Below are 225,421 nucleotides of genomic sequence, written 5' to 3'. Positions count from 1 at the left end.
GAGGCCGGGTGGACGTACCGCCGAATTGCTCAACACGTGGGGCGTGAGGTCTCCACAGTACATCGATGTTGTCGCCAGTGGTCGGCGGAAGGTGCACGTGCCCGTCGACCTGGGACCGGACCGCAGCGACGCACGGATGCACGCCAAGACCGTAGGATCCTACGCAGTGCCGTAGGGGACCGCACCGCCACTTCCCAGCAAATCAGGGACACTGTTGCTCCTGGGCTATCGGCGAGGACCATTCGCAACCGTCTCCATGAAGCTGGGCTACGGTCCCGCACACCGTTAGGCCGTCTTCCGCTCACGCCCCAACATCGTGCAGCCCGCCTCCAGTGGTGTCGCGACAGGCGTGAATGGAGGGACGAATGGAGACGTGTCGTCTTCAGCGATGAGAGTCGCTTCTGCCTTGGTGCCAATGATGGTCGTATGCGTGTTTGGCGCCGTGCAGGTGAGCGCCACAATCAGGACTGCATACGACCGAGGCACACAGGGCCAACACCCGGCATCATGGTGTGGGGAGCGATCTCCTACACTGGCCGTACACCTCTGGTGATCGTCGAGGGGACACTGAATAGTGCACGGTACATCCAAACTGTCATCGAACCCATCGTTCTACCATTCCTAGACCGGCAAGGGAACTTGCTGTTCCAACAGCACAATGCACTTCCGCATGTATCCCGTGCCACCCAACGTGCTCTAGAAGGTGTAAGTCAACTACCCTGGCCAGCAAGATCTCCGGATCTGTCCCCCATTGAGCATGTTTGGGACTGGATGAAGCGTCGTCTCACGCGGTCTGCACGTCCAGCACGAACGCTGGTCCAACTGAGGCGCCAGGTGGAAATGGCATGGCAAGCCGTTCCACAGGACTACATCCAGCATCTCTACGATCGTCTCCATGGGAGAATAGCAGCCTGCATTGCTGCGAAAGGTGGATATACACTGTACTAGTGCCGACATTGTGCATGCTCTGTTGCCTGTGTCTATGTGCCTGTGGTTCTGTCAGTGTGATCATGTGATGTATCTGACCCCAGGAATGTGTCAATAAAGTTTCCCCTTCCTGGGACAATGAATTCACGGTGTTCTTATTTCAATTTCCAGGAGTGTAGCTTGAAGGTGGTTCATTGAACCCTCTGCCAGCCACTTTATTGTGAACAGCAATCACGTAGATGTAGATATAAACGTATTTGAAACAGGAAATATGGTAGTAATATTTAGGATAATGTGGTTTCCGTCTAATTATCTATATCATTTCTCTTTTCTTCTACGAGTATGAAAGCAAGAGAACTGTAACTGTCTTTGTATCTTATGCCGAGCATTTCGATTGTAAGCACTAACATTTGTTGTAAGTATCAACTTCTCTCCTCATCGAACTTCTGTAATTATAAATAGCGGATTTACTATAAACAACAATATATCAGTTGTTAGGAAGAGGATATAAGACCCGCTATAAATCATGTGGAAAGGCCAGTACGACGTAAGATCTTGTGCAGCAGTGTGTAATTAATCGTACACCTGAACCACAAACTTTTTACGTCTATGGAGAACCGTGGTGTTCTATGGCCCATTTTCACTTAAGAAACCTACAGGGTAGTTATCTGCAGTGAAGGATCGAAATGAAGACACATTCTAGTCAACGGTTATTATTGAGAACAAACTGAGTTACAACCGCCCAAGTTTGCGAACATTTATTTGAGCTAATGTTGTTAAAATGTTTCGTAAAGAAGTTTACTTTTAGTTATTGCGGTTACACAGCAAGATACGGAGGAAAATTTCGTTTTACCTAACACTGAAGCTTTTCCGCAGTTTTCCCTGTTACTAAGATGAGTATGATGGTAATGCTGCCTCGCGAAAATTGCCTTCATTGCCTGCCGGATTCACCGATCTTCATCCGAGATTAAGAAAATGAATCGCTACCCTGACATGCAATTCACCGTACGAGAGTAGCAGGCTATCGCCATTACAGTGGTAGCGATTTCTTAACGATTCACTACGCATCAGGGACGGTGGCTGGTAGTGGTCCCAGAAACAGCTGCTGGACTCCTGCAAATTCTGCCACACGGGCGCCGGCTGACCTCGGACAAGCGGCCAACAGTGGGCCAGCAGGGGGCCGCATGTGGGGAGCTGGGGACGGCTAGTGGGCCACACTCTCATCAGTGCAGACTGCGACGCCCACGAGCCCGCACCAGATGGACCGCGCCGAGCGCCTGCCAGAGGTACGTACACTTGCACGCATTGACGACGGTCTCAAGCCTTCGCACCGTCACTTTCCCAGCACTCACTCGCGCACCTGTTGGCGGCGCACTGCCAAACGTACTTACATAACTTAAAAACAGTACGTGTCAAGCCGGAATAAGCAACTCCTCACACTGTAATTGCGAGCGCCGGTTTCAAGGTTCAGTTTACATCCACTGAAATCGAGAATTATTTCTTTCGGATTGGGAGTAGTTGTTCTCAGCAATAACAATAGTGAAACTGTCTGGCAAATTAAAGATGTTTTCCGGATCGGGACTCGAACCCAGCACCTTGCCCTTTGCGGACATTGTCTTGGCTACTGGCAGAAACAGGGCTGTGACGGCACACCGTGCCTCGTGCACGGATAGCTCACCTAGCTCGCAAAAGGCAAGCATCCTAGATAAGTTTTAATCTACCAGGAAGTTTCATAACAGTGCCTACTCCGTTGCAAAATGGAAGGTTGCTTCTGGATGTAACAAAAAACCTACTGTTTCGTCTTTCGACCTCTGAATTCCAGAGTTCTTTACTAAAAGCAAACTGAGAAATGAGACTTTTTTACTATTGAATATATCTAAACCCCACTACTGCATTTTCAAGTGGTCAGCTGCAAGTACATGAACTGTAAAAGTACACTTGTCCAATCTAGAACAAAATCCGTGCAAAGGAGAACTGCAGTAATATCACAGTTCATAAACTGACTGTTGGTATTCCTTTATCCTTTTTATACAGTCACTTTCCATAAGGAATGTCGACAAGAGCGACCTAACGTCACATCTGTCCATTGGTTTTAGTCGCATCTTACGACAGCAAACCTGACAGTTTCATTAAGGCTCTTTCTCTGCGAGAAATGATCTGAAGATCGGTGGAATTGTCCAAAACGGCTCATGAAATAAGAAAAAATACAGCGATTGGCAGACAGAAAATAAGTCTATTTTGTATAAATAAACATCGCGGATGACACCCTCTAAGAAGTATATCAAGTTTTGATTAACTGAAAACTTGATCCATTATAAGTTATGTATAATAAAATGTCATACGAAAACGTGCAAAAGAAATTCTATGCTACGTCGATGTCTTAAATGTGTTATGTTCCATTTTTCAAGTATTCTTTACATTTTCAATAATAGCAACAGTTAGCTGCAAGTTTCAAAATGAAAATCTGTTACTGCTTGGGAGTTGATCACATTGGATCTGCAATTCCTAATTAACCAGAATAAAATACTGTTTGTATTGAGTATGCTTGTTTATTTGCAAGTGCGTCAAGAAGACCAAATATTTGGAAGCATATGAATTTGTGACAATGATATGACAATGATATAAGTTTATTGCTCACCCTCCTATCAGAGTAGCACTAATAGTAGCAAGGACTTTATGAATAAGTTAGGGATTTATTTGTGATTCGCTTAGCGTGTAAGCATGCATCAGACTAAACTTTATATACGTTTGGCACATGAGAATAACTGTCGTAACACAGCTATACAGAATGTCCCAGGAGGAATGGTCAGTACTCAAAGATAACATAGGACCGATCATTCGAAGCAAAAAAATCTAGTAAATATGGGCTCTAAAATGCTATGAGCAGTTGTTCATCTGTGCTACTGAAAAACCCATTTCTTCTACCAAACAAATGCTCATAGCTCTTGAGCTATGTGTTTACTAGATGTTAGTGCTTCGAAGGGTCGTTCCAGTCATATCGCTGAATACTGACCTTTTCTCCTGGACACACTGTATACTCGCAGACTGAGTGGTGAATTTTAATGCTAATTACACGCATGTAGCTGTTAAATCGTCACAGTTATGAAAGTAGGATGCACCCCGCTTCCTCTAAGCAGATTTGGAGAAAAATCAAGAATAAAGAACTGAGTTAGCACAAACACAGCACAGACCAGCTTATTGCTTACATCAATGAGAAACAGTCTTTTACAAGATGATTCAGATGCCCTTACCGACTCATTTCATGCAACCCAAAGGAACGGAATGCAGACAGGCGACAGCTACGTAATCGATATAGATTTCCTCTCAGAGCTTTGGCCGACCGTTAGCAAACGAAATCATACTGGATTGGACGCGGAGGAGATGTGTCGTGGCCGACTCATTCGCCAGACTTGACGCATCTGGAATTTTTATTGTGGGCATTCGTAAAAGCCATGGTTTATAATCATGTTCCAACTACACCTGAAGATATGCAAGAGAGAATTGTCAGAGCATGTGCTTCCATAAGTGCCATGTGATAAGAAATACTTTTCAACTCATGATAAGAATACTGAACACTGCAATGATACCAATGGTCATCACTTGGAACACTTTCTGTAAATGGACGCCGGCCGCGGTGGTCTCGCGGTTCTAGGCGCGCAGTCCGGAACCGTGAGACTGCTACGGTCGCAGGTTCGAATCCTGTCTCGGGCATGGATGTGTGTGATGTCCTTAGGTTAGTTAGGTTTAAGTAGTTCTAAGTTCTAGGGGACTGATGACCACAGCTGTTAAGTCCCATAGTGCTCAGAGCTATTTGAACCATTCTTTTTTTGTAAATGGAAGGTTCATACCACCTTTGTGATCTTCGTTGACCTTCAAAAATCTTACTGTTACACATCATTGGATTCGTCTCGATAGCCGCTGTAAGAAAATAAGTACTAAACTATAGCATCCCATTTAAGAAAACGAAGATGACCTTCATATCCCCAACGCGACCCCACCTAGCAACAAAAAACCAACATCATATTATGGCCCCCGTTGTACCATGCAACATTTGTCCCACAAACTTTTCAGCTACTATCACACTTTCAGAGTAATTCTAGGTGGCAATAGTTAATGACTCAACCTGTTTAACGGGAAGTTGTTACTTCCACGCTTCCCCATTCTGACATCTTCTGTTAATTTCGTTGTTTCCAGTGGTTAAACGTAGTGTATAAGGCAGCGCTTCCGAACCATTTACGAAGGATTAAGTACAATAAACGTAATAAACTTGCAAAGACATCCAAAATGTGTGTGACTACACCACTAATTACACAAATAAGTACTGAGACACTTGGATACCACGCCCTGGTTCCCGGGTTCGATTCCCGGCGGGGTCAGGGATTTTCTCTGCCACGTGATGGCTGGGTGTTGTGTGATGTCCTTAGGTTAGTTAGGTTTAAGCAGTTCTGAGTTCTAGGGGACTGATGACCATAGATGTTAAGTCCCATAGCGCTCAGGGCCATTTGAACCATTTTGAACACTTGGATAAGAATGGCAGAAGTACCGTGTAACTTGATACAAAAATACCATGTAACTTATGGCCTATCCATACTTGTATTTTATACAGTATGATTTCGTTTGCTAACAATCCCCCAAAGTTCTGAGAGGGAATTTATATCGATACCGTGCCTGTCGCCCGTCTGGATACCGTTCCTGATACAGACGTAGTGCGGGTTGCGTAAAACTAATCGGTAGGGGCAGCCGGATCATCCTGGATATGAATTTGGCAAGTCAGCATTACTCCGTTGCAACACAGCAAGGGAAGTAAACAGACTGTGAAAAGAGGGAGGTATTGTAGAAAATGAAAGATTAAAGGAGTTTACGTTACAATCAGATAACGCATTTAGTTAAAGATTTCGAAACTTTTGCTTAGAGAAAGTAGAGTTGTGTTTTACTTTCGACTGTACGCTGTACAGAAGTCTGACCCTGGACAACAGTTTCGAGAGGACCTCAACTGAAGCCGGCCCTTCACGTACCAGTCAGTAATCCTGACGCACAACAGCAGATTGTTATCATACGAATAAAAACAACTACTAGCTAGTCATATAGCACTGTTGCGAAGTGGTAACAACGACTATTCCTTCGTTGCGCCTGTGATTTCTGTTAGAAATTAAAGAATAATGTCTGCAATACCAGTACGTTAGGCGGAGCGTGGCAGGTCGGTGGCAGCTTAGTGAAATCAGGAGACTTCTCTGGCCATCAGTGATGGTAAATTTACTGGAGCTCGGATAGTTGTGTGTGTTTGTGAATAGTCATATTTCTATACTGCCAAGAGCTGCTGATAAAATAATTCTTTATTTACAACCGGTTCCGATCATCGAATTATCTTCAGATATCATAAAACCATTTACAGTAACCTACATGCTAACACTGTTACTGTGGCGTGATAATTAAAGCCATGCTGCGTCATTGCTGGCAACAGTATAATACACTATCTTACCAAAAGAATCCGGACACCCCTTAATGCATAACTATTAGACGGCAAGAAGGGCGGGTGTAATTGTGAGTATAGTTGCCTTCCAAGCAGTTGATCCGGGTTCGATTCCCGGCCACCGCAGCCGACCGTTATCTTTACATAAGAATATGTCTGCCGCGCGCCTTGTTTCTTTCCCCTCTTGCTTCCCGCAGACCAGCCTATAGTGTGCCCCTATGTCTCAACTTGTCTCGACTTTCGCCACTATAAAAGGAGGCGGGGAGTAGTGTGTCGCCAGTAGAGAAACCGTAACAGTCCGTCTGGAAAGCTCTTACTTCGAACATACACTAATATTTGTATATTATCTGAATAACAAATCCATTAGGGACATGTCAACCTTTCTAAATCTGTCCACTTCGACTGTTGGTAATGTGACTGCGAAAAGGAAACGTGAAGGAACAACCACATCTAAACGAAGACCGTGTACCAACAAACGGGGATTGTCGAGCATAGCAAAGGGAGGCTGTAAAAAATCACATGAAATCAACGGAAGGAATCCTACCAGCAATCCAACTAGAAACATGACTGCACGTAGGGAATTAAAAAGAATGGGTACAATGCTCGATCGTCTCCTCGTAAGCCACAAACTTTGTAGGCGGTGCTAAGTGATGTTTGAAGTACTGTAAGGAGCGAGATCTCTGGTCTTTGGATGATTGAAAACGAGTGATTTGGAGTGGTGAATCACGCTATACCCTGTGGCAATCCGACGGAAGGGCTTGGGTCTGGCGAGTGCCTGGAGAACGTTACTTGACATCACGTTTAGTGCCATCAGTGAAGTGCGGAGGAGGTGATGTCACGGTATGGGGGAGTAGTCCTCTTATTGCGTTTCAGAAAACGCTAAATACAGAAGGATATGGACACATTTTATAGCATTGAGTAGTGTGTACAATAGAGGAACAGTTCGGAGACATCAGCCTGACAGTACACCCTCTCATAAAGCAGCATCTGCGAGGCAGTGGTTTGCGGAAAACAACGTTCCTGAAATTGTGTAGCCTGTTCAGAGGCGTGACCTGAACCCTATAAATCACCTTAGGGATGAGTTGGAACGTCAGCTTCGCTCCAGACCCCAGCGGCCAACTTCACTACGTTCTCTGGTTTCGGCTCTTAACTGCCATTCTCCCGCGGACATTAATACACCTCACTGAAATTCTCCCCAGCAGAGATCAAGTCGTCATAAGGACGCAGGGTGGACACACCCCGTATTAATGTCCACTGATAGGTATCCGGATCCTTTTTCCCAGACAGTGTATATTATACAGCCAACAGTAAAATGTACCAACATAGTCGAGCAACGATCGGATGCTGACGAAGTCAGGTTCCACCTTTTACTGTGAACTACGCTGTGCATAAAATATATTGAAGCGAGTATCTTTTTCACTGTCTGCTATCAGCACAAGACTACCACCAAGGTAAGTGTCCCTACAGCGACAGTGTCCAAAGCGTTGGCAACGTCCACGGAAGATTAGCAAAATGGACGGAAATCAGTCTTCACTGAGAGGAGTGAAGTTACGATCTAAAATTCATTTGAAGAAGAACATACGCTCCCAATGGACAAGGTTGTGGGAGGAAACAGTCGGTACCAGTTTTTAAAAAAATGTCTCGAAGCCACAGGAAAACGATAGAGAAAATGTAAACAGGCCTTGACAACACTAGGGTTTTGATATTATTTTATTTGTTAAAATGTTCAAATGTGTGTGAATTCCTAAGGGACCAAACTGCTGAGGTCATCGGTCCCTAGACTTACACACTGCTTAAACTAACTTACGCTAAAAACAACACACACACACCCATACCCGAAGGAGTACTCGAAGTTCCGGCGGGAGGATTTTATTTTTTATGTGCATATTTACGTTTTCGCGTTGTGAGAGACTTTTCCCGGCTGCGGAAAACCTCGCAATACAAGTATAGCGATAGCGTTCAGCATTTACTTTTACCAGTAATACAAGAATCTATGTTTAAAAGTTTTAAAAATCCATTTCACACACTACTAGTAAGTTATTTGTAGCTGTTAAGGTAACACACCAGGAAGTTCCTTTCGTTACAGTGTTTACGTTTCACGTAGCTACGATCGTGCTCTGCAGACGCCGTTCTCGGTAAACAAATGCCCTTCAAGTAGTCAGCAGATAACACTTTCAGAAGCAGGACACTACTTAAACAGAAAGCTACTGTGCTACTGATCAAACTAAATTTTTGCAGTTGTTGTAACAGATCATCTTACGTGAAATCGGAGCCGGAATTCAGCTTTTTTTTGCATTTTCTGCAATACTTGATTCGTAAAAAGAGTGGTTCCGGTACTGTGACCTTCCAAGGGATGTTTTTGAAATTCAGATCCTTTGAAAGGTTATTTTTTAAAAAAATTAAATTTTCTGAGCGTTTGAAAGGTGTCAGTACGAATTTGTTTTACATTGCTTCAACGGCATCAAAAGTATCACATCTTAAAATCTGCAGTTATGATTTTTTTCGTCCTAGGTACCGTCAAAAATCAAGCACTGATTTATTGCAATACCTCATCTGCACAAAAACAAGAGATTTATGGTTAACTGTATGTTTTCGCTGCTTGTCTCAATGTATGTTCGTTGTGTGACCGTCTGCATTTTAGCATTTGGTGGCAGAACAGTGTGTTTCAGTTTACAGCTTTGTATGTAAAGCGTCCGATTTTATTTTAGATACTTGCTATAATGAAACGAAGAAACACGTAGGTCAATATATGATACTCATTATTATATTACATACTACAGCATTACTTAGAGAAAAAAAGAATTCAGACGAAAGCAGCGCAGAAATTGTTGTCAACATTAAAAGCTCTGTTATAGAGAACCAACAAAAAACTAGTGGCAAAAGAGAAGAAAATATACACAGTTCGCATAATATGAAAAATGCAAAATAAATTGAAAGGCCTTGATGGTTAAGAAAGTGAAAGAAGGTCTTGCGTCACGATATTTCAGTGCGTACGGCAACGAAAGAAAAATATGCATCAAAACCGAAAACCCTTCCGTAACAGGCATGCTGTTCGTTACCAATATTTCTTGAAATCGAGACAGTATTCTCAGTGCTAATTCACCCTACAGTGTTGCCAGAGTTCCGTATGTGAATTTTGTGATGTACAGATATTTTATACAATTATTTATCTGTGTTCCTAGACATGAGTTACTGTATTAAATCTTTGAACTGGGAACTAGTATGCAGAAGTTTAAAGTTGCTAAGGAGCTACAAACACACAGCACAGATGTTTTAGTTTTAGAGTTATCCGCGATTACTGGGTTTTTTAATTTTATGCTTAAGTTATCACCATGAATGTTCACACACTTCAATAGACACTTTGCTTCCAGTGTCATTTACTGACATAGAACTTCAAACCATATCGATGTGATTCACACAGAAAATTCCAAACCTGTATTGTCAATATTGCACAGAAGATCATAAAGTGAGTATTTTGAAATAGGGCACTAATGTTCGGAAATGAATATTTAGTTTTACATTGTCATAAGCATCTAACACTACATAGGAATAACTTAAATTCATGTCAACAGTTCAAGCAAATGAGGACCATCGCCGTGTTTGCTTTACTACACGATCCATTGACAGTACTGAACTCTGGCGTCAAAAACATTTAACCCCATTGCTTCTATACATCTTTTAAGGAAGGGCTGCAACTTCTCCTCTTACACTGAACTGCTAATTGATGTCTCTTTTCCGGCATGATTCAACATCATCTACTCAAATTCTACTGTTGTAAAATTCTGTGGACAGCCTGTGTGTGGTTTGAACGAACTAGTCTAGTCATTGTCAAGTTGTAAAGTACTTCTCTAAGGTCGATATACAGGGTCATTGTGATTTAAATATCGCTAGTTGAGAAGGAATGACGAGATACGTTTGAAGTTCTCTAACGCTATAGATACAGCAATAAGGAATAGCGCAGTAGGCAGCACAGTTGAAGAGGAATTGACATCTCTAAAAAGGACCATCACTGAAGTTGGGAAGGAAAACATAGGTACAAAGAAGGTAGCTGCGAAGAAACCATGAGTAACAGAAGAAATACTTCAGTTGATTGATGAAAGGAGGAAGTACAAACATGTTCCAGGAAAATCAGGAATACAGAAATACAAGTCGCTGAGGAATGAAATAAATAGGAAGTGCAGGGAAGCTTAGACGAAATGGCTGCAGGAAAAAATGTGAAGACATCGAAAAAGATATGATTGCCGGAAGGACAGACTCAGCATACAGGAAAGTCAAAACAACCTTTGGTGACATTAAAAGCAACGGTGGTAACATTAAGAGTGCAACGGGAATTCCACTGTTAAATGCAGAGGAGAGAGCAGATAGGTGGAAAGAATACATTGAAAGCCTCTATGAGGGTGAAGATTTGTCTGATATGATAGAAAAAGAAACAGGAGTCGATTTAGAAGAGATAGGGGATCCAGTATTAGAATCGGAATTTAAAAGAGCTTTGGAGGACTTACGGTCAAATAAGGCAGAAGGGATATATAACATTCCACCAGAATTTCTAAAATCATTAGGGGAAGAGGCAACAAAACGACTATTCACGTTGGTGTGTAGAATATATGAGTCTGGCGACATATCATCTGACTTTCGGAAAAGCATCATCCACACAATTCCGAAGACGCAAGAGCTGACAAGTACGAGAATTATCGCACAATCAGCTTAACAGTTCATGCATCGAAGCTGCTTACAAGATTAATATACAGAAGAATGGAAAAGAAAATTGAGAATGCGCTAGGTGACGATCAGTTTGGCTTTAGGAAAAGTAAAGGCACGAGAGAGGCAATTCTGAAATGACGGCTAATAATGAAAGCAAGGCTAAAGAAAAATCAAGACACGTTCATAGGATTTGTCGACCTGGAAAAAGCGTTCGACAATATAAAATGGTTCAAGCTGTTCGAGATTCTGAAAAAAGTAGGGGTAAGGTATAGGGAGAGACGGGTCATATACAATATGTACAACAACCAAGAGGGAATAATAAGAGTAGACGACCAAGAACGAAGTGCTCGTATTAAGAAGGGTGTAGGACAAGGCTGTAGCCTTTCGCCACTACTCTTCAATCTGTACATCGAGGAAGTAATGATGGAAATAAAAGAAAGGTTCAGGAGTGGAATTAAAATACAAGGTGAAAGGATATCAATGATACGATTCGCTGATGACATTTCTATCCTGAGTGAAAGTGAAGAAGAATTAAATGATCTGCTGAACGGAATGAACAGTCTAATGAGTACACAGTATGGTTTGAGAGTAAATCGGAGAAAGACGAAGGTAATGACAAGTAGTAGAAATGAGAACAGCGAGAAACTTAACATCAGGATTGATGGTCATGAAGTCAATGAAGTTAAGGAATTCTTCTACCTAGGCAGTAAAATAACCAATGACGGACGGAGCAAGGAGAACATCAAAAGCAGACTCGCTATGGCAAAAAAGGCATTTCTGGCCAAGAGAAGTCTACTAATATCAAATACCGGCCTTAATTTGAGGAAGACATTTCTGAGAATGTACGTCTGGAGTACAGTAGTGAAACATGGACTGTGGGAAAACCGGAGCAGAAAAGTATCGAAGCATTTGAGATGTGGTGCTATAGACGAATGGTGAAAATTAGGTGGACTGATAAGGTAAGGAATGAGGAGGTTCTACGCAGAATCGGAGAGGAAAGGAATATGTGGAAAATACTGATAAGGAGAAGGGACAGGATGATGGGACATCTGCTAAGACATGAGGGAATGACTTCCATGGTACTAGAGGGAGCTGGAGAGGGCAAAAACTGTAGAGGAAGACAGAGATTGGAATACGTCAAGCAAATAATTGAGGACGTAGGTTGCAAGTGCTACTCTGAGATGAAGAGGTTAGCACAGGAAAGGAATTCGTGGCGCGCCGCATCAAACCAGTCAGTAGACTGATGACCAAAAAAAAAAAAAAAAAAAAAAAAAAAGTTGAGAGGGCCACCATGAAAATCGAGTGCTCGTGGGACAACGAAACTTTGTGGAAACATTTGTAAGGACATTCAGAAGAGAAATAACAAGTAAACCATTGAAAGAAACATTTTAATTTCCATATGAGAGGGTAACATTTGTTAACCGCGCGCTATGTTTACTTTCCAGATTACAAACGTTGCTCAATGTGACGACCATCTGCATTCACGACAGCCTGGAACTGCACCAGATATACCATTTCACGATTTGTTCGCAGTTGTTTTCGAGCGGTGGACCACGTAATGTTCAGCTGTCGTGACACAGCTCGTGCTCTGCTTGGAGGTCGCACATTGCGTACAGCAGTCTCAGCCATGGCAACAGTAACTACTTCTACAATTTATGGTGGAATTGGCTGTCAGCCTCTCCCAGAAGTATTTCGCAAATAGCCAGTTAATTCGAACTTCTGAAACATGTATTTCAGACCCTGTGCAGAAAGAGGACCTGTCCGTATTCCTTTAATGCTTCATTGTGCAACAAATAAACAATTAATTTTTATAATACTTTCCTTAAATTGTTATTTGTTTGTTTATGTTTACTTTTAGTACTAACTAAAACTTTTCTGTTCAGTTCTCGTACTTCCAATACCAATACGGTGCGCTATTTCACTATTATTTCTAGTCTCACAGGGCTCTGATTCAAAGAATTAATTTACCGTCTTACTTCCCTTTTTATACATATTTTATGATATTACTGTTGTTACTCATCATTATAATCATTGCATGTGCGCTGATGATCTCTAGTTGTATCTAAGTGCAAAGCCAATAAACCTGAAGACAGCTATCGAGAATCTTGATACCCACCTGTGTGCACTATCAAAATGGGAGCAGGATATACGGATAAAGGTCAACCCATCCAAAACCCAAGCGATGCTGATTGGTCATTCTAGGCACATTGGCCCGAAATATTGAGAATCCCTACCATCTTCAACCCTAAATGGAACTAATATCAACTTCTCTCCTTCAGCAAAGAGTATAGGAGTAGGATGAAAATCTGAATTGGACTGATCAGATAACTCCAATGTGCAAGAAGTCATTAGCGTCTCTCCATCCCCTGCAAAAATATAAAAACCTCTTCCCTCTTGCTTTGAAAAAGAAACATATACAAACACTTTCACTCCCAATTATTGATTATAGCGATGTAATATTGCACGGCCTTTCTCATGAAAGCAGACGGCACCTGGAACTGGTTATAAATGCCTGTGTTCGTTGTACCTGTGATGTTCGCCTCTCTGATAATATTTCACCATCATATGCACTGCTACCCTGGCTGCGTGCAGACAAGTGCAGAGACTTCCATGCCCTCTGCCTTCTATACTATCTTATTAACGAATACTGCCACTCATATCTCTCCTCGACTTTAAAGTTCTAGTTTGAACAACATGGCAAAAACACCCATCCCCATTAGAGCAAAATCCTGTGTGTCTCACTCCATCGTTAAGCCGCTTTCTCGAAGTTCTCATTAGTAACAATCCGACTCTGGAATAACCTCTCGCGTCATATTAGAGGACAGAATTACATCTCCAGCTTCAGAATGCTCTTAATGACATATCTATTAAAGCAACGACAACGATTACTATTGTGCCTGTATGCACTCGTTACCCTGTATATCCCTCTTTCCAACCTACTCTTCCTCATTTCCCAGTATTCGTAGCCGATGCAGCCTCATTGAATTTCCTTTCCCCTGAACTCGCTGTATTTGAAAACATCTACTTTCTATGTCTACAAATTATGCTTACACCTGCCACTAACATTATTGTTATTACCATCATCAACATTACCTATTATTATTATTATTTTTATTACCATTATTACTAGTGGCAGCAACTGCAACAGTAAAAGTACCGCCAGTACTAACTTTATTAGTTCATTGTTAATATAATTTACTCACACTGGCATATCAGTCAATCATTTTAATACTATCTGTCATATTAAAATTGTTATTTTTTAGGTAATTATGAGATGTAAAAAAGGCCCTGTATTTGTGAAATACTGGTCTGATGTAAAAGAGGGCCTGATGATCCAAGTCAGATTGGGTTTAAAAATGACATAAATAAAACCGTATAGTTTAAAAAGGTCCAAACATCTTTTGGACGTCCATATTTCACTGAATTTTTCCTTTCATTGATAGCAGGAATTTTTTATTTTTTCTGTATTTGGGTCCGCAAATGAAATATACCACGACCGTGTTCTTCATACTCTACCGTGTAAAGCTAAATGAAGTCTCAGTAAGCGTTGACTGGTGATATATATACTCTGTTGAGATTAAGCTGTGCGCAACTGAAGGGGCTCTTCCCGTGGAAATTGGAGACTGTATCCGCCAGGCATAATCCAGCCAAGTTTAAGCTGTGCTAGGTGTCTGAACTGTACCGCTCAGAGTTCATTAAGGACTGGACAAATTCAAGTTTGCAAAATAACGCGGAAGCTCCCACCATGATAAGAAAACGGTAAAATTTCCAGTGAACAATCTGACAACCAAACAACATAGTAATTATTAAAACCACTGCATTGCCCCTTGCCTGTATAGAATTAGACAGTATCATTTCTAGAGAATTTTGAACCTAGCACAGATTCCAGGAGGGCGCAAGGGTACCTCTTGCCCCTGCCCCTTCTTCCCTTTTGAGGATGCCAATGAACACAATATGCTATTCTTAACCTGACGAAATCTACAGATGTAAAGGTAATATCTGGAGTGCCACAAAGGAGTATTTAGGGCCTCTTCCGTTTACAATGTGTGTAAATGATATAGTGGATAATATCAGAATCTCCGTGAGGCTTTTTACACACGATGCCTTTGTTTATACGACCATTTCAACGCCTGAAGACTGCAGAAAAGAGCAGGAAGACCTGCGTACGGTCGGTGACTGTTACAGGAACTGCAGCTGATCCTGAACCCATGTTCACTGGTTAGCCAGATTATACACTCCTGGAAATTGAAATAAGAACACCGTGAATTCATTGTCCCAGGAAGGGGAAACTTTATTGACACATTTCTGGGGTCAGATACATCACATGATCACACTGACAGAACCACAGGCACATAGACACAGGCAACAGAGCATGCACAATGTCGGCACTAGTACAGTGTATATCCACCTTTCGCAGCAATGCAGGCTGCTATTCTCCCATGGAGACGATCGTAGAGATGCTGGATGTAGTCCTGTGGAACGGCTTGCCATGCCATTTCCACCTGGCGCCTCAGTTGGACCAGCGTTCGTGCTGGACGTGCAGACCGCGTGAGACGACGCTTCATCCAGTCCCAAACATGCTCAATGGGGGACAGATCCGGAGATCTTGCTGACCAGGGTAGTTGACTTACACCTTCTAGAGCACGTTGGGTGGCACGGGATACATGCGGACGAGCATTGTCCTGTTGGAACAGCAAGTTCCCTTGCCGGTCTAGGAATGGTAGAACGATGGGTTCGATGACGGTTTGGATGTACCGTGCACTATTCAGTGTCCCCTCGACGATCATCAGAGGTGTACGGCCAGTGTAGGAGATCGCTCCCCACACCATGATGCCGGGTGTTGGCCCTGTGTGCCTCGGTCGTATGCAGTCCTGATTGTGGCGCTCACCTGCACGGCGCCAAACACGCATACGACCATCATTGGCACCAAGGCAGAAGCGACTCTCATCGCTGAAGACGACACGTCTCCATTCGTCCCTCCATTCACGCCTGTCGCGACACCACTGGAGGCGGGCTGCACGATGTTGGGGCGTGAGCGGAAGACGGCCTAACGGTGTGCGGGACCGTAGCCCAGCTTCATGGAGACGGTTGCGAATGGTCCTCGCCGATTCCCCAGGAGAAACAGTGTCCCTAATTTGCTGGGAAGTGGCGGTGCGGTCCCCTACGGCACTGCGTAGGATCCTACGGTCTTGGCGTGCATCCGTGCGCGGCTGCGGTCCGGTCCCAGGTCGACGGGCACGTGCACCTTCCGCCGACCACTGGCGACAACATCGATGTACTGTGGAGACCTCAAGCCCCATGTGTTGAGCAATTCGGCGGTACGTCCACCCGGCCTCCCGCATGCCCACTATACGCCCTCGCTCAAAGTCCGTCAACTGCACATACGGTTCACGTCCACGCTGTCGCGGCATGCTACCAGTGTTAAAGACTGCGATGGAGCTCCGTATGCCACGGAAAACTGGCTGACACTGACGGCGGCGGTGCACAAATGCTGCGCAGCTAGCGCCATTCGACGGCCAACACCACGGTTCCTGGTGTGTCCGCTGTGCCGTGCGTGTGATCATTGCTTGTACAGCCCTCTCGCGGTGTCCGGAGCAAGTATGGTGGGTCTGACACACCGGTGTCAATGTGTTCTTTTTTCCATTTCCAGGAGTGTATAACCACCTGCCTAACAGCCGGTATGTTCACCTTCGGGGCGTGTAGCGGCGGCGACGCATCGTGGCATCGGAGCAATGAAGCCTTCGTATGTCGCTGGAGCGAGTTGGCACCACATCTGCACACACAAGTCACCTAATTCCCGTAAATGCCGGGGAGTGGGGCGATGAGCTCTGACACCATGTACAATCACATCCATGATGTGTTCGATCGGGTTCAGATCTGGCGAGTTGAGGCGCCAGTACATCAGCGGGAACTCGTCACTGTATTCCTCGAACGACTCCATCACACTCCTGGGCTCCGACATGACGCTTTATCTTGTTGAAAAATGATCGTCAAAAAGCGATGTACGTGGTCCGCAATCAGTATGCGATATTCCTTGGCCGTCACAGTGGCTTGCAGAACCTCCACTGGACACATGGACGCCCAAGCGAAGGTTCCCCAGACCATAATGGAGCCGCCGCCAGCTTATCTCCGTCCCGCCGTACAAGTGTCAAGGATGTGCTCCCCTGACAGACGACGGACTCGCTCCCTCCCATCGGCATGATGAAGAAAGTATAGAGATTCATCAGACTATGCAACGCTTTGCCACTGTGCCAACGTCCAGTGGCGATGGTCACGTGCCCATTTCCGTCGTAGTCGTCAATGCTGTCGTGATCACATTGGCACATGCACGCATGCACGCTGCATCACACTGGTACTCTGTCCAGTATTCATGTCTGATGTTAGTTCTGCCACAGTTCGCCGTCTTCTGTCCTGTTTTACCAATCTGCCAGGCCTACGACGTCAGGCAACTGTAATGAGGGGTGGCCACCCAATACCAAGACTCCTGGACGTGGTTTCACCTGTTTTGGCCACGTGTTGAAGACAGTCACCACAGCACTCTTCGAACACCCGACAAGTCGTGCATTTTCCGATATCCTCGTGTTGAGGCTTCGGTCCAACACAATCTCATTCAGTCAAACTCAGACAGATCGCGCGCCTTCCCCATTCTACCCACGGACAGCACGATCACTGATACTACATGCCCGCATCTCGTGGTCGTGCGGTAGCGTTTTCGCTTCCCACGCCCGGTTTCCCGGGTTCGATTCCCGGCGGGATCAGGGATTTACTCCGCCTCGTGATGGCTGGGTGTTGTGTGATGTCCTTAGGTTAGTTAGGTTTAAGTAGTTCTAAGTTCTAGGGGATTGATGACAATAGATGTTAAGTCCCATAGTGCTCAGAGCCATTTGAACCATTTGATACTACATGCACCGAGCAGTCACTCCTTTCCTAGTGACGCTGCTATCACCTGGACGCGTTTATATCGGTAATAGGTCGGTGGCCATAACGTTCTGAACCATCAGTGTTGGTTCAAATGGCTCTGGGCACTATGGGACTTAACTTCTGAGGTCATCAGTCCCCTAGAACTTAGAACTACTTAAACCTAACTAACCCAAGGACATCACACACAACCACGCCCGAGGCAGGATTCGAACCTGCGACCGTAACGGTCGCGCGGTTTCAGACTGTAGCGTCTAGAATCACTGGCCCACCCCCTCCGGCGATCATCAGTGTAACTATAACGTGAAACGTCCCCTTAGAAAAATTTATACAAGACTGTGCTTAAACTGACACACAATAGTTTTTAGCGCAACGCAATCTGACTTTCAATAATCCCTACAAGAGAATGGCCCTGACTAACATTAACCTATATGTTTCACAAATCACTTACCTCACAAAAATCTTCGTTACTCGAATTACTGCAATACAGCAAGCGCCACTACTGCCAGCTAACTAAAAGATTCAAACTACAGAAGTCACTAACTACTGATAGGCACAGTTAGCAAATGAAAGATTTTGATAGAGAACAAACAATGTATTTACGTTAATAGTCATAATATATATATATATATCATGACACCAATTCTTACAAATTTCAAAACTCCGCCATCTCTCTCCCCACGTCCACCACTGCTGGCGGCTCACCTCCAACTGCGCAACGCTACGCGCTGTTAGCATCCAGCTGCCGCTGCCCGACACTACAATGGCAGACAACAATGCAAACCAGCCACTGACTGCGCACAGCACAGCCAGTGATTTTTCATACAGAGCGCTATGTGGCGTTACCAATAAGAAAACCTAAACAGCCTACTTACAAACGTAACGTGCGTAAGTAACCGGGCATATCAACTACTGTTCAGCACAATTTTTGCTATGTCTGCATTTTTAGAATGCCTATATAGTACCACATGCAATGTCCTTCAGACATGCAACCATGTTTCAAGATGCAGACGCTGCTGACGATCTACAGCCAATGAAACAGGAACGATGTTTTTGCAACTGTCTAATACAATTAGACATCAACTCTAGAATTTATCAGTGACACATGAAAATTTGTGCCAAACCGGCAGACCGGCCCACGAACCAGGATTTCCCGCTTCAAACAAGCGGCCGCCTTATGTGTGCGCTCGCGCTCCCATCTGTCGCTATACGGGGGAATGTCCAGCGTTCTCGAATATGATCGTTTTGCTGGCCCAGGTGTTATAGCGTGGGGAGGCATGAACACGAAACACTCACCCGTCAACGTTATTATAACACTGTACTCGTTTTCCGTTAGCATCTTTTCAGGGCTACATTCGGCTCTGACTTCAGCCAGCTGAAATTTGAACTAGGACAGATAGGTACAGAATCGAAAAATTCACATTCCAGCTACAATTAATCTAACCAAGACATATCAAATGGCCCTCCCGCCGAAGGTTCGAGTCTCCCTCAGGCATGGGAGTGTTTGTTGTTCTTAGCATAAGTCAAACAAATTAAATTAGTTTCAGTAGTGCGTCCAGGGACCGATGACCTCAGCAGTTTGGTCCCTCAGGAAATCGCACACGCGCACACATTTCAAATACTTTTGACCTAGCCATTACACAATTTCATACTGAAGTCCGCGGCGGTTCGTAAGCACACATTGGAAATCAACTCACAATCGGCTAATTTGCGGATCCATGTGTAGTGGAATATGCTTCCTTCTATTACGAGGGTGAGTCAAATGAGAAACTTAAATTTGTAATAACAAATCGAAATTTCACACCGTTATCTTGTAAGTTGGCAAGCGTGCTACAAACAACGTGCAGAATGGCCTGTAGGTGGCAGCATAGTGCAGATGCACACATATAGTCGCAGTGTCAGTAAAAAGATGGCCGCCCCACTTGCGACATGCACCAGGGAAGAACATCATTCTGTTATTCGGTTTTTGCGTAGTGGTCTGTTATTCGCTTTTTGCATATTGAAAGCGTGAAACCTATTAAAATTCATCGACGAATGAAGGTTCAGTACGGTGATGCTTGTTTGTCACAGCAGCAATTCTACGAATGGAGTAGGAATTTCGCAAATGGTGTGACTTCAGTGGAAGACGCTCCTCCTCCAGGTCAGGCACAACGAGTTGTGACCATAGAACAGTGCAGCAGTTGAAGCCATAGTGAAGGAAAACCGCCCAATGACACTGAATGACATAGCAGCATGTTTACAGATTAGTCATGGGTCAGCACACCACATAGTGCATGATGTGCTCCTGTTTCACAAAGTGTCTGCAAGATGGGTGCCACGGCAGCCGACTCCTGAAATGGGAGACGATGTGTTGATGCTTGTGAAGAACTTCGGCGCTTTGAACGAGAACGTGATGGCTTCCTTTCAAGAATCGTTACTGGGGACGAAACCTGGGTTCACTTCCACTAACCAGAAACGAAGAGACCGAGCAAGGAATGGCGCCATTCCTCATCACCAAATCCAAAGAAGTTTCGAACAGAACCATCATCAGGGACGAAAAAGGCGTCATTTTGGAGCCTTACATGCCTAGAGATACCACTGTCACCAGTGCATCATACACAGATCTCCTAAAAATCATCTGCGGCCTGCAATCAAATCAAAGAGACGTGGATTGCTGTCAGCAGGTGTCCTTTTTGCAGCATGACAATGCAAGGTCCCACACTGCTCGTACAACAGTTGCAACAATCACAGACATGCAATTGAGTGTCTTTCTCATCCACCATACTCACCAGACCTTGCCCCAAGTGATTTCCATATGTTTGGACCACTCAAAGACGCAATGGGAAGAAAGAAGTTCCGTTCTGATGAAGAGGTATGCCACGCGGTGCATGGGTGGTTGCGCGGACTACCAAAAGAATATTTTCCTAAAGGAATTTATGCACTTTGGAAGCGCTAGAGGACTTGCATTGAGCGTGGGGGAGATTATGTTGAAAAGTGATACAGCTTTGCACCACTTCTGCACAATAAATAATATTTAAAAAAATATTTAAAGTTTTCAATTGACTCACCCCCGTACTATACATTTTCATTTGTGTTAGTTTTTGCTATTAGTCGTGATAAATCCTGTATATCTCTGTAATTTCATACGTCATACAACACCAGTTAATTTGTTTCGTTTTGTTACAGGAGCTTCCCCTCAGTGGTAAAATTACCGTGGGTGATGCAGACAAGACGAAGGTAAGTCCTCGGAACAGAACCTCGTGTTACGAATATCTATGGGCAAACTTTTTTACAAATACTTAGGAAACGTTGTTGGGTGCGTCAATTACTGCTTAATCGTCAACAAAAATCGATATATCTCCGGTGAATAACTCTTGACCTAGTGTATTTTACGCGGTTGTAGTGACGATATTACACGAACATACACTCCTGGAAATGGAAAAAAGAACACATTGACACCGGTGTGTCAGACCCACCATACTTGCTCCGGACACTGCGAGAGGGCTGTACAAGCAATGATCACACGCACGGCACAGCGGACACACCAGGAACCGCGGTGTTGGCCGTCGAATGGCGCTAGCTGCGCAGCGTTTGTGCACCGCCGCCGTCAGTGTCAGCCAGTTTGCTGTGGCATACGGAGCTCCATCGCAGTCTTTAACACTGGTAGCATGCCGCGACAGCGTGGACGTGAACCGTATGTGCAGTTGACGGACTTTGAGCGAGGGCGTATAGTGGGCATGCGGGAGGCCGGGTGGACGTACCGCCGAATTGCTCAACACGTGGGGCGTGAGGTCTCCACAGTACATCGATGTTGTCGCCAGTGGTCGGCGGAAGGTGCACGTGCGCGTCAACCTGGGACCGGACCGCAGCGACGCACGGATGCACGCCAAGACCGTAGGATCCTACGCAGTGCCGTAGGGGACCGCACCGCCACTTCCCAGCAAATTAGGGACACTGTTGCTCTTGGGGTATCGGCGAGGATCATTCGCAACCGTCTCCATGAAGCTGGGCTACGGTCCCGCACACCGTTAGGCCGTCTTCCGCTCACGCCCCAACATCGTGCTGCCCGCCTCCAGTGGTGTCGCGACAGGCGTGAATGGAGGGACGAATGGAGACGTGTCGTCTTCAGCGATGAGAGTCGCTTTTGCCTTGGTGCCAATGATGGTCGTATGCGTGTTTGACGCCGTGCAGGTGAGCGCCACAATCAGGACTGCATACGACCAAGGCACACAGGGCCAACACCCGGCATCATGGTGTGGGGAGCGATCTCCTACACTGGCCGTACACCGCTGGTGATCGTCGAGGAGACACTGAATAATGCACGGTACATCCAAACCGTCATCGAACCCATCGTTCTACCATTCCTAGACCGGCAAGGGAACTTGCTGTTCAACAGGACAATGCACGTCCGCATGTATCCCGTGCCACCCAACGTGCTCTAGAAGGTGTAAGTCAACTACCCTGGCCAGCAAGATCTCCGGATCTGTCCCCCATTGAGCATGTTTGGGACTGGATGAAGCGTCGTCTCACGCGGTCTGCACGTCCAGCACGAACGCTGGTCCAACTGAGGCGCCAGGTGGAAATGGCATGGCAAGCCGTTGCGCAGGACTACATCCAGCATCTTTACGATCGTCTCCATGGGAGAATAGCAGCCTGCATTGCTGCGAAATGTGGATATACACTGTACTAGTGCCGACATTGTGCAAGCTCTGTTGCCTGCGTCTATGTGCCTGTGGTTCTGTCAGTGTGATCATGTGATGTATCGGACCCCAGGAATGTGTCAATAAAGTTTCCCCTTCCTGGGACAATGAATTCACGGTGTTCTTATTTCAATTTCCAGGAGTGTAAAAGCTGCTCTGATGGACTTCATTAATTAGTACGTAGTAAGTGGTGCAGTGGTTAGCATACTGGCCTCGCATTCGGGAGGAACGAGGTTCAAAACACCGTCCGACCAGCTTGGCTTAAATTTCTAGCTGCCTGCCTTAACCGACCAGTGCAAATTCCAGGAGGGTCCATTCAAAAGGGACACTGCCAAAATGCCTTCCCTGCCCCCACTCTAACCGGGCCGGAGCTCCGTTTCTAATGATCTCGTCGTCGACGAAACGTCAAATTTTACTCTTCTTTTGTTTCTTCCGTCTGAACTATCTCCGGTCCTAGCAATGGAATTCAACTGTTTCGATATCCTGTTTATTCTAGTATTCTCATTATCGTCGTCTGGTTAGTTTATTTCGCTAATAATATAAACTTAAGAGGCTAGGTCCCAACTAGAGTTAAGATTATTAATAACAAAGGAATTTTGTGAGTCACGTATTTATAAAATATAACCTTGGAAAAGTAAGAGCGAGAAGCAGTCAAGACATAATGAAAGAGAATCAGAGAATCAAACATTGAAGTAAAGAGAAAATAAAGTAACGAGCATGACAAAAAAATATATTATGTATAGGAAGTATTCAGATGCTTCATACAATTTGTTATACACTATACATCCATAAATAATAATAATAAGAAAAAAGAAAATCAGTCAGAATTGCTTCCCCGAAACTCATTGCAGTTCATTGAGTGTCTATTTCTAACTCGGCAACAGTTTTCTTTAAAACTAAAAACATTTAAATGGCCATTAGCCGTAAAAAAAAATACGCAAGTTGTTCAATAGTGATTTCGATTCAATTACCAGTTATTGTAGCAAACTGATGAATAATACGGTGACACTTCATGACTCAACCTTTGATGCAGTCGATAAGATGAATTTAAATGTGGTAACGAAATCAGGGAGGTCATTATGTTCCTGTGTTAAGAAGGCTGAACAAAACCGGAGACAATCAATGAGATGATATACACTTATTGGTAGGTTGTAGTATCTCGTAAGATACTCGCAAGGTGGAACGTCGAATTCAGATATGACCGGAATTTGGTGCAAAAAGATCACACTCTAAAGGCAACTACTGTTGTGCACTGTTTGGGATACCGTCTCATAATTAAACGTAGCCATTTAGAAGACTGTTAAATAGCATTTCTAAATCTAGATCGACATGTCAAGAGCTATTGTTCAGAGACCGCAAACAATGACCCAAAGCATAAGAAGGATTATTATAACTGACATGTCGAAAAAAGAATTAAACGGAAATAACGGATACAAATCGTGAACAGCCTGGTTACAGTACTCAAGGAAGCTCGATGCGCCACGATTACTTGTAAGGCCATAGAATTAACTAAATATAAACTTTATCATGCATATTCTTGACGAAGGCCGTGTACAGTCTGGCTAAGCGATGTATGTTCTTGTAATGGACTTCGGTGTGTTTCGAGGAGATTTGAAGTGTACTATGCCCAGGGTGTATTCCTTTACAGGGAAGAGAATCATGTGGACTATAAAAGGAGATTCTTACTGTTCCATTTTTTTTATTTGCCCAGAGTATTTTAACAACTTCGCACGTCAGCCTTCTAAGTAATAAACAGTGGGACAGCACTGTCTTCCTCATCAGTCTTTCTCCATCACATCTATCTAGTCGCACCTAAGAACAGACAGATCACATGAAATCTACATCTCCATCTACATATATACTCCGCTAGCCACACAAAGCGGTGTGTGTCGAAGGGCACAATTCACGCCTATGTCCAATCCCCTCCCCCCGTTCCACTAGCGGATCGCGCGAGGGAAAAACGGTTGTCTGAATGCCTCAGTACGACCTCTAATTTCCCTTATCTTTGAATGGTGATCATTACGCGTTTTGAAAGTTGGTGGTAATAATCTATGCTCTACATCCACGGCAAAGATCGGATTTCGGAATTTAGTGAGCAGCCCCTTCCGTTTAGCGCGTCGTCTCTCTGCAGGTGTGTCACACTTCAAACTTTCTATGAGATATGTAACGCTCTCGCGATGGGTAAATGTACCAGTCATGAATCTTGCCGCTCTTCTTTGGACCTTTTCGATCTCTGAATCAGACCTAACTCTTAAGGGTCTCATACAGACGAACAACACTCTTAAGACTGGACGAACTAAAGTATTGTAAGCAATTTCCTTTGTTGAAGGGCTACATCGCTTCAGGATTCTACCAATAAACCGCAAGCTAGAGTTCGCCTTGCACGTTACTTGTGTAATCTGATCATTCCATTTGAGATCATTTCGAATAGTCACACCCAGGTACTTGACGGATGTTACCGCTTCTAAACACTGGGCATTTATTTTGTACTCGTACATTAATGGGGATTTTTGCCTTGTTATACGCAGTAGGTTACACTTACTAATATTGAGAGGCAGCTGCCAGTCATTACACCACGCATTTATTTTCTGCAAATTCTCATTGGTTTGTTCACAACTTTCGTGTGATACTACTTTCCTGTAGACTACAGCATCATGAGCAAATAGTCTAATTCCGCTGTCAATACCATCGACCAGATCGTTTCGTAAATAGTAAAAAGCAGCGAACCTATTACGTTGCCCTGGGGCACACCTGAAGTAACGCTTGGTTCCGTTGAAGTAATTCCATTCAGGACGCCATACTGCTCTCTGTCTGTTAGAAAACTTCCTATCCAGGCGCATATGTCATCAGATAGACCGTAAGCGCGCACTTTTTGCAGCAAGCGACAGTGCGGAACTGAGTCAAACGCCTATCGAAAGTCGAGAAATATAGCAGTCAAACAAAACAGGGGGAGCAGATAACACTCCTGTGGAAATTAAGTAATGGTAAAGCGTAGGCCGAAGTTTAAGAGCACCATGAGAAAGAATCATTGTCACACGAAGTGGAATATTAAACTATTGAGGAATAAAGATGTATGTTTTAAAGTTCTTTTAGGTTGTAGATACTACGATAGTAAATACTACAGTACATAGTTCGGCTGAGTACAAATGAACCGCCCAGGAGAAACCACAGCAGTTAGGTAGATCAATAGGAAGCACACAGAAGCTAAAGCGAATGACTGCGGGAATCGGAAGAAATTGAAAAGGGAATTGCGATCGGAGGAACAGATTCAGCATACATAAAAAATTACTTTCGAATAAATTAAATATAAAATGTCTCGATCGGGAAAACAAAGAAGAGAGTCAGAGTTTGACAGAGTTTTGGACGACTAGCAGTCAAACAAAACAGGGGAGAGCAGATAACACTCCTGTGGAATTTCTAAAACCATTGGAGAAAGTAGCAACAAAAACTATTATTAAAGTTAACGTGCAGAGACGGGGCATATCATCAGACTTTCTGAAGAATGTCATCAGCACAATGCCGAAGATAACAATAGTGCGAATTGTCGTATAATAAACTTAAAAACTCACGCATCCAAGTTACAGGCAAAAGTAATAATAAACTTAAGAATGGAAAAGAAAATTGAGGATTTGTTAGACGACGATTAGTTTGGCTTTTGATGCGGTAAAGGCACCAGAGGCAATTTCATATGCTCTGTCGACCTATAAAATGCTTTCAACAATATATACAATATATGGAAGATATGTAATGTACAAATCGCACAAGGACCCAGAGGGGGAATAAGAAAGCAAGATCAACAGAGACGTACTAGGATTGAAAATAGCGTAAGGCACCGACGCAAAATTTCTACTCTGCTATTCAAGATGTGCATTGAAGGTCCAACGGAAGAAATAAAAGAACATTTCAGAAGTGAGATTAAAATCCATAGTGGAAAAAGGTCAACGACAAACCTCGATCATTACAAGGCAATGTGAACGTGAGGAAGAATTACACGACTTGTTGAATGGAATGTACAGCCTACTGAATACAGTATAGAGATTGAGAGTAACTCAAAGAAACACATAACGTGTTCAGGAACAACTAAAATCAGATTGGCGACAAAGTTAGCATTAAAATTAGGGCCAAGTTGTCAGACAAACTGAAGAAATTCTGCTACTTTAGAAGCAAAATAATGCGTGACAGACGAAGCAAATAGGACATAAGAAGCAGATATAGCACAGGCAACGAAAAGAATTCTACTTGTATCAAAACAAAGAGGACAGATTGTAATATATGGAAAAAAAAATCATTTAAGCAATAAGTGTATGTGCTACTTTGAGATCAAGCAACTGACAAGGAAAACAAAAACAGAAACAAAAAGGTGAAGGAAAAAAACACATTGTTAACCATCGTCAAAAAATAAACTTTGGCATTCTTCCCTTATTATGCCTCTCTCATTATAATCGGCACAACTCCAACTTTCTGCAATACTGGATTACAAATTTCCTCTTAATATCGAATATTACGTTAGTCTTTCTTGTGTCTTACGTAAATACATATAGCTTGAAAGACACGCGTTCTTTTGCACTGCTCAGCACTTTAGCTGACTCTGAATTTGCAGATCTCTTCACACCTGTTATATCATGTCCACAGTTTATTATCCACAAATAATGCCCAACGGCATAAATGAATAATACAAAAAGTATCAAATATGCCCATGAAAAATACAACATGAAACATACCAATAATACATTGATACATTGCCTGCGAAGAACACAGAAGGGTAGAGGGAAACGAAATGAAACTTCGAGTTGAGAGGACACGTGATACGGGGTGCTCAAAACGTCTCTCCGCAGTGCCGTATGACTGTTAGCCTCGCGTGCCGTATGCCGCTGTGAATATACCGAAATGAGACTCAGTGAAATACAAGTTATTAATTTATTGAATATTCATTTTTACTTACAAATTTTTACATTAAATGTTGAAAGTGCCCCCCCCCCCACCCTGTTGTTAAATACTTTATTCAAATCGTCTAATCATGTTTCCAAACACAAGCTGTAACATTTCTTCTGTAACAGAAGCAGTGAAAGTGGATATTGCAGTTCTTAATTCATCGATGGATTTTGGACCGTTGTTATAGACTGTTGCTTTCGCTGCACCCCAGAAGAAAAAGTCAGGTGGTGTTAGGTCAGGCGATCGTGGAGGCCAAAGTACCTGTGAAATTATGCGACCACCAAAAACATCAGCAAGCAGTGACATTGAAACGCGAGCTGTATGCGCCGTTGCACCATCTTGTTGAAAATAACCGTCCAGTATTTTAACTAACACAAGTTGTCCGATGAATGGGTACAGAACATCACTGCAGTATCGTTGTGCGTTTATTGTTTCGTTGAAAAATATGGGATCCACAATCCGACGTCTAGAAATTGCAATCCAAACTCCTATTTTCACAGAATGAAGTGGTTCCTCATGAATACACTATGGATTTTCAGTACTCCACATACGACAATTTTGCGAGTTCATGTACCCGGATAAATGAAATCACGCCTCATCAGGAAAAACGTTTCATTAAGAATATCCCTTCCATTTTGTTGAACGAAATTTTTGAACTATTGACAGTAATGCATCTCTTGCCATGATCAGTATTTTTCAGTTCTTGCACGACTGTCACTTTGTATGGGAAAAGTTCTAATTTTTTCCTTACAGCTGTGTGGGCCGTTCCGACACTAACCTCCATTTCCTGGGCGAGTTTTCTTGCTGACTTGTTCGGACTCACGGACATTTTATCGGAGATATCGAGTAGTCTATCCTCGGACAAAACGCTAGGACGACCACTTCTCGGTGCATCTGTCACTGAACCCATGCTTCGAAATTTGTTAATCAAATCTCGCACAGTATCGCGATGTGGGAGTGTTGTCTCCTGGAAAACTGAATTCAATGTTTGACGAACTGAAACTGTGTATTTACCGCCAGCTTTGAACACTTGTTCGACTGAAAACACACGTTCTTCAATGGTTAACATTTTAACAGTGGCAAAAACGAACATAGGAATTAAACGTTCACTTCAATATGTAATGACACACACCAACGATACTACTGACGCTGGCTGAGATAAATGAAACAGTGGAATGTTGGGAAGTAACCCAGACAGGCGAACAGTCGTACAGCACGCGCGGCTAACAACCATACAGCACTGCGGAGAGACTTTTTGAACACCCCGTATTTTAGAAATTACAGAATGGAGTTGAATTTACAAAGAACTTAGCAGTATTACCCCATTCAGTACGATATTGCACCTCCCCTGGTCTCGACGCATGCAGTGCTTCGGTTGGGAAGCGCGTCATAAACCCATTGTTTCTTCTGCTGAGTCATGCTAACCCACAACTGTAGTAACTGGTCCTTGATATCCTGGATATTGGCAGAGTTGATGTCCGAGCTGGTGCCGCACATGTTCTATCGGGAACAGACCTGGAGATCTTGCTAGACGCAGGAATACCTCAACATCACAAATGGTTCAAATGGCTCTGAGCACTATGGGACTTAACATCTGAGGTCATCAGTCCCCTAGAACTTAGAACTAATTAAACCTAACTAACCTAAGGACACCACACCCATCCATACCCGAGGCAGGATTCGAACCTGCGACAGTAGCAGCAGCGCGGTTCTGAACTGAAGCGCCTAGAACCGCTCGGCCACCCCGGCCGGCCTCACCATCACACAGACAGTTGTTAGAGACAAGTGCCATGCCTGGACAAGCACAGTCCTGTTGAATGGCACCACGATATTACCACATGAGGCAGGACACATGAGGGCGCAGGATGTTTGTGAGGTGCCGTTGTACCATTAGAGTTTCCTCAATCTTTACCAACCGAGTCCTGAAGTCATTCTCAATGGCTCTCGTCACCATGATGCCAAGGGTAACGGCGCTGTGCCTCTATAACACATTGGAAGAATGAGACCACTCCTCAGGTCGTTGACATCCTCGACAACAGTGGTTATCAGGGGTAGTGCAGAACCGCGATACCTCGCGGAACGCAGTTCATCAGCAGTCCATGCTGCTCAATCACGGCAGCAACCCCCCCCCCCCCCCCCCCCCCGTGCTGTTAACGGTAGCCTATCCATTGGACGGTAATCCACTAGTCCCGCTGGTGCTCGCCTTCGACCAATGGTGAGTGGTGACATGGTAAAATGTCCCAGGGAGTCCATTACTTGTTCTCGGATGGCAGCACAGATACGAAGGGTTTACAACGTACTTGGTGCAAAATATGGCGATTTTCCAATATGGTGGTCAGACGTGGTGGGCCACAACCTTGAAGATGAGTATGCCTCCCCTCACGTTTGCATGTTGCATGCAGTCCAACATTGGGCCAGTATAACCTCCAAATGCCCCACAAATCTGGATATTGGAAGATCCGACAAGCCCGTCCAATGGATACCCACAGCGTGGCACCTTTCAAAATCGGTCATTTGCTGATCACGCTGGCTCACAAGAGTTCGCAGCATTTCCATGTCCTTCACTGAGATCACTCAACATCTGACGCTGTTCACGCTCCTTATATATTAATATGCCGGGTAATAATACTAAAAACGCATGTTTTTTCGTGATTAACTCATTCTTTCACATTTGGCATAGTACCAATCAGTTTCTCAGCAGCTCTACACGCCTTTTTCAAATTCATAGAAAACGAAGAGGGGATTGGAACACGCCTGAACCACGCTTGTTTTGCTGATGACCAAGTATTTTTCCCTCTATTCTATATAAACTTTTACGACTAAGGGAAGAACCTAAAGGAGCGAGTTGATAACAGGTCTCAAAATTAATTACAGTAAGAGTATGGCTCTGAGCACTATGGGTCTTAACATCTCAGGTCATCAGTCCCCTAGAACTTAGAACTACTTATACCTAACTAACCTAAGGACATCACACACATCCATGCCCGAGGCAGGATTCTAACCTGCGACCGTAGCGGTCGCGCGGCTCCAGACTGAAGCGCCTAGAACCGCTCGGCCACCAGCGGTCGGCAGTAAGAGTAAAACAACGTATAAGTAACATAAGAGAGTAGGCTTTAGCGTCAGGAATCTATTTCAATAAAATCTTCCTGACTGCAAACATGATAAACTACCAAAGTTATTGCTGATCCTGTAGGCAGCAGTCACCCTGAAGAAGGCAACCTGCAGTAACAGCTGAAACTCTGGTTGTTTTATCACGTATGAAGTGGTCACATAGCCAGAAGGGTTTTATTGAAATATAAGCATCACCTCAAGACGATAACTGTACACATAAACAATACAGTTGTTGAACTAGTACAGTATTTTTTTTTTATTTAGGGTAGTGGAAGAAAATGATTTGATGAATTGAAAAGATATAAACAGAAGAATTTTTCTATAGAGAAATGGAGATATTTATATTGGGAACTACTACGATAGATGAGCAGTGAAACAAAAGGATCGGGTAACAAACTGGAGTGAAGGACGTTATAATGTCTGTAATGGTAGTGCAATGATGGGTCTGACATGTAGCCATACGAATGGATGATCTATGGATAGAGGAACATCCCCACTGGTTGTAAGTGATAAGAAAATACAGAACAACGGTCTAATGGAAAGTGTGTACTTGCCATTGGTAAACACGCTGGTGTAACACGAACTTATAGCAGATCATCATGCAGATGATGATGTGAAAACGTTGAAGGAGCCTTGTATGTAAATGGCTGACGGTGAAAACCAAGTACCAGCTACTTAAGTTAAGAGCATGTGTGTCAAGATATCCAAATGGGAATGATCCACTCGCAACATCTCCACGACAGTGTCAGTTAAACAGAAAAGGAATCAAAACACAGTTCGATTTCGTCATCGGTTTTATGAAGATTCTTGCTTTGCGGAGAAACGAAAGAAACACCATATGGTGTGCACAGATTAGCACTGAAAACTGGAAAAATTTGAAATAATTAGAAAAAAAGAAAGTAACGATACAAAACGTTATCTGAGGTTCAAAATATGTTGCACAGGCTACATAAACAATATTTACTGATATACTTTTTAACTGATCAATTGTAAAATTGAAAGGAGAAGAAATGTCTCTGTCTTGATGTATTATTGCGTCGGAAATACTAACTGTACAAGTTGTAGTTTGTGAAAGGTTGCGTGTACGGGGCTATGTGAGCCTAACCCCTAAAGAGAGTGCCAGCACTTTTCAGTTGATTCCTCCCTAGAACGTCAGGAGAAGTATTGCGTACCTCATCTCTTATATCGCAGTCTCGTTTTCCCCATTTGATTTCTTCTCCATTGGTCGTGACTCCTAAGGTGCAATCAATAGGTTGTGAATTTCCGAACAGTGTTTGGGAATACTACTAGATTCTACAATACAGTCCCCACATATGGTTGTTACATCATTTTTTAATTCAAACTAGAACGATAAAAATACATATTCACAATGAACCATAACTGAGAGCCAGTTTGAAAGCATTAACTTCAGTAACGATCTCGGGGTCTGATTATAACTTTTGGAGCACAATTGTATTCACAAATCAATATACAATATCTGTTTCTAGGTGTCGTCATCGGTAATTGTTGCATTAGTCAGCGTAATTTCTTAAATGAGAATTAACACTCACGATTCACACATGTTCACAATCTTGATAGCAGTACTAGACTGAGGATAAATGTTTCTCCAGACAAAGTTAAACATTAACTCATTTTTAATTTTAAAGATGGAAGTACTCCCAGTAAGAATGAACAGGGAGAGGAGAGGGAAGGGGGGGAGGGGGGGATCTGGGTGATACTTAACCTTGGAGGTGATATGCTTGGACATAATGCTCCCAGAGTGGAAAGTCACTGACCTTTTTTCAAAATGTATTTTAGCACCAGAGTACACAGTACATACATGAGTACTCGAGCAATACAGGAAAAAACCTACATTATTGAAACATTTCTTTCGATAAAACAATACGTCAGTACAGTTAATTCCAAAGAACAGTACAATTAGAGCTCGTGCACTAAGAAAAACATGTAATTTAAATGGTTTGTATTAAATTTCTTAACTCCAAGAAGTTCGAGCCAATTACTCTTTTTCAAAGAATTGAAGTCCACTACTTCCAAAGATCTGACTCAACTTCAACACCACTTAACCTTGCAAATTATTTTGTTAGAATTCTGTATCCCAAACGGTCATTTATGACCAGTTGAAAAGTAATTAATCATTGATATATAACCTCATAATATTAAGTAAGCAGCCGTGACTCTCCAACTAAACATTGAGATTAAAAATTTAATGCAAATAACACAGCATTAAGGAGAGTTTTACTAGCTTTGGCTCGAAAAAAGCATGTTCTTCGAGAATTTTTTTCTCGGGATGTGTTATAGATATCAATGACAAATCTGGTCAAAATTTTTATTGATATTTCTTCTACAAACTGGAATTTTTTCGACTGGAATTGTCGAAGAGCAAAGGCGGAAGTGCCGTCGGAACGAAACAAAATTTCGATGTAGACCTCCACGCGCGGTATGGAATAGGTCAGCCGGCTCGTCTGAAATCAAAATTGAATTGACGTTAGCGAAGTATATAAGATTATTTAAGAGTTGTACCTCGCTTAAGCTATTTGGACCATAGGAAACAAAATGGCATCCGTTTGAAAAAATAGGGTTTTTTCATCCATTTTTCTACTTCGTCGGCCAAGTAAAAATTTTATAGTTGATGGATCGGAATAAAAGTGGTACAACTCCTAGACAATTTAGTTAGCTTCATCGGAAACAAAGAATCATGCCAATCGGTTCAGTAGATTTAAAGTTACCATACCGCGCGATAAAAAAAGGTCATTTCGAGAAAAACGCGTTTGAAGTTTGGACTACATATAAATGCAATATTAGGCAATTTACGTTCAATCCACTATTCCGGATCCATAAACTAGTCCTTCCTCTTCCTCACAGAGGGCGTTCTGCTCGATCTGGGCCATCCTGCGCTGCTCCAGAACCGCTCGTACGGCCGGTGACAAGCGGTTTTCGGCCGCTGGAATCCGGTGGTCGTCCGAATGCTTGGCGAACTGCGTCGAATAGAGTCCCAGGGTGACGTCCATCGTTGCCATGGTCTTCAGAATTGCTGAATACCCATCGTTGAAGCTGCTCACTGCCAAAAAAGTCGCAATCTCCACAGTCTTCACACCAGAAAGCCAATGCTTGGGGACAAACTTCCAAACACACGCGTTTGAATTTTGTGTGTTTCCTCCCAAGCACCGGTACAATAACTAGTTATCCGAAAGAAAAAATCTGGTGCGTGGAAAAGGCCGATTTCAGGCAGGTGCATTTTTTTGTTTAAGCGCGAATAACAAACATTTCCGTTCCTTATCCGGATAAACCGTTTCAGGGATGGATTCTAAACCCTTTTATGTATCCAAATATGCAATTTAAAAAAAATCGATTTTTTGAACCAAAAGGAAGCGGCCGTTACTAAAAACCAGCTAAAAAGCAAAATGTCTTTAACCAACGGTGGCTGTAACCGAGCAGAAAAAGAAACAATCAGATTAAGTATTTAAAAGCAAAATAACAAAACATTAAACAAATGAGCCCTACTGCCCAGCAGCTAACTTATTTACAATACAAGGCGTGGTTTCCTGAGAGAACATCCAAGAGCAACTAGCAGTATGTCTATTAATAAGCAAATGTTTCTTGTACACAGACTAGCACAACTGGCCAGTGAAAGAAACAATTAAATCCAACACTCACAAGAAATATAATATAGCATTATCCTAGTGGTATTCATACATGGCACGCCATACTTTCAAACAGCTTACACACAGTGAAACGGGCAGCTCTACGTCACCTTTTTCAGTTGCCATTGATGCCCCACATTGTACAAGGTAATTTCAGAAGCTGAGCAAATCACAGAAAAATGATGCAGTTAGACTCAACATGATTCACATTGCCGGTTTGCCGCAAGACCACCTCTACGAAAGACACTCTGTGCACAGTTGCGTTTAACAGAGAAACTCAGTCTTATCAGTGGATTCAAAATTTCAGTTCTAGCCTAAGCGTGGAAAACCAGAGCACACATTCGCCTTCGAGCTTCCTTTCACAGCGCACAGTAGAATTAAGTCTTAAACACACAGCAAGAGAGAAATGTTACGCTGAGCTGAACGCAAGTCAAGGAACCCTTTATAAAGTTCGGAAGTGCTAACCGCAGCTGCACAGGCAAGGCGCACCCCGAGCCTTTATCACAACCTCGGCACCAAACCCAGTGCCACAGCCACAAGCCCTGCGCCAACAGACCTACTCGACGTGCCGCAAGCGCTTCCGTTTGACAGCGCCCACCCGTCTCTCCTCGCGCTGCCCTCCGCTGCGGGCGTGTACACAACACCGATCCCCAAAGCTCGCACATTCGCAGCGCGCCCTCGGTTCACTCCAGCAGCCCGTCACCGTCCATGAAACCTCACTTCCAACGTTAGACTGGCTTCTGCGGCTCGTGCTCTCTAGTCTGAAGCCATCTTTGCCTGTCTCAGTCGATATCAGGAAAAATCAATTTATTAGAAATAACGATACACAATAGACATATCTTGCCCGTCTAGTCACAGACTCCTCCTGGGCTGTCCTAACTCTTTGCGGCCTGCCCGCTATGGGTGCTTTCATAATTGGTCAGATAAATCCGCCAGTCACTTGCCATATTAAATTAATTCTTTAATTAAGCGTTGAAGGTCAATTTTGAATGACAGCATATACAGGGTGAGTCACCTAACGCTACCGCTGGATATATTTCGTAAACCACATCAAATACTGAAGAACCGATTCCACAGACCGAACGTGAGGAGAGGAGCTAGTGTAATTGTTTAATACAAACCATACAAAAATGCACGGAAGTCTGTTTTTTAACAGAAACCTACGTTTTTTTAAACGAAACCACGTTAGTTTTGTTAGCACATCTGAACATATAAACAAATACGTGTGTTGCATTGTAAAATGTTAATTACATCCGGAGATATTGTAACCTAAAGTTGACGCTTGAAACCTCCGACGTTCATTTGCGTGTTGTAACAAACACGGGCCACGGTCGGCGAGCAGCATCTGCAGGGACATGTATACGATGACGACCGTGTTTACGAGTGTGGCTGTGTTGCACTGTTGTGGTTTGGCCTAGCTGTCGCAGTGTCCGCATGTAGCGCTTGCTGCTATTGTTATTCTGCATACGTCTCCGCACGCAGACCAACTGTAGTACACCGTGTTACCAGACGTCTGTGATAGTGTAGTGTTGTAGGAACTGTGACCATGGTGTATTCTAACTCTGAAAAGGCGGAGATGATACTCATCTATGGCGAGTGTCGACGAAATGCAGCTGAAGCCTGCAGGGTGTATGCAGAACGGTACCCGAACAGAGAGCATCCAACGTGCCGCACATTGCAAAACATCTACCGCCAACTGTATGCAACAGGTATGGTCGTAGCACGCAAAGGGGTCCGTAACAGGCCCGTCACAGGAGAAGCGGGTGCAGTTGGTGTGTTAGCTGTTGTTGCCATGAACCCACACATAAGTACACGGGACATAGCGAGAGCCGGTGGACTGAGTCAAAGTAGTGTCATGCGCATACTGCATCGTCACCGCCTTCACCCGTTTCATGTGTCGCTACATCAGCAATTACATGGTGATGACTTTAATTATCGAGTGCAATTCTGTCAATGGGCATTAACAGAGAATGCGTTGCAGTTCTACCAGTTTACCGATGAAGTGGGTTTCACAAACCACGGGGCAGTGAATCTACGGAACATGCATTCCTGGTCCGTGGACAATCCTCGCTGGATCAGACAGATAGAGCGACAGCGACCGTGGACTGTAAGTGTATGGTGCGGAATCATTGGTGACCACCTCATTGGTCCTCACTTCATTGCAGGGGCCCAAACAGCTGTAACATACATCGCGTTTCTACACGTTTCTACAGAATGATCTGCCAACGTTGCTCGAAAATGTCCCACTGGAAACGCGTCGACGTATGTGGTATCAGCATGATGATGCACCTGCACATTCCGCAATTAACACTAGGCTGACCCTTGACAGGATGTTCGTCGGGCGTTTCATAGGACGTGGAGGACGCATAAATTGGCCAGCCCGTTCTCTTGATCTTACACCTCTGGACTTCTTTCTGTGGGGTACGTTAAAGGAGAATGTTTACCGTGATGTGCCTACAACCCTAGAGGATATGAAACAACGTATTGTGGCAGCCTGCGGCGACATTACACCAGATGTACTGTGGCGTGTACGACATTCGTTACGCCAGAGATTGCAATTGTGTGCAGCAAATGATGGCCACCACATTGAACATATATTGGCCTGACATGTCGGGACACACTCTATTCCACTCCGTAATTGAAAACGGAAACCACGTGTGTACGTGTACCTAAACCCTCATAGTAATGTGCATCTGCGTCAGTGAAAAAGACCAATGAAAAGGTGTTAGCATGTGGACGTAATGTGCTGTTCCAGTCTCTTCTGTACCTAAGGTCCATCACCGTTCCCTTTGGATCCCTACGTAATTCGGTGCTCTCCGATACACACGATCGAACAGCGGAGGAGTGGTACTCAAGCGTCAACTTTAGGTTACAATATCTCCGGATATAATTAACATTTTACAATGCAACAAACGGCACTGATTACGTATTTGCATATATGTTCAGATGTGCTAACAAAACTAACCGGGTTCCATTTAAAAAAACGTAGGTTTGTGTTAAAAAACATACTTCGGTGCATTTTCTTATGGTTTGTATTGACCAGTTACACTAGCCCCTCTCCTCACGTTCGGTCTGTGGAATCGATTCGTTAGTATTTGATGTGGTTTACGAAATATATCCAGCGGTAATGTTAGGGTACTCACCCGGTATACAATTCCAATTACTCGAGAGATAGAGCTTCACAAATAGAGCGGGTCAGTAACGTGTCGGTCCACCTTCGGTCCTTATACAAGCAACCATTCAGCTTAGCATTGATTGAGAGTTGTTGGATGCCGCCCGCATCTCGTGGTCGTGCGGTAGTGTTCTCGCTTCCCACGCTCGGGTTCCCGGGTTCGATTCCCAGCGGGTCAGGGATTTTCTCTGCCTTGTGATGGCTGGGTGTTGTGTTATGTCCTTAGGTTAGTTAGGTTTAAGTAGTTCTAAGTTCTAGGGGACTGATGAACATTGATGTTAAGTCCCATAGTGCTCAGAGCCATTTGTTGGATGCTCTCCCGAGGGATATCGTGACAAATTCTGTCCAATTGTCGCTTTAGTTCGTCAAAATCCCGAACTGGTTGGAGGGCCCTGCCCATAACGCTTCAGACCTTCTCAATCAGGGAGAGATCCAGCGACCTTGATGGCCCAGGTAACAAGGTTCGGCAAGCACGAAGACAAGCAGTAGAAACTCTCGCCGCATGCAGGCGGACATTATCTTGCTTAAACGTATTCCCAGGATGGCTTGTCACGAAGGCCAATAAAAAGCGCATAGAATGTCGTCGACGTATAGCTGTACTGTAAGGGTCCCGAGGGTGAGGACCAAACGGGTCCTGCTACGAAATGCAACGACACAAAGACCATCAGTCATTTTAGCATGAGCGACACGTAAATACAGTGAAGCGCCCAAAAGACGTGTTTGGATGACTGCATAATTTGGTACACACGTATGCCATCAGCACGTATGTAAATGATTAGAGTAGCATTACCGTGTGGCAGGTAGAATGACCACCAAAGCGCATTAGTGTTGTTCGTGTTTAGTGTTTCCATGCATGGTAGGGTATATAAGGCGCGTGAACAGTCAGGTGTTGAGTGATCACTGTGAGGACGCTCCTGCCATCAGATAACAGGTAAAAGACCCCTGCAACACTCTGTGTCATTCCGTACTATTGGAAATGGAAATGCCGTGTAGCTAGGGCGTCCCGATGGCTAGACTGTTCGCCTGGTGCAAGTCTTTCGAGTTGACGCTACTTCGGTGACTTACGTGTCGATGGGGATGAAATGATGACGATAAGGACAAGACGACACCCAGTCCCTGAGCGGGGAAAATCTCCGACCCAACCAGGAATCAAACCCTGGCCGTTAGGTATGATATTCCGTAGCGCTGACCACTCAGCTACCAGGGACGGACATTCCGCACTATTGATCGCAGACTAGCAGCAATAAGACAAGTGAATTGCTGTCCCATGCGTAGTCGCCGGTAACACAACACCAGCGGCTGCGCTTGGAGTGGTGCAGCGACATAAAAGCATGGACTGTTGACCAATGGTGTCGCTTTACGTTCAGCTATGAATTGCTGTGTTGCACTACCTCGGATCACCATCGTCGGCTACAATGGCGGCGACCAGGAGAGACGCTCCATTCTTCCAATGTTTTGGAGAATCACACCAGCGTTACTCATTGCGTCATGCTGTCTGCAGCTGTCAGGTATGACTTCAGATCACGTCTGGCAGTGCTTAAGGGAACTCTGACGGCACAACAGTACGTCATGTAGTCCTACATCCTCATGTGCCACCTCTGATACGACAATATGGTGGTGCCATTGTGGCGCCATTTTTCAGCAGGACATTGCTCGTCCACAAATGGCACGTGTGTCTATAAGCTGTTGTTGAAGTAGTCCTGTGGCCAGCAAGATCCCTAGATCTGCCCCAATAGAACATGTGTGGGACCAGTTCGGATGTCAGTCCCGCCCCAGTACCAGTGTCCAGTATATCAAGGACCAGTTACAACAGTTGTGCGTCAGCATACTATGGGGAAGATTCAACGGCTTTATGACATCCTTCCCAACCGAATCGGTCCGTGCATCCAGGCCAGAAACGGTGTAATGTCATACTAACAAGAGGACTCATACTGCCAAGTTCTCTGTAAATCTGCCTCGCTTTTGTAAACGCTTAAAGTACATCACATAACTTCTTGACCCTTTTAGTTTCATTTCGTATTCTTATCCCCTTTTGGTTGCTTGAATTTTTGGTCGGGCAGTATAAATCGCCTCCTTACTCCAAGTCGCACCCCATATCTCGAAAATAGCAGGATATTAGATTACGCACCTGTTTTGAATCATTCTAATTGCCTTGTATGTTACGAAGATTAATGAGATCAATAAACTCTCGTGGTTCATTATCTGGTGCGCATATTTCTCATTGGCACCACTTGGGCATCTTACACGTACACTACTGGCCATTAAAATTGCTCCACCACGAAGACGACATGCTACAGACGCGAAATTTAACCGACAGAAAGAAGATGCTGTGATATGCAAATGATTAGTTTCTCAGAGCATTCACACAAGGTTGGCGCCGGTGACAACACCTACAACGTGCTGACATGAGGAAAGTTTCCAACCGATTTCTCATACACAAACAGCAGTTGACCGGCGTTGCCTGGTGAGACGTTGTTGTGATGCGTCATGTAAGGAGGAGAAATACGTACCATCACGTTTCCGACTTTGATAAAGGTCGGATTGTAGCCTATCGCGATTACGGTTTATCGTATCGCGACATTGCTGCTCGCGTTGGTCGAGATACAATGACTGTTAGCAGAATGTGGAATCGATGGGTTCAGGAGGCTAATACGGAACGCCGTGCTGGATCCCAACGGCCTCGTATCACTAGCAGTCGAGATGACAGGCATCTTATCTGCATGGCTGTAACAGCACCCACGTCTCGATCCCAGAGTCAACAGATGGGGACGTTTGCAAGACAACAACCATCTGCACGAACAGTTCTGGATACAGAAAATGTTCAACTGCTGCCCTGGCCAGCACATTCTCCAGATCTCTCACCAATTGAAAACGTTTGGTCAATGGTGGCCGAGCAATTGGCTCGTCACAATACGCCAGTCACTACTCTTGATGAACTGTGGTATCGTATTGAAGCTGCATGGGCAGCTGTACCCGTACACGCCATCCAAGCTCTGTTTGACTCAATGCTCAGGCGTATCAAGGCCGTTATTACGGCCAGAGGTGGTTGTTCTGGGTACAGATTTCTCAGGATCTATGCACCCAAATTGAGTGAAAATGTACTCACTTATCAGTTCTAGTACAATATATTTATCCAATGAATGCCTCTTTATCATCTGCATTTCTTCTTGGTGTAGCAATTTTAATGGCTAGTAGTGTATATGTTTAAGTTTAACTGTCCCGCTAGGTGACAGTAACGAGTGTGCATATAATAGAATGTTGTGTTTATGCTGTTAATGATGAAAGAAAGGAGAGGGTGAAAGGCGGTGTCTGTACATAGTCTATTCCTCTCGAATAGCACCGAGGTATGAGGAGGAGGTAGGAGCAGGAGGGAGGGCGAATCACCATCAACAGTGTAGCATTTGGCCGTGCAAGGATGACTGGATCCCATTTTGGATGTTTTCCCCACAAAAACATCTCTGATGATCAATAGAAATCAATGAGAAATCTCAACGTTAGCAGCTATCAATACTAAGAATTTGTCCACGAAAGGACTTTTGACTAGAGGTTATAACATCCCAGCTTCCTCAACCAAATTATAACGTCCCAGGACTTTCTGCACCAAATTATAACATTTCAGCTCCTCAACACCAAATTAAAACGTTGCATTAGGAGGTGTCTGCTTCGTGCAAAAGGTCTTGAGTTCATATTGACGACAACAAGTAGTTCTTCATTACAGACGTTTATTTACAAACAGAACTGACAGACTTCACAGACTCAACAACTGACTCTCCGAGCTAACCGCACAGCATATCCCAACTGGCAACTGACAACTCCTAGGTGTATTAATATCTTTCCAAACAATGAGAGTCTTTAACAATGTTTTGTTTACGATACGATAGCAATTCACGACGCAAAACTAAATTAGACTTTACAGAATTTTAGTACAGATTAAAGTAAGTAAAAGGATCAGTACATATAAATTCTTACAAGCATAATTTCCAAATAGATTTTATAACTTTTTTCTACCAGCTTCTGGATAACCTTCACCAGACTTGCACCGACGTTTCCAGAAATATCTTGACATTTGATTCTGGATATTTCTTGAGTGATTTAGAACAACTATTTATATGTAAAATGATTTAAATCGTGTTTCAAAACGTAAATAAATCCTTCCAGCAATACTTCTTCATACAAATCGTCCTTCGAAACTAGGCCATGAAACAGCTTTCACAAGCTTTCGCATCCTTGCGATCACAATACAGAACTTCTCCATAGAAAGTTCCAGAAGTGTGCATCAAACGTTCATCCACAGACCTTCTCTTTAGCTGGTGAGTCCCCAAAAGTATCTTGTCCATATTATACGAAACAATTTAGCTCAAAACTGATAATTTATACAATTAATCAGAGCTACAGCAAACAGTGAGTCTTTCTTTTACAAAATGAAATATAATTACAAAATTGAATGAAAATAGGTTACTAACACTAATATATATTTACATTAATTCTATTTTTATTCTTTCTGTGCAAAATGTCCTAATATTGACACAGTACAATATTTAAACATCACCAAAGTTTCCCTTTACATTTTGCATATCTGTATCGACATCCCCTAAAAGTCTACAGTATCGAATACTTCAATATGTCCCAATATGTCTTGTAATGTTACAAGGTGTACTTCTCATATTCTGGTGACGAATGTATTATAAATTTAACATCATGTGTATGATTTTCTTGAGGTGTTGCAATTAACTTTAGTTTTTAATTGCAAGCGGGCTGAAAAATCCTCTTTGGTGACGTTGGTACAGCATTTATTCCCTGTTTCAGGCTAATGGCGAGAAGGACCGTGGTAACTGGGCTAGTAAGACAGAGTTCCTCCTCTCCTGCCTGGGATACGCCATTGGCATCGGCAACGTCTGGCGATTCCCCTACCTCTGCTACCGCAGCGGTGGAGGTAAGCAATGCCCGACAGATCTATCTTTTACAAACGCTGCATCTAAGTTGTTAATCGCATGTCCCATATATTGCGTGCAGTGCATGACCTAGTGACTTAAAGCGAGACAATTTAAATACAAGTTACAACTGATTCTGACACGTTTATATCAACTGTCCCTTCACAACAAAATATCGACCAGTTTGAAAACGTACTGTTTGAATAACAACAGTTAGTTTGTCATTATCTTGGATTACAATTTCATGTATAAAATAGAATGGCTTATCAAAAAGAAGTATTCTGGGGCTACTTTAAAGTTAATTTGGTTGTTTATCAAATACTAGCTGAAAAATACCAGCTTCTCTTGGTCTTTATTTTCCGAAGTATTCTAGATCACTCGATAAAACTCTAGAACTTCGTAAAAATGAACATTCAAAAAAAGTAATAACTAGGTGCTCATCGAATGTATTTTTCTTTCGGCTTAACAACTATAACATAATTCATGTTTTTGTCACAAAATGTGTTGCGTTTAATTGAAATCAAACATCATGAGTGGTGGCATCTTACGCCAGGTCTTCGCTCTTGTCAGCCACTGTGGTCGAGCGGTTCTAGACGCTTCAGTCCGGAACCGCGCTGTTGCTACGGTCGCAGGTTCGAATACTGCCTCAGGCATGGATGTGTGTGATGTCCTTAGGTTAGTTAAGCTTAAGTATTTCTAAGTCTAAGGGACTGATGGCTTCAGATGTTGAGTCCCATAGTGCTCAGAGCCATTTTTTTCTTCGCTCATATCAGAATGCGCTGTCTGTTTCCACCTTTTCGTGTTATTCCTTCGTTTGACAATATTCATTCTGATCTAAGGATATACTACTTTGCCTAAGTTCTCGTTTCTTGATGTGAAACACACCACAATATAGCAACACTGGTGTTTGTATTTTTCTGCCTACATATGCCTCGTGTCGTGTTTCTGCGATACGTTGTCACCCTTCTCCTCTACGTTTAATTTTGATAATTAAAATAAATTACATCGTAACGCAATTTACTAAAGAAACGCCGGCCGCGGTGGTATAGCGGTTCTAGGCGCTCAGTCCGGAATAACGCGACTGCTACGGTCGCAGGTTCGAATCCTGCCTCGGGCATGGATGTGTGTGATATCCTTAGGTTAGTTAGGTTTAAGTAGTTCTAAGTTCTAGGGGACCAATGACCACAGATGTTAAGTCCCATAGTGCTCAGAGCCATTTCAACCATTTCAACTAAAGAAACCTCGAACTGGTTACTATCGTCTTACTATTAACCTGATGGGTCAGACAATTTATAAGCACGTGGTACTGGTCTCACAAAGTACACCCCACGTGGGTTGAACATAAAGAAAAGTTGCTATATTGAAAAATATTTTCAAGACGAGACGTTACGTTATAATCTCACTCACATTCGCATTTGAGATTGATGATCTTAGAGTTATTGATCAACACGTGGTTCCACTTTACTCACAAAGTAGTGACAGAGCAGCTACCGGAAGATATTCTGAACTTCACACTCGAATTACACTGCGTTGCAATTTAAGATAACATTAGATATTTTAGAGCTAAATCTGAAATAAAGGTGATTAAATTTTCAGTTAGGCTGAACTTCAGAAATCCATTGTCCTACGGACTTAGCAGACACGCGCTTAGCCGGAGATCTGACCACTTCAGACGCTCGCCGCGGACTGACTGCCCTGGGCCACTACAGAGCGCGTGCTAAACAGATACAAACGGAAATGACCAGAGAGGCAGCTTCCTATACCAACATGACAAGGGACGGACAGGACCACACTAATAATAGAAACCTCTGCTTTTAGAAAGCGTAGCTACCTGTTCCGACGTTGGTCCTACTGTTCTCTAGCAGGCAGGCTTGTCTGCTACCATCAAGCATGCAACTAGAAATACATTTGCTCATTCATCCTCTCACACAGAAGGGAAGGGGGATGACAGTATCTTATCATATACATTATATAAAAGAAAGCGTATGTAGGTTCCGTATGAATTACATATAAACTGTGTTTTAAAGTGTCGCAGTGTGACAGATCGTTCTTGTTTATGTGTAAAAGTAACACGTTTCACTGCTCAGTCTCCTCCCAGATAGTCAGAAACACCACAGTAAATTTAAAAGAGGAATTTATGCCGTAAATGACAACAGATTTAAGAAATTAACATTAAAGGAATCCGACAGAGACCTTTCACGCTGTTCACAATTACAGCGCCAATTTCATTGACTTGTACACTGAATCGACGTTCGTGTTCTCCAACGGGTTTTTTGTAGGACCAAATCAAAACTGTATACTCATTTGATACCGTTTGACCTAGTTCTGTTTTGAATACGTGATAGTTGTTATGTATAATCATCTGCAGTTCTTCAATGATTTACCGTCTCATTTCACTTATATTTGCGTTGATCAATTTCCGTTCGTTCGTCAGCAATGAAATACAACTGCAAAAATTTATAAGATTAAAAAATGGTTCAAATGGCTCTGAGCACTAGAACTTGAAATACTTAAACCTAACTAACCTAAGGACATCACACACATCCATGCCCGAGGCAGGATTCGAACCTGCGACCGTAGCAGTAGCGGGGTTCCGGACTGAAGCGCCTAAAACCGCTAGACCACCGCGGCCGGCCCTACCACAGTAGTACAAGTTTATATGCCAACTATCTCCGCATATGATGAAGAGACTGAGGAAATGGGTGATGCGATAAAAGAAATGATTCAGATAGTTAAGGGAGACGAAAATTTAATAGTCATGGGGGACTGAAATTCGAGAGTAGGAAGAGAAGGGAAAGTAGCAGGTGAATATAGACTGAGGGTAAGGAATGAAAGAGGAAGCTGCCTGGTAGAATTTCGCACAGAGCATAACCTGACCATTGCTGACACTTGGTTTAAGAACCATGAAAGAAGGTTGTATATGTGGAAGAGGCCTGGAGACACTGGAAGGTTTCAGATAAATTACATAATAGTAAGACAGAAATTTAGGAACCACGTTTTAAATTGTAAGACATTTCCAGGGGCGGATGTGGACTCTGGTCACAATTTATTGATTATGAACTGCAGTTTAAAAACTGAATGTAGGGGTTTAAGGAGATGGGACCTGGATAAACTGAGAGAACCAGAGGTTGTAGAGTTTCAGAGAGAGCGTTAGGGAATGATTGGCAAGAACAGGGGAACGAAATGAGGTAGAAGGAGAATGGGTAGCTTTGAGATGAAATAGCGCAGGCAGCAGAGGATAAAATAGGTAAAAAGGCGAGGGCTAGAAGAAATCCTTGGGTAAGAGAAGATATATTGAATTTAACTGATGAAAGGAGAAAACATAAAAATGCAGTAAATGAAGCAGGCGAAAAGGAATACAAACGTCGCAAAAATGAGAGCGACAGAAAGTGCAAAATTGCTAAGCAGGAATGGCTAGAGGACAAATGCGAGGATGTAGAGGCATATAATGCCCACAGGAAAATTAAAGAGACCTTTGGAGAAAAGAGAATCACCTGTATGAATATCCAAAGCTCAGAGGGAAAACCACCCTAAGCAAAGAAGAAAAGCAGAAAGATGGAAGGATAGACGGTCTATACAAGGGTTACGTACGTGAGGGCAATATTATGAAAACTGAAGAGGACGTAGATGAAGATGAAATGGGAGATATGATATTGTGAGAAGAATTTGATAGAGCACTGAAAGAACTAAGTCGAAACAAGGCCCCGGGAGTAAACAACATTCCTTTAGAACTACTGATGGCTTCGGGAAGGCCAGTGTAATATTGGTAATTTTCGCCTCACAAACATTAGAATTCAATAGTAAAGGCCGGATGGCCTGAAGTTATCAAACAATTGTAATGTAATGTATTCTTTATCTTTACCGCTCCTGCGCGGCGGCTGTAAATCTCTATGTACACGTATCGATTAATGACATAAAAAGAATTCTGTTGTTTCAAGACAAATGAGGCCTTGAGTGCTTCACCTTTTACTGTTTCTATTCCAAGAAAGGCGGACGCGGACTTGCTGCGTTCCGCAATCTGCGTTTTATAATTTGAGGAAAACATTCTGTAAATGTGCTAATTGTTTTCTCAATCAGAGAACATATATGTTGATGTAGTTAATAACGAGCAGGCACCATCAAGAAGACATTAACATCAAGTATTGTCTGTTATGTGCTAAGCTTCTGATAATACACATCAGCTATTGTAAATATAATATAAGAAGGTACGTAGCATTAAAAAACGTGCGTTATACAGGGTGGTCCATTGATAGTGACCGGGCTAATTATCTCGCGAAATAATCATCAAACGAAAAAAACGAAAAAGAACGAAACTCGTCTAGCTTGAAGGGGGAAACAAGATGGCGCTATGGTTGACTCGCTAGATGGCGCTGCCATAGGTCAAACGGATATCAACTGCGTTTTTTTTGTTTTTTTAACAGGAACCCCCATTTTTATTACATATTCGTGTAGTACGTAAAGAAATACGAATGTTTAATTCGACCACCTTTTTCGCATTGTAATAGATGGCGCTGTGATAGCCACAAACGTATAAGTACGTGGTATCACGTAACATTCCGCCAGTGCGGACGGTATTTGCTTCGTGATACATTACCCGTGTTAAAATTTACCAACTGCAGAAAAGGTCGTAATCGTGTTGATGTATGGCTATTGTGGACAAAATGCGCAACTAGCGTTTGCTGTGTATGCTGCTCGGTATCCTGGACGACGTCAGTCAATTGTCCGGACCGTTCGCCGGATAGTTACGTAATTTAAGGAAACAGGAAGTGTTCAGTCACATGTGAAACGTCAACCACGACCTGCAACAAATGATGATGCCCTAGTAGTTGTTTTAGCTGCTGTCAGGGCTAATCCGCACATCAATAGCAGACCAACTGCGCGAGAATCGGGAATCTCAAAAACGTCGGTGTTGAGAATGCTGCATCAACATCGATTGCACCCGTACCATATTTCTATGCACCAGGAATTGCATGGCGACGACTTTGAACGTCGTGTACAGTTTTGCCTCTGGCCAAGAGAAATTATGGGACGATGACAGATTTTTTCCACGCGTTCTGCTTAGCGACGAAGCGTCATTCACCAACAGCGGTAACGTAAACCGGCATAATATGCATTATTGAGCAACGGAAAATACACGATTGCTGCGACAAGTGGAACATCAGCTACCTTAGCGGGTTAATGTATGGTGGGGCAGTATTGGAGGAAGGATAATTCGCCCTACTTTATCGATGGCAATCTAAATGATGCAATGTATGCTGATTTCCTACGTAATGTTCTGCCGATGTTACTACAAGATGTTTCACTGCATGACAGAATGGCGATGTACTTCCAACATGATGGATGTCCGGCACATAGCTCGCGTGCGGTTGAAGTGCTATTGAATAGCATATTTCATGACAGGTGGATTGGTCGTCGAGGCACTATACCAAGGCCCGCACGTTCACCGGATCTGACGTCCCTGGATTTCTTTCTGTGGTGAAAGTTGAAGGATTTTTGCTGCAGTTCATGTATCATTTCCGTGACATTCTCTCCCCTGTTTCTCTATAACACAAAACGAGCTGTCCTACTTGGAAGTTTTTCGATATCTTCCGTCGGTCTTATCTGGTGCGGATCCCACACCGCACAGTAATACTCCAGAAGAGGGCGGACAAGCGTGGAGTAAGTAGTTTCTTTAGCATACCTGTTGCTCTTTTTAAGTGTTCTGCCAATAAATCGTAAGTCTCTGATTAGCTTTCCCCACAACATTATCCATGTGACAGTTCAATTTAAGTTATTCGTGAATTTAAGTTATTCGTGATTGTAAACCCTACGTATTTAGTTCAATTTACAGCCTTTATATTCGAGTGATTTATGTGTTAACCGAAATGTAAAGGATTTCTTTTAGTACTCATGTGGGTAATTCACACTTTTCATTATTTAGATCAACTGCCACTTTTCGTGCCATACCTCTCCCGCCGGAGGTTCGAGTCCTCCCTCGGGCATTAGTGTGTGTGTTGTTCTTAGCGTAAGTTAGTTGAAGCAGTGTGTAAGTCTAGAGACCAATGACCTAAGCAGTTAGGAACACATTTGAACATTTTTTCGTACCACAGAAATAGCTTGTCTAAATCATTTGCAATTGGTTTACCTCATCTGATGACTTCCCAAGATGTAAAATGGCAGCATCATCTGCAAACAATCTAAGAGGACTGCTCAGATTGTCTCCTATGTCTCTTATATCAGGGACAAGGCCTATAACACTTCCTTGGGAAACGCAAGACATTACTTTCGTTTTACTCGATGACTTTCCGTCAATTATACTGAACTGGGGTCTTTCTGACAGGAACTGACGAGGTCCCGGATACAAGTGGTGAGTTTCACAGTTCCAGACCCTCCAGGGCGGCTGCAGTTCCACTCAGCAATGCTATCAAATGTGTACTGGCATCTTTCCCACCGTTTAAAGGCGGCCGGGGCGATGATTCGACTAAGCTGTTCCTCCTACCGTTACGGTAATGAGAGGCTGTAGAGTCAGGCCAATACTGCGGCCACGAGCTGTGCGTCACGGACTTTATCTTTACTTTACCTGTAAGCAGGCACGGCAGTTACAACCGAACTGTCAGCCGGAAGATCAGCGGTCACATCTGCTGAATGTCCAACATAGGTTCAGTTGAACCTGGGTCAGCAAGGTCGACTATCATCATGTCACCCAGCTATGTTGATGTGCTCTCAAATCTTGCCGTAATTAAGTAATTAAAGATTAAGAAAAAAACGGAAGAATACACTTAAGGCATGGTATAAAGAATGGTTACTGATGAGACAAACATATTCACACGCGAATTTGCTCATGTAACTGTAACTGGCTCCAAAAGACTGGCATGATTACCGTACAATGGATGAAAGTACGTACTTACAAATGTTGTCATTGTTGGCACCATTGACAGGAAAAATACGGTGATGTGAAATGCGATCGCTCCTCATGAACAACTCAGCAGTTATGTGGTCCCTGGATACGGTGAGTCATTTGGAATGCCTGAAGACTTCTGCCATCTATCACTTTAGGCACGTGGGACAACTATACCTGAAACATGTGAAGCAGTCTACAAAGTCCTACAAAGGGACTGTTATGTATGAGGCGGAACTATGGGATGGCTGTTGATATACATTTCGGGATGTGAGGTCGTGGTCCAAGAACTTTTCTGCTCTTTACGTTTCGTCCAGGACTGCGCTGGACGAAACGTAAGGAGCAGAAAAGTTCTTGGACCACGACCTCACATCCCGAAAAGTATATCAACAGCCATGTCACCCGGTCGTGAAAGCCTTCATTCTACAATCGGAACTAGGGGACTCATGGAAAAAGGGTGACCCGGTTGAGTCACGCAATTTGGTCTGATCACGAGGTGTTGACATTCAAAAATGGTTCAAATGGCTCTGAGCACTATGGGACTTAACTTATGAGATCATCAGTCCCCTAGAACTTAGAACTATTTAAACCTAGCTAACCTAAGCACATCACACACATCCATGCCAAAGGCAGGATTCGAACCTGCAACCGTAGCGGTCGTGCGGTTCCAGACTGTAGCGCTTAGAACCGCTCGGCCACCCGGCCGGAGCTGTGACCATTAATTGCACGCGTTGATCACGTAAGCTGACGTGAGGATCAATTAACTATACTTGACGGGATGTATCTGGAACATCTTAGGTGATTAGAAAGTTAGTAGACAGGAATACAATTAAATACTTAGCTTTAATTCAGCATCAGCGGTGAACGTCGATCTTGACTTTGTACAATAATATTTACAAGTGCAGTTATAGAATGAACTGCGAATACTTCTTTACAATTCTGATTGCTTCATACATATAGATCAATTGTCTATGCATAAACTGTATGTGGCGCCTGGCTAGGTCGTGGCTACTGAGTTAGCTGAAGTCTATGCTAACTAGGGTCTGTGCACATGATATCTCTGAAGCTGAAAGGAGTAAACCATTCCTATGAAAGTCGACTGTAGAACTGGCCAGTGCGCTAGCTTGTCTCGTAGGACCAACCGAAAGGCGGCGCTCGGTCTGCTAGCGTCGAAGTGGCGACTCGCGGGTCCGATATGTACTGACGGACCGCGGCCGATTTGAAGCTTACAACTTAGCAAGTGTGGTGCCTTGCGGTGACACTACAGGAATCACTTGGAAGCTAAACATGTGATCAAATTGCATTACTTTTTAACACGATTACAAAAAAATACGAAGTAGGGAAAATCATTGTAAGCAGTCATAATCGGGAAAAGCACATTGCTGGTTCTTTGCTGCCTTTCGTTAATACTGCGTTCCCGGTTTCGGTTATGGTGAGAAGTTTTCTGAAGGTACTGAGTTTCTCTGGTGTGATGACTGTGGACCGCTGGAGCTCAGAGAACCATAATAGTTGTTGCTGTAAAGCTGTCACAGAACTGGAGAAATTAGATATAATGTCTGGTAGTGAGGAGGAAAGCGACGAACAAATCCTTAGTTTCTATCTAAAACGACACAGTCAGCTTCAAACAACACATCTCTGAATGAATTTCTCCGCAAACTGCCGTTGATTGGCATTTAAATAGCGAGTTCCACGCATGCCGGCCAGTCGTCACAACACGCTACGCTGTGCCTGCACGCTGTTCAGCTGGACCAAATGCTTCAGCTGGACCAAATGGATTAACTACTTTTCGTCCGTTCTTGGGCCGCTGGATCAGTCGAACTTCTCATTTCAGCCAAACCTATCGCAGGTTCCGTCCGCCGGTCTTCCAGCGGACAGTATAACCGTAATTGCACGCTCTGCCGGTGCCTTTATTATTATTGCACAACGGCTATGCAGTGTCTTAGCACTAACGTCTTTCTCTCAATCGTTAACAATTTAGAACTGATTTGAAGTGCAAAATAAACTACTGTTGCAAGTTGTAATCTTTGTGTTTGCCTACGTTATTTGCCCACCTGTAGTTGTTTTATGTACATTGTACTATAGACACTGGAAAGACACCCGATGAGATTGTCGTACCTCTAAGCGAGGATTCATGCTAATCCGTGGATGTCAGGATTCTCTGCGTTGTCTTTGGTGTCGCTAAGATGACTGTAAACAGTGCCAAAAGCCTAAATTTAGTCGAACAGAACTAATACAGTTTCATAGAACATTCTAAAAGGAACCTGAATGTGCAAGAAGTTAATTTCTCATGCCCTTGTATTCTGATAAACCAGTCATCCACAGCGAGGGGTGATTCAAAATAATGTTACCACTAAAATGGGATGAATATGCAACTATTAACCATGCATCAAACGCGAATGATATTCAGCTTTAACATAGTATGGTTTCTATGTGCGACACATGATTCCAAACAATTTGAGAGCATTACGTAAATTACATGCCACGACTAATTTCATTCAATTTCAATTATACCCATATTTGATAAGCAGAAATATGTCTACTATTTATGTGTTAACATAATGTTGAATCACCCTGCAAAAAAGCAGGGTGTAGAGCCTAGAGAAGAGGATGGGAAAAATAATAAACTGTACAATGTTAGGTAATCACCCAGTAAAGAAACAGAAATAGAAAAAGTGGACTGATATAACTGATTCTTGTACTTGCGTACAACTGTTACTGAATCGTGTCCATTTCTTTGCAAGCAGACCTCGTCCCACCAGTTCGTATAAAACATGCAGAAGAGATCAATTTTTGTTTACGTCCCCGGAAAAGTCCCGTAACAAGTGTCATTCATCTGAGCACACACACTACAACAACATAAAGTGCCACCTCATATTGCCTTTGTTTCAGGCGCTTTCCTAGTGCCGTACCTGCTTATGCTGCTGCTGTGTGGAATACCATTGTTCTTCATGGAAACGTCGATTGGGCAGTTCGCCAGCACTGGCTGTATTACCATGTTCAGGATATGCCCTCTCTTCAAAGGTAAATTTTTAGTTGCTCGTTTTGTTTCTAATGATTAACACAATATGTACACAGAATGTTTGGCAGTGTTCTAATAATACTTCTGGTAGTATACACACTAATCATAAGCTGAATGTATATTGGTACATTTAATACTATTTAACACAACATTAATAGTAACTACTGTAGTATATGCTACTCACAGTTAGCTTACGTCGTAGTAAAATAAGCTGAACGAAATTTTAGTTCTGTAGTCAATGCAAGAACTGATCTCGCGATTATGTCGCATAAATGTTTGTGGGATTATTGTCCGGCGATCTGGGTGGCCAAATCATCCGCCCCAATTGTCAAGAATGTTCTTCAAAACAATCGCCAACAATTGTGGCCCAACGGCATGACGCAATATCACCCATAAAAATTCCACCATTGTTTGGGAACATAAAGTCCCTGAACGGTTGTATATGGTCTCCAAGTAGCCGAACATAACCATCTCTAGACAATGATCGGTTCAGTTGGACCAAAGGGTCCAGTCCATTTCATGTAAACACAGCCCACACCACTATGGAGTCACCACTAGCTTCCACAGCGTCTTGTAGGCAACTTGGGTCCAAGCTTCGTGGGGTATACGCCACGCTCGAACCATATCATCAGCTCTTACTAACTGAAATCGGGACTCATCTGACCAGGCCACAGTTTCCAGTCGTCTAGGGGTCAACCGACATGGTAACGAGCCTAGGAGAGGCGCTGCAGGCGACGTCACGCTGTTAGCAAAGGTACTCGCTTCGGTCGTCTGCTGCCATAGTCCATTAACGCTAAATTTCGCCGCACTGTCCTAACGGATGCGTTCGTCGTACGTCCCACGTTGATTTCTGCGGTTGTTTCAGACAGTGTTGCTTGTCTGTTAACAATGACATCGCTACGCAAACGCCGCCACCCTCGGTCGTTAAGCGAAAGCCGTCGGCCACTGCGTTGTCCGTGGTGAGAGGTAATGCCCGAAATGCGCTATTCTCGCCCCACGCTTGGCACCGTGGACCTCGGAATATTGAATCCCTTAACGATTTCTGAAATGGAACGTCCCACGCGTCTAGCTCCAACTACCATTCAAAGTCTGTCAATTCTCGTCTTGCATTCGGAAACCTTTCCACGTGATTCCAACCTTGTGTACGCGATCCTATCGCCATCTGTATATGGTATATCAGTATCCCATGACTTTCATCATCCCAGTGTGTATCTCTGACCATATATTAAACTACATTATTATATTTTAGTGAAGGCTATGATTCCTGCCGTCACATCCCTTTATCTTGTTCGCACAATCCCTACACGAGGTATTCGTCAGAGGCCATAAAATGTTTGCACGGTTTCTCTCGAATATCGGTTATCTTAATTCAGACAAGAGGGTTTCACGAGAATACGTTCGCATTCCTATCAAAGCTTCAAATTTAAGCTCTTTGAACATCTCTTTTACAGTACACCGATCACGAACCGTCATTCCAGGCGCTCCTCTGGATTTCTACAAATTCAATCATGCCGTTGCAGAAACAGTGCGTTCTACATTCCAAGAATTGTCTCAGTTAATTTAAATCTTCCGTTCGATTCCTTTTCTAGTGAACTTTCGTCAACAACTATATGTCTGTCAGTAAAACAGTGTTTATCAAAGATATGCACAGCACAGGAAATAGAACAGCAGAAGTAATCGCCATTTACGATATCACACAATTACAGAGCTTTTGCACATAAAAACGAAGTTCTCAAATCGGTCTCCCAGTAAATAAAGTGCTGTATGGGGAAACCAGTAGCGAGTTGTTAGAAACAATAAAATTCACAGAATTTTTTTTTAAATGCGAGTTATTGTCAAAACTAGTTTGAGGGTAATAGACAAAGTCTTTTATCAAGGGGGCCCACAAATCCCATATTCCCAATAATCAAATTACAATGTTTCTCATCAAGCCACATTTCCACATATCTGCGCCATCGGGGCTGAGTCACTACTGTTTTCTTGTAGCGTTGTTGTTCAGCGTATTCTCTCATGACGCAATTCTGTGTAGAAGGGATCCATCCTTATAAATGCTCCCGGGGACGACATTATTGTGTTTACTTTGTATCTTGCCCTTTGGAAAATACTCTATATTACCATTTTTACCAGTCAGAAATTTTTCAATCTTCCCTGTAGTACTTTTTGTACTACTATCAAGAACATGGTTATTAGGATGTCTATCTGAAAATCACGATTGCTATAGGAAAATAAATAGTAATATCCATGTTAGAGCATCGATAATTTATCAAATTTTTCTTATTTACGTCTTTGCCAGCCAGAGATGTAAACAATAGAGGAGATAACATCACAAAATAAAAAATTTGTGCACGGCTTTCATTACGTGTTTTATATTTACTGGGTTCACGTATATTCAATATTGGCAGCGATGGGCGCTCATACTCGGACATATTGATAAATCAGCTGTAGCGGATCATGTGTTTCAGGAAGGTGATCATGAAATAAAGTTTAGTGAGACGACCGTCATAGCAAATACGTCGCAATATTGTGCGCGAATGTACAGAGAGGCTATTGAGATTGCCAAACACTGCAATAGTTTTAATAGAAAAGATGAAGGCATTAAGCTGGATAAGATATGGATGGCAACATTGCAACAACAGCGTGACAATCGATTAATTTCAATTGACGAAGTTGGCAATATGAGATATTATAGAACAGCCGACGTCACGTGGTTGTCAGCGGCGCCCTCTGGATGGCTTATATATACGGCGCTCACTCGCACTCTCGTTGCAGTTCGCCGCTTGTCCTCAGAGGATGCTTTCTGCAGTCGAAGGCGAAACGTCAGAGGGGAGTTTTATGTATGGACCACGGCATCTCAGCCCGGAGGTGTTAAGCGATAATCCTAGGGTTAAGTTAATGGAACGTCTTTTGTAGAAAATTTGATGCAGTTTAAATTTGTATCGGGAAATACATCCGCTAGAAACTCCAGTTTTCGAGACATTCAAGAAAAACGTAAAAAGGTGACCTTTAACTCCACCCATGCTCACACTTCACCAGACAGTATTTTTAGTATGTTATTCATTAAACTTCCCTCCTACCAATGCACAAAAAGTTGCAACAAGACGAACTTTTCTCCTAATTTTCGTTCTCACTATGTCTGCATTATCCGCTACGTGGAGAGATCAGTTTCCTCCTGCAATTTTTTTTTTTCTGATCGGTGACATTCTTTGACTGCAGAGAATTTGGAAAAGTTCCTGGTTGTTTGTTGCACCTCAAAATGTAAGGGCAGATAGGAAATCTTAATAATATCATTGGTGACGAATAATTTAGTAAACAGATGTGACCGAAGATAACTTATTTTTTCAAACTAGGAAGTACAAAATAGCTTTGAACATTTGATTACTTTACAAATGAGTCACAGTGTTAAATACTTGTATTTGCCTTTAATCGTGTAAGGAGAAAAAGTTTAGGAAAGATTTGAAATTATTCTTAACGTTTGTTAGAAGGCGCAAACTGCTGCCATTATGTAACACTGGATGTATATAAACAGGATAATTTGCGCTCCATTTGAAGCAAAAGCAAGTTTTTCACTCAACTCAGCATTTATGATCTCGTATCTCCTGAACTACGTGGCATACAATGATATAAGTTTGCAGGTGCGTTCAGTGATAAATGTGTATACTCTCTGCAAATGCTGTAGCGAATAGAGCTAGTAGTAAGGAAGTAATAAATCAAAACGACATGCCTGATGCTTAAAACTGGCAACATGAACAGCGAACAAACTTTTTTCCTCTCATCATTTTGTTGGGTGCTCTTAGTGAGAAAAAGTTTTGTAACAGTTTGAAACTATATTTAAGTTTTAGGGAAGTCGCCAAGTGATCTCACTCTCAAATGCACGATGAATGAAGTCCCGAGTGTTTGCGCACCGTCAGTTACACTGTCTTAACGCAAACACACAGTTTCTAACAGCTGTAATACTTGTCTCATTGCGTTAAACTTTTAATATATTATTTTTTATATCTCTTAATGAGTAGCTTACGAAACGATTTTAAATTTGGTTAATAATTTCGCGAAATATTGAAAGTCGAAGTTTTGCTGCTATAACAGGGACTAGTTTCTGGACTTCAGATAGCGTTTAGTAATACAGATCTCTAAAAAAAAAAAATTATATTAGACTACCGCTGGGGGAGGATGCCACACTTTTTGGTTGTATGTGAAATTTAGAAGGTAAATTTGGAAACATTCACAACGAGATTAAACCTGCAAGTTTAACAATATATTTTCAAATGAAACTACATGTACATAAAAAAGTACTATATTTCTGTCCCATAGCATAATTTATTTAAATGCTGGTGTACTATGGCTCTCACACCAAAGATTGGGGCAACATGGCAAAAAAAATTTTACAAAGATATATGCACTTTCCAATGATCATATATGATCTATTGTACAATAACACAATGTAAACAGTTTTCTTGTGATTTCCACTTCTGCTGAGGTTGATATTTACTGTTTTTCAGCACAGTTGTTACATATACGTGCTTCTTTTATGCATGTTTCATGAACCCATTTTTGACAATGGATGCAACAGATTCAGTCCGCTTGGGGTCCATTGGGATCGTAGTAGTTCATTTTGGCCTGAACACAGTCATTATCATCAGCTGTCGATTTTCCTTCTCTGCTTTTTTGGCTGACTGATGGAGCTTTCTTTTCATGCTATTGCTTGCCTCTTGCGTGGACTTCATGATGTTCAGGTTTTCCTTGCTTGTCAACACTCATGCTGATTTATTCCTCTTTTTTCAGGTGGTTCAGGTCAGTATCTTGAAACGATGCCCCTGCTTTAGTTGTAACATGTAGATTAGACAGACGTCGTCAGTCGTTGTTAACTACCAATTTAGTTGGTTCATTTGTTACATTGTTTCATATGGAGGGTCCTGCAGTTACAGAAAGAACAGTTTTAGGAGCATTTTCGTCACTTGCAGTATCTAGTCTAACAGCAATGTTGTTGGCTTCATTTGGCTTCATCTTCGCCAACACAACGTCAGATATAGCAAATGCTTCCTCTGGTATTTTCTGGGCATTCACTTGAAAGACACTACAGGTTTCAAATGTACTACTGGCGTTTGATGGCGTTGTTCTTCGTTGCCACACCTCATTCAGCGTTGGTCCAAACTGGGCTCTGGACACTTTCCTGCCCAAGAGATCGTCCAAGTTTGCATTACCTTGTAGAAGAAGTGCTTCAGCAACTCGAGGAGGCATCGATATAGTGGCTATAGGAAATGTGCTGAATGAGGAGACAAGCATACCAAGATAATATCATATCTGTCTGCAAGTCCCAGCATCTCAGTATCAGAACTGTGATACATATGACCACCAAAGGCTAATAAAACCTTTCTTTGCGCTTTCCTTGGGATGAAATGTTCCCTAACTTCAGCATGAAAGTCACTGAATTGATATACGCTGAGGTTTCATTCATGAAAATTCTCGAACCATTTGGAACAGAATCCCCTCACTCACGTTTCTTGTTTTTTGCCCTTTCAAATACAAGATGGAGGCAAAAAATGCCATTCAGCATTACAACATGCTATTGCAGTAATTGTTTCCCCCTTTTCTCCACAGGTCATTGGATTGATCATTGCGGAACCTTTTTTGTAATAACTGATTCATCTCTTTGGTTCATCTGAAAACTGTATTTGTCTATATTAAATCTATGGCCTGTTTTGTCAATTAAAATAGTCTGTAAGAGAACATTCTCTAGCAATCTGAAATAATTTCCAATGTCTTCTCTGTTGAGTGCCATTGTCCTGTCGATGGTTCAAATGGTTCAAATGGCTCTGAGCACTATGGGACTCAACTGCTGTGGTCATTAGTCCCCTAGAACTTAGAACTACTTAAACCTAACTAACCTAAGGACATCACACACATCCATGCCCGAACCAGGATTCGAACCTGCGACCGTAGCAGTCGCACGGTTCCGGACTGCGCGCCTAGAACCACGAGACCACCGCGGCTGGCCCTGTCGATGGAAAGTCCCTGAGGTTTCCTCTTCACAAGACTAGGAAAATGTCTCAAGAATAACTGTAGCAAATCTCACCTTGCCATGTTGGCATCCTTGTTGAAAAGATGACCAATACCATCGGTTTCAGCGAACTGAAATGCCAGTTTTCGCACTCCTTCTCCAGTAGCAGGAAATCTGGAAGCCTTTAGCCTCTTAATGTAAAACACAAGTTGTTCCTCGTTTTCTGTACCAAGACAACATAAAAATACAGGGCAGTATTCTTATTTAAAAGTAGTATTATCTTTGACATCAATACTCACTGCTGTTAATTACAATGTATTATTACAATAGGTATTTTAACATGAACCTTTAATTTGTTATTGTTTTGACAGATTAACAATTAATTAAATTTTGTGCTGATTACATGACAAAAGAAAAATAAATGGTTTTTCTAAGTTACTCCCTCTGATTTCCCATTCCTATTTTTTTGACATCACTCTTCCCTAATGTTCTTTTTAAAGTCTGATATGGAGTTACATATGCCTCAGAAGCTTGAAAGCAACTCATGCCACTAGTTTTCACATGTTACATAGCTAACTGGAAGCTTTCTTCACTCCACTATTCTGTATTTATTGTTATTCCATAAGATCTAGGCATTATCTTGAAAGAAAACAATACATATAAAAGTTAATGTGAATGACTATCATACCCCAAAGAAAATATGGCCTCTTCCACAGCATTCATGGTGAGATGCCACTTGAAATATCCTTTCCAATATGGCAACAAGGTGCGTGTAACTACATTCAAAACATAGATTAAGATACATACTAAATGGTACACACACAGTTATAACTAAGGCAGGTGGATACAGAGCACTATTATTGTTTTGAAAGACGCTTACAATTATTTTACAGTGCAAATCGGAGCACTTACCACAGATTTCACGATCACAAACGTGAAAAATACCCGTTAACACTGCATCCACCGCTTCCCACTCAAGACAATGACGCAAGGAACCTGCATACTGACGAGTGCTGCACTGTCTTGGCAGAGTGAAGCACTCTGAGTAAAAATGCACCTCACCTCTGATTGCCATCATACCCCGATCCACTCTACATAAATTTTTACACATTTTACCCATTTTCATTACATAAATATGTACGTATTTCATGCTTTGATATTATACTAAATTCTGAGCTCTCTATTTATCACAGCTCAGAACACACTTTTGTAGCGCTCACGGTGTATCTCTTTTTCCTAACAGGCGCCGGTTTGGCCATCGTGGTGGTCAACGTGCTGTGCACGACGTATTACAACGTCATCATCGCCTACCCGCTGTACTTTCTGGCCATGTCTCTGCGAGAACGCCTTCCCTGGCAAGACTGTGGACATTCATGGAACACAGAGGCCTGCCTACCGGTAAATCACACATTCCTTCCTGCAGAAGTCGTAAGCAACTAAATACGTTAAAACACATTTTTCTTTGTCATACGTATCTAAATACAGACCTCTTTAATACCTTGTGACTGATCGTATATAAGTCTCCTTTTTCATATTTTTAATATTGCTGTCTTTATTATGACCTTATGAGTCTTCTACAGTCTGTGCTTTCTCCCACAATGTACAACGGTATGTCAAATATTACCCGCAATTTAGTTATATTTTTGTTTATTTTGGTAGTACTGTCGTTTTACGTTGATGACGCTTGCTTTGTTTATTTGTTGTTATATCTTAGCAATTTTCAAGCTGCAAGACTAGTTTCGTTATCTCTGCCACGTTGTTAATCACGGCTGCTCCACTGTCTATTTGCATCAAAGAAAACCAACCTTCAGTGATCCGTTTTCTGTGGTCAGAAGGCGTATCATCGAAGACTTTCGGCACAGTACGGGAGCAGTGTTTTTCCACAACGGAGTGTCTACGAATGGATTGAAAAATTCCGAAATGGTCGCACAAGTGTTATGCACGATGAAGGAGCCAGACGACCGTTTACCGCCAGTAATGAAGAAACCATTGAGCGTTCACGTGAAATGATCCTCTTAGACAGATAGTTAACTACTGACGAAATGACACATCGCCTGCAAGCTAATCACGGTTCTGCCTACGAAATCATCCACCAAGACTTGGGTTCCATAAAGTTTGTGCAAGATGGGTCCCAAAACAACTCACACAGTTGCACAAACAAACGCGCTCGGTCATCTGCAAAAAACATTTGGATCGCTATAGAAACGAAGGGGACAACTTCTTAGTCAGGATCGTTACTGGTGACGGAACATGTCTCTATTCATTACGAGCCGGAGAGTAAACGGCAGAGTATGGAATGGAAACATCCGAATTCGCCGTGCAAGAAAAAGTTCCGCAGGAAAACTGATGCTTACGGGTTTTTGGGACGCACAGGGTCCAGTACTGGAACATATGGGGAAAGGGGCACAACAAACAGTGTACGTTACAGTGAGATGCTTACTGCCAGGCTAAAGCCTGCAATTCGAAGCAAACGCCGAGAATTGCTGTCAAAAGGTGTTGTGTTGTTGCACGACAATGCCCGACCGCATACTGCTGCCCACACTGGTGAAACGCTGCAGAAACTCAAATTTGAAGTACTGGATCATCCTCCATATAGTCCCGATCTTGCCCCTTTACCAATTGTTTGTTCCACTCAAACAGGCATTAAGGGGCCGTCGATTTGCCTCGAACGAAGCAGTGAAAGAAGCGGTGCATTCCTGGCTCGCAAGTCAGCCGAAAACCTTCTTTTGTGAGGGCATCAGGAAGCTTGTACAACGATGGACCACGTGCGTTGAAACGCAAAGAGACTATGTCGAAAAATGATGTTCTTGTAAGCTTCCTATTTAATTACAATCAAATTTTGTAAGCACTTTGCGGATAATAATTGACTTACCCTCGTACATCTACTCCAGTCTTTGCAGCCACTGCTTCGACATCTCTGACTGCCACAGTTCCTATTAGGTCTCCTACCTCTCTTCATAGTACCTCACATTTCCTTTCGTCTGTGGTGTCTCCCGTCTTAATCTCTCTGACCAGTTCAGTAACTCCATTAGCCGTTGGTGTACACATCACTACAACAAATTAGTTTCAAAGACAACCAAAATATGTCACATTGCCGTTAATTTCCGGGCAACAGTAAGGAACAGATTACCTGCAGCTCGTAAGACGGCGGTACGACATACATCCCTTCCCACAATCTCCATTCCTAAGACCCATAAGGTTCGTGTTCTGCTTCACTAACAGAGCGAGTAAGAGCACTGAACCACCACTTGTTACGTAATTACAAATTTATATTAAATCTCATAATCACTACGGAATACCACTTCCAGCCACAAATTTATGAAATTATGTTATGCTCAGCTATGCATTTCGAGCTACAAATTCCGCCGTCAGTCTAACTAGAGATAGTAATTCATGAGACGATTTTCGAGCCATCTGATGATGAGTTGCTAGGCAGCTCGAAACCGGTCATGGTTAAATAAAATACATCTACATAAAAGGCGACTGGTTGCAGTAATTTCTGAAAACCTTTTCATATTAGTGCCTCTAACATACCGAAACTGTAGCATCGGTATTTACAACAGCACCAAGTTTAGGAAATGCAGAAGATTATTTTTTTTCCTTTATTGATTTTCAATTCCCCCCGAAGGGGGCGAGCTGGCAGCAGCTTAGTACGCTGCTCTACAGCCTACAGACTTTTATTTTAGAAACGGAAGAAGAAAAGAAACAAGAAAAACAGGATATAAAAAATGGTTCAAATGGCTCTGAGCATCTTAGGTCATCAGTCCCCTAGAACTTGGAACTACTTAAACCTAACTAACCTAAGGACACCACACTCATCCATGCCGGAAGCACGATTCGAACCTGCGACCGTAGCAGTCGCGCGGTTCCGGACTGACGCGCCTAAAACCATTTGGCCACCGCGGCCGGCAGGCGATAAAACGGTGACGTACAGTGTAAAATGGCGGAAAAATTCGGAAAGTTGAAACAGAAAGCAAAAGGGGTTGGCAATGTTAATAAAAGACACAGTAATCAGACAAGTAACAGAGTACACACACAATTAAAAAAACACGGCGACAGTCTGGTTTCTATTCGCAAGAGATAAAAAGCATACCCAGCGACAGTATGATGGCCGTTCGCAACACTTCCCAAAAAACACAACACGGAACACTCACTGTAAAACACTGCACGAAAAGGGCGGCACAAAGAAGACACTCCCGAGCCAAAGGCAGATGAGGGGGGGGGGGGGCTGGAGGAGGGGGTATATTTTTGGCAAATCTTGATGGATTTATGTAAAATTCATTCCGTAAATGACTGAGGATTCGCTATTTCTCTATATTCGATAACAGTTTTACTATGAGCAACAGAAATCTTACAACAGCATATATTTCACGAGGGTTGTTTTGGAAAGGAATGCACCGCATTTTTTTTCTCTCAACCGAAAACAATACTACGAATGCGAAATGTTACGTATGTATTATTTGAAGTTTCCTGAGTGAGCTCGCCAAGTTTCCGTCACTTCCAACAGATAGCGAAGCCGGAGAGTTTCAAAATGGCGTCTGTAGGTAATGTATGTTGCAAGAAACGTTCTGTCATTGAATTTCTCACTGCAGAGAAAGAAACAGTGGGGAATATTCACAAATGCTTGTGCAGAGTTTATGGGGCACCAGCTGTCTACAGAAATACATTTAGCCGCTGGGCACGGAGGGTGAAGTCATCAGAAGGCGGTTCGGCCAAGCTCCACGATTTGCAGCGGCCAGGGAGATCATCCACGGCTGTCACATCTGACAGACCTGACCTAGCCCCCTCGGACTTCCACTTCTTTGGGCCATTAAAGGATGCCGTTCGTGGTATACATTTCGAGGACGATGCGGAGAAGATTCACACAGTGAAGCACTGGCTGCGGCGCCAGGTCAACGATTGGTACACGCCCTTGTTTCGGGCTGGAGGAAGGCCATAGAACGGGATGGAGATTACTTGGAAAAATTGGGTGTGTAGACAAAACACCATTCTTTCGTGTGTGAAATTCTCATTATCTTCAATAAAGAATTGTCAAAGAAAACAATTCGGTAAATTACTGTCTGAGAAACCCTCGTAATTACCATGTACGTTCATATGATGAGCTGTAAGATGAAAAATGACAACTCGGCCACAAACTCGTTTTTTTTGCCTTTGAAAAAGGTTTCCTGTCCTAGAGGTCGATAATGTTACATAGAGAAGGCATAATTTTACTTCATACTCCTCAAATTGAACAAGAATTATGATTCCAGTTTCCACAGTTTCTACGATCATGTACCGAGTGTTACTAACAACAAACATAAACACGTCTCGCACGAAACTGGCAACGGCTACTATGCTGTCACTCATAGTCTTATATTCTATATAAAGTACCTAAAAACAACAGCCTCGCAATATTGAATAATAGACGCATTTAAATTTTTGTTGCTCAAACTTGGAGTGACATCAAACAACGTATCTGCTTAAAAGCAACAGAATAAATTCCAAATCTGGAAAAGGTCTTGCTCTGTTTGTTATTCGCTGCTGTTTTGCCCTTTGCAGCTCGCCACGGGCGCGAACGCTACGAGAAACCTGCAGGTGCTCAACTCCAGCATGCGAAGGAAAACGCCAGCAGACGAATTCTTCCAGTAAGTACTTGCACCAGGAAATGTTCAACTTCTCGCACACTACAGTTGTAAAGCCCCCTGTTCGTTTTCTTCATTGCTCGCAGTACCTCGTATGATTCCCGCAAGAGATAGAACCCATGGTGCATCCACACTGAAGATGTCACGAAATGCCGTCAAGACTTAGATATTACTATTATGTGTGTGGTGTGTGTTCTTTCGGACACCACACTTATAATAGGAAGTAAAAGTACCGCAAGTTCACAAAAACTGCAAGAAATAAAGGCTAAATGTGTCATCATTTAGATTACGTAAAACTTTGATATTACACCATAATTTCACTGGCAGTAATCAGTATAAAATATTAGCGACAACCTCTCCTAGTACATGCCCCGAGCATTCCCCAGTAATAACTGCTTCCTGCGAAATGGTAAAAAGAGATTTTTGCTTGACCAACTGTAGCACGAAAAGGTGCAGATTTCTACACACACTGGTGAACAGTTAAATCGAAGCTGGCAGCCATCTTCGAAGGATAACGTCACTGCCAACTCAAGAGCAGGAGATTATGTTTAACGTCCAATCGCCAACGAGGTCATTAGAAACGAACACAAGTTCGGCTTACGGAAGTATAGGGAAGGAAACCAGCCGTGCCCTCTCAAAGGAACCACCCTGTTATTTGCCTGAAAAGATTTAGAGAACTCAGGACAAACCCTAACCAGGATGGCCAGACGCGGGTTTGAACCGTCGTCCTCTCGAATGCGAGTCCAGTGTGCTAATCACCGCGCCACCTCGCCCGGCGTTTCCCAACTCGATGACTCAGTGACTGGAGTAGTTCAGTGTGGGATATCACGTTTTATCGTGACAAAAATGTAACGGTTCTCGCTGCTCGTACGAAGTGAACCAAACAATAGTACGCAAGGAAGAAGCTTTAACTGAATATGCGATTCAACTACAGAGATTACGAATCTCGTGATTTCTCGTCGCTATTTAAAGAACCATGTCATTACTTTCTTTGAAGTTGCATATGATGTATAGTTATGTTGACACTACAAAAAACTTACTTCAGTTTTCGATATGCAACAGTCTCTCCAGTTATTCTATAAATTGGCTGTTGGATGTTCATTATAGCATTTAGGCCATAGCAGTTCTTATAAATTACTAATATAGCTCACCGTCACAGTTAAATGCAGAAAGATATTCAATGAAAATTATTGTCTATTTTCTTTTGATAGGGACTCCAGTATTGAAATAAATCTAAGTCAAATGGGAATGTTATGCTATTCTTTATACGTCTGATGACGAATATGCAATGTAATCGAAATAATTGTAACTCGTTCCACACAGGCAAAAATTTACCTCATGCGAGCGATCTGCTAGAAAAAAGAAACTAAATACTTCTGGTTTTTAACCACAACCAACTTTCTCCGTTTGTCGGATTCAATTTTAATTGCATACGAGAAAAGCAATACTTATTCCCTATACTCCAGAGTTACCGACTTACATATTTTTAATGTCATTGAGCAGTATTCCTCCTCTTGTCCCTATGTACTGTTTAACATGTTTTTGTTCATCCGTCTTCGACAGAAGGTAAAACAAAAGTCAGTCAAATTAAAATTTGAATGATAAATCAATATTTGCGAACAGTCCTCCCACAGATCACAGTTATGCTGTCCTCCACGCATAAAATATTACATTATCATTGCGATCGAAAATTGTACTTTGTATTTCACAATTCCGCCTTAAAAAACTTAATACATCGCTACCGCAGAGGTGCTCTCTGTAGGCCTCGCGATAATATTTCATTAGCCTCGTTGGTTTCATTATAATGTTAACATACACTGAAGAACCAAAGAAACTGGTACACCTGCCCAATATCGTGCAGGGCCCCCGCGAGCATGCAGAAGTGCCGCAACACGACGTGGCATGGACTCGACTAAGGTCTGAAGTAGTGCTGGAGGGAACTGAACCATGAATCCTGCTGGGCTTTCCATAAATCCGTAAGAGTACAACGGGTCGGAGATCTCTTCTGAACAGCACGTTGCCAGGCATCCCAGATATGCTCAATAATGTTCTTGTCTGGGGAGTTTGGTGGCCAGCGGACGTGTTTAAATACAGAAGAGTGTTCCTGGAGCCACTCTGTAGCAATTGTGGACGTGTGGGATGTGGCATTGTCCTGCTGGAATTACACAAGTCCATCGGAATGCACAATGGACATGAATGGATGCAGGTGATCAGACAGGACAGGATGCTTACGTACGCGTCACTTGTCAGGGTCGTATCTAGATGTATTAGGAGCCCCAAATCACTTCAGCTGTACACGCCCCACACCATTACAAAGCCTAGACCTTCAGGAGTCCCATATCACTCCAATTGCACACGCCCCAAACCATTACAAAGCCTCCACCAGCTTGTACAGTCCCCTACTGACATGCAGGGTCCATGGATTCATGAGGCTGTCTCCATAGCCGTACACATTCATCCGCTTATACAATTCGAAACGAGACTCGTCCGATCACACAACATGTTTCCAGTCATCAACAGTCAAATATCGGTGTTGACAGGCCCAGGCGAGGCGCAAAACTTTGTGTCGTGCAGTCATCAAGGGTATAAGAGTGGGCCATCGGCTCCGAAAGCCCATTTCGATTATGTTTCGCTGAATGGTTCGCAGGCTGACACTTGTTGATGGCCCAGCATTGAAATCTGCAGCAATTTACGGAAGGGTTGCACTTCTGTCCCGTTGAACGAATCTATTCAGTCGTCGTTGGTCCCGTTCTTGCGGGATCTTTTTCCTGCCGCGGCGATGTCGGAGATTTGATGTTTTACCGGATTCCTTATATTCACGGTGTTGTTGTTGTTGTTGTCTTCAGTCCTGAGACTGGTTTGATGCAGCTCTCCATGCTACTCTATCCTGTGCAAGCTGCTTCATCTCCCAGTACCTACTGCAACCTACATCCTTCTGAATCTGCTTAGTGTACTCATCTCTCGGTCTCCCTCTACGATTTTTACCCTCCACGCTGCCCTCCAATGCTAAATTTGTGATCCCTTGATGCCTCAAAACATGTCCTACCAACCGATCCCTTCTTCTAGTCAAGTTGTGCCACAAACTTCTCTTCTCCCCAATCCTATTCAATACCTCCTCATTAGTTACGTGATCTATCCACCTTATCTTCAGTATTCTTCTGTAGCACCACATTTCGAAAGCTTCTATTCTCTTCTTGTCCAAACTAGTTATCGTCCATGTTTCACTTCCATACATGGCTACACTCCAAACAAATACTTTCAGAAACGACTTCCTGATACATAAATCTATATTCGATGTTAACAAATTTCTCTTCTTCAGAAACGCTTTCCTTGCCATTGCCAGTCTACATTTTATATCCTCTCTACTTCAACCATCATCAGTTATTTTACTTCCTAAATAGCAAAACTCCTTTACTACTTTAAGTGTCTCATTTCCTAATCTAATTCCCTCAGCATCACCCGATTTAATTTGACTACATTCCATTATCCTCGTTTTGCTTTTGTTAATGTTCATCTTATATCCTCCTTTCAAGACACTGTCCATTCCGTTCAACTGCTCTTCCAAGTCCTTTGCCGTCTCTGACAGAATTACAATGTCATCGGCGAACCTCAAAGTTTTTACTTCGTCTCCATGAATTTTAATACCTACTCCAAATTTTTCTTTTGTTTCCTTTACTGCTTGCTCAATATACAGATTGAATAACATCGGGGAGAGGCTACAACCCTGTCTCACTCCTTTCCCAACCACTGCTTCCCTTTCATGCCCCTCGACTCTTATGACTGCCATCTGGTTTCTGTACAAATTATAAATAGCCTTTCGCTCCCTGTATTTTACCCCTGCCACCTTTAGAATTTGAAAAAGAGTATTCCAGTCAACATTGTCAAAAGCTTTCTCTAAGTCTACAAATGCTAGAAACGTAGGTTTGCCTTTTCTTAATCTTTCTTCTAAGATAAGTCGTAAGGTCAGTATTGCCTCACGTGTTCCAACATTTCTACGGAATCCAAACTGATCCTCCCCGAGGTCTGCATCTACCAGTTTTTCCATTCGTACACTCGTGAAATGGCCGTACAGGAAAATCCTCACTTCATCACTACCTTGGAGATGCTGTGTCCCATCGCTCATGCGCCGACTATAACACCACGTTGAAACTCACTTAAATCTTGGTAACTACGATTGTAGCAGCAGTAACTGATCTAACAACTGCGCCAGACACTTGATGTCTTATATAGGGGTTGCCGACCGAAGCGTCGTGTTCTACCTGTTTACATATCTCTGTATTTGAATACGCATGCCTATACCAGTTTCTTTAGCGCTTCAGTGTATTGCGCTTCCGTTGACTGGTAACATATTTCAGCGGCTCTCTATCATATACTACCATAGGAACAAACATGAAAGTAATGTCAGTTCGTTTCTGAAATACCTTTTCATTAATTCTATATTCAAATTCGTTTTGTTTTCCTTTCTTTGTCACATAACGTACTATGTTTCAGTACGTACAGTCGAAACTATTCCCAAAATGCACTCGAAAATTAACTTTAGTTCTACCGAAAAAAAAATCTTTACGGTGTCGACGAAGGTGATCCCTGATTCCTAACATGAATATGACCTCGTCCTGATCTTATGATTGACGATTACCACAGAATGTACAAGACACAATATCTGGAGGCACAGGCAGTGGAACAACATTAGCCGCTCAATGTTTTACACCGGTTATGGCTCGAATCCATCAAATGGTTCTAAGAACTATAGGACTTAACATCTGAGGTCATCATTCCCCTAGACTTAGAACTACTTAAGCCTAACTAACATAAGGACATCCCACACATCAATGCCCGAGGCAAGATTCGAACCTGCGACCGCAGCAGCAGCGCGGTTCCGGACTGAAGCGCCTAGAACCGCTCAGACACAGCGGCCGACCTCAAATACATCTGCTAAACGAATTCACAGTGTATAGTGTGGAATTATATGCGATCTTAGGGGCACTAGAGGACGTGAGATGAGTCTGACCTGTGAAATTCTTCTACTTCGACTCCGTGAGTGCAGTTCAACACACACAGTGCTTCTCCGAGTAACAAAACACCAGGACACTCTCTTTCACTAAAACATCTAGAGAAGTAGTTGGTATACTGCTGGGCACCAAGGCATTTGTGAATCACAATGTACTGTCTGCTTACATGCAGTGACCTCGCTGTTGAAGCGTAGGCTCTGTGTCATTGGGAGTAAGATTGGCAGGGAGTGACGGGCAACTAGCCGCGGTCTCAAACACCAACTTACCGACTGTAACATAGCTTCTTTCCTTCAAAGAGGCGACATGGACAGTTTTGAAAATTCCTGTGATTGGGCATTGCTCTCTGATACATGGATTTATCTTCCAGCATTACGAGTCTGCAATGTGCGATGCTTGAGGCGTACGACTATCAGTACACACACTTTCCACATAAAAGAATTATCGATCATGTGGATGAGAACAGTTTAGGACGAAGCGCAATGTGTCAATCGATTACTAGATTCTTGTCGTCTTTCCATCTGTTTCATAAAGTTTTAGGTCATCAAGCTGGTTGAACCATTCAGTGTTTTTAGTTTGGAAGTCTGCATGCATTTTTCTACGCTTCCGTTTCCTAACTTTTCCCTAGCTTGTTCTTATTATTGAAGCACAGGTGTTTGCAGGACCTGGAATGTTGCCACTGGGCTACGAAGCTTATAACAGATGCCTGGACTTATGTTTTGCAGTAAATGTTGGCACAAGCTTGCGGGGCCATACAAATGCATAGAAGAGCACTGGAGGAAATGTGCTCCTCGTGTCGGCTTGGTGTAGTGCAGATTTGTCTTAGTATCCTCATACACTTAATATTTGCGAGAGACGGGCCCCTAGTATGTCTTTTTGTTTCTTCTGAGATATCTCTTTACCTGTATGTTCGCCTTACGGCGGCCACTACATAAACAAATTAGCGTATTCCAGATAATGAAAACATACAAGAAGGGCAGCACGAATGGATACAGGTTTGTTTGACCCATGGAGAGCGTCACAGAGATGGAGAAAGAACCGAACTGGCAAACGCTTCAAAACAGATGCAAACTATACCGTAAAAGCCTACTTACTAAATTTGAAGAACTAATCTAGGAATATACTGCAGCTCCCAAAGTGTCGCTTTCGTACGGATCGCGCTAACAAGACCAATTACAGGGCGCACAAAGACGTTTAAGGTACCATTCTTCCTTCGATCCTTACGCAAATGGAACGGGAAAAAGTCCTAGTAACCAGTACAACGGCAGGTACCCTCCGCTGTGCATTTCACAGTGATTTACAGAGTATGGATGTAGTATGCAGATGTAGAATATTTGTACATTTCTGAATCGTGCGGAAATAGCTCATTTTTTGATACACATCCACAGCCATTTGACAGAATAGCGTCATAGTGGTTGTACAAATATTCATCTTCTTTGGATGAATAATCATTAGCGATCTACTGTCCAAAACAAAGAATATTGTAATGGCACTGCAAACCAGATTATCCACCTTGAGATATAATATAAGTACTCGATTATCGGTTATTGAAGCAATGTCGATCGCAATACGTCGCAACAGACTCTTTGATCCTAACTTACTTGATAATACGCAAAGTCTTATTTTCTTATACTCACGACATATTTGTAACAACAATATAATACTGGTGATTGTTTGTTGATTCCATAGATACCATACAATCCTTCTGAAACTGTGTTTTTAGATTCCTGTAAGAAATATATATTTCGTATGTGGAAACTAGATAAGTTTAGAACAGGACCCCATGTTTTGCTACCATGAATTATTGAGCTATAACAACTAAAGATCACTATAGAATAAGAAATTTCTTGGGGACCTACTCTTTCAGTAATTAGAAAATTGCATCACGTATTGAAAAAGTTATCTGCTGTGGAACATCGAAATTCAATTAAAATGTTTTCAAAAGTTAAGTTTATTGAATTAATGATGGAAGTCAAAAGACAGTGCTTTACACACACAACAGGATGCTAAACACACCAGGTAAATAAATATTAATAAAATCTTAATCACAATATTAAATTCTCCATAACTTTAGAATTGTGGATGTCTCGCAAAACATAAGACCAATTTTGGAATCAACACAACTGCTTCACGAAGAAACTTTTTATACATCATTTAACAATCATTCTAAAGTTAGTAAAAAGTATATTTGTTTTATTTTGCTAAGAAGGTAGAACGAGTTATGGAAGAAATAAATGACTCAATTATTGTTACTGCTACATTTGTATAGATTCTGACTGATTTAATACGCAATTGACAATTTCTTTAATGTTAATAGTATTATGAATTAAATTAGCGCTTGCCATCAGGCAGCCTAATTCGTCAACAAAGTACATGTATATACATCGGTTTTGTGACTTCACAGTCCTTAATTAGATACTAAAGGCAGTTCTGAGTTTATACAGAGATATGTCTTTAAGATCTCCAGTACTTTGTTATGAATGCCTGCCAAAATTGAGTAGACAACAGTGAAAAACATGGCCAGTGGATGTTATTGTGAACTGTGATTTCTGTGAACTGTGTTTCCTAATAAACGCAGGCAGGGTTGGAGAAAACTGCTACAACTCGTGAAGAAGGTTCCGTCTCTCTCTTGGCCACAAAAGTACACACAGTCGCCGTAAGATTTTCTGGAAAACACATTCAAAATGAGAAGGTTGAACAACCAGTGGCACTGTGGTATCTTCTAACAAACTGGTCGCTTAGGGAACGTTTTGAACACACAAGCTGACGGCGAAATATTGCGCGTCGCCCCCATTGTTAACTCGCGAAGAAATCACTATGCACTGCATTGCAAAACACACTAACAGCTCTTTCAAAAAAAAAAAAAAAAAAAAAAATCCGCGGATTCAACATCGAATAAAAGTTCTTAAACGATATTCACCTTTTTCAGAAATTTAGTTTTTATTCTTGATAATCGCGATTATATGTCGAACTCTGCACTTCACATTACTTCTAAATGCAAACTTATCTCCAACAAAAAAACTCAATGTCCAATAGGCATTACTTATTTCCAACTATTACAAGAAAATGTAGATGCTCCTCTTTTTTTTCAGCAAAGAGCGTTGTCGTCAGAGCGAAGAGCGTTGTCGTATCAAATTCCGGAGCGCATCATTGCTGGTACTTGCAGCTGGAATATTACAATCATATTGCATTACGTAGGGACATTACACTAATATAGCGTAACTGGTGTAACACACCGCTCAAAAGAATTGGGGGAAGACCTGTATCAACATCCATTATGCTACGTCTATTTTAATACAAGCGGTACTTTTGGTCGTATTGCATAGCTTGGGGTCTTCGCTTTCACTGTAGCCAAAGTTATTTGCCATCTGTCGGCTGTGTTATGCATCACAGTATTAGGTGACCCCTCAGAAGAAAGTGAATTCCGGTGTCTCACCAGTTCCTAGTGAGGCTTACAGATGGCAGTTATCGTTTCTGAGGTTGCATCCAACAAACAACATGCTTTGCGACTCTTTGGAATGCAAATTGCGAGGGCAATCTGTTTGATCCAAGAAGAACCGACTTCCCATAGTATTGCCGCAGACGCCAATGTCTCTCCATGTGTTACCCTTAGATTTTGTAGACGCAGTAGGGAGATAGCTCAGTCCACAAGGCCGATGCATTACAACACTGAAGACCGTAACCTGGCCATCACTGCGTTGCTGCGTTGTACGGCTACCGCTAGACCACTGCAAGAGGGTCTCAGAAGGATCATTGGAGTGCTGCATCTGATCAGATTGTAAGGAATAGGTTACGAGAAAGGACCTTGTGATACAGTCGTCCTGTCTGAATACCCTGCTCGACACGACAACATCTCGCAGCTCACCTTCAGTTCTGCCGTACCCGTGTAAGTTGGCAGCTTCGTCAATGGCGGAACGTGTTATTCGCAGACGAGTCCACATTTCCTCTGACGCAAGGTGATGACCATGTTCGTGTGTTGAGACGCTGTGTTGAGCGGTACCTGCCAAATGTTGTACAGGAAATCGGCCAAGCTTCTGTGGCGGCATGGGGAGTCATCAGTGTTAACAGCTGTAGGGATTTTTCGTTGTCAGTGGTTGCCTTACCATCAGGCAGTACATCCAACAGATCCTTTTGGGCCATGTGGTGGCCTCTGCATACGATGGTGGCCCTGAATTCCTTCTCATCCACGATAATGCCAGGTCCTATATGTTAGACGACGCCAGCGATGTCTTGCGAAGCCTGGACATGGAAATAATGGAATGGCCAGCGGTAAGTCCCAACCTTTACACCGTCGAAAGTGTGTGGGACATGCTTGACAGATGTGTTCTTGGTCATCCTGTTCCACTCAGACTCTCCAGGAACTCTCAAGTGCTTTCATTGAAGAATGGGAACGAATACCACAGGATGACCACTTGTTTCAACTTTTTTTTCGACACCTATCGACATTTTAAGTTCTTGTTATGCAAATAAAAGAGGCTGTACTAATGTTGTGTGGTGTACTTACTTTGTGAAAGATAAAGGTGTATTTTGATAACATACCCAGCCTTCAATTATTACAGAGCGGAATGTGGCAGATGCTCAAAGTCTTGTTCTCCTAATTCTTTTGAGCAGGGCATAAATGGACGAGTACTGATAGGATGTCTGGACGCGTTTTGCTATCTGCTCTTGAATAAAGCAAGCGATTTTTCCAAGTTCTAATCAGGGACGTACGGCACCTTGTTGGTTACTGTAGGGTTATGTGGGAGCTAATATATCTGAAAGAGTAAAGTTTGTCAGCCCCTCTCAGGCTTCTACAGTGAAAATGTATCGTGAGTGGTATTGCGAACAAGCGGCCTGATAACTGGTGAGCTACGTGTCATGTTGCACTGATGCTTGAGTTGAAGATCCACTCAGAGTTTTTGACGGTCAACTGACAAGATTTAGTGCAATTGCTCATCTCCTGCCTCGGGCAAGGATGTGTGTGATGTCCTTAGGTTAGTTAGGTTTAAGTAGTTCTAAGTTCTAGGGGACTGATGACCACAGATGTTAAGTCCCATAGTGCTCAGAGCCATTTGAACCATTTGAACCAATTGCTCATCGGCCAAATAAGCCAAACAGATTCATGTCTACCACAAGGGTTCAGTGAGTGTATGAAGTTCCAAAGCAGGCAAGTGGTGTATGAACCCCCGAATATGAAAATGCATCTACAGAAAACATTTGAACTTACTCGATATCATCGAAAATGGATACCTGGTTTACAGGCTTATGGAAGTCAGTTCTCCATCAAGAAACGTTGAGGAACAAACTCTTCGCTTTTATTAACGAAATAATGCAAGGTGGTGGTGATGGTGGGATGATTATGGTCCGGAGAATGGTTGGATTCTCTAGGACTGTTAACCCATGGGCAAGGTACAGTTGACCTGTGTAGTAACGAATCCATTTTGTAGATCACTTTCTCCCTTACATGATAACTGTCTTCCTACCCAGAGTGGTGTGAATGAGTCCCTTTAACAGCATAGCTTAGGCTACAAGCGTCCACCAATGGATAGGAAAGTGCTTAAAGGCTTGATGTGTTCTATTAGTCCCCAATTCCTGTTGATCTTATCCCATCCGAACATCTTTGGGTAGACAACGATCGTCGTATTTTCTGTGTAAGTCCTTTGCCACTCAACTCGCAACAACTGTTGTTGAGGACACACACCAGCACTGCACCCACTTGGAATTCGTCAAGCCGTTCTTTGTTTGCCAGATACTGGCACTCGATAATTTTATTTCAGATGGATGCACTGAAGACAGGCACTAGCTTCAACACAGGTGTTACGAAAACAGGTCCAGCATACAGCGTAATTCACATGGTATTCCCATTAGAATTAATGAGAGTATGGCGAGGATAAAGCTGCTCTTAGTGGGCACCAAGTAAAATTCTTCTTATGTTATTCTTCTTCTTTAAACATGGTGTAGTTACAAACTTGAATTCCTGAGTTAGTTTCTAGAAGCAACTAGTTACTGATTATACTTTGGTTGCTTAACAATTAATAATAGGTTGTACACTGCGGTCCGAGAAAGTACTCTGAAGCCTCTTTTTCATTAGTAATGTGGAGTTTGGGTACTTCTAAAACAAGATCGGTCGTGGTAATGAGAGTTTTACTCAACCTAGCTTAACGTGTTATATATTTAAGTTAAAACATTTCCAAAAAAACAACACTTCAGTACTAACTGTACTTTCAGGGCTTTCTGGAAACACTGGAGTTCTAGCTGGCATTGAATTAATCATACTTCCAGAAAACTCGATATTGCGCCACCCAACACGAGCTCTCTTCTCTGTCGGCGCTCAATTTTAGATTCACAGCTTAGTGTTTTTTATTATTTTTATTTATTTATTTATTTTTATTACACCGTCTAGATCTACTCAATAGGGTCGGATGAGTTCGTTAGCTACCACAGTCTTTGGAAACGCAGATAATTCAGACATTATTATGCAACCCTTGATCAGTGGCAACTGGAATCGTGATATGGTAAAATAAATTGCTCTATATTTTCGCTGTTGGTGTGTTCGTTACTTCCTTTTCGCTGATTTTACAGTACATAAAAAATATCAAGTTGAAACTCAAGGGCAAAAGAGAAAGACCTTTTTACACTTCATTAACGTTTTGTAGCCGCGAAATGTCACAAAGGAATATCAGTAGGCCATCTAGAGGCATAATTGTAAGTTATTAGAACAGATATTCTTTTCAAATTATTTAGAAATTGGTAAACGTTAAACAGATTGTCAAAAAGATTTTCCGATTGTGCTTATTTCACTGCATTCCCATTTTTAAAACCGGTAATATAATTCTATTCATAAAAATACTATTGCAAATCACTTTTTATATGGTTTTGAGTAACGCAATGTTCTAAAACTGTCAACATTCAAGCAAAACCTTAAGTAAAAGTGAAGTGAAACTAGAAAATATCGCGGTTCAACTTAGTGGGGATAATTTTCTGGACCGTAAGGTGTTTATCTTGAAGTACGAAGTGGTTTTCCTATTATTTCTCTTTGTTGCGAGACGCAAGCTTACCATTCCTAATGACATGTGTCTTGACAGCAACGGCATCCTCCACATTTCTGAGGGCATCGACAAGCCTGGCAATGTGGTGTGGCAACTGCTGGTGTGCGACATCATCTCCTGGGTAGCGGTCTACCTGTGCATCATGAACGGTGTTCGTTCCGTGGGTAAGGTAGTCTACTTCACGGCAACCTTCCCCTTTGTCATACTATTCGTACTCTTTGTGCGAGGCGTGACACTGCCTGGAGCCATTGATGGTATCATCTTCTACATATACCCTCAGTGGGAGCAGCTCACCAATCTCAAGGTAAGACAAAAGCCTGTCCTCTTCTTCACATCTGAGAATAGTCATATGCTGTAGGCAACGGTACTCTAAAATATATCGTATAACAGTCTCTTACATGAAGTCTACTACACAGTAACATTACCCTCTCAAAGAATTTTTTAGCAAATGCAAGCTGTCCATTTGCTCTCCCTACGACTGTTGTTATGTGCTGATCCCACCTCCTAACACAAGCGTTGCAGCAAAATATTTAACTGATATAACTGAGCCCAGGAGTGCAATGTAATGTCACTAATGCTGTACTCAAAAGCTGTCGAATTTTTCTCATACTCATACTGACGACCATGCACTTATCAATACTTAAAATAAGTTGTTCTTCTTTATACGAAGTTATACAAGTTGTCGGATGGGACTTGTTTCTCTTAAAATGCGTCCATCAGTACAGAGGAACATCACATTACAAAATACTTAGCGTCTTATTTCTCTGTAGGTCACGATAGCCAGTGAATTGCTGTAGCGGTTTGTTACTGTAAAGAGTACGTTGTTATTTACTGGGTAATTTTCAAATATTCCTGGAAAAAAAATTGAGACTTTACTGTACTATCAGACGACAAGAAGCAACTTATAATTTGTCTAGTTTTGAAATTCATTTTTTGAATGACCCAAATATAAGATGTAATTTGGAATTGTAACAGAACACTAATTTTTCAAGAGTCGTATATTTTCGCATCAGAATCGTGTATAACATTAATGTGTTTGTAAGCATGATATCTGACTGTGAAGGCGTAGGACCTAATCAGTTATGTAAATATTTACCCTGTAATAAATTACCTCTCTACCCATGGTTCAGACGTATCCATGATAAATGCCTTCCTAAATCATAATGAGATAGACGATGTAAAATAATTCAGTGACAAATGACGACAATAGAATTCTGCATACTGGAAAGAGTTGAAAGAAACTGCGCTATTTATTTTCGCATCTAATCTAGGTCAAGGTGTAGTATGGGCCCCCTAAGAAATAATTTTATTTGCTATTAACATACGAATGTCATAGTTAGACACTGGCCGCACCCTAAAAAGAAAAGGAAGCTTCTTAGTGTGGGACAATATTTTGTGAAGCATAGAAGACGGCATGGCTAATGACTACGAAAAAAATCAGTGTGCCGAAAGTACTGCGATCTGCATACGCCGTCAGTGATGAATATTTGTTAGTAACTAAACTGATAGTGTAACCATCCCATCCAAAGTTGACGGATGTAAGCTTTGTGCTGCCATGCCAACAGATACGTGTATGAACGTCATACACGGCAAGCGTAGAATACCTATCAAACAGGAGACGATACAGAATGCCTTTTCGCAATAACATGTATATTCCGTAGCTATTACACAGTAAATACACTGTTCGTGGAATTTTTATGCCATATTAGTCACTATTAAAAAAATAACAGTCCGTGCATTACCGTTTGTTTCCACCTACGACAACCATTTGAGCATTCTAACTATGCTGGTTGCTCATTTGTTTTAGGTTTGGGCTGATGCAGCAATCCAGATATTCTTCTCCCTTGGACCTGGATGGGGAGGAATTGTCAACATGGCCAGTTACAACCAGTTCAGAAATAATGTCAAATGGTAATGCAGTCTTTTATGTGTTTGTAATCATTTAGAGTTGGGAACTATTCGCAAGCCTTTTCTATATCCCTGGACTCCTTAGTTCTAAGTCGATGGAAGTCAGAAGACTTTGGGGGGCTTGTGTTTTTTTCTGTTCAATATTATTACTGATGTAACAGGTTATTACTCTGCAACAGAGTCTACTTAAAAGTAATAACAACGTGTGTACTATGCGGTAGTCATTAACTTTTGTGCTCTACTGTCAGGTTTCATTCATAACAAGTGATGAAACAATTCCTGGTCCATCGCAAGCGCCATTTTGTTCTGTAGTGGCAGACACTATCGTCATCAACATATTCACCACCTTTAACGTAATAACTTAGAGTCTTTACGTCAAGAGAAAATCCTTGAGAGTTAAAATGAGCTTGGTGTGGCTGCTTCCCACGTCTGCCACGACCAGTCACGTAACGTACTTTTGTTTACGCTTCCATGGCAACGACTTGGTACTGCTGAGGTGTTTGGCAGCTATGTTTTTCAGTCAGTATTGCGGCAACCGTTTGCACTTCGCGTTTGAAAGCTGGCAACAGCGCTGTTATCTGCCAGAGATATTTTTCCAACGTACGAAGTATAGGCTGAGATATCCTTGGCAATAGATGAGTCATCTAACTGGATAAAACTGTTCTTACAATTTTCAGAAAGCCTCTACGTAGTGAAGTACGGTCGTGTTACCAGCACTGGATGAAAACGTTGGAGGGCCCCCCTCCCCCTCCCATAAACAATGAGATGTGTGAAAAACCATGATTTATACATAGGAGATCGATTCTCGAAAGAATGGGGATAGATCTGTACTAACCGCTGTGCAGGTCTGCAGCTTGTGATCTGCTGGAAGACAATTTACCCTGCCCTGATCATCGAAATGATGTAGTGACACCTAATCGCGATTTACCTGCATCCACTGCAGTCAGCTGATCGTTTTTTATTGAGTAAGATCAAACGTGTGGACCATTAGCTGTTGAGCCACATTTGCAACAATTTGTGAAGAGCTACATGCACTGGTCCCCAGCTCATGGTCGTGCGGTAGCGTTCTCGCTTCCCGCGCCAGGGTTCCCGCGTTCGATTCCCGGCGGGGTCAGGGATTTTCTCTGCCTCGTGATGACTGGGTGTTGTGTGATGTCCTTAGGTTAGTTAGGTTTAAGTAGCTCTAAGTTCTAGGGGACTGATGACCATAGATGTTAAGTCCCATAATGCTCAGAGCCATTTGATGATCATAGCTACATGCACTAAAGTTCCTATTTTCCTTAAGATTGTTCTCTTCAGTCATTTACACCACCGAATGTCTCTTTTTCTACGTTACAGAGCAGATAAAACTCTGGCGGCAACATTCTTTAGTAAGGAATGAACGTCCAACGTCTTGGAGTTTAATAGCAACATTTCCCAGCCTTTAGTCAATAGTGTGTCAATATTCGACTATTCATCTTGTGATACCCCTTCGTCGAATGTTTTCTTTTTATGACCAGTACTTGTCATAGGGCTTTCATTCTTCATCATGCGACCTTGGCGCACTCGTTCTCACACTACAAGCTTGTCGACATGTTTCAATCGACCAATGTGTATCTGTATGTATTGTCGACTCTACAACACGTTAAGGACTGGTTCAACAGTAGGGCAGGCTTCACTTCTAAGGCGCCATATGCGTTTCGTATGTGATCAAAAGAGGTCCAGTATTCTTGATGCAACCGTATCCCTAATGCGTGTTGTGTGTCTGAGTCATAGGCAGACAACGGAGCAGAAACTGCACTAGTAGATTCCAACTCGTTCCGGGTAGGTAAAAAGTCTGGAACCTAGTAGACTAAGGAACGGTGGCCACGCCTCATACTGTCCCCCAAGTTTTGGAAACTATATGTGCACTCATATATTATCATAATGTAGAGACATAATTCCTGAAAATGCTCGCTTGTTTCCCGAGTTAGGAAGAACACGACAACTGATTAGGAGTCGACTGTGGCAGAGTTGATGTGTGCCAGGTTTCTGACATTCATGCATCATTGCTGAAATGAAATGAAACGAAATGTCGTGTGACGAGGGCCTCCCGTCGGGTAGACCGTTCGCCTGGTGCAAGTCTTTCGATTTGACGCCATTTCGGCGACTTGCGCGTCGATGGGGATGAAATGATGATGATTAGGACAACACAACACCCAGTCCCTGAGCGGAGAAAATCTCCGACCCAGCCGGGAATCGAACCCGGGCCCTTTGGATTGACAGTCTGTCGCGCTGACCACTCAGCTATCGGAGGCGGACATTACTGAAATGTTGCAACTATTCCCTAAAGTGCCAAATTCTACTGTGACCGCCATGATCATCTGTACCACGATTCACGCAAAATTCGTCAGTGTTCACAACGTGTTAGCATTCTATGACATTTAATGCAATAGTCAAGATATGTTCCACCATTCTGAGGGAACAAAAATACAGATTTCAGAGCACTCCATGCGTTGAGGGTACACCCTTTAAAGGAAGCCGAACTGCTATTCTACACGCCTGGAAATGCGCCACATTCTCCACGGTCTAATCATCGCCGTCGATGGGATACCACTACCTCCTGCTGCTTGTTGGCGAGTGTAATGATTTTCCCTGTTTATATATTGTCCAGTTTAGCTATGGTGGGCGGGGGGCTTCAGGATGGGTATGGGTCAGGAGGGTGTGAGAGTGGGCGACGCGGACATATTGGTACACAAAACATTGGTTATAGAATATGTCATGTAGTAGGAATGTTTTATCGTAAATGTGATGAACAGTGAGAGCAGGCGAGATGCCGCACCGACCTTTCGCAAATATGAAAACAACAAATAAGTAGGTATGAATTACTCGTATGTAACAACACAGGTATTCAGAAGTCAAAACTTCTAAAATGGAACGCAAGTATCGTAACATGTGGCACACGTGTGTTCGCTGTTGCAAACGGACGTTACACCACGACACAGACACAAATCTGAAAACAGCGAACAGTAATGGGAGCTCTCTCGGTTACTACTGTAGTCATTCAAAGACTTACGTACTATAAATAGTTCAACATCTCCTAAGGTGAATAGTGTTAGCTACAACATAAAAATTATTTGAGCCTTGATTCTTGTTTTACAATGTCTTGTACATGTTCCAGCTGTCTCTGATAACACTGCAACGGCAAAGCGTGATACATGCCGACATTAAACATTAAATTCCACAGCGAAAACTATTCCACGTCACACACCTTCTGTATTACATTCGATTAGAATCGGCGTGTTACTGCGAATGATTTTCGCATTCTTTGAAATACGCTTTACTTTTTCTGCTTCGCCCTTCTTCCAAAAGGTTTGACGTGTTTTTGTAAACAACTTAACTGTGGCTGTTTAACTGGAAATTGCTCAAATGAAATATTGTTTTTATGAAGACAGTACCAACTACAATGGCCAGCCGTATAGGTTTCCGGTTTTCCAGAATCACTCCAAGAAAATTCCGAGCTGGAAACTAAAAGTAAGACGTAACTTCCATCTCACCAATTATAAGTAATCTGATGTTAACATATTATGCAGTCACTTTGTTATTGTTGTTATTTTAGTTGATCAGTATACTTAACTGTCATTCATTTACTAGAGTGAAACGGTCCCTGACTCTATGGAACTAAAACATAAATATTTGATTGTCACTTGCATACAGGGATTCTGTCCTGGTACCGGTGATGAACTGTGGCACCAGTATCTTCGCGGGATTCGTTGTGTTTTCTGTTCTGGGCTTCATGTCCCATCAAACAGGAGTGCCGGTGTCCACTGTCGCCACAGGAGGTAAGTACAAATCTGAAAAAACACAGATTTAATATTTTTAATTTTACAATACTTTCTGCACTGTATAGACGAGCATGGAAGAGAGCGATCAAAATGCCAATTCAATCATTATTACAACCTATCGGCCTGCCGGCGTGGTCGAGCGGTTCTAGGCGCTACAGTCTGGAACCGCGCGACCGTTAAGGTCGCAGGTTCGAATCCTGCCTCGGGCATGGATGTGTGTGACGTCCTTAGGTTAGTTAGGTTTAAGTAGTTCTAAGTTCTATGGGACTGATGACCTCAGAAGTTAAGTCCCATAGTGCTCAGAGCCATTTTGAACAACCTATCGGTGACACAAAAACGCTACAACAAGGTTGCAGTATGTCACCATTCTTGTTCAGTTCATACATTGAAGTGGCTCTCTGAAGATGGAAAAACGGCTGTGGAGGAATGGGCATCATTGTCAATGACGTACAGGTGTTTTCTTTAAAGTTTTAGTGATGAACTATACATTCTAGCACAAGATGAATATGATCGTGTGTACATGTATATCAGGAATAGGACAAATAAGGACTAGAGATGAGCCTAACAAAACTCTAATATCTGGCAGTGAATCGTGGCAATACATTTGAAATATACGTCAGTGACGGAGCAGTTATAAGACAGGTAGAAAAAATTAAATATCAATGGGCATATAGTGACGAACGTGGATTGGATAATACAGAAGTAAAATACAGAATACAATCAAGCAGAAAAGTAATAGGGTGCATGAATTCTTTTTAGTGGGACATGCACATTTCTAACAACAAAAAGAAAAGAGTGGGTTGGCTAATAGTTCAATCTGTCCTTTGCTGTGGATCAGAACCATCGATTTTAAATGCTGACCTCAAAAAGAAGTCTCCATCAACTGCGGAAATGGTTATTTATGAAGAAGTGCCAGAATATCAAGAAACTATAAAAAACTTATAATGAAATAAGGGCAAATGAAACACAGGTAGAATTGGAAGAAAAACATTTAAGTTATATGGACGTTTGTTAGGAAGGCCAGATCATTGGTGACCAAAGAATTTTTTTGAATGAAAACTAATTGGCAAATGTAAAAGTGCATCACGATAACGCACTCGTACATTCATCCATGTTGGTGCGTGACTAGTGAACAAAAAACTAAATCACTGGGCTGCCTCATACTCCGTACTCTCCAGACCTGGTCCCTGCGGACTTTTTATATTTCCGAAGTTGAAAACCCCATTGAAAGGACGAGGATTTGCAACAATTGACGAGACAAAAGAAATTTCGCAGATGCGTTTCGCGCGATCCAGCAAGAGGCATAGCAAGAATGCTTCCAGAAGTGGAAATGGGGTAGGGAGGGCTGTATCAATTGTTAAGGAGAGTATTTCGAAGGAGACCATGCACAATAAGGGAAATGTTAGCGTAGAAAAATTTTGTTGACAAAATTCCGGAACTTTCTGAATAAACCTCGTATTTTGCGAAGCAGTTTTTATATTTATTTAGTAATTTTTGTTGAACTGACATCCTATGTAGGGAACGTACTCTCAACTGATCTTTTAACCACTAAGAACTATAAACTACGTCACCCCAGCAAACAAAACCAATTTAACAGTCTTGGAGAAAAAGAGAAAACTGAGTTCATCTTGCAATCGGTCTATGCAAGAGTAAAAGTACAAATGAATCCTGATTTATTCATGACACTGGGGGTTGAGTAAAAGATGTGTAGACTAAATTACTTGAAGAAATACAGCAATCACCCACTTTTATATAACTTTATTTATACCATGATGCATTTCGGGTTTTCTCCCATCTTTAGTTGCGATAAAATGGTTAAAATGCATTGTACCCTATATTATTCTAATTATATTTACGTCGGACAGTTTGCGAATGCTGCACTGCAGCAGTATATCAGTAAATTTATAAATGTGTGTGTTACATATAAAACTCCAAAACAAGGAATTACAGGATGCAAAATAAGAGAGCTGCTGCAATCAGGATGTAGCAGACATACACTTAATAATGCTCAAGATCAATGAGAGACTAAGCCTGTTGGAGGCGTGGGTCAACTACATAAGGTCTCTGGTCTGTTTGCAAATTGATGTAATTGTATTTACAGTGCGTATATCATGAATAACATAGATGTAATGCCTGACAAAAAACGTCAACTATGTATTTATAAAGTGTGTTTTGTCCACTGTAGTAATTGAAATATACACCGCCAGAAAAAATATTCAGGACCCTCAAGGAATGTGTTCAGTTGCACCAGAATATATATGTCCACACTGGAGGGTTTTAGTGTTAGTGGTTCATTGTAACACTCATCGGCGATCAGATGGCGCGCAGGTGGCCTGTCTGAACACCCTCTGTTTTGAGTCCGCAGGGTAGTAAGTATGCTGAGTTGAGGTAAACAGCGTTTGCAACATTCATTCTAGGGTAGAACCTGGTCCACCAACGAGTTAATTTGAATTATTTCAACTTGGAGCATTACAGGCCTCCAGGAATGACATATCGCTGAATCACTGCACATGCTGGGAACAATGTATCGGTGTTGTGACGCTGCTTTCAGCAGTGGTCAGTGGATCATCCCCACAACTACAAACTAAGTTCTGGACATTCGTGTAGTACAGACGCACATCAAGATCGACGCATTGTGTCAGTAGTTATGGCAACTGAACTCAGTCAGGACAAAATCTGGGCATATATTGCATCCTTTGTGTAATTGGGGACCATTGGGAACCATTTGCTTGCAGCAAGATTTAGATCACATTTGCCTGTGGTCAGGCTACTACTGACACCATGACACCGCCAACTGTGGCTACTCTGGTGTCGTAAATTAGTTAAGTGGAGGATGGAATAACATCAAAATGGAATAAACAACAACAAAAACTAGACATTCTTTTAAAACACAATAAAGTTTTTGCACATAAAAATAGAAAGCAAGCAAACCACACATTATACAAACGTCTGGTCAACCTTACTGACATACAACTAACTAACCAAGAAATAAAGTTTCTAGTAAAAGGTCCAAAATACAATATCAACACAAACATCACACGCAAGACAGTAGAGAAACTTATCACAGAAAGTGAGTTCATCATAAAACAACAGGAAAGGAACAATAACCCAAACTTCAATGCAGGTCTGACAAGAGAATTAGTCGCAGAAGAAATAAGATGTATAATAAAGGAAAACAAAAACAACATATTTACAGGAACAAAAACTGAAGAATAAGAAATCTCCAGAAAAATAAAGGACAAACTTAAAAACAATGAAGCAGTCATTATGAGATCAGACAAGGGCTGCATCATGATAATAATAAAACAGGATGAATACAATTTAAAAAAACTTAAAATTTCTGGAAGACAACAACATAACAAAGCTAACCAGTGAACCAACACAAAGATACCAGAAGAACAGACTAGCACTCCTAAAATATACCTCACACATACTGATAAATCAGAAAGAAAAATGGCTGAAAAAAAGAACCCCCAACACTGAGCAGCCTACTAAAGCTCCACAAGGACGGCACTCCGATATGCCCCTTGCCAATTTCAGAAGGGCACACATACTTACAGAAACATTACATACACACAAATAACAGAAGCATACACAACACTGAAGAGCTGATACAACAAATCAAAGACATCAACATATCCACAACAGCCACACTCCCATCATTGGCATCACATCCATGTACACCAATATCCCCACCACAGAAACCATCATCATCATCATCATCATGAAACAGCAATTAGAAGAACAAGCCAAAATTACCAAACCTCACATAAGAGAAATAGCTAGCATTCTACAAGTAATCACAGAGCAAAACTATTTCTCATTTGACAATTAGTTCTACTCATAAGAAGAATGGCTTTCAATGGGGTCACCAGCCAGTGGACTCCTAGCCAACATTTTTCTCAATCACACTGAAACTAAAATATTTGAAACAATAGTAAGACCCAAACAATACCGGATAATATATTGTTACCGTTAGGTAGATGACATCATATGCCTTCTAGATGAAACACCAAGTCGCATCCAACAATTCCACCATGATATAAACTAAGTAAACTAAACTAAACTCCTCCCAAACAGGCCATGAAGGCCCAACAGTACTAACCGGACACCGTGTCATCCTCAGCTCATAGGCATCATTGGATGCAGATATGGAGGGGCATGTGGTCAGCACATCGGTCTCCCAGCCATATGTCAATTTCGGAGACCGGAGCCACTACTTCTCAATCAAGTAGATCCTCAGTTTGCCTCACAAGGACTGAGTGCAACCCACTTGCCAATAACGCTCTGCAGACCGGATGGTCACCCATCCAATTGCTAGACTAGCCCAACAACGCTTAACTTCGGTGATCTGATGGGAACCAGTGTTACCACTGTGGCAAGGCCGTAGGTGATATAAACAAAGTACAACCAAAAACAAAATTAACCATAGAAACAGAACATGGCAAAAGGTAAAACTTCCTTGACCTCTTAATATACATACACAACAACCAGCACCACTTCTACATATTCAGGAAAGTGACCACCACCAGCACAACCATTCACAAAGATCCTAATCATCCGATTACACACAAACTAGCCGGGTTCCAACATACGCTACACAGACTGAACAAAACGCCACTTACTGAAAACAACTACAAGAATGAATTACAGACAATCAGAGAAATAGCAGTAGAGAATGGATATGACACAAACACTATACATAACCTGAACCACAAAATTAAAAAGGACATCCAACACACTACAACAAACGCCTCCTCATTAACTTGCAACAACACAGACCACACATATGAGTACACATGAACAAGAAACACCCACAGTGACAAACAAGTGATTCACTCTCACCTACAACAACAAAGCAGTCAACAGAATAGGCAACATACTAAAAAAAACAAGGGGTAAAAATAGCCCACAGGACAGACAACTCAACTGCGAAAACTAAGGACAACCAACACAAGCACAGACAAACACAACGCATCTAGTATTTACCAACTAACATGTCAGGACTACAAATCAGTTTACATGGGGCACACAAGCAGCAAATTTTAATACCAGATACATAGAACACAGAAGAGCATTAAAAAGTAATAGCTGTCATTCCACATTTGCTGCACACCTAATGGACAAGAAACATAACCCAACAAACATTAATACTGATTTTAAAATTCTCAAATGCAACAACAGCCCCCCATAAAAACTTATAATTGAAGAAAATTATCAGGATACAAAAAGCCTTAGTGGAAGGAAAACAAGTGATAAATGAATACACAGCTCTCTGCAATGGAACTCTGTTCTCTGCCCTCAAAGAATTATTAGACGAGACCGACTTATAGAGCATCAGAAAAACCACGCCATGTGGAAGAAGGTATGAATTCATAATTTTATGTGTTGTTTTCAAATATCTGTAATTACGATTTTAAAACTATTAGTTACATGTATACAAACAGTAAAGAATATTCCTTATCATTAACAACCATAAAATAAAAGCGCGCAGAAGATGCTGCAACTGCAGTAAACATGTTTGGCGGACTCTATCCAAAACCATGTGTATTGTTAAAGCAAACATGGAAAAAAGAGCTTAAGCCCCAAGATGATTATATAAGCAGATTGTAAATCGTGGTCTGGGGAATTAGGGCCCAGTAAGTGGATAAAGGATGAAAAAGACCCACCATGATTTAACAACAAAATTCGGAGGATGCTGAGGAAGCACAGGCTGTTGCGCTCTCGAATCAAAAGCGAACACACAAATAACAACAAGCGGAGGTTAGTAGAGATTTGTGTATCCGTGAAAAGATGTATTGGGGAAGCATACAACAGCTACCACCGTCACACTTTAACAAAAGATCTGGCAGTGATCCCGAGAAAACTCTGATCTTACGTGAAATCGCTAAGCGGGTCTCAGCTACCACTGTCACACCTTAACAAAAGATCTGGCAAATATCCCAAGAAAATTCTGATCTTACGGAAAATCGCTCTGCGGGTCTAGGGCTTCCATTCAGTCCCTTGTTGACCAGTTTGGTATGGCAATTCAACACAGCAAAACGAAAGCCAAAGTTTTAAATTTCACGTTCAAGAAATCGTTCACACAGAAGAATCGTACAAACATACTGTCATTTGACAATCGGACAGACTCCCTATGGACGACATAGTAATAAGATATGGAAGTAAATAAATCACCAGGTCAGGATGGAATCCCATTTCGAATTTACAAGGATTATTCAACGGCATTGGCCCCTTACCTAGCTTGCATTTATCGTGAATCTCTCGCCCAGGACAAAGCCCAAGCGACTGGCAAAAAGCGCACGTGACTCCAGCATATAAGAAGGGTAAAAGAACGGACCCGCAAAATTACAGAGCTATATCCGTAACTTCTGTTTGTTGCAGAACTCTTGAACATATTCTCAGTTCGAATATAATAAACTTTTTTGACACTGAGAAGCTTATGTCCAAGAAACAGCACAGTTTTACGAAGCATCGCTCGTGAGAAACTCAGCTTGCCCTTTTCTCACGTGATATACTATGGATGAAGGGCTACAAGCAGATTCCATATTTTTAGATTTCCGGAAAGCATTTGATACAGTGCCCCATCGCAGGCTGATAACAAAGGTACGAACATGCGGAATAGGTTCACAGATATGTGAGTGGCTCGAATATTTCTTAAATAATAGAACCTAGTATGTTGTCCTCGATGGCGAGTGTTCGTCAGAGACAAGAGAATCGTCAAAAATGCCCCAGGGAAGTGTGATGGGACAGCTGACTTTCTCTATATACATAAATGATTTGGCGGACAGGGAGGGCAGCAATCAGCAGATGTTTGCTGATAATGCCGTGATGTATGGTAAGGTGTCGAAGTTGCGTGATTGTAAGGATATAGTAGACGACTTGGACAAAATTTTCAGTTGGTGTGATGAAACGCAGCTAGGCCCAACTGTGGAAAAATGTAAGTTAATGCGGCTGAGTAGGAAGATCAAATCAGTAATGTTCGGATACTAGTGTCCTGCTCGACACAGTCAAGTTGTGTAACGTTGCAAAGCAGTATGAGATTGAACTAGCATGTGAGAACTGTGGTATCGAAGGTGAATGGTTGACTTTGGTTTACTGGGAGAATTTTAAGAAAAAGTGGTTCATTTGTAAAGGAGACCACATTCAAGAGGCTGGTGCAACCTGTTCTTGAGTACAGCTCGAGCGTTTGGGATCCGTACCAGCTCGGATTAAATGAAGACGTCGAAACAATTAGAGGCGGCATATTATACATGTTACTCATAGGTTTAATAACATGTAAGTGTTTGGGAGATGCTTTGGAAACTAAAATGGGAACCCCTGACGGAAAGGCGACGTTCTTTTCGAGAAACACTTTTGAGAAAATTTAGAAAACTGGCATTTGAAGCTAACTGTCAAACGATTCTACTGACACCAACATACATTGTACATATGGACCAGGAAGAGAAGATACGAGAAATTAGGGCTGATGCAGGGGCATATAGACAGTCGTTTTTCCCTTGCTCAATTGCGAATGGAACAGAAAATGAAAATACTATTAGTACCTTCCGCCACGCTCCATACGGTGGCTTGCTGAGTTTCAATGTTGATGTACACGTACGTGCAGAAGATACAGTCATCAGGTGCTAAGACTGTGTGGAAAAATCAGTCCAGTAGCCAAAACATGGATGCAATTTGCGACGTGCACAGTACTCAGTAGTGTTAGACAGGTCTGAATAGACCACAAATGCCACATTCCATCATTTTTGTAGGCATACACCGAGTAGTGGTCATATACAAGGACAACATTGAATATGCTCTGGTTGTGGCATGGACCACATCCTTAGTGTTTGCGGGTAATGTCACATTACACAACTATGACATGATGTCACAAACAGTGACTGAACCACAACTGCCTTTCCACTTACGTACTTGGCGGCACTGCACACCAAGACCTCACAAAACACAGTTCGTAATACCCTCCCAGGATTGACACGACCAGACGTGTCACAGTACCTTGCCACTGGTAGTGCCACCTGCAGACCTGATTTCCAACCAGACACACCCATCTTAGAGTTCACAAGAATACCTATGAGAGTCTCTCCATAGAGAGTGATTACCGAAATTATACCGGCCACGGCTTTTGTATCAGAATGGCACAAATCTCTTCCTTCCTCAGACTCTGAAACACATTGCCGAAAGCAAAAGTCACCCTAACGTTATAAGAAATGCCGCAAGACACCAGAATCGGCCAGTGAGCCACCTTCACAGGCCAATGTGACACACAAATATGAGTGCATACACAAATGAATCATTTTCCGCAGGCAAAGTGAGACCTTCTGCACCAGACTGTCAGTTATCCACCAGAAATTGAGAGCAAGAATCGCGTCCAGAAGCCATGGATATTAGCACGCCCGACATCGCCGAAGCAGTTGAGCCAACTCTGCTAGCACTGCTACCTCTCACAAATGTTGAAACTGGTGGAAAGTTTTCATCGGCAGATGATGCGGATTTGACACCTCCACCCAACGCAGAAATGAGGTCTGTTCCCCCACCAGACCAACACTAAATTGGAGGGTCTTCCCACAACGACTCCTGCGAGTGCTATGGCCATCCACAATCGTGCATGGCAACCTTCGGCAGCTATAAGCGTACTGTCACCATGGATCCCCCACCAGGCATACCGAACAATTACTATCAATACCAATAATATCAGCCCCCACATTAAACTTCAATTACACCATGACATGCTACAAGAAGTAGACATTGACATCATACTTCTACAAGAGCGGAGAACAGTGACTTGGTCTAGGTCTTATAGATATGGGACATATGCCACGCCAACAGATATATAACAGAACAGCGTGGCAATCCTCCTCCAAGAAGAGATTGCAATTCCCAATGTTGCAAGGATAAACCGAGTGGTTGGACCCAGTCTACGCTGAATATATTTTGCATACATGAAACTTCACTTCTTGGTCCACTGCCTTCATCTCATCAACACTTCGAGTGTGGTACAGGGCGACCACCCAGGGCATATACACATCATGAGACACTCCACCAGCCAACTCGATAGAATATAGTCACTGATGCTCTGACACCCAATCCTCTAGACTATTAGGAGACCCCAAATGTCCACAACATGTCACAGAAACATGGTGCACTTGTGTTAAATGCATCATGTGGTATGAGACCAGACTGCTTAGGTGGATACTGTGCACCAAACTGGCCATCCACCACACCTTGACACAATATGGTACAGCCAAATACAGGTGGAACAACCACTGTAACAGATTTTTACTACAGCGCTCTACACAGTCTCCTGGATCTTTCCCCATACCCAGATCATCAAAATGAAGCCCAACACATCAAAGCTAACATTTCAAACTTGCCCAAGTTCCATCTGGAGGGAGCTGTTATACGAACACACAACCAACACAGGTTTAGCAGCAAAGAACTTTCTATGCATCATACCGGCCAAAATTTTCGACGATGTCAACAGCTCTTAATGTCAGCCTTAGACCTACCTGATTGACAACGGTTGACATCGCGAGCTCCCTCCATTGATGCCTTCACAGCACTTGACACTTGGTGCAGAAGCTATTTCTTAGGTTTTCCAGGAGATCCATGATACATTAGATACCATAGTAGCAACTGTCGTCGCTGCAGAAATTACCAATGATGATGTCCTTACAACTGTGGCCAAGGGACCACTGAATTAGCCGCCCATCCCTAATGGTTTTACTGCTAGAGTTTTATAGAATATTCCAAGAGCTGATGTTATTGCGATGGAGAGACATGTACTGGGATCTTTTGTCTGGTATGGTGCACCCACCACCAACGTTCATGGATGGCTTTCTTATGCCAGTCCTGAAAGCCACAGGAGGAACACGGATTGACAGTTATCAGCCGATCAAGTTATAAAATTCCAATTTCGAGATTTTCACGCGCCTTCTAGCTGTGTGACTTAAACATATGTTACAGCTAGTTGTCCCCCATGTACAAATGTGTCCTTAGGCGCCGATAATAACATCCAGCCTGCCCTCTGTGAATACGAGATGTGATCACCACGGCAATACACTCCTGACTGCCTGGCTTTTTAATCTCCATCAATTGTTTGACTGCATCAATCATGAATTACTCAATGCAGTCATAGACTGGACGGCAATTCCTCTGATTTTTAGACAAGTGATCATGTGCATCTTTGAAGGGTTACGTCCAGGCTTCTATTAACAGAAGACTCAATATGTATCACACACTCAGTACAACAGAGTTGTCCACTGTTGACTATGCTTTACGTCATCACAATGGAACCACTGATCTGTGGATTATCATGATGCTTGACAGGTATTCCACTCTGGGACCACGTTTTCCGCTGCTTCGTGAAGGACTCGCCCCTTGTCTTATGTTCCGTGGACGAGACATAAGCCACAATGCAGTGGATTACCCGTTATAGTGTGGGCCAGGAAGCACTGTAAACGTCACAAAATCATGCGCTATGGAGATCAGCTGGGGCCTCCCCACCCACTTTCCAGTGATAGAACGGACAATTCTTCCTAGTTTCCTTAACTTTTTCCTTCCTTTTCTCTCTTGGTCTTCTAAACATTTTCTCTTACACATGTTTTATTCATGGACGGCTTTGCATCTCCAACCTTATTTGTTTTTCTTTTTTATGTACACTGCTACTGCAGTCATTTGCTAATGATGTAAGAAAAACTTTATTATCCCCTCCTATATAAGCCAAAGTTATTTGAAAAATAGTTGGTAGAGCACTTGCCTGTAAAATTCATAAGTCCCAAGTTCGAGTCTTGGTCTGGCACACAGTTTTAATCTGCCAAGAAGTTTCTTGTTCACAACTGTTTCATGTTTTCTTTTATGACTTTAATTGAATTGTAATGAGTACTCCCACGAGTATCAGGCATTGTTTCAAACTATTTCCTTTTTTTCTAGAATTATAGTCTATGTGTAGAAGACTACAATGAGTAACTATAATTTCTATGCAGTTCAAAAACAGAAGACGCTTAAGAGAACACATGAAAATGTGTGAACTCCACAAATATTAAAGGAATAATTAGCACAGGGTTGAATGGAGCTTTTGCACTGATTTCTTGAAGTTTTCATTGCACTCCTCCATGCACACTTGACACTAACACAACACTGTCGTAACTTTGAGCCAAATACAACAAAATATACAGCCCATCTTTTTCCCACTACTCTTGAATATTTTTTAATGTGTCCTCTGCAGTCTTTCCCGACATTTATTTTGCATATGTATGAGGGTCTCAAACTCCAAACTGTCTCTTATTTACTGAACGTATTTTGGCATTGTTAGGGATCTAATTAAAAACTGTCGGATCCTGAGGAGCCCGAGGTGGGCCGCCCACTTAGTCCATAACTGCACAACATATGAGGGCAACACACCAAGTAAAGAATGTTTCTTTATTCAGAAATTATTATTTGATATAATTAAACTAAACTGCATTTTATAAACGATTTGATACCCAAGTAGCCACCATTCAAATTTAGGCACTTGTACGATTTTGCCAGCTTTTCTATGCCTTCTGCATACTCATTTGCCAACAAGTTGTTGAACCATTGATTAACGAATTCTTTACGTTCGTTGTCACTTCCGAAGACTGCAAGAGCTGACAAATGCGAGCATTACCGCACAATCAGCTTAACAGCTCATGCATCCAAGTTGCTGACAAGAGAAAATATATAGAAGAATGGAAAAAAAATTGAGGATGTGATACATGACGATCAGTTTGGCTTTAGAAAAGGAGGCACTGGAGATGCAATTCTGACGTTGCAGTTGGTAATGGAAACAAGACTAAAAAAAATCAAGACACTTTCATAGGATTTGTCGACCTGGTAAAAGCGTTTGACAATGTAAAATGGTGCAAGATGTTCCAAATTCTGAGGAAAATGGGGGGAAGCTATAGGGAGAGAGCCATGATGGCATAATAAGAGTGGACGACCAAGAATGAAGTGCTCGGATTAAAAAGGATGTAAGACAGGGATGTAGTCTTTCCCCCCTTCTGTTCAATGCGTACATCGAAGACGCAATGATAGAAATAAACGAAAGGTTCAGGAGTGCAATTAAAATACGAGGTGAAAGGATATCAGTGATACGATTCACTGATGACTGACTGAAAGTGAAGAAGAATTACATATGCTGAATGGACTTAACAATGTAATGAATACAGAATATGGACTGAGAGTAAATCAAAGACAGATGTAAGTTATGAGAAGCAGCAGAAATTAGAAAAGTGAGAAACTTTAACATTTGGATTGATGGTCACAAAATAGATGAAGTTAAGGAATTCTGGTACCTTGGCAGCAAAATAACCAATGACAGATGGAGCAAGGAGAACATCAAAAGCAGACTATCACTGGCAAAAAGGGCGCTCCTGTCCAAGAGAACTCTACTAGTATCAAACATAGCCCTTAATTTGAGGAAGAAATTTTCGAGAATGTACGTAATATACGTCTGGAGCACAGCACTGTGTGGTAATGAAATATGGACTGTGGGAAAACCAGGAAAGAAGAGAATCAAAGCATTTGAGGTGTGGTACTACAGGGGAATGTTGAAAATTAGGTGGATTGATAAGGTGATTGAGGAGGTTGTGCACAGAATGGGAAAGGAATATTTGAAAAACACTGACAAGAGGGAGGGACAGGATGACAGAGCATCTGTTAAGACAGCAGGTAATGACTTCCATAGAACTAGACGGAGCTGTAGGCGGCAAAAACTGTAGAGGAAGACAGAGCTTGGAATACATCCAGCAAATAATTGAGGACATAGGTTCTAAGTGTGAGATGATGAGGTTGCACAAGAGAGGAATGCATGGTTGGTCACATCAAACCAGTGAGAAGACGGATGACAAAAAAAGTATCACTTCTGTAGTGTTGTCAATTTCCCACCGAAACTGCTGAAGCAAGTCCTGTGTCACTCCTGCTGCATGATTATTCATATGTTTATTCATCCATATAATAATACCAATTGTATGGATGTTGTCAATTGTCTTATGAACTAAAACGTGTATGGATTCTTACAATTTTTACAATTCAATTCTTATAATTGTTGCACATCAATTCTTTAATTGTTACACATCAATTCTTACAATTTTTATAATTATGCTAAATGCTGTCACTTTATATAGGCCTATGTGGTATTTTGTCTACTAAATAGCTATCTACAATTATTCTAAATACTATTTATCTTGTAACAACTTTTGCTTAATTGTTTTTAGCTTTTGGCTAGAGATATGAAGTGCATTTGTAACTTTTATTTTCTGTGGCAACCTGTTGTACAGTTTTAGGCCATTATATAGCACACTGTTCTGTGTTTTGGGCTTGTTTTTCCTGTTTAGATATAAGTAGTGGCTGGATGCAGTTTCATGGTCATGTATTCAGCTATTTGTAGCATACAGATGAATATTTTTCCTTACATGCATTACAGTCTGGATAATGTATCCACATAGGACAGTCAGAATTTCTAGTTTTTTTAATAAATCAGCTCAATGGGCCCAATTGCTGCTATTTGTTATTATTCATACAGTTCTTTTATGTACCTTTAAGACAGACTGAATATTCCTATCACTTATTCCCCAAAACATGATTTCATAAATGAGGATTGAGTGTTTGTATCCAAAATATGTCATTTTGGAGCATGAAATATCACACAAGCGTGCAAGTATTTATAGGGAACAACATGCCATGGATAATCTCTTTGTTAAAGCTTTTACATGTTCTTTCCATTTTAACTGACAATCTACCTTCATCTCCAAAAATCTGGTATCCATTACATATTCGATTACATTCCTTATTCTCATCATCCTGAATTGCATACAATTAGTTTTCTTAACATTTGAAGTTACTTTATTTTTCAGTGACCACTTGCGAACATCTCTGAGGGCTGCATTAGCCTTTTCTGTCAACACTGTTGGCTGTGATCAGTATGTTGCTGTCAACAGCAAATAGTATTTCGCCCCCCCCCCCCCCCCAGTCTGATACTTTGTGTAAAATCGTTAATATAAATAAGAAAAAGGATTGGACCTAATATACTACTCTGTGGGATGCATATATTAATATTGTTTGGAGGTGATAAGTGTTTTACCAGAAATCTTTCTGAAGTATATGAAATCTCAACACCCTGCAGCCACTTTCCTAGGTAGGACTTGAACCACACCTCTTATTCCTAGTAACTCTAATTTATGTAATAAAATAATGTGGGCCCCTGTTTCAACTGCCTTTGATAAGTCTAACAAAATTCCATTCACATGGGTCACCTTCGACCAGTGCCTCAAGAATGACTTTTCTATGCAGTGCAATAGCCGATTCCGTACCTCTGAATTGAATTGAATGAAGTTTTATTGTCGTTTAGCTGTTACAGCAATTGATAAAGTCAAGTTACATAAAAACAAGTTATACAGCATATAGACATGGGTTGAAGATCAATATGTCACTATTGGTTTTCTATATAATACAATATTTAAAATCATATAATATGAAAAGCATTGCATCATAAATTACTCAGTTAAAGAAATTATGTTGAACTCTCCAAACTAGTACCACTACGATATTTTACAGTCATAAAATTTCTGAAGTGAGTAGCAAAGATTTGCAGCTACCTAACTGAATAATTTGTCTTTAAATAAATGAAATTTAGCTTCTACCCATTCTAGTGGCAGTTTGTTAAACATCTTCATACCCACCACTTCGTAGCTGTTCAGTGACTTGGATAATCTGTAGTAAGGTATGTCAAGATGGCTTCCATTTCTGGTTCCATGAGAGTGTACATCTCTTCTACGCTGGTATTCTGATAAGATGCTCTTTATATGCAGTAGGCCAGTGTAAATATACATCTTTATAACAGTTAATATGTTTAAGTTGATAAACAGTGGTTTGCAGTGGGCCAGTTTATCACTATTGCCCCATATTAAAAGACCATAAGATATAATGCTTTGAAAAAACGCAAAGTAGGGCAATCTTACATAGGACACAGGTACATGATTTTTTAAATTCCTTAACAAATACACTACTCTAGACAGCCTTGCACTAATGTATTTAATATGTGGCTCCCAAGTCAATTTACTATCTATAACAATACCTAAGAACTTAAGACTATCCATGGAGTCATCTACTGGCAGATCTCTTAAACTAAATACAATCTTTTGAGTTTTACTCTCATTAAGCAGGAACCCATTAGCTCGAAACCAGACTGATTCTTGTGATATTGCATCATTTGCCACAGTTTGAGCATACTCAAGCCTGAGCTGACATTGGAAAAAGTGGTATCATCTGCATAGAGAATGGAGCGAGTATTTATGTAAGATGGTAGATCGTTTGTCATTAGGATAAATAGCAGAGGTCCTAATACTGAGCATTGTGGCACACTGCACTTAACTTCAGCTAGCTGCGATCTCTCTTCACCAATACAAACAATTTGTTTACAGTTGCTGAGGAAAGATTGGAAAATGTTATCAACTTCACTGTTTGAGATTCCATAATAAACTAGTTCGTTGAGAAGTGAAATATGCTCCACACAGTCAAAGACTTTGCTAAGATCACAAATGATAGCCTGAGCAAAAATTTTTCCTTCAAAAGCATTAAGCACTTTTTTACCAGGAAGTCAATAGCATGGACTGTGGCTTTGCCCTTCCTGAAGCCAAATTGTACTGCAGTAATAATGTTATTACATGTCAGGTAATCACACAAGTGGGAGTTGATGATAGATAAAATAGGTGTCAGAGATAGCTAGATGGGCAGTTTTTGCCTCCTTTCTTGTAAATGGGCACTACCCTGGATAATTTTAATACATCTAGGAATACTCCTTCAATTAAAGATCTGTTTATACATTTAGTAAGAGGATATACTTTGTGCCCAATTATCTTTTTTAACATATTGCAAGAAATACCATATATATCTTCACTATCAGAGGGCCTAAAATTATTTACAATAGTTAAAACATCTGGTGTGACCTCTGTTAAAAGGAATTTATCTTTCAGGGTGTAGTCTACATTATGATATTGAATGAGATCAGCTACAGTTTCTTGAGGACTTCCTATGCTTTCCCTAATTTGGTTAACATTTTTTGTACAGTAGTTATAAAATTCATCTGCTGAAATTTCTACCTCAGCTTTCTGTTTGCTTTTGGCCACTGAATTTATTATACACTCCTGCAAGTGGAAAAAAGAACACATTGACACCGGTGTGTCAGACCCACCATACTTGCTCCGGACACTGTGAGAGGGCTGTAAAAGCAATGATCACACGCATGGCACAGTGGACACACCAGGAACCGCGGTGTTGGCCGTCGAATGGCGCTAGCTGCGCAGCATTTGTGCACCGCCGCCGTCAGTGTCAGCCAGTTTGCCGTGGCATACGGAGCTGCATCGCAGTCTTTAACACTGGTAGCATACCGCGACAGCGTGGACGTGAACCGTATGTGCAGTTGACGGACTTTGAGCGAGGGCATATAGTGGGCATGCGGGAGGCCGGGTGGACGTACCGCCGAATTGCTCAACACGTGGGGCGTGAGGTCTCCACAGTGCATCGATGTTGTCGCCAGTGGTCGGCGGAAGGTGCACGTGCCCGTCGACCTGGGACCGGACCGCAGCGACGCATGGATGCAAGCCAAGACCGTAGGATCCTACGCAGTGCCCTAGGGGACCGCACCGCCACTTCCCAGCAAATTAGGCACACTGCTGCTCCTGGGGTATCGGCGAGGACCATTCGCAACCGTCTCCATGAAGCTGGGCTACGGTCCTGCACACCGTTAGGCTGTCTTCCGCTCACGCCCCAACATCGTGCAGCCCGCCTCCAGTGGTGTGCGGACAGGCGTGAATGGAGGGACGAATGGAGACGTGTCGTCTTCAGCGATGAGAGTCGCTTCTGCCTTGGTGCCAATGATGGTCGTATGCGTGTTTGGCGCCGTGCACGTGAGCGCCACAATCAGGACTGCATACGACCGAGGCACACAGGGCCAACACCCGGCATCATGGTGTAGGGAACGATCTCCTACACTGGCCGTACACCTCTGGTGATCGTCGAGGGGACACTGAATAGTGCACGGTACATCCAAACCGTCATCGAACCCATCGTTCTACCATTCCTAGATCGGCAAGGGAACTTGCTATTCCAACAGGACAATGCACGTCCGCATGTTTCCCGTGCCACCCAACGTGCTCTAGAAGGTGTAAGTCAACTACCCTGGCCAGCAAGATCTCCGGATCTGTCCCCCATTGAGCATGTTTGGGACTGGATGAAGCGTCATCTCAAGCGGTCTGCACGTCCAGCACGAACGCTGGTCCAACTGAGGCGCCAGGTGGAAATGGCATGGCAAGCCGTTCCACAGGACTACATCCAGCATCTCTACGATCGTCTCCATGGGAGAATAGCAGCCTGCATTGCTGCGAAAGGTGGATATACACTGTACTAGTGCCGACATTGTGCATGCTCTGTTGCCTGTGTCTATGTGCCTGTGGTTCTGTCAGTGTGATCATGTGATGTATCTGACCCCAGGAATGTGTCAATAAAGTTTCCCCTTCCTGGGACAATGAATTCACGATGTTCTTATTTCAATTTCCAGGAGTGTAGTCCACGCTTTTTTGCATTTATTTTTTGATGACTCAATGCTGACTAGGTTATGTTGTTTTTTGGCCTCATTTAAAGCATACTTATATTCCTTTTGTGCTCTTGAGTACATTTGTTTAGCTATACCAGTTTTCTGATGTCTGTAAGAATCTCTATACAACAACCACGTCCTTTTCATATTGGCTAGTTGAGCAGTATACCATGGATTCTTATCCCTACGTCTATTACTGTTACTTTTAAGGTTAACTTTACATTTGTATTGAGGGCAGTTGGTCTCGAATATATTTAAGAAAGAATTAACAATGAATTGGCAGAGCCCTGGGCATTATTTTTAAACATATGTGACCAGTCATAATTACTGAGTGAGACCATGAAATTAGACAATTTTTCTTCCGTTATTGGTCTTGTGATGACTATTTTAGGCTCTTTAAATGCTTTATAGTCCATAGCAGGCAAAAAGGAATACAAACGTCTCAAAACTGAGATAGACAGGAAGTGCAAAATGGCTAAGCTGGGATGGCTAGAGGACAAATGTAAGGATGTAGAGGCTTATCTCACTAGGGGTAAGATAGATACTGCCTACAGGAAAATTAAAGAGACCTTTAGAGAAAAGAGAGCCACTCGTCTGAACATCAAGAGCTCAAATGGAAACCCAGTTCTAAGCAAAGAAGGAAAAGTAGAAAGGTGGAAGGAGTATATAGAGGGCCTATACAAGGGCAATGTACTTGAGGACAAATTTATGGAAATGGAAGAGGATCTAGATGAAGATGAAATGGGAGATACGATACTGCGTGAAGAATTTGACAGAGCACTGAAAGACCTGAGTCGAAACCAGGCCCTGGGAGTAGACAACATTCCATTAGAACTACTGACAGCCTTGGGAGAGCCAGTCCTGACAAAACTATACCATCCGGTGAGCAAGATGTATGAGACAGGCGAAATACCCTCAGACTTCAAGAAGAATATAATAATTCCAATCCCAAAGACAGCAGGTGTTGACAGATGTGAAAATTACCGAACTATCAGTTTAATAAGTCACAGCTACAAAATACTAACGCGAATTCTTTACAGACGAATGGAAAAACTGGTAGAAGCCGACCTCTGGGAAGATTCTCATCTCACGACTTACCTTAGAAGGAAGATTAAGGAAAGACAAACCTACGTTTCTAGAATTTGTAGACTTAGAGAAAGCTTTTGACAATGTTGACTGGAATACTCCCTTTCAAATTCTAAAGGTGGCAGAGGTAAAACACAGGGAGCGAAAGGCTATTTACAGTTTGTTATAAGAATCGAAGGGCATGAAAGGGAAGCAGCAGTTGGGAAGGAAGTGAGACAAGGTTGTAGCCTCTCCCTAATGTTATTCAATCTGTAAATTGAGCAATCAGTAAAGGAAACAAAAGAAAAATTCGGAGTAGGTATTAAAATCCATGGAGAAGAAATAAAAACTTTGAGGTTCGCCGATGACATTGTAATTCTGTCAGAGACAGCAAAGGACTTGGAAGAGCAGTTGAACGGAATGGACAGTGTCCTGAAAGGAGGATGTAAGATGAACAACAACAAAAACAAAACGAGGATAATGGAATGTAATCGAATTAAGTCGGGTGATGCTGAGGGAATTAGATTAGAAAATGAGACACTTAAAGTAGTAAATGAGTTTTGCTATTTGGGAAGCAAAATAACTGATGATGGTCGAAGTAGACAGGATATAAAATGTAGACTGGCAATGGCAAGGAAAGCGTTTCTGAAGAAAAGAAATTTGTTAACATCGAGTATAGATTGAAGTATATATACTAAGATGGTATCTGTTCTTTCGGACATGTCCGAAAGAACAGATACCATCGGTGACCATGCAGCTCGTTAGAATGAAATTACAATGAAAATAACTCCCTTAGCTGCTTACAAGCGTTGACATACGTCAAAGCGGACAGATGAAAATGTGCGCCCCAACTGGGACTCGAACTTGGGATCTCCTGCTTACATGGCAGACGCTCCATCCTTCTAGGACACAGAGGATAGCGCGACTGCAGGAATTTATCTCTGGCACGCCTCCCGCATTCTCAACGTATTGTCAAGTGGCCGGTGAGCCTTATATATATAGGGTGGTCCATTGATCGTGACTGTGTAAAATGTATCAAGAATAAGCGTCAAACGAAAAAACTACAAAGAACGAAACTTGTCTAGCTTGACGCCCGAAACCAGATGGCGCTATGGTTGGCCCGCTCGATGGCGCTGCCCTAGGTCAAACAGATATGAACTGCGTTTTTTAAAACTGGAACCCCCATTTTTAATTACATGTTCGTGTAGTACGTAAAGAAATATGAATGTTTTAGTTGGACCACTTTTTTCGCTTTGTGATAGATGGCGCCGTAATAGTCAAACATATGTGTCACAATTTTAGACGAACAGTTGGTAACCAGTAAATTTTTTAAGCTAAAATACAGGACGTAGATGCTTTTGAACATTTTATTTCGGTTGTTCCAATGTGATACATGTACATTTGTGAGAACGCATGCTGTTACACACCGAGCGAGGTGGCGCAGTGGTTAGCACACTGGACTCGCATTCGGGAGGACGACGGTTCAATCTCGTCTCCGGCCATCCTGATTTAGGTTTTCCGTGATTTCCCTAAATCGTTTCAGGCAAATGCCGGGATGGTTCCTTTCAAAGGGCATGGCCGACTTCCTTCCCCATCCTTCCCTAATCCGATGAGACCGATGACCTCGCTGTCTGGTCTCCCTCCCCAAAAACAACCAACCAACAACCATTAACACGGGTAATATATCACGAAGCAAATACCGTCAGCAGTGGCGGAATGGTACGTGATACCATGTACTTATTAAACGTTTGTGACTATTACAGCGCCATCTATCTCAAAGCGAAAAAAGTGGTCCAACTAAAACATTCATATTTCTTTACGTACTACACGAATAAGTAATAAAAAATGGGGGTTCCTATTTTAAAAAACGCAGTTGATATCCGTTTGACCTATGGCAGCGCCATCTAGCGGGCCAACCATAGCGTCATCTGGTTTCCCCCTTCAAGCTAGACGAGTTTCGTTCTTTGCAGTTTTTCGTTTGATTCTTATTTCGTGAGATATTGGACCCGATCACTATCAATGGACCACCCTGTATATACTAAGATGGTATCTGATCTTCCTCGGTGGCTCAGATGGATAGAGCGTCTGCCATGTAAGCAGGAGATCCCAGGTTCGAGACCCGGTCGGGGCACATATTTTCATCTGTCCCCGTTGACGTATGTCAACGCCTGTAAGCAGCTAAGGATATTCATTTCATTGTAATTTCATTTCATTCTAACGAGCAGGATGGTCACCAATGGTATCTGTTCTTTTGGACATGTCCGATATATATACTCCTGGAAATTGAAATAAGAACACCGTGAATTCATTGTCCCAGGAAGGGGAAACTTTATTGACACATTCCTGGGGTCAGATACATCACATGATCACACTGACAGAACCACAGGCACATAGACACAGGCAACAGAGCATGCACAATGTCGGCACTAGTACAGTGTACATCCACCTTTCGCAGCAATGCAGGCTGCTATTCTCCCATGGAGACGATCGTAGAGATGCTGGATGTAGTCCTGTGGAACGGCTTGCCATGCCATTTCCACCTGGCGCCTCAGTTGGACCAGCGTTCGTGCTGGACGTGCAGACCGCGTGAGACGACGCTTCATCCAGTCCCAAACATGCTCAATGGGGGACAGATCCGGAGATCTTGCTGGCCAGGGTAGTTGACTTACACCTTCTAGAGCACGTTGGGTGGCACGGGATACATGCGGACGTGCATTGTCCTGTTGGAACAGCAAGTTCCCTTGCCGGTCTAGGAATGGTAGAACGATGGGTTCGATGACGGTTTGGATGTACCGTGCACTATTCAGTGTCCCCTCGACGATCACCAGAAGTGCACGCCAGAGTAGGAGATCGCTCCCCACACCATGATGCCGGGTGTTGGCCCTGTGTGCCTCGGTCGTATGCAGTCCTGATTGTGGCGCTCACGTGCACGGCACCAAACACGCATACGACCATCATTGGCACCAAGGCAGAAGCGACTCTCATCGCTGAAGACGACACGTCTCCATTCGTCCCTCCATTCACGCCTGTCCGCACACCACTGGAGGCGGGCTGCACGATGTTGGGGCGTGAGCGGAAGACAGCCTGACGGTGTGCAGGACCGTAGCCCAGCTTCATGGAGACGGTTGCGAATGGTCCTCGCCGATACCCCAGGAGCAGCAGTGTGCCTAATTTGCTGGGAAGTGGCGGTGCGGTCCCCTAGGGCACTGCGTAGGATCCTACGGTCTTGGCGTGCAGTCCGGTCCCAGGTCGACGGGCACGTGCACCTTCCGCCGACCACTGGCGACAACTGTGGAGACCTCACGCCCCACGTGCTGAGCAATTCGGCGGTACGTCCACCCGGCCTCCCGCATGCCCACTATACGCCCTCGCTCAAAGTCCGTCAGCTGCACATACGGTTCACGTCCACGCTGTCGCGGCATACTACCAGTGTTAAAGACTGCGATGGAGCTCCGAAGCCCACGGCAAACTGGCTGACACTGACGGCGGCGGTGCACAAATGCTGCGCAGCTAGCGCTATTCGACGGCCAACACCGCGGTTCCTGGTGTGTCCGCTGTGCCGTGCGTGTGATCATTGCTTGTACAGCCCTCTCGCAGTGTCCGGAGCAAGTATGGTGGGTCTGACACACCGGTGTCAATGTGTTCTTTTTTCCATTTCCATGAGTATATATATATATATATATATATATATATATATATATATATATATATATATATATATATATATATATATATATATATATATAAGGCTCACCGGCCACTTGAGCATCTTCTTCTTCTGTGCGAATGCACAAACAGAGCCCGAGCTCTTACGGGAATCGCGAGTAATGAGTATAATTGGAGGGGGCACTGCGCTCTTACGGGAATCGGCAACGCGCCGCGAGTAATGAGTATAATTGGTGGGGGCACTACGAATATAGTGCGGGACAATACGTTGAATGTGAGTTTCGCGGGAGGCGTGCCAGAGATAAATCCCTGCAGTCATGCTATCCTCTGTATCCTCGGTGGCTGAGATGGATAGAGCGTCTGCCATTTAAGCAGGAGATCACAGTTTCGAGTCCCGGTCGGGGCACACATTTCAATCTGTCCATGTTGATGTATGTCAACGCCTGATAGCCGCTAAGGGTGTTCATTTCATTGTAATAGATTTAAGTGTCTGGAAGTCGTTTCTGAAAGTATTTGTATGGGGTGTAGCCATGTATGGAAGTGAAACATGGACGATAAATAGTTTGGACAAGAGGAGAATAGAAGCTTCCGAAATGAGGTGCTACAGAAGAATGCTGGAGGTTAGATGGGTATTTCACATAACTAATGAGGAGGCACTGAATAGAATTGGGGAGGAGTTTGTGGCACAGCTTGACAAGAAGAAGGGACTGGTTGGTAGGACATGTTCTGATGCATCAAGGGATCACAAATTTAGTATTAGAGGGCAGCGTGGAGGGTAAAAATCGTAGAAGGAGATCAAGAGATGAATACACTAAGCAGATTCAGAAGGATGTAGGTTGCAGTAAGTACTGGGAGATGAAAAAGCTTGCACAGGATAGAGTAGCATGGAGACCTGCGTCAAACCAGTCTCAGGACTGAAGACCACAACAACAACATTAGTCCTGTCTGTATCTATTTTTACCCAAACTGAGTCATGGTCTGAGGAATGGAAGACAGCCACATCTGAAGACAGTAACTCTATTGATATTTGTAAGTATGTTGTCGAGATAAATGGGCTGTCTTGTGGGTTTGCAGTTCGTAAAAATGAAGTTGAATTGTCGTAACAGGTTTTTAAATTCATTTATGGTGTGCGTGTCTTTGCTTACATCAAATGCAGCACTGATGTCACCACCAATCACTATACTATATTTCTTCCAGTGACGACTAAGAAAGAAATTTAGTAAAGTCTCAAGTTTTTCTAAATATATTAGTGGTGTTCCGACTGGTGATCTATAATGAGATACAATAGCAATTTTTAAATGATCCAGATATATACCTGTGGCTTCAAAATATATCTCACTGCACAGAAATACTAGATCTAGTTCACCACTACAATTTATTTATTCTTTCCTAATGTAAATTGATACACCCCCATGAGTATGCTGCTCTCTGTTAGAGCTGTCTGCTAAGTGGAAATCATCTAATACATGAAAGGATATTTCATTTCGTTTACACCAGTTCTCACTTAAGCATAATGCATCAAATAAGTTCTCATTTGCAAATTTGTTTAAAATTAGGTGTTTTCCACTTATACTTTCTATATTGAGATAATCTATATAAGTTAGCAAGTAATTTTTTTATGGGAATAATCGTCATTACTGATATATTTCTCTTTAGTGTTACCGACATTTATTGTATTATTCTTACCTTTATCTGGTCGTCCAGTCTGAATCTCGGCAAACCTGTTAGTCTCGGCCCTCTTTTGGGTCTGAAACCATGTTGTTCCTTGCAAAGAAAGTTAAACTCATTTAGATACAAAATTAGCCTATTTTTTATTACTTTTTCAATAATTCTGGAAATGGTGGACAGCAGGGAGATGGGTCTGTAGTTTTCTACATTTTTAGCATCACCCTTCTTAAGTATGGATATTAATTTCGCTTGTTTTAGGTGTTTGGGAAAACAGCTGGATTTGAATGAATAATTGATTATTTTTGTTAATGGGGCTTTAATGGAATTTGCACATTCTTTAAGGGCATAACTTGGGATTTCATCTAAACCAGTCGATTTTTTAGTTTTTATTGATGTATAACTTTTGCGACCTCTTTCTCAGTTGCCATTCAGTTTGGTGGATGGTTCTGGTGGGTAAGACCCTTGTGTCCAGAAAGTTCTGTTGTAATTTCTTAGCACTGCTGTTGAAGTTCACGTTTACAAAGTTTGCTATTCTTTTGAGTGGGTCATTTGTCTATTTTTGTTCTTAATTTGTGAATTCAAAAGTTTTTGCCCTGTGTCTGCTGTTTCCTGTTTGATAATGTTCCAGGCTGCTTTGCCTTTGTTTTCTGCCTGCAATAGTATTTTATGGTTTGTGAGTTTTTAGCAGCTAGTAGTGCCTTTCTGTAGATTCTCTTGCAGTTTTTATACAATTGCAAAAAGAGTGGGTCAGTCTATTTATTTCTGATTGAAGCGGGATACTTAAGAGTTTCAGGGGATTTTTTGATCCTTCTGGATATCCATATATTTTTTTCTGGAGTTGCAATGGTATGCAAAGTTTTGGGAAGTGCTTCCTCAAATTTTAGTTTAAAAATCTACTTGACTCTGTTAAACATTTTGTTCACATTCATTTCTGCTGAGGCTTCCTCCCACCCTTCATTTTGTATTTAGGATGAAAATTCATGCAAGTCTGACTTTGAGAAGAGCCATTTGTATACTTTTAATTTAGGGGTTTTTCTACACAAAAATTTACTTTTAATATCTGACGACCCTATATCTTGAACATGCATATAGAGATTTTTTCAGTCTATATCTGTTTCTACATGGTATGTCAATGTAGGAGATTGCCGTAACGGTACAAAACATTTAAATAGGCATGGCTGACTACATTGTATTGATGATGGAGTCCCTACAGACGATTATGCTTGTTTTTGAGCAAGATACCTTAGCTAGTGTCTGATTTAGTTTTAAGATAAAAACATCCTCACTACTCAGTGATCGGCACCCACAAATTGCCTTTAATTTTTTAATATGTTGTGTACTGTTACTTTAATAGCTGAGAGTTCAAAATTTTTATCAACATTTAATGCAATAAAGTCACCTCTGTCTTTAAATGAAATATCTCTCTTCACATAAATACCTTTCGTGGAGAGTATACTGCAGAAATAAGCAAGTTTATATGAAGTTAAGGCCAAATATGAGATTTCATTCCCGTTGCACCAATGTTCTGTAACACACACAACTGACTTCCCTAGTGTTTGTAAATTTACTTCTAGTTGCCGAAATTTGTTTTTTATGGGTTGTATATTCTGGTGAAGTACTGTTAAACATTTAGTTGTGCTTATCGTGTTGGTCTCCTCCTCTTTGTGTTTGATGTTAGAAAATCTTTCAGATTGTGTGAAGGCACTGTTTTCTGCCTGATTGCCACACTGTGCATTTCACTTGTTGTTTCCTTTTCTTCCAATGGAGTTGCTCCTAACTCATCTGTTGCTGTTGTTGGTTGCGTAGATGTACATGTTGTGACCATTTCCTTTGCCTCTATAGACATTGGTTCTAAGTCTTTTATTTCTACTGTTGCTAGTATTGTTCCAAATGCTTTCCTGTTGACGTCTACTTCTATATCTGATCCTTCTTATGTTATAGTACTGCTACAGCTGGAATCATTAGGCAGGCAGGGCTTTCCACGTCACTGCCAGCCTTGCGTGTTCACGATTCTTTCCAGATCTCTTCTGCTGTTGGCATTGCAATTTTCATATTTATCACTTGTAGAAAAAAAAAACCTTTTCAGCAACATTTGACCCTCTGGCACATTAATGATTTGCTCCACTTATTTTGGTGCACTCCAATCGTATTTAACTAACACATTTCGTATTGTTTACTAGTTAGATAGACGCGATCTAGGTCTAAATTTTCCGAGTTATAAACGTTTAAAAACCTGACCAAACACGCCTGATAACTTAAATTCTCTAAAAGCATAGTAATTACAAATTCATTCTTCTGTTTTTGCATCTCTAAATCAGTAGAAAAACAACAACCACCGCACATAAGATCTTTGTGTCGTTTTTTTTTTTTTTTTTTTTGCTTGCAGACATACAATCTCGCGACCTTGACAAATTTAAAACATTCTTTAAACTTAACTATTCTTTCGAAACTGACCATGAGTGAGAAATGTGGGAGCTGTTATAGCGTAGTGAGTAGAGGGATTTGTTGCCAATCTTGTAGGAAATATTTTCACTGGGGGGATGCAGTGGGGAGAATGTTGGGAGAACAGAAGAGGCTCTCTCCTGGAACTGCAGAGTATGCAGTAGGAACATTTTGATTGGGGAGCAGGAAAGGAAAATCTGTTCCCTTCAGGCACAGTTGGAGGAAGCAAGGAAGGAACTGATAAGGATCAAGGGAAATAGGGGGGAGGAGGGTGGTTGGGAACTGGCAGCTGGTAGGAGGATAGGAAGAAAGAGAACGCGATCTGATAGTTTTATCATCAACACCAAAAACAGGTATCTGCCACTGCCAGAGTTAAGTGGAGAAGAGCCTCAGGTAGAACGAGGAGCAGGAAATGTGCAGCACACTTCAACTGAGGCCAAGAAGCCTAGGAATGTACAAAGTGTTAGGAAGAAGAAAGTGCTGCTGCTAGGTAGTAGCCATGGGCGAGGTGTAGGCCATCAGTTACAGGAAAGTTTAGGGGCAGCGTACCAGGCCACCAGTATCTTCAAACCAAATGCAGGGCTAAGTCATGTGATAGAGGACCTAGGGTCTTTATGTAAGGATTTTACAAAAGAGGACCATGTAGTGATAGTGGGTGGGGCGGGAAACAGTTTGGACAGGGATGGGGCATATGAAGTAGGTGGTGACCTGGACAAGATAGCTTCCCTGACTCATGGCACCAATGTACACTTTGTTGAGCTGTTCCGGCGTCATGATCAGCCACGCCTTGATGGAGCTGTGAGGCGAATCAATGTGGGGCTGGGGATGGCTCTGAGGATGGCCAACTTTGCTCATGTTTCTCTGGTGCCCGTCGGGACTATCAACAGATGGGGTTTCACTAGGCATGGCCTACACCTAAACAGGACTGGGAAGGGAAGATTGGAACAGCTGATTCATGAAAGTATAGGGGGTGGATCTCGGGCCACACATGGTCAAATACCTGTTGTCATAGGTAGGAAAAGTAGGTCTTTTTTAGGATAAATCCAGACAACAGGTTCCCCTGCCTAAAGAGTATCTCTAGCAGTTCAAAAAATACTGAAACAATCACTCACAAGACAGATTATAACACTTCAAAAATCACACATACCAGATGTCACAAAGAAAAACAAACCATCGGAAAGAGTAACATGGGGCATTTCACAGACTTAACAATCCTCCATCAAAACATGCAATCAATAAAAAATAAAATACAAGCATTAGAAGTTGAGCTCCAATCTTTGAACTGCACAGTAGTTTGTATTACTGAGCACTGGTGTAGAGACACAGAAATCCAACATGTAGTATTATCATTGTATGAAAGGGCAAACTCTTACTGCAGAACTACTTCAAGGGGTGGAGGATCATGCATTTATATCAGAAAAGGAACACAGACCTCAGTACAGTAAGTGAAGACAAACACATTGAAATATCAGCTATTGAATTATCAGGGCTCGATATCACCAAGAAATTAATCATTTTGTGTGTGTATAGATCTCCCAGTGGTAGTGTGGACACTTTTTTCAATAAATTAACAGAAGTTCTAGATAAAGTCTCAAGTACAAAGGTCAACATAATTCTGTGTGGGGACATAAACATCAACACTAATATCATAAATCAATCCAGCAGCACCTTCATAAATATCCTTCAAAGTTTTGGCATGTCCCTATTGGTCAATAGTGCAACAAGGGTTACTACAATGACTGCATCAGTAATTGACCATGTGGCCACAAATATAGACAGGGAAAAATGTGATGTAGCTGTAAAAGATCTCGGACTATCAGACCATCTCTGTCAAACAACAACAGTAAAATCAGGCATCGAATCATTCCCTAAACTACAAGCCTATAAACGACATCTATCAGAAATCAAAATAAAAGATTTTTCAAAACAACTAGAAAAACAAAGCTGGGATGAAGTGTATAAGGAAACCAATGTGAATATGAAATTCTCCAAATTCTCCACATTGTTTAAATTGAACTTTGAAACAGCATTTCCAAAAGTATGCATGACTGTATCAACATCTCACAAAAACAGATGGATAACAGCAGGTATTAAGAAGTCCTCCCAAACACTTAAACACCTCAGTTCCATGAAAAAGATTCACAATGATCCAGAATTCTTAAATTTCTATCATAGATACAAAAAGATTTATAGGAAGGTGCCTATTTGCTGCAAAAAAGTCATTTAATGACAAAATAATATATAATGCAGAGAATAAAAGCAAAGCAGTCTGGGATGTTATAAAAAAGGAAACGGGAAGAGGCAAACAAACGCAGAATAACATACTGCTAAGGGAGGGGGATAAGGTAATAAATGATCCACAACACTTAGCAAACTATGTAAACGAGCATTTTTCAAGTATTGCAGAGAAGTTACAGCAAAAATTCCCCAAAACAAATATAACACCTGCAAAAATTGTTGCACTAGATACAATGATGTTACTTCCAACCACAGAGAATGAAGTCAATAAAACTGTTCAAAAGCTAAAAAATAAAAAGTCAGAAGGCTTAGATGATGTACCAATGTGTGTACTGAAACAATGCATAGGGATTATACAAGGCCCATTAACAAATATAATAAATGAATCCTTCACATCAGGGACATTTCCAGAGCAGCTAAAACACGCAAGAGTTGTACCTTTGCTTAAGAAAGGTAATGCAGAAGACATAGAAAATTACCGGCCCATTTCCCTGCTGTCAGCATTCTCAAAAATAATAGAAGCAATTATGAAAGACAGATTAATGAATTATCTGAATAAATACAATCTTTTAAGCAAATCACAGTTTGGTTTTCGAAGTGGCAAAAATACGGAGTCAGCCATAGTAGAATTCACAAAAGTTGTACTTAATGCTCTTGATAAAGATGAGTGTGTCACAGGCTTATTTTTGGATCTTTCTAAGGCTTTTGATACAGTCGACCACAAGATTCTATTAAATAAATTAGAAGCATTAGGAATAAGAGGGGTAGCTGATGACTGGTTTCGATCATACCTAACAGATAGGGTACAAAGAGTAGAGATAACACATACTTCAAATAGATCTAAACATTTAGTAAAATACTTATCAGAACCAAAACATATTAATATAGGGGTTCCACAAGGTAGCATATTAGGACCAATACTATTCCTGATATACATCAATGACTTTCCCAGTAGTGTTACTCATGGTGAGAAAATTCTCTTCGCTGATGACAGCAATATTATAGTCACTGAGAGAACAAGAGAACTCCTTACCGAGAAAGCAAATGAAACTCTCAAGGAAGTTTACGATTGGTCAATAAGCAACAAATTGACATTAAACATAAAGAAAACTAATGCCATGAACTTCAGTTTGAAGAGGAAAAATGACAATGTTAAATTAAATGTAGATGGCACCTCTATAGACTGTGTAACAAATGCAAAATTTCTAGGAATGAATATTGACTCTCAGCTGAAGTGGTGCGAACACACAAAGGTACTTGCAAACAGAATGTCATCAGCATGTTATGCCCTTAGAATTCTATCATCTGTGTGTAACATGCAGTGTCTTTTAGTTACATATTATTCATATGTACACTCAATTCTTAGCTATGGCATTCTTTTTTGGGGAACAAATCCACAAAATATGAACACAATTTTCAAACTCCAGAAAAGAGCCATAAGAATAATAACCAGAAATAGTAGTCGAGCTCATTGTAAAGATCTGTTCAAAACACTGGGAATTTTAACTGCTCCATGTGAACACATTTACCAGTCAGTTGTACACATCAAAAGTAACATTGGCAATTACTGCACAAACAGCTCTGTCCATGACCATGCAACAAGAGATAGACTCAACTTACATTTACCAAGAAAAAATAAACATAAACTCAAAACAGCATTTTCTACCAAGGAATAAAACTGTACAATAAATTACCAAAAGAGATTAAAGAAATTTCAAAAATACACTTATTTAAGAAGGCAGCTAAAAAGTACCTGTTATGCAATACATTTTATACATTGAAGGATTACTTAGATAAAGCAGAGTAGGGGTTTGATAAAAAAAATGTTATACAAACAAATAATAATAATAATAATGATGATTATAAAACATACAATATTCCACATAACACCTTCACTTTATTATTTTTCTTCTTTTTTCCTTTCTAGAGACACTCTCCCCTCAAGCTATGCATAGCACAATACTAACACCTCTTCCTCTTTCTGAGCTCAACATCTCACTCATTATGAAGGGATGCTGACTCAGTTTTTCAGGATAGCAAATGGGAACTTGCAGTACAGAAAATGGCCCAAGGATCACCTGTGTGTGTGTGTGTGTGTCTGTGTGTATGTAGTGAGTGAAGTGTTATGAAACAATGTGTGTATAGTGTGTGCAGTGACTGATAGTGAAATATGAGTGAATAGTGTGGCATTACATTATTTAATGAGTTATTTGTAAATAAATTATTGTATACCAGGAGTAAAATCTAATGATTGTCTCTAACTAGAAGTCTGTAAATATATGTGTATACGAATTAGCTTATTGTAAACTGATCTAAGCTTGTAAATACTTTGACATGTCCTATATCCTTATAAAAAGAGATCTATGGATGAATAAAACTACTACTACTACTACTACTACTACTACTACTACTACGGTTAGAACGGCACATTTCAATTGCATTCATACGGCCGTTAAACATTGTTCCACACGCATACGATATGTTTTCTTGATTCACTTTGGAGAAACAATGTGTATGGTACCACTTATGCACCAGTAAGCATATTCTAACACCGCTTAGTGCAATTTTACTGCATAATATGCAATTTACGGACGCTAAATGCTCGCGATTTACGGAACCATTTTCTATTACGTCTACACAGGGCGCTATCTTGCTGAAGATGTGGAAGTGCATAAGGTGAAGGACGACGACTTGACGGTTATCAATCCGCGCTCTTTGTTTTTGGTGCAGCAGAGTCACTGAAGCGTCTGACAGTGGGAGCGGCATTTATGGTCTTCCCTCTAGGCATGTAGTCGATGCACAGGACAGCACGATCCCAAACACCATAGCCATAATCTTCCTGGTGCTAAAAATTTCTTTTGCTTTTTTTCGGTTTCGTTGGAGCTTGAGAATGAAGGCATTCTATTCATTTGCTTTTTGTTTCCGGTTGGGAATGAGATATCCAACCTGCCATTCGTTTGGTTTTACACACACACCAATTGTAGGCAAGAATTTGGGGACTACATCCCACTACATTACTTTTATATCTTCACACAGATAACGATTAAGAAAATGTTATGTTCGTGAGCGGTGGCAATGAAATGCAGAAGTTTGTAAAAACGCGAGACAAATCATGACGTGGATGATGTTATATAAAAAAAGTGACTGGATGCTTAATTTCTTCATGTAAAGAAGGAATCTGCGCAAAAGGAATATGCAGGATTGGTTTTTTTTTTTTTTTTTTTTTTTTTTTTTTTTTTTTTTTTTTTTTTTTTTTTTTTTTTTTACGACTGGATGAAATACGACTTGCTCTCGAATAACTCCGCCTTACTAGCAGCATTCTGCCTCATGGCGAAGCTACAGACTATAGCAATATGACTGATTTGTTACAACGTTATTTATATTAATTTGTTGCATAAATTACCTTAAGGAGCTGCAACGTATTTCTGTGATACAAGTCTGGAACGAATAATTTTCTGAACCAGTACACAATTATCAAGCTAACAGATTACCGGTTCTGCAAAGTAATAAAAGATTGTCTTTCGGCTTTTAATGCAAGCAATCAAAAGATGCAAATAGTTAATGTGTTCTGATGCAAAAATGAGATATCACGATGTTCACACTTTCTGAGCAAGTCGAAAATATATTACTAGAGTTTTTATTTATGTCTCTGCATTAACAAGTCTACAAATTAAACAAGAAATAATAAGAACCGTAGTAATCATGTTTAAAAATATTATTTTTGTACTTCGTGTACAGATTAGCAATAGTACTAAAAATATGTATGCATGCGTTTCTTAGTACTATAAAGAGCAAACGGAATCAAATTGTGTAGACGCTCTTCACAGGCGAAGGGCTTTGTTAAAACCTACAATTTGTTGAAAACATGAACTATCGTCTATTTTCGCTAGTCTTAAATGCTAAAAAGTACGTAACGAGTCCAGAAAGCTAGTGTATAACTACTAAAAGGATCGCTTAACGTGTAGCCCCTGTGGCCTAATGGATAAGGCATCGGTCTCCTAAACCGGGGATTGTGGGTTCGAGTCCCACCAGGGGTATACAAAAATTTTTTTTCCTTGTAATATGTTTAAAATTATCCCTTATTTTCTTAAGAATATAAAATTTTTCAACTGTGATAGTTTAACGTCGAATACCACAAAGTAACAGAGGTGAGATGTTCCCCTTAATTGGCACGTTTCAACATCAAAATTCGCCCTGCATTTCATTGCCACCACCTAGAACTATAGCATTTACTTAATCGTTATCTGGGTGAGGAAAAACCATACAAAGTCGCTTGATCTCTCTTTTCCACTCTTCACTGGATGTAGATCACACATTTTGAGATTAATTTCAGGTTTGCAGCAGTATTCAAATTTCAGTTTGGTTGTTCTGTACATTAGCTGAATTGACAGAAATTTTATGTGGCTTGTTTTCAAGAAGACAGAACAAAAACTACCACAAACTACGAGCAGCTTAATTGCACATGATGGTACTGAAGGGAAAATATTAGATATTTCATTGAATTCATTACCACTTATTGAAACAGTGGACAGATACTAAAAAGGAAGTAAGGAAAAAGAAAATGGAAAAGCTGATTTACATTCTTTCTTGGGTCAGCAATTTTCTGGAAAAGCCATAATATTAGTGTGATACTATAACTAAAAGGTCAAACTGATACGTTTGCCTTAAACAATTGTTTTCTATTAACACATCTTCAGTGCATAATTGTACAAATGATTCACATATACATTATTACATAGACATTACTTATCTCATACTCATCTCATAGTTAATTTTATTGTGCAAGTTACAGAAACTACAAATCAAGTTGTATGCTGTAAATTACAAAATTATTTGTTCATAGTCATATTTATAATGAAAGACCGACCTTTATTTTCATTATCTACATAGTCAATTGTGTTACAGAACTTTTTTCTGTCATCAATGACTCCATCACTATTTTAAATTTATTTTTGTGCAATATTCTTGTGTTGTTGGAAAAACATCTGGCCAAGATGTAAAAAATTATTTTTGCTTTATTAATTGGGTTCAAGGAATGTCCAGTAAGTATCTGTTTTCACATCAGTGTACTTCATACATGTAGACATTCTGTCTGAAGACGATAAGCACTATGAGTATGTATAAACTAGGGATTGTAAGAACTTTGTTCCAAGAATGAGTAACATGGTACAGAATGGAAACTACAGGTCAGAATATCAACAATGTAAGAAAAGATAGATTGCTACTTACTGTAAAGATGACATGTAAAGTTGCAGACAATCACAGTTTAAAGATAATTATGCATAAGCTTTTGGCCACAGCCATCGTCAGAAAAAGAAACACACATAATTTACTCACACAAGAAAGCACACATCACGCACACATGACGACCAACTCCCACATCTCGGACCAGAATGCATTTAGCATTCTGGTCCAAGCTGCTAGAGTTCACAGTCATGTGTACATAAGGTGTGCTTACTTGTGTGAATGAACACTTCTTTTTCTGATGAACGCTGTGGCTGAAAGCTTATGTATAAGTGTCTTAATTGTGCATATCTGCAATTTAACATGTTATCTTTACAGTAATTAGCAATCTATCTTTTCCTATGTCGTTAACATGTCACAGATATAGAATAAAAGAGAAAATGTATTTCAGTACAGCAGCTACAGGTGGCCTACTGTACTTACCACTAATCCTTCTGAAGGAGTCCCATCCTTGAGCTGAGCTAGTGAAGCTTTTAAATGAGTTCAAGTATTCTTCACATGATCTCTTGTTATTCTCCTTAACAATACAGAAACATTTGGTCCTCAAATGGAAAGGATGCAAGGTTCTCTGCAGTTGATCAGCATCTGAGCAGGCACAGTTTGATTCTCACTGTAGTCAACGTTCTTCACTTCACACAGGCACATCCCGTCTTTGTAAATGGTCTGAAGACAATGGGACGAATGTATCAGTGACTCACTATACCACTGTCATAACATGATCCACACACATCTAGACAATGCCTCAATGTTCAAACAAAGTCAGTGACTATCACGCACCCACTAACTCTTTTTGAATTTGCTGGCGTCTGGACACTGCTTGTTCTGTCAGATGTATCTGGAAAGGGAAGAGGTCACTACGGTACAAATCACAAACCACTTCCCTTAAAGCAATATTGGTGTGGGCGGGACACCAAATCAAGACACTGTTGGCAGAGAAAGACTCCTGTAGCAGTATTGAAATATGTGCTCTTTCTCAAGCTCAGAATACTTATGAATACATAAGGTTCCCAGCAGCTCAACCCTGGGGGCAGGTTTCATGCATTAACAAAGGGGGGACAGTCATGGGAGCTGTTCAGTAAGGTTCCTGAGAGCTTCTGAGAGTCTTTGCTGTGGAGATGACTTCTTAGTACAGGTATGCCACACACTCTAAAATACACCTCTTTAAACACAGTCACAGAAATCTGCATTGTGTCAAGTGTCTCAGTTCCTCCATATGAATCCTGAATCCATTCAGGTTCCACTGCAGTTTGGGAGATATTTAATCAGTGAGGGTTTTTTTTACTTGTTGTTGAGATTGCAGGCATATGGCAGTTGAAGGATAAGATGGAATCATTGGCTCCCTTCAACGGACTTCATAATGAATTGCCTCCATGGATCAAGGACCTCTTCTGACTCATCGACCAAAATGATTCTGGGGTGGTCCAATGGCTTTTGTCTTGCCATTCCAAGGATTTTTTTATTTTATTGGCTTGATTTTTGTCTTTCATGACATTGTTGGTGATGAAAGGCATCTTGACAGGCTGTTTCTCATATTTGGTGATGTTCCTCTCTTTGGTGAAGTTTGCTATTTAGTAGATTTGTACACCATTGATCTACTCATTATCAAAGTGCAAACAGTGGCTACTTTGCAAATATATTTGCAGAAGCATGTTTTTATGCTTACATTGCTGATCTGTGTCTGAGTGGACTTATTTGCTTTGGCAATAAGTGTGCCGACCACTGAAACAAAGGATGCTATGAATGGGGACAGTTATATCAATATGTATAATTTTCCCCTCAGGCACTCTTGCACCTTCTTTTCTTCCTGGAATAATTTGCAGCTTCAGTTCCCTCCTGTGTTAGTCTTTTCAAGCTCATCATTGACCCTGCTCCAAAATATTTCAAGTGTCTATTACTCCTTTGTAAGACCATTCTTTCAGAAATTTTCTGGTGTTAATAATAGTAATATGTTGGGAGGAATCACTTTTGCTTGAGTTAAGCAAATTTTCCAACCACAACAGTGAACTATCCTAATTCTGTTAATAGTGCCCCATTTCTTAGCTGTTTGACTGACTTCAGCGACATAGTTCCGCACTCCAGTGCTTTCTGAATATAAAAAGAAGAGACACCATAGTATGTACATTTGTATCCTGTGACTGAAGACTATTCTAAGGTTTGTTGTTGATTGCAATGGGGGAGTAGCCCGTAAAGCTCTTTTGGGTGGTAGGTACAACCAGTGGTCAACCCAACCTACCGCAAGGCTTTTCGTTCTAAGAATTATGAGCACATACTGAAAGGATGTCGTCCTGTGATCTGGGTGGCTAAACAAAGATTGCCGCTCTGTGTGACACACAACATTCCACCACTACACCACACAGTGGCACTGAAGTATCCACACTACTTACAAGTACGAGGAACTGGTGGCCCTCAACAGCCTCCTGCTCAATAAATCTGGGATCACAAAAATAAACTCAGGCAAAGCTGACTAAGTTCCCTGAGGAGGCATGATCCAGGTGAAACAGGTGGTTTACCAAATTCCATGGATGTAGAGAACATTATAGTCTCTCTCCAAGTTTTTTGGATGTGGGAACTGTATTTGTCAAAGGATGAGACAAAAATATGTCTCACAGATTTGTTTGTGGACGAGTTCTGTGGGGTAGTTGCAGGAGAGGAGAACCTGGCTGAAGGAACATAGGCAGGGAGATTAGGGTTTAACTGTCAACATTGAGGTCATTACAGATGGAGCAACCTCATAATGTTCCAGGATGAGGAAGGAAATCAACCATGCCCTTCCATACAAACCATCAAAGCATTTGCCTGGAGCAATTTACAGAAATCACAGAAAACCTAAATTTGGATCACTGAATGCAGATTTTAACCATCATCCTCCAGAATTCAAGTCCAGTCTGCTAATCACTGTGCCATCTTACTTGCTAAACCTGGCAAGGGGTTTGGGGTAGGTGATAAGATGTTTGCTATTGGAAGATATGTGCTTTTCTCAAAAGCCTGCTCTGTAGGGAAGGGAGTGTTGCTGTTCAATGAACAAACAACAACACTTTCACACTGACAGCTATTCACTGCACAGCTTTTTGCATAAAAATGACCACCCTGAATTTTGGAAATAGGAACTTGCTGTGTGACATTTTCACATCCCATTTCCTTATTTACAAAGCCTTTTACTCTATTACCTCTTCTTTATTCTTTACTTTTTCATTCATGATTTTCAATTAGCTTTCTTCATCTTGTTTTACTTTTTTTAGCCTCATTTTTCCTCTCTCTCTCTCTCTCTCTCTCTCTCTCTCTCTCTCTCTCTCTCTCTCTCTCTCACTAACACACACACACACACACACACACACACACACACACACACACACACACACACACACTCCTTGGTACTTTTTTATCCGTTCTTCTGCTTTTCTCTTAGTTCTTAATTGAACTACTCATTTCTATAATTCATGTTTACTTCTCACTCTGTCCTGTTTATGGAATGGAGGTGGTACAGTGCTTGTCAATGTGCAATCTTTGCGATCCTGTTTTCTCTGTTTTCCTTTCATCTTTGTTTCCTTTTGCCCTCACAACAGGTCAGTCCCTCTTAACCTGGGGTCCGAGTGACCTTTCTCCTTCCTTCCCTATCTTTCAAGATTATTAACTATTCTGATAGCTAGGAATATAATTTTTCTTTTTAAATGTATCTGCTCATAGTACTGAAATTTTGTCTACCAGAGGTTTTCTCACACTGTTTTATTATTTGGATCCTGAATTTGTCTGCCATCAAAAGCAGAGCTTTTTCTCACTTTGGCCTCTCTCATATAATTTCCAAGCGCTGCAGTCTGACCTAAAAATAATTTGCCACTTGTTACACTAAGCTTTTTTCATAATCTCAACCAATTACTATAGCACTATTGCATATCTTAAAAAATTAAGGAAGGTCTTTTCACACTGCCCAGTACATTTCTTCAGCAAGGCCACAGTAATGACATACTAGTATTATATCTAATATATTACATAATGATATACTAGTACTATAATATATTACATATTATTATGACAAATGTTCAAATCATTTGGTTTCGCTTCTTATGTTCCATAATTTGTAGCATTATAACTTTATTTATTGTTCCATTTCGATGTACTTATTGTTACTGAACCATTTTAATACTGTAGTTTACTTCCATGACATGTCAAAATTTTCAGTTTAGGTCCAGGCTTGGCGTTTGTAACTTACCCAGAAGCAATTTCTATGCTGCCACTGCCTCATTTATGGGCAATTCTCTTCTTTGTGATGTTGTACCTTTTGGGAATGGACAGTTGTGTAAGTTTCACTTGCCAATTTGTTTGTATTAACATTCTTGCATCAATTTACAGACCAATATTAATTGTAATTTCTTTAAATAGTTTGTGCAGATAGAAGCAATAATGTCAAGTGTGACAGATGAATACCCTGTATTGAGAAAACATAAAAGAATTGTAACACTGGCTTCCTGTTTCGTTATGTTTCTTGGATCTCTGTCCTGTATTACAAATGTGAGTACTGAAGCACTCAACAAATGAACAAGTACCTAAAAAAAATCTCATTTGCACTTTCTGTTATACTAAATGTAAGAATTTTCCATTTATTAGGGTGGAATGTATGTCCTGCAGCTTTTGGACTGGTATTCAGCTTCAATATCAGTAATTCTCATCTGCAGTGTTGAAGTGATCTCTATAGCATGGATATATGGTAAATATGACTAGTACTACACTGCATCTCAGATGTGCATAATAATACATCATGAAACAGAAAAGTAAACATGGCATCTTTTAATACAAATAATGGAGGCTTGTCTCTCTGTTGTCTGTAGTCTTATTATTTCAATCTTAATAAACAAAAGATATTAAACTGTGTAACTGCAAAAGGTGACTATTAAGAACTGGGAGAAACCTCTAATTATATCAAAGAATCATTTAACAAGGTACCACACTTATGCTTATTTTCAAAAGTATAATCATATGGGGTATCAGAGGAAATATGTGACTGGGTTGAGGATTTCTTGGGATGGAGGATGCAGCATGTTATCTCCAATGGAGAATCATGACAGACATAGAAGTTAACTTCATGTGTACCCAGGAAGCAAGTTGGGTCCCTTGCTGTTCATCTTGTATATTAATGGCCCAGCAGACAATATTAATAGTAACTTCAAACTTTTTGCAGATGATTCAGTTATCTACAGTGAAATACAATCTGAATGAAGTTGTACAAATATTCAGTCAGACCTTAAGAAGATTTCAATGTCTTGGAATGACTTACACTTGCTTTAAATGTTCAAAGCTGTAAACTTGTGCACTTCACAAAAGATAAAGACAGTATCCTATGAATACAATATTAGTGAATCACAGCTGGAATATGTAAACTCGTACAATATTAAATGGAATGATCACATAAGCTCACTCGTGGGTAAAGCAAGCAGCAGACTTCAATTTATTGGTAGAATACTAGCAAAATGCAATCAGCCTACAAAGGAGATTGCTTACAAATCACTAGCATGACCCATTCTAGAATACTGCTCAAGTGTGTGGGACCCATAAAAACAGGACTGGCAGACGATATTGAACTTATACAGAGAAGGGCAGCACAAATGATTACACGTCTGTCTCACACATGGTAGAGAATCACTGAGCTGTTGGCATAACTGAACTGGCAGACTTTTGAAGATAGACGGAAACCATCCCAAGAAAGTCAACTAACAAAGTTTAAAGAACCAGCTTTAAATGATGAGTCTCTGCTACCCTTTGGATTATAGGTACACAAAACCTGACTTACTTCCCAGTGACTGGCTAGAAACTTGAGGGCTCTTCACTTGATGAACATGCAGGCATGCTGTGTTGATTCCACACTGAGATTCAGAATCACTCAACTCTGAGCTGAGATTGCTGTGAGCATAACTCTGCTGCAGTTTAGCATTATATATGTGTTACCCAATTCTAAGGGTTTACCTGTACCTTGGGTACAGTGGTTGGGGTACTATTAAAATGTTTTTAGTTCTGTTGATGTCAGTATTCCTTATCATGTGGGACACTATTGGAAGCAGAGTACTGAGGAAACTCTTGTAACTGCAGGCTACACCCAACTACTTCTGCACCCGTATCTTGCTACATGATGTTTGGATTTTGCCTAAAATGGTAATAAAATGGACCATAAAACACAACTGTTTCTATCACTTTTAAGCTAGGGACAATAAATTGCACACTTCTGGAATCCAAAGATAGATTAATAAAGCACAAAGAGAAATTCAATAATACCAAATGGAGTGTTGTAGGGTTATGGGGTGTAGTGGGAAAATGAAGACCAAACAGAATTAAGATCAGGACAAACATATTATTACAAAGCAACTGAGCAAGGAGGGAGTTCAGATGCAGACTTTATAATCAATTAGAAAATTAACAACAATATTATATAAATTTAATGAATCCAAGACCGATCAGCAAGGCTTACAAACATTTACAGAAGCTGATAAATGATGGCAAATCCATCTATAAGTTGATAATGAGAAACTGTAGTGAGAAAGCAGGGTAAAACCTAAATGACAGTTCTTCAGTTGGGAATGGAACGTCTGTGTGGCGAGGGCTTCCCATTGGGTAAACTGGTCACCTGGTGCAAGTTTTTTGTTGACACCACTTCAGTGACTTGCTTGATGATGAGAATGAAATACAACACTCAGACTCTGAGCGGAGGAAGTCTCCAACCTTGCTGGGAATCAAACCTCGGCCCCTCACATGGCTTTCTGCCCCAGTGACCACTCAGCTATGCAGGCGAACTTTTTTTTTTTTTGGGGGGGGGGGGGGGGACTTCAGATACAATAGCAATAATGACAGAGGACTTAACCAGATTTTGCAAAACAAGAACAAAATAGTTAACCTTAATAATTATGTAACAAACTTAATTATGCAAATGGTAAAACAAGCTGCCACTAAGAAAAGAGCAGAAGGAAAGAAATTTTCCAACGAACTAGGGCAGCTATTAAAGGAAAGGTAAAAGTTTTGGGAAAATGATAATAAGCTAATAACAGAATATGTTGGATGAAATAAAACTATTAAGAAATACAGGGTGTACATAAAACCCGGGAACACTTTCAATAATTTATTGCACAAGAACTAAACATTACACAGATGTCATATGTATTGAATTTTCAAGAGAAACTCTGAAAGTTTTTTTTACAAACATTCGATGTGCGAACCATGAGTGACCTGGCAGATGTCAACACGGTAATCGAATTCTTGCCATATCCGTCCCAGCATGGCATCATCAACTGGGGCAGTCACTTCCCTTATTCTCTCCCGGAGCTCTGCTACATCACATGGTAGAGGTGGTACATACACCAGATCTTTAATGTGTCCCCACATAAATAAGTCTCACGGAATGAGATCTGGTGATCAGCGAGGCCGTTTCATGAAACAGCTGTCCCATTCTGTAGCATGGCCGATCAGTCAACGCAGCAGCTCCGTGTTTGTGACTAGTGCTGACTATAAGCAAATTACCAAATTATGCTCTGGTGGTATACATGAAAAAAGAAAAATAAACTTTCAGGGTTTCTCTTCAAAATGACATATGAATTATATCTATACAATGTTTGGTTCTTGTGCAATAAATAATTGAAAGTGCTCCCAGACTTTATGTACACCCTGTATGTTTGGAAGGATGTGATTAGATACAATGACAACTTTATAAGAGAAATAATTGAAAACAATATGAGCATGGACAAACAAAACAGAAACTTACATTGGGTATGCACCATATTTTATTAGTTACAGATTGCAAACAGCATCTGTATTACTAAGCGACAATCCCAGAACCCAGAACCAGATGCAGGTTGCCCATCTAACAGCTACCAGGGGCAACAAAAACTTGATTTTCAATTATTTCGCATAATTATTGAATGAACATAAAAATTTAAAGTGCTGTCATAACCTAATCATTAAGAGGTGTAACCTTATGTAAAAGTTTAACACAGTATGACAGGTATTGCAGTTAGAAACAGTGTGTTTGTCTTGAAGCAGCACAACTGACAGTGCACAAATACCAGGAGTTCATTCATCCAGTATTTGAAAATAACAGCACTTAGTGAGTTCCAACAAACTTTACATTTCCTGGGTTCAATTCCCGACAAGATCAGCGATTTTCTCTGCCTTGTGATGACTGGATGTTGTGTGATGTCCTTAGGTTGGTTAGGTTTAAGTAGTTCTAAGTTCTAGGGCACTGATGACCATAGATGTTAAGTCCCATAGTGCTCAGAGCCATTTGAACCATTTTTGAACCAAACTTTACATGTAATTCCAATACCTTATGAAACTTTTTCTCACTGATGCCCCTCACAAAATGACAAAAGGAAAAAAGTTATCACATACTAACTTTTATGTATTCACGCAGTAAACCTTCAGCATCAGATATTTAGTACCACCTCTACCACAAAACAGTTTGAAGAACATTATCCACATATATCTGTGAATGTAACTGCAAAATTATCTAATCATACAACAGAAGATATGGCACCATAGACATTTAGATGCGTGAAAAACAAGCTTTTGCTTAAAATTGGGTGAAGTTTACCCCGACTATATTCATTTAGTGTTTCATAATGTCAGCACTTACAACTTGCAACAAACTTTACAAGCAATTTCAAATCTTTTCTAGACATTTTCATGCTTATAGACTTAATGCTAAATATTGAACACATGAACTCATTGTAAACTAATCATATGTTTGAAGTCGTTTTATACCGCACACGGGAGTTCGATACTTTACAGAATAAGGGTTTACTGATAGTATCTGACAGAAAATTCTGAGCTAACATTTACGTCTTCTTTAAATGTTTCTATAGTGCAAAAGATGAATCAGTAACAAAGGCAGTTAATAATGAAAATAAAGGCATACTGGAAATTAATCCTAGCTGAGGTCTTTTAAACCATATGAGGCACATAAAAAGGAAAGGCATCTGTAGCTGCCAGGGTTTCAATAGAAATGGTTAAAATTTGAGCAATTAATACAACTCAAAAATCATCTACGAAATGCCTGTGAAGGACTACACTTACCCAATACTGGAAATATAATTAGATTTTAATGAAGCCAACAGGCACGCTTCCTTCTGAAGGGGATACCGCATAATATACCATTATCCTTTAGTGTTTTGAACTTCAATAATTAATGGAAGAATTTATTAAAGGAAGTCTGACACTACATCTAAAAATTTATCGTAATAAGAATAAAATAATGTAAAGCAAACACAATGAAAAGAAAACACTACAAATTAACGATGATGGCACTGACTCAGTTGATGAGTTTTTGTATTTAGAGATGCTTAAGATATGATACGGAAAAAATTAAACAGAAAACTAAAAAGGGTTAGGAGTTTTTTTGGTAAACTAAATTGGGTTTTCAAAACTAAGCTTCCAACGCTTCTGAAGTGGAAAGTTTACAAAAGTCAGTGTTTATTTTCATTTTTTAGTTTATGTCAATAAAACTGATTGTTTTAATGGACCATTTTAGTCTTTTTTGTACATAATTATAAATTCATAAAATGTGGACTTTTAACATGAAAACTATTAAAAAGGTTGGTCAGCAAGCTAGCATGTTGAGAACTACAAGGAGAGACAGGAAAGGGAAAAAAAGATCAGGAAACAGTTTTGAATAGAAAATGTAATTATGAGTATAATGAAAATGAAACAAAGATTTGGGGAGAATTTAGTCATATTGATGGAGAGTGGGTGGTTCTTTTGTGGATTCGCTATCTATAATCTTTTTCTGCATCATAGTACTGGAGACTCTTCTCAGAATTGGAAACTTAGTGTAGACATCTTTCTGCCATAGAGTGATAACATTCTCGAAAAGGTAGAGAAAATGTTAACCCAAGTGGACTGCAATGTAAAATTATTTATATCTGTCTTTGAAGAGATGGAAGGAAAAGAGATACTAGAAAGATATAGGATATGGCACTGAGGACACATGTGGAAGAATAATTCTACACTAGGAAGTTGATAGCTATTTTGTGGTTACACTTTTTGTTTCAATATTTAACTCTTGAATGAAATCAGAATGACTTTTGAAATCCAGCAAGAAAGGGGAAGGAGCAACCTTCAGAGCAATAAAACAAATTTTATAAGCACAAAAAATTACCTTAATGGGAGAACAACACTCGTCTGACCGAAACGAGATGACGTCCAAATCAGTTTGGCACAAAACTTGTTGTATGTGCAAGAGTGCTGTACATGTATATCACCAGACTCTTTTTCTTTCAGCCTTCAGGATTACTACAATCAAACACTAGCATGTGTCTTTTGACATTTTCAATCTGTATGAAAAATGAAATGGTACAGTATCACCATCACTCAAAACAATGCCAACCAATTGGAAACTAGCTAAAAAACCACAACAGGACCTGAAGTCAATCAGTACAATGTACTTCAAAGAAGCAACAACTAATTTTTGTTTTCCAAGCAGCATTTGGGCACTAGACTCCTCAACAAATTCCTAGCGATGCCGAAAACAGTTGATTTTACATAAATGATTAAATTAAGAATTTTAGAATTTTAAGTGGTAGCTGGCTAACAATATGACATGTTTAATTGCAATTCATTAGTTAATCTCCAAACTTATGTTGGTAGAGTCATTTCTTGTTTACAACTATTTAACTGATGAGAATACCAAACTTCATCACGAAATAGCGTACCCCAAAGATGTGAGCTAGTGGGCAAATTCAAACAGCAACTAGTGCCAATTCAGATGCCATACTCTGTACACCATATTGCTTTTCAATAAACAGGCTAAACAAGTTCACATTCAACAGTTTTTAAGTTTTCACTGCCCCTTATATTATCTTACTGATTTTCTCTTAACAAATGTCAACCATATTTACAGGTTGTGAAAATTTTTGTCAAGACATAGAATTTATGATGAATGAAAAGGTTCAGATATGGTGGAAAATCTGTTGGAAGTACATCACTCCCTGCATTCTAACGGTAATAATGAATAATTATCTGAATTATAATCCATTTGTAACAACAACAGTTAGGCTAACAATGTGGGTTCGCTGTTCTAGTTCATCTTCATCACAACAATAGTTTTCAACACACGAATTTCCTACAACAATATTGAATATCCAGACTGGGCCATTGCAACAGGATGGATGTCTGCTGTCTCTTCAATGATCTTTATCCCAGGGTATGCAGTTTATAAAATCTTCCTCACTGGGAAAGGAAGTATACATCAGGTAAGTAGAAACAACTTTCATGACACACATTTAAACATTCAAAATTTGTATCATCTTAATAATTACATGATTAACTGATTTCCATAACAAAAAGCTTTCAGTAAAAAGGGGCATGAAAACCAATGGGAGGCAGGTGGGGGAGATGAGTTAGGGTATTCATATTCCCAAAGACAAAAATCATTTTATGACAACTGTTTCTTTCTGTGAAGAAATTCTGGGGCAAAGAAAATAAAACAAACACCCTGTAACTCATATTCAATAAAAGAAATAACATACAATTCTTACATACAGTTACAATTTCATTTTTTTTATTTTGCGATGGGTTGTACTCCCAATTGAGATGCTCAAGATTTCTATAGAATTCTGAAAGAAAAGTTAACTTTTTGTGCTTCTGAGAAATCAGAAACAACTGTGCACTGAAGCATCTTGCAGCAGAATCAATGGCTCCCAATAAAAACAGTTTTTTAAAAAAGAAAATATCCACAAAAGTCAGCTGATATTACTTAATATTGTAACATACTGCATGAGAACTTCACAGTGTGTCCAATACCAAGTATCTCATATTTTTACCAAGTCAGTCTACATTTGACCTATGCTGGACTATTTGCATCTGCTGAACAACATGGGATCTGTTGAACTATACTGATACAAACACTTAGTCCTCACTGTTATTATAAAATATTATAAATGTAAAGTAGCTGTCTGTTACACTTTCATGACAGAACCAATGAACCGCTTTGATCAAATTTGTTATGCTCATAGCTTGAACACAGGAAGAATGTAAGTTATTTTAGAAAGGGTGTAGAAGAAGATATTTATTGATTTGAAGCATATAACACAAAATATGGAACAATAACTCCTTTTTGAAAAAGCTATTTATCCTTTGACTTTTGAGCTTTATCATATCACCACCACCACCACTCACCATCACCACCACCACTCACCATCACCACCCACCATCACCACCACCACCCACCATCACCACCACCACTAACCATCAAGACCACCACTAACCATCACCAGCACTAACCATCACCAGCACTAACCATCACCAGCACTAACCATCACCAGCACTAACCATCACCAGCACTAACCATCACCAGCACTAACCATCATCAGCATTAACCATCATCAGCACTCATCATAACAAAACTACTTATATGCGCCCACAGCTCATGGTCTTTTGGTTAGCTTTGTGACCTTCATCAATAGGTCTCGGGTTTGATTCCTGGCCCAGGCGGTATTTCTCTACTCAGGACTAGGTGTCTGTGCTGTCCTAATCATTGGCAAGCAAGCTGCCGAACTAACATCCAATAAAAAGACTTGCACCAATCGGCCAAACATGCCATACAGGATCTCCTGGCCAATAAGGATATATCCCCATATTATTGGCATGTGATCACAGGCAGAATACAATGCTCACACAACTGTCATCATGTTTAATCCATACAATGCTCACACAACTGTCATCATGTTTAATCCATTTTTCCATACTAACACTGTGAAATGTCATGGTATGTTAGGGCAGTTGGTAAGGGAAGGAGGGAGGGTGACGGAAGGAGATGGTGGTGGTGGTTAGTGTTTAACGTCCCGTCGACAACGAGTTCATTAGAGACGGAGCGCAAGCTCGGGTTAGGGAAGGATTGGAAAGGAAATCGGCCGTGCCCTTTCAAAGGAACCATCCCAGCATTTGCCTGAAACGATTTAGGGAAATCACGGAAAACCTAAATCAGGATGGCCGGAGACGGGATTGAACCGTCGTCCTCCCGAATGCGAGTCCAGTGTGCTAACCAGGCGGAAGGAGAGGGGGCGCTTCACAAGCTGTGCTTACCCAAACAAGCAACCAGGTAAACACTTTAGGACAAACAAAACTACTGATACTCAAGTGCGGCCACAGGTGGCAGGTAGCAGGTAGCAGATCGTAAAACTAACATCAAACACAAACTGAAAGCGTATCTCCTTGATAACAACTTTTACTTCATAGAGGAATTTCTGAATGTGCAGTAGTGTGAATGTGAGTGAGAGTGAGTGTGTGGGCATGTGCGCACACACATGCACTTGTGATAGTTAAGTGTATATCAAAAGAAAAATAGAAAAATACAAGAGAGAAATTGGACATGGAAATCAAGAATCTTGAGGATTATTGCTTGTTTTCAATATAGATACTGGCAAGTTATCAGTCCCAGGAGTTCCAAGACTGTATAAAATACTCTACAGTAGTTCCTCAGGCTAGCCTGGATGTACAAAAAGAAATGAGCATGGTACTTCAGTTTATATATGTAGATATAGAAGATTCAATAAAATATTTTCTTATTTCCTCACTAAAAATAACTACAACTTACATTTTATGTTTGCTCGAAGTAATGTTCCTCTATTATGTTTTTGACAGTTCGTGAATGCAATGTATGTTCAAAGGGCAAAAAAAGATGTTTTTATGTGATACCATCATCATTTCCTTTGGGACTTTGTCCCAGTCCAGGGCAGGGTCAGGCTTGTTACTATGGATGTGGCGATGTTAGTGCCAGAGGGTGGCCAGATGCGTTCCCCTCCCCCCCCCCCCCTCCCCCCCCCCCCCCTCCCGGCCCCCTCCGGGACGGAATTAATGTACTCCAGCTGTCTGCGTCCAGTGTAAACCATGAAAGAGTGCAAACATTTTCAAATGTATGTGAGTCATGTAACTGAGGTGGGATGTGGGGACCAGCCCAGTATTCACCTTGTAGAATGTGGAAAACCACCAAAAAACCTCACCCTGGCCCTCATCGTTAATCCACCAGGCAGATTCAACCCAGGGTCGGCGGGCCTACCCGAGTCCAGGAAGCAGCGCATTAGCACTCTTGGCTAACTGTAACAAGTTTCAGATTTACTTGTACTGTGAAACTTTGCTTTTTGCCAAATTTCACGATTCTAGGCCAACGAAAAACATCCTACTGGTTTTGACAAGTAAGTTTCTGAGTATCCATATATGTGACATAAATGGCCGAATCTTTTGACTGAACTGACATAGACACTTAAAATTTTACACTGCCAAGGGACCACAGACCTTAATGCATGACAAAAATTTGAACGTCCTATGTCTACCTATTCCTGAGAAAAAGGGTTCTTAACAAATGGACGGACAGAGAAACAAAGTGATCCAGTAATTTTCAGGTTTACAGCTGGATCCCATCAACATTCTGCTACGATATTTCCGCCCAGAGACGTCTGGCCATCTTCAGGTGAGTAGACAAAGTACTGAAGAGACCTGACGCAGCCATGGTATTTACAGTGAATTCCGTGCACGCGTATCTTACTGGCAGTTTACAGCGCGTGCATTAGTAGGTGACATGTGCGAGGCAGCCAAGTTGTGTGTGCTGACCTCAGTGGTGAAGTAAGAACAAGCTAATCACTGAGTATTGATTGAGCATTTCGATTCCATTGTAACTACATCATTTCAATAATAGGATTCCAATTTTTATCAAGCTGAGAGCTGTTATCACAATCCATTAGATTAACAGCAAGACCTATTTCCACAGATTTTTTTAATTACAGAGTTCCAGAAGCTGGAAACAAGTGCTAAAATTTTGGTATTATTGTATTCCATTGAATATCCCATGGAAATGCTATGTTCTGCCACGGCTGATTTTAAAGGTTGCCACAGATGGGTGTGTCTTTCGTGTTTTACACAGCATTCCTGGATTGTTCGTGTTGTCTGGCCTATATATGCAGAGCCACACTCACAGGGAATTTTACAAACATCCACCTTCTTCAATTGTAAATTGTCTTTAATAGATTTAACTAAAACCCTGCTCTTTGCTGGTGGATGGAAGATGACATCAATATTATTCTTCCTAAGCAATCTGCCTATTTTAGAAGACAAGTTCCCAGCATATGGAAGGAACGCAGTTGATTTACAGTTCTCATTAGTCTCCTCAGAGTGTTGCTTCTTGCTATTATAATTGTGCATTGCCTTCCATATTTGATGCGAAGTATAGTCATTCTCTTTTATAAACCTTCTCCAGAAGCATTAATTCTTCATGAAAGCTATCAGCATCTGAAATTATATGGGCCCAATGAATTAAAGTACTGAGTCTGCCGTCTTAAAGCCTATGGTTTTCTGGCGGCATGTACGTGACACTTTTGTTGTATGGCCTCATGGCAGACTAGAACTGGAAAAATTCCTTTATTATTTGAACTCTTTACATGAGAACATCAAGTTTACTATGCAGATTGAGAAAGATGGGCCTTTGGGTCATTCTGTACACAGAAAACCCACACATACAGAGCTACATCTTCAGCCGTCTAGCTGCCATCAGCCCGCACAAACCACTGGTATTCTCAGTACTTTAATTCATTGGACCCAGGTAATTTCTGATGCTGATAGCCTTCTTGAAGAATTAATGGATCTGGAGAAGGTTTTTAAAGGGTTTTTAAAGAAAATGGCTATACTTTGCGTCAAATATGGAAAGGCATGCACAATTATAATAACAAGAAGCAACACTCTGAGGAGACTAATGAGAACTAAATCAACTGTGTTCCTTCCATATGCTGGGAACTTGTCTTCTAAAATAGGCAGATTGCTTAGGAATAATAATATTAATGTCAACTTCCATCCATCACGGCAAAGAGCAGGCCCTTAATTGGATCAGTTAAAGACGATTTACAACTCAGGAAGGCGGGTGTTTATAAAATTCCCTGTGAGTGTGGCTCTGCATACATAGGTCAGATGACACAAACAGTCCAGGAACACTGTGTAGAACATGGAAGACACACCCCTCTGTGGCAACCTTTAAAATCAGCAGTGGCAGAATATTGCATTTCCATGGAACATTCAATGGCATACAATAATAGCAAAATATTAACACTGGTTTCCAGCTTCTGGGACTCTAATTAAAAAATACATGGAAATATGTCTTGCTGATAATTCAAGGAATTGTGACAATGACTTTCAGCTTGATAAAAATTGGAACCCTATTATTAAAATGATGCGATCACAACGGAATCGACATGCTCAGTCGATACTCAGTGATTAGTTTGTTCTTACTTCACCACTGAGGGCAGCGCACACAACTTCGCTGCCTCAAGCATATCACCTCCTAATGCATGCACCATCAACAGCCAGTACAATTTGCATGCTCAGAATTCACTATAAATACCATGACTGCATCAGGTCTCTTCAGTACTTCATATACTCACCTGAGGATGGTCAGACGTCTCTGGGCCAAAATATCATGGCAGAATGTTGATGGGTTACAGCTGCAAACCCAAAAATTACTGGAAGAAGAAATATGTTGGGAAAATTTCAGAAGTCACAACAAAGTGATCCGTTAAGGGTTTTGCTTTTATAGGCTAAGCCACAGAACCTAAAAATGTTCAGCATGTTACCATTTTATCCTTGAGAAAGTTTACTATAATTGTACAATGACTAAATTGAAATCACACTGAAAGGTCACAATTTAAATTCATGGAACATGCTACTGAAGGAAGGATAGAATACTGAGTTTATCATCCCGTCAGCATCGAGATCATGAGAGATGGAGCAAAAGCTCTGAGTGTGTGTAAGGATGGGGAAAAAAATCAGCTGTGCCCTTTCAGAGGCACCATTCCCGGCATTTGCCTGAAGCAGTTTGGGGTAATCATGGGAAACCTAAATCTGGATAGCAGGATATACGTTTGAACTGTCACCCTCCTGAATGTAAGTCTAGTGAATACGCAACTGACTGATTCGTTGTCCCTAAACTAGTTTCAACAATAATTTTACTATCATCTATGGGCTTGTACTTCAAAAAAACACAAAATTAAGTTCATTTTACAGTTGCACACTGAAGTTTTTCAATAAGATATCTTTCCCTCCCTCCCCCCATGAACCATGGACCTTGCTGTTGGTGGGGAGGCTTGCGTGCCTCAGCGATACAGATAGCCGTACCGTAGGTGCAACCACAACGGAGGGGTATCTGTTGAGAGGCCAGACAAACGTGTGGTTCCTGAAGAGGGGCAGCAGCCTTTTCAGTAGTTGCAAGGGCAACAGTCTGGATGATTGACTGATCTGGCCTTGTAACGCTAACCAAAACGGCCTTGCTGTGCTGGTACTGCGAACGTCTAAAAACAAGGGGAAACTATGGCCGTAACTTTTCCCGAGGGCATGCAGCTTTACTGTATGATTAAATGATGATGGCGTCCTCTTGGGTAAAATATTCCGGAGGTAAAATAGTCCCCCATTCGGATCTCTGGGCGGGGACTACTCAAGAGGATGTCGTTATCAGCAGAAAGAAAACTGGCGTTCCACGGATCGGAGCGCGGAATGTCAGATCCCTTAATCGGGCAGGTAGGTTAGAAAATTTAAAAAGGGAAATGGATAGGTTAAAGTTAGATATAGTGGGAATTAGTGAAGTTCAGTGGCAGGAGGAACAAGACTTCTGGTCAGGTAACTACAGGGTTATAAACACAAAATCAAATAGGGGTAATGCAGGAGTAGGTTTAATAATGAATAGGAATGCGGGTAAGCTACTACAAACAGCATAGTGAACCCATTATTGTAGCCAAGATAGATACGAAGCCCACACCTACTACAGTAGTACAAGTTTATATGCCAACTAGCTCTGCAGATGACAAAGAAATTGAAGAAATGTATGATGAAATAAAAGAAATTATTCAGATAGTGAAGGGTGATGAAAATTTAATAGTCATGGGTGACGAATTCGGCAGTAGGAAAAGGGAGAGAAGGAAACGTAGTAGGTGAATATGGATTGGGGGAGAGAAATGAAAGAGGAAGCCTCCTGGTAGAATTTTGCACAGAGCACAACTTAATCATAGCTAATACTTGGTTTAAGAATCATGAAAGAAGGTTGTATACATGGAAGAACCCTGGAGATACTAAAAGGTATCAGATAGATTATATAATGGTAAGACAGAGGTTTAGGAACCAGGTTTTAAATTGTAAGACATTTCCAGGGGCAGATGTGGACTCTGACCACAATCTATTGGTTATGAACTGAAGATTACAGAGAGAGAGTAAGGGAACAATTGACAGGAATGGGGGAAACAAATACAGTAGAAGGAGAATGGGTAACTTTGAAGGATGAAGTAGTGAAGGCAGCAAGTAATCAAGTAGGTAAAAAGACGAGGGCTAGTAGAAATCCTTGGGTAACCGAAGAAATATGGAATGTAATTGATGAAAGGAGACAATATAAAAATGCAGTAAATGAAGCAGGCAAAAAGGAATACAAACGTCTCAAAAATGAGATCGACAGGAAGTGCAAAATGGCTAAGCAGGGATGGCTAGAGGACAAATGTAAGGATGTAGAGGCTTATCTCACTAGGGGTAAGATAGATACTGCCTACAGTAAAATTAAGCAGACCTTTGGAGATAAGAGTACCACTTGTATGAACATCAAGAGCTCAAAAGGAAACCCAGTTCTTAGCAAAGAAGGGAAAGCACAAAGGTGGAAGGAGTATATAGAGGGTCTATACAAGGACAATGTACTTGAGGACAATATTATGCAGATGGAAGAGGATGTGGATGAAGATGAAATGGGAGATACAATACTGCGTGAATAGTTTGACAGAGCACTGAAAGACCTGAGTCGTAACAAGGCCCCGGGAGTAGACAACATTCCATTAGAACTACTGACGGCCTTGGGAGAGCCAGTCCTGACAAAACTCTACCATCTGGTGAACAAGATGTATGAAACAGGTAAAATACCCGCAGACTTCAAGAAGAATATAATAATTCCAATCCCAAAGAAATCAGGTGTTGACAGATGTGAAAATAACCAAACTATCAGTTTAATAAGCCACAGCTGCAAAATACTAACACGAATTCTTTACAGACGAATGGAAAAACTAGTAGAAGCCAACCTCGGGGAAGATCAGTTTGGATTCCGTAGAAATGTTGGAACACGTGAGGCAATACTGACCTTACGACTTAACTTAGAAGAAAGATTAAGGGAAGGCAAACCTACATTTCTAGCATTCATAGACTTAGAGAAAGCTTTTGACAATGTTGACTGGAATACTCTCTTTCAAATTCTAAAGGTGGCAGGGGTAAAATACAGGGAGCGAAAGGCTATTTACAATTTGTACAGAAACAAGATGGCAGTTGTAAGAGTCAAGGGACATGAAGGGGAGGCAGTGGTTGGGAAGAGAGTGAGACAGGGTTGTAGCCTCTCCCATATGATATTCAGTCTGTATATTGAGCAAGCAATAAAGGAAACAAAAGAAAAATTCGGAGTAGGTATTAAAATCCATGGAGAAGAAATAAAAACTTTGAGGTTCGCCGATGACATCGTAATTCTGTCAGAGACAGCAAAGGACTTTGAAGAGCAGTTGAATGGAATGGATAGTGTCTTGAAAGGAGAATATAAGATGAACATCAACAAAAGCAAAACGAAGATAATAGAATCTACTCGAATTAAGTCGGGTGCTGCTGAGGGAATTAGATTAAGAAATGAGACACTTAAAGTAGTAAAGGAGTTTTGTTATTTAGGGAGCAAAATAACAGATGATGGTCGAAATAGAGAGGATATAAAATGTAGACTGGCAATGGGAAGGAAAGCGTTTCTGAAGAAGATAAATTTGTTAACATCGAGTATAGATTTAAGTGTCAGGAAGTCATTTCTGAAAGTATTTGTATGGAGTGTAGCCATGTATGGAAGTGAAACTTGGACGATAAATACACTCCTGGAAATTGAAATAAGAACACCGTGAATTCATTGTCCCAGGAAGGGGAAACTTTATTGACACATTCCTGGGGTCAGATACATCACATGATCACATTGACAGAACCACAGTCACATAGACACAGGCAACAGAGCATGCACAATGTCGGCACTAGTACAGTGTACATCCACCTTTCGCAGCAATGCAGGCTGCTATTCTCCCTTGGAGACGATCGTAAAGATGCTGGATGTAGTCCTGTGGAACGGCTTCCCATGCCATTTCCACCTGGCGCCTCAGTTGGACCAGTGTTCGTGCTGGACGTGCAGACCGCGTGAGACGACGCTTCATCCAGTCCCAAACATGCCCAATGGGGGACAGATCCGGAGATCTTGCTGGCCAGGGTAGTTGACTTACACCTTCTAGAGCACGTTGGGTGGCACGGGATACATGCGGACGTGCATTGTCCTGTTGGAACAGCAAGTTCCCTTGCCGGTCTAGGAATGATAGAACGATGGGTTCGATGACGGTTTGAATGTACCGTGCACTATTCAGTGTCCCCTCGACGATCACCAGATGTGTACGGCCAGTGTAGGAGATCGCTCCCCACACCATGATGCCGGGTGTTGGCCCTGTGTGCCTCGGTCGTATGCAGTCCTGATTGTGGCGCTCACCTGCACGGCGCCAAACACACATACGACTATCATTGGCACCAAGGCAGAAGCGACTCTCATCCCTGAAGACGACACGTCTCCATTCATCCCTCCATTCACGCCTGTCGCGACACCACTGGAGGTGGGCTGCACGATGTTGGGGCATGAGCGGAAGATGGCCTAACGGTGTGCGGGACTGTAGCCCAGCTTCATGGAGACGGTTGCGAATGGTCCTCGCCGATACCCCAGGAGCAACAGTGTCCCTAATTTGCTGGGAAGTGGCGGTGCGGTCCCCTACGGCACTGCGTAGGATCCTACGGTCTTGGCGTGCATTCGTGCGTCGCTGCGGTCCGGTCCCAGGTCGACGGGCACGTGCACCTTCCGCCGACCACTGGCGACAACATCGATGTACTGTGGAGACCTCACGCCCCAATTGAGCAATTCGGCGGTATGTCCACCCGGCCTCCCGCAAGCCCACTATACGCCCTCGCTCAAAGTCCGTCAACTGCACATACGGTTCACGTCCACGCTGTCACGGATTGCTACCAGTGTTAACGACTGCGATGGAGCTCCGTATGCCACGGCAAACTGGCTGACACTGACGGCAGCGGTGCACAAATGCTGTGCAGCTAGCGCCATTCGACGGCCAACACCGTGGTTCCTGGTGTGTCCGCTGTGCCGTGCATGTGATCATTGCTTGTACAGCCCTCTCGCAGTGTCCGGAGCAAGTATGGTGGGTCTGACACACCGGTGTCAATGTGTTCTTTTTTCCATTTCCAGGAGTGTAGTTTGGACAAGAAGAGAATAGAAGCTTTTGAAATGTGGTGCTACAGAAGAATGCTGAAGATTAGATGGGTAGATGACATAACTAATGAGGAAGTATTGAATAGGATTGGGGAGAAGAGAAGTTTGTGGCACAACTTGACCAGAAGAAGGGATCGGTTGGTAGGACATGTTCCGAGGCATCAAGGGATCACCAATTTAGTATTCGAGGGCAGTGTGGAGGGTAAAAATCGTAGAGGGAGACCAAGAGATGACTACACTAAGCAGATTCAGAAGGATGTAGGTTGCAGTAGGTACTGGGAGATGAAAAAGCTTGCACAGGATAGAGTAGCATGGAGAGCTGCATCAAATCAGTCTCAGGACTGAAGACCACAACAACAACAACATCTTTCTCTCACAATTTCCCCAATATTGTTAACATTTGTTTCCTCTATCAGCAAACTACATGCTGTGTGAGGAAACATACCACTGTTTCACTACATAACTGTAAAAGAATCATGTATGGATAAGGCACTGTTGCACACCAGCCTATACTGAATTACTACTGGAAAAATAAACATCAAACCAACATTGACAACCTGGGAAACAAAAACTTTGTGGTTCTGAAGCACATGTACATGTCAAGCTATTGGATTAGGAACTATATGTGTTATGTACTTGAAACTCGAGTTTTCGAGTAAACCATCCAGAAATTGATAGCTTCAAATATGTAACTGAACAGGAGACTTTACATTCATGCAAGGCTCTCTATAAAATCAAGATAGATAAGTTATATTCTCTAATATATTTATTCCAGATTTCAAGACTCTTAATTAATTTAACAATGTTCACTTGTATCCACTATTGTGTACAATATGAGCAAAATTAAACTCAGTGCTTTAGACATGTCCTCTACGTGAAATGCGCATCCATGTTTCTTGATAGGATAAATAACACTCTGTGGACTGATTAAGCTACAAGCTAACGTTTGAAGAATGCCCCATGCCCCACACAGATGGAGAGGGGAAGTGTGCTATGTAGAAGTTAGGACTGCTGAAGTGTGCATTAATCATACATTTTCACACATTCAAATTTAAAGTTCAGAAATTATATGAAAGTCATTATGCCTGGGCAATATCTTGGCACTTCCTGTGAGATGTGCTGAGACTGTATTTATGCAATCTGTGCACCTCAAAAACTCTCTCTCATAGGAAGGAAGCATATAAAACAAACATAGGGGAATGTGGGTAAAACAGAGACTAAGGGAAATTGAATTTTTGCAAAACCACAGTTATTGAGCAAAGATTGCTGACTGCATATTTAGAATCTACATGTTATAAAGTATCACACTGAATATTTATAAGTAAAAAAACATAATGAATATAATCTATATGTGATTTTCTTAAGCCATATAAAGTGCCAACATTCCCAATCTAACAGGGTTAAGCGACCAGTGCAGACACACATATTCCAAAAATAGACAGCAACCCTCTCTCAACTGAAGTAAATCGAACAGCTTGGAATCTTCCTTTAAGTGCAAACACTTTGCTGTTCTTGGACTCAATTGTCAGTGATTTCATCTACATTATAAATATTGTGAGTAGGATGAAACTGTTTTCTTGCAACTGTCTGTTGAAAAAAAGTGATATTTTCTTCCACTCTGTTCCACTTGTAATGTTATATGGATATTGAAAAAGTTGTCCACATCGACCTTGTTAAAAAGCTTGTCCTCTAGCCACAGAGATGGAGTTCCTATGACTAATATCAGGGTGCTGTCTTGGCCTGCTGCCTCCCATAGTGTGTTGAAATGATGCAATATTAGATTAGCATTGCAGTTGGAATGCAGTTACTGTAAATTCATAAATCACAATACAAGATTTCTTGTCCTTTATTGAGCTTACTCCATAAGCTTCTCATAGTCTTTTTACAACCTACTGCATCTCTATCTTTTCCTGTAACTCTTTAATGTATTACGTGGAACATGAAATTGCTTTACAGCTGCAGAAGAAGGCGTCTTATCATTCTTTATTACCTCAGTTGCATTTTCCATTGCAACAGTGTCCAACATTTAGATATATTTTCTAAGGTCTTGATGTCATAGTATCTGAGAGAATCTGGCTACAGTGGACAGTTTTCAATCACATTTTTGTATTTCGGCAAATATAACAAAAAATTATTTTAAATAAGAATTGATAATTAATTCTGAACTATCACAAAAGGGTAGAATAACAGGTTATGACTTTTTATGTAAAAGGATTTAGAAGTCACTCTGCAGTATTATGCCTGAAATATGAAACTAACTAACTGGGATAAACAGATTAAAAATGATTGGATGCCATGTCGACACAAATGGTTCACAAATAAAACTATCAAAAGAAACAGGAATTACATTTGTAAGCCAAAAGATGCTGCTTAAGCGCTGATATTGTAAAATAAAGTAATACTCTGCTTTTAAGTGAGATAGCAAAAATTACTTAACCTTACATCAGATGACAGAAACATCAGAAAATTTTCTTTAAAAAATAATGGAACAGGTGTCCACTGTGAAACTCCCTGACAACAATGATAGTGTGTATTAGAACTAGTTTTTACCAATTCTCGGCAGGCAGCAGCACCATTCTGGGCCACTTTATCCCATCTTCTCCTACTTGTACTGGTGTTATACATTTCTGCAACAGCAGAAGTGACATACGAAGATAAAATGATTTAAATATTCTGTAGTATCAAAATTGACTTCACCTTGCTACAAATTACAAAACACTGCTATACCAAACAGTATTGTTTGCTAAGTAACAATGGCAGTAATTGGATCAAGCTCATACAGGTCAACTTAAATACCAATTCCTCCATTCTCAGCACATCCACAGGAAGTGCTGAATTATTGTGTACACATGATAAGTCTGAAAAGAAACCTTTCTAATTTTTCAATGGTGAATTAAACCACAAATAAATTCAGAGATGATTGTGACACCGTTAGAGTCTCATTGTCTGAAAGCTAACTAAAAAAATGGAATACTGAAAAAATTATGAAACATCATAACCATAAAATAATGAAACATCATGAGCACAATGTTCTTCCCTGTCTAAATTTTTATTTTCTTTTGCAGAGACTTGTGAAACATCTGAAAGCAAGCAGTGAATGGGGTCCTGCTCTGCCAGAGAACCGAGCTGCATGGAAAGAGCATATTTTATCCAATACCAACAGATGAAGTAGTATTTTTAATTCTTTCATGTTCCTTTGCCTTGTTTTCAAAATCATACACATAAAAGCAGATCATGAATACAGTTACTTTCTCGGCCATCTATGACATAATGGCATCTGCCTGTTTCAGAATCACTTTAACTGGTACAATGGTGGCAGTACACATGTAATGCCGTTATTATGCACTGTCATTTATAAGACTATGAATAGTTATTTATGTGATCAATAAATATTTTTTATAGTACGTCTACATGTTTTCTATTTGTCCCTGTTTCACTCATTTTACTCACTGTGTGTGTGTGTGTGTGTGTGTGTGTGTGTGTTCAAAACAGAAATGCTTAACATAAGCATAGCAATATTTTTTATGTTTCCTTCAGCTACAAGTACTTTCTTGGCCAGATTTAGTTGCCCTTTCTGCTAAGCAACGATATTAAAAAAATGCTTCTCGGTGATATTTACAAAAGGCACTTGCACAGAATCATGTACTTTCTAATGAAAATCATTTAATCTCAGTAAATCATTTGATAATTAATGTAATACAAATCAAAGAACACTTAAGGTAGAATTTGCCAGGTGCAGTAAGGAAAATCACAGTTGTCATAACTTTCAATGACTAACCTGGAACAATGGTAAAGAGGTGAACCAATTATCTGGAAGAATTATACATTCTACTTTTGGCACTTTTATTTATATTCTTCATTGCTTCCTTCAATCACTTGGTATTTTATATTTCCACTTCTCTAAATTTTTCTCAAAGTTTCAGCAACAGTAGGCTATGTGCACATATTCAGATGTTTTAACTTTGCCAGTGTACAGATAGCTAGTTATGTTCTTTTTACATTAATTGCATTGTGTGAAGTAGTGGATAAGCCCACCATGATAACCAAGGGCACTAATGTGCTGCTTCCTGGACTGGGGTATGCAGGGCGACCTCAGACGGAACTGCCCGGCAGATTAACGTCGAGGGCCGGTATGCCAGCCAGCCTGGCTGTGGCTTTTAGCCAGTTTTCCACATCCTGCAAGGTGAATACCAGGCTGGTGCCCACATTACACCTCAGTTATACAACTCACTGACACTTGGAAACATTCGCACTCTTTCATGGCTTACATTAGACACAGACAGCTGGGGTACACAAATTCTGGGATGGGGGGGGGGGGGGGGGGCTTGGCACAGGAAGGGCATCCATCCACCCTCTGCAACTAACACTGCCAAATCCACAGTAACAAGGCCGACCCGTGTTGAAACGGCCCAAAGAAACTGACTGAAGTAGTACATATAAACAGCAGCTGTGTGGTGTAAGAAAAAGAATAAGTACTTTTTAAAATAATTTAGACAAATATTTTAGGTCTAGCTCCCATAATTGTCCATGTGAGTAGACTATCACCTGTCAAAATTTGTTGTCAATATACATAGGTTGGAACTTAAACAGTGGAAACACTGCTGTGGAGACACTGTGCAATGGAGTCTACTATTGTCGCTGGTAGCACACGTTACTGACATATCTACCGTACCTCTGAGCAAATGGCCTCATCAGTCCCATGTCACTGGCGTGCGCACAATCAAGGGAAACACTTGTGAGCGTGCGGCCTAACATAACGGTGTCACTATGTTTTCGAAACAGGACCAACGGAGTTGGATCAAGATTGAATGTGCCGGAGGTCATACAGCACGACAGTCATCAAGGTCTTCAAGAGGCGTGCAGGGAATCGGCATTGCCGTACAGAACAGTGGCACGTTGGGTAAAAGCCTTCAACGAAGGTCGGGAAACTGTGGCAGACATGCACCTGGCAGGTCGTCCTAGCATCTCTGAACAAGAAGTGCATACTGTTGCTGTGTTAGTGAACAGTGATCGACGCCATATGATTCATGAGCTCACCAATGAAACCGGATTAGCACATACAGCTGTGCGTCACATCCTGAAGGAACACCTGGACATGTGAAAAACTGCATCATGATGGGTTCTGCATGACTTGATGGAAATGCAGAAATGGATGTATTGCAAAGCTGTTCAGACGCACTTTGAGTGCTATGAGCGCGAAGGAAAGGTTTTCGTATGCCGTGTCATAACACTGGATCATACGTGGTCCACAACGTACGAGCCAAAACTGAAACGCCAATCCAACGAATGGCGCCATTATGGGTCACCATGAAAGTCGAAAACTGTATCAGTTGCCCCAATATGGTGATAGTTATGGTGATTCTCATGTACGACTGTGATGGTGTTATCCCAACCCATTACATTTTTCCACAGCAAACCGTCAATGCACAGTATAACTGTTCGGTTTTGAGCATCAACTGTGACCAGCTTTGCGAAAGAAGTGGCTACACTTTCTGTTCAACCTACCCACCATTTTGCATGACAATTTGCAGGCGCATGCAGCGCAAGATGTGGCTGCTCTGTTCAGTCGATGGGACTGGAAAGTACTGTACCATCCACCATACTCCCCAGACTTAAACCTTGTGACTTTGATTTGATCTAAAGATGAAGGAACCACTTCGTAGCATTCGCTTTGGAACTGTTCAGGCTCTGCTAACAGTGTACTATGCCTTCAGCATCATTGGCAACAGGTTCTACACAACACTAGTGACTACTTTGAATGACAGTAACAGGTGCAAACATGTAACTCTTTTGTATCAGTTGTGAATAAATAATTGCCACTATTTAAGTTCCAACACTCGCACTTTATTAGAAGCAGCTTGCACCAACTGCTTCTGTCAGTTAACATACAACTTTACTCCCCTTGTACTCTCAACATGTCTGTCCCTCTCATCCTGCAGTCAGAGTGATTTGCCCTTCCTTTTTAAGCTTCCCCAGTCTATCCTTCTCTCTTCCCCAAAGAAGAAACTCTGTAATTTCAGAGTTAAGAGAATGTGTGTACTCTTACAGGTATATGTGTCCCTCGGCAGTACTGACATTTCCTCTGAAGGTATGCATTCTGTCTAAGAATTTTATAGTTTTCTTGAGAGAATTTTTCTTTTGACAGAATGAAACATAAAAAAACAGGTAGTTACATTTACTCATAAGCCAAAGGAGATTTATAAGACTGAATATAGGGATAAGATTATGAAGTGGATGGTGTAAGACAATTATACTCATTCTCATTTCATTCTTCTCTTGACTCTTTTCATCTTCTTCAACTCAAATATTTAATTTTTCATTGAGTTCAATTTAAACTGGTATCGTCAGCACTGGTGTGATACTTGTTATAACACAAAATTGAGAACGCCTGTATAATACAATCATTTTAATACATAAACCAGAACTTTGTCTAATACAGAGTCCATGTGCATAGCTAGGTTGGTGCCAAGTAAACAATTCAAGAGCAGACTGTAGTTCTCAGTCACTAGGAACACTGCAAAATCAGGAAGAGTGCACCTTGCTCCTCAGTTCAATAACCAAATTAAACTTGTCTCTGCTTGGTGGCACTGGGTAGTCGCTGTGTGAGCCACTTCAGAGGTGCGGCTGTCCATAGTGTCAAAGTGCTACTTTCTGGAGACAGAATTTTGCTGCTGCGTGCTGGCATGGGCAGATCAAATAACAGGTTACTTGTGGACACCTCGTGTCCTGATGACTTCCGACAGATGGTGAGGTGACATCACAACTGGTGTGGTAATTGTGGGTGGGTTACTACAGTTACCACAGTCCTCCCCCCTTGTTGAGACACCTGTATGCTGCTGTCACTCCACCATCCTTCCCCAATTATGTGAGACAGCACTGGGAGTTCAGGAAAGTGACATCCATTTCTTTGTAGGTGTTCCTGGTCAGTGGGCATTGCGCCGTGAACAGCTCCCTGTCTGGCTGCACAGAAGGATAGTGGCCAAGAGGGCCAACTGGCCCTGACAATGACCACCATGGGCTGGATGCTGACGGCCAGGGGCACTGATGCTGGAACGAACTCCCTGAAGTGACTTGGGGACTGGGCATGGAGGTGGAGCACTGGCTCTGGTGGTGGCAGCACCAAGTTGATCTTGTGCTGATGCATGGGCTTTTCCGGGTCCAGGTCTTGCTGAACCAGTGGTGGTTGAACAAGAGAATCGTGAATGGTGAATAAGGTGCAGTGGGTGGGCTTTTGGAAGCAGAGGAGAGGAAGGAATTCCGATAAGTGGAAAAATGGATGAACTCTGGAGGCCAAGAGGAGGGGGAGGAGGAGGAGTAATTCCCACACGGGTGCAAAGTTGGCTGTGGTGACGCATCACCATTGTGTCATCCATCTGCAGCATATAGAAGCATCAACCATGCTCGCTGCAGATTACTGATAGAATCCATTGCTTTTGTCAACCAAAGCTGCGTGCTCACGCCAGTTCCCAGGCACGTATCATGCCACTGGAGGGGCACTGGGAGGCCTCAGTGTGGGGAACAGAAGTGCAGCACTGTTCATAGCTGGCAGCCATGCAGGAGCTCTGCCAGGCTCTTCTTGCCAATCAGCATACACCTTGAGGAACTTGAAGAAACAGACAAGGGCTTCATCCACTGTAACATTGCCAATATATTTCTTCATCCATGTCTCAGACATGTGGGTGAAGCATTCCACCTCTATGTTTGACTGAGGGTGGAATGAAAGTTCATGCGCATGCTGTATACCATGGCAAGCACAGAAATCATGAAAAGCCTAAGATGAATAAAAGACTGTTGCCCATTACCATGTGTGGGCTGTCCTTCCATGGGAATGCCCTCATGAGATCCCATATTGTTGCCTCAGCTGTATTGAAGTGAAGTTGACAATGTACAAAAACCTGGAGTAGGCACTGAAGACCAACTAACAGGTGTCCCAGAAGGGGCTAGCAAAGTTGATATGAATGCACTCCCACTGCTGTGGGTGCTCCGGCCATGGAAAATAACTTTTCTGGAGTGCAGCCTGATGACCTGCACATTTATAGCATGCAGCAATTAAAAGTTTGATCTCCCAGACTATGCCGAGGTAATACACATGATGGCAAGCCAGCATCTTTGGGTGTGAGAATCCCCAATGGTCCTGGTGCAGAAGATGAAGAATGCTGCTTTGGAGAGCCACATGAACCACCTCTCATGGGGCAATGTTTTCTGTAGACAACAAAAGAACACCATCAATGAAGGTAAGTCTGTCGCAACAAAAAATAATAACAGATGGAATCTGAGGCCTATGCTGGAGGTCACACAGGCTACACCTGCTGAATATATCTGAGCACTTGACAAAAAATGGGGTTGTCAGTAATGGCTTGAGCAACACAAGCACTGTTAATGTATGGTGAGCTGCCTCATTGAGGTAAAAACAAAGCACTTTATCTAGGCTTGGGCCCCATTGTCAGTCAAGAAGGTGCATGGGTCGAAACTGTATCTACTCATGAGCAGGGCTCACTGTTGCAGTCCATGTACTATCTTGTGTGGCAAGTGCACTGCAGGACAAAAAAGAGACACTAATGGCTTCTTATCAATTATCAAATGAAACTTAACATCATTTACAAACACACAAAATTTCTTAATAGCGTTAATAACTGAAGATTTTGTTATAACTTCAAGTTGAACAAATATATTTCAAGGAAGACGCAATACACGAAAGTCACAGATCAAGTAAACAGAGTAAGACGTGTGTACACTTTAACAGTCAAATCATAACTGAGTCCGAGTCTAGCGGCCACTGGCTGGCTGGCCACTTAAGTGGCGCTGCTGCTGCATGGCTGGCACACAGCGCCACACGTAGAGGACGCGCGTAACTGCGCGGCGGCACTTTGAAAGATCGGCGAGTCACAACACTTTTCCCCCTCTTTGAAGTTTTCGAACAGATCTTGATGGAGGTGGCCTGTAGATTGCTAAAGTCCATAGGTGGTGTTTGATTGACCGTGACGGGCACAAAAATCCGCAAAAGCGGAAGAGGCAAATTGCAGATCATTATCAGTAACAAGAGTAGAGGGATGGCCTTCCAAAGAGAAAATGCAAGCTAGATCATTGGTGGTTGCCACAGTGGTAGGCGACGTGCAACATACAATGAAAGGAAAGTTAGAGTAGGCGTCAATAACGAGAAGCCAATAAGTACCTAAAAAAGGTCCCATGAAGTCAGCATCAATATGCTCCCAGGGCTGCTCAGGCAAAGGCCATGGTGACAAAGATGACTTCGGGTCGGCGGCCTGTGACACACAAGGGCCGCGGCAGTGACCATGTGACAATTTCAGAGTTGATGCTGGGCCAGTACACATGACAGTGCGCCAGAGATTTTTTGCAAGAGACACCCCAGTGCCCTTAGTGAAGGAGGTGCAAGACCAAAGCACGCAAAGACACAGGTACCACAACACGCAGCGAAGCATTTTTGGTGGAAAGGAGGATAACACCATCCCTAGCCGTGAGGCGGTAACGCAAAGCGTAGTAGTTCCGCAACAGATCAGAAGTCTTAGCAGACGGACGATCTGGCCAACCCTTCTGAATACAGCATAAAACCTGGGAGAGGGTAGGGTCAGAACCCGTAGCAGCCGCCAGCCGGTCCCCGGTGATGATTAACCCGTCCACAACCCGCTGCTCGGCAACATCCAGGTGGAAACACAGAAGTTCATCCCTATCGAATGCCAGATCAGGACCCATGGGAAGGCGAGACAGTGCATCAGCATTCGGATGCTGAGCTGTCGACCAGAAATTAATCTCATAATTGAAATGAGACAAGTAAAGATCCCAACACTGGAGACGGTGTGCAGCCTTGTCGGGAAGTGACGTTGATGGATGAAACAAGGAAACAAGTGGTTTGTGATCCGTAACAAGATGATATTTGGATCCAGAGAGAAAAACACCAAACTTATGAAGAGTATAAATAATGGCCAAAGCTTCTTTTTCAATTTGAGAATGCTTTTGTTGGGCATCTGTAAGCGTTTTGGAGGCATAAGCAATGGGTTGTTCAGAACTGTCAGAAAAATGGGGTCCAAGGACTTCACTGACCCCTTATTGAGAGGCATCCGTGGCAAGAGCAAGATGTTGGCCAGCTGGATAAGTACCCAGGCACAGAGCCTGTTTCAGCATAGTCTTCAATTTCTGGAAAGCCGCATCGCATGATGCGGACCAGTGAAAAGGCACGTTTTTATGCAACAGGCGATGCAACGGCGAGCCACCAAAGCAGCAGACGGTAAAAACTTGTGATAGTATGCTATTTTCCCCAATAAGGCGTGCAGTTCCTTAACAGATGTAGGGCGAGGAAGGGCATTGATCGCAGCGACGTTTGCTGAAGCAGATAAATAACATCCCAAGAGAGTTTCTGAAGTTAAGACCGGCAGTCTGTAAGACATGAAAAATTGTGCGGGGATTTTGAAGATGTTTGCCAGTGGTGGAGCCAGTGACAACAATGTTGTCCTGGTAATTTAACTGTTCCAAGAATCGCTGAAAGAGAGCAGGGGCAATGGCAACCCCAAATGGCAATTGTTGGTATTGATAGAGGCCGAAAGGCGTGATAAGGACCAGAAACTGCCGGGAAGCAGCGTCGTGAGGAAGCTGATGATAAGCTTCTGACAGCTCAAGTTTAGAAAAATATTGGCCTCCAGCAAGTTTAGTGAACAATTCTTCAGGTCGAGGCATGGGGTAAGTGTCGATAAGGAAATGAGCATTTACAGTGGCTTTGAAATCGCCACAGAGACAAATATCACCATTTGGCTTAGCAACGACAACAACAGGAGAGGACCACTCACTGGAAGTGACAGGAAGCAAGACCCCTGAAGCAGTGAGACGATCCAGCTCCCATTTGACCTGATCACGAAGAATGGGCTGAGCCCGAAAAAACTTAAGCCGAGCAGTGGGTTTGAGCATGATATGAGCCTTAAAGTTGTTTGCACAGTCTAACCCAGGAGAAAAAGGGATGAAAATGTCGTCGACAAGGAATCCAATTCAGCATAAGGAATAGCATCAGAGACAATATTCACAGAGTCATCTATGTAGAACCCAAAAACGCGAAAGGCATCAAAACCAAAAAGATTCTCCACATTACTATGGTCGACCACAAATATGGGAACAGTGCAAACAACAGATTTGTAAGATACCTCAACATCAAATTTTCCCAACAGAGAAATCTTCTTTTTATTGTAAGTCCATAATTGCCTAGTGACAGGTGACAGGACTGGAGAACCCAACTGAAGATACATCTGAGAAGTGATGATAGTGGCAGTAGAACCAGTATCCACCTGCATGCGAACATCTCGACCAAGTATTTGGACAGTGAGGAATAACTTCCCTGAAAGGGAAGAAGTACAGTTGACAGACAACACAGAATCAGAATCAGCGTCATGTTCATGAATATCATGTATGCGGTCGGATTTGCAAACGGATGACACATGACCCTTTTTTTTTTTTTTTTTTTGCATTTGTGACACACGGCCCAACGTTGTGGACAATCTTCTTGTGAATGTTTCATAAAACATTGCGGACATGAAGGAAGTTGCCGTGGGTTTTGCTGCACTTTCTTAGAGGTTTGTTTACGGTTAGGCGGAGGCTGCACTTGGGAGCGTACTGCGGCCACATCGGCCGGCGGAGACACGCCACACGCTTCGTCAGCACACAGATATTGTATTTCCCCAACGTTGCCTCATGCCTCTATTTGTGCTCCAGCGGCACGAGAAATTTCAAAATACTGAGCGATGGATAGGACTTCATCTAGAGTCGGATTTGCCAATTGAAGGGCACACTGCCTAACTTCTTTGTCGGGCACCGATCGGATAATAGCATCCCGTACCATGGAATCAGCATAGGATTCTTTGTGAACTTCGGTAACAAATTGACACTTTCTACTGAGGCCGTGAAGTTCAGCAGCCCAAGCGCGATAGAACTGATTTGGTTGTTTTTGACAACGATAAAAGGCAACATGAGAGGCTACCACATGTGTTTGCTTTTGAAAATAGACAGACTGAAGGGAGCACATTTCAGCAAAAGACAAAGATGCAGGATCTTTCAAAGAAGCCAGTTGCAACAATAACCAATACATTTGAGGTGAAATCCATGAAAGGAACAGAGACTTACATGTTTGTTTGTCCGTGACATGAAATGCCAAGAAGTGCTGTCGAAGACGTTTCTCGTAATCAGACTAGTCTTCCGCCGTCTCGTCGTAAGGACGAAAAGGAGGTAGAGACAATGACGAATCGCGTTTGTGAGAAGCGTTTGCTGTTCTATGAGACCTTGCAATAGTTGCTCTGAAGTAGCCATGGAAACATGTGGGTCAAAGGTGGAAAAGAAAAATCACTACCTTGTCGCCAATTGTAATAACTTCAAGTTCAACAAATATATTTCAAGGAAGACGCAATACATGAAAGTCACAGATCAAGTAAACAGAGTAAGACATGTGTACACTTTAATAGTCAAATCTTAATTGAGTCCAAACCATAATTGAGTCCGAGTCTAGCGGCCGCTGGCTGGCTGGCCACTTAGGTGGCGCTGCTGCTGCATGGCTGGCAGACAACGCCGCATGTAGAAGACGCGCGTAACTGCGTGGCGGCACTTTGGAAGATCGGTGAGTCTCAACAGATTTCCTTCTTGATTTGAGAATAATTCTTCTGTGCTTCATTAAGCATCTTTGATGAGAAAGTGATAGTCTGTTCTGAACCTTCAGGTTGATATTGAGACAACATTGCCCCCATGCCATACTTCAATGCATCAATCACAACCACAAGCTGTAGTGCCAGTTAATATGTGACCGCACACTAGGTGGAACATCAACCATCTTTCAAATTCTTTAACATGTGGTCACAGATGGTAGTCCATACAAGTGCTGCAACTTTTTTAAGCTGCTGATTTTGTGGACAAGAAACCGAAGCCACCTGCAGAAGAAACTTGTGATAGTACACGTGTCTGCCTAAGAATGCTTGTAGTTCCTTTACATTGGGCAGCCGCAAAAGGGTCACAATAGCCGCTATGTGGCTCTCATTTGCTGGATCCTGCGAGGAGAGATAACGTGACCCAAGTATTCTACAGAAGGCTGGAAGAACTGTGACTTCCCAAAGTTTCACTAAGCCACTTGTCCCGCAAGGTATGAAACAAAAGCTAAATGTTGAGCAGATGATCCTCAGTAGTTACACTGGTAATGACATTGTCATTGAGGTAATTTATACCACATGGAATTTGTTGATTAAGCTGTTTCAAGTAACATTAAAAAACAGCAGATGCACCTCCAATGACAAAAACCAACCGGTTATATCAACAAAGTCCACACTGTGTGTTCACGACAAGAAACTGATGTGAGTCATCATCATGTGCTATAGCTAGACACGCTTCCATCAAGTAGATTTTTGAAAAATACTGTCCACCTACCAGCCGTGTTTAATGTCCACCGGAGATGAGGAATGGAGATGCACCTCCAATGACAAAAACCAACCGGTTATATCAACAAAGTCCACACTGTGTGTTCACGACAAGAAACTGATGTGAGTCATCATCATGTGCTATAGCTAGACACGCTTCCATCAAGTAGATTTTTGAAAAATACTGTCCACCTACCAGCCGTGTTTAATGTCCACCGGAGATGAGGAATGGAGTACCTATCAATTACAGACTGGGAATTCACTGTCACCTTGAAGTTACCAGAAAGATAGAGTTTGCCAATTGGTTTCTTGATAATCACCAGAAGCGTAGTCCACTGACTGTTCCATCATGCCGAGATTTATCTATCTGGCTAATTCTTCCTTTTTGGAAGAGCCTTACCTCCCATATTCAGTCATACTGGGCTTGTTAAAAACCTTTCCTTCTCCTGGACTCTACAGTGTTAACACTTTTTTGCCACCAACCATACCAATCAGTCTCAACCTAAGATCAATGTTGAATCCTGCCTGACTCTGTTCACTCCTCCTTCCAACCATGATTCAACCCCACTGCCACCAAATCACCCCTGTTAACTTCCCAGAATTTCTTAACCCCGAAACTCACCACCATTCCCAAAATCCCTCAACATGCAAGCTAACCTTACATCTGCAGCACGATCTGCAATCTATCAACTAAAATCTGATCCCAACCTTATTATTCTACCTGCTGACATAGGCTCTACCACTGTTGTTTTGAACTGCAACGGCTCCAGTTGTCAAATTTGTCCACCTACAATCCCTGCCAGATTCCAGAAATCCAGCATGATCTCCAGTCTCTCCTTGTATCCTTAAGCCCATCCCAGAACCTCTCCCCAGAGTCTACTTCTCTTCTCACCCCTACAATTCCTGCACTCCTACCTGTTACAAGCTTCCTAAAGTCCATAAATCCCGATACCCAGGATGTCCCATTGTGTCCAGTTACTGTGCCCCCACTAAGAGAATCTCTGCCATCGTAGACAACACCTTCAACCTATTACCCACAACCTACCCTCCTATATAGAAGATACCACCCATTTCCTCCACTGACTTCCCTCAATTCATGTTCCTTTAACACAGGGTGCCCAGTCTGTCACTACTGATGCCACCTCCCTCTACACTAATATCCCTAATATCCCAAGGATTTATCACTATTGACCATCACTTTTCCCAACACCCACTGGATTCCAATCTGACAACTTGCTTCTTGGTCTCTGTGACCAACCACATCTTCACCCACAATTACTTCTTCTTTTAAGACATCACCTACAAACAAATCCAGTGTGCAGCAATTGGCACCAGCAACGCAACAACCTATGCGAACCTATTCATGGGCCATCTCGGGCAACACTTCATAACCACCTAGAATCCCAAACCCTTCACCTGGTTCAGATTCAATGATGACGTCTTTGTGACATCCTATCCACATGCCTCTACAACCTCACACCTCCTCCCCCATTCGCTTCACCTGGTCCTCCTTAAACCAACAAACCACCTTCCTCAATGTTCAGCTCCACCTCAAATATTGCTACATCAGTACCTCTGTCCATATCAAACCTACCAACCACCAGTAATACTTCCACTTCGACATCTGCCACCAGTGCCATACCAAGAAGTCTCTTCCATTCAACCTACCGCCTCAAGTCTGCCACATGTGTAGTGACAAGCAGTCTGTCTTGAAATACACCAAGGATTTCACTGAAGCCTCATTCTTCTATAGAAACAGATCTCCTATGTCTTACCCTCTCCACTCATCCACCACCTCCAAAAGTCCCATCATCTTGCAACAGAGGAGCATTCCTCTCATGACAAATTACCCAGGAAACTGAATCACATTATCCATCAGGGTTTTGATTACCTCTCATCATGCATTGAAATGAGGATTGTCCTATCCACTAGCCTCCCACCCCCCTTCCCCCAAACACACACACACACACATACACACACACACACACACACACACACACACACACACACACACACACACACAGGTACTCCGCCACCCACCAAACCTACACAATACCCTCATCAATCCCTACACAGTCCCTGCTCCCTACTCCATGCCTCAGGGCTCATATCCCTGTAATATACCTAGATGCAACACCTGTTTCACACATCCTCCCACCACCACCTACTCCAGTCCAGTCATAAGCATCACCTACCCCATCAAAGATAGGGCTACCTGTGGAACCAATCATGTGATCTACATGCTAAGATGTGACCACTGTGCTTCATTCTACATGAGCATGACAACCAACGAACTTCTTGTCTGCATGAATGGCGACCAACAAACTGTGGCCAAGAAACAGCTGGACCAACCAGTTGCTGGCCTCCACAAAATTCTTAATTTTAATAATTGCTTCACAGTCTGTGCCATGTGGATCCTTCCCATCAACACCAGATTTTCTGAATTAAGCAGGTGAGAATTTTCTCTGCAATACATCCTACATTCCTCTAACCCTCCTGGCCTCAACCTTCCCTAGTCATTGTCCTTAACCCATCCATCCAATCATTGTCCTTCACCCACACATCCCCTTTTCTGTTCCCACTCCAGCACTACACTGCCTTCTATTCCATAAGCGCACCCAAAGTCCTTTTACTTCTCTTCTTTCCCACTCCCCCACCCCCATCCCCACAGCCCTCTGTCTCACCTCCAACTGCACCTAGCTGACCTACCCTCTCTCAGCCTTACCTGTATGCTCCCACAAGCAACATTTTACCACCCCCACACTTAATCTGCTATCAGTCCTCTTCCCAGCCTCATATTTACCCCCCCCCCCCCACCCAGGTTGCTTCTCCCATCATGCACAGTTGCTCGCAGTCTGGACTTGGCAGTCAGGTACTGGTTGATTGGTTTGTGGGGATTGAAGGGACGAGACTGCAAAGGACATCGGTCCCATAGTCAGGTATGTGTGTGTGTGTGCTGATTTTTGTGTGAATGTGTGTTTGTATGTTGTCTGTTTCAGAAGAAGGACTTCCGGCCCATAGCTTACACATTTAATTTTTGTTTCATTACCACTGTATGCTTGTACCATGGGAAGCAAGGAGAGGATGTTGTTTGGTGGCTAGTATCCCCTTTCTACAACATGGTGGCTAGTATCCCCTTTCTACAACACAAACTGCACACATGTATTAACAGGGTTCCTTACTAACCAGAACAGAAAGCTACTTATCTTTAAGCTAGTTCATGTATTGTGGCACAAGCTCTTTTGTAATAGTCCCTGTTAGCCTCACTGCTGAAGAAGTACAAGTCCCACTATGTACACACTCTGGTCGCTAGGTACTGACTAAGATAGAGACTGTGACTCTGACTCTGCGATCTAAATGCTGGCAGTCAAAAGGGCATTAGCAGCGCATTACTTGTGTGACTGTGTTTGGTCTTTCTCCTGATAGGTGCACTTAATTCAGCAATCTTCTTGCAACCTCTTTGCTGGTGACAGCTTATGCCAGAATACTTTTTGTTGTGCCTGTCTGCAACTCAACATCTCTGCTATATGGTGAGTAGCAGTCTATCCTTTTCATAATCTTGACATTATTCCATCCTGGATTTTCCATTGCTTGATTTTAACATTATTAGAATACAAATAAAATTTTTGGAGTAATTTTTTCTAGCCAAATTTTGCATCTCATTGGAGACCTTGCTTGATTTTTTCAATCATATGAGAGTATTATTTCAGATAATTGAATCAAAAAGATAGCATCCACATTCATATTAATAACAAAAAGGATGTACTCTGCATATACATTATTCGCATAGTTAAAATCAAAGGAATGTTTACCTTGACAGTGCTAAGTGGATCACTATACTGCTGGCCCCCAAAATACAACACCTTGGAGGAAGCATTCACATCTGATGAAATTTGAAGCATGCATTTGTGGCAGTGAGAGATGCACATGATCAGCATTTCAGTGCAGGCACACTACAAGTGCCAGTAGCACCACCTGTAAGCGCTATATAAAGGGGGGCGCAGACAGCTCAGTGGATATACTGGAACTGTTCTTCGTGCTATTCTTTCGTGTAAGGAGTTTCAGCATGCCTCACAGAAGACAGCAAACATCTTTCAAGCATGTTTCAGAGTTCAACTAAGGAAGAATAACTGCCTAAAGGAATTGTGGATTTTCCTTCACAGAAATTGGTGATTGGGTAGAATCAAGCAATGGTGCTGTGGATCTGTAATCGCTAGATAAGGGAGGAAATAACTGACCAATGGGACTGATTGCACCCACTTAGTTGCACCACTACACGTGATGACTGTGTGCATCGCAGTGATGGATCGCTCTGCCACACAGTGAGCCATAACACAACAAATTATGTCAGTCATGTAACAAGAAGTGTCCATGCGTACCATGTGACGTCATCTGCAGCAGAATGGACTCTCAGCAAGGCATCCATTTCTGAACCAACACCTCAGGCGTTTGTGTGGTGTGATGTCTGTCAGACATGGCCAACCAAATGGAACAACACTGTATTTACTGGTGAATCCCAATAATGCATGCACCACCTTGATGGTCAGTTTAGAGCATGGAGACTCCAATGTGAGAGACTGTTGAACTGTTGCCTTACTCATTGAACACTGGTCCTGCATCCAGTATTATGGTTTGGGGTGGTACAAGATTCCATCCTGCACCTGCCCCCCTCCCAGTACACACTGCCAGTACACTAATCAGCCAACATTGCATCTCTGAAGTGTTGGAGCCTGTTATCCTCCCATACCTTTGGAACTTGCCAACAGGAGATAATGTGTGACAACCCACAGTGAGCAATATTCAAGAATTCTTCATCACCAATCATATTGCATTGCTACCTTGACTTCCTTGTTCTCCTGATCTGGCACCTATTGAAAACTTCTCATCAATGATTGCGGAATGATGCCCCGGGATACACCACACACTGCTACAGCAAACCAACTTTGGCAATATGTGGAAGCACCATGGACTACTATACCCCAACAAAACAGGCTGTATTGTCAATCATGTGATCCTCATACAATGTGTTATCTATCAGGATAGGACTGAAAATCAATGAGACCAATATGACAAGGGGAACTGAGTTCCGAAAAAACCATGGGCTTGACCACAACATGTTTTTTAACCCCTTCTTGCTTCTTCTGGCAAGGCTCACAATGGTGAATGTACAGCTCAGTATCATGATGGTAATGTTCTTATATTTGAGTGAAAGTTCTTTCAACATCCTGCTGGGTCCTCAATAACCAACAGCCAGATGGATCTTATGGAGTATGTCAAATACCTTGGATTCTGGAACATAAACTCAATAGCACTCTTACATTTTTTAACAGGATAGATCACCTTAGTCTTATTCTCGACCATCATTATGTCATAGTGTGTCAGCAGCCAATAGTTCCATAGTTCCTTCTTCATGGTCATCTTAGCCTTTTTCATATCAAAGACTAATTTTTGGTAAATGGTTTCAGCTGGGAAAACACATTTTTTTAGTAACACTGGCTCTTATTTGGGATAATTCATTGCACAACCGTTGTTGCATGTCACCATGGCATGATTCCTGTCTTGGCACTACACTCCCATCCAACATGATGAATCGAGCCATCCAACATGGTGAATCGAGAACAATGGAAAAGGATGACGGAAAACATCTGTGGAACTTCAGCTGGAAGCTGCACACAAGTGAACTATTATGACAGTACCTGTGACCGATAGTTGAATCCCACACAACAATACACTGTCTTCGCAACCATTAAACAAAGGCCTGAACACTACCACAAACATTGGTGAGGGGGGGGGGGGGGGGGGAATGGCAGGATTAGGCATATTATATTCTTTACCAGAAGACAATTTGGCAGAATATACAACACCTGGGCAATGTGTAAAATATCAATCTTTTCATACTTTGATGTTCAATTGTAGGCATTCTATACATTATCTAGGCATTCTAAAGAATGCCAGGGTTCACACAATGCTGGAAACATATATATTGTTTGAGATACAATAAGTTCTGTTTACTTTCGGTCAAATTTTGATCTTGAGGTATAACATGTATTGAAATCTACCAAATCAGTTACATGAAAATGGCAATAACCGAATCTTGCTTCCTCTTGAATAAATTACTGAAGACACCCATGATTGGAAAGAAAGCAATACTGCCAGAGTCAACTACCAGCGCATCAATGTGTATATGACAGGGGTGACAGTCAACTATTGGAAATTGCAAAAGTGGACAACTATTTACTTAGGTAGCAGAGGTATTCTTGTCTGAGAGATGTTAACATTGGCTGAAATGGGGTAGTTGGTACATTTATCATGATCTCTCATTACATGTAACACAGTAACCTACTATCTGACAATTAGCATTTGTTTGTTTGTCTACAGCATTCCAAAGCTGAACTGTACTTTCAGCAGTCAGTACACCACCGATCACTCCTGATGTGTGTCAGGATGGTTTGATTGACAATGCCTAGAAATGAGGAAGCTTGTGTGCTCCTTAGGTAACCTGACATTATGAAGAAACAAGTGTGCACCTTAATTAAAGCTCCAACCACTCTCTGAGAGTTGTGAGCTTCATTTGAGTTGACATGGATCAGGATGGCTTCCTTATGATTTATGTATCTCAGAGTAGAGTTTATGCAAGATTAATTGGCCCATGCGTAGAATTGCATAGTCGTTCTCTGCACTGGATGGATCCACCCTTCTTTTCCAAAGGGAGAGGGGGCTGCCTCAGTTTGCTGTTGCCTAGTGAGCTACAGATTTGTCTGTTATGAATGAACAATTCTCTGCCCACCTCAGCTAAACTGTGGGAAAAGAGGCATGTATGTACTGACTGCACTGTAACCTTTCTCAAATTATTTTCAAGAAATTATTCTGTAAAAAAATAATAATAAATAAAAAAATATTATTCTCAAACATCTCATAGCCTCACTCATCAGCTTCATGATGAACTGCCTATAATTTCATCAATGGTCATGGTTATTGTGACATTTTCTATACTGAGGAAAGTAGTGGGTGAAATTCAAATAGTTTTCAATGAACAAAGGTGGACACTGAGTCTGCATGTGATACATTTTAGATCGTACACTGCAGAGTACAAAATCGAGTTAACATACTGAACTTTTCTTTAAGCTTCAGATGCAATCTATATCTATTGCCAATCATGAGTGCACAAATGAGAGAGTGGAAGTGAAATAATCATAACAACCCTCGTATTTCATAAACGATTTTTTACACATAATACATGCAAAGCAAAGAATATTTTGACATATGGCTAACCCGAGAAACTTTCTGCTGCAACATATGAATGAAATAATACAATTACTTTAAAAGGGACCAATAGCTGGTGAAATGCGTTGAACGTGTTTGCAATAACATAAGTGACTGAATCACACTTTTATTTTATACAAAGAGTGTGAGCTTTTCATAAGCTACTGACCTCACATGCTCTCAATTGTTTAATTAACAGGACACTGTTTCAGGATTCTGTTGCAATTGCATTAGCATCTGATGAGATGAAACTGAGTACACACCACCGTGTTTTTGGAAAAGAATCTAGTTTTAATATGGCAACAAGAGAAAGAAAAGAAGGTGAAAATAAATCATTGTCTGTGCTGAAATTTCAGTGTAATCCTGTACCCATTGTGTTTCTAATAATAAATGGCTGACTTCTATTGGTCATTCTGGCATAATCTGTTAACGTGATCGTTCGCACACTTGCTAGCCATAGCTTATAAGTTCTACATGGCAGGTGCTTGTATGGTGGTCTCAGTTGTATACTACACCTCCCATACCATTCTGTCTCACCTACGAGAGAGCTCCCACCTTTGTCTCCTCCACTACACAGTAGTAGTAGTAGTAGTAGTAGTAGTAGTAGTAGTAGTAGTAGTAGTAGTTGTTGTTGTTGTTGTCTTCAGTCTTGAGGCTGGTTTGATGCAGTTCTCCATGCTACTCTATCCTGTGCAAGCTCCTTCATCTCCCAATACCTACTGCAACCTACATCCTTCTGAATCTGCTTAGTGTATTCATCTCTTGGGGTCCCTCTACGATGTTTACCCTCTACACTTCCCTCCAATACTAAATTGGTGATCCCTTGATGTCTCAGAACATGTCCTACAAACCGATCCCTTCTTCTAGTCAAGTTGTGCCACAAACTTCTTTTCTCCCCAATCCTATTCAATACCTCCTCATTAGTTATATGATCTACCAATCTAATCTTCAGCATCCTTCTGTAGTACCACATTTCAAAAGCTTCTATTCTCTTCTTGTCCAAACTATTTATCGTCCATGTTTCACTTCCATACATGGCTACGTTCCATACAAATACTTTCAGAAATTACTTCCTAACACTTAAATCTATACTCAATGTTAACAAAGTTCTCTTCTTCAGAAACGCTTTCCTTGCCATTGCCAGTCTACATTTTATATCCTCATTACTTCGACCATCATCAGTTATTTTGCTCCCCAAATAGCAAAACTCCTTACCACACAGTTATGGGTCAAGTAATACCATATGGCCACATCATGGCACAGCATGAGGAGAGCTGCTACACAGTACTACACTACGTTTAAGATTACTTGATACAGTCACTTCCTGAATGCTGTAATGTGTAACACAGAGCAATATTGGAAGTGGGCACAGCAAAATGTGGGAAATGTGAGAACTTTTGTCAACAGCTGATTTTGAAGTGACCAATGCCTGAACTGCAGAAGGAGAGGTGTTTTGTAGCCCTGAATTTAAACTCAGGTCCGAAGTTATCCACAACCTCATGATGCATAATATACCCAAAAAAGTCCACGGTAGAATTAAAATTATGATTGCTTTGTTCACAGCCATTAAAGCTAACCCCTATGAGCAAACTCAAGACAAAAAGTAAACTGTCCTTCACCCACCATTCCCCTTCCCTGTTCCCACTTTAGCACTAACCATTCCCTGTTCTCCATCCAGCAATACACAGCCTTCTGTTCCACCAGTGCACCCACAGTCCTTTTACTTCTCTTTTTTCCTGCACCCCCACCCCTCTACAATCCATCTAACCTCCTGACTGCACCTAACTGCCCTAACCTCTCCCAAACTTGTCCCTGTATGCTCCCATGAGGAGCATTTTACAGTCCTCAGCCCCTACCTTCCTATCCCTCCTCCTTCCTGCTCCAGCTACCTCTCTCTTTACCCCCACAACCCAAATTGCTTCTCCCATCAGGTGCTGTTGCTCACAGCTGGCCATGGCAGCCACAGACAGTGGTCATGTGTGTGTTAATTGCACTTGCATGAATGTGTGTGTAATTCAGAAGAAGGCCTTTTGGCCGGAAACTTACTTGTCTAGAGGTATTTTTGTTGTCCCTGTCTGCAACTCAACATCTCCACTATATGATGAGTAGCAATCTATCCTTTCCACTTGATTGTCAACAATATGGAAAGGATAGATTGCTGCTCCCACATGGAGGAGGCACTGAGTTGCAGACAGGCACAATGAAAACACTGCTAAAATAGTTAAGTATTTGGGCAAAGACCTTCTTCTAAAGTAGAAAACACATTCACACAAGCACAACTCACACACACAAGGCAACTGTCAGCTGGCACTGAGATCCATCTGCGACTGCATCTGTTGTAAGCAGCAATCTGCTGGGATAGCTGATGAGGGTAAGGTTGAGACACAGGACACAGGGGAGTGAGGGAGAGGAATAGCAGGGTATGAGCAGGGGCAGGGGAAGATGCTATGCTGCCTGTGGGAGCATGCAGGGACTTGGTGTGGACAGGACAGGGCTGCTTGGTGCAGCATTGGGTGGCTGTGCTTGGGAAGATGTGCCACAAGGGTTTGGGAGAAAGAGCACAGAGAAGGGAAAAGGATTTGTAGGTGCACGGATACAATAGAAGGTGTGCTAAGTACTGGAGTGGGAACAGGGAAGAGGATAGGTGGGTGGAGGCTAGGGTTACAGGTATGACGGATATATTGTAGGGAGATTTTCCATCTGCATGATTCAGAAAATCTGGTGTTGGTAAGAGGAATGCAGATGGCACAGAGTTATCCACAAGCAGATATCCCATGTCTTGTTTTTCCAGTCACCTACCACCCTTCATATACTCATTGTCCAGCCACAAAGGAACACTCCTCTCATGACTAAGTACCACCCAGGACTAAAGCAACTGAATTATATTCTCTGCCAGGGTTTCAACTACCTCTCATTATACCCTGAAATGAAAAATATTCTCTCCACCCCTCCCTACTAACATAGTGATATTTTGCTACCCACCAAGCCTCTGCAATATTCTTGTCCGTCCCTACTCACGCAGACTCCCAACCCCTTGCCTCAAGGCTCAAAAGTCTACAACAGACCAGATGCTCCAACACATCCATTTGCTCCAGCCCCATCACAGGCATCTCCTACCCCATCAAAGGGTGCACAAAGCACCATTTGTCCAACACCGTGTTAATGACTGCTTCACAGTCTGTGCCATCTTGATTCTTCATAATAAAACCAGCTTTTCTGAACTGCACAGGTTGGAATTCTCCCTAAAACATATCCTCATTCTCATAAACCCCAGAGCTCAACCGTTACTCATCCTTGTCCAACTACCTTTCCCCTTTGCTGCTCCCACTCGAGCACTTCACACACCTTACGTCTCATCAATGCACCTGGAACTACTTTCACCCTCCTCATTTCTCTCCTCTCATTTTTCCCCTCCCCTCTACCCTGCCTCCTCCAACACAGCTGATGCTGCACCTAGCAGCCCTACCCTGACACCACCACATTCCTGCACTCTCCCACAGACAGCATAACACCCTCCTCCAATCCTACCTTGCTATTCCTCCCCCTCTGTACCCCATGCCTCATCCTTACCCCCACCACTCACCCCAGTAGATTGCTGCTCACATCAGATGCAGTCGCAATTTGACCTCAAGGCCCATTGACTGTTGCCGTGTGTGTGTGTGTGTGTGTGTGTGTGTGTGTGTGTGTGTGTGTGTGTGTGTTTTCTGCTTTGGAATAAGGCTTTTGTTCAAAAGCTCAACTACTTTAGCAGTCTCTTTCATTATGCCTGTCTGAGACTCAACATTTCATCTATGGGGTGAGTAGCAATTTATCCTTTCCATATTGAAATTATTACCAAAATATTCCTTAACCATATTTACAAAACTGAACCATTCATTTTAGTGATAGTAAGGATTCAAAATGCTAAAGGTCTATGAATTATTATTTTGTTACATCATCTCATATCGTAAATACTGAACAGAGAAAGTAGTGAGTTCTAGGAAATAATTCCCAAAGAAAGTATGTCCAAAAACTAGAATACCTCAGCCAAGGCATAAAAATACAATACGTTGCAGTTAAACAGAGAAACACACACACACGGAGATGTATAAGGAAAAAAAAAGCCAGCTTGTTGGCTGATGCACTGCCACAGTGTAAACAATCCATACTCTTTAGATTCATATGAGTTATAACAGTAAGGTGATAGCTAACATCTTATTTGCAGCTGCTAGCTTGGTGCTCAATTTATTATACCATGGGACTACACAATATGTAAAAAGTCTATGGGTATAATACAGCTTTGAAGTGCTCCTACATCTACATGCCGACAACTTACAAATTGTACTTCACTACATTTATCCTACGACATTTAATCTTAGATTTAATAATGCAGAAATACACATATACACACATGACCACTGATACCAAATTCAAAATATGTGTGCACACAGTCACTGAGGTGTGTTTCCTACCTAGCTTAGGAAAGCTGAGTATAATTTTACTGGAGGCAGTTGGGGCTGAGGTCAGCACAATTGAGTACATGTAACAAATCCAGAGCAGGAGTGAGTCAATTGCAGACAATGACTACGCATGGATGCAAGAGAGCGTTCATGCAGTTCACGAATCCATTCAAAGAAGGTTTTACCACCATTCATATTTTTACTTTTATCAGTTCTCAAACGTTTTTGTCAACTTATGGAGAATAGTTTAGCATGAAGACTATGGTCTATACAAGGGTAAAAATTGGAATTCCACTTTTTAGTTACTTTCCTGGGGCTAGTCCCAGGGTATAAGGTTTTGAGTTGACCAGCTGCAAGAAAATGTTCCAGCCAGTTAGAGATGCCAATTCACAGACTCACCACACCTGCCAGCGACAAATCTGATATGTTTGTGAGTCCAAGGAACACAAGTAAGGCACAACAGAAAGAGAAAAAATTTCCACTAAGAAAAAAACATTAGATAGAGTGATTGTGGCAAATGCTGACAGAGATGGCCAAAACAAACAGCATTCCTCCTACTTACCTGCTGCATAACTCTAGTCTGCAGACCTGTGTCCAGAAACTTCATGCTAAATGAAATTCTGATAATAGTCAATCCACACTTCAATTTCATCATCATCATATGCAAATGGAAGAATAAAATAAAACAAAGAGATTGAAGGTTGATGAGGAAGGAATGAGTTATCCACTAATGCAATAGTTTGACAGTGCCCTGGATGAACTGAGTCACAAGTAAGCAGCAAGTTGGTGATATTTCTTCAGGATTCCTGAAAACAATGGGAACTGGAGGAACCATGTTATTTATCAAAAATCTATAAAATGGATGATCAGATTTCCACAAAAACATTATTTTCATATTATAAAAAAAATGAAATGAAAAACACATGTACAAATAAAAAAATAAATTTTTAAACTATGACGTAATTATTCTGTGAATTTACACTTGAAAACTGTCAGACACTGTACTGATGAATATAATGAAAATATTTTAGATCTTCTCATTCAAGTACAGTTTTGCTTCTAGGAGAAATGTGCTAGATAATTAATTTTGTTCTTAATAATGGAAGTCGAGCAACAAGAGTCAGGATACAATCTTAGTATTTGTAGACCAACATAAAGTCTTCAACAATGTAAGATGGAACAAGATTGTACAATTGTTAGAAGATTGCCACTAAAGTACACAGGCACATAAATAATCTACAACACCCAAGTGTGTGTAATAAAACTGGAAGGCCAAAAGAGACAAGTTCATGTAGAGGCAAGATTGCAGTTTATCACTCCTGTTGCTCAACTTTTACCTCAAACAAAGAGCAAAGGGAATTAAAGAAAATTTTAACAGAAGAATAACAGCTCAGGGGAACAGACACCTATGGTAAGGTTTTCAGATGACATAACCCTTCTGGTTGGAAATACGGAAGGCTCAGAAGACCTACTGAAATAAATGGACAGCATACTGTGTCTTAAGGATAAGCAAAGCAAATACAAAGGTAATGAGTAGTAGAAATGAGAATAACAACAGGCTTAATATCAAAATTCACTATAACACTATAGTGGAAGAAATGAAAGAATTCTCCAGCTGAGAAGTACGATTACTCAAGATGATCAAAACAAGATAGATCTCACTGGTAGAGTGGCACAGGGGAAGACAGCCAAAGGAGTAATCAAACCATCTCTTCTATTGCAGAGAAACATAGCACACAATATGAGTCAGCAACTAAAAGCATAAGACCACTCATGTGCTACTAGCTCTCACACGAGTCAACAGGAGATCTGCCAGCCCTCATAGAGTCACTGCTTGATGAGGACATAGTTTTAGTTCCAGTATTTTTCATAGAAAAGACAAGTCCAGGAACCCATGCAAGTTGTTTACAGAGCATCAGGGGTCTCAGCTGCACCGCTAAAGTTAAGTCCAAGTGAACCCAAGAGGCTGCTCTCCATTATTCACTGAGCTACCCATAGTTTAATGATTAGTCCATGCCATACAGCCATAAATCAAAACTGGTACCGTACAGTTATTGTAAAGCTTCCATTTCAGACAAATCAGCATCTTCATTCTGAAAACTTTATTCAGCCACCAAAGGCTATCTATAGTCGGTCTAGAATGCTGCAAACTTTGACTCAACCTGCTGCCTGCAATCCATGTTCCCTACAAAGCAAACTATCAACATAGGTGCTCTATAGGTACTGTACCGAAGCTGCACTGTGTTAACATCTAAAATGGACATTGGATTCTACCCTGGTAGGTTCTCTCAATCTTTACCAAGAAGTGATTTTGGCTGCCTTCTCCTCCTGCTCCCCCCTCTTAGGCAGAATCACTGAATGGTGTATGTTAAGTGATTGCTAGAAAACCACTTATGGAGTAACAGGAAAATGTTTGAATGTATACCGAACATTGCATGAAATGCTATCAAAGGATTGGGAGTCAGACGTTGTATTTGTGAAGATCTTGTCTGAACCATCATCAGTACACTGGAAAAAGAAAATTTATCTACAGTAACAACCAATCTCAGATAGAGATCTCATGTACCATATATTCTCCCACACTCTGAACTGATACCCACTATCCATGCCCTAAGGATTACCCTAAGCACCAGTATACACATCACTATCATAGACAGCAGTAATAAAAGCATAGCCCTTTTGTTTTGTGTCTATGTGAAGCACAGATCTATTTCAGGTTTGGTATGTATTAGGGTCATTCAACATCAAGTGCCCCAGTTCAGAAGATTCTCCCAGCTCTATCATCTTCAATTTTGATGAAATTTGTACAGTATGTACCTTAGGGTCCTACACAAACTTATGCAAAGTTTCTGGCTCACCTGTAACTTGTTTGAGGTGCTACTGCCACTTTTGTGAAGACCACTTTTACCAAGACCGGAAAGTCATGATGAATCTTCAAGTTTGGCATTCCAATGTTTCTAATGTAAAAGAGCTAGACTCTTGCTTCTGAGTATATTGGTACAGCTTTTTGTGCCATATACACAAATGAGAGAAGTAGTGGTCAGAAAGCAATGCATTTGGCATAATCTCTGTGCACAGTGGGAAAGTGCAATATGGATCTGGTCTTTTGCCAAATTACTGTCTTGTCTGGGTGTTTAGTATATCACAAATTTGGGCCTGGCTTATGTGTTTAATTACTGCGCTACCATCCGGTAAATATGCTAAAAACATGAATGTATCAAAATATATTCATGTTCAAAGTCATGTGTCTCAAAATGGACACCAACCACATTACATTCATTAAACCCATTTAACAGAGCGCATTTCATTCTATTAGAAAAACTTACTTTCATTTTGGTGTCTCTTTGGGTAAGGTGCAAAAATTGCACCTTACATTTGAAATTTCGTTGATGATGTATGCAGTGTTTAACTATTCATTTTGCTGTTTATTTGGTGATTTTAAACCTGTTTGTGACAGGTTCATTGCTAAATTTAACTATTTAACTGTCCTAGAGACTGCAACATAATTTTTGAGAAGCTGAATGCTTATTAATTTTATTTCTTTTCTTTATTTAGGATTCAACAATTTTATTTTAGTGCCTGAAGCATATCAAGCTGTTACTGAAATGGAAAAGCAAGATCAAATTAATGTATGCAGTTTTGGAAATACTGACTCGCCATGCCATTTAACGACACACAGTGCCTTAGAAGGCCTCAAAGCTGTAAACGAACTTTCCTTAGAAGAACAAGAATTAGGCCTACTTACTAGATGGAGTGGTTTACACTCCTCTGAAAATACTCACCTATGCTTCCACCATGAAGCTTTACGCCTACAAAGATTTGAATTTTTGCAAAGATCATGCTGCAACCCATTTGGTAAGAAAAACCATACTGCACGAAGAAGTTTGCACTCAATCAACACAGAAACAGCTGACCTACTAAAAAGGATAACCATGTCTGATATTAAAACCAGGCACAAAAAAATGTGCCCTTACTGTAGAAAAGAATTTGATACACTGAAGTATTCACAAATGGAAGTTACATCTCAGTCAGATGAAGATGATGAGACTGATGTTGCTCACAATTTGAATACGAGTTAAACAGCTGTTGGAATATCACCATTAAAATTTCAACGAATTAGTGCAAGGGATACAAAAGAAAATGCAAAGAGCAAAATAGCCTACATCAAGTTGAAGGTGCAATTATTAAGAAAATGCAGAAATGGAAGAACTTGATCCCAGTGAACTGGAGCAACAATCCACAAGCCAGCAATGCTTGATTTGTTCAGATTACAGTCAGCTGATCCAAGAACTGAAAGACAAATTACGCCTATATCAAATCATAATGAGAAAATTCCAATTTTGACCTTAGTTCCCCAAAGCTGACCTATCAAAAAGACTATGAAAGAATTTTGCATTTCAGAAAGAATGGTAAGGAAGGCCAGAAAGTTAAAAGCTGAACAGGGAATATTGACACAGCCCAAAGGCAAATCTGGGAAAAAGCTTTCTGAGGCTATGAAGGCAAGAGTCATAGAACATTTTTTATGATGAAGAGTTTAGTCAGATTTGTCCAGGAATAAAGGACTGTATTACTGTTCAGATTGAGGTTCAAAAACAAAAATACTTTTACTTATTACTGAGCAACTTAAAGGAAATGTTTGTTATGTACCGCAATAAAAATGGACTGGAAATTGGATTTACCAAATTTTGTGAATTAAGACCAAAGTGGTGTGTGACTTTAGGCACAGCTGGTTCACATTCAGTCTGTCTCTGTACAATACATCAAAATGTGATACTGATGCTGGCACATAGCCTGATAAAAGAAGATTACAAAATATTACTGAGCAAAATTGCCTGTAATTTGGAAACAAAGGATTGTATGCTTCATCACTGTGGAGTATGTCCAGGTACAAAAGCTCCAAAGGAATATTTGGAAAGAGCTTTTGAAGATATTGATACTGAGATAGAATTCAGTTCAAACAGTGGACTCACACTGACAGAGATACACTGGAAACTAGAGAAGTGACAGTTAAAGAATTCACTGAACTATTAGTTACAAAACTTTTGGCCCTTTCTACTCACCACTACATTGCAAAGCATCAGAGGAAGCATTTGCAGTTCAGTAAAGAGGGTCTCAAACCAGGAGAAGTGATTATATTAATGGATTTTGCTGAAAATTACTCCTTTATTGTCCAAGACGCATTTCAAGGATTCCATTGCGAACATAGTCAAACTAAAATCCATCCATTTGTCATTTACTACAAAGATAATGAAAGCCTAAAAAGCAGCAGCTACTGTATAATCAGCTCTGACATGACTCAGTTGCAGTGCATGTGTTTTTAACGTCGTCGATCAATCCCTGAAGTGCATTTTTAAAGAAATTAAGCATATTCATTATTTTAGTGACAGTTCTGCCACACAGTACAAAAATTTTAAGAGTTTCCTAAATTTTTGCCATCATAAAAAAGATTTTGGCATTACTGCAGAATGGACTTTTTTCGGAGCATGCTATGGGAAACGACCACGCGATGGAATTTGGGACACAGTTAAGCATTTAGCAGCAAGAGCTATCCTTCAGTACCCAACTGACAACCAATATCAACACCAACTGATCTGTTTGAATATTGCCAAAAAACGTGTATGGCACTGAGTTTATCTATATTAAAAAAGAAATGACTGTAGATGGAAAAACTGATCAAGAAAAACGTTTCAAGGATGGATGTACAGTGTCTGGTGCATGAGACCATCACCATTTTGCGCCAATTGATGAAAAGAGGCTTCAGATTCAAAAGTATCAAATGATAAATTGTCCTTCATAGCAAATGTCAGCTGATATGCCAAAGTTGCTACTAAACATGTTGCCACTACTGAACTACAGCCGGGCCAGTATGTTGCTTTCGTTTATAATGGAAAATGGTGGATAGGATATAACTGTCAACCTTCATGTGAAGAAAAAGATGCCTTCATTAATTTCATGCATCCTCATGGAGCTGCTCAATCATTTCTCTGGCCAGCTAGAAGAGAGAAATGCAGGATTCCAGCTGCTTCAATGATGGGGCAGCAATACAGTTTGGGCCCAAAGCAATGGTTTTGGACACCAGTAACAAATATAATGCATTTAACAACTGAAGGATTGTGCATTATTGCTTGGGAACCACAAAGAGACCCAAACAAGACTTGGGAACCTGTTGGATACTCATATTCACGCTTGGGAACCTGTTAGATACTCACATTCCAGCTTAGGAACCCGCTAGACTCCCACTTGCAGGCATGGGAACCTGCAGTAAAGAAACCCACCCGTTGCTGACCTTGCATGGCTATCAGGCATGGCCACTTGGTGATGGGGCTACCAGCCACTGAGATTGGTAGTGACAGCCACCATGGACCAAGACAAGGATTCTTCTCGAATTAAAAAACAAAAAAATCAATAGTTTAGGCGCAATTTTTGCACCTTACCCGAGGAGAGAATGAAATGTGCTCTGTTGAGTGGTGTTAATGAATGTGATGTGGTTGGTGCCCATTTTGAGACACATGACTTTGAACACGAGTATATTTTGATATATTCATGTTTTTTAGCCAATTTATAGGATGGCAGCACAGTAATTAAACACACAAGCCGGACCCAAATTTGTATATACTAAACACCCAGACAGGTAGTAGTTTGGCAAAAGACCAGGTCCATATCGCACTTTCTCGCCTACTTATGCCTTGTTAAAGTATGGGGCAAAGGTATCGCGCGTGATTTGTTGTCCATTGTGACCTGAGATTATACCAAATGCATTGCTTTCTGAACTCTGCTTCCATCATTTGTGTTTAGAGCGCAAAAAGTTGTACTACTATACTCAAAAGCAAGAGTCTAACTCTTTTACATTGGGAACAGTGGAATGCCAAACTTAAAGATTCTTCGCCGCTTTTCGGTCTTGGTAAAAGTGGTCTTCACAAAAGTGGGACTAGCACCTCAACCAAGTTACAGAAGAGACTGTAACTTTGCATAAGTTCATTTAGGGCCCTCAGGTACACACTGTACAAAATTCATCAAAATTGAAAATGGTTGAGCTGGTAACCCTTGGACTCTTGCCCATTAGGCAAAGGCAAGCAATGAATGTCAGTACATTAAATATAACTCAGCAGTGCCCAGATTAACCGCCTTTCACGAGTGTAACTATGTGCACTTCTGACTGCACTCCTCTCAAATAAAGTAACAAGAATAATTTTTTTCTAAGTAGCGTTAACATGGATCATGATGTCCGCGCCGTAAACCACGTTCTTTCTAATTTGAATCAATTCACACGCTTTACGAAGAAGTCACATTGTTATAATATTAATAATGGATGGACTAACAAACGATTTGGGTTCAATAGCCAAGTGTCTTTTCAAATACTACTACCAGAATACACATAGAATGCAGATACAGTCATTAATTTTGAAATGGGTACAATTACTCCAATATTCACCTTTCGACAAATAAAGTTACGAACAGAGTTCAAATGGCTCTGAGCACTATGGAACTTAACAGCTATAGTCATCAGGCCCCTAGAACTTAGAACTACTTAAACCTAACTAACCTAAGGACGTCACACAACACCAAGTCATCACGAGGCAGAGAAAATCCCTGACCCCGCCGGGAATCGAACCCGGGCGCGGGAAGTGAGAACTCTACCGCGCGACCACGAGCTGCGGGCTACTAACAGAGGACAACTTGCGAAAGCCAAGAGGTGACACAGATAAAGGCAGAAATACGTACAAATTTCGTGGTACCACTTCAACGATCTTTCCTTCAACCATAACATCTGGACAAGGATACAAAAAACCGAAACAGCGCGTACAATTGTCACTGTCCAACGGCCAATTCCACTGCATTGATAAGAAAATTTTGTAACGATTTACATAAAAGGCTTCGTTGGAAATATATAGATACTGAACTGAACTTACTGGAACTATATTGCACTGATTCCACAAGGGGAACAGGGAAATAACATTATCAGTTACTAAATAACATCAAAATGTATCTCATTGTTAACACTTCGGTAGTACTCGGTAACACTGACATGTCTTAACAATGGTGCCAAGTGCAAGGGCATACATAATAAACCTAGACAATGTGTAGGTACATATCTTACTATGAACGTAGGCAATAATGTGCATTTGCGTACATTAATAAATCCAACCTCTGCAAGCAATGAACAAAATCTGTGAAATTATTACCGGTGTCTTGGTTAATTTTTGACCATGAAAGCCCAGGACGTAACATAACGGATACTCTTCAATCGATCTTGCCGTTACAAATGCATACCGATATTTCAAAACTCAAAACGTTTCAAAACCTTCAACAGATTACTCTCAGTATTTCAGGCAATTTCGCACGACCGATGACTTTCGAACTCACCCTGGGCTAAAGCGTGAAAGACAGTGCTGATCTGAAATACAGCACCGCAGTTTCCCTGCAGCTACTTTCAACAATAATCCCTGGTACATATTAACATTTTTTAGGAAAATAAGCATAAATATTTCATGTATGCAGTTCCTGTACTCTCGAATTTATTTTTACTGTAGCTGAATTAGTATCAGATTCTATTGCCTTATGTTCCCTTCTAGTGTGTAGAGCAGTTGATTCCATGCGTCCTTACAGCAATACTATTTACCTGAATGGTCCTACAAATATGGGTGATCTTTAGGGTATTCCCAGAACGCCACAACCACGTCACCCTATGCAATTACCTCATTTTTAAGTGATCACTGACTATACTTACGCTCGAAAGCTCACAGCACGACTGCCGAGCCGTCTGATATGACAGGCCTGGACTCGGTCAGCGGTCGAGCGGTTGGATACCGCGGCCTTAACAACACCCGATAAGTGTTCTCTGGGGCGACACTGTCACTGAATCCGACCCGACCAAATACTTCCGACCGCCTGACCAAATTGAATCGTCTATAGTGCTTCTAAGACATGTTAATCGCCGCTCAGTAAATAGCACAAACTTAACTTGTCATCAATGCAAAAAAAGTAACCAAAATAATAATATAAACATACTTCATTTAAACTGTTAGGCTGCGGCCACACGAGCGGTTTTTTTTTTTTTTTTTTTTTTTTTTCACGCGCGTTTCTGCCGGCGTTCACGCCGCCATTATAGACCACTGCGTGTTGAATGGGGCTGGCCACACGAGGCGTTTTCGCAAGCCGCGGGCCCGCAAACTTCGGCGTTCACGCCGAGCGAATGCTCTCGGGTGCATTCGCTCTGCGTGTTTTACACGCAGGGCGCTGGCCACACGGGCGGGAGACACGCTGCGGCAGAGTCCGGAACCTCAGCCCTTTCCTCAGACGCTTACCGACAAATACCGAACTGAAATCGTAGTGATGCCAACATATGCAACAATGCGTGGAGCTGTATTATTTCAATAGGTATTTCATAATAAAGAACATATGCAGTTTAACAATGCGTGGTGCGATATTATAAAAAGTAGGTATTTCAGAATGAAGTAGCCACACGTCTTATTTTTGGTTTTATAACATGTCAAATGCATGATAAATGTACGTGGTTTGAAAGCCAAAGTACGAGGTTTTAGTTGTTTATGTACGAGGAAAAAAGTTCTATGGTTGGCAACCCTGCTCGGCAGCTCGCTGTCCAGTGGACAGACTTTGCCGTCCTTGCTTCGTTGTCATTGTAGCAGTCTTCTTGTATTTTATAAAGTGCCAGAATGGAGCGTCTGGACAGTGAAATCATTATTATGGAAGTGCAGAAACATCCGTGGCTGTACAATATAAGGGATCCGGAATACAAAATTAGAGAAACAAAAAGAGAATCGTGGTGAGCAGTTACAGCGGCCGTTCTGGGAAAAAAATGGGATGGAGTGGATAAAAATCAAAAATCAGATCTAGGTAATTACAGACAGTAATTATTTTATTAATTGCTATAAACAGTGTACAATGAAATTTATACATGAATAAAATGTTAACAAGGCAATACAAAAATTAGTCTTCATTCGAAGAAGTTTGCATAATGATCTTGCTACGGTACAGTTCCTTGAGGGAAACAGAAGTAATCAGCAAAATGATCTCTGATACTTTTGCCACTGACCGTTCCTTTTGCCCCATGTGCCGGAATACTTTCCATTGTGCAAGTCAGTGTGTCTTCAAAATTGTAAACCATCATGTTGTCTCACAAAATTGTGAAGTACACAACATGCTTGAACAATAGTATCCGCCACATCCACGTTAACATCGATTGGACGATGGAAAATTCTCCATTTATTGGATAAAATGCCAAATGCATATTCCACATAACGTCGTGCTCGTGACAGCCTGCAGTAAAACGCTTTTTGTTTATTCGTAAGGTTTTTTGCGGGATATGGTCTCATTAAATGGTCACTCATCGCGAAAGCCTCATCAGCCACAAACACATAAGGAATTCTCAGCCCACAAGGATCATTCGGAAGTGGTGCAGCTTCTGGCAAATTCAAGGCCTGTTGGAAAAGTTTTTTACCCAGTTCAGTTGCTTTGAATATATTGGAGTCTCATTGATGACCAAATGCCCCCACATGTATGAATCTGAAACAATATTTGCTGTCTACTATTGCCATCAATGCAATCGGAAAATACTTTTTGTAGTTATAAAATTCGCTGCCTGATGTTCATGATTTAACGATTCTAACGTGTTTTCCATCTATGGATCCCACACAATGAGGAAAGTCTGCTGTCTTCTCATACTGGTCGCTGATACTCTTCCACTCTTCTGTAGTCGGGGGTTTTATATACTCCACTTTCAGCATCTCCCATATGGAAGTGCAAGTATCTCTAATAATATCAGCAACTGTGGATCGGCCTAGATGAAACTCAAAATGCAGAGAACGCATCTAATTTCCAGTCCCCAGATGCCTGTAAAATTTGATTTGATCAGTTAGAAATGGTTGGAGAAAGCCAATGGATTTTCTCTTTAATTATGTTTCAGGAAATGGTTCTCACTGCCAAACGTATTTTTGTGTGCTATGTTATTTTATCGTGATTTTTTCCATGTGTAAGGTGCTCCGTTGTCCTGTTGTCTTCTTTGTAATATATAAAACCAAGAGGAATATTGAAATAATTGTCTGTCTTTATATATAGTTAATGGTGAAAGTCTGCAAAAACGTCGATCATTAGCTAAAAACTGCACATGGATTTATACATTAAAGACAACACAAGACTGAAGTACCGGACAGCACGCAGAAATTCACTTCAAAATGGGAACCATTTCATAAAACACGTTGTGGAAAATATAACTGGAAAAAATCATTCTTGGTAGTAGAAAAATCGTTTCATACACAAACCTGTTAAATGATTTCATTTTAAGTAGGAGAAATTAAATGAGCTCCAGGTAATTACATAAATCTACAATACTTTTATTCGTTATCTTTTAGGGATAGAAGTTAAGAAACGGTGGAAAAGTATGACAGATTCCTATACAAAATATATGAAAAGCAAAGGAAGAAGTGGTGATGCTTCTACGTCCAGCAAACCATATGTATTTTATAAGCAAATGACGTTCCTTGAAGGAGTGCTGCAACAAAGTACGTAAGTGACAATTACCCCTTACTGTCTGTGGATTATAAGGTCACTTGTTGAACATAGTAGCTGTTTCAGTAGGTTTAATATGAAAGGATACTGTTTTAAATTATAAAAAAGGTTATTTTTTCAGAACTGCTGGGAATATGAACGTCATTGAGAATGACGACAGAACAGAGAGCGTACTAGCACCAGAACCTCGAAGTGCAGAAAATATTTCAAGGCCAAAACCAAAAAAGCGGAAACAAGACACTTTCGAGGACGAAATTGTGAAGGTCTTAAAAAGGCATTTGGAACAACCTGCACGTCACGTGTCTGATGCGGATGAGATGTTCCTCATGTCGCAACTTCCTGTTATTAGGAAGCTTAAAACGGAGGACAAATTAGATTTTCAAATGAAATTCCTTCACCTTATAAGGTCTTACACAATTCCGACGTCTTCACCTTCACCATCTTCACCGAATGGCAGCACAATTAATACTACGAAAGCTATTCGTCACAGTCCACAGAAGATTGTTAACCTCAGGGAAGCAATTTGTACTACCCCACATCATCGCTGTTCCGTCATATGTATGGCATTATCTTTTGTGGATGCATACTGGTCTTTAAGTGGCGGAGTTGCTGCTTTTTTAGGCTCAACTAATCCTTTCTTTACCTTATGTTAGCACAAAGACACCATTTCTCGTCACCAGTAACAATACAAGATAGGAATGTTCGATGTTGTTCACCAGCCAATTGATGACGGGTAAGCAGAGATGCACATATGGCCCCCCGCTGACTTTTGTGGTTCTGGCTTTTGTGGTACCCATACACCCGATTTTTTAACCTTTCCCACTGCATGCAATAGGTGCATGAAGGTGAAATGATCACAGTTCATCACATTTGCCAGTTCTTGAGTACACTGATGTGGATCATTGTGACTTGCTGCGTTTAAACGATGTTCATAAAAAAAAAAAATGGTTCAAATGGCTCTGAGCACTGTGGGACTTAACGTCTGTGGTCATCAGTCCCCTAGAACTTAGAACTATTTAAACCTAACTAACCTAAGGACATCACACACACCCATGCCCGAGGCAGGATTCGAACCTGCGACCGTAGCAGTCGCGCGGTTACGGATTCAGCGCCTAGAACCGCGAGACCACCGCGGCCGGCGATGTTTATCAAACCCCATAGATCTTCCTGAGCGTGAAGAACCACTAATGTCAAAACGATCGCCCTTAAAACGAGATAATCAATTTTTTTGTTTTGTTTTTGCCATGCTCTGTCCAATGGCATTATCACCCTACATGGCGCAAATGTTTCTTATTGCTCCTTCTGTTGTGATCCTCACCCAACTCAGAGAGAGGATAATTTGGAAAATTTTCCGATTTCTCCAAGTGGCACCCCATTTTCCAGCGTCCCCAGCTTCACTCTCTATCACCAGATGACAAAATAACAATATGTAAACGCTAATAACAACAGTGAATTACAAAGAAAAGATGACAATCAATAAATAAATCCAAGATGCAAAACGTAAACGCTACGAATTTATGCACCAGCTTAAAAATTAAAGCAAAACATAAACACTACGAACTTATGCACCGGCTTAAAAATTAATTTAGTGAGAGTTACTTCAGTTGTTCTAATTATTTATTCAGACCATGACCGGTTTCACTGTTTTAAAATACCATCTTCAGGTGTACGAAATTATTGTATTTGGTAGTGCATAACATGCAGTAAGGGAAGTTAGTGCAAGAGCTCAGAATCACTTAATCTAGGAAGAAACTGCCCACCATTAGGCATCTGCACAGTATGAACGCCAACCATTTTAGTCGTGGTTGACGTTCGTACTCTGTGGCTGCCCAACGGCGGACAGTTCCCAACCAGATGCAGTAATTAGGAGGTCTTGCGCTGACTTGCCCTACTGCATGTTATGTATTACCAAATACAATAATTTCATACACCTGAAGACGGGATTTTAAAATCTCCAAACCAGTCATGGTCTCAACAAATAATTATTACTACTGAAGTCGATCTCTCTAAATTATCATGTCCCTCAGTTGTGGATGTCCTACATACCAACCAAATACTTACCAGTAGGCTCTGTAAGTTAGACTAACAGAACAAATTAAAAATGCTGAAACTGTTTGCTAACTACTTGTAGTATTTTCCTTGTAGTTCATAGCCTCATGTAAGTCTTTCAACAGGATGTCTTTTTGGCAGTTGTCACTCATCAGCCTCCAGGTGTAAAATTATTTGGGATAAATCATTTAAGATGAAATATCAAAGTAAAGGTTTTTAAATTACCGCTACCAGTCACAAACTTTGTTGACTATTGTATTACTTATTTATTTAGCGACATGTTTCGAGGGAATTCAGGCTAAATGGCATTACAAAAACAATTTCACAATAAGGTCATACCGATGTTTATATTCTTTTCATAAATGCTGCAGTTATCTTTGTTCTTCTGGCTTGGCAGACTCGTTGTGACGCGCTGAGGTGTTTCCATTTCCGTGGCTCTCTTGGCTTTCTTGGTCACTGCTCACAAGTTTTCACAAACGTAACAGTAACTTGGAAACACGATGAGCTCCACATTGTCTGCCCCCGGTAGCTGAGTGGTTAGCACAACTGAATGTCAATCCTAAGAGCCCGGGTTTGATTCCTGGCTGGATCGGATATTTTCTCCGCTCAGGGATTGGGTGTTGTCCTAATCATCATCAACTCATCTCCATCGACGCACAAATCGCCGAAGTGGAGACAAATCGGATGTCCAGCTCCCAGTGTATAGTCTACCTGATGGGAGGCCATAATCACGCGACATTTACATTTTTACCTCCACATTTGCAGTGTGTTTTCTCGGTTTTCTGTATGTCTACTCATGTGTTGCGGAAGGCTCCCAGGACTCAGTCCCCACGTTGGTGGACCAAACTTCAATTATAAAATATGTGTTCGGACATAACGAGTGGTTGGTCCACCTGCGAACCCTATCCCAGATTTGATGTGTGTTGGATCCGCGGGCTCCGAACATTGCTCCAGATATATAGTCTGCGGCAGATCCACACTCGAATGCTAACTCAGATCTGGTATATTGTGGATCTGCATCCCAACACCACTTTATACATTGTGTGTGGCAGATCCACCTTCCATGCTCGACATATTGTGGATCCACATCCCAACATTGCTCCGGATACTACACGTGGCAGATCCACACTCGGATGCTAACTCAGGCCTACTGTGGATCCTGGGAGCCTTCTGCAACACATGCATGTGCATATGCAAACAGGAAACAGAGCAACCGCTCTCCAATTGTGGAGGTGACTGGATACAATTGAGTACAGTGCTATACTACATCTCCCGACCATTGCATTTGGGATAGGTGTTGACAGCTGTGCTACATTTACAAGCACTTTTAGAACACAGAACGAGAGGTTGTCTCATGATCACATGGATAGAACTGACATTTAAAAATCGAGAGAATTGCGAAAAATGACAGGGAATAGATATAAATTGATCGAATATCCACCGAAATGTGGGGAAATTGAGGAAGTACTTGCGTATCTTCTGGTTCACACAGAACAATTTGTACACGCAAGCAAGTATGCGACAGTAAGAGGAATCCGAGAAAACGTCGATATGGAAGCGAACTAAAGCAGGGAAGCAGTCACTTTTTCTTCTGTTGAGGTGGCATCCAACTGTACGTCTATTGAGGTAAGAGTGATACACGGGAGTTCGACTACTGTATTTGGCGCTTTTCTGGAAGACAGAGAACCATCTGCCTCTAAACTTTCTTGCATCTGTATTAAAGGATAACAGAGAGTGGATGGGGAGATCGATTGAGATGGAGCTGTAATGAGGTACGATTTAATGGTAGACTGATGATGCATTGTAGAGAGGGAGAAGTTGGTGCAGGACAATTTTCCTCTTTTCTGTCAGGATGCATCAGTCACGTGACATAGCCTGTGTTCGACTCGTATATAGCCACGTGTTCTGTATGTGATTTAAAGTACAGTCTACTTGCGATCGTTAATGGTAAACCTGACGGTCATGAGGGGACTTCCTCTCAAGTGTGATTAGACATGATACATTCCTCTAAACGAACTTGAGTGTAAAGCAGACTTCAGCTTCATTACTAAGTTACCGGTAGATGGTTGTGAGGCACTGCAATCCTCATGTATACATTTGCCTGACAGATGTGGTGTTTACAGAATTAGTGGCGGAATGACTTGTAATTTTCACATGTCTGACATTGCTGCTAAGCGTTTCTCTGTTTCCTTATAAGAGGTATCCCCCATTACTAACGATCATTTTATATAGCGCTGATGCAGGCGTAGTATAATTTCTGAACCGTGATCAGATGTGGACAGTGGACGCTATACATCTCCAGAATGCTATATTGTGCTCGTATCATGCAGAGCAAATGTTTTATGGAACTAGTTTTTTCGTTTTACGGTTTGATAACATAGTTTATGGTAAAGAAACTGGGAAGAAGGATGTATGTCATGCACTTGAAATCTATTTCCTACATTTGAATATTAATAGCGTTACATTCAATACGACTGGTAAGTTGGAAATGCAAGCGGTCTAACATTATAGCCCGTTTTAAGTGCAGAACACAGTAGACTTAGGAGTGCGTGTGTTTATGTTCACTCTTACCAATGCCTTCCAGGTACTGATTCTAGACTCTGGAATAGCACTATAAAATTGATAGCTTGGTTGATTACGTAAAAATGCTTCAAACTCCATCTGTCTGGAGATCCATCACACATAAAAATCATTCATTCATTGTTCTTCTTAACCGTCTGCTATTACATCAAGGCACTTCCAAATCTATTACTATACATTGATAAGGAGTGCTAACCTCCTCGACATGGGCGCATCTCGAGAAATCTTGTGCACTTGGATGGGTGAGGACTCGACAAGCTCCATTTATTCACGAGACGTGGAAAGTAGTGGTCTACGTCTGGTCGGTTGTAGATTAAATCGGTAATGGTGGTGCAGGGTGGGTTGGTCAATGACCGTGTGAGGGGGTCTTTCATTCTCTAAGTTTACCCTAGCACAGCGAGAATGCTCTGTGACTCCCATACGCCGAGAGATGGATCATAAATTAAGCACTATGCTCGAGGTGTTAGAAATTTGTAGAGCTCTGTCTGATATACTTTTATGGTGTATGCGTTCGAGAATTAACAATGAATGGATGTACTGCATGTCATCTATCCACATTCACAAATATACTCGCAAAGTGGAGAAGGGGTGGTTTAGCTATGATACTGAAACTGGGAAACACATTGTCACATCATTGGTCCGTGTTGAAATTACTCTAAAATTGGTAAAATTGTTCACACTATCAACTGTGATGCTGATTAATAGAGTACATCAATGATGTCTTTTCCATCCCATTCGTCCACTGGCACACTGTTGGTTAGCAGATAATGATTGACTGACATCGCTTGTTTGAGTTGGAGAAAGAGTTTTGGTAGAGGGATAACAGCTTCTGTGGTGGATAACACCGAAACAATGATCATGTACATGACTGCAATATGATGAATCCGTCGAAATGGAACATAGAGTGATCAGCTATTCCGTGACTATGACAGATGAGTTTAAATGTAGAGCTCTTGGATCACCTGCAGACTGTAGTTTGGAAACTCTCCACAACGTGGCCAAACTCTTCTCGTTTCCTTATGTTATAACTGTTTTTTATTTAATTATCCACTGTGTGTGGCGTGTATTGGTAACTGCAGTAGCAATATGATTTTCACTGTGTGTCATCTAGTTTTCTGTGAGAGGCCGTGGATCAGAATGTTGTAATGTCAGTTTAGAACCTGACACAAACCTTGAAGTCGTGGCAAAAAAACAAAGTGTACAGCAGTGTACAAAGCATGCTGCAGCAGAAAAAAATAATGTTTCAAACAACAAGACAGGGTAACAGGGAGCGTCTGTTGCGATTTGCAGTATAGTCCATGAGATACGACATCCTACTACAGTACAGGTGATGAAACATTAAACTGGTCTCTGCAGTAGATCAAAACCTGTATATTTAACAGGAGCAGAAATTTGACTGGTGAATTCAGTGACAGACGGGCTGTCCCTTTAGAATTGCTAGGAGGAATGCAACCTGTGCTATTCTGGGAAGCATTGCAACATCTCTCTCTCCATGCTAGACCTCCACTGCAACTATGCGTCATTGCGCCAGCATCGGTGCCTAGGAGAGTTCTATATCAGATGAAGTTAGCGGAGCTTTCATAGTTCGTAATTTTTCTCTGCTGGGTGGTACAGAATAACGATGATAGCATGTTGGGCTGATAGATGTGAATGGATGCAGATCTGCTTTGGACTGTAGTATCTGTACCTGATTTGTAGACGCACCACAATGAGCGCATTTCCAGCGAATGGTCAAAATACAGTCCTGTTGCACTAATTCAGGTCGTTCTGTTTCTAAACGGGTTGCTTAAGGTGGTGGGTTGACTTTCTCTGACTTCTGCTCAGTTCTGTCTTAAATTGGAACGATCACATGTGCAAAGCCGTGGAAATGGGAGCAGTTGCAAGATGCATAGCGGCTGACTAAATTCACATTGTAATTTTACTCTAGCAGATGGGTTCGAGAGAGGTGACTCGTTTCGGGATATGAGAGTGCCAGAAATTTGATTGTGTAGCGGTTGTAATCATTAAAGGACTTGTCAATAGGATCCAATGCATGTATGTGCTTGAATGGAAAGAGCTGATTCCAAATCATAGACATCATTTCTAGCGGATAGCGTAACACTAGAGATCTGAAAAGCTATTGTACATTTTCTTAGGACCTCAATCAGCACACCATCTACTATTACTGTTTGTGATCCTTCTCTATCAGTCATCGATTATAATTCAGTGGATATATTGCAGAATCTCTGAAGTGGAATCGAGACAGAATATGTTACAAATACTGGAGAAATATCTAGCTGGGGCGGCATGAGGGGGTTGCAAATAGCGGTTTCATACCACTTTCCTTAGTCGTATCACTTTCAAAATTGAGCGGTTTTATGACTAGGTCCCATTGTGGGTTACATGTAATCAGACTGCCAGTCTAATAACATACACTCTTACGATCACCATCTCGGTATTCGTCTGGTAAAACCACACGATTCGTGGGTAAAGTCGTACCTTGATTATAAAGGAAGTATAGCTTTTAACATGGAAAGTTGTGTGCACCTGAAGAACCAAGATCACCTGTGACAGGAACATACAGTAGTTGTTGAGATCGTTTCTTTCTTTTAACATCTGGCGGTTTGTAAGACGATTACGCCTATCTTTCTCAGACACTGTGGTATTACTCACAAGAAAAACTTTGTCCATCCATCGTTTATTTTCTCTCAGTATTATTTTGTATCGCAGGCAATCAGTTATTGACGAAGTATTACACTTAGTAGTAGTGGGGGAGGCGTAATAGGTTCACCTTGAGCATCAAGCTTATAAAGTATGTGTTTGTGTTCCAACATGTGCAAAGAACATGACTATGCCCAGTCGTAAGGAAGGTGTGGAATTATTTCCAGAGCCACAGCCGTCAGTTGGATGTATTTCCGATACTTCACTCATTGTCAAATGTCATTCGACTGAAGCCGCCATCGTAACATTTAATTGTAAGTATAGCGATCAAATATATACGGGGCCGATTTCGTAGGATGATTCCGTCTACGCATGGCCTGTGGTGGGCCTGATTCATATTTCCAGCTAATGACAGGAGCTGTCCGAATTTAAAGGTCTGTTGGAATGCAGGAATGTAGCTGAATTAACTGTGTTGTGCTCTAGATGGCAGAACAGCGAACTAATACGTAGTACGTGTTGGGCAGCTTTCGTGATAGCGTGGAAGTTTGAGAAGGTTGAACAGGGGCGTGTGTTTGCGCTGGACCGTTATTCCCTCCAAAGTCGATTGCTCAGTTGACTGCTTCTGCACATTTCGCGCCTTTATTTAGTTGGGGGAACATCGATTGTGGTGTCTGCATCTAGCATGTGAAAGACAAGTTTGCCGGTTCTCTAGACATGAGAAACACCTTAGTTGGCTTTGTACATTAAAAGGATGATTGGGAATCTGTTACATCACCAGCATCGGTATTCGTGAGTGGAAATATCACTTTCCCATGTTTGTTTCGAGTTTTCACGTAAAGGTCTTCACAGACAGGACAAGTTTCTAGTTACTCAGTGGTCTATAGCGCGCTCCGCCTTGCTAAAATTTCCGGTTTGTAGAGAAATAATTTCCAGTCTATATCTTCAGAGTTATGTTGCGCGATCGATCGATAGGATGCTGACATCTGCTGGATATCGAGAAGTACCACGAAAATGGTAATACATTATGGCAAACTATGTGACAATACATGTGTTCTTGTAATCCCCGAGTCTGGAGGTGGGTGTAGAAAAGCGAGCAAGCAAGCAGTTCCGGACCAGAAACAGTAACGTGTTTGTGCCTAGGGGAAATGAGCTCGAATTTGTAGAATGGTTCTGAGAGTGACTTCGGTCTCCTGAGGTCACTCTGGTCACCCATATGGCGTGGAAGACTACCGACCTAGCATGGAAATATCTAGTGCTGCGAGGAGTGTATACAGTGCTGTCTGCCTTCGCAGTATATGTACAAATGATGTAAAAGGGCTGATTTTGTATGGCACAGGATAGGAAATGTATGTTTACTATATCGATACAGTAGAGTGATATATTGCTGGGTTGGAGATCGGTTTCATGCTCTAATATTCAAGCTCTTGTTTGTGAAATCGAAACTGGTCTTTCCCAAGGTCTGTTTTTACCAGTGTTTCTAGTCTTCTGTAAAGATTCTAATAGATGTTGGTGTACTTGTTCAGTCACGCAGAGAGAGAAGGTAGTCTGATCTATGGGTATGGCAGATGATGCAGATGGCATGAGAATTAGGATTTTATACATATATTACCAATGGTAATATTAGACACCAGTTTGACTTCACAACAAACTGGATCTGTGCTCTATCAATAACTCCTGAAGGCAGTTGCGGTGGATAAATTATGATTACTCAAAATGACACTAAACAATAGGGACCCACTGAATGAGGGAGTGTAGTTGTTAAGAAATAGATTTTATATTCGGGATGGTCGACTTTGTTCCCTCCATGCACCCTGACTTAGGTTTCCCATGGTTTTCCTAAATCATTTTAGGCTGCTCCAGGATGGTTCCTTCAGCAAGGACCGATTGGGGCACATGTCCTAACGTTATAAAAACATACTTAGAATAAAAGAGGGTAAGATTATGATAGTAAAATTTCGAATTTTTTTACCCTCACGTTTTTGAACTGATTGCCTACATTAATAATTTAAAGCAACGTTCACAGTTTTTTGTTCAACTACTGATTTTATACTTTTTCTAAATCTACAGTTTATGTCGATTTTTCAACTTTTTAAAAATGATGTCAAATTCTTCATCCTACCCTCTTTTCTAGGTAAGATGATGTAAGTAGGTGGGTAAGATGGCGAAGGAAAACAAAAATTAATAAACATAAAAAATCATTTTATTTTAAGTAAAGTAAGTAAGTAGTAGGGTAACAGCGCCATCAGCCCACATTGCAGGTTACCTGTATCAGGGCCAAGTATGCATTCAGGGGAAAAAATGGTTCAAATGGCTCTGAGCACTAAGCGACTCAACTGCTGTGGTCATTAGTCCCCTAGAACTTAGAACTACTTAAACCTAACTAACCTAAGGACATCACACACATCCATGCCCGAGGCAGGATTTGAACCTGCGACCGTAGCAGTCACACTGTTCCGGACTGCGCGCCTAGAACCCCGAGACCACCGCGGCCGGCCATTCAGGGGAAACTCTGTTGTTCTCATTTGATAGACAGATGCCTATCTTACTGTTCTGCTAAGTGTATTATAACCCCCTGGGGATAATACTCCCTTTAGTTTGACATGTCCTTAACCTATTGTTCCCTCATCCCTCCCTCTCCCTACAGCAAACCTCCAACCCCCCCCCCCCCCCTCTCAGTGATAAAGGTACACTTTCAGGCCTGAGCTGTTCAAATACCCCCTCTTACTCTTATTAATCTGACTGACTAGTTAATTAAACTTGTCAATTAATTAACTCCCCTCTAGTAAACCCCCTCAACCCTACCCTCCCCTCTCCCCTTCCCCAGCGTGGAAATCGGGGACTCTGTTGTGGAGAGGAAGGATCTTGTGACAGGAAATTCAATTACATAGGTGAGGGTATATTGTCTATTTATAAAAAATTCAGTTTTAAAGGGTTGGATTTCTCTTTCTCATTATTCTCTGCTGTTTGGGAAGATGCAAGCCTTTAAGAAGAACTTAAATCGGTCGCTTCTTTTTATTCTGATCGCACAAGGAATACCGTCATGAAACAGTCGTCGCACGTAATTACACTGTTAAAAATCATTCGATCGCGAAGCATGCGCCGTTCACTGGACAGCACAGAATATCACTGTGCAGCCATCTCATAGTCAGGGTGTACTGGTGAGAGCCTGAGAAGCGGCCACCTACATGCAGGTGTCTGCTCAGCCCCGACATCTAACAGACCGGATGTCATACTAATCCTCGAACAAAAGCAACTGAGAAATTCTGCCCAAACACGTACTCTTTCTCTGTTTCTCCTCATGCCCTGCTGGGCTTGCACGCACTGCCTGTCGCGGTCGGGCCAAACGGCAAACAAAACAGCATTTACCGGTAAACGCTTGCAGAATATTGACGTATGTGAGAACTACTTCCAAGGTGAATCGATCCTGAAATACTGTTGAAGTTAATAAATAATTAATTTCTGGTCACATGATCGTGATGTATTGGATATAAAGCGGACGCGGTTGCTGTCACACACAAACACACACACACACACACACACACACAAATTGACGATGTCACAAAAATAATAGCCGGCTGACTTGAAATAAACTTTTTAAAAAAGATCGTTGCATACAGAGAGAGACAGAGAGAGAGAGAGAGAGAGAGAGAGAGAGAGAGAGAGAGAGAGAAAGCTGTAGTTTGCTTTGCAGATGACAAAGGAACTACTATGAGGCATTTCATTCCACCATGGTCTCTAAACTGCCCCACTGCCTTCTGGTGCTCTTTTCTTGAGGTACACTTCATGATCTGCTTCAGGAGTTATTAAATCTGGAGCGAAATCTTGAAGATGTCACAAATGGTGCCTCAGAATAAATGGGAAATATTAATGAAATCGTTAATATGGTGTTTAACAATTTGCTTCACACAGTTGAAACAACTCGAAATTAAAAAAAAAAAAAACGCTGTACAGTAGTTTGCATGCGTCGTAAACAAGAATATTATGTACTGGTACTGTGGGATTTAGTTGTAGTAAAAGTATCTCTGCATTAGTTTTTAGCGCAGATTTACAGAAACTTGTAAATATTCTCGTCCAGTGCTACTGAAAAAAACTGTAAAAAATATTCTCGACCAGTGTGTTCCAGTTGTAGCTTGTAAGTTAAAAGAAACTCTGAGTGGAATAGCAGAGTCAAATTGTACCTCAAGAATACTATATTGTACGTCTAGAACTACATTGTAAATCAAAAATTATACTGTACCTTAAGAACTATATTGGATGTATGTGAACTGAATAGACGAAAAATTCGTCACCATACATCTTTGTCAGAACAATATGGAGATAATACGATATTTTCAAACGCTATGAATTCAAATGTTCACTAAAAACCTCTTCTAGGCCGACAGAACAGGAAGTGTTCCGTCTACACAAGGCCCTGGTCTCAAGAGACCTCTCTTCTTTCTACGCAGGGCGCTATTCTGAAGAGTCCTTCACTCATCTCTCTGATTGAGACCGTCCTGTATATCTTTTTGGTTCCCCCCCCACATTGACCCTGTGTTAATCCCCTATCACAAGTCGTAGCTGCCAATGCTGATTAAGTGTATTGGGGCTGGAAACTATTTTCTTTCTGGCCTATAGCATTCATGTTTCACTCCTGTTCTCTCAGACTCTGCCCACACATGAGCTGTCCGCGTGCAACCTTGTCTTCTCCACACCGCCATTAGATGATAAGCGAATATTTGTTTTTAAAAAAGCGGTGCCTTCACAGTGGCTTCTTGTTTGTTTCGAAAAAAGAAACCTAGCGACAAAGTTTTTCGTGCTTTTCAACGACCTCGTATTGCGGTTCTGAAAGCATTGCTTTCCTAGAAACTTTCCCAGGCATCAGATGTGGTCTTTCTATGTGTGTTCTCTCCAGTCGTCTATGACCCACCGTTAAGTTTAGTTTATAATACTCAACATTTTTCGTAAATGAGAATTCCGTGTAGTGGTCCTCTGTGAGTGGCCACGTGGACCAGTGATATGATGTTTCTTTCCATTCCACGCAGGTGTGAATGAGAGAATCTCGCTTAACGTCCTATTGTTAGCTGTGCGCTGTCATAAACGACCAGCTTCAGGCTGCATTAATGGTGCCTGCCTCCCCACTGCGAAGGATCCACTTTTCATGGCCCCTCTCGAAACACATTCCACATTCTACTTCTCTTGACCACTGGGAACTCCCTGTGTGCACTTCCATTCAGAGTGATTGTAATACTACGTGACTATTAACATGCAAATTAGAGAACGCTTGTTAGTATCGAGTTGATGTCGGCCACGTAAAAATGATTAATCTCTGTACTACCCAAATTAATATCATTTTACTTGAAGTAGAGCATGCATGGTATGAAACTGCTCTACTTGATGAGTAGATTAGCCTACGTTTCTATATTTAAAATAGTATGTTAAGGAGTAAAATTATACCGCCACTTTACACACTTTCGCGAAATCTTTCGGTATTGTCGATACTTGTAAATCCAGCCAACACACAGCGGCATGTTTTATATATTCAGACCACCAAGTCGGGGTTTGTGTCAGCACATTCCATTCATAGCAACCACCACCAGATGACACTAATTCCCCCTGACTAAGAAATCATTGCGAGTACAGTATATACTAGAGTATGTCCATTCGGAGTTAATTTTCAGGGGTCGAGCAGGTGGGTGGAGAAACCGCAAAACTGTTGTAGTCTAAGCAAATTTTTAAATTCATGTGGCCAAGAATTGCACCTATTTAACGCTTTGGAGCAGGAAGAGGATCCCGCCAGACGGATCTGTTGTTGCAGCTGGAAAAATTGAGTTTGTTACGAAAAAACAAAAGATCTTGTTAGAGAGTCAAACAAAGATTTTGTTTGTTACATGTGCGAGAAATGGGCCTGTTTATATTCTATAATGTGTGTGCGGAAGCTGAATTTTCAAAAAAATGTAACCATGTTATGTATAAACCTTCTGAAGTCTTGAATGCGAAGATTGCTTTATTCCAAGCCTATAATGGACTTCTGATAGTATATATGATCAGTGGTAGTGAGTGTATTGTGCTTTAGTTATCGCTATTAAAGGGGGACAGTGACTGCACAACTGTGCTTGTTCAAGAACAGAGCTCTAGCCACACATTAGAAAAAAAGTATTTCAGAACTCTTACTTCCTCAATATATTACAATTAACTTTGAGGACTACGAATTCGCAGGGAAAAGGGTATGTTACTGCTTACAGCATGTGTGAGTGGATATTTATATGAAGCTGATAAAGAGTCGTTGTCATGTGAACGCTTTGATAACTACATGTTCCTTACACAACTTGTACCATTACTATGTGATATATATTTTATTTGCCACTTGATGTATTTCAACGTATGTTCCCCACCTTAAACACTACGACTTGAATGCACGATGCAACAATGATGGACCGCCATTAATTAAGATTTATTGTATTGGGTGTATAACTGAAAAGATCAATAATAATTATGTCTGTTCAGTAGCTAAGTAAGATGCTATTGCTTTTATAATGACCTATTTTTCTATTTCATGGTTTCTATGATGATGAGCATAGACAGATCATATTTAAAGATATGGCATACACAGAAAATGCCTGAGAAATAGAGACATTTCCACCCAGCAGTGCATCACCGAGGTCTTTCAGGGATGTGCAGTGTACTGAAAGATGGAAAAATGGAAAGTGGTTATCACGTTTTTACCATGGACTTCATTGGGATAATCTTGGCATACCGTATCAAGTTATGGTGACGTTGCTTCGATTATTCAATTATCATCTACATGAAGATGAAGGATAAGATCTCATGGATGCATCGAATCTTCAAGTTTGATGCTATTCAAGACGTGCAATTCTACAGGTGTCCTGCTCTCCATCGACTCAAGAAGAAGAAGATGTACGAAAACAGTGTTGTTGTTTATTCTTATGAAAATGTAAAATTAATTTTAAGTTGTATGAGAAATAAATGAATATGAATATGATTTCTCTTCACACAGTTCCAGCTTTGACAGTGTACAATTTTAACCAGATACTATGTCTATGGTTTCCATACACGTAATTTTAGAGATGTTTCCTATATGTTTTTGGAAACAGATGCAGTCACTTGCCTCCTGCTCTCATAACCCAATTTGTACTGCAAGATAGGTGTAATTCAAGGCAACCATTCTATATGTCTAGTTATTCTTGGTCTTAAACTTCGCCTCCTTAGTAGCAGTCACCTTCAGAGAAAAGTAATGTCATTTGTGATCTGCACAGACTATATATATATATATATATATATATATATATATATATATATATATATATATATATATATATATATATATATATATATAATGCAATAAGGGTAAATGTTTTTTTGTAAATAACAACAAAGATGTATGGTGACGAATTTTTTCGTCTATTCAGTTCACATACATCCAATATAGTTCTTAAGGTACAGTATAATTTTTGATTTACAATGTAGTTCTAGACGTACAATATAGTATTCTTGAGGTACAATTTGACTCTGCTATTCCACTCAGAGTTTCTTTTAACTTACAAGCTACAACTGGAACACACTGGTCGAGAATATTTTTTACAGTTTTTTTCAGTAGCACTGGACGAGAATATTTACAAGTTTCTGTAAATCTGCGCTAAAAACTAATGCAGAGATACTTTTACTACAACTAAATCCCACAGTACCAGTACATAATATTCTTGTTTACGACGCATGCAAACTACTGTACAGCGTTTTTTTTTTTTTTTTAATTTCGAGTTGTTTCAACTGTGTGAAGCAAATTGTTAAACACCATATTAACGATTTCATTAATATTTCCCATTTATTCTGAGGCACCATTTGTGACATCTTCAAGATTTCGCTCCAGATTTAATAACTCCTGAAGCAGATCATGAAGTGTACCTCAAGAAAAGAGCACCAGAAGGCAGTGGGGCAGTTTAGAGACCATGGTGGAATGAAATGCCTCATAGTAGTTCCTTTGTCATCTGCAAAGCAAACTACAGCTTTCTCTCTCTCTCTCTCTCTCTCTCTCTCTCTCTCTCTCTGTATGCAACGATCTTTTTTAAAAAGTTTATTTCAAGTCAGCCGGCTATTATTTTTGTGACATCGTCAATTTGTGTGTGTGTGTGTGTGTGTGTGTGTTTGTGTGTGACAGCAACCGCGTCCGCTTTATATCCAATACATCACGATCATGTGACCAGAAATTAATTATTTATTAACTTCAACAGTATTTCAGGATCGATTCACCTTGGAAGTAGTTCTCACATACGTCAATATTCTGCAAGCGTTTACCGGTAAATGCTGTTTTGTTTGCCGTTTGGCCCGACCGCGACAGGCAGTGCGTGCAAGCCCAGCAGGGCATGAGGAGAAACAGAGAAAGAGTACGTGTTTGGGCAGAATACTCAGTTGCTTTTGTTCGAGGCTTAGTATGACATCCGGTTTGTTAGATGTCGGGGATGGGCAGACACCGGCATGTGGTGGCCGCTTCTCAGGCTCTCACCAGTACACCCTGACTATGAGATGGCTGCAAAGTGATATTCTGTGCTGTCCAGTGAACGGCGCATGCTTCGCGATCGAATGATTTTTAACAGTGTAATTACGTGCGACGACTGTTTCATGACGGTATTCCTTGTGCGATCAGAATAAAAAGAAGCGACCGATTTAAGTTCTTCTTAAAGGCTTGCATCTTCCCAAACAGCAGAGAATAATGAGAAAGAGAAATCCAACCCTTTAAAACTGAATTTTTTATAAATAGACAATATACCCTCACCTATGTAATTGAATTTCCTGTCACAAGATCCTTCCTCTCCACTACAGACTCCCCGATTTCCACGCTGGGGAAGGGGAGAGGGGAGGGTAGGGTTGAGGGGGGCTACTAGAGGGGAGTTAATTAATTGACCAATTTAATTAATTAGTCAATCAGATTAATAAGAGTAAGAGGGGGTATTTGAACAGCTCAGGCCTGAAAGTGTACCTTTATCACTAAGGGGGGGGGGGGGGGTGGAGGTTTCCTGTAGGGAGAGGGAGGGATGAGGGAACAATAGGTTAAGGACATGTCAAACTAAAGGGATTATTATCCCCAGGGGGTTATAATACACTTAGCAGAACAGTAATATAGGGATCTGTCTATCAAATGAGAACAACAGAGTTTCCCCTGAATGCATACTTGGCCCTGATACAGGTAACCTGCAATGTGGGCTGATGGCGCTGTTACCTTACTACTTACTTACTTTACTTAAAATAAAATGATTTTTATGTTTATTAATTTTTGTTTTCCTTCGCCATCTTACCCACCTACTTACATCATCTTACCTAGAAAAGAGGGTAGGATGAAGAATTTGACATCATTTTTAAAAAGTTGAAAAATCGACATAAACTGTAGATTTAGAAAAAGTATAAAATCAGTAGTTGAACAAAAAACTGTGAACGTTGCTTTAAATTATTAATGTAGGCAATCAGTTCAAAAACGTGAGGGTAAAAAAATTCGAAATTTTACTATCATAATCTTACCCTCTTTCATTCTAAGTATGTTTTTATAACGTTAGGACATGTGCCCCAATCGGTCCTTGCTGAAGGAACCATCCTGGAGCAGCCTAAAATGATTTAGGAAAACCATGGGAAACCTAAGTCAGGGTGCATGGAGGGAACAAAGTCGACCATCCCGAATATAAAATCTGTTTCTTAACAACTACACTCCCTCATTCAGTGGGTCCCTATTGTTTAGTGTCATTTTGAGTAATCATAATTTATCCACCACAACTGCCTTCAGGAGTCATTGATAGAGCACAGATCCAGTTTGTTGTGAAGTCAAACTGGTGTCTAATATTACCATTGGTAATATATGTATAAAATCCTAATTCTCATGCCATCTGCATCATCTGCCATACCCATAGATCAGACTACCTTCTCTCTCTGCGTGACTGAACAAGTACACCAACATCTATTAGAATCTTTACAGAAGACTAGAAACACTGGTAAAAACAGACCTTGGGAAAGACCAGTTTCGATTTCACAAACAAGAGCTTGAATATTAGAGAATGAAACCGATCTCCAACCCAGCAATATATCACTCTACTGTATCGATATAGTAAACATACATTTCCTATCCTGTGCCATACAAAATCAGCCCTTTTACATCATTTGTACATATACTGCGAAGGCAGACAGCACTGTATACACTCCTCGCAGCACTAGATATTTCCATGCTAGGTCGGCAGTCTTCCACGCCATATGGGTGACCAGAGTGACCTCAGGAGACCGAAGTCACTCTCAGAACCATTCTACAAATTCGAGCTCATTTCCCCTAGGCACAAACACGTTACTGTTTCTGGTCCGGAACTGCTTGCTTGCTCGCTTTTCTACACCCACCTCCAGACTCGGGGATTACAAGAACACATGTATTGTCACATAGTTTGCCATAATGTATTACCATTTTCGTGGTACTTCTCGATATCCAGCAGATGTCAGCATCCTATCGATCAATCGCACAACATAACTCTGAAGATATAGACTAGAAATTATTTCTCTACAAACCGGAAATTTTAGCAAGGCGGAGCGCGCTATAGACCACTGAGTAACTAGAAACTTGTCCTGTCTGTGAAGACCTTTACGTGAAAACTCGAAACAAATATAGGAAAGTGATATTTTTACTCACGAATACCGATGTTGGTGATGTAACAGATTCCCAATCATCCTTTTAATGTACAAAGCCAACTAAGGTGTTTCTCATGTCTAGAGAACCGGAAAACTTGTCTTTCACATGCTAGATGCAGACACCACAATCGATGTTCCCCCAACTAAATAAAGGCACGAAATGTGCAGAAGCAGTCAACTGAGCAATCGACTTGGGAGGGAATAACGGTCCAGCGCAAACACACGCCCCTGTTCAACCTTCTCAAACTTCCACGCTATCACGAAAGCTGCCCAACACATACTAAGTATTAGTTCGCTGTTCTGCCATCTAGAGCACAACACAGTTAATTCAGCTACATTCCTGCGTTCCAACAGACCTTTAAATTCGGACAGCTTCTGTCATTAGCTGGAAATATGAATCAGGCCCACCACAGGCCATGCGTAGATGGAATCATTCTACGAAATCGGAAATACATCCAACTGACGGCTGTGGCTCTGGAAATAAAAATTTCGGCGCCATTCTTACGACTTGAAATACTCTTCCCTTTGCTATCACTGTACTACACATCAATTCCCCACCTTCCTTACGACTGGGCATAGTCATTTTCTTTTCACATGTTGGAACACAAACACATATTTTATAAGCCTGATGCTCAAGGTGAACCTATTACGCCTCCCCCACTACTACTAAGTGTAATACTTCGTCAATAACTGATTGCCTGCGATACAAAATAATACTGAGAGAAAATAAACGATGGATGAACATCTCTAATAAGTTTTTCTTGTGAGTAATACCAGCAATTTCTTATGCAGAACAGTACAGGCCATACCAAAATCCGACGCAAATGACACGAATGGACACAGATCGTGTAAACGAAAGTATGTGCCAAAGTAGAATTCCTATTACAATGACGGAATATTTAGGTTATAGGGCTCAACTTGCGACAAATAAATGCGTACCATTTCGAAGATTTTATACTCATTTACATGACAGCGGAAGTGTGCGGTACCCCATGGCGGTACAGAGCACAAACGAATTTGACAGAGGTATTAATGGAGGGAGGAGTGGCATAGAACAAACACCGTATGGAACATATACAAAATTTTACAATGACCACTTCCACACAGTAAGGAAGTGACAGCACTACAAAGAAGATGGCAATTCCTTACATCCATGAACATGTACTAATCAATTTAAGATCAGTTTACCTGAACATTCGCCACTACCGCATCTCACAGACTAGACTTTATTTGTTCGAAAATGGACAGAGCAATTGCAAAAACCATGTAGAGAATAGTTCAAACGGGTAAGTCATATGAGGAGTTCAAGTTATCATTTCTGTTACGATACTGGTCGCCTTAATGACAGAACAGAATTAAATATGAGTTGCTTCAGAAGACAATGTGTGAAAATTCGAAAGGGAAGAATCCAGTTAAGTTATTTGAGAACATGGTCAAGAAGAACCAATGCTTAGGCAGTCCGCACAGTGACGGAGAATTAACACGATTCTACATGATGAAACTTCCATTAAGGTATCAACAGTCATTAGTCGGTAGAACAGGAGATAATGTGCAAGCCTTCAAAGGAATTCTTCGTGAATTAGACTTTATATTCAGCGAAGATGACGCACGAAAACGTCGCAATCAGCAGGACAACACAGTGACAGCCAGAGGTCAGGAAATGGAAACAATGGCAATAGTAATGGGTATAGACAGAACTTAGGACGTAATATTGGACGTAATCAAGGACATGGGAATTCAGGACGGAATAATACTGGCAACACCAGATCCTTTTTCCGAAATAACAATAAGAACAGAAATAGGAATTGGCGAAATGGTGAAAATAGACCAAACTGGTTTCAGCAAGAAAATCAGAATCAGTCGAATTCGAACAACCCTCAAGAACCAGTTAAGGATAAGCAGAATCCGAGCACATCTGATGATCAGACGAAAAACGAACAAGATGAGGTTGAGATTAGTCCACCTAATCTATGTAAATGTAAGAATTAGCTAGTTGTAGAAGGGGGGAGGGGCAGGAGGACAACACTCGACCCACAGACAATTGAATAATTAACAACGAACAGGCTAACAGACTTGTTTGTGATTCAGAGGAAGAGAAATCAGTAATAGAGGCCGAACAAATAGGATCAGAAATACAAGTTACAGGTTGGGACATGACTGACTAGGACTCAACTGACAATGAGGAAGATGTCCCACCAATCGAAGTAACACCTACAGAGGATGATGAAGCCTTACATTGCTTGTATCAAATGTTTGACACAGAGAGTAGAACAGATACAGTTAAGGAGGATAACCTGCCATTGAGCGAAATCCCTGTTGGGCTACTGCTGGATAGGAAAGTTAATGTTTATAGTTCGGATAATTATGACGCGATTGTGCAGTTATATGCAGAAGAGGTTGGCGAAATTAGACCAGCAAAGACTGAGAAAGCCATCCATAAATGGGAGAGGAAGTGATTGACATACTTCCACCACGAAGTTCGGTGTCTGAGAGTATGTAGATCAATAGGCTCGAATTTGATTCGATTGAGGCTGCACTAATGAAAGAGAGCGATCGAAGTGTGCCACTCGAGATACACCCAATATTTAGGGTTCAAGTGGGAGATACAATGATCAATGCACTCATTGATAGTGAAAGTGAAATGACAGCCATTTCAAAACAGCTGTTTAATCAATGTAACAGTGAAAATGAAATGCCGGTATTCAAAACACATAAAGTGAGAGTCAAAGGACCGATTATGGGTCATTCTACTAGGATAGCACTTACATGTCAAGGACGCACAATAGTGGCTAATTTTGTAATTGTGCCAAAATTATCAATAGAGATGATGCTTGGGGACGATTTCTTGAATCAACAATGAGCAATTTTGGACATGGGAAAAGGGAAGCTGACATTAGGTGATGTTACTCTTTTTCCGGCGAGTACATGGAGTTAGGTATGCAAATTAGAGGAGATGTGTCAGACGATAAACATTCACAGTGCGAGCAGACAGATGAATCAGAGATGGTAGATCTAGGGTTACTATGTGAGATTCATCAGGAAATAGATACGATATCATAGGAAGTAACTAATATCTCTCAATACAATAAGAAAGAGTTAGAGAGAATACTGCGTAGCAATGCAGAGATATTTTTACCAAAGACAGGTGCAATTAAACATTTTCAATACCAATTTGAGGCAAAAGAACAGAAACCGTTTAGGGTTCCGCCTTACACCATACCGTTGAGTTTGGGTATAAAGAACTTCTTGAACTACACAAAATGATGGAAGATGGGATAATTGAACCCACATCATCAACCTACAATAGTCCTGTACGGATTGTAGATAAGAAAGATGGTAGTATTTGTCTTGTACTAGATTCAAGACAGATCAATACAATAATAGTGACTGAAACAGATCGACGAGAAAAGTTAGAGGAATCACTTCAGAAATTTCATGGGGCAAAGATCTTTTCATCTCTTGATCTAAGATTGAGTTTTTGGCAAATTGAGTTAGCACCAGAATGTAGGAAGTATACCACCTTTACAGCATTTGGGCTGTGTTACCAGTTCAAAAGATTACTTTTTGCGCTTAACATATAGCTTTTATAAGGGGATTAGGATCAATTTTAAATAAATAATTGCAGGAGTAACTGACATGTTATGTAGATGAGGTACTAACTACAGAACCATCATGGGAAAAACACTGTGAAGTTCTGGCAAAACTCCTCCAAACATTAAAAGACTGAGGGGCTACAGTAAATGCCGCAGAATCCACATTCTTGGGTCATATAATATCAGCAGAAGGGATAGAACCAGATCCAAATAAATTGCAAGCGGTTAGGAAGTTCAAAGGGTCCTACAATCGAAAGAAAGTACGTGGATTTACAAAAAATTCATTTGGATTGACACATTAACAGCACCAAACTTATGTAAACTTACTGCCAAAGATACACTGTGGGTGGGGAGCCAGCAAGCACAGAAGGAATTTCAGAAATTAAAGATTCCTGTAATAAAACCACCCATATTAGCCCATCCCAATCTAATCTTGAATTTTTGCATGGCCACAGATAGTGCAAAAACGGGATTGGGAGTAGTACTATTACAGGAACGTGAACAAGATGGACATCTTAATAAAACTATTGCTTTGGCAATTAGAGTGCTGACTAAATGTCAACATAATTACTCCATTACAGAATTGCAAGTGTTAGAAATTGTGTGGGGATTCCGAAGTCTTCAATACTTTCCATTTGGATGAAAAACAAAAGTTTTTACTTACCATAAGGCATTGGAATTTTTGTTAACAGCAAAGCTGACTCATGGCAGACTTGCTCGCTGGATAGCAAAATTACAAGAGTATGGTTTCTTAATTACTTATGTACCAGGACCAATAAACATTTTAGCACATGCACTATCAAGATCTCCTCGATGTGGCACATGAATTAATAATGGGGTAGACTTGCTAGCTGAATAGCAAAACTACAAGAGTATATTTTATCAGTTATTTATGTACCAGGACCAGTCAACTGTTTAGCAGATGCACTATTAAGATCTCTCCGGCAAGTTGGTAATGGCACAGGAAGTGATTATCAGGAAAATCATTTTTTAATTTATTATATTAAAAATGTACCATTTGAAAACTACGTAACTAACATATTCAAACAAATTGCCACTGAACAAACAAAAGACTCTGAGATTATGGAAATCAAACATAAATGTGAAGATAAGAATGCTGTCGGCATTCGCCTCCATTATCTCATGAAGGACAACATCTTGTTATATAGAAGAACTATATATACAAGTTCATGGGTAGCGTGTATTCCAGAAGAGTTAACTAATAAATACATTTGGTATACACATCTTAGCAATGGGAATTATGGCCCACGAAAATGTTACTTGAAACTAAAACTGTCATGTTATTCTTCCAATACGGAAAAAAGAATTAGAAAGGCATTAGCCAAATGCAAAGATTCTCAGAAGGCTAAGCACATTTCAAACCAGACCAACTATGTATCCAATAATGCCTGAAAAATTAAAACACATAGCAGCAACCTATATAATGGGACTGTTCCCACAGACAAATGAGGGAAATACATTTATTTTTGTTTTGGTAGAATTAACATCTAAGTATGTTGCCCTTACCCCCTTGAGAAAGGTAACTAGGTGCACTATTACAAAAGCACTCAATCAGGTTTTCCTAAAATAAATGGGCAGAGTTGACACAACATTGTCTGACAATGGACCACAATACAAGTCAAAACAGTGGCAGACTACACTCAAGAAGCATCGAATCAAGCCCATATACATTTCAAAATACAAACAAAATACAAATCCAGCTAAGTGGGCAATGAAAGTATTAGGAACATTGTGTTTATTATATTGCACTAAGATGCTTAATACCTGGGATGCGTATTTGCAGAATTTCAGGCAGTGATCAATGAAATGCCACATAGCACCACTTTACTTCCACCAATTACTGTCTTAACAAATAAACCAGCCCCAGACAGTATTAGGGAGGTAATAAAATTTCCACCAATCTCAAGAACACAACACCAAAATCTTGTGGCTATGGCACTCAACAACATCCATTGTGCAGCCCTGGAGAGGAAGTCCAGGGTCGACAAAACTGCCACCTATCGAGTGTTTATGGTAGGACAAAAAGTTTCAGTAAAAATATATTATTTATCAACCAAACAAAAACAAAAATGTTATAAGTTCCTTTCTGCATATAGGGGTCTGGTAGTGGAATTATACGTACAAATGGTGTGGAATTAGTCAATCTATTAACAGGAATGTCTTTAGGGATGCACCACATAAGTCATCTAAAGGCATATGAGGGTTAGAATTGTAAGAATCAAAGTTCACATGTTTGACCGAAATCAAGTATCTTGATAATTTCCTATTTTATATGAGAGTAACACTCTTTTTATCGACAGGACAACTAAAAGACTAAATTATAGTTGTACTGATCGATGAAGGACATTGAATTAATATGAAGAGGATTTGAGATGATCATGTAGACATTACAAGAGTTCTGATACAAAGAGCTGATGATGGAGAGCAAAGAAGTATCTAACGGAAAATACAGGAGAGCCAATAAATGCAGGTATTAAAGGTACAATAAGTGTGCAGGTGTTGTAATAATTTCGTAGACATGATTGAAATACTTAAGATTTAGATAAATGTAATTCAATCAAATGAAAACATTGCGAGATCGAGAATTTATGTTGCAGGAGTCGATATTAAAGAAGAGTGCGAATGGCAAACAGGGGAGAGAACACAGGACAAGGACATTTTTCATTTTCTTAGCATGAGACTAACATGAATTAGTATTAAAAACATACTAACTGTATGTACATACTAATGATACGCAAAGTACATCACCATTTTCTTTTACACTAGCTACTTCTCTCAAAAGATCAGGAAACTTAGGTAGAATTAAGAAACAATGATATATTCGAATTTAAATTTGCTGTCTAGCAGCAAGAGGGGAAGGCAGTCAGAGTGAGAGTCGAGGCTTAGGCAACAGAGCTCCCACTGCTTAAACACCAAATAGCAGTAAAGAACACTCCAGAACAACTTAACTGGAATGTTCATCAACCAAGATGGGACGAGGTAACAGTCAGATGCTGGTGTGGCAAATGGAATGGAGAAGTGCATATCAGCACAATACCTGTTCAACGAGGCAGCCTAAAGCTGCAGAGGTTTCTAAGAAATTCATCGCCACAGTAAGAGGATAGTTTACAATGGGAGTGCTACTGCAAAATTAGCATCTCCAGAAACACCAAGGTATTTCAAGCCTATAACGTATATCTGATGCATAAGTAAAAAGGACTGCTGGAAGCTACAAGGCAAGGCAAACATAATAATCACAAACTACATAATTCAATGATTCATGTGAAATATTCCTGGAAAACAAGACAAAATTCCTAATTTTTCTATTTACCTAATAATACCAGCCCAAAGTAAAAACAAGACACAAGCAAGAAGAGCAGAAGAAGCAGCAAATACAGAAGAGTCATCATAAAAGACATGGAAGAAAGAAGATGGGCTAGAAGATGGAAGAATGTACCATCCCACATCCCATCCTTAGATAATCATTAATATCAAACCAGGTAACATACCACCTATAAATGATTAGCTGAAGGTCAAATATACTTTATTTGCCTTTGCCTTTATTTGCATCTGAAGATCCATGATACCACAACATGGAGCAGCCAAGGATACTTTGTGTCGACTCTACTACACACCAACAGGTCGTGTATCGTGTACATGACTACTCAACAATGTTATCTAGTTTGTGGAATTAACAGTCAGAAGACTGTAACTCAAACGCCACACTCTCTCAATACGCTCAGTCTGTGCCAACTCCCAATTTCTTCATCTACATGGCATTACACCTCTGCTAACGAAGACTCCAATATCAACAGGAAAAAAATGGACAGTTATATTCAAACTTTGTACAAAACATTTTTCATTCTGTGTTAACAAAAAATATCCAAGAGATATTTTCAGTTAAATATTTTTAAATGAATGATGCGATGAAAACTAGTGAATTTATGAGGGTATAAGAATAAAGGTGGGTGTCCCTCTTTTGAACAAACTGAATATTTTGAATTGATGTGGATGTGTGTAGATTATGTTGTTCTACTTACATGTGTGAGTATTAATATTTTACGTTTTTGTTAAAGCAATATTCCTACAGGTATATATGTGTGACTAATGTTTTTTCCAGTGTTAGAGAAGTATGAATACTGTTTCAAAGCTATTTTTCTACAAGTTAAGTGGAGTAGTGCATGTTCATGTGTTTCTATTCAAGATAAAGGATCCATATTCAGGATAATTTTTAAGAGACAAGAATTTTCACATTCTGTCAGATAGCATTCAAATGATAATATTAAAGTATTAGAGCATTGATGATAATTTAAATTAAATAGACTGATTGAGAAATTGTTGTTCAAGTAATTATTTGAAGAAATTTTCCTCATCTTTAATCATTTTCATCATTACACTCAGTGTGAAGTATAAGGTGTGCCTCAAACTATACAAAATTTTTGGTATTTATCAACATTAATTTTTCAGACTGATAGATAAAGGCCATCAATAGATAACTGTTGAATTAATGAATAGTAATTTTCAGAACGGAATAATAGAATATGTGTGATCTATAAACAAAATTTTAGAACTGAAGCATTTACAGCATACGTATCCATATATATGCATATCAATTAATAGTGATATCCTTTAATCATAAGAATAGTTTGAAAATCTGGACAATACGGTTGATGTTCTTCAGTGGGATTGAGTCTTTACACAAACAAAATTCTGCATATTTTTTTGCAGTGTTAATCAATGCCTCAACCATTGATTCACACTACACAAAATTAACTCAGAAGGGGAAGGATATGTAAGGTGGCGGTATAATTTTGCCACTTAACATACTATTTTAAACATGGAAACATAATCTACTCATCAAGCTGAGGAGTTTGATACCATGCATGCCCTACTTCAAATAAAGTGATAGCAATTTGCATAGTACAGAGAGTAATCATTCATATGTGGACGACATGAACTCAATGCTAACAAGCATTCCATAATTTGCTTGTTAATAGTCATGTTGTATCACAGGCACTTTGAACTGAAGTGCACACAGGGAGTTCCCAGCCGTAGAGACAAGAAGAACATGGAATGCATTTGAGAAGGACCATGAAAAGGCGATCTTCGCAGCGAGGAGGTAGACACCAAAAATACAGTCTGAAGCTGGTCGTTTATAACAGCACATAGATAACAATAGGCCATTAAGCGAGCTTCTCTGACTCACACCTGCATGGAATGGAAAGAAACATAGCATACTAGGCCGGCTGTGGTAGCCGAGCAGTTCTAGACACGTCAGTCCAGAACGGCGCGACTGCTATGGTAGCAGGTTCGAATCCTGCCTCGGGCATGGATGTGTGTGATGTCCTTAGTTTAGTCAGGTTTAAGTAGTAATAAGTCTAGGGGACTGATGACCTCAGATGTTAAGTCCCATAGTGCTCAGAGCCATTTGAACCATTTGAACATAGCATAGCACGGGTCCACGTGGCCACTCTTAGAGGACCACTATAAGGAATTCACATTTATGAAAAATGTTAAGTCACACAAATTAAACTTAACAGTGCGTCAGAGACGACTGGAGAGAAAACACATACCAAGACCACACCTGATGCCTAGGAAATAACACAGTTAAAAATCTTTTGATCATGAAGCACGAACCACCCGCCACCCACTGTCCACTGGACAGCATGGAAAGCCACCACACATGCTGTCACACCATGCGCAGGTGTGGTCTGCTTCAACTCGTCTTTGAACACCTGAACAAAGAATACATCACCTTACACTCAGAACTTTACTCAGATGACTTGCCCCCTGCCCCCACCATCCTGTTCAAACCAGTCTGTAGAGCCTCCTATGTCCCAGCACAAAGGATGTCTTGTGAATGAATGGAGTATTCAGATTGGCTCTTACTGAATTTACCCACCAAATTACTGATGCCGCTGGTGTGGAAACTGTCTGCCTTTTTTCTGCAGGCGAGACTTTCAGCGACAAAACTATTTTGCGCAAATCACCCTATTGCACTGACAGTTAAACCCTGCAAAAGTGGCCTACAGATCATCAAATACAAACCATGTACTCACCGTGCCCCTGTGCAGTGCCGATGGAGGAAACTGCACCCCATGAGCGCAGCTGTGGAAGAGCATGTCAGCCAGAGAGAGGCCACCCAGCCGTAAACGAGCCCACATCCCAGGAGGACCTGAGTGGTAGGAGTTCGAATGCTATCTATACTCCCAGCACAAACACTTGTCATACTGAATCTTCTCAAATTTCTGCAGGGTATACACGTGACACATGCAGTCCCAAACGTAAGTAAATGCAAACTAGGTATTCACTATTCACCCGTCCTGAGGAGCTACGAGCCGAATCACCAAAAGGCAGTAGCTTTCTCGGACTCTCTGAACCAGTGTACAAAGGATGAGTAAGTCCCAGCTCAGGACAAAGGCATCTGCTGAGATGCTGTTTCCAGCCCCGACCAGCTTTTTTGCTGCTGTGCTTTCTATGGCCATCTCCAGACACAAGAACATCGGGAGCCAGGCACATATTTATAAATGTAAGTACAATTAAATATCAGGATTGCTGCCGCAGTCCGACAACATACACAATGTACTTGATATGTCTCCTCTTTACAACCATGGTTGTGGAACAACTTTCAGTATCTTTAGCGTACATAATTTTCCACATATAAAAAGAAATCTTTCATTCCTCTTACAGCTATCGATCTGCTAAATCTAAAACTTCCTCACGATAGGACATGCTGTAGCGACCACCAGACACCCGTACATATACAGCAAAGACTGTTAGCCGGGCGGGATTAGCCGAGCGGTCTGAGGTGCTGCAGTCATGGACTGTGCGGCTGGTCCCGGCGGAGGTTCGAGTCCTCCCTCGGGCATGAGTGTGTGTGTTTGTCCTTAGGATAATTTAGGTTATGTAGTGTGTAAGCTAAGAGACTGATGACCTTTGCTGTTAAGTAAGTCCCATAAGATTTCACACACATTTGAACATTTTCGAAGACTGTTATACATAGGCAGAGTCGGTTCCCCTCCTCACTGTTTCTGGTCCTGGCGTGTTTGCTTGCTTGCTTGCTTTTTATACCCATCTCCAGACTCTGGGATTACAAGCACACATGTATTTTTACATAGTTTTCCACAATATTAAACTACTTACGCGATACTTCTCAATATCAAGCACTTAGCAGTATGCTACCAATCGCTCGCGTAGCATAATTCAGAAGATATGGACTGGAAATTAGTTCTCTAGAAACCCGAAACTTTACCGAGGTGGAGCGTGCTGTAAACCACTAAGTAACTAGAATTTGATAGTCTCTGTGAAGACCATTACATGAAAACTCGAAACAAAATAGTGGAAATTGATATTTTACTCGTGAATACCGATGTCGGTGATGTAATAGATTCCAAATCATCCCTATAATATACTAATGTGTTTCTCATGTATAGACAAACAGCAATCATATCTCCCACCCATATTTCACCTGCTAGATGCACACATCACAACCAGTGTTGTCTCAACTAAATAAAGGCACGAAATGTGCAGAAGCAGTCAACCAGTCAATTTACATGGGAGGAAATAATGGTCCAGATCAAACACACATCCATATTGAATCCTCTCAAATATCCACGCTATTGCGAAAGTAGGCCAACACGTACTAGTATTAGTTCGCTATTCGGGCGTCTAGAGGATGGCACGGTTATGTCAGCTGCATTCTTGCATCTCAACAGGCTTTCCGATTTGGACAGCTCCTGCCATTAGTGGGAAACGTGAATCATTCTCGCCATGCTACCCTAGCCAGGATCACCCAGGTAACCAGCCACATATACATTTTATCACTGTACTTAAAATTAAATATTACGATCGCGGACTCAATTGGACGACATTCGACAATGAGCAAAGTATTGGAAATACACCCTGCCCTGCTGACGGCTGTGGCTCTGGAAATAGAAATATCTGTACCATTCTTATGACTTGACATACCGGTATTCCTCCCTTTGCTATCACAGTATTGCACGTCATATCCATAACTTCCTTATGAATGGACGTAATCATTTCCTTTGTACATGTTAGAACACACACACATACTTTATAAGCCTGATGCTCAATGCGAATCTATCACGCATCCCCTACTACTAAGTATAATACTTCGCCAATAAATGACTGCTGGCGATACGAAATAATACTGACCGAAAATCAGCGATGGGAATACATATCTCATAAGTTTTTCTTGCGAGTGGTACCACTGTGTCTTAGAAAGAGAGGTGTAATCGCCTTACAAACCGCCAGATGTTAAAAAACACGATCGCAACAACTACTGTGTGTTACTGTCACAAGCGGTCTTGGTTCTACAGGTGCACATAATTATCCATGTTAAAAGCTATACTGGCTTTATAAATCGAGGTGTGGCATTACCTCCAAATGAAGTGTTTTTTTTTTTTTTTTTCAGACAAATACCGCGACACTGAATATAGATGGTGACCGCTGGAGTGTATATTATCAGACCAACAGTGCATTTATACGTCTTCGACGGTGCAACCTCATAATAAATTTACCGAATTTAAAAAGTGATTTGGCTAAGGAATGTGGTATGAAACCGGTATTTGCAACTCCCTCATTCCTCCGCTACATATTTGTCTAGTATTTGTAACGCATTTTGTCTCGGTAATATATCGACTGGGTTGTAGGTAATGGTTGATTGAGAAGGATCACAAACAGTAGATGGTGTGCTGATTGAGATCGTAAGAAAGGTACACTAGCTTTCCAGATCTCTAGTACTATGCTTTCAGGTAGAAATGATGTCTATGATTTGGAATAAAGTCATTCCATTCAAAGGGACCGATGGCCGTAGCAGTTTGATCCCTTTAATCCCACAAACCAAACCAAACCGTTCCATTCAACCACATACCTAAGTTGTATCCAATGGAGATGTCCTTTAACGATTACAGCCACTAGTGAATCATATTTCTGGCACTCTCGTATCTCGAAACGAGTCACCTTTTTCGAACCTATCTGCTACAGTAAAATGGCAGATAGCCCCTATGCCTCTAGCGACGGCTGCCATTTCTGTAGCTTTGCGCGTGGGTTGATTCCAGTTTAAGTTCGAACTGAGCAGAAGTTGGAGAGAGCTGTACATACCACCTCCTGCAACCCATGTAAAAACAGAGAGTGTACTGAGTTACTGCGACAGGACCATGTTTTGACCATTCAATGGAAGCGGTAACAACTTATCGTAGCTCCACCAACAGTGTACTATGTGTGAGGTCAGCGCCAAACAAAGCCTGCTCCTGCAACACAGGATAGTAGAAAAGACAGGACAGGAACTGGGAGAAGGACGAGAGTTTTGCTACTGCATTGTAGTGGGTCCCCAAACTACATACAGGTACTGGGGTCTGAAGCAAATCCGCGTCCCTCAGAGCCCATTCACGTCTATCACCCAATATGCTATCATCGTTATTCTGTACCATCCAACAGAGAAAAATTACAAACTATAAAAGCTCCACTAACTTCATACGATAGAGGACTCGATAAGATTTTTACTGCATCTCTCTCCTCCTAAATATTGAAATCAAATACCGTATGCATGCCGGCATCGAGCACATGTGACGATTCTATTAAATATACAGGTATGATCCATTGCACAGACCAGTGTAAAGTTGCATCGCCTGTACTGTAGGAGGATGACCATATCCCACAGACTAAACTGTAAGTCACAAGATTTTAAATAAAAGACAGTTACAACGTAAGGAAACTGGAAAAGTTTGGCGGTGTTGTGGAGCGTTTCCAAACTGATGTCCGAAGGTGATTGACGACCTCTGCAATTAAACTCGTCTGTCACAGTGATGGAATAGCTGATGGCTCTGCATTCCGTTTCGACTTATTCCTCATATCGCAGTCATGTACGCGTTCACTGTTTCGGTGCTAGCCATCCCCAGAAGGCATTGCCCATTCATCAAAACTCTTTTTTTCCGTCTCAAACAAGCGACGTCAGTCAATCATTAATTGGTAACCAACAGCATACCAGTGTACGAATGGGATGGAAAAGACACTGTCGATGTACTGTAATAACAAGCATCACAGTTGATAATGCCAACAATTTCAGCAATTTTACAGTAATTCCAACATCGACCAATGATGCAACAGCATGTTTCCCAATTTCTGTATCTTCACTAAACCACCTCTTCTCTACTTTGCGAGTATCATTGCGAATGCAGACAGATGACTGTGCAATCTGTCCATTCATTGTTAATTCTCGAACATATACATCGTCAAAGTATACCAGACAGTGCTCTAAATATTTCTAGCACCTCGAGCATTGTGCATAATTTACGATCTACCTCTATGCGGATGGGAGTCACAGAGAATTCTTGCAGTCTTAGGATAAAATTAGAGACTGAAAGATCCCCTCGCACTGTCTTTGACCAACCCGCCCTGCAACACCGTTACCAATGTAATCTGCTGTTGAACAGTAGTAGACCGCTACATTCCGCGTCTCGTGAATGAATGGAGCTTTCCAAGTCCTCGCTCATCCAAGTATATATTTGTAATTCGTTTATTATATTAATTAATAATATATGTGCAATTTTACTCTGTAGATGTCATACGCTAAATAAAATAAAATAAAAATCCAAGTGCACAAGATTTCTCCAGATGCGCCCATGTCGAGGAGGTTAGCACACCTTGCCGGTGTGTAGTAATAGATTCGAAAGTGTTGTGATGTAATAGCACACGGTTAAGGAAAACAAGAAATGGGTGGTTTTTATGCATGATGGAGCTCCAGGCAGATGGAGTTCACATTTTACGTAAATCAACTGCGCAATCAATTTTAAAGTATTTTTCTAGTGTCTGGGATCTGTACCACGAGGGTATTGGTAAGAGAGAACATAAATACACGCACTCCTAAGGTTACATGGTCCTGCACTTAAAACAGACTATAAAGTTGGATCGCTTCAGTTTCCAACCTATCACTCATGTGGAATGCAGCGCTGTTTATATTCCAATGTAAGAAATATGTTTCCATCGCATGACATACATCCTTCTTGCAGGTTTCTCTACGATAACCTATTGTAACAAACTGTAAAATGAAAAAAAAAAAAAAATACTTGAAACTTCCTGGCAGATTAAAACTGTGTGCAGGACCGAGACTCGAACTCGGGACCTTTGTTTTGACGAAAGTTTCTTATCAGCGCACACTCCACTGCAGAGCGAAAATTTCATTCTGGAAACACCTCCCAGGCTGTGGCAAATCCATGTCTCCACAGTATCCTTTCTTCCAGGAGTGCTAGTACTGCAAGTTTCACTGGAGAGCTTCTGTGAAGTTTGTAAGGTAGAGACGAGGTACTGGCGGAAGTAAAGCTGTGAGGAGGGGGCGTGAGTCGTGCTTGGGTAGCTCAGATGGTAGAGCACTTGCCCACGAAAGGCAAAGGTCCCGAATTCGAGTCTCAGTCCGGAACACAGTTTTAATCTGCCAGGAAGTTTCATATCAGCGCACACTCCGCTGCAGAGTGAAAATTTCATTCTGAAAAAGCTACTTCCTTAAAATATCGATTGTGTGTGATACGCGCACAATGTACGTAGTTTTCCAGAGATGTAGAGCGTCCACTGTTCACATCCGATCGCGGTTCAGAAATATATATACTATACAGAAATATATATATATATATATATATATATATATATATATATATATATATATATATATATATATATATATATATATACACTATGCCGGCATCAATCCTATATAAAATATCGTTGGTACGGAGAATACCTCTTACAAGGAAACAGATAAACTCGTAGCAGCGGCATCCGACATGTGAAATTATACGTCATGCCGCCACTAACTCTGTAAACAGCACATCCGTCAAGCAGATGTATACATAGGGATTGCAGTGTCTCACAAACACCTATCGCTAACTTAAAGAATCGTCTTAGTTATGAAACTGAAGTCTTGATTTTATACCCAAGATTCGACAAGGGAATGGAGTACATCACACAAATCTTCATTCGTTTAGAGAAATGTGTCGAAACAGGATGGTCACGTTTCATCACATGTGAGATGGAAGTCCTCTGATGACCGAGAAGCTTGCTGTTAACGATCGCAAGTAGACAGTGCTCTAAGTCACATACAGGACATGTGGTTGCATACAAGTCGAACGCACACTATGTCATGCGACTGGTGCATCCTGACAGAACAGCGGAAAAAAATGGTCAAATGACCTGCAGCAACATCTGCTTCCCTCTCTAGAATGCATCATCAGTCTGCCATTAAATCGTACCTCTTTACAGCTCCATCTCAATCGATCATCTCGCCCACTTTCTGTTATCCTTTAACGCAGATGCATGTGAGTTTAGAGGCAGATGGTTCTCTGTTTTCCTGTGAAACGTCAAATACAGTAGTCAACTTGTGTGTGTCACTGTTACCTCAATAGACATACAGTAGAATGATGCCTCGACGGAAAAAAAAGAGTGACTGCTTCCCTGGTTCCCTTCGCTTCCCTGTCGACGTTTCCTTGGATTAATCTTGCTGTCACATACTTGTTCCCATGTAAAATTGTTCTGCGGCAATCACAAGACATGCAAGTACTTCCTCAATTTCCCCCTCATTTCGGTGTATATTTCCCCAATTCATAAGTATTTTCCGTCATTTTTCGTAATTCTATCGATTTTATTTCAGTTCTACCCATGCGGTTCTGACATAACCTCTCGTTCCGTGTTCCAAAATAGCTTGTAAATGTAGTACAGCTGCCAACACCTTGCGCAAATGCGCTAGTTTTCTGATCGGGAGGCGTAGTATAGCACTTTACTCGATTGCATCCAGTCGCCTCCATCCCACATATTGCACATTTGCAGTGCGTTTGCTCTATTTTCTGTATGCATATGTAGCAGATGGCGCTCAGGACCTGGTCTCCCGCCGGTGGATTGGTTCAAATGGCTCTGAGCACTATGAGACTTAACTTCTGAGGTCATCAGTCCCCTATAACTTAGACTACTTAAACCTTACTAACCTAAGGACAGCACACACATCCATGCCCGAGACAGGATTTGAACCTGCGACCGTAGCGGTCACGCGGTTCCAGACTGAAGCGCCTAGAACCGAGCGGCCACAGCGGCCGGCCGGCCCCGCTAGTGAACCCAACGTCGAACACAGAATACATCTTCGGACGTAACGCGTGGTTGATCAACCTTTGAGCCTCATCCCAGATGTGACGCGTCGTGTATCCGCCTCTGAACATCGGTCTGGATATATAGTGCGCGGCAGTTCGACACTCGAACGCTAACTCGGATGTGGCCGCTACGACATGTGGTAGGGGTTGAACACAAGGTACGGTGTTGGGAACCAAAAGAATAGACAGGACGGTCTCGTGAGAGAGAAGTGGAGGTATCTTCAGACAGGGCCGTGGGTAGAAGGGAGAGAGGTCTCTTCAGACCAGGGCCGTGTGTAGACAGAACACTTCCTGTTCTGTCGGCCTAGAAGATCTTTTTAGTGAACACTTGCGTTCATAGGATCAAAAATCTCTTAATATCTCCGGACTGGAGATTATAGATTTCAGCCCGAGTTACGTTATGCGAAACAGTTAAAGAGGACAGAGGTGTACACGTCGCTAAGCCAGAACGAGTGGACATTGCCAATAGTTTCGCTAGGGAAAATCACAGTTGTTCGCCTCACGAAAACTGAGGGCAGTTTGCGACTGCTGATACAGCCAAGGCCAGATTAGTTCTGAGGTTTAAAGATCCGAACAGCGTCATCATACACCACTGCCGACGACAGCACCCGCCGATAAAGCACAGTAAATATCGCGTTTGCTCAGGCGCTCAGTAAGGGAGTCACTAGCTTGTGTGTGCACTTCAGTTCTATCGGAGATTGGAGTTGTGTTACATATTTTCTTCTCATTCCCTCGTGTCCATCTACATCTACATTTATACTCCGCAAGCCACCCAACGATATGTGGCGGAGGGCACTTTACGTGCCACTGTCATTACCTCCCATTCCTGTTCCAGTCGCGTGTGGTTCGCGGGAAGAACGACTGTCGGAAAGCCTCCGTGAGCGCTCGAATCTCTCTAATTTTACATTCGTAATCTCCTAGGGAGGTATAAGTAGGGGGAAGCAATATATTCGATACCTCATCCAGAAACGCACCCTCTCGAAACCTAGACAGCAAGCTACACCGCGATGCACAGCGCCTCTCTTGCAGAGTCTGCCACTTGAGTTAGCTAAACATCTCCGTAAAGCTACCACGCGAACCAAATAACCCTGTGACGAAACGCGTCGCTCTTCTTTGGATCTTGTCTATCTCCTCCGTCAACCCGATCTGGTACGGATCCCGCACTGATGAGCAATACTCAAGTATAAGTCGAACGAGTGTTTTGCAAGCCACTTCTTTCGTTGATGGACTACATTTTCTAAGGACTGTCCCAATGAATCTCAACCTGATACCCGTCCTATCAACAATTAATTTTATATGATCATTCCACTTCAAATCGTTCCGCACGCATACTCCCAGATATTTTACGCAAGTAACTGCTACCAGTGTTTGTTCCGCTATCATATAATCATACAATAAAGGATCCTTCTTTCTATGTATTCGCAATACATTACATTTGTCTAAGTTAAGGGTCAGTTGCCACTCGCTGCACCAAGTGCCTATCCGCTGCAGATCTTCCTGCATTTCGCTACAATTTTCTAATGCTGCAACTTTTCTGTATACTAAAGCATCATCCGCAAAAAGTCGCATGGAACTTCCGACACTATCTACTATGTCATTTCTATATATTGTGAAAAGCAATGGTCCCATTCTAGGCGCTCAGTCCGGACCCGGGCGACTGCTACGGTCGCAGGTTCGAATCCTGCCTCGGGCATGGATGTGTGTGATGTCCTTAGGTTAGTTAGGTTTAAGTAGTTCTAAGTTCTAGGGGACTGATGACCACAGATGTCGAGTCCCATAGTGCTCAGAGTCATTTTAACCATTTGAATGGTCCCGTAACACTCCCCTGTGGCACGCCAGAGGTTACTTTAACGTCTGTAGATGTTTCTCTATTGAGAACAACATGCTGTGTTCTGTTTGCTAAAAACTCTTCAATAAAGCCACACAGCTGATCTGATATTCCGTAGGCTCTTACTTTGTTTATCAGGCGACAGTGCGGAACTGTATCGAACGCCTTTCGGAAGTCAAGGAAAATAGCATCTACCTGCGAGCCTGTATCTAATATTTTCTGGGTTTCATAAACAAATAAAGCGAGTTGGGTCTCACACGATCGGTGTTTCCGGAATCCATGTTGATTCCTACAGAGTAGATTCTTGGTTTCCAGAAACGACATTATACGCGAGCAAAAAACATGTTCTAAAATTTTACAACAGATCGACGTCAGAGATATAGGTCTATAGTTTTACGCATCTGCTAGACGATCCTTCTTGTAGACTGGGACTACCTGTGCTCTTTTCCAATCATTTGGAACCTTCCGTTCCTCTAGAGACTTGTGGTACACGGCTGTTAGAAAGGGGGGGGGGGAGGGGGTGAGTTCTTTCGCGTACTCTGTGTAGAATCGAATTGGTATCCCGCCAGGTCCAGTGTACTTTCCTCTGTTGAGTGCTTCGAGTTGCTTTTCTATTCCTTGTACACTTATTTCGATGTCAGCCATTTTTTCGTTTGTGCGAGGATTTAGAGAAGGAACTGCAGTGCGGTCTTCCTCTGTGAAACAGCTTTGGAAAAAGGTGTTTAGTATTTCATCTTTACGCGTGTCACCCTCTGTTTCAATGGCATCATCATACTGGAGTGGAGAGTCCATGCTAGCCACGTATCTCATGTGCGTTCATAGGGCTTAAAAATCGAGAAAGCTATCGGTAAATATACGTTATCGTCCACATAAATAGAATAAACAATAGGGCTTGTTGCAGGATTTGAGTATAATATTTTCGAGGGAAAACCGTTTTGTGATCATTTTATTGTAAGTTACACTAGGAGTACTTTTCTCATGTAGGAACGCTCTTGAAATGTTGTCATGCGGTCATGTTCATCACTATTAATTTCATTTAGTTTGCGAATTCATAGTCAGTATCCCTCTAATTTCAGAGGATTTTCCAACGTCACCAACTACACACTTGAACACAATGTGTGTTATTCTGTAATAAAAATATTTAGTACAGGTAACAGTTGTTTGTGTGTTGTAGACTAATGGCTAGCCCATCCTCACTGAAGTATTTTAGGGCATGTGTGACGGCCGTTATTCCGACGTCTAATCGTGACTTCATCCATGATCTCCTTACCTTGCAGGGCCTGCATTCACAGGCACTTTAGTTCTGTCAGATACCTTCGTGCGTGGCGAGTGGTAAGGACGGGTCATAACGTCTGGGGGAGTACGTTAGAAGTGGTAAAATCTATAAACCGAAAAGACTCTAGGGCTTTTTAAAACTGTAATTACATTTTTTATTAATCAACAAGTATGTGATGGCGGGAGGCTTTTTTTGGAGTGTGTAAATTACTCCCAACTGGCGCGTCTGTGGACGTATCATAATTTTTATTATCCACCTATAATTAAGTCAGAAATGTTATGCTGCTGCTTGAACATAAAGGTGCAGTGGCTTACGTTCCGACATATCACCAGGAGTTTGTGAGAAGTAATCAGTCTGGAAGAAAACACAAAGCAAGTACCACTTGTATCAGAAACACCGCAAAAAAACATACAAACGTATTCAAACGATTGATCTAATTTAACACAAATAGTTGAAATGGAATGCCAAGTGTGGGGGGAGAGAGTTCATCACCACATTCTCAGTTCTTCTGTCTCAACTAGTTCACCACAGTTTGATGTTTTGAGTGTCAAATCTGCATATCACAGCACTCCTCCCTACAAATTGTTGCAACTACCAAGTATCTGCATTTCAAATGTCACATTTAATTTTCACACTTTTCTTCAGTTATTTGATTAATAAAATGTCTAAGTCCTAGTGTATTTAAGCAAAAATGCAAGATACAGCAGGTTCAATTTAAAAAGGTTAAATGTGTGCAATGTGCTCATGGAACAAACTACGTAAATATTTCGCAACAGTTTTAGGCTACAAATAATGATATTAACACCAGATTTAATTAAAACAAACATATAAACATATGGGAACACGTGAAGCAATACTAACCCTACGACTTATCGTTAGATTAAGGAAAGAAACCTACGTTTCTAGCATTTGTAGACTTAGAGAAAGCTTTTGACAATGTTAATTGGTATAGTCTCAAATTCTGCAAGTGGCAGGGGTAAAATACAGGGAGCAAAAGGCTATTTACAATTTGTACAGAAACCAGATGGCAGTTATAAGAGTCGAGAGGCATGAAAGGGAAGCAGTGGTTGGGAAGGGAGTGAGACAGGGTTGTAGCCTCTCCCCGATGTTATTCAATCTGTATATTGAGCAAGCAGTAAAGGAAACAACAGAGAAATTCGGAGTAGGTATTAAAATCCATGGAGAAGAAATAAAAACTTTAAGGTTTGCCGATGACATCGTTATTCTGTGAGAGACAGCAAAGGACTTGGAAGAGCAGTTGCACGGAATGGAGAGTGTCTTGAAAGGAGGATGTAAGATGCACATCAACAAAAACAAAACGAGGATAATGGAATGCAGTCACATTAAGTTGGTTGATGGTGAGGGAATTATATTAGGAAATGAGTTTTGCTGTTTGGGGAGCAAAATAACTGACGATGGCCGAAGTAGAGAGGATCTAAAATGTAGAAGAGAAATTTATTAACTTCGAGTATAGATTTAAGTGTAGGGAAGTCGTTTCTGAAAGTATTTATATGGAGTGTAGCCATGTATGGAAGTGAAACATGGACGATAAATAGTTTGGACAAGAAGAGAATAGAAGCTTTCGAAATGTGGTGCTACAGAAGAATGCCGAAGATTAGATAGGTAGATCACATAACTAATGAGGAGGTATTGAATAGATTGGGGAGAAGAGGAGTTTGTGGCACAACTTGACAAGAAGAAGGAACCGGTTGGTAGGACATGTCCCGAGTCATCAAGGGATCACAAATTTAGCATTGGAGGGCAGCGTGGAGGGTAACAATCGTAGAGGGAGACCAATAGATGAATACACTAAGCAGATTCAGAAGGATGTAGGCTGCAGTACGTACTGGGAGATGAAGAAGCTTGCACAGGATAGAGTAGCATGGAGAACTGCATCAAACCAGTCTCAGGACTGAAGACCACAACAACAACATAAACATATGATGCATGAAAAGAAAAAGTAATTCTTTACTGCTGAGGCAAGAGAGGCGTCCAAATGTCCTTAATTATTGAAAGGAAGACTCCAGTGTCCAGATCATCTTTGTGAGTCTAGTGAATATCAAGTAAGACACAAGGTAGGGCCTCAGACCGTGAATTGCTGTGGCACATAAGAGCCACTTTAGCGGTATGGAGCCAATGTTTGACCAATCCATTGCTCTGCGTGTGTTACACAATCGTATGTAACCTGTAAACACACACAGAACGCATAATTTAACAAACAATAGGGACTCAAACTGTCGTTCCTGGGCTGTGCTGACGGGCATGGTGCATTTGAAACGCGAAATCCAAGCGAAAGATTGCACGACAAAATCAGCCATGGTGTCTGAAAGAGGTGGGACCTCGACCCACCTGGTTACCGTATCAATTCCGAAAGGATATATCTGAATCCCACAGAAAGAGTTACGGGCCCATGAAGTCAGTGTGCACATGACGGAAGGGTCCATTTGGTATGTTGAAGTGGCACAGCTGAGGTTGAGTATGCCTTCCGAAATTATTCCGTCGGCATGGTATGCATGTGCATGTCCAAGAGAGGCAGTCATTCTTGATGCCAGACCAAACAAAACACTCCGTGACAAGGCGTGTTGTAGCCTTAATGCCTGGCTAGGTGAGATCATGGACAACCGAGAAAACTATCCATCACACAAGAGCTGGAACAAGGGGGCTGATGTTGCCAAATTACAGTCCTGTTGCAGGTTTTAAATTTTAGGATCGTTCACTTGTAGGCGAGTTCATTCATGCAAGGAGGTAGACTACCATGTTTTCTGCCCCTCCCCCCTCCAAGGCTGTGCCCAACATCAGTGGTATAGTGGATAATAAGGTCCATGTGTCAGAACCTCCACGTGCTTACGAACAGCCTCTGTGAGATGCTTATGTTCAGTGAAAACAGTGATCTCACATCCTTAATGTCCACTCTGAAGTATCTCACAGCTTTGTAAACTGCAAAAAGTTCATGGTCGAATGCTGACGATTTGCATTGAGGAGCAATGAGTTTCCGATGTGTTTCTGTAGATTTACGCCGACTGATGTGTCACTCGCGTCAGCTGTGATGGAGATAAGTGCATCAGGCAGCAAGTGCACAAGTTCTGACGGCATTCGAAAGCACATTATTTACTGGGTTAAATGCTTGGATCATTTTGTCGATCGCAATATCTTACGTGTCCCAGACTTCTTCTTTCCTGCCAAAGCATCTGACAAAGAGGCCTGGAGAGAGGCGGCATGTGACAAATATCTTAAAAAAAAAATTCACCATTTCCAGAAAACTTGAGGAGGCCAACCAAGTCCCACCCTGGGATGTAGTGCGAATGGAACAATTGGAACAAGAAGAAGATTCCCAGAAAACGGCGAGGTTCGCGGTAGGTCGTGGGTAATGGTAGGTCATGGATAAGCACCACACAATCAGACGTTGGACGGATACCCTCACCAGTGACACTGTGACCGAGGAAGGTAACACTCTTGCTGCCCAATAGTGATTTATCATGGTTGTCTTCCACGCCGTTATTGCTGAGAGAAGACAGATCTTGAGCTAGGTATTTTTCATGCTTCTCAGCAGAGGGGAAGTAGATTGTGATATTATCGAGATAGGGGTAGCAATAAGGTTTGGTGAAACAGAAAGGAGTCCATGAACCTTTGAGAAGTCGAAGCCACCTTCTTGAGACCATAAGACATAAAGCAGTACTCGAATAAGCCGGGCTTCGTAATTGTTGCTGTTTTAGGAATGTCATCTTTACACATATGTATCTGATGGTATGCCTTACGACAGCTAATAACACCGAAACTCACACTCCATTAAACAGTTAGGCAGAGTTCTGAATGTGAGGGATGGGATAATTGTCCATTATGGTACTGATGCTGAGTTTCCAATGCTCACCACACAACCAGAACAAACTATCCTTCTTAGGGACAAAGTCTCAAGGGTGTAGAACGCCCATATTTAAAAGTTAGTTAAAAATTAATTAATAATTTGGTTACTAAAGTTAATAAATCAATCTAGAAGGTTAGAAGAGTATGCTAGAAATCTCAGATAGACAGTTTTTAGCATCACATTCAGACAATGTTCGATGGCTGCAGAGGATTTACAGGAAAAGTTTAAATGGATTGTAAATCGTACTCTGAAGAAATATGTGCCGAGTAAGTGGATTACAGTTGGAAAAGAACCGCCATGCTTTAACAATGAAATTCAAAAAATGCTGAGAAGGCAGAGGTTGTTGGACTCTTAGTTAAAAACAAAATGCACAAATGATGAAAACCAAAAATTAATAGAAATTCATGCGTCTCCAAAAGGATTGATGCACAAAGCTCAAAGCATAGTAGGGCAAAGTGAATTCTGGTACACTTTTGATATCAAATTGATATGATAATTAATTAAATTGATCAATTTCACCACCTCCTCCTCTTAACCTACTGATCTGCTAAGTAGTTTATGACCCCTAAGGGTTGATTTAGGACCCCTGAGGACAATCAGTCCTACTGAGAAACCCTCCACCCACCCACCTCCCACTCTTCTCCCATCCCTATGGGGAAAGGCGAACTTGTTCGGTTCTGAATCACCTTTACCCCTCCTGAGAAATCCCTCTGCGTTCTTCTCCCCTCCCCCACTTCCCCCCTCCCTGCCCCAAACCTTGTAATTGGTGGGAAAAAGACCCAGTGTGTGTTGGATAGAAAGGATCTCATAACAAGAAATTCAAATCAATGTCATTTCTTTATTTAATTACTTTGTTGGAGACAAGGCTCCTCCCTTGTGGGAAATAACTCAATTGCAGTACCTTCACTCTTATGACATCACCTCACACCCTACTGGTGGATATCTGTGCAGATAGGTCAAAATCCTTACTGCATCAGTCCGACCACCCATCCGTTTCCAGGAAATATTGAGGCACTTTTGACTGACTATTTGCATATTTGGCAGGACATATCTCATTAAACTGAGTGATTGAGCGGGATATTCCAATTTGTGGGAAAAACACTGATCTTATAACTGAGGTCTTGTATGCACCAATGCATGATTACAAAAGCACCTTCCTCCACCACCACAATCCATACCCAGTGAAGAAACCTTCTGATCGCATCTTCACATCAAGACCAGAGTATTTATGCTGGCCACCTAATATATTCTGCCACACACAGGTCAGGAGAGAGGCCCACATACATGGCTGGGTCATGGCACACAAACTGTAAGTCACACTAATTCGCTGAACTAAGTGTCAGGTGACAGCAACCCTCTGTGTGGTAGGTGGAACCAGCTCCCTGCTGCCACAAACATCAGACGTGATGCCCTGCACTGATTACAGTGCTACAGACTCATGGTGGTAATAACATATCACAATATTCAACAAAGATCATGAAAAAACCCAACGTAATATGTGTATCACAAACAGACTCTATAGAACACGTACCCACTAACAGCTCTGAGCAGATGCATAGCGCTAGAAAAATATCTCACGCCCCGTCCTCACAGCTTTACTTCCGCCGGTACCTAGTCTCCTACCTTCCGTCTTGGTCCGGCACAGTTTTAATGTGCCAGGAAGTTTCACATCAGCGCACACTCTGCTGCAGAGTGAAAATCTCATATTCTTCGTTGTTGTTGTAGCTGATTTCGTGGAGTGGGAGCAGGGAGAGGCGGAGATTCCATCGATGTTATTGTGTAAGTGTATACTCAACAAAAAATTTCTTAGTTTTGTGTTTGTATACTTTTTTTTATTAAATCAGTATCTTGCTGTCGTAGGCGACGTAGAGGATCTGTATTGATGGAACCATAGTGGTTTATGTGAGGAGATGCTTGGGTGAGTGAAGGAGGTGGAGGGTGAGCTGCATCGCCATGGGGAGATGCCAGATAACCTGAGGGGTTTTGCATGGAGCCAGAACGAGATTGTAATATGTACTCAATCTGCTTACAGATAACCAGCGTTCTTTCTCTCACTGCAGCAACGGACAATGTCCGGAATGTTATTTCTTATTTCTCGCTATTCTTTTCCTACAGCACCACCATCCATGCAGTATGCAGTGGTGCAGATAACGGAAGAGGTGAAGAAACAGCAGTGTAGATGAGGTCCTGTGCGGCAAACTCCACCATGTAAGACACTACTCGACGCTGCATGGGAGCCACTAATGCCCCTGCCACCTCACCAGCTCCAATCTGGCGTCCATGTGCCTGCTTCCCTGTGGTAACTGGCTCGCAGTTGTGGGAACAGCAACCATCTCTGCATCCACAGCCACAGCCACAGTCCAGCTGCTCACACTGGACAACACACCATCTCCTTCTCCCCCATGTTTATGCCGGAACCACCAATTCAAAATACTTGCAACTCCCTGCTCCTCCATGCAGCAGTCTTCAGCAGCAACATCGTCTTCAACTAGCTGTAATTATAGTAATAGTAGTAATAATCCTGTGGCTATTGGTAGTTCCCCCTTTCCCCCAATCCTTTTAGTGAAGGACATCAGATTGGTAACACCATACCACAATTAGAATACGTGGTGACTGCAGACGCCTTTGAGTAGTGAATCTCGTTCACTAGGATCGAGTATCCAGCAGGACGGTACCATGACCCTGTAGGGTTTCTGAAAGTATGCCTTCCTATTCTGGAAACTGAGTTCCTCGAGGTTGTTAATTATCCAAAGTATCCCACCATTAAGTGCAGCACTGTGCTGTGTATCGAACTGTTGCACCCCCCAAAAAGGCCTCTGGCAATGAGGAGAGGAGCCTGCACTATCTTTTTGAGGAAAGTAGCGTGGTAACGCGGAGCAAATCAATCGGCAAGTAGTTTCATGAGACCAACTTGAGTGCTGTACTGGACTGATTTTCCGAAATGGAAGCTAGACGTTTACCTGAAGCACTTGGCTGAATACTACACCCCGACATCCATACACATGCCTATGATACAGTAAGTGGATGGTCCACCTATATTAAGTTTCCTATGAAAAGGCAAGTATTAATGTCAAAAATAATATGACCAGGCTTCTTTTGCACGGTTAGTCCTGACATGCGAAAGAAATTCACAAAAAATCAGCGGTGAACATTTTGATATTGACGATTGTAAGTATTATAACTTTGACGTTGCAAGTTCCACGTCAAAATCTAGGACATACGTACATCTGAGATGCTGAATACTGGAATATCGGTTCAAGTTTATGGCTTGGAGAGATGCAAGTCTGAGGATCAGAACAAGCAGGATAAAGATATAGTCATCAGACCTCTCCATTTTTCAAAATTTGCCAGTGAGCGTAACATGCATGTCAACATGCAGCTAATATTCGATGAGGAAAATAAGAAGAAAGACAATTATCATTACTGCTGGGTCAGGGACATATCCTGACACCTTTCATAGCAACTGAGTATATAAAATGGTAAACAGCATATTTGCCTTTTCCTCAGGCAAAGGCAAAGCATCTAGAAGATTGAGCTTCCAGGGGCTCAGTACACGTTATTATGTTTATAGATGAGATACTGTTGTGGAGACAGTGAAAGTTGTGGTCAAGTCCACGAAACGTATCTATGTGAGAATGAATGTACTTAACCTATCAGGAAAATTAAATTGTAGATTCAAATTCAATTTTTTTTAAAAGGTATGCTCACTTTCTTATAAGATCTAAACACACTTTAAAAAAAATTCAGCCCAAAACTACAATTTTATCCTACTATCGCAATTTGCATTTCTGGCTCACTTTCTTTCACATAAAAATCATAAAAAATAAAAATTTTATTATAAAGAATGTATAGCTTGGGTCCATATCTGCCATTCTTGCACATCGAAATTTGGCACTAACAGTGCCCAATATCAATACACTGCCTGGAGCCAGCTATCAATACGAGGGTGGTTTGATAAGTCTGGTAAATTTCTATGAAAGAATGGAACATTTTCGTTGTGCCTTCATGGTTGGTAAGCTCGATTAGTCTAAGGATTGCAAAAAGAATTTCAACAATGTACAGTGTACAGTGCATAGTGAGCAGCCCTATGAATTGGTCAGTGTGTCGATTGCGGTTGAAAATAGAGAAAACTAACTTTCGCGCTGTTATAGAGCGTTTTCATTTGAATGTTTGAACTGATGAAGTTCACATAGACACTGCACCATCACTGAAGAACATTTAGATTTTGATTAATGAATTTAAACATGGTTAGATAAGCACCAAAGGCGAAGCGCACTTTGGCTGCCCAATTGAGGTCACCACGAAGTAAAACATTGACAAGATCTATCAAATGGTAATGCAAGACCGCCGAATAAAAATTCGCGAGGTTGCTGAGACTGTAAACATCTCAACTAAGCGAGTATATAATATCCTGCTTGGAGAATTGGCTATGAAGAAGCTGTGTGTGAGGTGGGTGCCACAATTGCTCACAGTCAACCGAAAGCTCATCCAGCAAAACATTTCAGAACAATGTCTGGCAAAATTTAATCGCAATAAACGACTTTTTGCGCCGATTTCTGACTTCCCATGAAACCTGGGTCCATCTTTACACACCAGAGTCAAAACGACAGTGAAAGCAATGGATTAAGGCTGGTGAAAGTGCAATGAAAAAGCCAAGGACCATTTTGTCAGCTGGTAAGGTGATGATCATTTTCTGGGGTTTTATAAAGAATAATCATCAAGAATTACTAGGAAAAGCTTAGAACTCTAACTTCTCCAGTGTTGGATGATTTGGAACCTGCATTGACTGAAAAAGGACAATGGTAACATGCATAAGAATGCTCTTTCACCAGGATAATGCTCCACTCCACATATTAGCGTTAACAGTGGGGAAAGTGCAAGAACTGGGCTTGGAATTTGTTCTTCATCCACCCTATTCACCAGGTTTAGTCCCAAGTGTCTTCTTCCTATTCCCTAACTTCGAACTGGGTTGCTGGGAAGAAATTTTCTTCAAATAATGAAGTGACAGTTGTGGTCAACAAGAAAACTCTGAAAGAGTTTGACAGAACCTATTTTTCCAATGAAATGTAAAAGTTGGAGGATCACTGGCCAAAGTGTATATTCCCTAAAGAATACTATTTTAAGGAGTAATGTGAAATGTTTATGAAACATGTTTTTATTGCTGTTTCACCAAACTTACCAACTAATCTAGAAATGATGCGCAATATTAGTGATAGTCTACTGGCTGCTTAACACTATACGTCAATGGCAGTTATACCACTTCCACTTAGCGCCAGAGGCTATTGCACCATACTCATACTATCCTTGACTCGATGTCGTACAGTCAAAGTTCATTTTAGTGTATTTAGCTGTTCTGTGTTACAGCTTTCAGTATGCAGTTTCAAGGCAACAGTACACTGCAAACTTATTCACAAATACATCACTGGTATCATTAGATATCAGTGATTAGTTTGTCAGCGAAATATATAGCCATCATGACATCTCACATCACTACACCATCATGTGAGGGTGTATTCACATATCAATCCACTTAGCCCTGTGCACTTAATGAAAACTGCTTCATCAACTTTTTTCTTAATTATACAGAGTGTTCATTTATACTAAAGACATTGAAATATATCGAAAACTACACATCCGACCAAAAAAGCTATAATTCCGGTCTGTATGTCTCAGAGGTGTACATCCAACGATACCACACCCGAACCCCATCTCAAACTGTGCGTGGGTGACAGGGGAGGGGGGGGGGCAGCTTTGAAGTCTTTGATGCGAAATCAGTTTTTTATTGCAAATAACAATTCCATGCCAAAATCTGTATACATTTTGTCTGAATAATTTTATCTGTTTCACCACAGATGGGGCTGTAGTCAAAAGAATAGAAATGGATAAACAGTCGTAATTTATGACATGCTGCTCAATGGCCCTTGAATATCCAATGTCATGTAGAATCCCTCCTCATAGGGCAAGGATAGGACAGGCCAGGATTTCATAACTTCTAATAGGAAACCCCATTATCAGCCTTGTATTCCTGTGACATATCAAACAGAGGACTACTCAATGCGCCATTGTTGCCATGGCTCGAGGCTAATGCTACTTTTCAAATTACGGTAAGTGTTCAAACGCATTACTACTAACTTCAATACACTTAGTGATCCTGTTTTTCAAATTATCGTACATGTCTCCATGGCATGTTGTCATTTGCTGGTACACCTTTTTTAAATATACCCACAGAAAGAAATCCGGCAACGTCAAATCCGGCGACGTTAAATCCGCTGAACAAGCGGGCCAGTTAATAGGGTCACCTCTTCCGATCAACCAGCAAGTGTAAACGCAGTCTAATAACTCTGTGCTTCAATTGCTTAATGCACTGGGCAACCATCATGCTGTACATAAGTTGTCGAACGTCCAGGTCAACATCCTGCAGTAGTACCAGTAGTTCCTTTTCCAAAAGCGTTCGATACTTGAGTCCATTCAACGTTCTGTCGATAAGGCATGGACCAATGAGTTTGTTCCCCATGATGCCACAGTATACGTTAACCAACCAAGGACGTTGATGGTCAACTTATCATAACCAGTGGCGACTGCCTACACTCCAGTAATGCATGTTATGCCGGTTGACGCTACCAGAGTTTGTGAATGTAGACTGATCAGAAACTAGTACCTTGGCAGAGAACGTGGGGGTCGTTTGCATTTTTTGATGTGTCCATGCACAAAACACTTGCTGGTTATGGAAAACGGCGTCATGAAGTTCTTGATGCACTGACACGTGGTATGGATGATACTTATGACGATGCAGTGTTGTAACAATACCATGGACATACCAGAATCGCGATGTCAATGCCGGAGCTTGTACGTGGCTTGTGGTGCACCGCCACTAATACATCATTTCATTAGCTTCTCCTGAAACATGTTTACTACATTTCCTTTTGCCAGTCTGTACACTGCCATCAGTCCTAAAGGTGTCCACAGCATACTAAAAGAACGAACGACAGCGAGCTTTCACTGGAAAACGCCCGCCATACAAGGCATAATCAACCTCAAAATTTCGACTACATTCTCTGTAAATCATGACCATTTCATTTTTTTTTCTTCTGTGATTGCAACATTTCATAGTCCACTTACGTGTTTGCTCTCTAAATGATAGATACTTGTGCAGGCAATAAACACTATGCAAGTATTGTTACCTATCGAGCCTCGATCTGTTCTCTGTACGATACATGAACTCCAGTCACAATGTACTGCTTGTCATGATTCGTCGTCGTTCACTACACTGCCACACTGGTGCGTCGAGCAGTCCCTTATTGATATGTGAGATAAATACAGGGCTACGAATGGGTTTTCCGATTATTAGTTATGAGATACTGGCCTGTCCTACCCTCGCGGTATGGAGGTGGGGTCTCATATGCCATTGGATATTCAAGGGCCATTGACTAGCACATCGTAAATTACGATTGTGTACCCAATTCTGTTCCTCTGATTACAGCGCCATCTGTGACGAAATGAAGAAACCGCTTCAGATAAAACGTATGTAGATTTTTGTGTAGAATCGTAATCTGCAATACGAAATGGGGCTTCCCATTGAAGATTTCAAAGTTGCCTCAGGCCACCCATGCACAGGTTGGGGTGGCGGGTCAAGTGTGGTATCGTTTAATGTTACCCTCCAAGATAAAGAATTGGAATATAGCTGTTTTTTATCCGATGTATAGTTTTCGAGGTATTTCAATGTCTTCAGTTAAAGTGCACGCCCTGTATACACCGTCGGCATCATCTTTGTTCTGTTATTGTAAAAGCTAAATTATTTTTCGCTTTCAGATGTCTAACCTCGTTTATGGAAGAACACTGAATGGAAAAAATATCCAAATTGTCATGGAACATTTGCATTTTGCCGTGAAAACAAAGCAGAATAATAAAATAAAAATTAAAAGACACAAAAGCACAAAAGTAACTACTATAGCACGCAGTGCAGCGAAAATAGGTTAACTTCTGATGTTAGTAGACCACGTCCCCTAGTCATTTTCATTGGGAGAAACCTAGGCATGACGCTGCATGAGGTGATGGTCCGTTGATGGCCTGTGTGAATGTCACCACTTGAAATGCATTATGGAATGTTTTAATATGATGTGACGAGACAGCCAGTGTGAACTAGAAATAACTACTAAGGTGAGTTCATACTGAGTGCGGTTATGAGATACCATGTGAGATACAAAAATATGGAGTATAGTATCAGAGATGAGAGATTATGGAAGTCAAAGTTTATTAATGGGCAAAGCAAATCACATAACGTATGCTCTTGATCAGTTTTGTGCGGTAAAGTGCTTTAAAGAGAAATAACATTTCAAAACATCGACATTTATATGCTCGGGAGAATGCACATTGTGTATCATAATTAAGGGCGTAAACACACATAACTGAAAGTGCATGATACTAGAAGCATAAAAGTGCCACTAAACATATATCTGCAAACGAGTATTACTACTATCAGACTTAGACTGGCCACTATCATGGGTAGCGCTAATACAAATGATCTAAGATTTTTTAGTGCTATTACCACCTCCAAAAATTCCTTGATAGATTTTTGTGACATGGTGCAGTACCACACCTAAAATAACAAAATAGTAATAATTGTAAGTAATTAGCAGCTAGGACCCATGGATTGATGTACACATAAAAAGAGAACGAAAATATAGATACTGAAATTTGGAAGAACGTTAACATCAGACAGACCAAGCAAACTTTGCACAATTCATACCAAATCGATTGCGTCTGATGATTTATTAGATGAAATCTGACATGGTAAATAAAATATTTTCAGCTGCAATGTGTACTACCATATTTGTTCAATGATGAACTGGCATGTAAAGTGCTGTGTTTTTGTGTTCATTTGACATCCAACTGTTGGTTGTTAAATCAATTTAACTAAATTAAACAGAGTTTGGACTGTTACATGAAACATTTGTGATCAACTTTAAACTGGTATGAAGTACAAAGAACTCAAATCTCATTTTCTGTGTACAAATGCTTTCTGCAGTGGTTGTATAACAGGCAAGAATGAACCGCAAGCGCACTATATATTAAAACTTCTTGCCAGAATCAACTGTATATTTTCACTTGCAGCTGTTTTCGGCACAAGTTTTATGGTAAACATTGACTTGCATGAGAGTGTTCTACTTTTCTTTTCATAAGATAATGAAAGGCATTACTGTTCTTCCACATTATGATGCATAAAATCTTCTCACTATTTACTGTACAGAGAACTACTCATCTCTTTGTATACTATTATTTGCGGAAAAGCTTGTTTCGGTATCTTTAACTGTTTAGGTCTAGTGACATGTCACGCTACACTCTGCATGGCGTGCAGAAACTTATCATGTGCGACATATCACCAACACAGACAATCCATTTAATCGTCACTGGAAAGATACAGCTTTCCTACCATGGTAAAAAATTGCTTCAGTACATTAGCATAAGTTAGTACTATGCAGTAAATGAACTGAAGTGCACAAAATGTGAATTAGCTAGTGAGGTCATTCTTCACTGCAAATTCTTTAAATTAAGATCAATGAGTTATGGTACTTCATTTATAAACATCGTAAAAACTATGACTAATAACGAACAAGTAGCCACTTCATCGCCAAGCACGAATGTTCGGCTGTAATATATCGAAATTTTTATGAGATCACATGACAAATGCTGCTTAGCGAAAAGAAAAACCCCATGTGAATTCAAAAACAGTATTTTCTTAATTTTTTGTATAACCAGTAAAACGTTTTCCAAACAACTAAAGAAGGCTGTAGCTTTGCCTCATTTATAGAAAACAATGATCCATATGACTGAAAATTTCGCTTCCGCTTCGGTTCATTTGTGTTGCAGGTCGAGAAACAGTTTCCCACAAACAGTCCGCAACAATAATACTGCCTCTATGAGCCAGGGATAACGAATTGCCATAATGAAGCTCGATGATAAATCAGTGAGTACTAGACTTCAGGATAAAATTATCTATAATGCATTAGTAAACTGATGACTATTTTTAGTATGAAACGCGCTATCTAAGCAATAACTGCCACAACTGATTGAGTGCGCTGTTTAATTACTATCACATGGTTGACTATGCGAAATGTGGCCCATAAACAAAGCAGTGTGACTCAAATCATGAATGCATTTTGTATTCATATGAGACATAAATGTGGGATATT

The 225,421-nt window shown here is 41.4% G+C and overlaps 1 protein-coding gene and 1 non-coding gene across 2 annotated transcripts; both read left to right on the top strand.

Moving 5' to 3' along the window:
- Window positions 1-2,053: 2,053 nt before the first annotated feature.
- LOC126272934 (sodium- and chloride-dependent glycine transporter 1-like) lies at window positions 2,054-140,384 on the top strand. Its single transcript, XM_049976232.1, has 15 exons — window positions 2,054-2,213; window positions 21,182-21,232; window positions 42,358-42,484; window positions 52,249-52,380; window positions 59,617-59,771; window positions 63,912-63,997; window positions 76,065-76,332; window positions 77,836-77,939; window positions 81,612-81,736; window positions 119,852-119,964; window positions 120,048-120,176; window positions 120,273-120,372; window positions 126,541-126,641; window positions 126,722-126,892; window positions 140,046-140,384. The coding sequence occupies exons 1-15, from the start codon at window positions 2,187-2,189 to the stop codon at window positions 140,145-140,147; spliced, it is 1,791 nt and encodes a 596-aa protein (XP_049832189.1). The 5' UTR covers window positions 2,054-2,186; the 3' UTR covers window positions 140,148-140,384.
- Window positions 114,391-114,463, top strand: Trnar-ccu (transfer RNA arginine (anticodon CCU)). Its single transcript has one exon. It is a non-coding gene; the product is annotated as a tRNA-Arg (tRNA).
- Window positions 140,385-225,421: the final 85,037 nt, after the last annotated feature.

The sequence above is a fragment of the Schistocerca gregaria genome, chromosome 5, assembly GCF_023897955.1.
Source record: "Schistocerca gregaria isolate iqSchGreg1 chromosome 5, iqSchGreg1.2, whole genome shotgun sequence".
Taxonomy (NCBI): Eukaryota; Metazoa; Arthropoda; class Insecta; order Orthoptera; family Acrididae; genus Schistocerca; species Schistocerca gregaria.
This window is presented reverse-complemented; position numbering and strand designations above follow the sequence as displayed.

Excerpts from the sequence above, each read along its gene's own strand:
- LOC126272934 (XM_049976232.1), top strand. The coding sequence starts at position 2,187 with ATGGACCGCGCCGAGCGCCTGCCAGAG. Across the intron at positions 42,485-52,248 it reads CTGCTACCGCAGCGGTGGAG|GCGCTTTCCTAGTGCCGTAC; the intron begins GTAAGCAATGCC and ends CCTTTGTTTCAG. Across the intron at positions 120,373-126,540 it reads CTCTATAGCATGGATATATG|GTTGTGAAAATTTTTGTCAA; the intron begins GTAAATATGACT and ends CCATATTTACAG.